Source organism: Siniperca chuatsi, linkage group LG22 (genome assembly GCF_020085105.1).
Source record: "Siniperca chuatsi isolate FFG_IHB_CAS linkage group LG22, ASM2008510v1, whole genome shotgun sequence".
Taxonomy (NCBI): domain Eukaryota; kingdom Metazoa; phylum Chordata; class Actinopteri; order Centrarchiformes; family Sinipercidae; genus Siniperca; species Siniperca chuatsi.
Genome location: NC_058063.1, coordinates 12547728 through 12767786, shown reverse-complemented (window position 1 = coordinate 12767786; position 220059 = coordinate 12547728). Strand labels below are relative to the sequence as shown.

General features: G+C 39.0%; 6 protein-coding genes, 1 long non-coding RNA gene and 1 pseudogene across 18 annotated transcripts; 3 read left to right on the top strand and 5 right to left on the bottom strand.

Moving 5' to 3' along the window:
* The first annotated feature begins 26122 nt into the window (after nucleotides 1–26122).
* LOC122870611 (G-protein coupled receptor 26-like) lies at nucleotides 26123–30775 on the top strand. The gene is made up of 3 exons (XM_044184924.1): nucleotides 26123–27568; nucleotides 27684–27797; nucleotides 29288–30775. The coding sequence occupies exons 1-3, from the start codon at nucleotides 26898–26900 to the stop codon at nucleotides 29523–29525; spliced, it is 1023 nt and encodes a 340-aa protein (XP_044040859.1). The 5' UTR covers nucleotides 26123–26897; the 3' UTR covers nucleotides 29526–30775.
* Nucleotides 30776–36074: 5299 nt separating this feature from the next.
* On the top strand, nucleotides 36075–45593 carry LOC122870557 (carboxypeptidase Z-like). 2 transcript variants are annotated; one of them, XM_044184830.1, is made up of 11 exons: nucleotides 36075–36265; nucleotides 36716–36745; nucleotides 37366–37740; nucleotides 40282–40506; nucleotides 40589–40818; nucleotides 42126–42287; nucleotides 42436–42594; nucleotides 42776–42911; nucleotides 43122–43261; nucleotides 43664–43763; nucleotides 44563–45593. In XM_044184830.1, exons 1-11 carry the CDS (start codon nucleotides 36184–36186, stop codon nucleotides 44919–44921), a joined length of 1998 nt encoding a protein of 665 aa, XP_044040765.1. In that variant the 5' UTR covers nucleotides 36075–36183; the 3' UTR covers nucleotides 44922–45593. The 2 variants fall into 2 exon arrangements, with proteins under 2 accessions (XP_044040765.1, XP_044040764.1); XM_044184829.1 differs by having other exon boundaries at nucleotides 36076–36265; nucleotides 40279–40506.
* Nucleotides 45594–52538: 6945 nt separating this feature from the next.
* On the top strand, nucleotides 52539–171944 carry LOC122870007. Of its 4 annotated transcripts, none has more exons than XR_006376473.1 (7): nucleotides 52539–52680; nucleotides 58465–58559; nucleotides 67035–67126; nucleotides 156462–156545; nucleotides 156667–156788; nucleotides 165610–165806; nucleotides 170563–171944. It is a non-coding gene; the product is annotated as an uncharacterized LOC122870007 (long non-coding RNA). The 4 variants fall into 4 exon arrangements; XR_006376471.1 differs by having other exon boundaries at nucleotides 165610–167144; XR_006376472.1 differs by lacking the exons at nucleotides 165610–165806; nucleotides 170563–171944 and adding exons at nucleotides 159622–159769; nucleotides 159912–160008.
* On the bottom strand, nucleotides 84926–86240 carry LOC122870006 (homeobox protein HMX2-like). The gene is made up of 2 exons (XM_044183563.1): nucleotides 85882–86240; nucleotides 84926–85552 (listed from the first exon to the last, which is right to left on the bottom strand). Exons 1-2 carry the CDS (start codon nucleotides 86093–86095, stop codon nucleotides 85008–85010), a joined length of 759 nt encoding a protein of 252 aa, XP_044039498.1. The 5' UTR covers nucleotides 86096–86240; the 3' UTR covers nucleotides 84926–85007.
* On the bottom strand, nucleotides 86780–91040 carry LOC122870005 (annotated as a pseudogene).
* On the bottom strand, nucleotides 121830–126468 carry LOC122870003 (alpha-2 adrenergic receptor). The gene has a single exon (XM_044183562.1). The coding sequence runs from the start codon at nucleotides 125411–125413 to the stop codon at nucleotides 124127–124129; it is 1287 nt and encodes a 428-aa protein (XP_044039497.1). The 5' UTR covers nucleotides 125414–126468; the 3' UTR covers nucleotides 121830–124126.
* On the bottom strand, nucleotides 157384–201619 carry LOC122870001 (protein Dok-7-like). Of its 7 annotated transcripts, none has more exons than XR_006376466.1 (15): nucleotides 201333–201617; nucleotides 201181–201226; nucleotides 199471–199701; nucleotides 193763–193963; nucleotides 187844–187963; nucleotides 182546–182644; nucleotides 181373–182178; nucleotides 178532–178580; nucleotides 177721–178356; nucleotides 176113–176201; nucleotides 173964–174033; nucleotides 161459–161638; nucleotides 160065–160108; nucleotides 159154–159505; nucleotides 158628–158761 (listed from the first exon to the last, which is right to left on the bottom strand). XR_006376466.1 is itself a non-coding variant. In XM_044183557.1 (13 exons), the coding sequence occupies exons 1-13, from the start codon at nucleotides 201384–201386 to the stop codon at nucleotides 158625–158627; spliced, it is 2718 nt and encodes a 905-aa protein (XP_044039492.1). In that variant the 5' UTR covers nucleotides 201387–201608; the 3' UTR covers nucleotides 157384–158624. The 7 variants fall into 7 exon arrangements, 3 of the variants coding, with proteins under 3 accessions (XP_044039492.1, XP_044039494.1, XP_044039493.1); XR_006376468.1 differs by having other exon boundaries at nucleotides 177721–178332; nucleotides 201333–201615; XR_006376467.1 differs by having other exon boundaries at nucleotides 177721–178335; nucleotides 201333–201614.
* A 1106-nt stretch (nucleotides 201620–202725) lies between these two features.
* On the bottom strand, nucleotides 202726–216661 carry LOC122870002 (hepatocyte growth factor activator). 2 transcript variants are annotated; one of them, XM_044183560.1, is made up of 15 exons: nucleotides 216316–216661; nucleotides 216128–216191; nucleotides 215678–215771; nucleotides 213503–213576; nucleotides 213256–213399; nucleotides 212149–212280; nucleotides 209812–209922; nucleotides 209195–209369; nucleotides 208234–208331; nucleotides 207210–207251; nucleotides 206800–207064; nucleotides 205947–206086; nucleotides 205233–205373; nucleotides 204027–204169; nucleotides 202726–203046 (listed from the first exon to the last, which is right to left on the bottom strand). In XM_044183560.1, exons 1-15 carry the CDS (start codon nucleotides 216367–216369, stop codon nucleotides 202873–202875), a joined length of 1851 nt encoding a protein of 616 aa, XP_044039495.1. In that variant the 5' UTR covers nucleotides 216370–216661; the 3' UTR covers nucleotides 202726–202872. The 2 variants fall into 2 exon arrangements, with proteins under 2 accessions (XP_044039495.1, XP_044039496.1); XM_044183561.1 differs by lacking the exon at nucleotides 207210–207251 and having other exon boundaries at nucleotides 216316–216660.
* Nucleotides 216662–220059: the final 3398 nt, after the last annotated feature.

The window sequence follows — 220059 nt, the reverse complement described above, 5'->3', positions numbered from 1 at the left end:
TCTTGGTTATCTCTTCATCGTCATTTGGAGCCACTAATGTGCAAATTGACTACTGAAGCTTAAAGGGTCGGCCCACCAAAATTTTGAAAAACATTTGCTGAAATCTAGTGGTAACTTATGGAAGCCCATTTCTGCCAGGAAAAGAGAAAAAATAGTTGAAATGTTAGCAACGACAAAAGTAACAATACTTATTTAGTCAAAAGTATGACATGCGTCAAAATATTGTCTAATTATCTCATCATTTTGACTAATATACTTAGTATTTACTTAGTATTTTAACTTAAGTATATACAGTATTTTGGTATCTTATAATTTTGACTTAAATAGTGTCAAATGTGACTTAATCTCACCTTTACCAGGTGGGGTATGCGATTCTGGAGTATTCCAATACCATGACAAATACCATGATATGGAGCAAACAATGGCACAGCAAGTAATGTAACTAACGTTAGCTAGATTGTAGGTTAGCAAACTGTCCCTACAGTTGCTGCTGCGAAGCTGAAACAGCCAGAGAGGACGAGACGGTTTCCCAGAGCCAGCACAGCAGCTCCAGACAGCGATGCTCAGAGCTCTCCTACTACTATAGCAAACATCACTACAGCAGCATATCTTGGCAAACTAGAAAGTAAGCTGAATCTCCGTGGGGAAGTCATTTAACATTACCTGACACACAAATCATGGCTGGAATAGTGTTGTGTGGCTCGGTCCGAGCCACTTTGTTTGTTTCCTGTTTACAGAGCCAGGGCTGTGTACAGAGTTTTTTTTTTCAGTGCACACACTGAACGGACAGCTAGCTGACCGTGAGCAGATATTCGCTGAATTTAATAAAAAGACATTTATTGGATTAGAAACGCATACCCCACCTTTTAGAAAGTCATAATTTAGACTCTCCCCATTTACACCTTACTATCTCATAATTGTGACTGATAAAGTCATTCTGTTGACTTAAAATCCCATACATTTGACTAACTATATCATAATTTTGACTTGGTATCATAATTATGACTTAGAAAGTAAAAGTTCTGACTTAGTATCTCATGTCTTCGGTATCTCATAATTTTGATGAACTGACCCTTTAAAAAGCAACTGTATCCATATTAAGGGCACACCACCAAATGAGCAGTGAATCCTTTCTCAGGTAGCAGCTGTGTGTCATGTGCACTGACTCCAGTCCTTGGTTATTCCTGTTCAGAGGATAAATCCATACTGCGGTTGAAAGGGACATCCCAAGGTTAGTTACATATTAGCAGACTGGATGCCCCCACATCCCCTGGAGCCCATTGGCTGTGTCACTGAATATTGATGAAGACGTATGTATTTACTCAGTCTGAACACAGGTTCAACACAGTATCTTAATAGATTTATGGATCATTTCGAGTGCTGAAAGATTTTACCATTGATGAAAGGCCATTTAGACATAAATGATGCTTCAGCTGTGATGGACATAAACTACAGTGGAGCCAGTGGAGCTGAAAGTGTGTGGTTGTGTTCAGACAGGCAGTACTCAGTCATAATGTGCACAGCTATGTGTGGGTTTTAATGACCGGTTTAAATCATTTCTCCCTCTCTCGCCCTTCCCCCCGCATCATTATGCTTCCAGGAAGAAATCAATTCATGAAAATACTCCTGCTGCTCTGGGTCTGCAAAAATCATCCAATCCAATCGACCTGCTGCCCTACATTTAACTGCAGAGGAGTGTGACGTAGCCGGGGAGCGGAGGCATTCACCTGCCCGATCCCCAACCCCACACTCTTGTCATGACCTTTTGACTCCAGTTCTTTCTGACCGCTGTCCAATAAGCCATAATGATGGCTTATCGGACTATGTTTATGCGAGCCTCGCTCTGCTGCCCTGGAGACCAGCAGAGGAGACCCAGAGCAAGTAAAATTACCCCCCCCCGACACGCCCCTCCATCCCTCTCCACCCTGCCCACACTGAGTGAGTCTCCCTGCCCTCGGCCCTCACGTAAACACACCATAGGAGGTCTGCTGCTCACCCATCTGAAGAATGCATCATCGTGCCAAAAACAACAACTGATACAAACAAGAAAACTGTTTTCTCTGCACAATACGTGGGAATAATGACTGAAGTAAGGGATGCAGTAAGCCTAATTTTGGTAATTTGCAGATCAAAAGATGTTTAGATGTCTAGATTAAACTGGGTTTCATTTGGTTGAAAAGTGAAAATTTGCTAGATGTTAAAGTTACATAGCCTACAGCCATTATTGGAATGACTATTTTAACATGTAGTCATTAAAATGCTGTTGAAGCAATGTAAATATGTAATCATGACGCCTACAAATAAAATGTAACGTTTCAACCAAATTTTGTCCAGACATAAACTTACTAGGCATTCTTCAGTAGCTGGAGCATTAGAGTAAATGTAGCTACTTAAAGCTGTAATAGATACAATACATATTCTGTAAGGCTGTTCCTGTTGTGACACTCAAAGGTGGATTTCACCATGGAAAAAACTATAAAATATAAAAATATGCAAATTTAGATTTGACATTTAAACAGTTTTTTTGTTTTGTTTTAAGCTTAAGTGTTACATTGCTGCAGCTGGCACCTTGGCCTGGTATAAACTCTGAACCCATCACTCATCAGCACTAACCTTTCTAAGTAGATTAAAGTGTTTTTTTAATTCTAAAAATGACACACTAAATCAAAACTATGAAATAGTGTCTCATTATTGACTTCCTTTGTACTGCATCTCATAATTGTTAATAAAACAAAATCCCTCCCTTATCTCAAAATTATAAGAACCTGCTTCATAATTTTGACAAAACAATCCCAACTCAAGGTACTATTACTAGCTTTCTTCTGGGGCTTTTCATCAAAAATAAGTTTTTTTATTTATTTATTTATTTTTTTTTTTACATACAGTAGGACAGTGGTTCCCAACCTAGACCCTTGGGGTCACAAGGTGATTAAGAAGATAAGAAAATACAAATGTATGCTTAGTTGTTTCTTACTTTTCCCTAATCTTTGCTTGTGAAATGCTGGATAGTTTTACCTTTGCATTACTATAAAAACTATTGAAAAAGAAATCTAAGAAGGGAATGTCACTCTGACACAGCTCATATACATACAACCTGTGATGAGGGTCATGTAGGTATGGCTTGGATACAAGGGTCACTAGCTAATAAGGTTGAGAACCAGTAACATAGGAGTCTGTTGATGTAGGAGATGGACATCATAACATGGATTCCTGTGTGTCCAGTTGAATTGGTTAAGATATCAGGATCCTGTTGCTGTTCCAGTGGAAAACTATGTGAACTATGTAAACACACTGTTTCCTTTAAAAGTGGATCTGTCTTACACAATGTCTGATACTGAACAGGGGCTACAGTTATTTATCCTGCAAATGGTACCTCACGTTAGTGATTTCTTGCAGCAACTAAAGAAGAAAACCATTTTCTTTTCTAGGTTTCTTACCCTATATATATATATATATATATATATATATATATATATATATATATATATATATATATATATATATATATATATATATATATATATATATATATATATATATATATATATATATATATATATATATATATATATATATATATATATATATATATATATATATATATATATATATATATATATATATATATATATATATATATATGTCTATTCCCATATAGTGTTTGAATGATGTCCATCAGCTCCGAAGATTTCCAGTCTCAGTCTAGAGGAAAGAATTAGTTATGCTGAAAGCAAAAGAAAGAACAGAGGGAACACATTAGCAGACAGACAAAATTACTCCACATGCCTGAAATCTAGGTCAGGGAGAAGTGGCTGCATCTCTTTGCCTAAGCCAACAACTTTCCCTGTGTTCCCCTCATGCTTTATTCATTGTGGCACCATGGTGCCCGATGTAATGTAGCGTCTCCAAGACACTATTTTGGACGTACAGAAGTCTTTCTCAGCAAAGCGAGCCATGTAGGACTGCAATGCTGACAGCTGTCACTGCAATGAATTCTTTTGTTTGACTGTTGCTACCTTAGAAAATCTTCTTTATTTTATTTGTGAGTTTTCTGGAGAGAGGGGTTGTTTCAGTGCATTATTTTATGTCAATATCTGTATTTATTTATCCACAAATCTATAGAACTGCAAGATAGGATATACTTAATAATTCATTTTTCCCTCAACCCGACAGTTCACTGAGCCTGTTGCTACGCCTGTCAAGCTTTCCACTCTTACAATGATAACGGAGACAGATTGACCCGATGAAATTCTTTGAAATCAAGTTTTGTTTTGAAATCAACATTGTTTTGAATATTACAGACATTGGAAGACAAAAGCAGGCTTCTCATTTGGCGACTATAGATTTTGCCGTCTGAAATGACAGCTGCCTTTCGTTAGCAGATTTTATTAGCTGTAGCCAGCTAATTAAGCTAACGTTAGCTTCATAAATTGGTTGAAAATGCTGTCTCCTGCTGACTTTTTGGTGTTCCAGCTGACTCATTTTAAAAACAAGAACCTTGTAAAAGAGTTGTAAATATGCACTTATGGCTATAGCTACACATGATATTGTGCTAAAAGACTGCAACTAAAGCTACATGACCCATGCAAAAAGTCAACATTCTTGATAATTCATGCAGAAGACATGGAAATATATGGCATTGTTCTTGTATTGCTGTGTAGAACTAGTTAGTCCTAATATTACAACTATGATATGGAAAAATGTAAGATCAGACGATGTGTTTGGTGAATGTAACACTATCTTGGATAATGACTTTAGCTAGAGTTGCCCAAATCTAATAGAGCAGGAGAGCTGCTAACGTTAGCCTACACTCAGATATAGTAACATCCAAGACTACACAGTGGATGTGTTAGTATGGAAGCGCAATGCATTCACTTGAGAAAAAAAATTGTTTGCCCTGTTTTTCTGACTTATTTTGATTATCTCAGAATTCTGAGAAAAGTTTTCATGAAAAAAAAAATCTTCCTTGTTTGTAGTATAATGCCCCTGACCTTCAAAGTAACACTGGCTCACTGTAGATAGGCCCTGGCTGGTTAGCTGGACATGCTAACTTTTGCAGACAGTTTAATCCATTCCTTTTCCATCTCTGCTACCATTTTGTTGCTGTTCATAAAGCAATTTCATTGCTTGTATTAAAGGGTTGGTTTATCTAAATTATGAAAAACACATCTAACTGTTTTCATAGGGAATATTTCTTCAGCAGAAAATACTACAAAAACATAAGGAAAAGAAGCCCATAAGTAAAGTCACTCAATATATGTCCTACTACTCCTAGATTTATTTACATATGTATATCTATTTATTCTTCTTTTTCTCTCTTCTGAGGGAGCTACACATTGGGTGGAGCACCTTTTACTTATTGAAAAAAATAATAGTAGTAATTATGCAAGTGCTTTTGGCTTGATGGTGAAGAAAGTGGTAATAAAAAGTATATTAAAAAATCTGAAATCATTAAAATAAAAAGGAAATCAAAACATATGAATATGAACTTTTTTCTAGCTTACTTGTTATTTAACTTACTTGAAAAGAAGATCCCCCAGGAGGATTTTCCAACCACAGAAAAGTCCACAACACATCTTAAATCCTCTCCTGCTTGAACTTTGATAAGTCAAAGAAGATATTCTCATCCAGGCACTCAATCAAAGCTTATCTCAAAGCTTACAAGCGGATGGTCACAGCAGATAACACACTTCTAGTCTTTTTTTGTGTGTACTTACTCACAAAGTGTCATACTGTACCTGCAGGAGACCCCTTTTCACCTCTCCCCATCCAACACCCCCTGCCTCGACCTTCCTCATCGCCTACTTAGACCTGGGTGACACTGAGATAAGGGTGTTAGGCTCTCCAGCTGTCATACCTGGTGCTCCCTCAGTGTGGCATTTCATGAATTGTCTCCCGCAGAGAGACAGAAAGAGAGAGACAGGGGAGGTGGGGGTTTGTTTGGAAATGTTTCCATTTGACATTTCACCATTCAACACGTACTTCATTTGAAATTCAAAAAGTTTAGCATCATGCCATCGCCAGTGGAGAGCTGCCAAGCGTGGATGGCTCTCCTTCTCGACACAGAGCTGGAAATACACAATACACACATGGGCCGTGCCGTGGCATCTACCCAATTCACTCAGATTTACATGGAGTTAAAATTAGAAACAGTTTATGCTTTCCTGCAAGTATAAAGCTTTCTGATCTAGTATTCACTGATTTATCTCATTTATTAATCCCAGTGAAACCATAACTTTTAATCTCAGATTGATCCACAGACTCAAAATGTATTTTTTCACTTGTTGAAATTGCCATTAGGGAGCCAATCCACTGAATTAATATTTGATAAAATGTTAATCTAATACTGTGTTCTGCACAACATGCGATGCCTCACAGAGTGTGAGTTCCCAATCCTTTCCTTTCCTCCCACTGCTGATCAGATCAAAACACAGATTTTCTTTTTTCATGCGCTATTCAAATTATCGCCTGTAACAATCTCAGCAACAGTAGTGTCTGGGGAGTATGAAAATGCTGAGTGATGAGGTTACGTGTTTACATGACACATTTTCATCTGTAAAAAGCTTCAAACTCCCTTTTTTAAAAACAGAATAAATTATGTTTTTCCTTTTAGGTGTTTACATGACATTACTTATTCAGATTGAGCTTTTATTCTGATTTTTAGAGTAAAATGCTCCATGAGGACAAAGACTTTGGTCTATGATTTGTTTCATAGCACATAATTATTTCCAACTTTCTCAAAGTTAAACAAAGACTTTGTGACCCAGGCAACAGATATCCACAACACACAAACTAACACTAGCTGCACAACATTAGAAGCTTTCACTCAGAATATATCATCTTGTCGCTCACCCACAGGTTCTGCTTTTCCAGGTTTTTGGTAAAGAAAACGTTACAAATTCACAGATTTAGATTTGAGTGTCAGTGGTGACAGTATATGCACAGTTTATACACACACTTCAGCACTACTGTAATACATTTCCTCAAAACAGACAAATGCCTCTGAATACAGGTAAAAGGGTGGGGGGGGGAAGAGAACTAGATCGCAAAAAAGAAAATAATAAATCCTAGAAAGGAAGAAGACAAAGAAAAGAGAAAAAAGTTAATAAAATCTATGCAAATAAAAAAGTATATTAAGTACAAGCTTTCCAACCACATTCTAACACCTAAAAAGGAAGAAAATCAGTAGTAATGTGTTATGATGAAAGTAAACATTCATGATAGTCATTAGTTAGTTCAGATAAGCTTGTGTACTTTTACAAAGATAGTACATAATTTAAGTTGCTTTTGTTTGAAAGGAAAACCATTTCTTATCATGTGGAATACCAAATCAACACAGTGATAACATTTTATTAGTGTTAGTTTTTTCACATTCAATTTAAATACATTTTTAGAAACAATAGGCCCAGTTCTGAGAATTGATGACACAAACAGCAAGACTGTGCATGCTCCTTATTACGTTTTGTTCTCAAAACTCTTCATACAAGTCACGTAATGTAAAAATACAATTCTTTATTAAAAAGCAAAATATACTTATATTTTAAGTTTTGGGGGGGAAATATTGCCTTTAATAAACTAGAAATAGTGAAAGGCTGACAAAAAATGAGGGGGGAGAAAGATGGAGGATACTCAGGTCACTGGCCAGACTTGAGCCAGCGACATTGCAATGATGATTTTGGCCACCATTCTCGTGGGACACAAGTACATTCAATTTTGGTTTCTGTTTCCAGCAAACATGATGCAATATTACATAAAAATCTGCTCTGACGTGAAGTGAAAATCGGGGTTACCATAGAGGCAGACCTGAGAGAGGGTGTCGTTACCATGGGCGACGGGCCAGGGTGACCGAGCTGGCACAAAAGAAGCTGAGGCTATTGGACCACTGTGCTTTGACAGCTACACTTAGTTTGTTTGATATCATCCACAAAAAGCCACTGACACTGCATTACCCAGAAGTCTGTTCATGGTCCTACCCGTGATTGAACACAAACTGTATTGTTGCATGATGGGTGGACACAATCCTGCATTTAAATTGGGCATGAAAAATAAAAAAAACCTTTTACCTTTCATCAAGCACAGCCTCTACAAATACAGTGTTGTATTAGCTGTGTATGTATTTGCTTTGAGGTAGGCACGGCTGGCAGCCAATAAGGAAAAGTTAAACAGTTCAACAGATACATGTGGCTGCACAGGGGAGGGCAAACAGTGTCAAAACACAGCTATGACTGCTGCTGTGCTGTTTGTTTAATTAAAGCTGGCCACTGGAGCACACAGTTGATTTGGATTGTGTTCACCTAAAAAGGTCCTGTTTGTGCTACAGTAGAATAAAATCAAACTACTCAACTACAAAGCAATAACCACCTTTAAAAGGAATAGTTTGACAGCTTGGGAAATATGTGTTTTCTTGCAGAGAGTGGCTGAGAAGATCATTACCACTCATGTCTCTGTGCAAGTATGGAGCTAGAGCCAGGAGGCAATTAGCATAGCTTAGCATAAAGACTAGAAGCAGGGGGAAAACAGCTAGCCTGGCTCTGTCCAATGTTCAAAAATAAGCCTAGCAGCACTTTTAAAGCTCGCTAATTCAAGACATTGTATATTATATGTTTAATCTGTACACAAACAGATATGTAAAAATTGAACATTTTTAATTTTACAGGGAGTTACATGCTGGCTAACAACAGTGCAGCTAAGTTACTTCCCAGAGCTTGTCAGTTGCCTGATGGAGAAACTTTTGTTCGTTGAGAAATAGTTACAGCACATAACACGTCCAGCAACATGTACTAAGGGTGAGTCCTTAATGCAGCGGCCAGAGTTTGATTCCAACCCGCGGCCCTTTGCTGCATGTCATCCCCTCTCTCTCTCTCCCCCTTTCCTCTCTCTTCAGCAGTCCCTATCTAATAAAGGCAAAAAGCCTGAAAAAATAATCTTAAAACAAAACACAAACTGTTATTTGTATTTTTCTGTTTGAGTACGGATTGAACAAACTTGTTTTAGATGTGTTGGTAGGCGTATTTGTGGACAGAGTCAAGCTAGCTGTTTCCCCCTGCTTCCAGCCTTATGCTAAGCTAACAGTTTCCTGGCTGTAGCTCCCCACTTAACGCACAGATATGAGGGATCAACCTTCTCATTAACCCTTGCCAAGCAAGCAAATAAGTGTATTTCCCAAAATGCCTTCTTTTATTTTTCAGTCTATGATGATGCTTGACGTTTGGCTTATACCCTACTGGTGTATGTACGTATAAGCCTCATAACTGATGCAAACTAGTGTAGATTTTCGAAGTGGTAAAAAAAAGTTTAATGATTAAAATAGTTTGTTTTTTGCAGGCAGATTATTGATGACATAAGATTTTTTTTCCAGCTGCTCTACATTTAAATCAGACCAGATCATGTTGAAGTAGGCTGTACTCTATACTATGCAAGGCATTTTCGCTGTAGTGAAAGGTACGGACCTAAAATATTTAGTGTGACAGTCTTTGCAAGTATTATGATTATGTGTCATCATCATGTTACTGTGAGAAACATGGCCATGTAATGCTATTAAACATGGGTTTTTTAGTGCACAATGTAAGCTTGGTGGCAGTGGCAACATAAAAATAATCAAGCGGCAAAACACAGATCAGAAGGACTTCCTGTTTCGATTTAACCGTATAGGCTCGACTGAATATCCACCTGCCTCACCACTAATGAGATTCTCTAAATCTTTAACATGATATCAAAGACCAAAAGCCACATATAGCAGACACTTGCATTATTCAAACCAGCCTGTATGTCCACAATCAAAACAAGCATCCGCTTTAAAATGGCCCTCCTCAATCTAATCGCGCTTTTACAGGAATGTTTGGTAGCCTCTTCTTTGCTTTTAAAGACTCCCTGTGCCTCCCCAGAGAGGGTAAGAGTGGGCGACGCTGGCTGAAAATAGCACTCGTCGAGAAAGGATGAATCGACGCTGCACCTTATGCTTAATTAAAGATTAACGAGAAATTGCTCGCTGGTGTGGAGGTTTCTCAAAGCCTCACTTTACTTCTCTGATTAGGGTTATGTAACACTTGTTAATACTGCATGGACTATGCTAAAAAAGTAATGGCATCTGCCAGTGTGGCAGAATCAATCCTGCCATGACAGGCCGCAAAATTTGAAGCTGGTATGTTGCCAAGACATTGATTAATTGGCTGCTAACAGTTGCTGAATCACTTAAATCATAGTGATTTGTGCAAACTGTATCTGAATTAATGATGGACCCCATGAAAAGGTCCACGCAGTGGAACTCAATTTGCCAACTCTTCGTTTGAAGCACTGACAGATGGTTTTCGTGACTGATACAGAGTGCTAATGCCATGCTGCTGCTACACTGAATGATCCCAGGAGCTCACTGGTTTGCATGTTTAAAACAAAAAAGATGAATCATACTGTATAGCTTTTGACTCAGTTTCCACATTTCCATAAAAAACAACAGAGAGAGGCCATTCCTGACATTGCCTCTTTTTTTTGGTCAGCCTCAAGCAGTTTTATTTCATAGCAGGAATAACAAATTCTTCTGTAGGGCTGGGTATCGTTTGACAATGAAATGATTTTTGGTAATTTGGTAGTGGTGCCAAATGACCAAACACACAACACTTTTTTGAATCCTCACACTGAGGAATACAAAAATATTTTTCTACAAAACCTTTTTCTATTTCACAAAATAACCCATTGCTTACAAATACTTTCTCTAAATAAAATACAGTCCAAAAAAACCCCCAAAAAAACAAACAAAATTATTTAAAATCAGAACAAATTAATAAGGCTAAAAATCTTTCTGGAACTTGCCAGTTTTTGATATCCGCTGTTACCAACTGCTGTTTGCTTCTTCTGCTTTTCACAGCAAAATCTACTATAAGTGTAAAGTGTTCAACTTGAATGGAAAATTTGTGCTTATCCTGAGGCTGTAAGACTCAGTAGTCTTGAGCGTATGGCGACAAAAGGAAAAATTGAGAAAGACTGAAGGAAAATAATAGAAAAAACTAAAGTTCAAGGTGAGTTCATAAATCAGTCACTTGACTCCTTCTGTCAAATATTCCATATGCATAGTTATTCCATATATGAGAAACTAAACAAAAAAAACCCAGCAACAACAACACAACAAACAACCAAAACAAACAGCAACAGCCAAAACTAAACAACAACCAAAACAAACAAACTTTGTACTCTGTACCTTACAGGAGGGAGGGCACATATGCAATAAGGTTTCTCAGCTTTTCCTAATTTGCCTTCAGTGCTCAAAAAACATTTTTGCCTTAGATGGCGAGAGGCAGGGAGCGTTAATTAAATTTGACTGGCTATAGTAAGAAATTATATCATCATGTCTTCACCCAGACAGGACAGCACCTTCAGGTTCACTAAAACACAAACTTGTTTTTGGACACAAGCAGTGGGAATAGTTGTAGAGTAAGGAAAGATTACACGCACACATACACACACACACACACACACACTTGGGACCTGCCTAGTACAAGTACAGTCTTGTACTTCTGGCGACTGAGCCGTGAAGCTCGCTCACCAGTGCATTAACGTTGGTTTTTGGAGAAGGGGAGCACACTTCCTTTGTGCAGTGCAAGCCACTGACTTATGCAACCTTCATGTTTCCACTGCTCCGTCCTGTTGTACACCTAACATACGATCCAAGCTACCACTATGGAGCCTTTAAATCCTCATAAATATCCAATGACTGTGTGCCTCTGCTGTGTCAGAAAGTGCAAGGTGGCCGTCCTGACCCCGAGCGGCGTGTGTAGTGACTTCTTTCCTGCTCGGCCCTCCGTGACTCAGGCGACTTAATTAGCATGAGTCACTACACTGCAGTCCACACCTTTAAGAGCATCCAAGCCTGGAAAATGCCTTAAAGGATGGTCGAAGTAGATGTTTTTGAATGCAGCCTGTTCTGGGGGAGTCTTGTCCTTAAGGCCGATGGGTCGCAGTAAAGACTAGACAAGGATGAGTAAGAGCGGAGGTACTGTGAGTTGCACAGGCAGGACAAACTGCTACCACTGGGGATTCAGCTTTCGATCTGTATGTATGTGTTTGCAGGGAGAGAGAAGAAAACAAGCAGCGCTAGAAGGGAGTGAGTCAATGCTTAGACTGTGTGTATTTACTATGGCAAAGGGCTGGGGCACAGGGAGACAGCTGGTAAAATTATAGATCTCATAATATATTCACTGGCAGAAGAGAAAATACTGTTAATTAACTGTTAATTTCCACAAACCTTAAAATCTAAGTGCTGTAATAAAAAAAAAAATGTCTCAGTTGATGAAAACTGATGATAAAGCTTATTCTTGGATAATCAGGAAATCATACTTGTATGAATATTGTTATACTTTATGTGATAGTTGACAGTGAAGAGAGACAGACATTATAGGACAGGAAAGGTAACCATTTGCCAACGATCCTTAGTCCCATTGACTGTTAGCTAAGCCCCGCTCTGCTTAGTTACCGTTGCTACACCTCAAGTTTTTTGTTCTTTATAATGATAACAGAGGCCGATTTACCACTCGAAGTTCTAATATATTTTCGAAACAATAGGCCCTTAATTTCAGACAGTTAGAGACAAAAGCAGCTTCTCATTTCTAGCCAGCGAACATCGATTTTGTCAGCTGAAATGACTGTTGTTAGCAGATTTCATTAGCTATATAGCTAGCTGGCAAATTAAGCTAATGTTAGCTTAATGAGTTGTTTTTACAATGCCATTTCCAGATGACTCGTTTCAACATGAGGACCCCGCTCCACACTTCAATACAAGGACAGTGTAGAGCTAGTCAGTCCTAGTATTATAAGGAAAAATCAGACCGAGATCAGACTAATTTCATTCTTGCATAACCCTGTTTAGGTGCTTAGCTTATATACCTGGACAAGCAAGACCGAGGTTAAATTTATGATTTATTGTTCGTATTTGGGGAAATACTACACAATGGATGTGCTACTCCTAAGCAAGGCCTAAAAAAAAAAAAAAAAAAAAAAAAGAAAAAGTTTTATCTGTAATGCAACAAAATGTAGTATGAAATGCACCTGGCCTTGGAAATAATGGTGGGTTAGAGCGTAGGTACACTGTAGTAGTAACATGCTAACGTTTGCAGCTTATGATGGTAGAGTATACACACTATTTGTTATATTATGTTTTGGAGGAGGTAAAAGACAACTCAGAGTATTGCTCCTACTACCGCCTTACATGTAGAAAAATGCAAAGCTAGACAGCCCAGCTGGCCTAATTATGTTTGCTAAGCTGTGATTGGACAATCGCTGTTCAGGGAGGGGTCACGATCAATTCTCACATGGCACTTTGTGAAAACAGCTTGAGAAAATCTTAATTTTTACCTGATTTGACACTGATTTACATGTCTTATGTGCTGAGTGAGTTTCACAAAGCATAGACTTATAAAAGCCTTCAAAAACCCTTTGTATGTTTTTGAATTCACCAGAAAACCTAAGCCAATTTCTCAGTTCCAAAAATGTGCTCGTTTGGAGGCATGCAGTTTTCATGCAACAGCAGCAATGAATAACAATGAACATTTATCCATTTAGTAAAATACACACCATGAAATCCATCTGTGTCACACTATAATGGTATAATGGTACAGTGTAATTGCAGAGGGTCATTAAACTGTGGGGTTTTGTCATGGATGACAGTGATGGGCTTATTATTGGACAGAGTGATGGATAATTTACAAAGCTCTACTGTACACTACATAGTACTCTGTCACAATGCAGGGCACCATGAGGTCCACTCATACTGGAGGTGATGTGTGGGTGCCAAAATTACAGCTGCTCTTTTAAGTGCCTTCGAGCTGATTTCCTTTTATAAACACCGCTTGTTATGCCTTAAAATTTTCACATTTAATTTGACAATAATTTCTTTTACAGTCACTCCTACTTGTATTTGAGTAACTTATATGTTTAGGGTTCAAGAATATCAACTGCAATGAAATTCATCCTCTACAGAAAATCATATAATTGGCAACAATTGCCTGAATTTATGAAAATTGGTTACATAATTAAAATATAAGCATTACAAAAACATCAAAACTAATAAGTTTGACAAAAACAAAATATTAACTCAAGGTCCGTTTACTAGCGTTTTCTGGAGCTTATTTAACAAAACCTCAAATCCATCAGCATTTAATTTTAGCTTTTTAACACAAGACATAAAATCTAGAATTAACATTTCACTCAATTACTTAACCGAAGGTCCACTTACTGGCTTTTTCCAGTGCTTTCAACCACGTCTCATGGACTTCATCAGCACATGGAGTTTTGCTTAGTTGTTATGGAGCTAGTTCAGTTTTCGTCAAGTGATCCATGGAACTTGGGTAACGTGATAAGAGGTCACATGATGACAAAATAATCTGCATGACAATTGATGAAGAAGAAGAAGACTCTCAGAAAAGCTAGTAAGTGGATGTTGAGTAAAGATTTTTGTTAAACTATTTCCAACAACAATGAACGTCCATGCTCTGTAATCAAGCTGACTTTCTTCCTTTGAAAGATTAAATTTTGCAGCACCATTTTGGTTGAAATAACTCAAGTATTTGACTGTTTTTTTACTCAATTACTCTTTTACTTAAAAGGTGCTATTGAGAACATCGATAACATGCAGCCACTAGATGACGCACTCCCCTCCCCCCTCCCATGACATTCCAGTGGTTGCCAGTTCGTTGCCCAACCTGCACATTTCATGGTCGAGTGGAGTGAGACTCAGACTCAGTCATGTCAAGTGATGAATCTTTTGTAATAGAGTAATGCATTCATTTTGCAACATATAATTATACATTAGTTATAGATTTAGGTTACTTTGTGCGGTGGTGTTTTATTTAACGTCATTTATTGTAATCATATGGCTAGCTAGCTTTAGGTAACCCTTGCTCCCCCATCATTTAATAATTACAGGGGCCCTATATTGCAACACTTACTGTAAAATTACATTTCAGTCATCCTTACATTATAAGACATTAGGTAAATATTTACATTTTAATCCAATCAAAGAGTAAAGCACAGTACATAGTACGGATGCTATTAAAACCCACAGCGCTCGACATTAGACAGACAGCTACAGTAAAAGTTGACGTTAACTAGTGTTAGTGTTGTAGCGTAGTGTTGATCTCACATTAGTCGAAGTGTTTTCTTGCAGAAAACAAATTTCATAGCAGGTTATAAAAAACAGCTGAGCTGTTACATGGCTAGCTAGCCACAAGACCCTCAGCAAAGTGTCTCATAATAAGGCTAACGTTAGACTGTTATGAGATGACACCCTCAATAACACGTTTTGGATCTAAACACTAATGAGCAGATTTACAGTAGTTCTGAACTTTAATTTACCTTCGACATGACAAATTGGTAATATACTGGGATTCAACGTCCACTCCGTTCTTAAAGAAGAGCGACCGTCTTTCCATAAGCAGACCAGTCCCGCCACTGGCCCAGACGGACCAGTGACTGGTCAATCAAGTTGCCCTGCATAAACTTGTACTGGCCCCGGGCCATCAGTTATGTCGGACCCTGGCCCACTTCTAAATCCCCTCAGATACGCATCTTCGTTATAACGTTAAATTGTTTTAGGGAACTATTACGTTAGGTAACTGGATGCAACCGTCACTAATGCTAATGTAGCTCCTCCTCATTCACAATTGTAATATGGAAAAGTGATACTTTTATTCCGCACCTTTCTAAAAACTCTGTGGATGTATTTTTTGTTTTTTTAAGATATTCGTCTACATAAAAATGTTATCAATATAACCTTTAAATATCAGGACAACCTACTGATACATCAACTTAACATCAACTTAAACAGAAGCCCTTTGTTTTACTTTAATAATGTACTTCAACACGGTTATCGTCAAGTCAAAGCTTTCATATGCAGTGGCACATAAATCTGAGAAAGCAGTTGTGATCTCTGCACATCATCATTTCTACAGGGCTGAGCTGTTCATTACACCCTCTCTGTAAAAGGCTTGTTAAGTAGTGTTTTCTTCATTAGTGTGTCTGCACGCTTTATGAGGCTCTTTTCAAAGTTTGCTGCAGAAACTATAATGCTCTATCACGTGCCTGCTGGCCTGCTCTGTCTGCCCACTGGAGCCTCGGCTGGCTTCAAAGCGCTCCTGTCGCCTAATGATAATGAATGCAGTGTGTCTGCTCAATGTGCTTAGTGGCTCACTGTCAATCTGTTCCACTCAGACTCAGGTTACAGTGTGCTCCCTCTGCACGAGCAGCCGCTGCCAAGAAAGACAGTTTTCCTGGTTCGTTTGTCCGCTGGATGCTCTGAGTCTGTGGTCATAAACCCTCTGCAATAACAATGTGTTTGTGACCCTGTGGTCCGAATCAAAGGAATGCTTGTTTAAATACTGTGGTCAGCAGTTTGATGCAATGCTGAACTCCTGCACTATTCTTTCCTGTATCTTTTGCAAAGGCATCCAGGAAGCCTGTGTAATATATTACAAAGCTTCATAAAGAAGGTCTTTGACTGTATGAAAGGATTGATGAAGAAATCAATAAATAGGCTGGACATAGCCGACTGAGTCATTAATAAAACACTAAAGGAGTCCTTTCAAATGTGGCTTTATGTGGCCTGTCCTCACTGGGTCAAAGCAATCTATTTATGCTTCTTCCTCACCCCTGCTATCTCTCCAGCCACTCCTTTAGGTCTCCAGATAAAAGGGCTCAATGTGAACAAAGCAAAGGGTTTGACAGAGCTTTGGACACCTACAGCGGACCAAACCATTCGGTTTGCTCAGGTTCGATGAAACAGGGGCTATCTGAAGGTGGGACAGACCATTCGGTTATGGGAGAGATGAAGAAGGACCATGAGAAATTTCACTGCAAGCTCATTATGATGCACACGTCATGACCAGCATTTAAGCCTTTGAATGGTGTCAAGATATTCCTCCTGTAGCATAGATACCATAAAAAGAATATAATTTCCATGTGCTTCTTTTGATGTGTATTTAAAAAAGAGCAGATAATGGAGGCTTTATAATCTTTCTGGATGGCAATAACAACCCCCATGTAAATGATATTTACATCCACGTCGAGAGCATGTGCTGCCAGAGATGGTGCGATAACTTCCAAGACTGAGGTGTTGCTATGGGAACATGACTCATGACAAGTCTTCCTGCTTTACCTGTGGCAGCTGCACAGTTCCCACGAAAGCTATTTCATGCTCCTTTTGTTTGCCAACCAGCAGTGCTGAGCCTCAATTTTCAATAATGCATCATATCAGATGTCTGGGAAAACACAATGAAACACAGGTGCTAAAAAAGGCTTTTGTAGCAAATTGTTTTCGTGCCCCCCACCCCACAGGAGGTACTGTATATTTATGAGCACGTTTTGTGGACTTCATGAGTTTCAGCCTTAACACAGTGGGTCTGTGATTGCATTAAAATCAGTCAATCACCTGACTGTGTGATGAACACAGAAAAAAGTCAAAAAAGTGAATGGGCCTCCATAGACTTTAATGCATTATCAAGCTCATTATGATGACATGTATAGGTTATGAGTTAAAGTACAGTTGATCAGTGTGCAATACTGAGGATTTTAGAGTTTGAATGAGGTTTGTACAGTATACAGTTGCTGAGCTAGACATTTAAAGAGACATTTACATAGGATTGTTTTTAAAACTTAAATGTTATACTAGTAAAGTCATATCACATAGGAACTGTTGTGGTAGCATTAAAACTTGAGATGTGAGTCAAATATGTATTTTAAAATATGTATGCAAATAATTAAATAAAAAGAATAATGCAAGACAACATGATTCATCTCCTTAAATATGACGAGATCAACAGGTTTTAATGCCATTTTTATTTTGTCAAGTCTTTTCTGATTGTGCAACATGTAACACACACACACAAACTCTTACTGCCTGGCAGATGTTTGAGCTCAGTTTTGTTTCTGTGTGGTGCTTCAGATATGTTGTCACACACTAAGAAGTGTGGAGGAGGCCCATCTGTCACACCACTACTAACCTTGTAAACAAAATCCTGAGCTGTCAGTCACAACAGGCCCACATCTTTTTATCCTCACTGGTTACTTCCCAGCAGGTTGCTCTGGTGAGCAGAATATCTCTATCTATCTATCTATCTATCTATCTGCAATAAAAAACAAATTTAACAAATCGTAGCTCAAGCAGTATGAAGGAAATGTCTGTTTTAGGCACATTTCCGACATTATGACGTGTAAGGTGGGAGCTGTGGTCTTTTACTTCATGTGGGCTGGTTGATAAATGAATGAAATATAAGATGGTTTGGTTACTCCCAGGGATTGTTTTTCAAAGTATCACTAACCTTAAGATCAATTATTAATCTGTACATGGATTATTGGAGTACGAATCTGAGCATGACACGCTTTAAAAGGTTAATGACTTATGGCCTTGTTTCTAACCCTATTCATATCCCCATCCTTGTACTGACTTAATGAGCAACATGAACAGTCTCAAATAATACTACAAAATAACTCAAACTACCACCAATAGGCACCAAATGTGCTGCTTTTTATTTACAAGTGACCTATGGATATATGCGAATTAGCCACCAATTTATCATATGCATATAGCCACAAGAGAAGCAGTAAAAATGTCACTTTAAGCACATTTACATACAACCGCCCCCACCCCCCAAAAAACAAAACAAAAACAAATGTAGAAACAAGACCACATCATAAGAGCGACTTCCAAAATATAGAGAAAAAGGGCAGTATTAAAAATTGTGCCTAAAGAATGAGTTAAGTGATGCAAATTGTCAGCAGATTGCAGACTGAGGGGCTGACTGCAAATACCTGAATTTGCAATTGCTGCTGTAGCTTGTGCAAAATTAGGCCTAAAATATACAAGCTACTCTTTAGACTGCATATGGTTCTCTTTTGAGTGAAGGAACAACATTTAACTATATTCAGTGTTAATATAAAGAGATCTCATATTTGCAAACCTGCAGATTGACCAAGCTATTTATACACACACACACACACACCTGGAGGCAACTGAGCAGAGAGACAAGTTGATGAAGTGTATGCTAAATTAGGACCGTACTGGTGGTTTTGAATGTTTTAGTTCATTTTCCAAAGCGTTACAAATAGATTTTAAATTGATATTCTACCTTCGAGGCAGCCAGTGGTTAAATTAATTTCAATGATATGAAAATCAACTTGCAGAGAACTGAAACTTGCTTGAAATAGATAATCCATCACATTCAGTTACTTTTAGTATTTTAGCCAAGTTATGTTGTGGGAAACTACAACAATGAAGACTTAAAGTATGGAGCTAATGTTATTTCATATATTTCTTATTGTCCAACCCCTCCCAAAAAAAGACCAAAACCCACACTGTTAGTCCTTTTGTCAATACTTTGAGCTTCAAGCCCATTTGTTCCTACTGAAGACATAAGTCTTAAAACAAAACAAACCCCACAAATAGTTTAATTTTTCCTTTTTCAAGAAGTCCAGTCACTTAGTGCATCTTTGTCTTTTGTACTAATCACCCAATAACAACACTTATAAAAAGGAAAAGTCAAACTAAATAAAGGTGACTAAATGCTCATTTTGATGGATTATCTTAGTATCTTTTAGTTGGGAAATGGTTGGCAATAACACAAAAGGGTACATTTAGTAGTAAACAGGCTAAAAATTATATATATCACAATATCTAGTCTGATCTATGAATGATTTAGTGGTTGAATAGCACATGATAAAAGAGTATTAAGGCTTAAGAGTCTGTCCAAAGGCATCATGTTACCCACTACTGTATTTTGTGTATCTGACTCAGAGACAAGACATACCAACTGCCAAGCTACCTAATGCATGACCTGAGATCCCCCCCTTCCCTCCGGTAGTACTCTGCTCTCGGGACACTGTAAAGGCAGTGAATTTAAAAAAAAAAAAAAAAAGTTCAAGCTCCAAGTGATATTCCAGGTACCTGGAGGGCCGCGGGGGGATTTCGTTACTGTGCTGAGATCACACTTTTTCTGAACATCCAAGGCACTTCTCTTGCTGCCTGAGGGTGATCAGGATGTTGTTTGTATGAAGGTCAGATGCTGTTATGTAAGATCATTGGTTAGAATGGAAAGTTGAAAGCTTTCCGAGCAGTCTGTTATAAGGCTGAGGTCGTCAAGTGCCCACAGAGATCCATTTTGCTCTCAGTGTGCTTTGTTCCAGTCTTGCTCTCTCACACTTATTGTGTTGTGCCATTTGTGCACTGTACACTCATGATTCAGTTTAATTTAACAGAGTTGTCTAATATAAGCCTGGTTTTGTCAGCTTCAAGTAGATTAGTAGGACTGCAATTATTGATTAATCAGTTGATTATTTTCACTATTAACCAATTACTTGTATAGTCTGCAAAATATCAGAATAGTATAAATAAAGAAAGAAAGAAAGTCCACCACAAGACATTTAATTTTCAAATTGCTTGTTTTGGCCAACCAACTCCTCACATTTCAGAAGAGGAAACCAGAGAGTGTTTGACACTTTTCTTTGGTAATGACTTGCGCAATTAAGCGATCAAAATATTTGTTCATGGACTAAGACAGTGATTCCCAGCCAGAGGCTCAGAAGCCCCACAAGGGTTTCGCAAGACAAATAAAGTCCATTGCAGATTCCATTAATCCGCTCACACTACAGTTTAAAAAAAAAAAAAAAACTCAAAAAAAACAAAACAAAAAACTAACAACTGCATCTTATTTTCATATTATGTTTATTTTGCAATAGATTTTAAGCAACAGTGAATACTCTTTGGAATCATTTTTAAGAAAGGCTGTGAGTCTGGCATACTGCACACACTGTGGTGAAAGCAAATTGGAACAGAGGTCAAAGGAAAAACCCAACCAAGTTTTTGCCACTACAACTCGTCAGTGACAGTATCTGCTATCACCCGCCTTCTCCTCACCAACTAATAGAATAGCCCCCTCACACCCAGAGAGGGTGCACACTTACAAAACACAAATATAAAAATTCAATAAACTATGTAAACAGAAATGCACTTAAATACGGCTCCTACATTGGTTTATGACCAAATACTTGCAAACCTAATGACATTCCCATCAGCTGTACTTAGTAGTGCTAATTAGCAAATTTTAGTACACGAACATGAGAAGCTGAGATGGTAAACATTATACCTGCCTAACCAGCATTAGCAAGTACCGTCTCAGAGACACTAGCATGGCTTTTGGCATAGTCTTGTTTTGCCATGCTAACGGAATGGCTCTGAAGATGGCAATGCCTGTCGGTTGGATGGTCGGTTCCCGTCGCTTTTGTAACTCAATGCAATCTCTCAATCAGCATCTCTTTCCTTGGTCTTTCTAAGAAAATAAAATTAGATCCTAGTGGCATCCACTAGAGCCATAGTGTGACCATTAATGTCTGTACCAAATTTCATGGCAATCAATCCATTCTTGTTTCTCTTACTGATTTCAGCACTAGCAGTTGATCAATCTGATGTACAGCTGAGCTGTTATCAATTGTGTACTAGGGCTTAATCATTTAAGTTATTTATCAAGCACAAATGCCAAACATTTGCTGGTTCCAGCTTCTGAAATGTGAGGATTTGCGTTGTAAATTGAGTATCTTTGTGTTGTGGACTGTTGGTCTGATAAAATGCAACTTTAATATGACACCTTTGCCTCTGGGGATTTGTGATGGGCTATTTCTCACCATTTTCTGAACTAAACAGTTAATAAGTCAAACTAATCATTAGTTGCAGCCCAAATGTTGATTAGTGGGGCATTTTACAGTCGCAGTGTTTGAATTAATTTGTTACGACGGTTACACTTCCTTGAGACATTTTGGAGGATACCTAAAACTGCAGTGGCTGATTACTCACACATAAAAGCATCATCTAAAAGCAATCTCATTTGTGGTTCTACAGCTGTGTTCAGTGCTTCGCTCTGATACCTCGGTTAGGTAATAAACCAGCGCTGAGAGTTATATTGGAGGTGACACCCCATCAGGCCTATAAATAGCTTTGCACTTTCTCCCCCAGGAGCCCAGCTGTAGCTTTCTCCCAGGCATTTGATCACTCTTTTGTAGGTGACTGACATCACCCACTGCTGCTTTGTCTCTCTGACTTGTGTGCACACACACACAAACACATTAAAAACACACTGGCACATACACACCCTCAGTGCTGTAGTAGCTTAATTACTGCTGGAATACAGCATTTGAGAAAGACTGCTGTGATTATGCTTTTAAATCTAGGGTAGGTAACTAGCAAGAAATAGATTTTTGATCCAACTGAAAATGATCCCACCGCCTCCCTTCAAAACACATTTTCAAGTGCAATGAGTGCATCCAGGTAGGTAGACAGGCCAGTCAATCATTTCAGGCCCAAATGAAATGATTGGCTGGGCTTATTACAGACCCCCCCCCCCCTTTTTTTTTGCTTTTCCATAGCATTTGATTTATTGATTGCTGTTGGGATGTAAAGAGAATTTCAACAACAAAAAATGCTTCTGAAATACATTTCCTACCCTAGCTTTAAGAGTCAGTTGCTTCACAGAGTTCTCCTCAGGGTTTCCCTAAATACATTTAATGAGGACTCACCTAATCACTTTAAATACTCAACTGTCACTGCCACGAGCGAGGCAGGTGAGTAAAGTGAATCCTCTGATACTGTATGACTCTTCAATAAATAAAAGAGTGCACTTAATTGGAGGGAATGGGGATGCAGCCCAGCTATAGCCTCATAACAAGTGGGAGTATGAAGCGAATGAAAACCAAAGAAAAAACAAAAAAAGACATACAAAACCCCTGCAGGCTGTGTCTGCCCCCAGTGAGTCACTGTCTACACAAGCTTCTCCAGAACTGGGCATGACTCAGTAACGAGCAAACATTTCTTTAGTGCACGTCAGTTGTTACAGTATGCTGCTCCAATTTAAATTAGAAGGAAAAACCAACATAAAAGTATCTTATTAAAAAAGGTGCTGGGCCACCACAGCTTCAATTCTACAAGTCTCTGGATCTCTACTGGAGGGATGGATGCCATTCTTCCAAAACACATTCCCTCATTTGATGTTTTGATGATCGTGTTCAGTTGGGTTGGGAGATCTGGTGACTGCAAAGGTCATAGCATATGATTCATGTCATTTTCATACTTAAGCCACTCTGTGACCCCTCGTGTCCCATGGATGGGGGCAATTTCATCCTGGAAGAGACCACTCCCATCAGGATTGAAATATTTCATCACAGGTTAAGAGGTGATCACTCAGAACAGCTTTGTATTGATTTGCAGTGACCCTTCCCTCTAAGGGAAAGAGTGGAACCACACCATGGCAGCAAAATGCCCCCTACAGCATAACAGAGCCACCGGATCCCCTCACTGTTGGGGGTCAAGCATTGAGGCCTTTACTGTTCTCTTTGTGTACGCCACACATCGTCGAGAATATGGTGAAGGATGACTCATCTGGTCAGATCACACTTTTCCCCCACATCTCTGTAGACCACTGCCTATGGTTTTTGCATCACGTAACTCTCAAATATGCATCCAGCTTTGTAATGAGGGGTTTATGCACTGCAACCCTACTATAATTATCCCTCTCTATGTAATAGAGAGGGATATTTATAGTAGACTGTTCTGCCTGATATTTATTCATACTTCTATTACTGCTGTGCAATATCCACCATCTCAATCATCTTAATAAGCTACACTTAACAGTACTCATTATTGCACTATTACATTGTATTATACTGTACATACTTAACCTCTAAATCCACTTTGGTACTTACTTATTTTAGCTTTTATACTTATATCCACTTTGTACCTAATTTATCTTACCTGTATTATATTTTGATTTGCTTAGTACTTCTATTCTCAAGTGTTCAGCGATGTGATAGTGAGCAGCTGTAACCGTATTTACTGTGGCCTTTCCCATAGATCTAAATGCAGATGTCACTTTAGTTACTGTTCCTATTGAAACTGTTGTGTGTCAAGCAGGAACACAAGGTTTTGGACCCAAAACACAGACACAGAAGTGGAGCAAGTGCAGTTTGACAATTTTAATGGAAGGAAAAACACTTACACTGATACTGGCAGGCTAAAGTCACTCACAACAGGTCAGCAGTCCAGAACAGGCACACAAGTCCAACAGGGAGCAGGCAAAATCCAAAACAGGCAAAGTCCTAGGGAAGTATACAGAAACACACAGGTACTAAATGCCAGGGCGCTTGACATAGATACATTGTCAATCTGACAAAGAGCCGAGGACACAGACTAAATACACTCAGGTGAGGTGAGACAACGAGACACAGGTGAAACCAATCAAAGCAGGGCAAACAATCGAAACTGGAGGGAAAAACCACACAAGACAGGAAGTAAAACTGCAAGACACAAGAGGAGAGGTGAGTCTACAAAATAAAACAGGAAATGACTAAACATAACCCTCAAAACCATGAGGGAAACACGAGCCAGTTGAGCAGTCTTTGTGACTTAAGCTCCCGCCGACCGCGCACCAACAATGAGCCCTCTTTCAAAGTCACTTAGATCTTGTCCTCTTCCCATCTTGATACAAAATCAGAATCAACTGGGCCTGCTCGGCATGTATAGGTGCCACAGAGCTATTGCTTAACTGTACCATGCAGTGCACCTGTGTGGAAGCATCTGCATTCGTTATGGTTCTCCACTGATTTATTCAGAGTTTTCTTCTTTAGTTTGTCACCCATCTGTGGTCGCACATAAAAAACTAAAGAAACATAAGGTGCTGGTTTTTGGGGACAGTGGTGAACATGTTCTTACCTTCTTAGAGAAAACAAATGAAAAGATGAACAAAGAAAGTAAGAATAGCCATGTGGGGTACCACTTTCTGATCAATCAACCTTTATAAAGGGTTTTTAAGTTGTAAGTTATTAACAAGAACAGGTTTTGAGTTGCCAGGTTGTGAACAATGCCTTTGTCTGGTGTTTTGGGACCACCCCATTTCTAAAGGGTTAATACATTGTAACTAATGGCTTTATTAATGGATAATAAATCATTTACTAATCCGTTATAGATCTGTTAGAAGCCATTAATAGGAACAGCTTTGGAGTTGACAAGTTAGCTAGCTCTAAAGGATCATTACATCCCTTAGCTTCTGGGAAAGGTTTGGACCAAAATCCATTTATTAAATAGCTTACTAATGTTTACAGCTGCAGACTGGATAGATTATTGTAAAAACAGTTTATTAATGAGTTGCTAATATTCATAGCTACTGACTCATGAGCATTTATTAATGGATTAACAAGATTTATAACTGCATTATTACCAAATTCAGTAGCAAGGATAAAAACCAAACAAAGTGCTCATTCACAATCAGGCAACTTCAAACTTCTTGCTAATGGCTTATATTTGATCTATAAAGCATCAGTAAATGATTATTTAATTATGAAAAAATCCATCAGTCACAGCGCCTTTTAAAGGGTGTCATATTTTTAAAAAGTGTAGTAATTACTTAATCTGTAATAATGGGCTGCCTCTTTTGCCTTTTTTGTGAGAAAGCACAAAGGGTGTTTTCCAATTTATTTTCTGATCCTGGAGAACGCACATAAATCATGGCTGGTACTTCTGCTGCCAAGAAACTACGTGAACGTCCAGTGTTCCATATTTTCACAAGATTTGACACTAAAACACCGGTTCAACTGTCAACTACTTGAAGTCATACTTCACTAAAAATCTGCTGCAAGGATTAAAGCATCTACTTCTGCCACAAGGCTTTTGGTTCATGGGAAGATGGAACAGTGGATGTGAAAGACTTTGTACTCAAATTTTCTTTGTGAGCACCTTTTTAAAAACAATCAAACTTGAATGAATTTTTTGTTTAGTTGATTGACGATTTGCTTTATTGTCCAACAAAATTACTAAACAGGAAATAATAGAAAATAAGGGGGTTTTAGTTGGCAGTGGCACTGTTCAGTGTCCTCCCAGTCCCCAGTGTAGAAATTAAGAAAATAAGCCATCTAAGTTTCCTCTTTAGAACATGTTTCTGCAGTTTGAAATGCACCTACATTTCAGTCTTCACAACCACAAAATCATATTGGCCAAAGATTAAAAAACAAATTATGATTTTAGGTCATAGTCTACCAGACACACATTATGATTGCACATAGTGAATCTACAGTAGCCACTGGGCTATAAATAATTAATTTCAGGAAAAGGATCTATTTGCCCCCGTGCCTCTCCGGCGCGCGTGTGCACCTGGTGCCATTTGGTCAGGCAAAGCGTCTCCAATTATCCAGAAGCACACCCCTGGATTTCTCTGCGCCCTTTCACTTCCATACATCCACATTGATTTTGAGTAAGGCTTGATCAATGCAGACGACACAAGAAACTCGCACTTGAATCATTTATGCGGCATGATTGTATTTGCGCACAAGTTTGCGCAAGGAAATCAAACAACGGGCAGAGGGGGAAAACTCAACATTGAAATACTCCAATATGTAGAAAATAAGGTGTGACTTTGGATTGTTTTGTGACTAGGACAAGTTGTTCCCATGTCTCTGGCTGTGATTCTTCACGTGATATGTAAAAAGGACCAGTCATTTCAACAGGCATGCTGCTGTCTCTCCTGGTCCTCCTCAGTCCCCTACCAGACCTGTATCTGATGAGGTTTTGAATGGTCGTAGCTGCTGAAAGACATGCCACACACGCCCTGCTTCACTTCGCAAAGCTTCGCTCCTGCACTTGTCGGACGTTAATGGGAATTAATCGGTAAGTTTGACGAGGGAGATGGTGGCGGCTCGGTTCAGCACGCTGGACAGAGCTCGTGGAAGTTGGAGAGGACGGCGGCGTGCGGACACAAGAGGATTTAATTGAAATGAATTTTGGGAGCTGCAGGAGGGATGAGCGACGGGTGACCATGGTTGAGTTTAAGTGCTTATTATCAACAACAGGCGCAGGTAACCCGAGAGTGGACTTTCTGGAGTGAGACATGGACTTTGCTGAAATCATTTTCGCTTTGTTCATCGTCGTGGTCGCGGTCGTCTCGCTGTTGTCAAACTTGTTGGTGCTGCTATGTTTCGTCCACAGCACCGAGATACGCCGACAGGTGCCCGGTGTTTTCACCATGAACTTGTCCTTCTGCAACATACTCATCACCGTTTTGAACATGCCGGCCACTTTGGTGGGGATTATCAGGAACCAGCAGCCTTTTGGGGATTGCGTTTGCCACACGGTGAGCTTTCTGGAGACTTTTCTGACCGCAAACACCATGCTGAGCATGGCAGCCCTCAGCATAGACCGGTGGATAGCGGTGGTCTTCCCGCTCAGTTACTCCACTAAAATGCGCTACAAGGACGCGCTGATCATGGTGTGCTACTCCTGGCTCCACTCCTTCACCTTCTCCCTGACGGCGCTGCTCTTCTCCTGGGTCGACTACAGCGACGTTTACGCGTCCTGCACCTTGCAGCCGAGCGAGGAAGGCAGCGACAGGATTAAGTTCACAATTTTCACCGTCGTTTTCCACGCCACTAGTTTCATGCTCTCCCTGCTCATCTTGTGCTTCACCTACCTGAAGGTGTTGAAAGTCGCCAGGTTTCATTGCAAGAGGATTGACATTATCACCATGCAGACTCTTTTCCTACTGGTCGACATTCACCCAAGGTAGTTCACCTAACGCATTTATTTATATGCATGTTTCCTCATAGCCCTTTCAATTTATAACCCATAGTCTTGTCACTGTTTTGAAAAAGCCTTGAACGTATTTTGTTGTTTTCAGCGTGAAACAAAGATGTTTAGCTGAGCAAAAGAGCAGAAAGCAGAGAGCCACAAAGAAGATCAGCATCTTCATCGGCTCATTCATCATCTGCTTTGCTCCTTATGTAATTACAAGGTAAGGCGAATTGATAGTAACTCATAAATCATTTAATTTACTGCAAAACTCCTGTACAACAACAAAGATAAATGAACCCACTTTTAACAATACAGCTTGAGCAATTACCTCGTGAGTGGCCCAATAAGGTTACAACACAGCCTGCATATCATCTCTGCATCCAGACTCATTAGAGTTGTTGTCCTCTACAGACCAGAAAGATGCAGATGTGTCACACCATTAGATCAGATTAGAGACACAGTGCACAGTCACATTATAGTTTGTCCTTTGCTAACACCACACTGCACATATTCACCTGATCATTTCAATTATTATAATTTCTCTGAACCATGAGACGGCCAGAACAGGTGGCTTGCCGTGCTGTTTACACTGAAACACACACAATACAGCTGTAAGACAACAAATAATGGCTCCCAGACAAAGGAGGAAATGACTCAGGGGCCTACAAACCTGATGTCAGCCAGATGTGGTGCTGATGATCCATCAGTTTGATTTGTGGTGCATGCGCATATGGGAGGGAAGAGGGAAAACACATAAATAAGGAGAAAGTGTCTGAGAAATTGGAATAACCTCCACACCAGGATTACCCACTGGAAGCACCCTGAGTGACTGCTGAGACCAAAACATCAAATTATGATAATTCCTACTCATGTATCTGTTCTGCTTTTAAATGAGCATTTATACTCGCCATTTACTGGTGGTAAAAGTGTAATATACTTCTCTCTCTGCGGTAGCCTTATGCTTCAATGACATTTTTGTTTCATAACATTAACACAATTAGCTCAACATATAGTAGTGTACGTAAATAACTGGAGTGTGAAGGGGGGCTGAACCAATTATGGTTCAATTTTTAAAAAGGCAAAGCCCTCGGCAGCATTATTTAAATTTTCGATGGAAAACTGCAACACTCTCTCCCCTAATACATAACATTGTATATATATATATATATGTATATATATATATACACACACACACACACACATATATAGATATATATAAAACAGTGAAATACAATACACATTGTTATAGGTATTTCCTTTTTATGTATTCTCTATGGAAGATTTAAAATGCCATCTCAAAAAAGAAGAAAGTCCCCCTGCAACTCCTCGTGAAAACTAATGACAGTGCTTTGCATTTAATATTGTCAGGTTTAAACTGTTCTCTGCTTGACAACACTGAAATGCAATACACCTCTTCACTTTGCTTTGTGTTGCGATTTGATTTCAATGTGACAAGGAAAATTCATGTCACAATGAAAAACAATTCATTCATTATTAGAGACAAAAAGCCTAATAATTGTAATAACTTCCGACTAGCCTCCCTTCAGAAAAGAAAAAACAATTTTAATAATTTTCACACAGTTCCTAATGTGTTAAAGGCTCTATAGATTCAGTTTCATCTAATCGTCTTTTTGAACATTTGAAAAACTGAACAACAAAAGAATGTACTAAAATGTACTTTGTTTAGTCATGTTTCTGCCGCCCCTTCAGGTTGGCCGAGCTTTTACCCTTCGTGGACATCAACCGCCACTGGGGAATCATCAGTAAGTGCCTGACATACAGCAAGGCTGCGTCTGACCCCTTCGCCTACTCCCTCCTTCGTCAGCAGTACAAGAAAGTCCTGGTTACTGTCGTCAACAGGCTGCTCCGCCGCGACCTGTACCCTTCATCTGGCCATAACAGCTCTTTAGACACAGAGAACGACTACTGTCTCCAGAGGATCAGCTAATGGCAAATGCGCGGACATGACAGATACACACTACGGCCAAAAATAAAGGATGCCACTTGGAAGAAGGTGGGCGGAGGAAGAGAATGAGGAGAGAGACAGAGAGGACAGGATATTGTTAGGAAGGAAAAAGAGAGCAGATAGAGGGGACAGATTGCGGGTGGGGAGCAAAGAGAGAGCAAAAAAAAAGGACGATAGTGGGTGGAGGAGAACGAGAAGACAGCAACGAGGGGGAGGATGAACAGGCGAAGGGGAAGACAGATAGGGAGCAACAGGGACAATGTGGAAGACGGCATTGGTAAACAAGGCATCTGTGATTCATCGGCGATGGCAAAACACACAAAGCCACACAGATCAGACAAATCAATTCCATCGAATAAGTCATGGGTTCAGATTAATCTCAAACTGAAGGCCACTGCTGGAGACGGGCCCTTTCTTTACTTTGAGACATGGATAAAGTGGCCTTTTGTACTGTACCAACCACTTTCTAATGATTTTGGCAAATCCACATGCAGTGACCTTTGTACTGCCACAAAATGCAGCGACAGAGCTAGAAGCTGATGGTCGATAGGCGGTGGAGTGAAGATGTGAAAAGAAGGAAAGACTATGTTGTTCCTGCTTCTGGATAATGTACCTTCAGTGAATGGATGTACTCTCACTATAGGTGTGGAGACTCAACTGCTCCACATCATTGCCATGTTCTGTATTGACCATGTTAGACTACTTTGCAGTGTCATGTCAGTCACTGAATATTGATGCACTTTGTCTAATTCTCTCAGAGCTACTATAGTTACAGGAGCCAAAGGCAAATAACATTTACACCATGATATTAAATGAAAAGGCTGGTGATATTCTATATTTTTGTTATTGCCAACAACTGCCATGAAAAGACCTGAAACAATAATGTGTTACTCTGTCGCTCAATACTTTCTGACTTCCCCACTCCAAGCCCATTGGCTCCTACTGAAGATTGTTATGTTTTATTTATTATTTTTTGCCTTTATTTGAGAGTGACAGTAGAAATACAGACATGAAATGTGGGAAGAGTGACAGAGGGGTATCACATGGGCACATATACTTTATGGTATTGCATCTAAACTACTAGGTGACCAGACTCCACCAAACATGTAAATCTTAAAAAACAAGTAAAGGATTTATACTTTCCTTTTTTCTAAAAAGGTTTCATAATTTCCTAAAGCAGCGGGGCACTGTAGTTTTTATCAAACGTTACTCAAATAATAGGAGAAAACACTGCATTTTTGGGGGACTATTTTCAGATGCAGATTAATACATATTTGGTGGTGAGTATTTATGGCAGCAGTACATGGTATATAAAACTACAGTGCCCTGGTTCATGGTAATGAAGAAACATGTCACCCAGTGCAACAGTGTGGCCCATTGATGTGTATTTAATAGTTTTTGGACAATTGACAAACAACGACCATATGTAAGTAAGCAAATTTGAATGCCAGGGGTAGCGGCCGTTTTACCATGCTCCAAGTTCCTACACCACTTAGTCAGCAAAGCACCTTAGTTTTGACGCAGGTTGCATTTAATTAATCCAATTCTCGTGAATTAAACCAGCGTACCCACAAGTCTAGGAGGAAGGGACGATGTGATTGAGAGTTTATTTGAAGATTGGTATCAGTGGCTACACAGACAATACTTGTTAGGAGAATCAATTCATTATTGGTTTTGTTTTTTCATGGGATTTGTTGACAGTAAGAAAAACATAGAATATCAGCCGACTTATCCTTTAAAGTGTGAGTTTGTAACTGAATGTACTAGAGATAGCCCACTTTTGGCTGAAATGCGTTTGTACAATTGTTCTTTGTTTTGCCAGTTTCCTGGAGAAAATGTTTCTATGGATATTTACATTATATTATTATATATTTTGCACTGTACAGGAACAACTTTTTGTCTAGATAAAGGGATAGCAATGTGATGTAGCATAGGAATGCTTTCAAAGTGCTTTACACACCGTTTTGTATTTGTGCCAGATTTGAGTATGTGACTTTTCCAGCTGTTCTACACTTTAACCAGAACAGCTGCTTTAATATTAACAATCAGTTTCTTTGGATGTACTTTATGCACATGTATTTTTCCTCCTGTGAGCCACTTGGCTGTTCTTTGGCAGTGTGATTAGCTATTAGTGGAATCTGTGCAATAAAAGCTGTCAATTATAAAGCTATTAAAAATATTAATGTTTTCACAGTAATGTCATTGAATCTAGATAATGCCTTTCGATTTAATTTGTAAGTTTGTAAATTCAATTCAAGCTGTGCAGTTAAAAGTCTAGGACACTAAATGGAAAATAGTAGGACTTTTATTCAAATGATAGATGAGGATTATAGAAAAATTATAGGCAATATTCAATATCTGAAATTGATGGTTACAGGTAAGGAAACAATTTGTTATTCTCAAATAAAACTCTTGTTTCCTTGTTCACCACCCGCAACACACCGCATCACACAGCTGTTGTTGTTGCCATTGTTTTGCTTCTATCTGCCTCCTGGCCCTAATTATATTGCAGATAATATACGGCATAAAAAATGACTGTGGTGTCACATGAGCAATCTCTGTTGCAGCAGCATTATTGCCAAGTGTAATTAAAGAGATGGGTCAAAGATCATTTTTGCAGATTAATGATTCTGATTTATTCTGACTCAGTAATGAATCAGGCTTAATTTGATGCATGGAAACAGCTCAACAGTAATTATTTGCAGCATTAAGTGAAGGAATCAACATTTTTTTGTGGCTAACTCAACCACCAGCACCTCTGAATTCAAGCAGTTCATGCTAAAAGCAGCTCAAGGTTGTACTGAAGCTAGGGCTTGGCTATATTAACACACCATCTAATTAACCCCAATCATCAGAAACTGATAAAGGAGGAATTGGTGATTAAAACTGCTCAAATGGAAAATGTATGCATAGCAAAATATGTGTCACAGCTGCTCAAGGCTAAAATGACAACTGAGTCAACTGAGTGAGTTTAAAGTGTCACCCCATCTTTGAAACTATATTTTCTATATGACTCTTCTGACACTCATGTGTAGTTCATAAACTTATGATTAAGCTCAAGGGGAGTTTAAAGATAGTTTACCTCAGAGGAACATGACCCAGCCTGCGCTAACAAAAAGGCAGTACAAATTACTTTTGGAGCCTGATGTCTTGTATCATCATCTTTTTGCAAGAAGAGTAAAGAAACAAGACAAAGAATCTGCAGCCATGCTAGTGGCTCTATGAAGCTATACTTAGGCACAGTAGTGCTTTGAGCTAAGTGCCAATATGTTCACAATGACAATGTTAACATTCTAAAGTTTAGCAGGTATAATGTTTACCACATCACCATCTTAGTTTAGCATGTGGCTGTTGGGAACGTCATTAGTTTTGCAGGTAGTTGGTCATAAATCAAAGTAAATTTGCATGTGCAAAGTAAATAGTAATATAATAATAATAATAATAATAATAATAATAATAGTTGGTCACTTGGGGCAGCGGAAACAGGTTATGAACACAAATTACATATCACCTTTTAAGATGATACCATAACTGCTGGATGTGTACATAAGCAAGCGGCTTCGTTTTTGGTCTCTACCAACTTCTGAGGGAAAAATGCTCCACTATGTTTCACCAGCTAGTCGCTAACTGTGTCTGTCTGCTGTTTCATTGGTGAGCACGTAGTGTACAGTGGGTTTTCAGAGCTTCTTCACTGAAAACAGCTGCTTTCTGCGGCCAAATTTGACGCTGAGAGTGAAGCAAAATAGTAAAGTTGCAGGCCGGACAGCTACTCAATGAGCTGAAACCCGCTATAAAGCTCTGTAAAGCCGAGGGGAGCTGCAGATTCGCATGCTAATTATCTGTAGGTTCATCACTTCAAGCGACCCCTTTCACATGTTTCATTGTTTTCACATTGTCATTTGATACATGAAAATATTCATTATAGCCACTTTAATACCAGAGTTATTATAATTTATCCTAAGGTGGTCTTTACCAAATTTGATGGAAATTCATCGAAACAGTTGTTGAGACATTTTACTCAAAACCACATATGTTAAGCTCATGGTGGCGCGAGAGGAAAAGTCAGAGAATCATGTAATATGTTTTATCCTCTGGGGACCATGAATGTCTGTACAAAATTTCACAGCAAAAAAATGAAATAAAATCACTCCCATAGGGTGTCATCTCTCTCAGAAGGCCTCATGTCCCTTCATTTAGTTTCTGGGCCATGCGATAATCTGCATAACAAATGACCATGTTAATGATTTAAGTCATATTCCGGATTTAGCTGAAGGATACAGTAGTATTTCTACTTTACTCTTGCTCACACCACCCTCAGCTCACTCTACTCATTACAGCCGGAGAGCCGAGCTCAGTCAAGTCTTCAACCCACGGGCCTGCGCCTGTCTGCATGATGAATAATCATGCTAATTCAGATCAGCTCAGCTTGAAGGAGAGAAGACCCTATAATTGGTTGAATGAGTAAAAAACAAGCTCACTTGATAAAGTGTTCTGCGCATGATAGTCTCCAGGATTTTTTAGGATATTCCTTTGTGTGTGTGAACAAGAAATCAGGTCAGGTGGGAATCACAGTCTTGAAGCAAATTAAGTCTCCTCTTGAGACAATCAAAGGTTGCATTCAATCCTGGTAGTCATTTTGAGAATCATTGTTCCATTAAGGAGAATATTGGCAAATGAGCTTAAAGCTCTTGCTTAAGCATGTGTCTTAGCCTAACACCAGTAGTGGGGATGGGTGCAGCTCCCACTCCCTCAGCTTCCTCCCTTTTGCTTAAATGTCGATTTTCTGGCGCTAAGATAGAGTTTAACGTTAATCATCAACTGTCTTTTCAGAAACCACTAGGTGATATCACAACTACACTCATTTTTCCTCCTGTCAGTGGTACAAATATTAAAATGAAGTTTTGCCTTTTCTCCAAAGGTTTGCATAGGGAACGCTATGTGTGACTGAATCACAGTAACATACGCATGAGGTCAGCATGGGGCTATAGTTAGTTGGCATTTGTTAAACCTAAATTTACTTTAAAAGGAATTAAGGTAGGTTATGTGAATCTAATCCATTACATGTCTTTTCAGCGAATATCTCCTCCTGGTCCCCTAGCTGTCCGTTCTACGTGTGTGCTGGGAAAAAAAGGAAACAAAAAAACAAACTCACAGCCCTGGCTCTGTAAATGGGAAATAAAGTGGCTCGAACCGAGCCACACAACACTATTCCAGCCATGGTTTGTTCGTCAGGTAACGTTAAATGACTTGCCCACGGACATTCAGCTTACTTTCTAGTTTGCAAGTGTCGTGGATTGTCAAGCAGGTTACACAGGGATTTGGACCCAAACACAAACATGTAGGCAGAGCTGGTATAGTTCAGTGATTTAATGAAAGGTAACCGTACAGAAGGCTTACAGGATTGTCAGGCAGGCTCAGGTCAAACCAGAAAAGCCATCCAAAAGGCAAACTAATCCAAAAATGGGCAAGCAGAGAAACCAAAGTCCAACACAAAGACTAAATCCAAGAAAGCACAAGGAAAGGGCTGGAATGCTTGACACAGAGACAATCTGACAAAGAACAAGCAAAGTGTACAGTCTATATACACAGGTGACACTAATTAGGGTGGAGCAAACAATCAAAACTGGAGGGAAAAGCGAACAAAGACAGGAAGTAAAACTACACAAGACACATGAGGCAGCACACTTACAAAATAAAACAGGAAACAACAAAACCCAAGACCCAAAACCATGACAGTCAAGATATGCTGTTGTTGTGATATTAGCTATAGTAGCAGGAGAGTTGTGAGTGTCGCTGTCTGGAGCTGGTGTGCTGGCTCTGGGAAACCGTCTCATCCTCTCTGCATGTTAGCTTCCCAGCAGCAACTGTAGCGACAGTTTGCTAACCCACAACCTAGCTAACATTAGTTATATACCCCACCTTTAACTTCCATCTCTGATTTAGTTATTTTATGATACATGAAACATTTTGAGGTAAGTCATCAGTGTATATCATTTCATACAAGATAACCAGTTCATAAAAAGATAGTTGAAGCATCATTATTCTGTAAAGTTGATTTTTAACACTAATATATATATATATATATATATATATATATATATATATATATATATATATATATATATAATAATTTTCATAAAGACAAGTAAAGAGAGTTTAAAAAAATGCTAATATTGAGTTCTTTATGTTGATTATGTAGTTACCCCAACACCAACAGGTACCTTTAAAGACTCAATCGTTCGCCTGCCAATTAAGGACCTGATGTGCACTATTGACCAAACAAGGTCATGTCAAAACCTTCCTGGAACAAAAAGTCAACAACTAAACTCCAAAGTGGAGGGAAAAGCAACATATGCCTGCATGCTGCCTTTTCAAATTGAACTTAAATATCCGTCAATGAGCGTCGTATTGGCAAAATCGTCATATATTCATGCACATGTCCCTACTTCACCACAGAGCCATTTCCTCTGTAACTTGATAGTTGACCGTAATATCTGTAATAAAGTCGCTTTGAGGGAAGTTGGGAGGGCATTTCTTAAGAGAAACTGACACACACACACATACACACACACACACACACACACACCCTCTGGCTGCGTGTGTGAGGTGCCACATCGAAAAGGAATATAAACCGCGGAAAATGCGCATCATGCTGCTGATCCTGCTGCAGTTGTTGGTCCTTGCTTCGTGTGCTCCTCGACGGTGTGACCCAGGCTTTCGGGGTAAAGTTTTTCAGCTTTATGTGAATACATAATTTATTACGTGCATCCGGACCTGCTGCATGAATTAGACATAGCATCTTTTCATGAGCAGACTCAGTAGTTTTCTAGACCCAGAAGCTGACTTCCATGCAGTAAAACTTTTGCTAACTTAAAGCCACAAAATGATTGTAAATATGATTAGATGTTGGCTTATAGCTTTTCACATAGTATTAATATTCCAGAGGAATATTAAAGTTTTTTCAACTTTAATGATTAAGATTTCTAATCCTGTAAAAACTATATATACTTTTTAAATACTTTGTAGACAGACAGGCATTTTAGAAAGCTGCTGAAGCAAGAGCAGAGGTTGATCAAGCAGAGTATTTTGTAGGCCACCTTTTCAGAAACCACTCTGCCATCTAGTGTCTGCCGCAGTGTCAGCTAATACTGATATACTGATGTGTCTTGCAGGACAGTGCAAGCCAACAGTGGAAGAAAAACGTAAGTACCCTTTGGCCTGGAGGAAGAGTGGCGTCCTGCCTGAGCTGTTTCTCATCCAGCTCATGGTGTAGTAGCTGATCGCCTCTCTGGACTGTTTAACTCTTAAATGGTAGCTTTTCTTTGACTTTCTGAGCCTAAAAACCACTCAGTTTTCACACCAGAGCTCAGACTCTAAACCTCCCTGACAGGTTGAGTGTTTGTACGGTTACATACCCGTGGATTTGAATTAAGTCAGTGTTTTTAACAACAGAAAGGATGAGATCATAAGTCACGCTGGGTGTAGTCTTAATGGAATCTGGCCCCGAAAGCCATAAGACCATCATGTGTATTTTTAGATGATCAATGACGCTATGAAATATTTAAATTCTAATTTCCAGAGATAATAGAAATATTTGGGGCCAGATGATTGACGACAGCACAGTGAGGCTCATGAATATGTCTCGATCCCTCGACATAAGATTGATAAAGTTAGATTACTGTTGGCTATTGGTGTTAATAACTGTTATCTACTGTTTTCTGCACTTTCTCACATTTCGGCTGATCAATCTGAGTAATCATTTGATTTTAAAATGTTCCTAACCTATCTGAATTTCTTTCTTTTTTTTTTTTTTTTACCTCAGCCAAATGCACAGATGTGTTGCTATCCTACTGCGACGACATGGCCTACACTCAGACCATGTTCCCAAACATCCTCGGCCACAAGACCCGCGAAGACGCCGAGGCTGGCGCCGAGTACCTCCTCATGAGCGTGGCTGAGACTCTGCTCGGGGGAGAGTGCAACCCTGAAATCCGCATGCTGGGCTGCTCTGTGTTGGCTCCACGCTGCGAGAAGGAGAAGGTGCTGAAGCCCTGTCGCGCCACCTGTGAGGCGGTGCGTAAAAGATGCAGCCACGCTTTCGAGGCGATAGAGATGGCTTGGCCCTACTTCCTGGACTGTGATCGCTTCTTTGTCAGTGACCAAGAGGGATGTTATGACCCCCTGGAGGGCCTCAGAGGTGAGAGCTAAGTACAAAATCATCTGTATTGTGACCTGACCTGACCTTAGGTTTGGCTATGACTAATTATATCCTTATTAATATTCAAAATTTTGGTTTCTACCTTTTTGTTTTCATCTGCAAGAGAAACACGAGTATAGTCCTTTGAGTTTCAATAGAGCATTTTTCACGTTTTCAGCAGGCATCTGGTTTGCACACATGCTCATGTAGCTTACCTCAGCATAAAGTCCAACTGGAACGCCTTATTTCCACACATAAACCCTCACTTACACTGGGTGCTGTTGCTAGTTTCATTAGCAGCCCATCCTTATAAACAGAGCCGTAATGCACCACAGAAGGGCACACATTGTCTGACAGTATTTTCTAAAAAACTGTTGTAAATGCTTCTCAAAAATAGGTTTCTAAAGATAAAAAAAGGTACTCTGCTGCCACTCATAACAGAAATCATGTGTGAGCCATATGAGAGCATGAACAGGAGGAACTGATTTGAGCATTTAGCCATATAATGTTAGCATTCGTGTACAGTAAAATGTGTATATGGTCATAAAAGTCTAAAAGTCAACCAATGAAATGAACTACACTGTCTTAACCTGTACTACTATAACAGTGTCTCACTTTTTATTGTCATGCAAAACGTTTTCTGCCATGTAGAATTTGGTTCAGATGTCTGGCAACAGGTCGGACCTGTGTAATTATTCCCATATTCATATTAATTTCAAACTGATGTCCTTGTTCCTGTTTTGATATCATGTGACCTCAAGCTCTTCACACAGTTTAAGCTCTTCATACTGTACAGTATGTACATAACTTGGGGTGCTATACAATACGTACATATGTAGCAAAAGGTATGTTAGTGAAATGTGGGTGAAATGTTTCGCCTCACTTTATGTAAATGTCATTTGGAAAGATAACACATCATGGCTATAACACCAGGGCCAGTGTGAGTTCATGTAAAGTCTAAATAATGCAGCCAGAAGCTGCTTTTTAAAATACTGGTGCCACACTGTATTGCAGCCTTTCTTTAAATGTCAAACTGTTAGAAACAATCAGTCCATTAATAATTAATAATCAGCAACTATTTTGATAGTCTAAGTCATTTTTCAAGCAAAAATGCCAAAAATTCTCTGCTTGCAGCATTTGAAATGTGTGCTGCTAAATGAAATATCTTTGGGTTTTGGACTTGTGTTGCACAAAACTAGAAATCTGAACATGTCACCATGGGTTTCCATGATATTGGTCATTTTTCATTTTCCGACATTGTATAGACCACAATAATTGGCAGATTAATCAATAATGAAAATAATAATTCAATGTAGGCCTAGACTGGTCATTAATGAAACTTGATGTAATTTGGGGTTTAAAGATTTTTATTGTTGTTTTATGTTTTTGTCTGGCTTGGTTTTTAAACATCTTGGAAATAGGTAATCTCACTTCAAAGCTGCACTAATCAATATTTTTGTATTGGCAATACATCAAATGACTATGTGTTGTCAAGCAACTTTGCAGTTCCCCTCAGCTCTATGGAGTATTTTAGCCTCTTTAAGCTCATTGTTTTGGTTTTATGGCCCTCAGCTTTAGTGTTTTGGTTCAGTCTCACCACTCTCATCAACTTTGTTTCCAGCAGCAGCGAAAAAGCTCTGGTATACCAATCGAACACTACCTGCCGAGCACCAAATGACAGACAAAGATAGCGACTAGCTGTATATGTTCAACAGCTGGTTCACTCATTTTGGAGCATTTAGCAGCTAAAGAGACAGATATTTCCCTCAGGAGTTGGTGGAGACCAAAACAGAATTAAAATGAGAGTAAATATTGGACTTACAGCTTATCAGAAACAAAACTTCAACTAAATGCTAATGTTATTGGTTTCTGCTTGACGTTTGAATATGCAACTGTTTGCTAACACATCCACCATATCAGCTTTATAAGGTAATACTATTTCAATGTTGTGTTTACAGCTTATCCTGCTGCCCCCAAGTGGCCAAAAAAATCCTTTAATGCTGCTTTAACATGTTTTTCCTTAGATTCAATGTGTCTTGGAAGAAGAGGAGTATGGTTGCTGCCTCCATATACTAGGGCACACAGAATAAATCCTGCTAAATGGGAAAGGGTTAGTTATACACGGCAGTTTTACACTGTACAAATCATGCATTTGATGAACCAGTAGTGACTGTTTTGACAAACACAGTCTTCTAGGTCATTTGAATCTGGCAGCACAAAGGTTTAATGTGTTCCATGTGGTTTTGGAGCTGTTATTGGTTTCTACTAAGTGTGAATACAAAAATAAGGGCAGACATTTTACCAGTTTAATGTGTCAGCTGAAATAAGCACATTCGGCTCATTGGCCATTTGGTGTTGTATCGACTTTCCACACTCTCTTTTTGGCTTCTGCTATATATACCAGACTTTTCAAACATCCTGTTTATAGCCTGGCAGCCCTACAAGAATGGAGACAGCATTTTTGTTTGTTAGATCTAAAATGTGGCCTGTCTGTGTTTTGATCAAAACTGATAAGACATGCTGTGTTTTTCTTTACAGCAGAGCAGGATGTAGAAGCCATTGACAGCATGGAAATCCTTGCTCCTGAGGAGCCCGCTACCACGATACAGTTCACCTACCACTCCAACGCCCAGATGATCAGTATCTTGAAGAAAACTGAGGAACGATGCACCGACATAGCGAGAACCTACAGCATCGGCCGCAGTATGGAGGGCAGGGAGATGCTCGTGATCGAGTTCTCAAACAACCCCGGCGAACATGAACTGCGTAAGTACAGCTCGTCAAAGTCTGTGTAGATTTACATCATCAAGGAAGTTAGAGCAGTTAATATAAATGTGACCCTCTATAGTTGAGCCAGAGATAAAGTACATCGGCAACATGCATGGAAATGAAGTCCTGGGCCGCCAGCTGCTGATCTACTTGGCTCAGTACCTGTGCTCAGAGTATCTGCTGGGGAACGAGCGCATCCAGACCCTCATCAACACCACCCGCATCCACATTCTGCCCTCCATGAACCCTGACGGATACGAGGTGGCTGTTTCTGGAGTCCAGGACAATAACTACGGTGATGAGGACGAGGTCAGTTCTCCACGGTTACATACATTTACCGCTGTGCACACTTGGAGCAGCGTGGCAGCATGTGGAACATAGCTGAGTTTATAAGATATTTAAATACCTCGTGACAAAATAGGAAGCATGCGTTTTCTGACATCACAGAATGGATGCACTCTGCTTTGCTTTTAGCATGTGTCAACTCTAATGATTAGTTAATAAATCGACTAGTCAATCAACAGACTCATCAGCGATTTTGAGAATCAAAGGAAAAATGCCAAATATTTGCTGTTTCCAGCTTCTTACATTCTTTGTACATTTAATAGCAAATACTTATAGTAATAGTAGTACTAAAGTAGAATTTTTGAGATCAAGACTTCTTGAGTTGCATTCAGGCTTGAATTTATTAACTGTTGATCAATAGGCTATATTAAAATAATTTTTTTTTTGCCCTGGCCTCTTTATTATTTATACATTTTATGTTTATATTCAACATAATAACTTATCTCAATGAAATGTACTGAAACAAATGTATATGTGAAAGAAAAGGCAAATGATTATTTTGAAAAAATATGCTTGGCCGGTGGATTTTTTCATCTACCAGTCCCCTTGACCGGTGAGTCAAAAAGGTAATTTCGGACACTGTTTCGGACTGTTGGTTGGACAGAAAAACAAGCACTTTTAAGACGTCACCTTGGGTGAAACATCTTGATAAAACACACACACTGCCATCCACATAAGTAGGTAAAACAGATTTGACAAAGACAAAAGGTAAATAAAGGAAATCATAGCAATATTCACTATAAATTGAGATCTTAACTATTCCAAGCTATCCAGAAGTCAAAGAGTAAAATAGAAAAAAAACATCAGGTCAATAAAGAGAAAGGACCACTATCTATAAGGTAATGAATGCATATATCATACTATCCAAAGAATAAGAAGATTAGAAGTAGATATGGGCATAATAACACAGGCAGACAAAAAACATGCCTGTTTGCATAAAACACATATAAAACTGACTGGATACTTTACTCGGCATTTATGCGTATATGTATATGGAACTGTTGTGATGCTTGTCCAATCTATGATTGTTGTGTAGACTGAAATGTTGTAAATAAGCAAATAAAAGTGGAGTTTTTCCATTTTTATTTAGGGTGTGCTGCCCTCTGATGCACCTGTTACACACTCAGGCGTGCTGAGATTTATCAGTTTTTTGAAGCCCTAGTGAACTGGAAATTTCAGCTTACTGTCTGCATTGTACTGTTAAAATCTGCAACCATTAATACTTAAATGAATAATATTTGTCACTGAAACTTAAATTTGTTTTTCCACAGGGTCAAAGACGTGATTCTTGGAACATCGGCAGAAACAATGCTCAGAACATCGACCTGAACAGAAACTTCCCAGATTTGACGTCCATTGTTTACAACCGACGCAGACAAAAGGGCTACCGCACCGACCACATCCCAATCCCAGACTATTACTGGTTTGGTAAGGTACAGTATGAATCCTTATCCATATATGTCATGTCAGTGAATGATATTTTATAGCCTAATGGGTGTATTATTGAGGAACCTCTCTACCACTTGAAATTAAATAAACTTTCATTTCTTGGTCCAAATAAGTCTTAATGCTGCAATACAGGTTGCACCAGAGACTTACGCTGTCATGAAATGGATTCGCTCTGTGCCGTTTGTGCTCTCCGCTAACTTCCATGGCGGAGACCTGGTGGTGTCCTACCCCTACGACCTGTCCAAACACCCGCTGGAGCGTAACATGTTCTCCCCAACACCGGACGATCAGGTGAACGGGCTCTCTGAAACACATTGCCTCTAGAATAGAAAAATATTGATGTCATATTTATTTTCCCTGCCTCCTCAATTTTTTGGACATATTTCAAAACTTAATGTTAATTAATGTTTATCTTCTCGTCTGTAATGAACTTAAAGGAGAGAAAAATAACCCTCAGATTTTTATTCCGTAGGTTTTCAAGCTTCTTGCAAGAACATACGCAAATTCCCACGAATCAATGACCAATGAAAATGCCCAGTGTGGATCATCTCGTACTAACAGTCAAAAGGGAATCATTAATGGCGCACAGTGGTCCAGCTTAGCAGGCAGTGAGTTTAAAAAGTGAACATTTATTCCTCAGTAAAAGTTGTGGTGATTTCTGACTCTGAAATAAAAAAATGAAATGTTAGATGGAGCCACTAGAGGTCGCTGTAAGACCAGAAGCAATGAGGAGGATTCTCTGAGAAGTGTGGGGGAAAGGTCGGCACAGTTTCTCATGGATTTCTCAGTAAAGCAGCTTTGGTTTTGTCTTTGGTCAGGCATGCAAGACTTCAACTATCTTCACACCAACTGTTTTGAGGTGACTGTGGAGCTGGGTTGTGAGAAATTCCCACCTGAAGAGGAATTGTTTATCGGCTGGCATGAAAACCATGAGGCTTTAATCACATTTATGGAAGCAGTAAGAACATGATCATGCTTATGTTTTGCTGTTTTTGTTGATATCCTGGTGTTTGGCCTAGGGATGCACCGATCTGACTTTTGCTCTCATGAGTATTGATCCAATACCAATGTTTGTTTTTTCCCCCAACTTAAAAAAACACATCACTTCTTAACTATACTGTAAGTGGAAGCTATGAGTTACTATTTATGTAGTGACATCCACTGTATCCGATCGGTGCATCCATAGTTTGGCTGCATGGAGGTGTACAAAACCACGAGTGATGGATGATGACTGATGACTGTCATTATTTAAGTAAACTTAGAGTTGGTATAAGATGAGAAGATTGTTTTTGTGTCTGAATTTTAATCGATACATTTGAAATTATTCTTTGTAAGCGACTTGTCTTGTGTTGTTCCTCAGGCCCATCGAGGCATCAAAGGCATTGTAAAAGACGAGGAGGGAAATGCAATGAAAGGTGTGCGGATATCAGTCAGAGGAATACGGCATGACATTACCACAGGTAATAAATATCAGCATCAACAAGATGCACCATTTTTCACAGATGAATTCTTATTTTTCATTGTCTTAAATTAGCCACAGCTATGACATTAGTTTTGCTTCCTAGTCCACCTTCCAAGTTCTTGTGGCCAACATGACAGATTTTGTTCTGTTAAGGGGCACTCCAGCCATTTAGCATCACGCCTCCATAAAGTTAGGGGAGAGATAGAGTATAAAAAAATCGATGCACCAAAGGCGGAAAGAGTCCATTATGGGTCAGCCAAAAACAATCTCCCTTAATATAACTCAATACCATTTTTCATTATGTCACATAACTGTAGGAGTTACTGTAATTACCAGTCTGGTAGATAGCATTCATGTCAACATCAAAATCGTAATTACAACTAGGAAGCTCAGATTTTTCTGAAAGCTGTGATATATCCGACTGGAAGTGCCTGAAAACCAAACAAACATGTCATTTAAGGTCATTAAACCCACATTTAATAAATCTAATGTTATATTTTCAATGCACAGTATTTTTAACACGACCAACTCTGTTAGCTGTCTTGATTTGTCCAATGATGTCTTTCCCATCTCTACCATCCATCCTATATGTCATGAATGCTTCATAAGACCCTCCCTGCCTGGTACAGTACACACCCGTGTCTTTCAAATTCCACGCCCCCAGTTTGCAACACAGGCTTTCCCCCCGTGATGAATAAACTGATCCTCTTGTGTAAAATTGGTGGAGTGCCTGTTAAAAAAAACTTGATAAATAAACGTTATAAGTCCAAACGCTCAGTATCCTTCTCCTTGCGTAGCTGAAAACGGAGAATACTGGCGCCTCCTCACCCCTGGCATCCACATCGTGACCGCCTCGGCCCCAGGCTACACCAGAGCTATGAAGAAAGTCCACCTGCCTCCTCACATGCACACAGCAGGCCGAGTGGACTTTGTGCTGCAGAAAGCTTCTCTAGAGCCTGACATGCAAGAAGAGGATGACACTATCCCGTCTATGGGCACCTATGACCGCTTTGACCCTTACAATCAGTACGAGCGCTACACCCTGATGGCTGATTTGAGCCAGAACCGCGAGGAGAGAGCAGAGAAGCCCTGGTGGTGGAACTACTTTGTCCTGCCGGGAGGACCTGCGCCAACCTGGCTGCTCAAACACTATTAGAGCTTTTAATGGGAGAAGTGGAAGAATAGTATCTCTTTCTACAGTATACACACAAACCGAGCTATCATGTAGTGAATGTGCTGCTTTTTATTGGCGCAGAAAAGTGCTGGCCTTCATGTTAGCTGTCATGCTTGTATCTATATGTGCCCTGTTTGGTCCCAAGCCCAAACCTGAAATTATAATGTAAACACCTTACAAGCCTGACACTAACATAACTTCAATTAATGGCCATGATGAAATAAACGTTTGTTAAAGACTTTTCTAGAAATTTTACAGCAGAAATAAAGAGCTTTTATGTCAATAAAATTATTGTGGTATATAGTCCATAGCTGCACTGAAGCTCGCAAGGCAAGTTTATTTGTACAGCAACCTTCAAACATGTATCAGAACAACATTTAAAAGACACAATTCAAAGGAAACTAAACATGTTGAAAAAGAGTACTTTTATTCCGAATGACCCACTTGCAATCTTGGTTCAATTATTAGATCTTTAGTAGGTAATGAAACCAGGTGGCCACTGGGGGGCAGGCTGAATCAACTTCTGGCCCAAGTTACTGCAAACCATGGAGTCTGGTTATTCTTCCACACAGTGTACAGATTGTAAAATTAGCAGAAATAGTGCTGTACAGGTGTGTGAGTCAGAGTTTTGTAGGATTAAAAAGCTCTCCTGGTTTCTTTTGTATTTTTTTCTGTCTTTTATCTTTCAGCTGTTGCTGTGTAGCTTCATTTGATGCAAATAAACAAAAAAGTGGTTTACTATAAAATGAGTTAATAAATAATTACAAGTTGAAATAATCATGTAATGTATTGCTACAAAAAGCATACAGTACAAAAGTTAGATCAGCCAGTAACTTTTTATAACAATTTCCTGAAAACTTTTTAAAGAAGATATTTTAGAAAGTATTAGAAAGTCTTCAACTTATGACCCCTTAAAATGAAGCCTTGTATACTTGGAGCCCTTATTACATGTGACATATGTCAATAAGCTGTGAGTAGTCCCACCAAAGAGTGATTATCCCTTCTCTCAATGTTTTAGTTTTAATTCTTTTTAGAAGCTTGAAAAGGTAAAAGCATCCAGTTGTTCCACAAAAAGCAACCAACGATTGGAAAACAACTTCTCAGCTTTACCTTGTGATCCCTTGCAGGGGTCCCGACCACCAGGTTGGGAACCACCGATCTAGACTACAGACTTTTGAATTTCTCTTTAAAGCAGCAACAACCTGCGCTCAACATTAATCCCTTGATTAATGTTGAGCGCCATGATTAATCCAGGACAATCGCTGAAACTTCTGTCTGTATATAATTACACACCCACCTCCCACACACCTCAGCACGAAGGATGTTTTGTAAATTTAAACCTAATTTCTGTTTGTGTATATTTCCAACAGTCAGTTTTATGGGGGAGCTAATCTATGCCTTAAATACTTCCTGCCAAAGTTCCTATGATACTTCTATAGCCTTAAACCCATGACTTCTATAGATTAACAGACAAGGAAGCAAGGAACTAAATAAACACTGGGATATAATGTATGATTGCAAAGTAGAATGGGTCTATTTTGAGAGTCTTAACAAATGGAGGTAGTAAGCTAAGTAAAGTCAAGGCATTAGCATGAAAAAAAAGAACTGTGCAGTTGAAAAAGTGGAGACCGGACCAAGAAGGTGAAAAAGAGGGTGTGAGTGTATTGTACTGCTACCAAATTAGAGGAACTGCTTGATAGAATATAGAATAGAATATAGAAATAATAAAGAAAAGGATACAAATCTGAGGCAAAATAGATAAAAAAACAACCACCACAACAAGACAAATTCACCTTGATAAAGCACCAAATGGAGACAAGACCACAACAATGAAAAGTAGTACAAAATGGAGTAAAGCATGCAAGAGCATTGCCAGCCCCAGGGTCTAGTGAGGTCCCAAATCTTATAAACAAAACAGCTCTTAAGATTTTTTTTTATGTAAGGTTATAAAAGAAGCATGGGAAAAGCAAATTACCCCCATATAAAGGTCGAGAAATACTATTACAGAATCATAGAAAAAAGTCTGCTTAGTGAACTTGTTGACCCGTGACAAGTCAGTGAAAAAAATACAAGGCTTCTCAGGGGATTTATAAAACACAAACACATGATTTGGCATCAAACTCAGGAGTAGCAGATCTGGAAAATACTGTACATTGTCCCAGTAACAGATAACCCTCTGTGGAGAGCTTTCAGTACACTGTCAGATGGCATCAACAGTGTCTTTTTCCATGAGATACAAGTATGTTTCAAACACTGGAATTCATTATATACTGCAGAGGCATTGCAGTGCCTGGATTGTCAGGACGATCTCCCTGATAGTATTCATTGTATAGTAATAGAGGTAATATTATAAAGGTACAACAGAGTCCTGTACAAAAGGCTGCTTGCCAAGTTGAATGGTAACCTACATCTTACACTGATAAATTATTTAACATCTCTACTGTAAACCAGAAACTGTTACACAAATAGATTCCTCTTACAGTATTAAATAAAATAGAACAAAATAAAACAAAAGTTTAAGAAAGGTAAACCCATATGAACCTGCCACAGCTACAGCTACAAGAACAGCTAGAAGAACACAAGGTTCTCTCACTTTGTGTTTCCGAAGCTTTCAACCTAATCTGGTGGCCTTTCTCAGCTGACGGAGTTGTTCATTTGTTACAGAGAGTGTTTAGTTTCTTATCATGTGAGAGAGTAACCTCTGTCGCGTAGCCCCATCAGCATGACAACAACTCCATCCATGGAGGAAGGCCAGAAGAGGTGGCTGAAAGCTCTGGAAACAAGTCCTTTGTGTTGAGATTTTTTTTTGCCAAACTTTTGTTTCCAAGCTGAAGAATGAATCTTCGAAGGTGATTCAGATGTAGGTTGGGCCGTTTGGAGAGGCCAGATTGGGAAATGAAAGTTGTCTTAGAGAAATAGCCTAGGAAGTGACAGTGTAGTACAAGTATGTAGGCATCTTACCGTATATTAGCAGGGATAGATGTTTGTCTTTGTGTTTCTAGGTCCATTGTTTTGAAAGGCTGAAAATACAATTACCTGGTTGAAAATCAAGTATTTATTGGAAATTTAGGGACACTGTTCAGATTCTCTTCAGATGTTTTGCACATTTTCATGCATCAGCCAAACATTCACTCACTTTGATGTTACTTTACAATGTTTTGTTCAGTTTCTTTTTTGTCTTTTTTGTTGCTTTTGTTTGCTGGACACCAAATGTCAGTTTCTTTGTATTGCTACAGTATGTACACATTGATACAGTGATTACATGAGAGGAGCAAACAGGGTGCACTCGTGATTAAAAAGCTGTTGCCATTTGCCTCAGAGTGAAAAAAACCTCTTAGGGATCAAATAAATAAATGATGAGCTGTCTAATGCTGTGAGCATACATCTGGCATCAAGAGACCCACAAGATCCTCAAGTTTTACAAAGATATCTGACAGTAAATGTTATTGAAATGTGATTTTATATTTATCGCCAGCTCTGTAAGAATCTCATAGGTGGATTTTTTTGTGACATTCTGAGAAATATTTTAGGTGCAGGTATACTAAGTGTATCTGTCAGTTAGTTAAGAAAAGGTTGCTTCACAAGTTAACCTCTTTTAAGAATGTTGAAACTTGACGTTAATGCCTCCACAATTGCTCCCACAGAAAGATAGGACTGAAGTCTAAAACCAAACCAAACACTGTGTCAAATAGGCCTGTGCCTCTCTCTGTATGAAAGAGGGAATGACTGGTTTTACTTGTCACAAGCTTTTTAGTGAACCTACGACAATCCCATGTAGGATTGGCCCTGTTTGTTTTTCTAGGACCAGTTCCTCGAGCTGCCCAATGTCAGGTGCGGCACTGGGTCACCAATTACTTGGTGAGGCTGAGAAAGTAGCATAGAGCTGCCCTGAGCTGCCATGATGTATTAGCATCATGCTGCTGGCAAGTAGGTAAGTAACGCCTCATTTCAGTTCAGTGAAGCTGCTCTCTGTTCTCAAAGGAGCTTTAATACGCTTATGTCCCTACTCAAGATCAGTTTGTAACTATGACTATTTATGAACGCTCAGTCCACCATGTGAATACAGTGCCACCAGGTGCCAGTATCACAGCAGGGGGCTTCTTTTATTTCATTCATTTCTTAATACTCTCATTAACTGATTTTAATATGACAGGTGTGCTACACTTAATATATGGACTTAAACATATGAAGCTTCTTTTTTCTTACTTTTCTCTAATAGTTGCTTTTTCTTTTGATATACTGGATAGTTTTACCTCTTCAGGCTTCGAACTGTTTTTCAGATGAAACAAGGAAAAAAATCACTCTTTGGTTCAGCTGTACACACCTTAAAGACAGATTCAGCAGTATTAAATATACTATTAAAAACAAATTGTATTTCTTGGTAACAGGTACAGGCTTTCTAACAGTATAAAATCATTGATTGCAGTCATCTTTCAGTTATCTAGTGCAAACTGGATCACTGTAGACTATAGAAAAACATGTAAATGCATATAGAATAGGTATTTTGTAAGTGCTAACAAAGTGAGCATGCTAGTTTTGATATATGCTTATTCTTTTGCTGTTTGAGGACACAACAGCAACAAAAAAAAAAATAGCAAAAAGCTAAAACAGCAAACTTCCTCTGCTGATGAAGGCCACAAGATGTGTTTGAGAGCTCCAGAAGAAATCTAGTAAGTAGACCTTGAATTAAGAATTTTATGTCAAACTACTATTTTCAAGGCCAAGAATGAAGAAGTCAGGCAAAAGATTTGCACATTGTACTGATAGCTCCAAAAACTATAACAGCAATGTTTTGAGCTAACAGAGATCTTTGTCAGGCATGTTGGGAGCAGATCAGTACAGGGTGCAGATATTTTGTCTAACTTTGTATAATTTCTAACTTCAGTTAAAAGGTTTTTGGATGTGCACTCTCCACACTCTGTTAAGGTCAAGAAAGAACCTTAAAGCTCAACTAAATAAGGTGTTGTGATGATATTTGCCTCTTGCTGAGCTCCTTCTGATCCTATCAGTTCGTGCAATTGGCTGAACTAACTGATTTGTTTTGCTGTAAGGTCAAGGTCACACCATCTTGTTTGTTTCTTTGCGACAGCCACGAGAACCGATCCCTGCAACAGGTGTAAACTTTAGAAAAGTCCAGGACACCTTTCCATGAAGACAGGGTTTTACTAATGCTGTCACTGATGATGTTTGAACAGCAGCAAGTCATTCAATTCCTTCTTCTTGAGCCTGTAACAAAGAAGTAGGAGCAAAGTAGCTAAATTTAGTCTGGTATGAGTAACAATGAAACCTTTTCCACAAAAAAGTACATTTCAGTGAATTATTCTCCTTTCATGCATACATTTCACCCAGGTTTATTGCACATCAAGTGGAAACCTTGTAGTAAACTATCATCACACAGTACTTCTGTATCTTTGTGGATGTAACTATACTCTCTTTTTATGATCCTTCCAGGGGAGATTCACTGGGCCCTGCCAAACTCCCATAATTGCAAAAACAGCATTTCATTTCCTAATAATGGCTCAATGTCAAGTCCAATTCAGTCTGCTTGTTAAGCGGCAGCAATTACAGAATCGTACATGTGCAGACAACTTCTCCGGTGGGTGATAATAAGCTACTTTCTTTGTTACAGACCCTGAACAAACTCAGGGGGAAACACGTGAAGCAAAGATAATGCGACCATTCAAGCGCGAGTGTATACAAACCCCATCCAATCGTTCATGTAGAAAACCCCTCAACTATGACAAAAGCAGGTCCAACTGGGTTAAGGTGATTCCACTTTAATAGTGTTGGGATCCCTAACCCCAACAGAATGTAACAATAGAAAATACAGCTGCCCATTTGTGAAAAGTCACTTCCTTTTGAAAATAAGAGGCTGCGTCCAGGTTGATTGACTACTGGTGTTTATGAACTTGGGGAGGTACGTTGAGGATTGGAGAGTTTCTTTGTTGCGTTTTTCAGTTGGTATATTTGGGGTTTCTCCTTCAGCGTGACGGTCAGAGGTCACTGTATAACAAGGCCACACAGGCTTTAATTTGACCTGCAGGCTCAGATAAAGAATCATTGTTTGTTGACATGTTCCTCTTGAGTTTGATTGTGTTCATTTGTTTTGATTTATTCCTGCAACGCTCTGATACTCTTAAACTGAGGGATCAGAAGGGAGATCTGTATGGAGATGGCATTTGCTTGTTCAGTCCTTGTCAAGTCATTGGCCTTTGCCCGGTGGAATAAGGGCAGCACAGACCCTTTAATTTTCAAAGAGTTAGCATGTTTTTTTAACAGTGAACGTTGCCAAATCCATTTAGTAGTTGTTGAGACATTTAAGTCTGAACCAAAGTGGTGGACCGACTGACATTGCCATCCATAGAGCCATGTCGCTAGCACAGCTAAAAAGTATTTAACCCTCCACATTTAACTAAACAGTTGAATGAATAATTTAAATATATAAATAAATAAATAGTCATACCAAATTCAAATCAATAAATAATCATACCAAATTTAATGTGGAAAGATGTTTCAAAGTACTTTGGCCTCTCCAGTTCTTGTGTTACAGCTGGTATGAGCAGAGCAGCAAGGGTTGGACCCAAATGCAGATGACAGAGGCAGAGCTGATGCAGTTCAATGATTTGATTACAAAATAATGTTAAAGGCTTGCATGAGGCAGACAAGAGTCAAAGCCAAAGAGGAAGAAGAGGAAGAAAATGCACCCGTCTCTATTACTGGTTTTCTACAAATATAAATGAGCATATCTTTAGTTTACTCAAATACTCAAATAGCACAAGGATCAGTTGCATCAGACCCTGTGTATCCAGACCCATCTACAGTACTAAACATATCTTTCCTGTCTCTATCTTAGTATAACTGTGTACAAAGGATCTGTATTCAAACTAGACAAGATGATTTATTAGTTGTGGTAAATCTGAGCCCATACAATGATTTATTGTAAGGTCTGAATTCACCATTGTGTCTTATCTAATTCGCCACACGAGTGAATAGAAACAGACACAATAAGTTCACACAATAGAGATGCACTCTGAAACATTTGAACGACTAATTTTGGACAAAAAATTAATAATGCAGATGGACAAAAATGGGATAATTTGTCAGACTGTAAGAAATGTTCATGACAAGACAGGGAACAACTAAATTTTATTTTATTTTTTTGTGACTGCTTTACTAAATAACAATCTAAAAATGAATACAAGTGCCACAGAAACACAATCACTGGATAATGCCAAACAAGATGAGACATTTACATTTACATTTTTTGCAAGGTTGACTTTGAGGACAACTTGAAAATGTTTTTTCCTTACTTCCCCCTGAGCCTGGTGTGTAATACCTGGTACACCTTAAGATATTTTAGATTTAACCATATTCCTGTCATAAGAAGGCAACTTGTGTAAAAGAGCCCCCTGAGATGCCATTTTTACTTAATATAAATGTACTGTATTTCCTTTTAAAACAGGATTTTAAGGCCGGACATAACATTGGACTGTAAATAAATGGCATTTTAGTAAATTAGAGAAAAGGCTTGTTTGATTTGATAGAAAGGTTAGAGGAGTGTAATTTGTGACATTTTGATTTGGTGCGTTGTTTAGTTGGACTTCCTGTTTCCGCCTACCTGGCCATGACACTGTCCAGGAAGTAACAGCTTTTCCAGGAAGTTAAAGTGTCTTCAAACTTCTTTCATTCACAAAATTGGTCTTACTTTGGAGCCGCCTGCACATATCTCCTAACATCACAGGTAAGATCATGTGGTCTTTACCTTCTAATTTGAACAGCTTGCTCATATTCCTGCTCTGTTGAAGTTGGATTTTTTTTTTAGCCTGCTAGCAAGCACATGGCTCTGTATGGATGGCAGAGTGAGTCAGTTGTTTGTTGAGTTGGTACAGATAATTTAATTTTGGTTTGGTATAAAGCTGCATGGAATAAAGTGGCCACAAGGCAAATCTAGATTATTTTTGTCAGTATTTTCCAGTGGAGTAAACATCAAACAATGAGAAGACTCCCAGACTGTGGGACTGATCAAGTTTGATGGTTTGTGTTTAGGTACTGACAGTACCTGGAGGTTTTCCAGTATATTAATATTAATAAATGGAGTTTCCTACATGGAGTTAAATTCATTGTGTCAGAGAGTAGGAATATATTGGCACATTATCAGGTATTGCATTACACTGCTTTCTTTTTCTGTCTCTCTTCTGGGCTTGGGGCCTTGAACTCAGACTTTGAAATGACCTTAGGGGCACGTTTGTGTGTGTTGTTATTGCATTGTCTCAACGATTTGTAAGGCGAGTCCTTTCCCAAGTAACAAGCAGCCGCTGCTATAGATTGACATTTTGAGAATGTTTACTGAACACCTGTGCAGTTTTCAACACAACCTTTTTTTTCCCCTCTTCTAACCCTTGTGGACTTTAATAATTGACGTCACCTGTGTCAGCATCGTTAGTGTCTGAGTGAAGGAGTGTGTGAGGGCTGCTATGAGGATTAGGACAGCGTCTTTGCAAAATCATTTGACCTGCACTCCTAATGAACTGAAGTGTTTGTTGTTCGCTCCCTCTTTTAATAGGCAAAACAGCTCTGCTTGACCAAATCTACATATTTGGGAGTCATATGCCATCATTAGACACATCTGTTACGTTACAATACATTACAATACAGAACACCACTGTCATTGCTGTTTTAATTCACAACGCTCATCATTGACTTTTCCAGAGTGTGCGTCAAAGTTTGTCTGTTTGTTTAGGTTTTGAGTTTGTAGTGTGTTCACACTGGACAAGTGACAAAATGAAGCATACTCAAACAGTCAGTATACATAGTAAAAACAAAACAAAAAGAAAAGCCTTTATCTTTGAGTGTGCTGTTGATGTGCCATGCTCCCACAATGCAATACACAAGGTAACTGGAGCACCTACTCACAACTGCAATACATTTAAATAAATTGCAGATGGTGGTGAAATATCTTGGAAAACAAATTTATTTTGACATAATTTCCTGTTGGTACAAAACAGTAATGTATGCCGATTTCTTGTATACTAAATGCAAAAACAGTATACTATACAGATTAGTGTATAGTACAGCAGTGTAGTGTGGCATGACTGTTGCTTGAGGGCACAATATACTTTAGTATATACATTTGGATACTCAAATAAAATGGGAGCCAGTATGTATGGTGCACTATATAGTAAATATGTAGTAATTTTGGTCACAGCCTGGGTCTAGGAGACTTTGCAAGTCACGATTTTACCAGTCTGGAATTCGTCTTATTTAGCAACTGATCTATCACAGCCTATAAGAATACAGTACAGTCAATTTTATAGCCTGAATAGGTTTCACTCATGATTGTTGTTAAGGTTTATACAGTATGTGCTGTTCATTTTAGTTGTTAGTATTGTATTACAGAACCAGGCGTTCCAGGAGCACACCGGTCAAAAGTTTACAAGACGACCTTTTAGTAGTTTCCACAGGATCGTGATTTAACTTATGCTGCATAGTTTTAGCAATGTTGCATTGCTGTTTCTGTATTCAAATTGTAATAGTATCTCGTCACAAATTTTATTTTCCAAATGGTCATTCAGAATCAACAGCATTTGTGAGCGTATTTCTAGTCTTCTAGGAGAGATTGTTTTAAAGGAATAAGTTAAAGTTTGGTGAAATTCAATATTTTTCTGATCCTACTAACAAGTGTTGTCTGTGTAGCCAAACCCTGATATATAGCTTATTCCTCTGTGCCATAGAGAGCCATTGTTCTCCAAAACTATTAAATACACATCAGTGATCCACACCATCCCACTGGATGCCATGCTCCTTCATTACAATAAACATGGGCACTGTAGTTTGTTTTGAGATGATTCCACATACACCAACCTGCTGCTGTAAATACTCAGAGCACCAAATCCAACTCTGAAAATAATGCCAAACAAATGCACTATTTACTTCTGTTCGAGTAACAAGAGTGCCCATTTGTTTTAGGAAATGATTTTGCCTTTTGAAAATTGTATATTTGTGACCAGTTTTTTAAAGAGTAGAACCAAAGACCTCGGGGATGAGAGCCACATACAGACTGGGGAAGTCAAAAAGTGTTGACAGATTAATGTTTGTTTTGGTCTTTTCAAAGGATTTATCGAAAATAAGAGGAATATAAAATAACATCAGCCATTTTCGTTAAACCACAGACACAGAAGATATCAGTTTTTTTATTCCGCATTGAGCAGTGTATATAGATACCTGTATCAAGAGACTGATGAATAATTCCTCTTTATAATGTATATTCATGCTATTAACATGTTTTTATAGAAGGATATAATTTTTAATATATTTTTTTAAACTAAGTTTTAAAAAAAAAAAAGGAAAAAAAAGAAGCAAATTCCTTCTTGGCACCAAATATTAGTGACGAGCACACTTAAAGTCAAAAAGTCAAGTCCTCTCACAGTAGGGGATCCTCCTGAGCTATTCTCAGAAAAGCCCAGTCTAGACACTGCCGAATTTAAGGCCAGAATAAAACATAAAGCACAATTGAAATAAGTGTTCTTTGTTTTAATGCACATTATCGCTGTGTCCCAGGGATAAAACACTTAAAAGTCAGTCATGAAGAAGAGAAAGCCAGAGGGCTCTTTAGGCTGGGTATGTGTCCGTGATGCACCCAGCTACTTTAGCTGTCATGCAGCAATATCTCAGAGCCTTAGCTGGGTGCACTGATGCTTGGCTTAAGCCATTTAGCAGCGGCCTGGTTAACTGAAACCGACAAAACTTCTGATTCCAGCCTGATCTTAGAATAACACCCCTGGCGATTGTGAAGCTGTCTTTGCCCATTTAATCCAGCGCGGTCCCACAACTGCATTTGTAACTGACAGAGATGCAGAAGAAGATGCCATGTGATGTTACAACTGTTATTCAGCGAATTAAATGGAAATTATGACGATAAGAGAAATCAGATCTGGCTGACAAGGAAAGGAAAAAGGGGTGAGACTTACTATTAATACTATTGCTCGAAGAGAGTGCCAGACCTAAAGGGTGCAGAAGTGCCGTAACATGAATAAAATAAGGTGGCATTTGGCCAATGAGTGCTCCAAAGGGTAAAGTTTTGGATGATTCCAGTCGAATATTTGCCAAGAGTTGCTCTTTGCACATAGTAGTTGCCCAGAATCATGCAGAGCAACAACACTGGGCATGTGAGAAGTTAAATTTGTGCATGACACTGGACAAAATTTCACTGAACATTACAAACACAATGTTACAAGACTATAGGGCGGGCTTATGAATGGCTGGCAATTTCAATACTATGACAGTTCCTGTAATACATGGCTCTAAATGGATAGCTGGATATTTGCTTGTTGTAATCCACTCAGTTACAAAAAAAATTGCCTTCTTCAGAGCTTTAAATCTTCATCTTCCTCAGTTCTTTGCTTCATGTTTGGCAGATGCTCATAGGAAAGCATCTGATGCTGCTGTTAACAACGCAATAATTCACCTTTTGGATATACAGACATATGACAGTGCCTTTTTGATTAAACACCAATTGGAATGTGAAGCCACAGTTGGCTGACACAGTTAACAGTAAGGATTTGTGCAATGGACAAAGCACAACTGTACGGCTGTGTCTCACTACATGCTGAAAATATATAGTATGTGTTTTTGCATTTGGTATACAAGCATAATTTACTTTAACAAAAATTTGTCTAAACTTAAGGTCCGCTTACTGGCTTTTTCAGAGCTTTTAACCACATCTCATGGTGTTTTTCAGCATTTGGTGTTTGCTCAGTTGTCATCACGTGACCTAAAACCAAAACTTGAAACTTGTAAGTGGACCTTGAGTTGAGATTTTTTTTTTATTGTCAAACTACTATACAATTAGTTAGTTAGTTCTATTAGTACATTTTTGTACTATTAGGAAATATAATATTTGCACCGACAAATGTCTGTAGACTTTGGAAGGCCACTGTCAATTAAACATCACAATGAGAAACTAAATATTTCTCCAAAAAGTTAATACTTCCTGATTGCTGTTTTGAATCGGATTGCATATTTCAATTTGTGCATTGCATTGTGCAACAGTAGTGTGTATCAACAACCCTGTCTCCTATAAGTTACATTTACAGCATACACAACTAATTTGCAGAAGCAAACACGGTTTGAAGGAAACGTAAGGGCGCCTGGATTACGTTTTCTATTAACATAATGAGGAAATGTCAATTAACATATCTGGCAAGTCACAAAATGTTGATGCTGAACGTATCTGTGAAATGTTCTCTGACAACGTATTTAATTTGTTTTCTGTCAAAATATCCAATCTAGCAAAGCCATATCTGCTCGTATCAACTACAGCTTTAATAAACTTGTTTATGTTATGTATAGGCACTGGGAGCACTTGGTTAAGTTTAGGGAAAGATCGCAGTCTAATTTATTTTTCTGTACTGATGTATCTGTGTGTGTAGCAACTAGCAGATATCAGACATCACAGTGCAGCACAGCACCCAGACAATTTGTATAACAAATGTAGTTTATAAAGGCCAGTGTTTCGTCACAGCTCATGCTAACAAGTTAATTAAGCGTATTCCTCTGCACATGAACTTTAAGCTTGTATTAGTAGTCAAAAGCAATCTGCCGTTAGGTGCACCGAGTTAATTATGTGATGATAAATCTTCTATGGCATGAGGTAATTTCTCAGCGCTCTTTAAAGATAGTACAGAATATGGCAGATAACTGCTTGAAGCCTTTGCAAGTCAGCAGCGGCTAAGCTAAATGTGGCAGCAAGTGTCAGGCCAAATCAATACACGCTTCCCAGGATTCCTTTGGTGCCATAATCCAGGCTGTGGTGGGCATTGACCCTGGGGAAGCCTAGCCTCTTGTTTTCTTGCCCTGTTTTTTTTTTTTTTTTTTTTTTTTTTTTTTCAAAAGCAGCTGCACTTATGGATATGACAGCACTGAGCACAAGCTAATTACCTTTTTTTTTTTTTTTTTTTTTTAAAGAGCAGAATTTATGCTATAAACCGCTTAGCTCATATCTGAGACATGTTGAAACCTTTCTTCCCCACATTGGGAAGCTAGCTTGCCCTTGGGAAGTGGTATGTGCAGAATTTATATGAAGGTGTTTCCAAAAATTGCAGATGACCTCAAGCTCAACAGATATATATAATTTTCACTAGTTGTGAAACTGAACTCTTAATGTGTGGCGCATAGATGAGTTATGTGTCAAATACTCCCTTTGGATACAGAGTTTTGGTCAACTATTTCACCCCACCAATTCAGAATTTGACTAACATGAACTGCATTTTGCAGATATTTCTAGCTGACTTCACCCATCCCACTAAGTCATAATCTTGTATTATCTGCCTTTAAAATAACAAGAGATAATTCTGGCATCAGGCTAATCAGCCATGAAATTGAGGAATCTCTTTGACTGGATTCCACTGCAGCCAGTTAACACATGTGTAGAGTGTGAAACAATAAGATAAAAAACCAAAACAAAAGTATAGTTTGCATCCAAAAAAATCAAAAGCCAGTTTTGAATCACTTTTATTTCTTTGAACAGGAGTCACTCCTCAGGAGAGATCATTTTATCCAGGACGAGGAACTGGAGGTGTGGGCAGGAGGATTTCCAGAACATCACATCTTCCCTTGTAAGAGGTACTCACTTACTTAAGCCATCAGCCAGTCATTAAAAATGTAAAATTAACATCTTTAAAGTGGAACACGATTCTGTTCTGTGCTCGGGAGGCCGTGAAGCGTGACGCTTGCATATGAAATGCATTTGGTCATCCCCCTGGCAACAGGGAAGGAAAAGGTGCATTGAGTGAAACAAGAGCAGATTGCTTTTATTCTTTATTTAGAGGGTTATTCTAGACACTGAGTCACAGATGCCCTGCCATCATAAAAATCCTTCCTGCTCAATTGAGGCTGTTGGAGGAAAATGTTGCAGGCTTGGGTCTCTGTGGGGAAGCACGAAACGCAATCATGGATTCTTATTTTTCTCAAACATGTTTTTTTCATTTGTGAATATGTCACAGATTTGGGCTGCTGACATTATATTCCCCCTGAGACAGTCAGGTAGCAGGATAAAGTTGAATTTGACACAATAACATAAATAGACCGGTTTGAGTGTGAATTTCTTTCCTTTTCTTGATGTAAAAATGAAAGGGGTGTGCACAGAGCTACTAGAAGAGTGTGTGACGTTTAATGCATCTGTTAACAGGCAGGATATTTTATGAAATGTACTCTTGTTCACACTAATGTTTAGCCTTGGGCCTTGGCCATAAACCTAAATGTACTTGTATTAATGTGTTTCAGATGTGTGTGGCGTGTAATGTACTCCATATTGTCAATTTCCTGCACAAATAGTGTATCCAGTTCCTTTATGTAGCTTATATTGTCTTCTGCGTGCTGTGTACTAGAGCCCAACCCATAAACTGGCTGATATCAATATTAGCTTATCACAGATACATCGGTATTGCATAAGTAGCAAGATATTGCAGTACAGAAATGCTTAAGATATGTTTGAGATATGTTGATAAGTTTGCTAACTGGGGCCAATTAGCAAATTTTAGCATGCTAATATGCTAAACATTATACCATGCTCACTCTGACATCGGCATGTCAGAGTGAGCATGTTAGCTTGCTGATGTTAGCATTTAGCTCAAAGCCCCTCTGTGCATGTCTCACAGAGCTGCTAGCATGGTGGTAGGCTCTTAGACTTGTCCAGTATATATCTTGGTCAAAAGTCTTTTAAACTCTTTAAATTAGACAATTTGACAAAACAAATTCTTAGCACAAGGTCTGAGAGGCTGAACGCTCCAGAAAATTTCCAGTGAGTGGATGTTGTGCTAGGCCCTTCTTTGTCAACTGCTATTTTCAAGGTCAATAATGAACCTTCAGGGCGCCCCACTAGCTCACCTGGTAGAGCGTGTACCATTAAGGCTGAGTCCTTACTACAGCGGCATGGGTTCTAATGATGAAGCTTTAAGCACAACTTCAAAAACTGTTTTAAAGGAGCTTCATCAATAGTGTTTTGTTTATGATTGGGGGAAAACCCCCAAATATCATTCCGTATTTTGTTACCGGATTTTTAAGCTCTCACATATCAATCAGAAATGCTTCTTTAAAATGCACAGTGCCAACCAGAGGTTTTAGTTTAAGTCTTTTAAAAACAGTAATTCTGACCTAAATGTTAAAAAAATGAATGTGCATCTACCGTGTGTAATGCAGTGTAGATCTTCTAATCTCATAGTTTTAGCTACTCATCAGCTGAATCTCCACACTTCATTACAGCTTCCTGAAGCTCCTTCTGTGGAGTTTAAACTAAGGACCAATTTTCTCTCTGAGAATTTAAAGGCACAAATCATTTCCCCTTCTTGTCATCATCAATCATAATTACGTAACAATTTCTTCACCTTGTATCAATTTGTGCCACTGAGATCAAACAGCAGTGTTAATAGGTGCCCAGATTTCTCTAAAGCTAATCTATATCATGTGGTGTGAGCAGTAGCCTTTCAAGCCTCAAGTTAGCTCATGCTATATATTGTTTGTCACTGAAAAAGTTTTTCCCTGAAGCTAAGATGTAAATATATTCTTGTGTCCCATTTGTATAGTTGATCACCCTCTCAGTCAGTCATTTAGATAATTATGGCTATTTGAAATGTGCAAATAAACCTAATATGATTGTATTCTTAGCTAAGCAGAATACTGTATGTAAGTAAGTAATTTTAAAACTAATATTTAATATGGGATACTAAGTTTTGCATGATAGGTCTGCTTTTTAAATGTGGTTGCGCTCCTAATTGCATTTGACAAGTGAGCAAGCTCTAATCATCATTGTTTCAGTCACAACACAAACTGGGTCTTCAAAGGTTTCACCCATGGTGCAATTACACCAAATTACTCTCTCCATTTGGAGTCAGTCAGGGGCTCTGTTTTCACCCCACTCTGCCTGTAAACAGGATGTTTCAAAATGTTATGAATGGATTTACATGAAACTTTGTGGATAGCGTGGTTATGATCAAGGAAAGAAAGAAAGAAGATACCATACATTCCACTTGGGCTTAAGTGGGTGTAGCAGTGGACATGGCTTCACACAAAAAGGCATACAGTATAAATTCCAAACGACAGATTCATGGACAATCACTTTGTTGTTGTGTCTATCAGCAGTCGTAAGAAGATGCAAAGTCTTAAAGTCTGAAAACTTTTCAAAAGCTTGGTACAATGATAGAAGGCAACCTCCAAAATGATTTTTGTCCATGAAAACTAAAATTATAATGAAAAAAGTTCAAATCTAAAACGGCCTTTAAAAGGGTCTGAAAACAATGTCAGTACTGTTAGTTTTTGTCTTTGTTTCCTTCTTTACTAAAAATGTTCACGGAGTATAACGGCACAGAAACAATCCGCTCAACCAACTACGACGTGATTCTGCAAAACTCCAGAAAAAAGTAAATGAAGTCATGACAATGCTTTATTGTTACATCATACTTTTTTCCCCTTCCAAACTGAGCTAAAACAAAATCTAAACATGGATTCTTGACCTTGGAAATAGTATTTTGACAAAACAAACTCAACTCAAGTTCGACTTGCAGTACTAGCCTTTTCTGGGTCTTTCAACTGTACACGCATGGCCTTCCAACATGAAAGAGAAGTCCTGCTCTGGATGAAATCAGCTACTGATCTTCCATGCCAACAGAACCATCTCCATGACAAACTGATCGTACTGATGAAGACAGCATCATATAATTGAGAGCTCTGGAAAAAGCTAGTAAGTAGACCTTGATTTGGGATTGTTTGGCACAGTAAGCTAAAAAAGCTAGTGAAACAAAAACTAAAATAGAAGAAACAGTATAAGAACAGTATATAAATAATTGTAGTGTGAAATGCCCTAATGAACACTCAACAAATACTGTGCTGCTGTTTAAAATCTGACAAAATGCTTAAAAGTGGCTACAGTTTGAGCAAATATGAACACTTTCCTAACAGCTTGGTAAAACCAGACATAGAGCTGGCATATCCAGCATAGCACTGGTGAATTAATGTGCGTGTGAGCGTGATCTAGTCATTTCTGCAGGCTGTTGTCAGGCAGAATTAGCTTTTTAAAATTCTTTTAAAGACTTTCAAAATAAAACCGGTGACCGTTTTTGTTTACAGTCTGCTTTTTTTCCGTCAGACAAATATGAATGGAAACTTGTGGAGGAAAAGGCAGAGTTAAACACTGGAGGTTTACTTCTTTGTTTTGCCTGAGTTAGCATTCCACAAAACACTTGGACAATGAGTTAAAGATCAATTGTTGGGCTGATCAGCCATTTTATAAATTTATCCCAATTGCATAGAACGACATCATAATACCATGCTTAAAAGGCATTAGCATGTCCATACCCAGGAGATGTAACACTATAGTGTTGGGAAATACTGTAAGAAACCGACTGCTGCAGATGAAAGAGCACGAGCCCGTCATTGTTCCTTACATAATGTGTTTGTAGTTAGCATGAGGCGGTTGTTTCTCACCCCCATGTACTGTAGTTTAAGCACCCTGTCACTTCAAACTAGCGTGATCTGAAATTTTTCTGGGTGACTGCTGAGAATGCTAATGCCTTGGAAGTTGTATCCTGTGGCTCTTTTTTTGGCTCAAATCAAACCCAGAGAGGCACAAGGAAGAGCCAGGCAGCAGCTATGCCCACTTGAGAAAGGCTGGTAATCTAATCCTTCAACAAGTTTGTTTGGGATCACAGAGTGGGAAATACAGGCCTGAAACGCCAAACACTATTCATTTTTCATCACTAACTATAGTCATTAAGGAGTCTGTATCAAAGAGATGAAGATTGTTGAGGTTTGGGACTACAAACCGCGAGTCTTAGTGGTCGATTTGTACTTGTTTACATGTTGATGAAATAGGGTGTCGATTTATTTTTATTTTTTTTAAAGCCCACGGAGGGCCTTTACAGCTGCAAGCTCTTCCTTTTTGTTTTCATGGGTTCTTATTCAGGTCTCAAATGTTTATCTTCTTAAAGGTGGGGACACACATTACAACTGTTACAACATGTAAAGAGTCTGAATCTGAAGTCTTTTAGATCCAGTCCCTAGCATAAAGATTTTTTAAAACATGTCATGGGCGACCAGTGACGTCACTGTGTGTCGCCTGAGGGAGACATAACAGTAAAAACAGCTTTACCTGAAGTTAGCATTGTTCACTCACCTCCAGTTCCCTCTGTAGTTATAGTCTGCCAAAGACTAAAAAAATCTGCAAGTTGGTGGAAACAGTCTTTGTGTGGTTTGTCCAGTCTTTTTGGGTTTCAGGTAGTCTTCAGGTTTGTCCCGAGCTTTAGCCAACTGTTGTCTGCTGACTGTGTGATGATGGCTGTCTTTTTACTTGTGTAATCCACTTAGTATCAGTTCTGCTTTTCATGGAGTGGGTACTTAAATACAAACATTAAAACAACTGAAACATTATAGGAGTAGTGACAGTTTGCACAGTCTGTTGATCAAGTGTCGATGATTCCAGATAGTGGCACCATACTACTACTACTACTACTACTAATACTAATAATAATTTTTTTTAGAGTGCTTTTCAGGGTACTCAAAGACACTTTATAAGTTAAAATGATGATAGAAAACAACACACTAACAATATATATCCCACAACATTAATCACACATTAGAAGCAGTTGTGAAAAGGTGAGTTGATTGATTTGAACATGAACAGATTGGTGCAGTCTCGGATGTGTTTGGGGAGAGAGTTCCAGAGGGAGGGGGCAGCTATGGAGAAGGCTCTATTGCTCCAGGTCTGAGTGTGGTGGTGGTGGAGCAGGTCGGTGAGGTAGGAGGGGGCCTGGTTATGGAGGGCTTTGTGAGTATTTCAGTAATACTGAAGGTTGCTCTTGAATGCAGCATTTTAGGCTGCAGGGATTTCCAGGAGATATGGATCCCATCTTTTTGAAAGCCTTTGCTCCTGACCTTGTGTGACCATTAGGGGCACTATCTATGTACATTATGCTTAGATATAAACCTTTTCATGATCATTAAACATGTGTCCTGGCTAGCTGGGAGCTAGGAATGCTCCCATCTGGCTGAAAATATTGTGCAACACATGGGCGTGTGAAAATCCATTGACAAAGTGAAAAAATATAATTTTTGTCATGCTAAGAAACTCTTTCGTAGTTCCTTAAGACTTTTTCTTTTTTTTGCTCATACACCTGTCCAGAGCCGGAGTTCATGTAGTTTCAGTGAGAGAAATACCAATAAAGAGAGATATAAGCAAGAAAATATAGCATGGCTGGATTCTTTCAGTGAGGTAGTTTAGCTAACATGATTAATTTTCTCAAATTTCATTAAATTATTGGAAGATAAAGCTAATCATTTTCATCCCCAAGCAGTAGACAGAGAGGACATTTTCCATAGAACCATGGTTGCTGCCTTATAATTGACTAGTTGACAATGAAGATTTTTTATTAATTTATCAACTGGTCAAATATTCATGAGCAGCCAAGCAAACCTTGGGCCACATATTCAGGATAGCACTTGAAAATAGGAACAACATTAACATGACAGCATGCTCTTTTATAGCACATTCGCATTTACAGCAGAAAACATTATTGTTCTGTTTGCATCGGCTCTTGGCCAAAAAAAAAAAAATCTGTCAGAACAGCTTTAGTGTTTTACAGCTCAGAGGAAACAAAATGAATTTTATGCACTTGATTGTCACTGTTTATCAGTATCAGAATCATTTCCAGTTTTGCTCAAAAATTATGGCACATGCAAGCAACGTTTATGAATTTGGCACCAGGGAGCAATCAAGAAACGACACCTATAGGGCTTGTTGTGTTTCAGTTTATACCTTTTTTTTTTTTTTTTAAAAGCTTAATTTGTGGCAAATGTTTGGTCGTTACACAGCATTTTCATTAAGCAGCCCATCTCCCTGTAGCTTATAAATTACACGAGACTTAATTTTGATATCCCTATTCTTTTCCCAATGATGAATAACTGGTTTCTAATTTCCAAATGTGTGGGCGTTTAATGAGGCCTAAGATATTTTATTCTCCTGCTATAACGCTGTCTACAAAATTGTGCGCTGCTGAGTGTAATCATGCAACGCTATCTGGCACAGACACACTCTGGCAGCAGCGAGGCAAAACCTGCAGCCCAGAACTGCTCCACTTAAGGGAGGCTGATGTGAGAGGAGCAGACAGGCGAGAGTGGAAGGCCCTCCAGTCATGCAAAATGCAAAAGAAATATGACTTTATTACAGCTCCCTAATGGTGACATAACAATCTGTTAAGCCACTTCCCTCCAAATCTCAAAGCATTTTTGGAGAGTGCTTCGGTCTACTGGATAGGATATGTTCAGAAATCTCTTAGTATGAGTGAGTTTAAACACAATTGAGTTTGAAATATGGCGTTGACCAGCTCATCTCTGACAGCTTTTTTTTGTTTTTGTTTTGCTTGTTCTCCATGTCAGAGTGAAATGTCCGGAGATGTGATATAACAACCTTTTCAGTGATCAAAGACAACAGTTTCTTACAACATGTGCTGTCTATTTAATATTATTAACTCTGTAACCAATTAAAGAAATGGTTCAACCTTTTTGGAGAATAGGCTTAAATGTTATTTTTTTCCAAGTGAGATGGGAGGATTGGTACAAGACTTGTGTGTGTGTGTGTGTGTGTGTGTGTGCGTTTAGTATGGAGCTAGAGCCAAGAGGCGATTAGCCTAGCTTAGCATATAGACTGGAAGCAGCTTGGCTCTCTCCAAAGCCAGGAGTCTTCGCAAAGAACTGCTGGAATTCACCCAGTTGTTTGCTAGCCTGTTTCCAGACCTCTGAATCACCGTCCATGTCTCAGATTTGTACAGTGACTCAAATAGGTCTGGTGTTTTGCCGGTCGACAACTATTTCCACTGGTCAGAGAAACAGTCGATCAATCAGAGCTCAGTAGTAGTATTGAGAATGGGGGTGTCCTCATAGAGCTAGCTACATAAAGAAAATAGGGACAGAAAAATGGCGATAAGATCGGGGTATCAGTAGAGGTTGTGAGTTGACTAGCAACTGCTACTGCAGCTTAATGGCGGGGACACATAGGACGCGAAAGCTCCCCGAAGCACTGCTTGTTGACCGGCACGGAGAAATACGCTTCAGGTCTGAACAGCCAGGCTACTGCTCGCAGGAGAAATGACCTAGCGTGGTGCTTCGCGGTGCTTCCACCTTGTGTGTGTCCCCGGCGTATGTGTCAACTGAAAATGAGGTAGGCGGGACGGTTGGGTAACTTGCTACTGATTGGTTAGGGCAAAACAAAATCTGATAACATAAAGCCAATGTTAGGCTGAATGAATGAGGTCTGGTTATCACTAGCAGTAACCAGGAAATAGTTGCAGCATGTAACTCCTCGTAAAACCATGGATTGTCATTTTTACTGTTTGTGTTAGGATTAAACATTATACTGTGTGTTATGGCATATTCTTGAACTTTAGAGAGAGTTAGGCTAGCTGTTTCCCCCTGCCTTCAGTCTTCATGCTAAGCTAGGCTCCAGCTCTGTACTAAACGTACTGACATGAGTGTGATAACAATCTTCTCATCGAACTCAGGAAAAAATGCAAATAAGCATGTTTTCCAAAATATTAAACTATTTCTTTTGATACTGAAATAAATTTGTGGATTGGAGTTTGTGGACACATTAATTTTATCATTTGTTCATCTTTTATAGTGATGTATGTACACTTAAGTGTAAGTGACTCCAAATATGAACATTTTCTGTTGTAAGAGCACAGTATGATGAAAAGAGAGTACTCAGCAGTGCAGATTCAGTAGTAACTGTTCTCATGTCTTTTCCTTTGGGCAAAGGCTTCAAAAATACAATTTGTGTTTTATGTTATCTTCCAGTTAAGTTTCATTTTACCCTGAAGAAGTCCAAATAAAAAACCGAAAAGTCTTTATTTTGGTTTCTTTTCTTTAGTGTTAGGGCTTCTGATGAAAACGAACACAGATATTGGTCATAACCCTTTCAAGGCAACACTACCGAAGGTTCACTATTTGGCGCCGGGTCATAAATCCTTAACGAGGAACATTTTGCAGCTGTCTATTTGTGGATTTAAGAGATAAATAAAATAAACACAAACTCCTCTGTTTTCTCTTTTGTAGGGTTGCGGGATTAAAGTGGTGAATAATACATGGCTGAAAGCACCCGTCTCTCTGAGTTGCCTCTCTTTGGACACCAGGGGATCTGAAGGCAAGTAAGCACAGATATTTATGAAGTGTTGTTTGATTTCAGAACAAACTGATGCTCAAGTGACTTCACCACTCACCTGTTTTTAAAAGCACCACACACTGTAGACAAAATAACCCAGGAAATCACCTTTTGGCTTTGTAGTTTCCAATTTTTTCTAACAGGAGATGACTTCAAGATTTTTAGTGACCCACTGATGTTTATAGTAGAGAAAATACAGACAGTTACTATAGATGTCAAAGAGAAAAGCCTAGGAGCAAAACTTTTACTCAGACTTTAGTAGAAGTACTGTAATGCTGTAGATTAACAGTATGGATCACACTGAATGTCAGCAACTCTGTACAAATTTAATGAGGGCTCAGTAAATACCTTTTAGCTTTAGCTAGACAGTGAAACCTCATGCAGCACTCGCACTGTCGCTCTTGCACTAAAATACTAGCGAGCAACGTATACTCATACAACGGTTTGTAGATATCTTACGAAAAGTAATGCACCATTTTCCGTGCATAATCCTACAAATGTCCAGCAGCCAGCAACAGGCATACCAGACCTTTTGTCATCATGGTAACAATAAACAAGTGGTTAACGTTGTGAAACGGTCGCGGTTTGGTTAGGTTTAGGCACCAAAACTACTTGGTTAGGTTTAGGAAAAGCTCACGGTTACGGTTTAAATAATTAAGTTACGTTAGTAACTCACAGTAAGTCACTCAACTCAACTTACTTAGGTTACATAACGTACATAACTTAAAATAAGTAAGCACAACTTACACAGGATACGAACCCCGGTCTCCCATCCACCCCATCCACCGCTCTTTATACTTCCTCATCTGACTTCCTCCTTTGATCCCTTCATAATTACTGAGGCCACTAGAGGTCGCCACCTAATGATAAATTAACTGCCTCGTGGCTGCCTATTATGTGGGTTATATACAAGTTATAGTGCATTAATTTTCACAGGTATAACTATGAAAAGTGAATGAGTACAGCCTCAGTACAGATAAGTAAGTTCCATTCACTTCTATTGAAGCCCAAGTGAAGGACAAATTCAAGCATGCGTTTTCTGTTTAGCTGCAATCTCCAACTACCAGATTACAAATTGTAGCATCGCTCTCATACACTGTTTGCAGTCTGTGATCACTCTGATCAATGTTTATTTGTTTCCCGCATCAGAAACGTGACATCACATTCTTTTCCAGGGTTGGTTGTGGGTAGATTTTTGTTTAACTGAAACATCATGTGACCAAGCCTTTAGGCTTGGAGACACATTTTTAGCAGAATTCCTGCATAACAAATTGGACGTGTAGAGTTTGAAATATTCTTGTCTGCCAGGCACGGAGGGTCTAACAAAAAGATTAAGTTGCATTATAGGAAATGTAGGATCCAATGTTTTTGGAGTTTGACCCATACTACAGACTAAAAGGCAGTATGTCTCACCCTCTGCGGCTTCCTCTGTCTCTCACAAGTTCCCTCAATTTAACATCAGGCAGATGATGGGAGTGTAATTCTGACTCAGTGTTGCATTGACTTTCATTACTTTATAGCCTTGGTCCTTCTTCTCTGTCTACACAACATGTTACTAAACTGAGTAGTTATTGATGTTGTTGTAAAGGTACAACTGAACCTCTAGCCGCACTATCTTTGTTTTTTTATCAATACGCTATTATCTGTTCTCGTATAGGCTGTTGATGGTGAAGACAGACATGTATTTTATTTCTGAACATTTCTGTCCCTAGAAAGTTATATTCTGTGTTTCTGAGCTTTTAATTTGTGGAAAAAGAATCTCTCATAAAACTAACAAACACACATTAACACCTTCAGTGTTTGTTAATAGATTTACAGGTCAAAGTGAAATGTTTTAAAGTATGTACAGTATTGTTCAAAATAATAGCAGTACAATGTGACTAACCAGAATAATCAAGGTTTTTAGTATATTTTTTATTGCTACGTGGCAAACAAGTTACCAGTAGGTTCAGTAGATTCTCAGAAAACAAATGAGACCCAGCATTCATGATATGCACGCTCTTAAGGCTGTGCAATTGGGGTATTAGTTGAATTAGTTGAAAGGGGTGTGTTCAAAAAAATAGCAGTGTGGCATTCAATCACTGAGGTCATCAATTTTGTGAAGAAACAGGTGTGAATCAGGTGGCCCCTATTTAAGGATGAAGCCAACACTTGTTGAACATGCATTTGAAAGCTGAGGAAAATGGGTCGTTCAAGACATTGTTCAGAAGAACAGCGTACTTTGATTAAAAAGTTGATTGGAGAGGGGAAAACCTATAAAGAGGTGCAAAAAATGATAGGCTGTTCAGCTAAAATGATCTCCAATGCCTTAAAATGGAGAGCAAAACCAGAGAGACGTGGAAGAAAACGGAAGACAACCATCAAAATGGATAGAAGAATAACCAGAATGGCAAAGGCTCAGCCAATGATCACCTCCAGGATGATCAAAGACAGTCTGGAGTTACCTGTAAGTACTGTGACAGTTAGAAGACGTCTGTGTGAAGCTAATCTATTTTCAAGAATCCCCCGCAAAGTCCCTCTGTTAAAAAAAAAAAAAGGCATGTGCAGAAGAGGTTACAATTTGCCAAAGAACACATCAACTGGCCTAAAGAGAAATGGAGGAACATTTTGTGGACTGATGAGAGCAAAATAGTTCTTTTTGGGTCCAAGGGCCACAGGCAGTTTGTGAGACGACCCCCAAACTCTGAATTCAAGCCACAGTACACAGTGAAGACAGTGAAGCATGGAGGTGCAAGCATCATGATATGGGCATGTTTCTCCTACTATGGTGTTGGGCCTATTTATCGCATACCAGGGATCATGGATCAGTTTGCATATGTTAAAATACTTGAAGAGGTCATGTTGCCCTATGCTGAAGAGGACATGCCCTTGAAATGGTTGTTTCAACAAGACAATGACCCAAAACACACTAGTAAACGGGCAAAGTCTTGGTTCCAAACCAACAAAATTAATGTTATGGAGTGGCCAGCCCAATCTCCAGACCTTAATCCAATTGAGAACTTGTGGGGTGATATCAAAAATGCTGTTTCTGAAGCAAAACCAAGAAATGTGAATGAATTGTGGAATGTTGTTAAAGAATCATGGAGTGGAATAACAGCTGAGAGGTGCCACAAGTTGGTTGACTCCATGCCACACAGATGTCAAGCAGTTTTAAAAAACTGTGGTCATACAACTAAATATTAGTTTAGTGATTCACAGGATTGCTAAATCCCAGAATTTTTTTTTTTTTGTACAAAATAGTTTTGAGTTTGTACAGTCAAAGGTAGACACTGCTATTTTTTTGAACACACCCCTTTCAACTAATACCCCAATTGCACAGCCTTAAGAGCGTGCATATCATGAATGCTGGGTCTTGTTTGTTTTCTGAGAATCTACTGAACCTACTGGTAACTTGTTTGCCACGTAGCAATAAAAAATATACTAAAAACCTTGATTATTCTGGTTAGTCACATTGTACTGCTATTATTTTGAACAATACTGTACATGAAATTCAGTGTTTTCGGACGTACAGCTGAAGTGACTTACACATTTTTTGAAAGTCTAGAGTGGCTGTGAGCTGCACATCATTCATCTCAGCTGATGAGTAATGTCGACAGCCGTGTTAATAGCGGCTTGGATAGCAGATGACAGGTTGAATGTGAGTCTTTTGAGCGTCAGATCATGAGTTCAACCTCAGGCTGCTGTCAGGCTGGATCCATTTCTCAGCTGAAATGTACTGTGGAGAGGATCTTCAAGCCTTCACCAGCAGATATATTAGTTCTTTTATTATTTTGTGTCTTACAATATTAGCTGGAATTCTGACTTATTGGCATTTTCTGAATGTAGATGGTCGGCGTTTTCTGCTCGAGGCATGTTTCGCTCTGATGTGAGCAGCTCTGCTTCAGAGACCTGCCTCAGAGGGCAAGTGGAGTGGGGAAACTGTTGATTCATTCTTCACTCTGAAAACAATCATATTGTAGCATCACATCGCAATTAGTCAAACCGTGTGACACTGTCATGTTTGAGTGAGGGTGTTCAGCTGATGCTTTTATCCAGAGGCTGTCAGTGGGTGAACAGGTAGTAGACATAATCATTTGTTTTAATTACATTGTATTTCACCACACCTTTAACTACCTTTTTTAACCTTCACACAAACATCTTTCTTTGCCTCTTTACTTTTAGAACCTGATGGAATGTGTTCGTGAGAAATCAACAAGAAATTAGTTTGATGACCTACTAGTGCAGTACTAGTTTTTATTTTTATATTTTTCTTATTGTGCATTTTTAATAACATTTCAACACATAAAAAACCAAGACCTTTTTTTTCCAAAACAGAAGTAATAAGTAATAAATATTAAAACCACCTTATTAAAAACCCTGTTAAATATGCACTTACGTTGCCGCTAATGGCATGACGGTTCACTTTTGCTAGTTGTCACATTAACGCAACACACTTCAGGCGTTTTCAGGTGCAAAACAGTGTTGGAGCAAGGCAAAAAAAATCCTATGAATGGGTGCTGTAATTCAAAAAAGTCTGGGATCTGCTGTACATTGAGTGTTGCAGGTACCAAATCAGTCTTCTAATGTGGGGATTTGTTGAAATTGAAACAGGCAAACTGGATACCTGAAGCCATTCCTTTGTTTGTTTGAATTCTGGGCCGCTCTCTGAACTTGGGGAAACTTCCTGCCACTGACCCATGCACCGAGCACTTCTGTTACTATGCACTTTATACTTTTATACTCTTTGGTATTATCTGTTGTATCATGCCCTAATTGAATTGCTTCATTACAAAGAAAGTAAGAAACTAAAACTTTAAGGATGTGTGTTTGGAGGTGAGATTCTCATGCTCACTTGTGGGGTTTTTTTTGTTTTGCCAAGATGGTAATGACTGGTAAATCCAAACCATGCTATTGAAATCTTTGAGCAAAATCAAAGAAGCTTTGTCCAAGTGTTTCCACAGTTTGTGTATCATACTGTGCTGCTACAGGACAATATCTGGTTGCTCCTCTTCTCCAATAAACAGTTTGTTTTATAGGGAACACTGTAGGAATAGATTAAGTTGTTCATGCAGACTGCTTTTGTGCTCTGGAGTGTAAAGGTTGTTCCTCAGCAGCTGTCAAGTTAATGGTACTCTGTAGCCATATGTAATAGTTTAACTGTGGTGATGACACAGCCTGTTTAAGAGCCGCAGGTGCATCTACCTGGCAGGCTGCCACTCAGGCTATCAGCCCACAATCCAGCGATCCCTATTAGGGGAGTAGTTGTCCTTTTCACTGCATCAACCAAAGCTCGACTTGTGTTCCACTCAGCTGCTGATTGCTCAGTGATATGTGTGTTTACAGATGATAAATTCCCATTGCACTTGTGATTTCGGGCTGTCACACTGGATGAGCTGAATGATGCGCAGCTGCTCAGCCCTGGGAGGGGGGCACATGCTGCCAATTCAGAAGGAAGCAAATTTACAGCACAGATTATTATGTTGTTTGTGGTGAGAGATGTGGGTCAGGTTACCGTTGTGTCACCAATTGCCTGGAAGAGGAGGGTAAATCAGCAGGAAATACACCAGCAGTCAATAAACTGTCACTTTCACACTACAATCTCACATCGAGTCAGCGCTTTGTATGCATGCACATCACAGGCTGCAAAAAATGTAGTTATTTTCTGCAAACAGAAGCACAAGTTTTCATTTTTTATTTCATATATCTGATAAGTCGACAGTATGGGTGCAAACTGTACTTGAGACTTGAGAGAATATTGAATGGAGGCTTTGTAAAATCACTGCATAATAGTTTCTTGCTCAGTATGTTTCTCCATTAACTTTGTGCTCAATGTGTCCAAGAGCTGCAGTTGAATGCACTGCAGTAGTATTTAAGAAGTACTCTTAAAACAGTGGTAAATCTGAGGGGTCATGAGATGTTTTAATGGGTCAGAAAAGAAGAATCAACAAATTTGTGTTGTGTTTTCCTTTTTTAAAAGTTGTTTTTTCTCGTGGAATTTTGGATATTTTTACCTCTTCTGGCTCAAATGAAACAATCAGAAGTGTTGAGGGGAAAACCTCTCTTTTATGGTGTAATTGCTAACCACCTGTGATGGGGGTTGCACACAGAAACTGCCTAATTTTCAGGGGTCACAAAAAGTTAGAAACCACTGATCTAAAAGGTTTGGGTTTCTGTATCAGTGACTTATTAATGTTGCAATTTAACTTTTACTGCTGTTGACACAACTGAAAGCAATGAAGAACAGTGAGCAAGGAAATATTATTTAGAATCTTGGCATCCGTTTTGATGGATTTTAATGGCGCATCATCTGTTCAAGTTGCATATTTTGTTACTTAAGATGCACCACACATTACTGTGATTCAGTGCCACAGCTGAGTGGGAGTTTGACAAAGTTCTGCATTTTCCAAGGTCAAAAATGAACCTTCAAGCAAAATTTGTTTTGTAATATTTGCCCAATAATGCACTTTTTGAACTGTTTGGTGAATAAGGCATAACTTTAAAGGAGAAAAGTTGTGCAATATGTTTAAATTTTGAGGGACTCTGTGTGCATTGTCTGAATTAGAAAGCCTTCTCTGTTTGCAGCTACATTATGACATTAACTGTAATATTGGAGCACAAATAAACAGCAAGATTGTCATTTTCATACCTCAAAGTGTACACCGTCCTGGTCCTAAGCAGAAAACATTATTATTGAGTGACCAATAACCTGCTATTGATCAGAGTGAGAATCCCTCAGGACTGCTAAGAAACTGAATATGTCTGCATTCACACACACAAAAGGTGTACAAGCACCCATACAGTCACATTTATTCTCGCGCAGGCATACGCAGACTCTCTGCCTCCCGGTTACATGTTAGTTGCTGCAGCTTCTCTTCCCAATTCAGTCGATAGGCTTCCATTAAGAGGGGGTAGGCTGTCAAAGCAACCTGTGACCTCCTCTCGCCCCCTTGGAGCCCACTGGCCTGTGATGTCCGTATCAATATGAATTTCAGCCCTTTGCGTCCATCAGCCGCAATTCCCAGTGTCCATTAGTCTCAAGTATCTGTTTCCTCCAACTTGTGCTATTGATTTGGGTGTCTTTTGTAACAGAGCATGTCCACTGATCTTAAAGACGAGGACAGCTTGATAGGCCGAGTAGATTCTCTCATCTGGGGAGTTCCTCCATATTCTACTCATTAAATGATTTTCATGACTTCTGTCACTCTGAATGACACTGCCAGTTGTATCACTGCTCATACTTGCCTTACAGCTGCTTGTGTGAAGCAGCTGACATCTGATCCTGTATCAGATGACACGTCGTGTAGGTGGCTAGACCAGTGCCCTCGAAGGTCAGGGCTTTTCATCTCCGGGGCTACAATGAAATGACCTGTTGTTGTCAGATGCAGAGGGATACCGCAGCAAACATAGGGCACAATATGGTCATATATCCCTGTAGACGACGTTTTTGTTACTGAAAAGTGTCATGCTGGTGGGATTGGGATATTAGGCATATCAGACTTCCCCCTCCTTCACAGGAAAGACTGAGGTGATGAGTCCTACATGAGACAAGATGAAATTAGATGTGATAATGATTCCCAGGAGGGAAATGAATGTGATACAAGAAGAAACTGTCTTAGGTAGGAAAAAAGAACAATTTGAAATGATTTAAAATGAATAAATAAAACAAAGGACGAAATTAAGTAACATTTAAAAGATATATATATATAGAGAGAGAGAGAGAGAGAGAGAGAGAGAGAGAGAGAGAGAGAGAGAGAGAGAGAGAGAGAGAGAGAGAGAGAGAGAGAGAGAGAGAGAGAGAGAGAGAGAGAGAGAGAGAGAGAGAGAGAGAGAGAGAGAGAGAGAGAGAGAGAGAGAGAGAGAGAGAGAGAGAGAGAGAGAGAGAGAGAGAGAGAGAGAGAGAGAGAGAGAGAGAGAGAGAGAGAGAGAGAGAGAGAGAGAGAGAGAGAGAGAGAGAGAGAGAGAGAGAGAGAGAGAGAGAGAGAGAGAGAGAGAGAGAGAGAGAGAGAGAGAGAGAGAGAGAGAGAGAGAGAGAGAGAGAGAGAGAGAGAGAGAGAGAGAGAGAGAGAGAGAGAGAGAGAGAGAGAGAGAGAGAGAGAGAGAGAGAGAGAGAGAGAGAGAGAGAGAGAGAGAGATAGATAGATAGATAGATAGATAAGATGATTAAAAGTAGATAGATTTTTTAATGTAGTCTTTTTTTAATGTAAATGTTACAAACAAATGCACTGAAGCAAAGAAAACAGGCCCCATAAAGTTGCCTGTGAATTATTATACACCGGTAATTTTATTATATTAATAAAATGACATCTGTGACAATTTTTTTACAACCACAAGAAAAAAATGGTGATATGGTTATACAGTATGAGCCCATATACACCACAGGATGTGTGTGTATTTGAGATGAGGCCAAAAACATTTATTTTTGAAGTTTGAATGTTTATTTGTGACCTTTTGGGAGCAGAACCTGTAGCAAAAACTCAAAGGTCCACTCCCTTTTAGAGCTTTCAAACACGTCTCACGGTCTTCATTCAGTAATGATTCTGGCAAATGATCTCACCACAACAGTGGAAAGGTTGCAGCTTTTGTTGATATCGCATCATCTCCTGCAGCATATGGAGTTTGTGGTTAGATTATTTTGTCATTTGCTGGTTCTAAGGTCAAGACTGAACTTGGATTATCAATTTTTAAGCCAACATGAACGAGAAGTCCTTAAAATGCTCTGATGCCTTAAATGCTCAGAAAGCTACAATCGAAAGCTCCAGAACAGCTCCTAAATGGACTTTTTTGTGAGATGATTTTGTGAGATGATTTTGAAAGTTGCAAAAGCCTCAGACAACCTCAGTGTCCTCTTCGGTAGCTTCAGCTCTCATTTACTGGGTTCAATTAGTACTAATTGAACAGTAATAACAGTTATTTACAAACATTAACCCTAAATCAGGTCAAGAAATACAAACAAATGCGAAAATAGGATGTCCTAGGTTCCTCCCACTGCTTCCTCCCCACTGCGCTTCCAGCATTTCCAAAGTGTGAAAAGCATATGCTGACATCTGGCCGCTCTTCACTAATGTGGCATATTTACCACTAGGGGGCCTTCAGGGGGATGAGACGAGAGACTCCGTAGACCCGGTTCCTGAGAGAGGAAGATGGATGACCTTTGGCTTTATTTATGTCGTCGCCACTCATGCAGGACCTTTTCATCAGATACGGTCATTGTAATCCCTCAGCCCCCATTCAATTTACAGAGGCACTCTGTCACTGCAGACCACTAAAGTCGACGAAATTAATGGATCAATAAGCCCTCTGAAAGCCTGGCGGGAGGGTCCACAACCCCCTGGTCGCTATCAAGTTACGAGTCATAATGAATGGGGTGTTGTTTATGTTGTAAAGTGCAGCGTCACTGAGTCCTTTGAACAAACCACCCTCTTAGACAGAGCTGTACACCACTGGAGAGAGTTTTCAGAGATGTGACGAGGAAACTGTAAAATAGAATTGTGGAAAAAAGGTACCACTTCAAAAAATTTTGGGGCGGTTTATCTTTATTAATGGTTAATCCATCTTTATACTTCAGTTATAAGCCATTAGTAAGTAAGAAGTAAGTGTTGCTACCCTTTAGCTGGTGTTCATCCTCCTGCATAACACTTGCATCTTGGTGCATCAGGAAGGATCCCTCCAATGGTCCATTTGACCACTCACCTTCTTGAAAAGCGTTGTGGGGAATCTGGACCACAATTAGCAACTTAGCATTTACAACAGCAGACATGATGGGCTGTTATAGAACCCCTTTTTATTAATGACTTGGCATTTATGACTGCATACTTACTAAAAAGTGAGAAACCCATGAGCATATATTTACTGTATTATTACCAACATTTATTAGGATAGGATTTTCATGACAAGTCCAAAAGTTGTAATTAATGGCTTATATAACTGACCTACAGTACATAGCATTAGTAAATGATTTATTAGCAATAATACCACCATTAGTTACAACCATTTATAAAGGGTGCCTTTGTTAGAAAGTCTTTAGGTACACAAACTTCACATTTCACAGAATTAATTGATGATCATTTGAAACAATGCAATAGTTTTGCATAACAAAAGTGTTTTTAAAAAAATCTGATAAACCTTTAATACCCAAAGAAATCTAACTCGTGAATGTTCGTCCTAGTGTCTCCCCCTTTTTTAAAATCTGTTAACATGAACCTCTACTGACAATAACAATAAGTAGAAGGCCGGCTACAAAAACAACAGTTTTGAGGTTTTGCAGTCAAATAAGCTTTATTTTCACATTGTGCCAGCAGTACAAGAAATACATCCGGGCGTCGTCTAATGTGTCATGTTTGTCAGCTTTACCAATTAATTCACTTTCTGTTTTGTATCAGTGGGAAAGAACAGCTTTTGGTTTGGAGCAAGTTGTTCTTTGTTCTGCTTTTTCTGCTCATTGTTTTCTAATACCAGCAGAATAGTTCTGAGACAAAAACGAGATTGAAATTTAATTTCACTGAAAGAGCATGTCAGAACAATTGAACATTTTGCTTTGGGTGAGAAAGAAATTAAGGATAGAAATCCAGCTATTTCAGGATTTCCTGGTGGATCAGTGGGTCAAGTGAAACCATCTAAACAACACGATGGGTTTGATTCCAGTTCATGTGTTGCATGTTGATCATTCTACATTATCATGGAAGTTGTCGTGGGCCAGCAGCAGTTTGGAGGTTAGAGAGATGATTTTGTGACCTGAATGTCCCTGGCCTCAAATGTGATTTTTTTTTTTTTACATTTTTTTTTTTTTTTTTCAAAGTTGTTTCCTGGTTGTTTTTTTTCCTGGATTATTTCAGGTGTTGTGTAGCAAACACAAAAATTCACTCTCATTAACCTTGAAATATTTCAGTAATTATAGTAAGTATGTGACACCCCTGATGTGAGAGAATAGAGGTGGAAGTTACGAATTGCTTTGCTGACTTGAATAATTTGTTCAGTTCAGTAAAAAGACAGTGATTCATTGACAATGCAGCTCATTTAGTTTGCTCTTTTCTTAAGTGAAGTGATCGCATCATCATTCTTAATGTGGAGAAGTTAGGGTGCTTCTTCTGAACGTCGTCACTTCAGTCTTGGATTCCATATAATTTGAGTCTGATGCTGATTTTAACTGTTCAGTACAAAACTAGCCCTGACTAAGAACTGCTTAAAGCTGCACTTAATCAATGTTTTTATAGGAACAATGGATCAGATGACTACTTTCAATGTGAAAGGAGGAGCTTGTAGTGATGAACCCACAGAGAATTATCACCTGACTGCAGATGCCCTCAGCTCTACGGAGCTTTTTAGCATCTTTCAGCTCATTGTTTTGGTTTTTGTGGCCCGCACCTTTTCTGTTTTGGTTCACTCTCACTGCTCTCAACTGTTTCCAAATGCAGCAGACAGCTGTTTTCAGTGAAAAAACTCTGATAAACCCACTGTACACTACCTTCAGACAGACATAGCAACTAGCTGGTGAACATAGTAGATAATTTAGCAACTAAAGAGCCAGATATTTCCCTCGGGAGTTGGTGGAGACCAAAAACAGAGCTACTGAGTAAACTCAGTTTGCGATTCAGAATCGAAGATTTGTTCACTCACACACTTCTACAACAGGGTTTATATATAGAAATATAGTCTGTCTTTTACTGACCAACCACTGGTATGGTGTAGAGGCTGTATCACTCTTGATTTTAAAATTACATTGACAATATCATATCGGTGTTAGACTGTACATCTGGCAGCTTTTAAAATACTGATTCACTGTCTCACGTTTCTTGCCAACACTCCACCACTTTACTATCTCTGCCAAAGTTAGCCTAAAAAAACAGTTGTGGTATTTTACAGCAGTTAAAGCTCAGTTGTGATTCATTGTGTTAGGAAAATTAAGCTCTGTCTTCACAGTTAGTGGCTGCTCCAGATCCAGCCTACCTCCAGGCAGCTCTAACAGTAATTGGTAGTAATTATAAATCCCATCTGAGAATGCACAAAGAAAGCTCACGGCAAAACAGGCCTGTTTTTCAGTGTAGAGCGCCAAGTAGTGTGAGATTAATGGCTGCTTATCAGGGTTATTTAACAACTATTCAAACGTTCGGGTCTAGTTACGAACAAGGCCAGCGGTGAATGACTTTGAAACGAAGATGAGATGATGATCCTAACAAGTGTAGTACACATAATTCAAAGTAGTACTAACATGATTGCAGTATGTACAAACATTGGTCTCCATTTACACTCTCTGTATTTTGGACATGATTTTAAATGGACATTTAAACACAGCACTGGTGGCAAAAAGAAGCCATAGCAGTCGGGTCACATCTCCATATTTGCATGCTAATGGTATGAGAGAAACTCCCACCACAATCATTTAGTGGGACCACATTATCACTTGCAATTCAGGGATCAGTGATTTCAAACAATAGCGCTCAGCATTCATACATTTAACCAAGAATGGAAACCATGTGCTGTGTGGGTTACTGATAGTCAGACTGGAGAAACATGCTGACAGCTCTGGATGGCCCTGAGGTGCACATCAGCCTGGAATAACTCTGCCAAACTCTCAGCTCCATTTCTTTGTAGAAAAACAGTCTTTGTTGCCACTGTTGGCAGTAAGTCAATCGCATGTATTAAACTACCCCACAATGCTCGCCAGTCATCGATAGCCCTAAATGAGTGCATATGGTGTCTCGGCTTTGGGCGTCTTTTTGATCAGGTTGAGATTTTAATGGATTTTTCTTCGCCTCTGATAGACAAGTGTGTGTGTGTGTGTGGGGGGGGGGGGGCTGCAGGCTGGGTTGGGTCACTTGAACCTTGTGGTTGCAGAGCAGAGTGCTGAGATACAAAGAGCCAATGCTGCGCTCACAAGTGTCCGACAGCGGTAGAGTCAGGAAGTCTGGCGACTGTAAACCCCACCCGACCCACCCCATCTCAGACACACTCCAAGACAAGCCAGGCTGGCACTGCACTCTGCAGACTTACACTAATTATAACCCTAACTTCTCAATGTATAACCCCAAGCTTTAATATAACCTTAATCTACATAATATTTACTTTAAAGGCACAATATGTGATCCAAATGTAAAGTGTCACCTCACCACCAAAAAAAAAAACCCACAGAATTAACACAAGAAGAAGATTAAAATTATTAGTGTTTTATTAATTACTAGTGTTACATCCCTGATGTTTGTAAACACTGGATTAAATAAGCCTTTATTTTGAATTATGATCACATGAAAAACTCACAAAATGGTGATTTCCCATCAATGACTCAAACAACTTAATTATTTAGGTTAATATACTTAAAATTTTTATGGTCGAAAAAACGACAGATTGGGCCTTTAACCCTAAAACCAAATGTTAACATAAAAATGATAAACTAGTGTATAATTTTTAGTAGCGTGTTTGAAGATAGTTTTGAAAGTTTGTCCATTTTGTCTTTCTGTAAACACACACACACACACACACACACACACACACACACTCACAGGTTTGTGGTAGCAGGCTTTCTTTTTTAAATCTCTGAAGATTTAGTTTTCTGCCTGTACATTGGAACTTTTGCACAAACTTGCGAAATAGTTTACAGGCAGAAATGTTCAGAAATGGAAATGTTCATACTTTAAAAAAAAAAAAAAAACCCTAACCCATATTCAGGTCTGTGCTTGCAGGCTTAATTTTTCAAGTTGGAACATTATAGGTTTTTGCAGAAACCTAAATATTTTAAATCAAGAAATTAAGCTTGCAAGCACAGATCAGACATGCAAGTTTACAGGTACAAACTTAATTGTGCAAGCTCACAAAACTGTAAAATCTGTCAAACATGTTTTAGTACCTGTAATCTCATTCTACTAAAATAAACAGGTAACAGGTTTTTGGCTCTAGAACATGATGCATACGTACCACATATATTCACAAAGCCTACACTTTCTATGAGGTTTCAGTGCATTGTTGTTGTTTTTTTGCGAAGATGTACATTACATGATATTACCACCAAGAAGTCAACAATGATTAGCATGTTTCTAAATACATGTTGAAATTTTCACCAGTACTCATAATACATTATTTTTGCACTGGCCAATGTGAAGTTACAGTATATTCTACACCATTTTTTTTAAACTTGATATTACTTCTACTCAACAGTCAATTCTTCTGTTTTTAATGTCATTTTTTTGAGCCTGTGTATTTCAACAAATCAAAGTACTTTAACTGAATTGTTGCATTTCATTTAACTGAGATCAACCTTGTGATTTCAGGGCTAAAATATCTAATTATCAGTACAATTATTAGCAGCACTATTCTAATTTTGAACATATTTAGCAGCATGGTACCAACTGTAAACTACTGCAGATTCTTCTAAGCCTTTAATGCTACACAGTTGAATTGGATTTGATAATAATCCCACTCGGACAACTATTACCTCCCTGCTTTACCTCCATTCACATTAATCCCATTTAGATTTATAGCATAAATTACACTGAATAATTGAGGATATGAATTCTAATAAGTATATGCAACCTACAGCACATTATATATATATATATATATATATAAACTAATTCTAAAGTTGACACCAGAGCTGCATCAACTCATTTCCTTCGTCACCGTCCTTTTGTGGGAATAATGAGATACAGTACAACTCAACATGCACAGCAAAGGTAGACAGGAATTTAGCAGAGAAAACAGATTTGCAGGCAGACTAAGTGGTTGAGTGAACAGGTTAACGGTGACGGGGCCTTGAATGGCTGTGACAGGGAGAAAGCAGTGAGAGGCTCCAGCACTGAAGGGGGAAGTGACCCGGAAACGGTGTGTAAGTGCAGCTTGCTGGGCCCTTTAGGAAAACTCTCTCCAGAAGCACTGATGCAAGTCCAGCTAAATACACATTTCTCTTATTTCTCTCGCTCTTTCTGCAGAGATGCATTACACTGCGACACTAGTGTACACTCATGCGCTCTAACGGCAAAGAAAAACAGATAGTGGGGAACCTCTGACTGTTCATCACCTACAGACCTGTAACAAAAACCTCCTAATGATTCTCTGGTTTGAGCAGATTTTCAGTACTTTGGTAAGTTTTTCTTAAAAATTCAAATGTAAGAGCTTCTTGTTGGTGGAGAACAGCACTGAAGTTGTCACTCTACAGTTTGGATGCAAGCACTTAGCCTTAGTGACGTATGTACCATGAGTCACAATGTCATGATTTTCCAGTAGCAACTCTTGGTCTCTTTGAGGGTACTTTTTGCAAAAAGTCTTGGATCAGATTTGCTTGTGAGGTGTGAAAATCTACAAAGCTGATGTGTAAACTGATCAACAACTGCTCAGTGTGTAATTATGCAGTAGCCTGGCCTGTCATTGATAAAGAAACATTTTTTCAACCTAATTTGATACTCCTTTGTTTTAAATCATGATTCAAGTAACTAAACAAACTTTTTTTTTGTAAGTTTCCACAATATGACTCACAAAGAGGCCCACAGTTCAGCAGACCCAAAGACTGTGATTTATATAAATTATTAATTTTATAAATTCTATTTTACTTTTGTCAACCTCCATGTTAAATTGACCATTTACAAGCCAAACTTTGTCCCAAATAGCCTGACCTTTCTGATGACTATAGTACATGTATGTCTTTAGGAATACCTTTTGCACTTCTTTTCTTTTGTGTTTTTTTCTCTTCCAGGGTTTACTTTAATGCACTAAATCATAACTAACATACGTCTACTGCATAAGGTTGACCTGCCTTTCCAAAATTAACATTAGATATTCCTAAATATAGCCAAACTATATATACATATATATATATATATATATATACATATATATATATATATATATATATAAAATTTTAGTGTAGAGGAGTAGATGTTCTTAAAGGAAATGTAATGTGAAGTTCTTTACTGGTTGACTGCATGAAACACTACCAACATTAACCAACCTGATATGGAACATTGTCACATTTGTATGTTAATTAACATAAATCATAAATTGACAGTTCACCACATTTTGACATTTTTAAGTTTTTTTTTTTTTTTTTCTCTTGCCCCCACTTAAATACAAGTGTCCACCTGTGGTAAAAATTATAGCACATATGTGAAAATGTTTTGTCCTTTTGTATAGCTCAGGAATATTGACCTCACACTGGCTGCCACAATTCTTCTAACAATCCAAACTGTATTCACTGTGATTATATGTATTATTTAAGAATTATATATGAAAGTAATAGTCTTTAACCTAAACTGCGAGGATTATAGACAAGTTACTTATCAGCAGTCTTTTGCAGCTTAAACGTTTCTAATTAGTAACCCTAATGAAATTAATTTCAGAATAGAAAATACTTTCTTCAACCCACTAAATCTGTCTGAAGCAAAAGGATTAGGCCTTAGATGGAGCAGGAAGTTCCCATACTCAGATGTTTCAGTGCAGTTCCAAGAGACAAATGATCCACAAACCTTTGAATTTGCAAGTATTTGACATTTAAAAACTCTTTTTAAAAGCATGGGAACAGGGTCTTTTGTGCAAAGTAACAATAAGGAATCAGACAGGCAGCAAAAAGGGACCATTACTGATGAGAGGGACTAAACAGTTTCTGTGCTGTGGAGAAGTTCATTTAACACTTGCAAATTCATTGCATGTAGAGGCACCTGATGATGATGATGATGACGATGATGACTAAAACTAAAACAAAAAAAGTTTGTGTTATGCAAACAGGCTGAGACAGTAAGTATGTGATACAATTACAAAGAGGATAAATACATGAATGAATAAATAAATGCGCAGGGAAGTGAACTGTTGCTGTAAATGACTTTCTGAATTCCAACTGTAATAAGAAAAAAGCTTCAGGATTGTTTCACATCGCAGTTGTTCGTTCGTTATAAAGCAAATAAAGTGACCTGGAGCCCATTTTCAGCCATTTGTTGGCTCCATCTCGGTTCAGTTTTACTCCGTACAACATTAGATAAGAAACCATTAATTGTCCCTGACTCTGCACTGCAGAGGGAAAATCTAAACTTTCACTTTGTTATATGATGAAAGAGTTTTCTACACTTTCTAAAATAGCACAAACTTTCTCTCATTTATTATGCTGGACTACATGCACAATGAAAAGAAAAACAATAATACAATGAAACACAATGTAATTTTTTCGAACAATCAAATGCGTAAGATGCTTTTGTTAGGACGTATTTTGTCCTAATATAATTCAGTTTGAGTCCAAACACTCAAATTGCAAATATTACACTCTTTATTGCAAAATTCATCAATGTCATGATATACTGACTGTGTTTACAGTCTAACAGTCTGTCATATGAAAGGTCGAGTGGAAACAAACATAGAAGTGCTTAAAAAATAAAAATAATTATAAGGCCATATAAATACAAATGAAGTGTTGCGCCACAGAAACTCATTTAAAAGTTAAACACAAGAGTTGGAAAAAAAAATGACAAAATATTTTTATGGGGTTACAAAGTCGATGCAGCATCACTCCGAGGGACAATATTAATGTACATTCATTCAGATGACATTACTGCGCAAAATAAAACTGCTCAGAAGAACTTTAATGCATGCACATTTTTCTGACGATACAAACGTCCTATTCAGAATGTCCTAAGCAATGAATAATAATAATTAATAATTTGGAGAAGGACATAGTGGCACATGCATGTCTTGAATTAGTTGATATGTTGACATAAAACTTGTTTTCCTGAAGGCAAAAAAAAAAAAAAAAATATATATATATATATATATATATATATATATATATATATATATATATATATATATATATATATATATATATATATATATAAAAGGAAAGTGACCGGCCTTCTATCTAAAGCCAGAACAGGGGAGAGTGTGTCCGACACTGTCATCGTGATCCCAAACAGTGAAAATCATCAGTCTGCATCAAACAGGCCAAAATATTTGCCAGTGTTGGAGAAGTAGATGTAAGGCGCAGCGTTTGCAGTCGGGTACAGGACAGGGAAAGGCATAGGTAACAAACATCCGCCCAGCAGGCTGCTGTCTTTGTAAAAAGTCGGTAATTGCACGTTATTTCCTGCCTCCGAGAGGTGCTCGGCGGCCAGCGGCCCCTCCATGTCCGTGGATAACTGTCTCTTCAGCTTGTTGCGGCGGTTCTGAAACCAGATTTTAACCTGCGTCTCGGTGAGCTGCAGAGAGCTGGCGAGACACGCTCTCTCCGAGCTGCTCAGATACCTCTTCATGTCAAAAGTCGCCTCCAGCTGAAATATCTGTCTCTTGGAGAAGATGGTGCGTGTTTTCTTCTTGACCATGGCTTTAGTGTCCGCGGTGGCCTGTTCCTGCTGCTGCTCGGACACGTCCTCGGCGGTGTGCGCACTTTGCGCCCCGGGACAGGAGCCGGCGGTCAGCGGCGGCGTGTTTTCCCCGCGGTCCGCACGATGCACTCTGGGCTTCGTTTGCGCTGTGAATGAAGCGATAAAACGTGCTTTGATGCAGCGGTAAAGGCAAACTTACACACTTGTTTCGTGCAAACACATGCGAAGAAGCTGCACAATAATCGCTGTATCAAAATCAATGAATACAAATTAACAACGACCTCTAGTCCGCGATCTTATCAGCTTGTTTTTTTTTTATCCATCGTTACATTTCTTTACGCACCATTCTGCCGCTAAACATGTCTGTCTGCCTAAAACTGTCTATTCCTTAGAAAATGTATTAATCATTGTAAATAAAGCACTTTGGAGAGTCTCTTTACTGGTGTATCTGTAGACTTATTACATTCCCGGCTACCTGTCTCATCTGCTCCGCTCTCATGCGTCCTGCGGACGTCCCACACATCTTCACACCGCGCTTGGAAATCCTTCTTCCATCCACTGTCCCTCTGCTCCTTTGGGCCGCCAAAGTCTCCGCTCTCCTGCCGCTTCAGGTTGAGGATGTTGTCAATGGTGAACGTCAAAGAAGCGCTCCGACTCGGGGCGTCCTCTTTGCTCATATTCCCCGGCATTTCATTTGCTCCTCCGAGCTTCCCGAAACATGGACGTCTCCGGACTCTCCGAGCACCATCGCTGCCCGGCTGCGACTAGCGCGCAGAGGAGCCGGGGCGACGTTCTTCAACGCCCCGGAAGACTGCGGTTTAGCAGCTTTTGATTGGTGAGGTTGCGGGGCAGATGAGGGCGGGATGCAGATTTACGTCTGGCTGCCATATTGTAGCTTTAAACCTTTTTCTGTCATCGAAATTCACGGCTGATCGCTCGATACACCATAACTGAGTCCCTTTGACTTAAACCTTGGAGTCAGCACCACTGTGGGGTTGCTTGATAATCCAACTAGGTCAAAAGATGTCAAAGACTTATATATTGTTGATTTTTATTTTTTTAAGTATGCCACATTCACATGACAGCTTGATAACTCTTATAACTACTGGGGTCATGAGAATTATAGGACCTAAAAATGGGCTCAGGGGCCACATAAGCTTAAACACTGTCACTTCCTCCACAGCAAACGTCTACTCTAATGTGTATGTATTTCTTGAGGCTGAAAGTGTGTATCCTGTAAACTTTATTGTCTCTTTAATCCAACATCTGAATTTGTCCATAACCCTATCTTATCTTAGCCTGGTTCACATCATCAAACCCATTAACATATAATAGCTACATTTCTTTGCAAATAAGGACAGCAAATACTTGACTTTGTGCATACATACATTTTATTCACATGTGAACATATCAGTGTACAAAAGTCTGTATTAAAATCCTCTTAAATAAAAAAAAGTGTCAAAGAATATTGCTAAAAACGTACCCTCACAGCTATCAAAAGATCAAAAGTCACAAACACCAAATGCCTTTTCATAAATGATCACGTTTCTACATTTTGAAGACCGGGCAGACAGTGCATAATATTCCCAAAGTTATGTGTATGAGCTCAAGTAAGGGTCAAAAAGATTCGGAGCTTGTGGAATAATACTGAGAAAGAATCTCAAAACCTGTACTATGTATTTCAGCCTTCATAAACCTGTGACAACACTCTACATGAGAAGTTCAAGTTTGTGGGTGTGTAGAACAGATGTGTAGTTGTGTGGTGAGGTTACAGTAAGAAAGCTGAACTAACCAGCGGAGTGCAGCTTAAAAGCAGAGAGTACAAATAAATATAAAAAAGTGAATTCAAAGTGCACACAGTCTGGTAACTTTGAATTTCACAGTTTCCTGCTTTGAAGCTGTACTCAGATGTTGACATGCATGTGTTTTTCTCAAATGTTTTTCCTACACATTCACAATATTGAATTAGAGTTTTTGTCATAGGTTTACAAAGGCTGATATACAACCACAGGTTCATTTCACAAGCTCAACATCTTATTGACCCTTATTTGATCCCATATGTGTGGATCATTCAAACAATTTCTGTGAAAAATCATCACAAAAGAAAAGCTATACTTGAAACCTGCGTGACCTGAGGACAGGACTGTGGGCAGCTTAAATAGCCAAAAACATCTGTCACAGTCACAACATCTAGCACTGAATCTTAAAATTACTTAAACACCGCCAATGGGGAGAAATGGTTTCATTTTAAAGGATTTTAAAGCAGCCATTCAAGGATCATGATGTCCTATCAGTGACCCACCTTAATCTAAATCTGGTTGCGTTTCTTGATGTTGCGTCTAGAAAACTTCTAAAAGAACCACAGGATGAATTCATTTTATTCTTATCTGACTTCACAGGATCTGAAACTGAACTAAAATGAATATTTTTGCAGTATCTTTATTTCATAAATTGGTCTCAAAAGAGTCACAAGTATGCTCGGCCTCTTAAACATCACTTCCGCCCTTAAAGTCACACCAGTCCAGTCATCTGTGGCGTTATGAACGACACCGGATGGGTGAAGTGGGAAGTCAATGGGTAGTTGATGGAATTAGAGAAGCCGACCACAGGTGGCGACACTTGAGGCAGGCTGGTGAGCGTCGCAGGCGTGGTGACGTTCTCGCGATACAACACAGGAACTCTGACGACCCTCTGGGCGGCGTAGGGGACGGCGGCGCTGCCGGCCTCCATGTCCGCAGCGATCTGCCTCTTCCACTTGTTCCTGCGGTTCTGAAACCAGATCTTCACCTGGGTCTCAGTGAGCTGCAGCGAGGCGGCCAGCCCGGCTCGCTCCGAGCTGCTCAGGTAGCGCTTCAGGTCGAAAGTGGACTCGAGCTGGAACACCTGACTCGGCTGAACACGGTGCGGGTCTTCTTCTTTCGCACCGCTTTCACGTCACCTGAGAGGAGGTAGCGGGAGGGGTTTTACTACATGTAACTGGATACAACTCATCTAACAGTGCAGCTTTAATGGGGGGTGGTATGAATAAAATATTCTGTTATGGTTTGTTTATGTTGCGATATCAGTAATATATCGTGATAAAGTTTCTGGAAAGTCACTTGAGAAATAGTTTGATTAAAATAACCAGATGGGATCATCTATTTTTGGCCAATCAGGGGAATAAAATACCTGAAAAATCAAGGCGCTTACTGATTAATATTACCCACAGTGACTTAATACAACCAGAACTATTACAGGGATAGACAGCATGGTACATAAACAGTGTAGAAAAACCTTTGACCATTTACAAATTTCTATCATCTCATGATATATCATCATATTTCCCAACCCTGCAGCTACAACCACAAAAAACAACAACAACCCAAAGCTGTTAATAAGTAGAGTCCATATTTTTCAGTCCCTGCAAGTATATAACACACAATTTGATATGTAACACCAAGACCTAATTTGGTTCATGACACGCAATAGATACTCATGGCTTTTTGTTTAATCAGCCAATACACTGTTGTCCCCATATTTTCTGCTATTCAGACATATTAATTACTGGAACCCGTACAAAGCACAGTCTAGGTTTACCCTTTTTGTTTAAAAGGTACTATTCAGCCTCTGTATAACTTTGTGTCACTTAACTGTAGATATTAAATGTAAATAATATAGGCTGGTACTTCCATGGTTGATAGGGAACACATCAAGAAAATAACGTTAAAAGACAGAAGATTTGATTTATTTTCTGTTTAAATAAAGCGGTGCCTAGGGAAGGGTTTCTCTCACTGGACCCAGGAACTCTTAGCTACACCCCTGCAACTTAATATAAAACTTATGTGGACCTCTGTTGATTTCCCCCTCTGGTTCATTAGAACCAAACCAAACCAAAAAGTTATAAACATCTAAATTTTACATTTTGGATGGGACGAACAACTGTTATGCCTGAGGAAGCGTTTCAGGAAGAGAGCGCATGCGTGGTGACGAATGCCCTCTTGTGCAGGCCGCAGAGGTCCACAAGGTGGACTATTTGTATCAAGGTTAGTATGTAGCGTGCTTACTTTGGCCTCACCTGTATCGCAGCTGTCTTCTCGAGAGAAGCAGCAGGAGGAGCGCGCGTCGTCCTCCTCCCTGTCATCTGTCAAACTCTCGTCCCCCTTTTCTTCGTTCTCCTCCGCCCGCCCTGTGAAAGCTGGGGAATCCCGGTCGCTCGTCGGTACAGGATCTGTGAGTTCACCCTTGTGCGGTGGACCTACGGGGAACGTGGAAACAAATAATAAATCCTACACACTGCTCGGGCTAAATTTCGCTCATGTCCAGTGGCAGGACAATATCTGATATCTTCACCATTTTCACGAAATGTGCCCATTCACGGTCCCTGTCCTTTCCAAGATTATTAACAAGCATCAGCTCTCCACTGCGGGTCCGTTTGGAGCAGCAGAGACTGTCGTGCGGATGCCAAACACTGTTGGCTCGTAACAGGCTGATAATTGGGGTGTTTTTACGCACGGAGGAAGGGACAGTAAAACGTGCTACAGCCCATGTGTCATGTCCACGTGTGGCCTATTGAAGAACCAGAGTGAGATGTTTTTGTGAAAATGATAAATGCTGGACGCCGCTGTAGCCTAATTCTGCTCCAGGTGGCAGTTTCAGACTTTTACGCACAGATTGAGGAGGTTTTATTATACGAGTATGAAATTTGTAATTGCAATATGTTACTGGTTTGTACATTGGAGATAACTGTTGTCACGATTCGACTCTGGAAACCAGGTTAGCCCAAATTAACAGACCTCTTTTCAGAGCACGTGTTTATTCCTGTACTCTTTATTAACTGATTAGGACAAACATACACATTTTGGCAAATGCACTCACTGCTTGAGGTGCCGTGCGCTGTGTTTGGTGATGTCCCGCTCCAGCTCAGCACTTCACTGTCGTCCAGACGTTTTGTTATCCGTCCCGGACAGACCACCGGGCTGTGGACGTTAACTTTGAAGCTCGGGGACTCCACCCGCTCCTCAGCGGAAGCCCCTCTGTATGTAGTCCCCAGCAAATTCTCAATGTAAAAAGACGAACCTCTCGACGGAGGACCTAGCTTCGATCTCGGCGCTTTATCGCCAAGCATATTGACTTTTTCTGTCGCTTTTCACCTTAAAAAAAAAAAAAAATCCCAGATTTCGATAGTATTATAAAATCAATCCCGGAGACGTGTCTTGTTTTCAGCCAGAAGTGTCTTCTGCTCCGCGTAAACCATCCCGAGTCCCGACGCAACCCATGAGAGCGAAGAGAGCTCACGCCTCAGCTGTAAGAGATCCGGGCAGGAATTTCGTCTTGAAGAGACGAGGAATTACTCCAGGAAAAAAAACACACGAGGCTGTCTCGTTCGTCAGAGCCTCTCTTGTAGGCTGTGTGATAGTCTGCCTTAAGGGACGGTAGAGATGCTGTATTTAGGTCAGACAGGGAGCAAAGTGCAGAGATACAGTGTTGTCCTCAGGGCTGGAGATGGAGAAAGCTTCATGGAGAATGACACAGTACCGCCTATTGGTTACATTTGTCCAGCACACTTTAAATCTGTCATTCTCTACATTTTTATACTCTTATTTCTATCGCCACAATAATTCAAATCCATATTATTTTTTTTTTTTTACAAAACTGCACTTGCATTTATGTCTTGATATAAACTTAATTTATAATCATAATAATAAGTTGTTTTTTTTGGTCATTGAAGTTTGACTTTCCATTACAGAGAACACAAGGTTTTTCCATCGTAATGAAAATGTAACGAAAACGAGGGGAGAAAAAGAAAACCGGCCTTTATTTCGTCGCTCAATTGACAAAAACAAGCACAAAATGGCGAAACAGAGCTGGAGAGTATACAAATATATTAAAAGAAATTTGTTTTAAAGCATGTAACTGAGGGGAAAAAAGCTTGGTTTGTGCTACAAATGTTGTTATTATTATTATTATTATTATTATTATTATTATTACTACTACTACTACTACTACTACTACTACTACTACTACAACAACAACAACATAAGCAATTAATAGCTCAACAGTACTAATCATGTTAAAGAAGACTACACAGATGATTAAAGTTTTTAGTGTACGGTCCAAATTAACTATGATTGTACCTGCAGAAAACTCAAAATTGTTTTCTGTGATATTTTTAACTAAAAAGAGATTTAAAAAATAGTAACTGATGAACTCTTATTATGACCAGTCACATTTTAACCCTTTACAGCTGACAAATAATGCTGTTTATTTAACAGCTGTTACACTGACTCTATATGTGACGTGCAAAGTTGTTTAATTTGTTTTATTTATTTATTTAATTTCGTTATTTAACTTGGTATTCTAAATGTCTAAATAGGTGAGTGTGTTTTCTCATATCTGCATCTAGCGAATTAGCCTCCCAATTTATTTGATTACATTGTTTAAAGATGAAGACATGTTTTAAGGCATATAAAAATAGCCTACTGAGTCATTTGTGTATGACATGGTTTTTCCACAAAAAAGTTATCTAGTAAATCTTTTAAAAATTACATCTACTCCTTTTTGCTCATTGAAAAATCCAGAATCTGCAAATATATCTATGAATATTAACTACAAGATACATGAATTGTTGATACGTTGCATACTGGACCATGATTGGCTTCCAAACCAGATGTGATGTCACAACGTCCTGCTTGTACAAAACACATCCTAAAAACTCAGATTTAATGTGAGAACAGAGAGACTTTTCCTTCAGGAGATGAAGGTGAAAACAGTCTTCTAGTGTCAAAGAAAAAAAAAAAAAAAAAACAACCCCCGAACATATTGTAGTTCACAAAATAGTTATGTATAAATTGTTTATCTGCAAACATATATTTCCAAGTGAACCACAGTATACCTACAGGCATCAACACTTTTAACATCATCTTGCTTCTGGAGTTGGGAACATGTTATTCCTCCCTCCAGCAGGCTTAAAGGGCCAATCAGTGAAGTGTAGCCTCACCACAGGCCTCAAAACACTCTCACTTTCAAACTGATTAACAGGCTGAGACAGAGGCATTTCACTATGCTTAAGAAATCTTTCTAAAGCCTAATATGAACACTCAAATGAGTAGCTTACCCATGAAGAATAAATGTATTTTTTTTTCCTTGGGAAGAGCCTCTGCCACCTTTTTAAATGTCCGTAGATGGACTGACAATGTGTTCCAGCTTAACATGAGTTAATTAATGTTGAAGGTGGAAAATGTTTCGTCAGCTTCGAAGCTGTGAACAGTGGAGTAAAACACCACTGCGTTTGGAGTTGTAATAGGATTTAAACACTATGAAAAGCTTACTTTCATCTGTAAGTAGCCTTGAACAAATGCTCAGAATATTCCAGGCTGCAGGTTTTCAGGCTACATGTTGCTCGACCTTATTGAATACAACTCTTTCCGCAAAGAAAACATCAAATAACACAGAAAAAAATATTAAAGGATCCTAAAAGAGGAAACTGCGCAGAGTAGTAATCTGTCATTGTATGAAATCCCTGCACAGCTGACCAGCCAATAGTGAAGAGAGTGACGGAGAACAACAAACCGTTTGTTTTCTCAGAGGAATTGCTCACAATTGTTCCCATTGTGCCACTAAATTGACTTTATTAAAGCCTCTTTGCAAGTAATAGCCTATCAACCCAAATGCAGGAATCTCTCGTGAAATAACCACAACTGTTATAAGTTTAGCATAAAATAGTTGTGTTGGTGTAGGAGCCATCACGCACAGTAAGAAGCTGATAGAGAAAATAAGTTTTCAGGGCCTTTTAAAACAAAGCGGGGTCCATTTGCAACCCCGTCGTCACAGGCTGTTCACGTCTGTGAGCAGTCGTGAGGCTTCAAGATAAACAACTATCCATTATTTAAAAAGAAAAGAGCGAAGAGGGGGAAAAAAGCCTGAGAAACCTAAAAAGACTTCTATGTACATGCAGCGGAAATACAACTTTTCTTCTTCTTTCCTTTTTTTTCACGTGACCCCTCACATTTATCGTATGACCCTCCCTGAGGGGCCTCGACCCCAGGTTGGGAACCACTTGCTTAAGATTCTCCATATGTGATTTCCAGCCATGTTGACTCCTTTTTTATTTAGTATTTACATGTTGGTCAGAAAAATATTCCATAAATGATTTGATATCTGGTTGTCTAATTGGTCTTTGATGAAGTTCAGTACTTTTTTTGCAGGTTTTTAATGGTTTTGGGCAGTTGTGGGTCTGGAGTGAATGTCTTTTTAAGCCTTCGTCTTCTTTAAGTACACAGTCATTTGACTGTGGTCTTTCTATCTGGCTTTAGTGGAAGTATATGAAGTGGAAGCATATCCTGTCATTACATAATTATTGGTCAGCAGTTCATAAAGTCATATGGAGACCTGGCAGAGAAAGAAAGTTTATCAAAGTAACAATTGCTTCAAATTACCTCACATCCTTGTACTCTGGAACTATTTCCTGGGCTATAAAAAAACTGTGGAGGGCCCCATTTTACAGATGCTTGCATGAGTCTGCTGGAGGTGTTGAAGTGAGGTGTCTGGGTATTTAAAAAGATGCAGAATGATGGGAAATGTTGTTTTCTGCTGTTTTTACCCCCAACAATCTTTACCCAACAATAATTTAGACAGACATGTTTTTGTGTCAGTTTGAAGCAAGCTAGAAACGATCTCATGCCACAATAACATAACACTTCCTTTCCTGTCTGGCCTCATTGTGAAGCATTGCACAGAGGCATGTTCAAGATCTCTTAATTAATGATGGCACTGCAGCTTTACAAGGTAGATATGATGCAATGAAGAACTTAACCTCTACATTTCCTGCTGCATGAACACTAAGGATAAGAACTCTTTTCTAGTACTTATTGTGTAGAAATACAGTAAAATTTCTAATTAATTTGATTTAAAAAAGAGGAATGAAAAGGAGACAACGATTAATTTGTTTACTAAATGTTCATCTAGGCTCATTGTATGCATTTTTACCTACTGTGTTAAGAATTATTTGACTTTTATTTGCAGTGGTGGAGGAAGAAAGTAGATTGTTTTTACTTAAGTAAAAATAGCAATACCACTATAATCTAAAAATACTCCATTACAATCCCTCCATTTACAATTTTACTTCAATAAAAGTACAGTTTTATCAGCAAAATGCACCTAAAGTATCAAAAGTAAAACCACTTATTGGGCAGATTGAATATATAATTATATATTAAATTATATTATTATCACTAATGCATTAACATGTAAGCAGCATTTGAATGGGGTGCAGCTCATTTAACTATTTTACATACTATTGGGTAGTTAATGAAAAGGCATCATATTTTATGAGCTAATTGTTTTTTTATGTAAAATCTTAATCTGCAAAGTAGCTGTTAAATATATAAAAAGTACAATATTTCCTTCTGAAATGTGGTGGAGGGTTGAAGTTTAAATTAGCATAAAATGTAAGCACCCATGTAAAGAACAAGTACCTGAAACTGCATGTTAGTTAAGTAATTATTTCTTACTCTTCGAACCAGATAAAGTTGTTAATTAAACATTAGCTCCTTAGAGTCCTTTTTAAAGGCCACAGTCCTCCCTCCGTCCTGCTGATTACTTTGATTTCCTGACGACAGCTCATCCATAATAAAACCATCATGAATCTCATCCAGATAGGGCTCTAATCCAGTGTCATTAACAGTGGATATGTTTGTCTTCCTGCAGGATGAGAATATTAATAATAGTCTGCTGGGGAAACCTCCACATCATTACTGGCTCTATAATGGGTCACTGTGGGCGATGCAAGCTGTTGAGGTTAAAGCCATGGCCTACAATGCAATAGTGTATATGAGGTCAGCAAGGTCCAGACATCTTAGGTCGGCCTTAACAGAGGCAGTCAACCAGAAGGCCCCTTTATGCCACATCGAGCGTGGAGCTATTGACGAATGTGTCTGATTCAAGGCTCTCCTGCAACTCCTGCTCACCGTCTTCTGTTGTTGTTTTTATTTCACCAGAAATCCCTTTTTATTTTTCTTATTCAAAATGCTGAATTCATTCCCATCGGATGCGATTTTAAACGTGCTGTTTTCCCCCGGCAGTTTATGTCAAATAGGTCAGCGTTGGACCCGGCGTGAAAACAGACCTCCGGGCTCCTGCTGTCACTTATCAGAAATGCTTCTTAATCTGCGTTTTATACCTGCTCAGAAACTCCAAAAAGAACACTCCAGATTACAAGCATCGAAACTGACACATAATTCTCCTGCTTAATCCCCATTAGCCCTCACCTTACTGCACCCAGAGCCCAACTCATTGGGACAAACCAAAAGGCATTCTGGGAGCTGTTTGGTTTATTGCAAAAGCCTCTGAAGCCTCGCACAAAAGCCTGCTACCAAAAATAATAATCTTGTTGTTTTTAGTTTGAATTTTATCTCTCAAGCCTCGAAAGAAAACACATTTGAGTCTTAGCTGGAATAAACTATTAATGCCCGTTTGTTTAACCCTTGAACGGCAAATTAACCCCTGTTAGAGCCACCTTGTCAGCTCAGCACAAAGGAGGAAAAGGCTTGATATTTTAACCACATTATGGCCTAGTGCCACACATCCCCACCCCTTTCTTTGTGTCTGAAAGAGAAGAGCAAACATTTTCTCCTTTTTTTTAAAAGCTAGAAACAGTCAGAAAAATACCCATCATAACAAATGTTAAAAGGACAAAATAAGTGTCTTTTGTGTGTCTTGTTTCCTTTCATTCTGCAGAAAAAGTACATTTATAGAATGCCTACGGGTTCAACCATCACGGGCTCTTTCCCATGCACGTTAAAGTGATCAAGGTTAATGACATGAGATAAGTGCAGCCGCCAGCAGGTACAAGATACCTCCACAGGAAACATGTTTTATCCCTCTGGGTGTGGGGTGGGAACGAAGGAGCACTTCTGATGGATTACAGGCCCACCACAAATACCAAGGCTTATTGGAGATCAGATCAATGAGAAAACATCAGGCTCCCTGTAATACCACTAATGTCTTTAGCTGTGCCAGGAACTGGGGTCAAGTGTTAACATAGCACTTGATTCTTGGGATCATTTGATCTAAATCATAATAGAACGGAAAACATGTTGATAAATGTCAAAACTTTAGCGACTTTTAAAGAAGATAGATGCTTAAAAATAGAGCCTTTGCTCCCTTTGCTCCCTGTGCGTCCTGAGCGCACCCTGTCTGACCTCGGACTTCCAGGTTCAGATTGGGTTTTTTGGGGGTTTTTTTTTACATGCAAACTAAATCTGAAAGGCAAAAAAGAGGGACATCGAGCTGAAGACCCTCAAATTGAGGAATCGCGTGAGAAAGAAGCAGAACGCACTCAAGGTAGCAGCTGACTGCCATGGAGAGTGCACTGCCCCCCGAGGTCAAAGCACTTCTGTCATATTAGCTTATAGGCAGGGTCCATATTTTTCAATAAATCATGCCCCTGAAGGATAGCTGCGAGTACACAGGCTATTAGAGCAGTCCTGCCTGTGGACTTCCTACTACTACTACTACTACTACTACTACTACTGCTGCTGAATTACACTTAATGAGGACAGTTACCATGAGTGTCTAATTTTGATAACATCCAGTTTAGAGATGCAGTATATTATGATTATGATTATGATTATTATTATTATTATTATTATTATTATTATTATTGTTGTTAAGTAAAAATGCCTTAGTAGAATAACATTTTACATCTTATACATTATTATTGTTGAGATTGCATGGTTTGCCTATAGTGTTACTATTACTGTTAATTAGGCAAACATATGAGTAAAGTTCTGTATATACAGGCCAAAGCTTGTTAATAAAATAAAGTTGATCTACTAATAATCAATATTTCTGATGATTATTTAGGCCTATAGACAACATAGAGGTTATAAAGTGACCCCCCCTTAAGACTAATACAAATGTTTCTTCTCTTTCACTGAAATTGGGGTCGATCTGTGTTAGGTCTCCGCGGAGTCTGAGGGCCATCTTATATGATTAAACATACATGCAAAGGGGCAGGGCAAGAAAAACCAGAAGCGGCAGGAAAGATGAAAGAGTCCACTTTAATGTTTGCCTGCAGGACAGATTTCCACAGAAAGTCTTGTTTTCCCTCCTCTTGTCACGCAAGTCCTCTGCTTACTCAGTGCTGCTGCCCTGAGAGTCCAACCCGCAACCCCGACTCCGATCTGACAAGGTGACGGGGATTTATTTAATCGCTGTGTTACGTTTTTATTTTTTGAAATCCTTATCCGGGACACACTCGCAGTTATGTTATAGCCTAAAACCAGTGTAAAATGGTGGAAACCGGCATGTTTACGCTGACAAATTTTAAAATGAAGTATTTGGACAACAAGAGGACCCAGTATGTTGATGCGTGCGGTTATGTTCAGTTGGCTGATATTTTAAATTATGGACATTAAACTTTAACGAACTCATTCACTTGTTTCGGGAGAGAATGAGGATTAGAGCTTATTAAATAAAAGGCGGGTTGAGCCTGTTCGGTTACTCTTGATTGGTTTGATCTTGAACGTTTCCTTGTAGAGTAACACATTAAAATGTTTAAGTTTTTTATTTATTTTTTATTTTTATTTTTATTCTAAGACCAACGCTGCTGCTGCGTCAGAATGTGAGGAATAAAGTCTATTTGGGATTACACTGAACGAAAACACCTTAAAAACACTGAACCGATATGTTTGAGAAAATGATGCATTTTATTTTTTTTAATTAGTAGCTATATAGCCAAACACACTTGTATTAAAAACAGCTTTTAATGTTCTAACCAGTGGTGAAAGAAGTAGCCTACTCATATATTTGAAATAAGTCAAGTATAGCAATAGTCCTACTTTCAACATTTCACTTAAGTAAACGTACAAAAGTATTAAGTATTTTGCAGAATGGAATTATATTATCATATATATCATATTACTGGAATATTATTACTAATGCTTTAACACACTTGAACTACTTTATATACTGTTGGATAGTTTAATCTATAGCACAGTATCATATTTTATAAAGTGATCACCTGTTTTGTTTCTTAAAATCTTAATCTGTAAAGTAACTTTAGCTGTCAGATAAATGCTGTGGCGTGGAGGTGTAAAGTAGCAGAAAACTAAAACACACAAGTAAAGTAGAAGTGCCTCAAAATTTTACTTAAGTACAGTACTTGAGTAAATAGTTACTTTCCAACGCTGTCCCTAACCCGCCAGTCGGGCCACCTTTTTATAACTTGCAAACTCAAACCAAACCTCACTTTAAAAGTGAAGTTGAGCTGAATATATTACAGCCTTGTATAATATTGCAGCCTGAGGACATCAGTGGTTCTACTTAAGGTAAAGTTCCTCTGATTTGAATATTTCTCTCTGTGACAGCGATACCTGCAGCGAATACAGTTAATCACTGTCATCCTTTAGATAGTAATAACTTTTCCCCAAAAAAACGTTGATAAGCTCACCAAGCGTGGTGACGTTAATGCGGTTCTGCTCGGTTCTGATTGGCTGAGCTGGGAAACTAGCTCATACACAGAAACCGATGACCTTTTAAAAAAACTTCACAGTAAAAAAGAAAAATGATCACTTTGGGGGGGGAAAGTTGGAAATTTTACACTGTCGGCAAAACACATCATGGTATTTGTGACTTTGTAAATAAACACACATTGTACGTTGCTCTGCAGAGAAAAATCATCGAAACACACCGCGTTAATGAATCAATTTAGGCTACACATTTTTAGGGATTAATTCAGTTTTGTTTTACTCCCCCCAAAAAAGTGTTTCTGCATACTAGTTCCTATTGAATATTAAGTTTGTGGTAACATGTAACAACACTGAACTGATCAGGTTTATGTTATAAATACAAGGCCATATTTAAAACTTTGAATTGGATGTTTATTTCCATGGTTCAGCTTTTGGGGGCTTTAGGTTGTGTGAAGTCATCATTAGGTTTATAACACTGCTCACTCACACACTGCAACTTTATCTGGTACAGTGAGGCTTCTGTAGTTCATCATTCTTCCTCATTGTATAAACCCTCACCCTTTTTTGACATTGTTTTTTTGTCACATAATATAATTAAATAAAATCCTGGGAGACAGGATTTTTAAAAAAAAAAATTATTTATCATATATTAGCAGAAAAGTAATGTGACCCATATACAGTAAACAGGCTAAGTTGTATAAAGTTCATCACATTTAAAGGACTATTTTTTAACACCCATGTGTTTCTTGTTAGAACAAAAACGAACCAACAAATAGATGAGAGAAATTTTCTTGAAATGTCCAACACACACCTTCAGTTTAAAAGTCCCACCACTGCTACAGTATGTGTGCTAATCATTTGGATGGTGCGACATGAAAGAAACAGACTAATTTGAAGTTGTTTCAGAGGGAGTTAGTGAGGGAGGTCACAACAGTGCCTGGAGCTGTTTTCAAGGCTCGGAGGCCTAAAACGCAACGTTTTGTAATCTGCTGTTGGAGTTCAGTGTGTGGAAACATAGAAAAAGGCACTTTCATCTGCTGGCTGTTTCGTGATTAATGTTACTCTGGTTTGTCTCACTTAATGTGATGAAGACAAACAGAGATATACTGACGGAAAAGATATCTCATACACTCAGCTTTGAGTGGTTCGAAAGTTCAGTTTGATTAGTTTTACTGAGCCAAAGAAACACGACTACAGCTGAAAATCATTAATACAAACAACAAGTAAGTCCAAGGAGGTACATATACACCATATGCAAACTTCTAAAATCCAAGTCTAGAAAATATTCATAAAACAAAGCTCATTGTATTGTCCATAACAGCAATATAGTATTTTATCACCACAGTCAGCCAGCTGAGGGCAGCAAAGCTCAGTTTATGCAAATCAATATGTATTTTTAGGAAATAGTAGCAGCAGTTGTAGTAGTTATATCTGGTATTTGGATTATAGGGAGAGCTCTGTCAATAATGGAATGAATAATATTTATTTATTCAAGCCAGTTGCTTTTGTATTCAAAGTTATATCCACTGTGAGGAACTGGGGAAAATGCTTCAGATTACAGCAATTATGGTATTTGTTTCTTTGATAAATCCACATACTAGTCATAAACTCCCTTTTTGAGTTAATATACATTTTGAAATTTGTTTTGAAAATGTAAATCCAAAAAATCAAAGATGAAGGAGAAACTGTCAGTTGCAGACATTAAGGTGATGGTGGAGACACTGACTCCTGGGCAATGAGCTGATTTCATGTTTGTAGCACCGTGCTTTTGTCACTAGATGGCAGAGTTATACTTTAGTCAGTCACAGCGCTTTCACTTATTAAAATGTCTGTCACTGTTTCTGTGTGATTCTGTTCAATCAGCCCTTGCCCAGCATAAGGGGACAGAGACATGTACAAAAGCTATAATGAAGCTTATGGGTGCTTTATTAAACATGTCTAACAGGAAACATTTCAAAAGACATCACATAATCACAATATGCAGGTTGTCGCTGATTTCAACAGTGAGTACAGATTTATAGTGATTTCAGAAAAGGCATTTCTGAATTGTTAAAAGTCAAGGTTTTTTGGCAAGTTGTAATGAAGCTACTGTACGCTACTGGACCCTGACTGAGTGTTTATGTTGAATTACATGTTTTTGGTAACTACATTACTAATGTTTCCAATTACGGGTGATTTTATTTTTTATTTTTTCTAATTATTTTTATATTATATCCCCAAATACAAAAATGATGCTTACTCATTTTTCTTTTGCAATATAATGTCTCTGTTATAAAGTGCAATTCAACATAATTACTCAGTAGTGACCCAGTAAATCATTGCTTGTCATCACAACTTACCAAAGAAGCTTGACTGTCGACAACAATGTAAAATTTTAGTATCAATGTTGTCATTGTTAAAATCATTAACAAGCCACATATTTGGGACTCAAATCAGGCCACACATCGGTGACTCGACTTTGCATCAGCTTGGTAGATAAGCAGTTTGTTCTCATACCTGCTGATCAGTGGGCTGAGCAACAAGGCCGGATTAACCTAATATTTGTTGTTGACCCGCCAACCCCACCCATACCTACTGCCTCCTTTGTATTGTAGTGAATGCAACTACACATAGCAGCTTCATTATGAAAATTTTTATATATATAATATGCATGTGCACAACAACTAGCTACAGTATATTGATCGTTGGCACTAGAGACAGATATTTATATGTACAGTATTAAATACAACATTTTCATAATGAGTATTTTGGTTTAACTACAGTTTGTAAAGTGGTGCAATCATAGTAGCTTGGCTTGGCGCTACAATGTACTGAAGTATGGAATGTAGAAATCCTGAGTCTGAAGAATATTTTCAGCATTTTACTTTAAGTGTATTAATGTGTTAGGTAGTCTAATTATGTGTGTTTTCCCTGTAAAATTATAGTCTGCCACATCATTTCTAAGTAACATCACATATACAGTGAAATGTATAATATTGTGAAAAGAAGTGGTTTAATAATGCACAGCACTTTTTTTTCTTACTTTCCACCCTGAATTTAAGTGTTGTACAGTGTAATACAACATGCTGACTTTTATTATTATTCTACAGTAGGCACCCTTAATATGCACAGTGCAGTTAGGACTATCTTGCCTGGCAGTTATTTCTTTCCCTGTACACCGAGAGGCTATGAAGCCCCAATGCCAGCCAAAAGCCAATCAATGGGAAGCTCATTAATATATCATTTACTTGAGGAAAATGGGAAAACCTCATTTATCAAGAAAATTGTGTGAGCTGCTACAGAACAAAATTACATTATCATCTCTTACCTCCTATTATTAATATTTCTCTGAGCAAATGTCATCCTGTCCTCATAAAGCAATGTCATGAGTTCCGCAAGGTTCTGTGCTTGGACCAATTCTATTCACCTTATATATGCTTCCTTTAGGCAATATAATTAGGAAGCACTCCGTAAACATTCATTGTTATGCAGATGATATCAATTATATCTATCGATCAAGCCAAATGAAACTAATCAGTTAGCTAAACTTCAAGCATGCCTTAAGGACATTAAAACCTGGATGACCTGCAGTTTTCTGATGTTAAACTCTGACAAAACTGAAGTTATTGTACCTGGCCCCAAACACCTTTGAGACACGTTATCTAAAGATATAGTTACTCTAGATGGCATTGACCTGGCCTCCTGCACTGAGCTCCTCTCTCCTCCTCTCCCTCCACATCTCTATGCATTTTTATCCCATTAATGCATGTTATTAACATCTTTTCTCTCCCGTAATTAATATATATATATATATATATATAAATAAATAAATTTTGGCATTAGCAAGGGGAGACACTCACGTACACATCTTGAAATAAGATGTGTACGTGAGTGTCATGATGGCTCTTTAAGCGAATGTGCAGCTAATTTAACAGACTTAATTTAGCTGTCCTGTGTTGAGTTTGTTCCTTAGGGATGTACTGTATTGCAACATTTTGTCCTGTGACTAATGAGAGACATTGTTTGACTGCTCATGTGGCTATTCAAGCCACGTTTACAGGGACTGGGCACAATAACATTGCACTGGATTGCATTACATTTTACTGGTGTTCATTACTCCCTCAACAATAAACACCACTTTGATGAGGAATATAACATTCACTTTATGTTGTGACTGTGTGAGGCATTATATTCTAAAGTGTTAATGTTGTTTGTACTAAAGTGAAGTGTTTTTTTTATTTTTATATAACCAGGGTGCCCGGTAGCTCACCTGTTAGAGCGCATGTTCCATGTACCAGGGCTGAGTCCTTGACGCAGCGGCCTGGCTCGAATCCAGCTTGCAGCCCTTTGCTGCATGTCATCCCCTCTCTCTCTCCCCCGCATTTCCTGTCTCTCTTCAGCTGTTCCTGTCAAATAAAGGCAAAAAGCCCAAAAAATGATCTTATCAAAAAACAGAATATACAAAACAATCTCACCACAAGGTCCATTTAGCAGCTGTTCTGGAGCTTTCGATGGCATCACACGATCTTCATCAGCAAATGGAAGTTTGCCCAGTTGTCAAAGAAAGAATCGGAGGTATTCAAATTTCAGCACTTTTGAGCATGTTGAGATTGAAAGTTCATACTTGACCTAACAATAATGCCTCACACTGTTGCAGCAAAAATTAAATGTTATAATGCTGATAAATGTTGCAGGGCAATTGTATTTTCTGGAGCTTTCAACAGCATCTCACTGTCCTCATCAACAGATTGAGTTTGCTCAATTGTCATCATGTGACCTGAACTTCAATCACATGGTGGCGGTCGTACATGACTACCAGTACCACCTCTTATCACTTATCGAGTTATCCATAAATAACAACTGAGCGAACTTAACAGATGAAGACAGTGATATGCAGTTGAAAGCTCCAGAATAAGAAAGTAAGTGGACATTGAGTTAAAAATGACTTACATATGCTAAATTGGGGTTTTATATTTTCTAATTGTATAGTCCAGCCATGTTATTAATTTTTAAACCAATATGTCAAAGCATAGATTGTTTTGAATTTTGAGATTTTAGAGACTCTTTAACTGTTTCTGAATCATCCATCACTTGAGGTCATTGTTTTTCTCTTAGTTGGACATGAACCTGTGAGAGTTACACATTACCCTGCAGCACCATTACCGGTGTTGGGACCTCACCACATGGGAACAAAAGAAGGGCCTACATGTAAAAAGCAAAGCCTTAATGGCCCAGTGTGTAACATTTAGGAGGAGCACTGGCAGAAATGGAATATAATATTTATAAGTATGTTTAGTGTATAATCACCTGAAAATAAGAATTGTGTTTTAGTTACCTAAGAATAAGCCATTTTTATCTATAGAGGGAGCGGGTCCCTTTTCCACGGAGGTCGCCATACAAACCAAACACCGGCTCTAGATAGGGCCGTTGGAGCTTTGCGCGAGTTTCGTGGCCACCGTAGTTTCTCCTACACGCATGGAAGGGGAGGGTGAGGCGAGCGGGTTTCAAATGGTTGCAAACTGCAATTTCACCGCTAGATGCCACTAAATCCTACACACTGGATCTTTAACAAGGAGGCATACATGTAAAGAACTAAGCCCTAACAAGGAAACAGTGCCAAATCCCCTCAGGCCCGGTAAATCGCACCTCAGTGTGACAAGTTTTTATCCAAATCCTGGATTCCTACTGGCTGTTTCTGTGTTTGCTGAACACATTTTTGGGTAGTGAAGGAGATCGTCATACCCTACATAGCGATCTCATATACCTGCAGAAGGAAGATACAGATTTATCCGTTTTCTTCACGGGAGAGAAGGATAACCGCTGCGCCCCGCTCTCTTCCTGTAGCGTCGACTCTACTGTTTTTCTCCGCTGACTCCCGAGGACCAGCTTTGCCGACAGAGCGGTAGCCCCGGCTCGGATAATCCGAGTAAGACTTTGCTGGATAACCCAAATGGACTGACGAATTAAATCGCTATCAAGAGCGATCTCAAGTCAGAGACTTGTCTGCCCCTGTGCATAATGTACAGCTAAGTCATTACAAGGAGACGGAGGGCTCCTTCGGATGCACGCAGCATGCCTTTTGTCCCCACAGCCTACCAAATCAAATTAGTTCTTCAGAGGGGCTTAGACGGAGCATATCGCCTGTCAAGAGGTTCTTGTGCAGAAAGAGTAACAGAGAGAAAATAAATAGATAACTGCACAAGGCTATCTCTTGTAAGAGAAATACACGTCCATCATAATGCAAATTAGTATTACTAGGCTTTCATATAAACAGGATTTTTCAAATCAGTGTGCGGGTGGCATTGGCTCTGCTAGGAGGCAGTTCCTGGGAGTCCAGTCAGACACGGTCATTTGCATCGCCTCCAGCTGTCTTTCTTCTTCCATCATGGAAATCATTCAATTCTCCAATGCAAAACATCTTATTTAACAAGACACGGATGCAGGAAACACAGAACAGCACAAAACAAACTGCAGAGATACCAATCTTGGTACATGTGCACTCATCATGAATGCAGGGTGGACACAGTATGTGCTGTATGACTAAGTTTGCATACCAAAACTTACTGAATTTTGATGAGGAACAACATTTCAGTTAGTGTGGTCTGTTAGGGCTTTTCTAACCCTGTGTATTTGCTGTTTTTGCATCTATTCAGCAGGACAGACCTAAATGAGCAGGGTTTGCAAACCATTAAAAATGATCTCATAAGAAGGTTCAATAAGCCCAGGGTTCTGTTGCCCCCAAATCAAAGAACCTTTAGCCATGAAAAGGTTTGATACAAAATTTCTTCAGAAAATGGAGCTTTTTGCTTTGACTTGCCGGCTACACAAGAGGAGAGCTACGCGGTGTAGCTGGCAAGTCTGTGGTAATCCTGTTTCATTTGGTGGCACCCTTGTTGTTGTTTAGACATTTCTATTCCTAAAAAGCTAATTTCTAGGGTTCCGAGACTGATAAAAAGCGAAATCGTTGTCAGACGATAGCCGATGGGTTCCGAGACTGCATTTCAGCAAATGCGTTCTGCCTCTTTTGCTCTCCACATGGACTGTTTACCTGCATGCAACCAAAGCCCAATGAAACGTGATTGGTCAATACTACTTAGAATACAAACAGAAACCAGAACGCTTCCGATACCAAAATCTTGTCCTTTGCCTACAGATTCTGCATTCATATGAAATCTATGGCAAATATGTTTTTGCTTCTAATCGAGTACCTATTCTATAGCCATCTTTTTTTGAGTGGTTAAACTAACGCTGTCCTCTTTTAGTTGACCTTTGCAATTCAATTTTATTTATATAGCGCTAATTCATAACAGAGGTTATCTCATAGCACTTTTCCTATAGAGCAGGTCTAGACCGTACTCTTTATAATATTATTTACAGAGACCCAACAAAGCCCACCAAGAGCAAGCACTTGGCGACAATGGCAAGGAAAAACTTCGAGAGAGAGAATACAGTAGCACAATGCAAATTCCACATAGGATTTTAAAATAATAATATAGTGGTAATAATGATAGGAATAATAATGATGATGATAATAATAGTAATAAGAATAATAATAACTGTAGTAGCAGTTGTCGAGCAGGAACACGGGGGCTGCAGGTGGCCCACAACCACAGATCCAGACTCTGCAGTTCTGGAGGCAGAAATACCTGCTGAAAGCGACAGAAGGAGAGAGAAGAGAAACGAGAAAGCACAAAACTATGGGAGAGAGATGTCGAATTAGTAACATGCATTAATGGGATAAAAATGCATACAGATGGAGAGGAGCTCACTACATCATGGGAAGTCTCCCAGCAGTCTAGGCCTATAGCAGCATAACTAAGGGATGGTTCAGGGCTCACCTGAGCCAGCCCTAACTATAAGCTTTATCAAAGAGGAAAGTCTTAAGCCTACTCTTAAATGTGGAGATGGTGTCTGCCATCTAGGAGAAGGATTTTAAATTCTATTCTGGATTTCACAGGGAGCCAGTGCAGAGAAGCTAGTATTGGAGAATCAGCCAGTATCAACTGGAGAATCTTAAGGGACTTATTTGGGCACCCTGATAAGGAATTGCAGGATTCACTCAATGAGTATTGAGGATTTGCAGAGATAACAGCCACAGCTGAGGCAAGTGCAGGAATAATAGCTGCTCTCCAAAGGCTACGAGAAATACAAAATCTCTGACAATGGGCTTTCCTACACTGAACAGCAACAAAGCTCTTACATGGGGGATATACTTTCCTCAGAACTATGAAAGACTTCAATCTGAGGACTGCACGTAGAAAACCATGTTACTACAGAGAGAATGGAAAACTTAGAGTCATGATTTTTAAGTTTGCTGCTGATTGACAAGTGAATCTCTTTAATTAAGCATCCACAGTAGCTGTAGCCTCTCTTAATCCTGGGTAGATAATCGGCAGTGAGACCAACTTTTCTGTTTTAGTGCCTTCTTCAGGGGAATTAGCTTGCAGCCAGCGCTAACTGACATTCACTTTATTGATTCTGAAAGCAGTGCAATCACCTGATGACACTGATGACAACAGCAACACTATACCTTTTAGCCCAGAAAAAAACATTTCCTCCTTTTTAAAATCTCTCTGACAGCATCTCCAGTAAACTACTCCAGTGAACTACAAACTATTGCAACAGAATAATCCCCATAAAAATTGACTAGAGCCATAAACAGAAGAGAAAACACCAGCTATTGTATTGCCAAGACAATAATGGAAATTCCAAGTGTTCAACAATCAAAGGCATCCTGTTGCTCAGCAGCCTTGACTTTGATAACAGTTGATAGTTAGATAAAGTTACTCCTTGTTAAATATATCACTTAGTTGCATTACGCACTGTATCGCACATGCAGGATCACCATTTCCACCATATTTCTTTCATTTTTAGAGGATGCGAGAGGAAAATCTGATTCAGCAAGTGCTTATGTTTTCTGCTTGGTCCTCCCTCCCGCTCAGTTGGAATGAATTGTCTTCATTAGACTGATCAATGCGGCTGATAATGGCAACCTAGTGTTGCTGTTATCATTGACGTCATCAGGTGATTGCGCTGCTTTCAGAGTCAATAAAGTGAATGTCAGTCAGCGCTGGCTACAAGATAATTCCCCTGAAGATGGATTACCTACCCAGGATTAAGAGACGAGAGGCTACAGCTACTGTGGATGCTTAATTAAAGATATTCATTTGTCAATCAGTAGCAAACTTAAACGTCATGACTCTCTAAGTTTTCCATTCTCTCTGTAAAGTACCATGGTTTTCTACGTGCAGTCCTCAGATTGAAGTCTTTGCACTTTCCTAGTTCTGAGGAAAGTGCATCCCCCATTTAAGAGCTTTGTTGGTGTTCAGTGTAGGGAAGCCTATTGTCAGAGATTTCATATTTCTCATAGCCTTTGGAGAGCAGCTATTATTCCTGCACTTATCTCTGCAAACCGTCACTCCTCATAGAGTGATTCCTGCAAAGGTCAACTAAAAAACGACGGCATTAGTTTAACAACAAAAAAAAGTTGGTTGATAGAAGGAACAGATTCTTGATTAGAAACAAGAACATATTTGCCATAGATTTCGACACCTACTGTACTCTTTTTGATACTCAGATGTGGAGCATTTGACTTTGGTGCCGCTTTATCCACATCATTTCTCAAGAAACCTCATGTATTTCTTTATCTCATGCATAATATAATGCCCACACTCACACACACAGTCAGTGTCAGGGTAGCAGGGCACTGGTAAATAATTCAGCAGCAAGGATAAGAACAAGTCAAGGTCTAGGTGGGGATGAACTGATTGAATGAGACCTGAGTGCTAAGAAATCTGTTTAAATCTTTAAACTTTAATTTAAATTGCAAATGTGGTCTGATTATTATTTTTAACTGATATAAAAGCCTTACTTAGCAGAAAAAAATGGAAAATGTGCAAACTTACTTTAGGAAGTCACATAGCCTAAATATGCCAGGACTGATTTTAATTACTGCTTGTGCCATTTTGATTAGTACCTACGGTGCAGTATTAAAAAACATGGCTGTAAGAAAACAGTAGGGATCATTCTTAATAACTGCTGGTAACCTCTTAAACCCGACTGACTCATGCAGTGCAGCCAAACATTTCAGACCCACAGAGCTTTATTTCTAATTCAAGTGGAAATCCCAGAATTTATGGGCTGAATTCTGGGTCAATGTATATGAAATAATACACAAGACATCTATAATGGTACAACTATGGCATGGGTTTGAATATGTCACTCAGTGTATCATAAAGCTTCAATGAAGAGCTGGAACAAAGCTGGTGCATATATGTGACACTGAGTGTGGATAAGATGATTTTTCCAATCAAAGTCTCTTAACAGGAACCATCGGTGAAAACTGGATGTTATGGGGCTAAAGTTGGCGATATTCTAGATTTTATATATAATATATATATACTCAGTCATACAAATGCAAGGTGGATAAAGACAGAATACAGAGGGTATTATTCAGTCTGGTTTTATCAAATCTTACAACACATGTATCACAAGAACGTTGTTTAATGTCATTACCTTTCAGCCGAAGTCCCATTTCTGTTACCTCAGCTTTGACAGAATTTGTATAGAAACTGGGTCTCAGACATCAAAAGCCTGCTGCAATAAACACAGATGTCGCAAACATGGACATTTGGCTATTCGTTAAATGATTCATCACAGTGTGCAGGTGGAGCCCACAGTGTGAATACACAAGAACTCACAAGGCAGCAGGATGTGCATAAAATTTGGGACTGGAACTATAAAAGCTTGATAGGTATGCAATGAAAAAGACATGGCGGGAACCCTCAGAATTGTTCCGACTGACATCTCATCAGAAGTCCCAAAACTGTTAGTCAGAAGATAGAAACAGATTTTTTAACCTGTTAAGAGATACAATTGGTAACTCCGCTGCCTTCTGCCACAGTGTGGGAGAAATGAGGAAATGCTGCAGATAGAATTATAACAGGTACGGGGTGTGGCTGGATTTCTCTTTAATATGCAATTGAAATGTAAAAATACCTCCATGCACAGAATCCAGTCCAGTATGAAAGAGGTTAGGTTAGACTTAATTAATCCCTGGGGGACATTTGAATTGCATGAGTAAGATGTAATATGACCATGAGTATCATTAATGACATGATACAGGTACAACCATTTTTAAATTATTGGCAGTATTGCATTGAAAACATTTTTGAGTGAGTCAACTTCACACCTTTACAAACCTCCCAGATGCTTTACTTTGTGCACTTTGTGCTTTCAGTCTCTCTGTGTTGTTCTTGGTCAGCTTTTGCCCATCGTTTTTTAGAGCTCAAGGCTCTTTGCAAACCGAGGATATTGATTAGATTCCATACTTATTATGTAGGCCTTTTAATCTACAATGATGTCACACTAATTTAAGTTTTGTGTTCCTTTTCTTACACAGTCCAATTCAAATGTAATAAAGAAAAAGCTCTTTTTTTGTTAAAATACACAAATTGCTAACCTCTGGACACCTAACAGATCAGAATTAACATTTTAACAGCAGAAGTATTCCTGGTGAGACTGTATTGACACAGTGTCATTTAAGATGCAATTTAATAGCTGCTAAGTCAGTTGTTGTAGGCTAAATACGCCATCTAGCTGAATAAATGTGTTTGTATCTGTATGCAAATTGCGCATTTAAAGGCGCAACAAAAATTTTGCAGTTATTCCCGCTGTGAAAAAAAAATGCATGCATTTTTGAACCACTGTCAATAAGACTTTCTGGTGTGCATGAACCTTGTAGTAATTGCTATCTGTTCAAATTTATTCACACAAACCGTAAACTATAACCTGTTTTTGTTAGTATTCTTCAACTGGAAATCTGGTCAGACAGAGCAAATAACCAACTGATAGCATCTTTCCACCCTCTCATAAAGGCCTTCCCCAGCCTTCAGAGAGCAAACTCCCAAAAGCTACAGAGCCAGAAAGCAGCAGTTACAGAATAAACTGTATCACACAAGCAAATGTTGCAGACATTATTTACAGAAAAGCAGTGACAAAATCAATGAAAGCAGCCCTGCATTAAACCCCAAGACACTGTAGTGGTGTTGATGAACTGCAGTAGAAGACTGTAGACAAAACAACCTCAACTAAAGCGCCTTACTTACTAGCTTTCGACCATATCACACAGTCATCAGCAGATGGAGTTGTCATGGAGCTGTGATTCTGAGAATATCTAGGACTTTCTCGTCCATGTTGGCTTAAAAGTTGAAGTTTACAGTTAATTCTTGACCTTGGAAACAGAACTCAAAGGCCACAAACTCCACATCGGTAGAGTAAGTGGACCTTGACTTGAGATTGTTTTGTTAAATGTTGCCAATATCAAGAATGAACTGTCAACCTCAGATAGAATGATTCATCTTTTACCAATAATATTTAGTGCTCAAATTCTTTGTAAAAAATGGACCATTAATCTAATGGTTATCATAGACCTCTAGTAAGTCAGTGTGAGCTAAAATATTAAATGATTTTTTGTATCAAAATTGCCATTTGCCTCTAAGGCCAGTGCACACGGACAGCGTGGTTAGGACATTTTTCCCAGGAACAGGCCTCTCCAGCAACTCTTATTTCAGTCAGACAGTGATCTTGTTAGAAAGGAGACCACTTTAATTTCAGTAATCACAACTGTGCCAGTCAGGGAAGTTGACACTCAGGGGTTGTGGGTGTGAAGGCTATCCTAGCATGCAGTGGGCTAAAGCATCCACTGGGATAGGGTGCACACAATTGCTCAAAATTTACATTATTTACATATGACAAACTAGCGACAAACTGTTGCATGACTATTCCTAATCAGGTCGTATATACACGTCTTTATTTTAAAAACTTGACTTGAGTTGCAAATCACATGAATCAGCCCTGAGTCATTACTGCCATAAAAAAGACTGCTTTCCATCTCATAGATGGATCGAAAGTGTAATCTTATCAAGATGGATAATTCTGTGAAGGATGATGGTGAAAGTGACATTGAGCAAAATTTATTGGGCTGTTCAATCACTGTTTAACGAGGTGTATTTGTGAAATCACGAATGGCGATCAGTGTTTAATCACAAATGATGGCTGGTGAATGGTAAATATGACCTAGTGCCAGTTAAAGCACAGGTTATCTTCCTCCATTGACATCAGTGTGGTGTTTGTGCTTGGGGAGGGGGGGCTGTGGGAGCAGCTAAAATGTAATTCTTGCTGTTAAAATAAGTTTTTCAGTAAAGTAAATAAGCTAAAATAAGGTTCAAGTTGGTTTGTTGTGATTTCAGCGTTCAACCCAGAAACTAGTAATATCTTGCAGGGCCCCGCTGATTTCCCCGATGGCCTGGCCTGTAATTTACAACATGATATTCAATTCGGGGTGGAACAGTTGTTTTGGTAGCAATAATTCTTAATGGAAGATGAACACTCAGACGCCTGTGTGGTGCTGGATGAGGCATAAGGCACTCCATTAACTGAAAATCCCAGACCTGCCCCGAGCTGAGTTCCCATTAATGCAGAAAGCAGTGAAATGGCAAAACTGCTATATCAATAATTCCCCTGTACTCCCAGCTGATTTCCGACCTTGCCTGTCTTCTAACCTCATTTGTAGTTTATTTACCCCCTATCTGAATGATGTTGTGAGAAAATTAAAAGCAAAGGCTTGAGTCAACACATTTTCTTTTGAAGAAGCATGCTGGAAATAATCTGGGATTAACAGAGAGCACACTAAAGTCAACAGTTGATAAAAAGTAAACAAGGAAACTAACACGATGATTTAATTGGGTGTTTTAATAATCATTAAATTTCAGGCTAATTATATTTGGCTGAGATCTTGTTTTTTCAGCCAAATAAAATTAGCCTGAAACTTACTGATTTGTGAGGCCTTGTGTTATTCTTCAGTACTTTCCCTTTTTGTTTCTTGGGCTTGCTGTCCTCCTGCTGGCAAAAAGTAGGACTCCAAAGCCAAATCGGAGGGCCTGCAGGTGCTGAAACAAATCCAGTGATCAAACAACAAACACTGTGCCAGCCACAGTTAGACTTAGTCAGCTGGGGCAGGATAAGACGTCGCCCTCTGTGTCGGTGACAGAGAGAGAGGGGCCTGGCAGGAACAACAGTGGGTGCACATAAACACTGTTCAAACTGTTTTTCATCCCGTTTCTCTCCTCACCCTTGCTTGAGATTGCACAAGACTTTTCACCACCACACTTGGCATCTAGGGCTACTCATACAGGATCATAACCGGGAAAGTGGTTTGCCTAAAAACAGTCATATTTGAAGATATTTACCCAGAAACCAGCCTGTGTAATTAGTCTGTAATTGAAGAACATACTGTAAACTCCTTCTCAGGTTGTTTTAAATTCAATGTACGGTCCTGAACACATAACCTTGCAAGTATTAAATGAAAGATGGGCTTTAAAAGCTACTAGACATTCAAAGAAAATCAAACAAACATTGCACTCCTGAGCAGTTTCATGAAACATTATATTAAAAAAATGCTAAATTGGTGGAGTACTCTTTTAAGCCCTCTGTGTCCTTAGGAGAGACATCCAATGATGGTGAGCATCCCTAAACTCTGAAGAGGTAGTTTCTTAAATGGTTCTTGCTAACACACAAGTACAATCCTGATCATCATCAATCATTTCACTGACTCATAACTCGACTGATATTACAGATGCTATTGAGACTTATTATATTTCAAACTGTGAAGTAACTGGAATTTATTTAACAAAACAATATCTTTCATGACAAATGGATACAACTATCTGAAAGTGGTATAGACTGTTAATCATCCTAAATTATACCGAACAAATCTAAAATTGCATCGCTTGAAACTAGCCTCAGCTGGAAATAAAGTCTTCATTATCTGACTTTCTAATCTATTATAAGGGGTGCATTTTGTTTGGTCACTTATAACCTTCTTCATCATTTTGACAGTTTTGTTTTTCTGCAGGTCCTGTGGGGCTTTGTTTTATTTTAAGATTTATTTAAAAGATTTGAGCCGTGTGAAGAGTTTCTTAAAATTTCGTAAAATTAGTTCAGTGTTTCATAATGTAAAAATTCGCCATGATTATAACCGTGACATTAATATATTGTCTGCCCACAAAATGATTATGAGAGGGTGTGACTGAAACTGGCAGTAGATTATTCATGGTAGAAAGTTAGTGGACCTTTTAAAAAGTACCACCAATTGTGCAATTGGTGATGCTATCATATAATCCAAATTGTGGTGCTGTACAGCAGCAGATGCATGTTATCCTCACGCTGTTCTTGTCTTCACATAACCTATTTCAAGGCCATTGCTCATTTCATTAAATTTTAAGAGACTGTGTGGTGTGGGTGAGGAAACTCATGTAAAATCCTTCATGTGGCACATATTCTAATGCGCTGCTTCGCAGTTATTCACATCACAACAGATACAGAGGCATCATGAGACCTTGGGGGGAGTACGGGATGATTGCTTTGATGGTGAAGCTGTGCAGGACGTAATCTGGCTCACTTTCTATATGGCAGCTAACCATACAGGTGGAACTGATGACGTCCATCCTCTCTACCACCTTTAACAATACCTGTTATTGGCCAGTCAGTGACCTTCATCTTGTTGGTGGTTCCTCTCTCCACATTATTTACATAAACTCTACTGTAAAGCCTTCAACAGCATTTAATTTTCTTTGCACATTACTTGGATTCATCTAAAGTTTCACAGACTGAATGCTGTTTCAGAAGCATTTTCAGCCTGATAAGAGCAACATTTTAACAAACAACACAGGCAACATGTTTTTGAGGTGAAAATGTAAAAATTGTAATTTTTTTTTACATGGATCAAATGACGTGTGTGTATGTAGGAAGGGTTGCTTGTAGTGATGAACCCACAGGGTATTATTACTTGACTCTGCAGTTCCTCTCAGCTTTACAGAGCTTTGTAGCGTCTTTCAGCTCTTTGTTTTGGTTTTCTGGCCCTCAACTTCACTGTTTTGGTTCACTCTCACTGCTCTGTGTTGTTTTCAGCCACACAGCTTTTTTTAATGAAAAAAAGTCTAAAAACCCACTGTACACTACCTGCCCAGCACCAAGCAGCAAACAGACAAAGTTAGCGACTAGCTTGTGAACATAGTGAAGCATTTAGCAGCTAAAGAGCCAGATGTTTTTCTCAGGAGTTGGCGGAGTGCAAATCAGAGCTAAGAGACTGGATTTTGGACTTACATTCAGGTGGCCAGAAACATGACTCTAAATGAAAGCTAATGTTGCACCTTGTCAGCTGGATGCATAAACAGGCAACTATTTGCTAACATGTTCACCATAACATCTTTATAATATGTCAGTAGTGCTTGTTTTCGCTGCCCCCAAGTGGCCAGAAACTCAGATAATGCAGGCTTAAAGACATGGAATGCTGGCAAAAGATGTGATCTTGAAATTGTGCAAAAATATTTAAAAGCCATAAGCACACACACGTTGGCTATCTAGGAATGGGTAAGCGTGACAGGTGAAAAATTGTTATATACTAATGGGCTTGAGGATGTTGTACAGAGTTGAACATATTGCCTATAATGAGATGTTGAGTCCTGCAATGGGCTTTGAATTTGTGTTGATTTGTTGTTGCTTTTGGGATAAAGGTCTAAATCTGTTATTGATAACTCGAGTTTAACAGCACAAACACAACACACACGCTTATTTACTTAATATTCCTTGTTGGATTGACAGCATCCACAGTTATTCTCCAATGTAAAAGCTAACTTTGGCACATAAAACAGCAGCATTGTGAGATGATAAATGACACGCCTGTTTCCTGTGCCCTCTCACCCCCTGCACAAGTAATTATCACCAAATGCACACTGTGCCTCAGGCTTTGAGTTCCAGGCTATAATTATATTTCTGAATTAGATTTGACAAAAAGGCCTTGTCACATTGTTGGACACTGTTACCATGGAAAAATAACTTAGAATGCAAAACCAATCATATATGTTTGCCTTCATGCCTTCCCCGAGGCTGGATGAGCTCGCTGGAGCAAACAAAACAATAAAAGTGATTTATGGGGTGTTTGAGGGTCCACCTTTTCTTCTGAAGCTCACTGAAAGCTTTTGATCTCTATGAACGCAAGATAATAAAAACAGGACGCCGTAAATGTAAAGATAAATAACCTTTTTGTTAGGTAGGGTAGTTGGAGTGTTTATAGTTCAACAAGTCAATGGAACGCTTCCACAAATCTAAACCACTGTTAACTTGAGGCATTTGCAATTACTTTCTACTTATTCTACACTACATTTCAGAGGGAAATATTGTACTTTTTAGTCTACTACATCTATTCAACAGCTACAGTTACTGGTTACTTTACAAATTAAGATTTCACATGTATGGTGAGTTTATAAATTATGAAGCATTGTTATATACTATTACCCAAAAGTATATAAAATAGTTCAAATTAGCTTCACCTCATCCAACTACAACAGTAAAGTGCTACTTACACATGAATGCATCAGCAATAATAATAATAATAATAATAATAATAATAATATATAACATATGGGCCATTTTTCTGCGTTTAGTACTTTAACTTTTGATACTTACAGTTCATTTTGCTAAAATAGTTTTTCTTATAACAAGTCAATTTTTTTTTATGTGGGACTTTTGCTTGTAATGGAGTATTAGACAGTGCGGCTAGTTTTACTTCAGTACAAGATCTGAATACTTCTCCACTCCTGCTGATAAATTCACATAAACATAACTACATGCAATAGACTTGATAAAACATATACACTGTGGATGTATGTGTGTGTAATGTCTCAGCCAAATGGTATTTCGTCATAACAGGGGATTAAAAGATTGGCAAGGCCTTTCTAATTCCCTCTGTTAACTAAATTTGCTCATATTTTAGTATGAAGCCTACTTGTTTTATGATCCACTCCCATTTGCCCTGTAAAATTTTTGTTACTGCATTATGCTGTTAATACAAGCTCAACACTTCCTGTATCCATTTTCGATGCCAAACTTTAAAGTCCCTGTAGCTTATTACTCTGTGCTATAGAGCTCCTTTGTTGTGTCCAAAAACTATTAAAAACGCATCAATGAGGCACATTGTTGCAATGGGTGACATTTTCCTTAATTACAATAAACACAACCACTGCTGAAAATAGCCCCCAAAAAATGCACTGCTTACTCCCATCATAGTCTGTTTGACAGGACAAATAAATGTAGATGTAAGATGTACAGTCCATGTTTACGTACAAGGTATTATACGTACTTCGTATACTTATACGTGAACTTTTTAATAGTTTATCCTCAGCATATGAGAGCATGGACGAAGTATTCAGATCCTTAAGTAAAAGTACTAATACTACACTGTAAAATTACTGTCAAAAGTAAAAGTCCTACTTAAGTAAAAGTATGTAAGTATAATCAGGAAAATGTACTAAAAAAGTATTAAAAGTAAAAGTACTCAGTGCAGAAAGAAAAATGTCCCATGAGTCATGTCATGCATTAATAGAAAGGCAGGCTTTTACTGTTGTAGTTGGTTGAGGTAGAGCTCATTTTAAACTATTTTGTATCGGACTGCAACTAATGATTATTTTCATTATAGATTAATCTGCTGATTATTTTCTCCATTACGACCGATGGTTTGGTTTGTAAAAGTTCTGAAAATAGAAATGCCATCACAGTTACCCAGAGCCCAAAGTGACCCCTTCACAATGCTTATTTTTGTCCAAACCTCAACATTATTAACAATAAATTTAAATTATTAAAAGGAAAAGCAGCACATTTGTGAAGCTGAAGCATTAAAAATGACTTAAATGGTGATCCGAATAGTCAATGCCAATGAATTTTGAATAATTGTTTCAGCTGTACTTGTATAGACTGTTGGGTAGTTTAATTTATAGTAAATCATCATATCTTATAAGCTCTTGTATGTTTTGTATGCAAAAATCTTAATCAAAAAGTGCAATATTTCCCTCTGAGATATAAAATGGCATGAAAAGAAAATAAAAGTACCTAAAATTTGTACTTTACTTGAGTATTAATTTTGAGTATTTGTACTTAAATACAGCAAACTTAAGTAATGTAGTTACATTCCACCACTGATGATAGATTAGTTAAGTTTATATTTGACATACTATGTTTTAATACATATGGATACAGAACCGTGTGTGTGCTTGCTTTCCTTTTGTTAATGTAAGTAGTGGCCCGATAATTAAACCGTAAATTTGTGACCTGTTTTTAAATATTTATGTCTTCAGCTCTGTAGGGACAAATGGCCACAGACAGGGCAAAGAGACTGACAAGTATTGAGAGACGGACTAACACGTTGTTGGTTTTGGTCTGCTAGAATATCACCAGCCTTATCACTTAAAAAATTGACGTGCAAGTGATTCTAGTGTGAAGATAACATGCAATATTCCAGCTTTAGGTTTCTTGTGTCTGCTTAGAGGCCCAGGTCTCTGTGCAATAAACGGCACTGTGTGATGAACACATTGATTTCTATCTTCAGTGCACTACTTATGTAACACATACAGAAAACCAGGGTTTTGACTCAATTCTTTAAGTGTTCATTGGATGGGTGTAGCTCAAAACCCCCTTTTTAAAAAGTCTAAACTCTTAAGTTCAGTTGAAGAGAAAATCTGAGGCAGGTGTTCAGTCTTTTTCCAGGTGAGTCATCCACACTTTCTCACATCTGAGCCGTCTGACAGGACGGCCAGCCAGCTTTCTGCTCAGGCAGCGAAATTGTGAGCTAAGCTGTTAGAGAGTTGGTGAACAGCATCTGAGGTCTCCGTCATCATGTGTGACAGCTACACTGTGATGTATCACTGGCTGAAGTCAACAGATGGGGTAATTCATCGCACACTGAAATGTGGATTTAGGAGTCATAATGCTTTGATGCTGGTTCAGCAAAATCTACTGCATTGCATCAAATACTAATCAAAGGTTGAATAATAAGCTAAGCATCAGCTAATATTACAATGTTAAAAGACTAACTTAGGGTTCAATGCATTATTAACACTTTTTAAAAGGAGGAAGGACTGAGTTTTATTATATTTCTAATGGTTTAAACCGGTCCACTTTCCCACATAATGTTCTGTGGATTATTTTGAGGCTTTATAACATCTCCTGATCAAGTCCTGGTTTGTGCTCGACTTTCACAGCAGCATATATAGATTCTTAAATCAAGTGTGCATTTGTGCTTTTATGCATTCATGGTTCAAGGAGTGAAACATTTTGAAATGTGTTTTCAAAGGTAAACACATGAGGGCTCAGCCACCAAATAGCTCTTCTGGGATGGGATTGCTGTTGCAATCTCATGATAGCCGGGCCCATATTTCCTCACTGCCAGGGCCTGATGTCTGGCAGAAAATTGAAGCCAGTCAAGTGTGGCAGCGTCATAACCACAAGGCTCAGAGGCCTTTCATCTTTCAAAATTTTTTCGAGGTTTAATGATGACATGAGAAACCTCATCTGGTTTTGAGTATATTGAAAAGAGGAGAACCCTCAAGCTCCCAGGCCTCTGGTAGAGGACCCGAGCTCGAAGGACGAGACCACCCGCAGAGGGTGAAGGACAAAGTTTTTTATATATATATAAATATAAATAAATATTAGGGTGTATTCCTTTATTAAAAGTTATACATCTAATGCATGCCATCCAAAATGCATTACCTAATGCATATATGCACACTTATGGATTTTGCTTTGTTAGTTGTTAACTTCAAATAGACAGCGCCTTTGTTTTTTCTGTACTTTCCAGATAAGATGATGGGGACATCTGCCTGAGAAAAGATTTTTTTTCAAATAAAATGCAAGCCAATGCAAGAGAATTATCTCAAAGAAGCATTAAGTCATTGTGTTGACACATTTATTTATTTTTTTTTACCTCTATTGGACGGATGTACATGGATGTAGTACCTGTTGGCGGTGTCAAGGGTGCTACATCTATCTACTTCCTCTGAAGGGACTCTGGAGTTGGGTTTTACTCAGCACCATCTTGTCAGTTGTCTGGAGCCATAAAATAATCATTTGGGCTACATGATGGAGCCTGGGAGGGGCTGAGGCGGTGACGAGAGAGAGCCTGACTGAGATAGCGAGACCCTGAGACCCACTGTACACTACCAACCAGACAGACAAAGTTAGTGACTAGCTTGTAAGTATAGTGGAACATTTAGCAGCTAAAGCAGCAGGAGAGTGAATATTGGGCTAGTTTGCTACAACCACTTTATATGGCGCTAATATGTCAGTGTTGTGTTTACAGCTTGTCCTGCTGCCCCCAAGTGGCCAGCGTGACACTTTGTTTTATAGCCATTACTTCTGTAGTAGATGTGTGTCTCTCTGCACCAGACGGCATTGCACAGCATAGTCTAGTATTGTTAGGGTTTGCTTAAAAGTTTTTTGAGCCTCTGTCTAGTGGCCATCAGTGGAACAGTGCTGGCTTAAAAGGGGCGAACAGCTCTGATGTCAAACAGAGAATTATAAAGACGGACTTACTTTCTATTAATTACGTGAAATGCCTTTTAAAACATAGTTTTACCAAGTGAAACTGTGCTACCAAACTTTCTTTAATCTAAAAAGTAAACTGTTTCCCTGGTGACACCTTCACCTTGACTTCAAGCCAGAAAAGAAATGCACCACCTTCAATTTTCAGGAATTGCTCTCCCAGTGCTTACTTTTCAAACAAAGTGCCGGCCGGAGAGTTTTTGAAAGCCATAAAATCTCAGCACCTGGCAAAGTTATCGTTGAGGCACTGCAATCGATCACTAACCCTGTTAAACCACTGTTTGTTCTCTGATTCCTGAGAATCTCAGGGGTTCATGTGCAGCCAAATACATTTTATTTATCCCAGCAAAGAAGGCACTGTCTTAACCATTCAACTGTAAAAGAGCAGTGGGAGAACACGATTCTGATTAATCTGATTAATTTTTCTTTGACCTCATGAAGAAAACTACATTTATGAACAATAAATTGTGCAAATAATTAGCACAATTTGGACATAAAGTGACCCTTTTTTTGTTTTTGACAGTGAGAAAAACAATGTTTTGGCTGGTGGAGCAGTTTGGTTAAATACAATATACACAGACTAGTGACAGAGAGACATTTCCATGCTGTTTTCCATTAATCACTTTAAACCTACCTGTTTATTCTCTTTATTCAAGCAATTAAACAGACTGTGTTCTTCTTTCGTTTTTTGGGATGTAAATCTCTGGTGGCTGCGAACAGCAGTTGGAACAACAGCAGATGGACTCGTAACACGTTACTAATGGCTTTTGGCTGCATACACTCAGCCACAGCAGAAAAGTAGGAGGAAAACATCAAGAGTTTGGTGTGGGGGATTCAGTTTCACCTCAGTCCTGCCCACAGGGGCTCAGGGGAATATTAGATTATGAGGCAGCCAGACCCAACATCAAACCTGTTGTGCTGAAAGGTCACCAACACCCTGAAACAGGCATGGCTACTGTCCATCAGAGGGACTGAACTCTTTTTTTTGTTTTTATAGAACCCCATCATGGCATCCTCATCGATTTCAAAGTCCAAACTCAAACTGAGAGTGTAATATTTTTTGGACTTAAAAATTAGTCAACTTTAAATTGGCCAGTGACATCGTGCCACCCTGATAGAAAGAGATAGTTACCAATCTGCTCGTGATCATTTCATTTTTCAAATTAAATGACATAACTGTTTACACCGAGCCTGCACAACACAGATGTCGGATCTCACTGGCTTTGCATAAATGGGGATTTTTCTCTTTCAGCTGAAAAGTAAACTGAGTGGGGTTTAATTAATGTGTTGAATTCTAATTTGATGAAAAGGTAATTCATCTAAACTTACAGAAACCACTGTACTTGATTGTTGTGGAAGTGTCAACATCTGTCTGTGAATTTAAAAGCAAACGTCATAAATCACCAGATTAAAATGATCGCCTTGTATTTAAAGCTGCTAGAGCACATGGTCTTGGCCTCTCTAACGGCCTCTAATGTCTTTCCATTAAAAAATAAAACAGCAACAACATTGCACATGTGCATGATAATTAAAGGGGCTCCATATTGCATCATCACACCAAAAGTTCACATAAGACTTCATCTTTTATTTTTGCACAACAGCAGACAGCTTAAGCAGAGGAAAGATGTGTTCTGCACTTTGCAAAATATAAATCCAAAAACAGCAACAAAAACAAACAAACAAAACAGAGAGGTAGTTTCTTGAAAAATAAATGCAAAATAAATGCATTTGTTTCTTAATTATCAGCAGTTTATGGCCACTGTGAAAACAATGACCTCTTTTGCACATCATAAAAATAATTTAGCTTATAGTCTGGAGCATCAGCCCTTCTCAGTCTCAAATCTTTAAGGTCCAGTCAGAGATCAGAACACAGACTCTGTAGTGATTTAGTCTGCTATTGTGCTTTGCCATTTGTCAGCTGTGTTATGAATTACCATGATGACACTTTGGTGGCATGAATACGCTCAAAGCATCCAGATGCTTGAAGAACACAGCCAAATTCCTTCACTCCTACTGTTTTAGAGTCTTTTACGTTTATAGCAGACACACTCAAAAAAGCTGACAACAACATCATGGCAAGCAGACAAAAAGTAATAAAGAATTTTTAAATACATGGTTAAAGTTTATCCACAAAGTCAGCAGTTTCCTAGGGGTTTATATTTTCTCTCAAATGATTCACTTTTTCTTGTAAAATACTAGATAGTTTTAGCCCTTCAGGATTCTAAAAATTATTTAAATTGCATGATTTGAGAAGGGAAAGTCACTTCAGTTAAACTGCTACTAACTTGTAGACATATTAAACAAGCAAAAAAGGCAGGAAACCACTGTTTTAAGTGTGTATGCAGGATCATCAACCTGGGTGGACAGATGCCCCCGAGACCCCAGAACTCCAGGTGCCGAAGGGGCCCAAGGCTTAGTGTCTGTGAAATGGTTTGTGCTAACTGAATTAAAACATTTACACAAATATGCAGAATGTAAGCATAACACTGATATGATGAGGGCCTTAAGATGGGTTCTGCTTTATCAGCTCATCTTAAAGGGTAACTTTTCAACCTGGACCCTAATTTCCCATGTTTTGTGGCAAAAACAAGCACTTTTAGTGGACGTAACTTGACTGTGCGCAATTGCCCCGGATGAATAAATTACAGCCGGTTTCGCTGCAGCGCTCTCGCTCAATACTGGACCAGTTTGAGAAGTTGTTGACCCAATTAGTCACTTAGACACAAAATCCAGAAGTTTCCCTTTAAAGGAATAGTTTGACATTTTGGGAAATACACTTATTCGCTTTCTTGCTGAGAATATCGATACCACTCATGTCTGTACGGTAACTATGTAGGCAGCAGTCGGTTAGCTTAGCTTAGCATAAAGACTGTGAGTGAGGAAACAGTTAGCATGGTTCTGTTTGAAAGGTAACAAAATCTGCCTACCGGCACCCAACTCAGGACTCAGCCTTAATGGTACACACTCTAGTAGGTGAGCTACATGGGTGCCCCGTGAATTGTTGTTTTTATGCTTTGTATGTATTAAACAAATGCGATATAAAGTGTTAACTAGTGAGCTTTAGAGGTGCTATGAGGCAGATTTTGTTACCTTAGCAGAGAGTCAGGCTAGCTGTTTCCAGTCTGTATTCTATGCTAAACTAACCTACCGCTTGCTCCAATTAGCTTCATAGCAGCAACTGTAGGGACAGTTTGCTAACCCACATCCTAGCTAAGCTAACCCACAACCTTAGTTCTATTACTTGCAGTGCCGTTGTTCGCTCTATATCATGGTATTTGTCATGGTATTGGATTAAGGCTCTGTCTTGAAAAGGATCCCTGTTTCAAAATCAAGTTTTAAATCCTTCATTATCTCAGTTTTGTGCTTATGTATGTTGCATATTCCTAAATTAATATGTTTATTCAAATAACCACACAGCAAATCTGTGGCCCAGTAGTATTCTAGCACAAAAAGCATAGACACATTGCAGAGTGGTGGGAACAAAAGGGTGTTAATGGGGGAGGGGGGGGGCAGGAGCTAATTTTTGCCCTGGGGCCCCCTAGCAGATAAATCCAGCCATGTGTGTGCCAAGAGCTTAGTCAATGATGATACAATATAAAGCTTTACAGCACACTTCAGTAGGAATAAAAGAACGGTGGAACTCACTAATCAGATTGAGAAAGCCTGGAATGGAAACACATTGTATGTTGAAGCTTGTAGAGACACCCAGTAGGTGGTTAAGGGGGTGCACTGTCATGACTGAATTACAACAGAACAAGGAGACGTAACTGTGACAAAACAGGCTTCTTCTTTTTTTTTTTTTATTCAGTTTGATATTTCCTTTTAAGATTGTCACGATGGTGCAGCAGTTCTGCTTCAGATCTAAAAAGACTTTTTCCATGACTTGCAGAGGATCTTCTGGAAGGCGCGTCTGAAGTCCCGGTTGAAGATGGTGTAGATGGCAGGGTTGAGGGAGCTGTTACAGTAGCCAATCCAGAAGAAAAATTTAAAGAGCGGGTCGGGGATTCTACAGGAGTCCCTGCACACGCCGTACAGGCTGTAGCTAAAGAAAAAGGGGAACCAGCACACAACAAACACCCCCATGACCACAGCCAGGACGAATGTAAACCTCTTTTCCCTGGCTTGAGAGACCTTTTTCCTGGCTAAGGAGCTCCGGCGACGTTTCCTCCTGGAGGCGAAGAGGTCCATGGATTTGTTACTGACTCTGGAGATGCGAGTGGATTGTTTGGAGAGGGAGCTTTTCTTTTGGCTGGCCCTCTTGGCTTTCTGGGGTTTGTGACCTTTGCCCTCTGAGGAGGAGCTCTCCTCCATGTCAGCATCCTCAGTCTGTTGCCCAATGGTGACGGTGCGTTGGCTGGGCGTATGCGGGCACTGACAGTGACCGTTCTCTTTCTCACCATGGAAAGGAGAGGTGGCTTTGCTCAGTCCATTCTCAGTTTGTGTAACACCATCTGGCCTGGGGGTTTTCCCCGACATGCTTCTGGTTCTGGTTTTGGCCACCTGGTATATTCTGATATACACCAGGATCATGATTAAGCAGGGAGCGAAGAAGGACGCGATGCTGGAGGAGAGGATGTACCAAGTGTCATCATTCAGCTCGCACTGAGGCTGAGAGCTGATATCATTGTTGCTGTCTATAGATATGAGAGGTGGAGATGAGATGAAAGCAGATATAAGCCACACAATTAAGATGATGCACTTGACGCGTTTGGGAGTCCGCTTCAGGTTGTACTCTACAGCCTGCGTAACGGACCAGTACCGGTCCAGGCTTATTGCGCACAGGTGAACAATAGACGAAGTGCAGAACAAAACATCCAAAGCCAGATAAATACCGCACCAAACTTTTCCAAAATACCAGTAGCCCATAAGTTCATTCGCCAGAGAAAACGGCATCACCAAAGTGGCGACTAGGATGTCCGCGGTGGCGAGAGACACCAGAAAAAGGTTCTGTGGGGCTTTAAGCGCTCTGCTCGTCAACACCGCAATAACCACCAGAATATTCCCAACAACGGTAAAGAGAATGAGAAAACTTACAAGAGCAGCAATGCCGGCTATCGCTGCTAAAGAATATCCACTGTCCAGACTCCAGGAGGAATTCAGATGGATCACCGTGAACGCGTCCATTCCGCTGGCGTTAAAAGAATCCATCCCGACTGTGTGCGCTTTATATATATCCTGGACCGGTTGAATCTTGGCATGAATTCACATTCAGCCCTCTGATGACTGAAGAGTCCATCAAAAACGCGCAGCTCCGCGGCCAAGTGACAAATCTGACGACATGGATAAGCGCGCGTGAAAAGAGTCCCACTTAATGGAGTCTTTGGAGGTTATTTGCAGCCTGTTGATCATGCGCATCTCAAGACAACTTGCTTAAATAAAAAAAATAAATAATTCTCGTGCATCCTGTTATAGTCTTGTCATGCGTCTCTGTTTAAGTGCCGTCCAGCCGCAGCTCTCCCTCCTTCAGCATGGTGCGCTCTGGTTTCTAATGATGCCCCATGTGTTGTTCTCACAAATCTCACCCACTGCTGCCCCGCCCCCCGGCACAGAGCATTATTTTCATATTGAGAGAATATGATATGGCTGGAGACAAGACTGTCTACTGTCAAGACTAGCCCAAATTCTCAAATTTTCCAAATTATTATTTTGTTACAATTAAACTGAGGCAAAACATTTCCAAATTGTATGACTCAATATGAGGGAGAAGCCTGAAAATGAATGTGCAGTCAGTGCTACATGTGTCTTGGCTGATTTTCTCTCTTTTTACTAAACCTCAACGCACTGGAGGTCAGTATTGCTGCACTCACAATAAAGTCTTTTACACTGTAAGCTGCTCAAGATCATCTGTAACCATAAAGCAAAGAGGTTGTCAGGCTGTTTGAGGTAAAATGCAGAAATGTGTGAACAAAAACATCCCAGGCTCGTGCAGGATTTCAATTTTTGGAGTTGTGTGTTTATGTTGCAGCAGTGTTGACGAAGAGGGAGTGAGGGGGGAGGGTGAGTTGAGGGAAGATGAAGATGTGAGGCTTGTTGGGATTTTGGAGTTGAGCTCATCAGCCGAGAGGCAGGCTGCTCATTTAGACACACCGCTGTGTAAATCAGGTATGGAAGATGGATTGGATTTTCAACATTCAGCTGCGTTTCACCTCTTCTTACACACCTCCACACACCCACATTTTTAAGCTCTTTTCATCGCTCATGCACACACACACATTTAGGCACTGGTCTGCGTTGTATCAGTGTTACAACATCTCTGTTAGTGCTATTATCAAGGCATGAGACCCTCAGGGGGATCTGATTTTATTGGAAAAGAACAAAACATTTCTGCTGTGCAATGTTTATTGTTAAATAAATATTTTCTCACAGTTTTTTCACCAGTAAAACAGTGATTAATGATTGTAGAGGAGGCTCTGATAATCATAATTTTCATAGCTGTTCTCCACTCTGCAGAACAGAGCAGTACAGTACACTGCACACAGACCTGTGATGGAAGTCAAGTAGCCACCTTTTTGTTTTAAACTTTGAACTTCTCGCCATTAGTACAAATTGTTAAAATATATAAAAACATGAGGTTAAGCAACTAAAATGTACACGGTAAACTAAGTTTTAGGGTACAAAAAGTGGTAGGCTGAGAGGAATTTACCATTCGATAGCAAACTCATGAAGATGTGTAATTTCAGAGGGCCATTGTAGTAATGTAGAGCGAAGATTTAGATAATTTTCCTCCCTTAGTCCTCGACACATACATTAAAGGTTATAAGTGAAGTGTGTGTGCATGCTCCAGTCACAGGACTGTAGTGAAGAAGTTGAGTATCGTGAGTTGAAAGTGTATGAACATTAAAGTATATATTTGAATAGTCTTAAGATTAAGTGACTTTTCAATGGATGATCTTTCATGATCCCTGCCTGTCTCCGCCAAGATATTACATGTTTTATTCAAGGTTGTCCATGAGACAGGTGAATTTGAGAAGATAATATATTAAATGTGATCTTTGAAAATCCTACAGAAATGTACATTTGGTTAGCATTAGCTTCTAATAAAGACAGTTAAAATGTATCCCAGATCAACATTTTCAGAAGAAATACAATTATCAATATCTTTGGGAAATTATCTAGCGTATAAAGCACTGGTGGCAAATGAAAAATAAACAATGAAATATCAGGATTTTTGGGGTCAGTTTTGAATTGTTTGGTTTAGGCTACGTGTTGAAGCAAATTGTTGCTTCATAGTTCAAAAAGACTCCTAAAACATTTTCTGTGTCATTTGATGCTGTTAAAGTGCCAACACAAGGGGGAGAAGCCCCCCCCCCAAGGATTGTTTCATTCCTCTCTGTCATGCAAATTTATTCATACTGGGTAATTTCAAATAAACACTCTCTTTGAGTCATTAAGCTTTATTTTGATTTAAAATCACATGGCACATAAGTGAAGTTAGTAATAACTTTTCTATCTCCATTTCTTTTTTCTTCTGCTCTATTACATATTGACCACGATTCACACACACAGTCAAAGAATCTCTCTAAACTGAAAGAGACTGCTAACAATGCACAAAGGATTGATGTGGCTTTCTCACACAGTGCTCAGCTTTTCGGTCTGTTGTTACTGAATGCCAGCATATCTGGCTCGAGAAGGTAGAGTTAAGATACTTGACTGAAAACAGAAAAGGGCCCTCTGTCACCAATACCTCCATGAGAACATCAAGCCTCACACGCAAGTTAACAAATTCAAGGCTTGCTTTGACATCTTTCAAAATGTACGAGGTTTGTGGTGGATCATAGTGAATGTTTCCGTATCTACATGGAGTTCTGTGTCAGAAAGAAAGCTTTCCTTTATCCCATTGGAGGGATAAAATAGAACTTTACTGTCCACCTGAGTAGAAAATAGTCTTTGGTCACCAAATAATATAAAGGCAGCACAAGACCATGTAACACATGTGGTAACAAGATACCACTGAGACGACTTAACACTTAGGTAGGTAAAAAAAAAAGAAGATAAAACACCTAAAACAAAGCATAAAACACTGAAACATCCTGTTTCTATGTTATTTTTCAAGGTTTGATGATACATTGTCACCGTGGGGGGGGGGGACTTCCTGAATTTGTCCTTGAGTTTCTCCATACAGTTCGTTAGCTATATTTTTATATGTATATATATATATGTATATGTATATATATGTATGTGTATATGTATATATATGTATGTGTATATGTATATATATGTATGTGTATGTGTATATGTATATGTATATATGTGTATATGTATATATATGTGTATATGTATATATGTATATGTATATATATATGTATATGTATATATGTGTATATGTATATATATGTGTATATGTATATATGTATATGTATATGTATATGTATATATGTATATGTATATGTATATATATGTATATATATGTATATGTATATATATGTATATGTATATATATGTATATGTATGTATGTGTACACACACACACATACACACACACACACACACACACAGCTGTGCAGCTTCACTACACAGTTGTAGTTCAGTGTCTTCAACAGTACTTCAGTATCTGTTCCTGAGGGAGGTGAGAGTATGACTGTCTGACTCACTGTCTTACCTCACAGCTTGTCCACAGGGGCTGAACCAGTGACCTCCCAGTCACAAGCCAGCTTCTGTCTGCTTCCTCATACAGCTCCTAGTAGCTTCCATACCACTGCAGGTCCAGGTTCACTTCCACACTCAGAGCTGCCAAATGAGAACAGAAAAGTTATAATTCATGCTCTTTATTGCTAACACTCTCAAGAACTCACAGCTACAGCAATAACACGCTGGAGCTTTTGTTTGTTGTTATGAATATTGCACCAGATAACTTCATGTTTGTTTAAAGAACTCAGTGATGATGGGAAATGATGCCTCTGGTCTGCTGGTCTTGACTGTCGGTGTGTATCACCACAGTAGGAATGGTCTTTGTGCTTTTCGTATTCCTTAACAAGCTGTGTCTGTTGTTTCTTGGATCATAGGTGTAATTTCTGTGTCCTGTTTGGTTTAACTGGTTTTGATATTTGGTTGTTTGGACAGAAATGTAACATTAGTCACTGTACACATTACAGCTTGACTTTTCTTTAATTTCTTAAATCCTTAATTCTTTCTCTTATAAATTGCCTCAAGTGATGCCACTTGAGTCAGTTTTGAGTCAATTTTTAAATCCTTTTTTTAGACTGTCCATTGTGAGCCTGAACCTTGTCCTTGCCTCAGGATCATTTTTGTACCTACCCGCCGTTGTTTTTCCGTGGAGACTTGTGACCGTAACAATACAGTCAAGAGTCTGATGAACCTAGAGAGAGTGAAGTTGAGTATGTTATATATCTTGCCAGGTTGGTGTTGATTAATGAAGATTTACCCAAGAGAAACTACAGACTGCTTACTAACCACACCCCAGAGAGACGGGAGAGCGTTACCCGTGTAGATCTGCACTACAGACCAGCTGATCCAAGCACTCAGTTGTTAAGATTACTTTGAAAAAGAAAGTGGAGACCTATCTGTGCAAATTAAGACGTACTGTACAGATTCAAACCCAATTATATATATTGTGTGTGTGTGTGTGTGTGTAGTTAACTGAGTGAAAGGCTGTTTTTAAAATTAATATGATTTTATTAAATAAGATTGCATTTTCCTCTTTGTGTTGATGGATTTTTTTTCTCTTTTACCTTGATAGCTGGTTCAGTCTCTGCACCTTTTTATTGGCCAGAGGACAATTTCCTTGGCTGCATTGAGCAACACATAAAATGAAACATTTTGGTATGTTTTTCTTTTTGGCCTTTGTATTTAGTTTTTATGGTCAGATTTCAAGGTCTTCTTGACCAAATTTTATGACTAATTGGTGTTCATCATTGTGAATTTGTCGACACTGTAGAATCCGTTCAGAAGGATAACTCAGTCCTTAAACTTTGTATTGTATTTGTAATAGCTCGGCAACATTACAGTGTGTTTAAATGTATATCGGCCTTAAATAAGTATTTGTCTCATGATCACAATCATGTGCAAAACTGTCACCTTAAAGGTGCTCTATTGAGTTTTCTTGTAAACACACAAAAGTTACATTCAGTGTTACTCACCAAAACGAATTGTGTGACAAATGGCATGCTGGATGCACACACACATGCATGGAGATGAGAAGATAAATTTCACATCATAGAAGCAGAACTTGGCCCTTGTACAGAACATAAGGTTTAATAGTGGCAGCGGTGCCTTTACAACAGGGGTTTGGCAGCGTTAACTGGACGTCAGAGCCGAGCAGTCGGTCAAGGAGAGCTGAATGAACAAACGGCCTCTGCAGAGCACTGCTGAGGAGTGAGCGGCATATTGTTAAATGAGCACAAAAGGCAGTTGTGAGGCATGACGAGGAACTGTGAGGGCGAGAGCCGGCTGAGTTAAAGCTCAGCACGAACCCTTTTGTTTCCCGATCATTGTGGGCAGCAAGCCTTACAACCCTCAATAGACATTTATTTAGGAGGTAATTCAGAATTACTTATTTAATTTTCGTTAAATAATGGTTGGTGTTAGGAAAATGATTTTGACAATGTTAATGCATCTGCATCATCCATTATTAAGAGCCATTAAGACAGTTACTTGAATCTTTTAAACACCAAATCTCATATTGTTAGCTCTGTATCTGAGTTTTCATATTTGAGACAAAAGTATTTTCCTTCAGTTACAGTGCTCAGCTGGATGTGTAAATTAAGCCCTTGACTCTGTTCCAAAATATGTAACGACATTACAGACACCTTGATGTATTTAAAATGAGAAATGACTGAATAGAGGCTGCAAGGGCTCACTGGTCATTTGCACACGTGTAGTCATTTGTTGCAGTACAGTGAGTACCACTGACTGATATAATTAGTGCTGGAAAAGAACAGCTCTTTGATCAATCACACGAATAACGTACTCCCCTGAGTCGTTTGGGTTTAATGACACTTTTAGTCAGGAGAACAGTACAATCCTGTCAGGATAATGATCGTCATGAAGGTAAAATAACTAAGTGTTATAATATTGTCCTGAGAACGATTATAAATTGGAGGGATGAACTAATCGTCTTAATATATTGAGCTTCAAAGTTAATTCTTGACCTTGGAAACGGCTGTGGACAAAATATATCTCACTTCAGACTGAGGTCTATTTAGTGGCTGTTCTGGAACTTTAGATCACGTCATATTATCTTCATCAGCAGATGGAGTTTGCCCAGTTGTTAAGGAAATGTAGGTCACCCTCTTTCAGTGTTATCAGTCTATAGAATCAGTATTATCAATTGTTATCACTCCCATAATTATGCTTCAGTTGGGACATACTGCACATTCTATTCTGTGCATATTATCAATTCTTATCCTTGATAAACAGTGAAATAATCCAGATCCATGTACATCGCTGGATTCACGACTGACTCCAGGCCCACCAGCCTACAAGTCCTCCAAAGTAATACGCCGTTTGTCCATGCCCTCTAGAACGACACAAGGAAAGATTTTCTCATCTGACACTCCTATCAGCAGGACAACATCTTTCTTTGCCCTTCAAAAAGCAGTTCTAAATCACTGGTGAAAAATAAATCCATTTTATGATGTGACGACGCTGTGGTTAAAGTTTGGTTCGGTTTAGGCACAAAAAAACGACTCGGTTCAGTTTTAGGGTAACATCGTGGTTTGGGTTAAAATGACTACCTCTTTAAGATTAGGGGACCTCCATCGTCATGGTTACAATAATAAACACGTGGTTGAGGTCATGGAACCATCGTGGTCATGCTTTACAAAACTGTCAGTTGGAAACAGAAAACGAACAGCGGTCAACCGTCCACTCCGCCCTCCTCCTTACACAGACGGCCTACTGGACTTATTAATAGTTGGAATAGGGCCCTAATTACCCACATCTACAATATGGTGATAACGACAACTAATAACACACATTTCATCAACTGATAGCATATGATGTGAGTGTCTTAAGCCTTGTTAATGCCTGGTTAATACTTTGGACATTGCAATAAGCAACCTAATAAAAACTAGCTGATTAATAAATGTTAGTGTCTGGGGGCCACTGACTGTCACCTTTCCCAAGTTTAATACCTGTTTATAAAGACCTTTTTATTCAAATCAAGTTAGTAATGGTTTCACAATATTATGTGTAATATGTGTACATGTATAAAAGGCAAAACATATATGACAAATTGTTTACAGATATGACATCACACATATTAATTTAGTCAAAACAGCTAAATGTATTGTCAACATTTATATATGTTTGTGTAGATCATAATCAGCATTCACACACAGCATTAATGATGCAGTAACTGTTTATGAAATATGGCCCCCCGCTTACAAAATCCTCTTAGTCTGCCTTGTGAGATGTAACATTTTCTGCTGAAAATTTACTGGTCAAATTGGCTGTCGACCCCAAACACACTCATCATTCACATTAAGTGCATCAGAACTCTTCTTCATTGAATTTCAAGTAGCACAGTGTGATGTACGAGCCTTTTCAAGTGTGGCTTTCATTGACAAGGAGAGTTGTATGTACACACATAGCAAGCCACATACACACACATGTGTAGCATATTTGGATAATTTCCTGTTCTCATGTAGTCAGAGATACGATGTGAAATGTGTCTTGGCTAATATCAACAAACTGCAATTGTAAGTGACAACAGACACAATGTGCAGGTAGTGTCGGGTCAAATTCATGTCATGCTTTAGGGGCAGCTGCTGCTCTAACTGTCAACACATCCACATTTTGAAGGCTTGTCATTAAGAAGCATCTGTGTTAGACCTGGAGCCACTCCAAAATCTCCTTTAATGCTGAGCACAGTGACTGACGTCGGATCAGAAATCCTGTCGCACCTGCAGGGCAGGAGTGCTATTACATTGTGTTGCCAGGATTGAAACGGAAAAAACATTCCTAGGCAGTGGATAGGAGTCGCAAGGATTTACAATGTTACTGAAGTACATGACGACATGTCCATTAACCAGTGACGAGCACGGACAAAAACACAAATACAGAAGTCTCTCAAGTGAAATAACCTACACGGTTGTGTGTTCAAGTAGGGCCCCATCACCCAGCGTAAGAAGCTGAGTGAGGAAAAAAAAGTTTTTCAGGGCCTTTAAAAAAATTTGAGTAAAAGTGACAAGATCGGAGGTCTGGCCTGCTGCAGTTCAAAGTGTTTCATTGCATTTCTCTAAAGTTAAACTAATGTATCCTAATGTAGATTCCATCTATGACTACTGCAGATTGCTCACCGCCTCCTTTGCCATTATGTTTTGGCACCATAAATCATCCAGTTTTTGGAGGTCTATTTTCAAAACTCAGATATTTTTGGACAGCCAATACAACCAGATAGACAAAAACGTTACAGGCACAAGCTCTTACACACACATAAAAAAAAAATCCCACACATATTTGAGTTCACTTACTTCCTCCAGCAAAGAAATATTTTTACTTATTCATCTCTGTTGTCGAATACTATTCTAGTTTATAAAAAGCATCAATAATTTAGAGCTGACCGTGAGTACAGTATACCATGCTTCAGTAATGAACCCAGTCATAATGATCAACGAGCAACCTGCCTCGCAGCCAATAAAACGAATAAGTGATGGGCGATTTAATGCGTCATTGCAGGGTATTCAGCATTACTCTGTACTTTGATGGGTTTTTAATAAGCGCAGTTTCAAATATGGGTCACTGATGATCTAGAAATGCAGTGGTGCATGGTTCCTACTTCCCAAGTGTCCAATCTCATACTTGTTCCAAGGGAAGTTTACATTTTTCTTAGCCTCTCTTTTGGGGATCCTTAGGATATGGATCCCGTTCATCAGTCTGGATAAGGCTGGAAACTCCACAGAGGCCCCCAAAAACATCAGGTTCACTGTGTATTAATTGGTTTTTGGAAGGCCAAATTTAATTAATTTCAAACTTTGTAGGGGATGCGCACCACTGAAGTACAATATATTACAAGTACAAGATTTTTCTTTATTCTCATCTGTGTTTGTCCTATTTATTTTTAACTTGTATGTAACTCAACATCATTGCAAATGAGGAAAACCTCAATGGTTCTCCAAGTTTAAATAAAGGTTTGAAATGAAATATAAACAAAGGCAGGTCCGATCCCTGGCTTCCCCTGTCATTTAACCCCACATTGCTCCTGCTGCAAGTGAACTATAAGTTGCTTTGGATAAATGCTTCAACTAAATGAATGTAGAGCTGCAACGATTAGTTGATTAACTGAATAGTCAATTGACTCAGCAAATATTTAGATAATCGACTAATTGTTTTAGGCATTTATGATTGAAGGTTCTCAAATGTGAGAATTTGCTGCTTTTTTTGGTCTTTATAGTAAATTGAGTTTTGCTGCATTTTTGACTGTTGGTCTAACAAAACAAGACATTTGATAAAGTCAACTCAGGCTCTAGGATATCATGATGGGACATTTTCACTGTTTACTAATGATTTATAAACCAAACGGTTGATTGATTAATTGAGAAAAAAATAATGCGCAGATTATATTTGATAAAGAAAATAATCATTAGTTGCGGCTCTAAATGAATGTAAAGTAATGAATCTACCATGTGTAGTCTGCTATACTGTACGTAATGTCAACTTAGAGGCGACAGGGTACATACACAATGCACAAAAGGTAGGAGGTGGGGTGGTTAATAGGGGCCCAACAGCAGATTTATGCTCCAGGACCCCCTAACAGGTTCATCAGGCCATGCGTCTGGATCAGAACAATTGGGAAAACTTTGCAGGTCTGATTTAAAGTGGCAAGAGTTTGGCAGTCAGACAAAGTTGTGGCCAGGTTGTGCAGGTCAGACTGCAGCATGTAGTGGTGTTGCAATGCTGTTCCCTGGGTCGCCTTGCACGCAAACACCAGTGCTTTAAACTGGATGGAAGCAGTCAGTTAAACATGTGCTGATACAGGGTGATGTTGGAGATTTAATGAGGGCTGCAGCTTTCTGCTTGAGCTGTATGTGAGTAAGAGTGGACTACGGGTAGATTGTGAGGCGCTACAGCACACAAATGGAGGGTTTGGTAAATGTAGTGCAGCAGGTGGTACTTTGCTTTGATCAATAATAATGGAGAGATCTTGTAAGGGAGCAGGATTTCCCAGAGAAGAGGAGCGGCTCAGTTTCATCCACACTGCACTAAATGGGTTGTTGTATTCCAGTACAATAACTCACGCAACCAGAATCTGCAAGACGAGGAGACCACTCACATAATTTATGCACATTTTCAGGGCATTTCAACTGGCTCTATCCTTCATTAAGATCCTTCACAAAGCAGCCATAGACTTTCATTTGTTTCATAATTGAATGAAGATGTGAATAACTCCCAATTTTCCATCATGTCATTCTGGCAAAAAAAAAAAGAGCAGTGCCCTCCTCATTAGTGGTGTAATCTTCATTCAGTGACGTCTGGCACAGGAAAGTACCAGCCCATCAGTGCCCATTTACTGCAGCTTGGTCTCTCTCAAACAATGTCAGTCATGAAGTCTCTTAAGATTGATAACTTAATGGAAGAGCATTTCAGACACTCATCCATCATGCACCCAAGGTTGATGCCAGGCACTGATATCTTGAATTGATTTTTTTTTTTACTCACACACAAAATAAGCTAACAGGTAAAGGCTAAAAAACATTTAATACAGTGTACTGTCTATGGAGCTGGTTATTAGGATCCATGTTTGTCAGACTTTATATCATGAAACAGTTATCATTCTTGTAAACACGGTTAGTTTGATGGTAGTCTTCTGCATAATGGTTTATTGTCTTTTAAAACAGAGTCATTAGAAATAGTGGAATTGTCACAATTTCTGCTGATGTCTTCACATGTCTCGTTTTGTTTGACCAACAGTCCAAAACATGAAGATGTTTTGTTTACTATCATATACGACAAAGTAAGGCAGCAATTCTTCACATTTGAGAATCTGAAACCAGTGAGCTTTTGTCTTTTTTGCCTGAAAAATTATTTAAATGATCAATCAATTTCTGTTTCTGTTTCTTAATTGAGTTTCCAAAAGACTTCATATCCATATATTCAGATCCAAATCACATATCCCTAATGACAAGTTTCTGAACCCCTGGAGCGTAGATCAGAAGTTATGAAATTTTTATGATGTGTAATTTTTAAATGGATAAAATATTGTTACCCTACACTAAAATGTAAAGCACATCTTAAAACAATATTTCATCTTCAGTTGGCTGTCAGTGTCATTGTTCTTGACTAAATAACATTACCATAACCATGACATCAGCCATAAACATGCCACGGCTGACCAATAGGAGAAAAGCATAACTAATAGCATTAAATTAGATTCTGTCATTGAACACACAATTGGTTTTAGAGGTTAGATGTAGTCTTTCTTCTTGTTGCTGTCCACACAGTTTGTCTGTAAACTGATTTTTCAGGTCGTTACTAATAATTTGTTGTTGAGTTCTCTGTCACGAAGACATTGTTGTTAAGAATTTCAAATTATTCGATTAACTTATCATCTTACACCTCAAACTTTTTTCTCTGTACTTTTAAGGCTACCAACCGAATTACATCGGTACTACAAAATATATCTAAAAGCTGAAGAGGGTGCTGTGTTTGATAGTCTGAAAGCCAAGCCACCCGTATCAGCCGCAGCTAACGTTAGCACGCCTGCAGCCAGCAGGAAGACTGAAATGGATGACTAAACTTTAAGTGAGGTAAAGTGTTCTAAATAAATACCAATGTTGAAACTGAGAAGTTTGGACTTTTTTTTTTTACAACTGAAATTACATTTTTGTTATTTCAGAGAGAGTAAAGTATGTAGCATTTATGTAAATCTCTGAAATCTGTTTGCTTAGAGAATAAGATTTACATAATAGTATTCATAAATGAGTCTTTGTCTAATATGTGTACACACAGCGTTTAATCAGGCCCCGGACATGCACATCACATTGAATAGCACCTCAGCTTGACCAACTGTGTGACAGCCCTCTGCTTTGTTGTGATAAATTTCAACCACACTTGTTCAAAGAATAGCATGCAAATGACAATATCAATTGGTTTCTTGTTTGGATACACATTACCTAATATCTGTTTATGTTCTCCATTTCCTCCCATTGTATTTGAATAGATCAGGTCAAGCTGGTTTAGCTTTGGTACATTTATGAGTTCTTTAGTCATTTCTATTTTTTCTATAGAGTGGTTATTCAAGAGATTAAGCCAGCTGTGATTATCTGTGTATTATGCATGTCTTTTCTAATTCAATCAAACTGATACAAATTGTCCTTTTTGTAGAGCTGTGAGTCATGACATATGAGTAACACAGTAAATGAAGGAGCTTCGGGGACCCTTTGGGCATCAGTGTTTATGTACCCTTTCTGTATCTTCTCCAGTAATTTGCTCAATATCACATGTCAACACTGATTCAGAATATGTAATACTTGTAAATCATTTTGACTTAATTTTTAAAGCAAGTAAATTGCTCCACTTATGTGTCCTTGAGCGAGACTCTGACCTCGCTGCTGAGGGAGTCATGCCAAAAGAGATTTTCTCTTTACATTATAATAATTTCTTCTTTGGGGATTAATAAAGTGTTACTATTATCATTTGTCAAATATTGTATACATACACAGCAGCATGTAAACAGCTGCAAGCTAAAGTGAGGAGCATATGCTGTCACATCTACCTTTTTTTCCTAAGAAATTATAAGCAAGACTCGATGAATAATTGATCAGGAACAGATTTTTTAGAGGGGCACTTACCATATGCCACGTCTGCTTTGCCATCATGACCTTCTGAAACGTTTATGCCACTCATCTTAAGCTGTGCTCAGCATGGGAGCAGAGGATAAAAAGTGTTATTTCACCTAATCAACATTAACTGACTGACTGACTGCCAGTGAGGGGAGATAATTTTGCTTCTGTGGAAAGAGATGTACCACTTTTTTCTTCAATGTAAGTAGTACAGTTTCTTTGTGATTCTGCCTAGTTTCAAGACATCAACAAAAAACTTAAAGCTGCACTAATCGATGCTTTTTATGTCAACAAAGGATCAAATGACTTTGTGTAATGTGAAAGGGGTTTCTTGTGGTGACAAACCCACAGATAATTATCACCTGACTGATCTTACCCTCTTTCAGCTTATTGTTTTGGTTTTACGGCCCATTACTTTGGGAGCTAAAGAGCCAGATATTTTCTCAGTAAGTGGTGAAGACGAAAACAGTTAAAAGGAGAGTGAACATTGGACTTACCACAAGAAGCACGTCTCCAAATGAATGCTAATGTTGCTCTGGGTCTGCTGGATGTGTAAATAGGCACACATTCGCAATAACAACTTTACAAGGTGATATGTCAGTGATTTGTTTAAAGCTTGTTTTGCTGCCTCAGAGTAGCCAAAAACATCAATTAATGCAGGTTTAAACATTAGAAAATGTGCATCATAAACCTCAAAATATACCTCACTACTAAGATTTCTACTTGAGCTCAATATTCAACAATACGTGCACTTACAAAATACAGCAAGTGTTATGAAAACACAGTAACAATACAGTATGCAGTTAGTTTACCTTTTAAAAATGTAAACATATATTTATTTAACCTGAGGAATCCCTTTTTATGCAATGACAAATGGGTGTATACTGAAACAATTCCTATTCATTAATTCATTCCCTTTCTAATAAATCATATCTACCTGTTTCTACCCATCAATTAAGTGTGACAGGCAGGACAATGATAAATGACTGATTGAGTTCAAAATATACTCATAATATGCAGTGAATGAAATAGATGTAAAACCCAATGGGACTTTTTTACAGTCTGGCAGGCAGATATTTGATTGCTCGAGAACAATACATTTTCCAACTACACCATCACGTGCCATTCACTGTGAACCTAGACTGGACCTGCAGACTTTAATGTCACCAACAGCTTCATCATGAGAGCGCTTCATCATTTTAATCCACTGGGCGTAAAAGGGGATCCAAACAAAATCAGAAGCCCATAATATCATCCTCAGATGATCTACAGATGAGGCAAAGCAGAAAGATGGGATGGAGATGGTGCGAGTGCAGTTAAGCATGTGGTTAGATGGTTTTCACATGCCTCGTTGAATACCATCAGTGATCTGAAAACAGCAACAGGTGGTAGTGATGATAATGGTGGAAATACATTTCAATAAATACATGTTTACGTGTTAGAATTTGGACACAGACATGTAGTTGTTGTCTGAGGATCGAATTTATAGTTTTTCTTTTTAATTTGAGGTAGCCTATATTGACACACAATTTAGTTTGATTTATAAGTGGAAAATCAGCAGTTTTCTCAATTAATCATAGTTGAAAATACAGGTTTCTTAGTGTTTCAGCGTCACGTTTGTAAACACATTGGTTAGTTCTCATCCTAAAAGGCCTTTCTCTTTTAACATTTATAGTGAAAGGGTACTGTTCAGAAATGCAAACAAATATGTAAGCTTTGCACCCAGTTATGCTAGAACAAAATAACACTCTTGATCTTACATTTTTCCTTATCATACTTATAATACTAGTACTAACTAGCTCTCCACTGCAGTACAAGAACACTGTTTCTTTCTTGCCATGTCTTACTGGTGAGGATGTTGACTTTTTCCTGGGACCTGTTGGCTTTAGCCTCAGTCTTTTAGCGAGAGCCGTGTAGCCGTCAGGTGTATATTTATGTTCTCTTTTACAGGTTCCTAAAATGAGTCAGCTGGAAACAGCATTTTCAACCAACTCCATGGAGCTAACGTTAGCTTAATTAGTTAGCTTAGTTAGCTAGCTTCAGCAAATAAAATCTGGCGGCGACAGAAATGAGGCTGCAAACTAGAGATGAGACACCTGCTTTTGTCTACTTCTGTCTGAAATGAAAGACCCATTGTTTCAAAAATTACTAAGAATTTTGATGGAAAATCTGCCAGCATTAACATTGTAAACTGCATATGTGCCGTATAACACACTTGACAGGTGTAGCAACAGTAACTAAGGGAACAGGGTTTAGCAAACGGTCAGTTAATATGAGCAAAACTTTAACAGCTTTAGAATACATTAATAATTTAGATTCAGTTGTTGCTGCTGCTGCTAACACGCAGCATGTTAACACATTTTTTTAACACACTTTATGGTTCATGAATCATTGATTACAGAGTCAGGAAATAGAGTTGCAGTGTTTATGACAATCTTACACTCCACCTGCAATCACAGCTATTTTAATTGATTCTGGCACTGCAGCTCCACAATAAAGATGAAGACACACTTGCACTACTGGGTTGTCCCTCAGCACACAGCATCACAGCAGATAACATATCCAGATTAATATTAATGCACTCGTCGCCGATAATGGACTGACTGTGCTGGCTTGAAATAATCTTCTACACACTTCAGAGGATGAGTTTTGTCAGCAGTTTAAAAGTCACTCTGTATCTGCAAAAACACCATTTGAGTCATTAGCCATCTTTCTGAAATCATCAAGGTTTAAGGTAGCTTTTATTGTTTCACGAAAGAGAAAATTGTCTGAAACTTCACGCAACATACTTTCTAAGAAGCACATCTTTAAAGCATCAAATGTAATTACACTCTTAAGGAGACAAACAAGAGTTAAAACCTTTGAGTTACTCATTATTTGGACAGAGTTACGTTTTCCTGAGAAGAAACGAGACAGTTTCCATTAAGTAATTGAAGATTTGAGGAGGGGGGGGTCATACCCTGACATTATTCTTTCACTGTGGGCAGGACTGCTTTGTAGTGGCACTTATCGGTTCATTGAGCTGTGAGCGGCTCAGCAGTGCCATACATCAGTGGATCCACTGAACATCTGTGCAAATAATGTCTGACACTGCGTGAAAATGAAATAATGAATCACTGCCATCCCTCTGATGTCTCCACAACTCTATCTGCTCACTTGCAGTAAGCCGCTCGCTCGAATCACTTCAGCAAGCAGAGAAAAAGTGGTCGGACGTGCTCCCCATCACCATTCCTGAAAGGCAACAGAGTCGCTCCACAAATTGAATTCCACTTGCAACAACAGCTCATTCTGATAATAATAAAACACTCAAAGTGAAGATAATAGACTCAGTTGCCTGGCGCCTGCATTAGTAACGTCGCTCCTTTGCAGCAGCAGAAATGAGAGATTGCTGTGGTGTCACTGAAAATGTACCAGTGTATATAGGGTTTAAAGGTCTCTTAATTGATTCCAAGAGGCAAATAAATTCTCTCGAATCATATTTATTAGTAGTTACATCAACAACCATTAAAGGAGAAATTACAACATTCTGCCCTTTGGATTAAAGTAACAAATGTTAGACAGTTGTTTTAAACAGATGTGTGCTTTTCATAATGTCACAGTATTCTTTGTCCTCATTCAAGTTAGTATTCATGTAGTAAATGAAATAAATTAGGCATTATTAGTATTCAAGTACTTATTAGATACTTTTCAAAATAGTCATGAAGGTTTTATTGTGTCTCCTCTCAAAGGATGGAGAAAAACAAAACATGCACAAAATCCCTGATTACCAGGCTGTAGATGGCCTTTGATTGGTCTGTCTGCCTGTAATCAACAAAATTAATTTGAGTTACAGGATTTATAATTCAATAAAACTCTCTTGCGGCTCTGTGTGTACTTAAGCACAGCGGTGCTTTGAGCTAAATGCTAATGTCACCATGCTAACATGTTCACATTGACAATGCTAATGATGTTTAGCAGGTATACTGTTTACCATGTTCCCCATCTGAGTTTAGCTTGTTTGCATGCTAACATTAGTTAATTAGTACTGAACACAAAGTACAGCTGAGGCTGATGGAATGTCATTATTTTGGCAGGTATTTGGTCATAAAACAAATACTGGACAAATAAAAAAATTGTTGGTGGTGGTATGAAAAAAAAATCTAATTTTGTGCCAATCCGTATAGTCGATGTTGCGATATTTCTCTTTAAAGTAAAAAATATTGACCTCATGGTGGCACTAGAGGAAAGGTCAAGGGATCACTAAAGTCATTTGGCAAACATGAATGTCTTTACAAAATTTAATTTCAGTCAATCCAATAGTTGTTTGTAGTTATAGATATTTCAGTCTGGACCAAAGTGGTGGAGCGACCAACCGACACTGCCTTCTTTAGAGCCACGTGCCAAGCATCATCTGGTATTTCTCCCTATGGTAATACTTAATACCTAAATGAATGTGCAACTTCAGAGTTGTGTACTGGCAAATGGAGATTTATGATCCAAATTTGAGAAATGTTTTCACTCATCACATTTTATCCTACTATTATTAATAGCATCTTGTCTGCTGCAGTGACATTCAGGATATATTTATCGTCGCATGTGTTCATGTTCAGTGAAAATGAAGCTACCAAGTTAATTGTGTTAGTGGGCACAGTCTGTTATATTCATGTTTGTGAACATCATCCCCTCAAGGCTGGATTGTACCATATGCTTATCAAAAAAAAGTACTTCCAAAGGCAATGATCTGTTTGATGCTTGACATTTCAAATAAAGCAGCATTTACCTTCACCGCCAAGTCCAAATCATATATCCTGAATCACTTACTGTAGGCGAAAAAAAGAATACCTTTAATAGCATTAAATGTAATAAGGTTGGATTTGAGAATGACTTTCAAGGGTTTCATGGTAAAATGTGAGAAAGTGGCTCATTTCTTTTCTAAATCCATCTTGTCATGAAAACTCCTTGATAACAAATTTATTCCACATTTCTCAGACCTGATAGGAGGGACACACTCGGTTGATTATTAGTTGATTAGGCCTGTTATGAATCATAGGACACTGTGCACAGAATGCATTTCATTTTCTCTGAATTTAATTAATACTAAACAACCACAGTGATGAACCTCAGAAGTTTCAGGATGAAATTCTTTTCACATTCTTTTCAACATTTTCTCTTGCACACAACATTGCGTGAGTCCATGTCAACAGTGTTGCACACTCTGCTTGATTTGCCCAAACAAATCGCGTGTTGAAGCCCTTTTATGTGGGCAGAAATGCAATGAATTCTAAATTTGTGCCCTTTGTGAGGCCGTGCAAAATGCTTTAAAGCCTTAGAGCATTTTCTAGGCAGCCCTGAGGGCAGAGTCCTTAATTGGAAGAGACAAGGAGAACAAGGGATAGGTGGGGAGTGCATAAGAGGCTAGAGTACTTCCTTTCCTTCAACCAATCAAGTGCGGGATAAATGTCAAGCCATGGAAAGGCCAGGCTCAGAAATGAAGAGCTGTTGACTCCCTGAAATGTCAGCTAATGTTTGTATCGTTGTGAAAGGAGCACATGAGGAAAGTTGCTGCAAAGCAAATTATTACTAAACATACAGTAACCTCAGCTAATGTGTTGTAATTTTTCAGAAAATACCCCTCAATGGAAATCTGTCCTGAATACACACATACTCTTAAGTACCCAGTACATGACAAAGTAGTAATTGGCTTAGACTCACCACTACAAGAAATGAAAGGTTTGCGAAAGTCTTTTAGATTTTTAGACAAGATGAATTGCTTTGGGATCATGAGCCGTCTACTCTGCCTTTGCACACTTTCAAAGAGAGATATTGGTCTCACTTGACTGCCCCAGCTGGCTAACAGTTATTGACTTTTTTTGGGGAGAAATGGATTCTCATGCATTTTATCATATTTTCCATGCTTGCCATGCAAGTGGTGTCAAGTGCTGCCAGGTATTGTGGCAGATGTGCTGTAACTGCAAAAGAAGGGTGCAAATAAAACAAAATATTATGTATAAATAAATAATTACTATTATGTCTCACCACTTATTAGTGTCAGAAGTGTTTCTGCTCATGTGAAGAAAATGAATGCGTTCCCTCCTGTATTTCAAGACCTGGGTGATTTGGCGACATCCGTGGGTACAGCTACCTTGTCAGCATGCACCAGTTGCTTTTCTTTTTGTATTTCTTTTACAATGCATCCAAACAAACTGTTGTTTTAATAAAGTCAGTGAATAATAATTGCCACTGTGATCTGCAGTACAGTAACAGTTAACAGTGAGGCTGATATCAATGAAATAAAATTAAACTAATTCTGAATTACATGCATGCATCATTTTCTGTTCCCTTGTGCGTGTGAAGGCAATTTGAATCCAACGCCTGAATGGCAGACTCCGCCACTAACTATGAAAACTACTATAGACTACTGCTACTAGAGAGGTAACTACAGAATGTAAATACATTGAATTGAGTGGTTATTGCTGAAGAAATACTGACCATAAATAATATAAAAAATGGGGTTTGATTTCATGAAAATCTTAAGGATTATAACTTTAACCTGAATAAATATTGACAGAGGCAGGGGTTTATTGTATAAAGGTAACTGAAATTGGGAAAAGTTCTAGCAGAAAAGTTATTGTGGGAATTTCTGCAAATAGGAGTTGCCTGCTGAGCGTGGGTTATTCCGACAGTTCTTTTGGAAAGAAAGTAAGGAATTTGAGCCAGCTATATACTTTATACAAAGGAAAATGCAACAGGAACACCTAGCTCTCCTCTATCAAAATCATTTAGCCTTCCAATACCACAAACTCAGTTTTTTGTTACTGCTTCACCCTAGATTGAGGTTCATGTGTTTTTTCCCTTCACAATTCTCTAAACCCTCCCTGGTACAAACAGCAGTTAGACTTAAGTGCTAAACCATGTCTGAGCAAAGATAAATCACACCACTAAGCCCGAGGATCAACAGTCAAGAGCTTTTCTTGCTTTTTTGCTGCAGAAGGGACAAGTGTCCATCTGCTCTTTGGTGGCTTTGGATGGAGTTGCCTCTATCTTTCTCTAAAGATTAAAAACATCAAAACTTTCTGGCTGATGTGTGTTTACAGGCAGCCAAAATAGTTTTCAGAACTTTTCACTTCTTCTATAACACTTCACGCTATAAGCTAACCAATGCTGCAAGCGTGGAGTTTCTCTTGATAATGAAATATTTACCTCATTGTGTGCAGTTTATTCTTAAAAACTGTAATAAGTTTTGAATATTGATCGTTTGAATCTAAATGTATAACTTTTCTCGCTATGTTGATCCCAGAAAAACTACACGAATGCTACCAAAAAACTAAATCTTCCTCTTGGTCTAGCAGCACTACAATCTGAATCCTAACAAGCTTTAGCTTTTTTGCTCACTTGAGCATCACTAATCCCAAAGGATAACTAAATCCTTCCAAGCCAAAGCATATTCAGTATTTTCCCTGATGTCCCTGTCGTGATTCTTGCTGCTTTTATGTTTGCCTCAAGTACTCTTGAGACATGGGTTGGGTTAAAAGAGGGCAAAAGGTCACTCTTTCAAGAGTTGGTGCATCTGCGCCAGTCCCCACCCACCCCTCCAAACTGCCATGGTGATTGTTGCTGTGAAAGCTCTCCTGCTGTTTCACTGTTATCATTACCTGCTGAACAAAGGACAAGCAAAGGATACATCATTTGCAACCTGCACACATATTGGATCTTGGAATCTCCATGCACTAAAGTACTACTAATTTCTTCAAGGGGTGAATGTAATATTTTTGTATTCAGATGTTGATGCCTTTTACCACTGTGTTCAAAATGTTAAAAACTTTTTTAGCTTAAGGACAGTGCTGTTGTTAAAAGTCAACATTTTTATCTCAGATGTGATAACTCCACCACCACTTTGATTATGACAAACCTTGGAGCATTGATGAATATTAGCCATGATCCTGATTCTGACCACAGATATAATGCCACCATCTGGCCAATGTGTACATTTGAATGGCCAACCCAACCTGCTGCCAGCCACTGGTTGCCCTTGCAGCACATTTATAGACTTTCCTCACCGGAGAAAATACAGCATTGGTCGTTCAAACACTCAAAATGATTTGATTTTTAAGTTTTCCTGACAACTGACCGTTTTGTGGCCGTGTTAATAATGACTGCTCTCTCTCTCTCTCTCTCTCTCTCTCTCTCTGAGAAGCAAAGGTGGAACTAGCGAGATGCTGTTATACAACCGCAAACACTGAAGCTCACATCACGTCTCCTACCAACAGCCGATGTTTCTTTTAACCATAACCATGATCTTTCTAACCCTAAACAAGTAATTTTTATGACCATGACCACAATCCTTCACGTTACCCCAAGTAGTTTTAGTAGGCTAAACTTTACCGAACCTTAACCATAGAGGTGGCAGATCAGAAATTATTAATAGTTTTTGTGATTGTCATGTCTTATGGATTGTTTTGGAAGGCAATAACAAACAACCTATTTTGTTGTTTATGTATGAAGACTGGTTGAAATGGACAGATCTCAAATGGAAGTAGTCAAACTATATCGTAATCACAGGCATGGAAGTTATGGAGGAAATATAGCGCCAACTTGCATAGTTTTAACCCAGTAAGTTAAATTTATACATTGTAGTTTGTAGGGTGTTGATGCAGGTTAAAACATATAGAGGATGAAGCTTTAGCATGTAAGTGAGACCAGAGGAGGGGGTTTCCTGGATGGAAAAACACTGCTAAGCCTTCTTCAGGGGAAGGAAGCTGCCGATTTGATGCCAACATTAACTCACCCTGAAAACTAGAGTTGGTAACTGGTGAATATGGCTTCTTGTCTTATGGTTGTGTAGATGTTTGACATTGATGGTCTCTGTATTGTTAATTTCCATGGTTGCGTCTCATTCAGTAAGACTCTGAACTTGGCCTCCATGAACGTTCACCTTGAGTTGTGGCACAAAGGAATGAAATATTAATAACAGTCATGTTTTTCTGTACTGGAAAAGCAGAGATAAGATAAAGTCAAGGGAAAGTAAGAAAAAACGTCAACTCTAATTTGATGAGACTGCATGCACAGCTATTCTACAGTAATTAGCTAAATTAAAAATTAACATCATGTTGAGATAAAACTCTGACTTGGAATTCATATTTTTCGAAATGACTCAAAGATTGAATTACTCTTGAGACAGTATTAACTGATAATTAGTTTGAAAATTGCGTTGGTAAAAGACAAAGGAAAAAGAAATGGAAATGAATATTCAGCTGATTGAACACTGAATTAGAGTGCCTAGCCTAACTTCCCAATTAAATTCAAACTTCGAGTTTATTTTGAAATCTTTCAGTGTGTGAAAGTTTTCATCTGTGGCTTCATTACACAACTGATGAGTGAGGAATGATGGGCTTCATTGTTTAATTAAAAAAATCATCAAATCAGCGCATCCAGAGAGTTAGTTTTTAATGTACAAATGAAAAAAACAGTACTTTTCTGTTTCTCCTTTTTGTTTTTGTTGTTGTAAATCTTGTGGCTGTACTTTCTGTTTATACAGCAAGTTTTACTAATTGTACAAATATATATACAGTGGTGATTCTTGATTTCTAATTTTTTTTGCATGTTTGTCACACTTAAATGTTTCAGATCATCAAATAAATTTAAACATTAGTCAAAGATAACACAAGTAAACACAGTTTTTAAATGAAGGTTGTTATTATTAAGGGAAAACAAAATCCAAACCTACATGGCCCTGTGTGAAATAGTGATTGCCCCCAAAACCTAATAACTGGTTGGGCCACCCTTAATAACAACCTTCATTTAAAAACTGCATTTTGTGTTTACTTGTGTTATCTTTGACTAATATTTAAATTTGTTTGATCTGAAACATTTAAGTGTGACAAACATGCAAAAAAATAAGAAATCAGGAAGGGGGCAAACACTTTTGCACACCACTGTATCTATCCAGGATATACATCTTTTTCCTTGTATATTAATATATGAATAAACCTTTCAATGAGCAATATTAACAGTACAAAATGTCCAACAAATCTGTTCAAATGGCTCCTGATTGCTGCTGACAGACTGCTTGAATCCGTCAGCATTAAGGATACTGAGAGGCCCGTACAAGCCAGGTCATCCCTTGCAGATTACAGAAGTACAGTCTGCGCTCCAGTGATGGTTTCCTGGCCCAGAGTGTGGACAGCCGTATCGATTCTGTCCCCCTCTTCAATCCATTATCAAGTCTCTATCAGGACAGCCAGGAAGCCTGCGGTTATCTGATTTCCCATTTTATAAGCAAGTTGGAAAACAGCCACCAAACTTTGCAATTAAAATAGGGTGGTCTCTGTATCAGTGTTTTCCCTCGTGACACAGCAACATAATCATTACTTTTGCTTAATTCCTCCCTCCTTCCATACACATACATTCATATACACATGCACAAACACACAAATACCTGGGAGCTGGTATTGTTATTCTGGTATTGTTGATCGCAAAGCAAAGCAGTAGGTGACTCGTATTGTCCTGAAGCCTGGTGTCTTAATTACTTACAAGTCTGGTAATTGCTTTATAATGACTTTGCCTTTCCTTTGCTTTCTTTGTAGTTTTATTTCTTTGACGAGGCACTTTTCATAGCTCAGGGTATTTCCCAGAGAGTGTAACCACACCAAAAATCAAAGCGTCTGAGTCTGACCGAGCTTCCTGATTGTAGCTGCTGGTCTTTCTTAGGAAATTTTTATTTATTTGGAGCTGCTTTTATCCCCGCAAGAAAATCTACAAAAATCCTCTTACTACAGTTGGAGGAATAGTTCAACATTTTGATAAATGTGCTTACTCGCTTTTTTTCCAAGAGTAAGATGAGATAATTGATAGCACTCTCATGTCGGTGCCTTAAGTGTAGAGCTAGAGCCACGAGGCAATTAACTTAGTCAACATAAAGACTGGAAACTGCTACACAAAAAGAAATGTAAAAACAACAATTTGTGTTTTTAGGGTGAGTTACGTTGCTGTGACTATGACTAGGCAAACAACAGTGCGTTGATTTTCCGGCATATTGTCGCTAGAATAAGGTTGCCAGGCAACCAGTGCGATAGCTGAAGACCCTCTGCACAGAAGAGGGACTCTCAAGGGGCCGCTATGAACTGCAATAACGAGGTTTCTTTCAACCTGTAATATGTCATTGTAGCCTACATGTATCCGAATTTATAAGCTTTGCAATGCTGCCATTAAAAAATGTCATGTAGTTGTGGATCTACTATGACATAACAATCGATACTGATGTCCATAGACATTCATTACAGTTTTATTTTGTAAGACACATTTACTGTATCTCTCATGGATCAACTGATCTGTGTCTGCAGTGAAAGCTAATCGATGTAGAACATGACTGTGGTTTCTGTCTTCTCTTCTCTCACTACTTCAATATGCCTACTATAAGTACCCTTTATCTTTTATCAACATGTCATGCCGATATCCCTTTGTGATATCCTGCATCAAAATATATTTCTTCCACTTATCCATGAGAGTGTTCATTACAAACTGTAAGAGGTGTCATGTCATTGCGTAGGTCCATCGTTCAAATCTGTTTGTTTGAGGTGGCATGCTGTGACAACTCCCACTCATCCTCTCTTGTGTGCAAGTGAAGAGAAAATGGAGAAAAGACAAGAGATTAAAGTGGCTTATAAAACACTGCAGTTTGAATAAATTGTCATTTAAAAAAAAGCAGCGCTGAGTTCCCAATGCATCATGCTAGTCTCAAAACAATGGCCCCATAATTGTGTGACAGTAATGATGGGTTTTCACCGTGTTACTATATCTTCTACTACTTTTCCTACATTTATGTTAACCCAGGCTTGTAATCGCCGTGGGGGATCCCCCCCCCCCAGAATTAAAGGAATAGTTTAACACTAGCAAATACACTGATTGGATTTCTTGCCAAGAGTTAGGTGAGAACATCAATATCACTCTCATGTCCATATGCTAAATATGAAGCTCGAGCCAGGAGGCAGTTAGCTTAGCCTAGCATAGAGACTGGAAACAGGGGGAAAAGAGCTGGCCTGACTCCGTCCAAAGGTAAAACAAAAGATCTACCTACCAGCACCTCTAAGGCTCACTAATGAACACATTATATCTTGTTTGTTTAAAAAGTGTGAACACAGCAAGGTGTGTTTTTAAAGCGGGTTAGGTGCCACACTATTTCTTGGTCGGTGCAGTGACTTCCTGGATAATTAGTGAGCTTTAGAGTTGCTGCTAGCCAGATTGTTTTACCTTTGGACAGAGCCAGGGTAATTGTTTCCCATCTAATTTGAGGCTTTATGCTAAGCTAACCATAATGACCTTGCAGACATCAGAGAGTGGTCTAACTCCTGGCAAGAAAGCGAGGAAGAATATTTGCCAAAATGTCGAGCTATTCTTTTAAAAGCAGACATGTAAGAAGATTAACCCCACACATCTTGAAAAACTACAGTGACAAGGAAGTTGTGAGGAAAAGTACACTGCACAGGAATCAGAGACGTGAGATCAGAAGACAACCTAAGTAAATGATCTACAGCTAGTTCAGCTTTGCGAAGTCTAACTGGATGGAGAACAGGAGTGTAGCTACCAAATGAGGTGAATGAACCTATTTTGCATTTTAAACAGACAATAATGCAAAAAGAAGCTCCACACATTAAAGCTTCCCTCCTGGATTAGAAGTGTCATCATAACATTGTCAGATTTGTACAAGAGTATTACAGTGTCGAGTCACCACCACTGACTACACAGATAATCTCACCGACATCTTGCTGAGCAATGGTTATCTATTTTCACAGCCTACACCACTGAAACCTTGTGACTCATCTCTAAAATGTCAAGTCTTGTGTGTGTGTGTTGAGTGTTTCATTTGATTTTGCCTTGAAGAGCTAATCAAAGGCCACGTTTTCTGCTCCGCACAGATGTGCTGGGATCCCCTTCAGTTTACTGAAAAGCCCAACAGGGAAGTTGAAGATGTTAACATGAAGAAGTCAAACGGCTGATTTTCTTTATTTTCTCAACTTTTAGCCCCATCAACCTCTGTGCTCTAGAGTAGCATTAATGAAATAACTATCTTTGATAACACTGTAACGATACCAGGTAATAATCAGCCATGCAAAGAGAAAGCTTATACTGCTGGGGCTATGAAGCACTCCCACAGCAGAACTGCAAGAATATAATACCAATACTATGTAGGGGTCATTTAACCATTCATCCAACCAGGCAGATAATAGTGTGTTGTCCTGACCAGGTCACACTCGTCAGCATGTGTCAGACTTAAAAGCACCAAGGCCTCTGCTCGGGTCCCACTCCTGCTGATGCTGCATCCCACCCTCTTTCACCTCATCACACCTATGGATGATGACACAGATCAGACTCCCCAGGCCTCCTCATTTCGGGATGTTAGGGTCTTGCTTTAGGGGGGCGCTAAGTGCCATATGTCCCATTTTGTAGCACAAACTGCATCATGTGCATTAAAGTGCGTCTCGGGGTGCCAAGTGTCACTTCCAATGTCATAAATAGGATCTCATGCCACAAAAGGAAGAAAATTACTTCGGAATAATTATAATGTAATTACAATATCATTACCATATTTCACTTAAGTGTCAATTAAATGCTGACTGTGACACCATAGTCTATCATAATGTATCACAAATCCAGAGGATTATTTTCAAGAATATATTTTGCTGTCCAAGGTATGAGATGGCACATAGTGCGGACTGTTTAACTGCCAATTCCTGTATCAAAACATCTTGAAATACTTTTGAAATTATGATTCAAATGTTTATTCTAATGAGGGGAAGCAACTGCAAGAAAAAGAACATCCAAAGAAATGGCAATCATGACATAAAGTAAAGCCACAGGACTGAAAAAGCAAGAAGGAATTAGATGTTGCTCAAAATCATCACCACTTTATACGATTTGGTTACAGGCTCCACCTCACATCCTGTGAGGGGAAAAATCAGCAAGTCATTTGTATCGTGCTGAGTTGAGTCATACTGTGTCCCACAGCCCTCACTGTGATAATTGTTCTTCATTTTAAAGCAACTTCTACTTTTCTGTCATCCTGCAAAACACAGAAACACTGACAGTCAAGTTAACGGAGCGTAAAATCAAGACAAAAACAGCAAGTGAGGTTTAACTGAGGTTAGGTGAGATAAGGTAGGGGTAAAGTATAGAAAAGTAAAGAATTGTTAGTTTTAGAGTAAAATATTCTGTACATCCGCCATCCTCTGACAGTAGTTCACCAGCAGGATCATCGTGTTTAGTCACCAGCACTTCCTTTTATCTGAACAAAGAAATAATGGAAATCAATAGATGATATAGACAAGACAAAGGTGAAAAAAAAAACAAAAAACTAAAGATGTGCTTTAGTGCCGAGGTAACAATGTCACTAAGTGGATTGTTGTTTTTGCACTTGTTCTCTGAGCCACTTGACAGTTTCTGTTGTTTTTCTCCTCTCAGTAACAGTCAGCAGATGAGCATCAAATTATCAAGCTGAAGTGTTTGTGTTTGGCTGAACATTCGTTGTTGTTAACTAACAGATAAGGAATGGTACGCATTTGGTGCATTACGTAACTCACACCGAAACAAGGCTTACTACAGCAATACAGCTCCCCGATGTGTCAGAGAGAAAGAGGGATGTCAGAAACTGAGCAGTTTCATTAAAATATTCTCAAATATTAAAATGCAGCAGCTGTCACATGACTCTTTCAGCGATATGATGGATTTTAAAAGCTCACATGTTACTCGCCTGAGCTGAGATGGCCCAATCAATATTCGGCACCATGATTATCTCTCCCAAAGCTGTGAGTGAGTGAATCATAACTGCAGATTAGGAGCGCAGCCTGGAGCAAGTTTAAGAGATGAGAGATTGAGAAATATCAAATTTGTAGGCAGGACTGATTACATCAAACTGTCCTTTTTATGTTGTGGTCAGGACCAATACACATCATTAAGCCCCCAGAAAATCTCCCAAAATACTGTAACTGTCTCCTTTTCAATCAGTTGGTTTGTGTGTCTGTGTAGAAATAAGGAGGGGTAGTTAGTTGTCTTAAGATTTGGTAGAAACTGAAATTAATCAAACTGTAATCAAGATATATTTAAACCCATTCATTTTTAGGGAAAATGACCTATTCATCTTGTTGAGCCAGTTGGTAAAAAAAATAAATTTACGGAAAAAAAGGGGGGTTCGGACTGATCTGAAAAGCATCTTTGAACACTCAGTACTCAACAAGATGATAAACACTCATCAGGTTGTGTCAATGAATATATTAAGAGAGCTATCGCACCATCACTGATGTACGGTTTAGTGTGTGTGTGTATTTGCAGTCTCCTCAGTATTCAGCAGTGAGATCGTGTGGAGATAATGATGATGTTTGTATCCTTAGCTGTCCTTAAACCATGCTGAACGCCTGGAATACTGGAGTCTTATTAAACTAGAATGTAATTAGAAAATTAGACTATTATCAGCATATAAGCACATTTGAAAGTGAAAGGAAAACACAAATAAAGCTGCAGCCCAAAAAGAATAAAAGGTGCATGGGGGGAAGAAAAAAAACAAAACAAGATTAAGGCGTTTCCTCTTGAAATGCCTTGTGGGCACTGACTGCAAGAGGCTCTTTGTGTTTGTGTGAGACATTAGGGGTCGTAATTGAGTTGGGCTGAACAAGGCCCAATGACCAGAGCAAAAAGGTCAGCGGCTGGAGTTTATTGGGTTGCTGTTTGGAAATGCTACTAAACCCTGCAGGCTTTGACCATTTGCAACAAATCACTTCCGACAGATAAACCGATCAGCTGCTATTTGTGGAAGCATAACATTTACTTAGAAGCCATGAGGTTGTAGGTTCAAGCATCAGTGCGTGAGTTAAGAGACCGTTGTTCATCACTTAGTGAAGCCAGACTCAACACTTGTGACGTTGCGTTCTTGTGAGCTGCTTCAAATCTGAAAACAACTATTTTATGACTCTATTCATGAGCCACTGGGACGCAGTCTCGCCCTTGTGAACACTATTAACTCAAGATTAATATTAACAAATGTGACATACACAGTCTGGTCTGACATTCATTTTGTCAGTACAGTGTATCTCAAGGAAAGCAAAGACATTTATCCTGCAAATTACTAATTTAAGTGTCCTTTATGCTCTCTGTTGCTCTGCCAGACATCACCTGAAGAACATGTGCTGCTGTAATCTAATTCAATGCTGTGCACTACACAGAATGAGAATTGATTGAAACAAGAGGAAAAGAGTGACATGAATAACTATCACGTAGTAAGAAAGGATACTTAGCAGATGGATTAATCAAGAAGGAAATAATGTTTGTCTGAACAATATAATTAATGGTTTTGTGATAACATGTTGGATAAATTAAATTAACCTTCTTGGGCAATATAGCAGATGATGCAGAGGTGGAAAGTTGTTAGCTAACAGGTGGTGTTGTAATTATGTACGTTAGGAGTGATATGACTTCAGTTCAGTGATTTGTGGTCAGGTTGGCTGACAACTGACATTTCACGGTGCTCCACCATCTTTGCTGCAGTTTGAGGCTGACTATGCAAAAAGTTAAGTCACTAATTTGTGAGAATGCGATAAGATTTGGTATTTTCTGTTTCAGAACAGAAACAGTTTACTAAACATGTTAGCAAACAGTTGCCTATTTCAGTTCCATTCAGCAGACACAGAACAGCATTGGTATTTATTTAAAATCGTGTTTGTGTCCACCTGACTAATGTAAGTCACTCTTTGCCAAAGTCAGACTTTGCCTGTCAGCCATTTTGGGCTGGGCAGGTAGCGTACAGTGGGTTTATCAGACCCTTTTCTCTGAAAACAGCTGTCTGATGCGTCTGGAAACGAGGCTGATGAGAGCTCACCGCTCTTGAACCAAAACAGTAAAGTTGAGACAGGGTAACGGCAGGAGTGAAGTAAAAGGTTAAGTTATGGTCATTAGACATCAGATGCTGCACAGTAGACTCACTGAGGCACAAAAATTACTTTCATCTGAACAAACTGTATTTAATGTTGTTGGAGAATTATTAATGCACTTTGGGGCAGGAATTTCCTGTCTGGCCTTAAAGTGCTGTTGCCTGAAAATAATCCTTTCTCACAGTTCCTGCATAATTTATGAAATGTAGTCTTTATTTCTTCTGAGTCCTATGAAGGAGCAACGAGATCAGTGATGAAGTACCAAAAAGCAGAGGGGGGAAAAATGACCTTGCATGAATAATTAAACAGATTGAGTTGTTTGAATTTGTTTTCTGACAAGTAAGTATGAGACTGACGAAGCAAAGCAGACAATTTGATTTGCAAGTACCAATTACTTATTCAACAGATGTGATTTTCTTAGAGGCAAAGGGGAGAAGGAGATTTCAGATAATTGAACCAGTACAAAGAACAGAACTGAATTGGCCTGGATTTTTATACATTGCCTCTACAGTCTTTGTTCTTCGAACCCAATGTACACGTGAATCTGAATACAGTGGCTTGTACAGTTATGGGTATGAAGGCAGCGTTTATATGCTCCCTGTACTGCCAGGCCCATAGCTACTACTGAGGACACAGAGGTCATGTCATGTCTTTTTTTTATGTAAACATTTCTTTAAATTTTTAATTAAAGTAACAAATTGCTAAAATGACTGAGTTGTACGTGTGTGTTGTGAACAAAGGTCGGCTTCATGGCAATGGCCCTGTCTCAGTGGGCAAGAGGGCTGTAACTCTATTTACCAGTAAAATGACACGGCATTTGAACACGTTCCTCTCAAAGCTGTGCCAACAATGTTTGTTACTTAGCTGACACCAGGTCCCTTCAATGCAGAGGTGTAATATTTACAGCCACATGTGGCCATGCAAAGCCCACCTGCTGCTGTCTTTTGTTCTGGGATTTTACCAGATCAAGGCTTGAATATTTTTGTTGTCAAGTTTCAAGGCAAGTCTTTTGGGAGTCGACTCTCAAGTCTACAGTTCTGGTAGAAAGATGTTAGTCCTGAATTAGATCTGTGGTGTATTCAATGTTGGTGGGCACAGTGGGAGAGATTAAAACTCTGCCCACAAGAACTAAATGAACTATGCAAATCCACAGAGAGCTTGTGTGTAATTGCAGTGCAGTTTAACTACTGCCACCAGTTTCTCAATGCATTAACATTTATTTATTTCTATCAACCACAGAGACAGCTAATTATGCTTTACTTCTCTGCTCTCTCTGGCTAAATTTAATGAATAAATGAGTTTCCAAGAAACATGTCGCTGCTCTGTATGGTTTCGTTCCAGGTCAGTGAGGTTAATATCCATAGTGCGAGTGTCTGTGTGACAAGCCAATGCAAATCATGTTGCTCCGGGAGCTGGCAGACTATACATCACCATCTTGAAAACATGGAGCAATCCCTATTAATAATCCCTCTGTGTGAAAGCTTTTCATTTGGACCTTTTACAACCTGATCTGTAGCACACTGTGAAAATAATGTGCAAAATTCACTGTTTCTCTTCCAAAAGCTCTTGCACTGCCAGTCTTGGGGCTCCCAGATCCTTTCCTGCAAAGACAAACTGAGTCTGCTGGCCAGCACTGGTCCAAATACTGTGAGCAAATCTGGTTCCATCATAGAGCAATATTAGAAAATCATTTATCAATTAATACCTCTCTCCACAATCTCAACAATTCTAAGCCTAATCAAGTCAATATTTGTGTTTAATTCCACAGGTGTCCTATGTAACAAAGGAACAAGAAAAAGATCTGCTGCAACGTTAGGATTGTCATGGTGTGGCTGCATTGTAGGTCATTAAGTGAAACTGAATAGAGTGATATGGACTTTTTGTTCTAAGGTAATGTATCTCAGTACACTCTTGTTTAACATTTTCTTTGGTAGCTACCCAGGAGCTAATTTTAATGTTAACATGGGACAACTATAAGTACCAACTCTAGCATCTAAAATCATTTGTGAGCAGGCAATGAAATGTTATGACACAAAAATAACAAGTCTGTTCCATACTACCAAAATAATGAAGTATATTTTTCGAGTATTTTTGTTAGACAATACTGTTGTCCAATACCTACAGATGTCTAATATGGCCACCAAAGGGTGTGTAACATCAGGCAGATGCATAACGAAAAGGAATAAGAAACTAAAATTTGAAAGTTTTAAATTCCAAAAATTAATTCAATGATTTAAATACGCAGAATTAAAGAAGCAGAATTACTGATAAGCAAATTAAATTATCTTTTAATAATTTTTTTAAATTTGAGTTTTATAATGCATCATTAATTTATGAATGTATTTATATATTTCTATAATTATTCCTATGATTCATTCTAGACTCCTTGGCCCAAAAATTTTGGTAACAGGCGATCAGTGCTAACTTCCTTCACACTGTAGCGCAGTCTACATTAAAACCATAGCATTGAATGAAAACAAACATCAATTGTTAGGATGTTTTATATAACATCGTAGCAAACTGGTTTACTACTGTAGCTCTAGAAAAACTGAACATGCACATCAAAGCAGTAGTTAATGTTATAAATAATTTACAAGAAAAAAAGCCTTAGTAAGCAGGCACTGTCCTTTTAACTCTTTCAATACATCTTTACTGTACATACATTGTCTTCACATGTAATGTATATTTTATAACAATCCACATCACCTAAATAGAAAGAGAATGTATTTACAGATATCAAAATAGAGTGTCATCCAAGTAGTGTATGAGACAAAAACAATATGTTGACTAAAATAGCTCTACAAAACACATACTAAATAATGATTTTCACCGTCTTCTTTGCTTTGCATTATTTATGAAGACTTTTCCACAGTAAATCTTATTCCATATGAACTGTGAAGCAGAAAAAAGAAAACAATAGCAGCACTGAGATTCTGTTCATATGACAAACACAGATCCATTAGTTACACCCAGGCACAATATGGAAGTATTATGCAGAACCATTAATTATCCTGCTCTTACTTATACAAACATAAATCTTGTCTTAATTTTTTGAAAAACAGCAAACCTGAAATTTGCAGCATTCTGAGTAAGACTGGATGGAAAGTTTCCCCAAATATGAATATACTAAAAAGTGAGTTTCGTGCAACTACATGTGGAATTACTGATGTGGTTATCACTGAGGAATAAAGAACAAACACCATCTCTGCTGCCACCCTGCCTCGTTCTCCCAAACAAGGACAAAAACAGCATATTGCATGTTGTTAGGGATGGCCCAAGTGAGCTGTGAAATGCCTCTGCTCTGGGGGTTTATCAGGGCCAGTGACTCAGCTCAGGACTGGCACATCTTCCTCCAAGTTAGCCTGAGGCTCAGGCACTGACATAATGCCATTTAATGAGATGCCCGAGTTCACAAAAGAGACCAAGAATGAAATGTTGCTCCTGATCCGGTCCCAAACCTTTCAGAGGAGGCTCCATTTTCAAGTTGCTTTGTGATTACAGAAGCAAGTCTGAATCTGAGAAAATGGACATTGGGCAGACTGGATGAAGCGACTTCCAAAAAAATTTGTATTCACAAGATGGAACAGAACAGGGAACGAATCCCACAGTAAACCTCCGAGGACCTTTTGAGAACAGTCTGGACTCCCTCAGATGTTTCTTGCAAACTTTTGATGTAGTGGGCTGGTCTTGGGCAAAAACATCCTGCTGAGTTTAGTGATGAAGAAGTCAATGTGGCGTACCCTTTCTTCTGAGCTCCAGAGTGTGCAGGCCCTCCTGCCGACCCAGGGCATGCTGCGTGCCGACTTTGTGGGCCGTCTCTGTAGCGGTGATGTCAATCTGGGCGTACTTGGTGGAGCTCTTTCCTGTCAAGACACAAAAACAGACCCTCTTTAAACTTGTCTAACATTTGAATATTCACCACTGGAGCACTCCATTTGGTAGCAAACAAAGCTGAAACAATTAGTGGATTGACAAAACTATAGGAATAGTTCAACGTTTTGGGAAATAAGCTTATTTGCTTTCTTGCTGAGAGTTAAATATGAAGACTGATGTCACGCTCATGTCTGTACGGTAAAGACGATGCTACAGCCAGCAGCCCGTTAGCGAATAAGCATATTTCCCAAAATGTTGAACTATTCTTTTAATTGTCAACCATTTTGATAATCCATTACTTGTTTTTAGGAAAAAATGGCAACATTTATAGCTTCTCACATGAGAATATTTCTTGGTTTTGGAGTATTGGTTAATACTTCACCTTGGGCTCTAGGAACTTGTAATGAGCATTTTTTGCAGACACTTTGGCTAAAAAATAAATCAAAAGGACATTCTTGTAGGTGACAGCAAAAGCATTGCTGAATCATCTTTAAAAAAAAAAATCTTTTTTTCAAGAACTGATAAACATCCAAACAAACATGACAACAGAGAGTTCAGAGTGAAGTGGATCTCTGCCCTTGCTGTCAACATGATTGCTTAGGTTATGCAACTGAGCGTCACCACACAAATCAGAAGAATATGCAAATCATTCTGCTGAAGCCTTTAAAATTCCCCTCATGCACTGTCTTCCATATGCACATCACTGGCATTTCCATAATTTGGTGCTCTCTTTCCTGTGAAAATCAAATAAGCAAAGTGTCAAGGTTTAATTGCAAAAGCAGAATGTGCATGAATACAACAAAAATGCACATCACCATACTGCCTCCTGCTTGAGTTATGTGTTTTACAGTCTCAAAGTCGAGGAACTCAAAACCAGCTCTTCACAACGCATCGAAAGTCCCTGGAGGAGGATCCATTTGAGCCAGTGAATTCACAGCTGTGATCTGAATGCCCTGTGACCCCTTTTCAGTGGCGAGATGGGACACTCCTCCTCCCAGGTGACAGATTAATGAGGACGCATGCCGGGATATAAACTGTATTGCTGACATCAGATATTAACCTCTCTCATGTCAGAGCCCGAGCAGCCCTCATATTCCTGAGGGCAATGACACTAATAGCTGACTTGTCTGTCAATTACAGCTCACTACAGCGTCTCCGATGACAAGGACATAGCTGTCTTTTAGTGGGACGAGAGGAAACTGGCTCAATTGTTTGGAGAGATTCCTGTAACTCTGACAAAATAAAACACAATTACAGAACAATTGTGTATTGAGAGCAACTTTTCATCCTTGCCTGATAATGACATCCTGGTTTGTTGTTGGCTCTTTCACATCTGTCTGCAGGAGTTGAAAAGAAAATATAGTGTATTATTTACTATATTTCTTTTCAACAATGCTGCACAGATCAGAACATGAGCACAGCTACGGTGTGGACAAAGACAAGAACATTCACTAAGGGCATGACTGACGTCATTTTACTTTCATTGGAATCAATTCAGGATGTGGATTTTCTTTTAAATTCAAACCTTTGCATTAAAAATCTGCTTACATCTTATCTATTAAAGATCCTCATTAGAAATTTTCATGAATTTTAAAATGGGATCAGAATATGCATTAAAAAGGCATTCATGATTTTCTAGTTTATGATGATTGATAGTTACAGCATGTCCATTTGGGCAGTGCTCTGGTACATGAGTGCACAGATTTATAAAGTAAGCAAGATTTAATAATGTGTATAATAATAGCAAAGGAGTTTTGCCACCGACATAAAATATGGTGGAATTATCAGTTAAGAGGATGAATACAATTATGCAAACTAATCTCTAGGGCTGAAATTGTTCTATACTTGTGCCAATACAATACCGGACTATATTATGTTAGAGTAGTCAGACTCAAAGGTTGTCTAAACACAAGCAACCATACAAGAACTTTGCCTTTGGCAAAATTTTGATTTAAATCAGGAACTCTGTGATCAAAAAACTATTTTATGAATCTGACCAGACATTCGCAGTTGGCAGTTTTCAGTATTCTGTGATAGACACATTTTGTTTGGTACCAAAATGTACTGAGGTCTTATACCTGGCTCTACTACCATCCAGACATTTGTGATTTGTGACATGAGGTTCATGAAGAGTTGTCGACCACTGGTAGTGCTATGGAGCAGTGTTCTAGTGAGTGGATCCCCGCTTTGTGTGTTGTTATACACGAGGAGGCGCGCACGCAGGTACGTGTGATATACTTTCCGATACTGACAGAAACTTTTTTTGTTTACAAGTAAACTCCACAGGGCACCTGTAAGGGAAAGCAATAGAGCTTATGACTTAAGTAACAAGTCAAAACATCTCTTCAGAATTAATGGCAACTATAACAGTACGGTCGAAATGTCGAAATGCAGAAGTCGTCCAAATACACTGAACACAAACTTGCCGCAGTCTTCGAAGTGTCAATTTATTAGGTAGTTAGTTTATTAGCTTTCCAGTGAGCATTTGAGATTATGAGTTTTTCAGTAGTGAATCTTGAAGTGTCACATGATTTTCTGAGGCTTCTTGTTGCACAACAGTTACAATAGATAGATGGCTGCTGTCTGAACAAGGTAAAAAAAACATTTTTTTAAAGCAATAGTGATTACCTTTATATTTGTTTGTCAGCACTTTTACTTATCAAAGGTTATTTCAGATGCGTCCTTACTCTGAGGCGGGAGATGTGCGGCGGTCCCTCGGGTGCTAAGACCTGGCTCCTGCAGCTCCAGCTCCATGTAGTTGAGCTGCTTCTTGGATGTGGGACTAACAGGAATATTCACATACGTCACACCTTCACTGCGAGGCCTTTCAGGAAGTGGTGCCTCAGGGGGGAAAACGAACACTACCCCTGTCAATACAAGAGTAACAATGTGTTAATTAAGTTCAGGTGGAGTTTTGTTCATTTGTGTCTGTGAAGCATTTAAAAAAAAAAGGTGTGAACACTTATTTTTATCAACAAAATCCAAAAACAAAACCAACTAGTTGTTTATCCCATGTTTATGTACCCACGGCCTGATAACTTACACTGTATCTCCAGAAACCACTTTAAAACACATACAAAGAGCCATGCAGTTGCATTTAGATGACTTATTTCTTCATTACAATGAACATAGCAGTTAGTTATTTCACAGTATTTTGCATGACTCAGTGTTTTGTTTGGGGATTCGGTTCCATTTTTCTTCACTGGCTGTGTTCATTGTAATAAAAAAACAATCACTTTAATGCAACAGTATGGCTCTTTCATATGTTTTTGGATAACAATGGAGTTCTATGGCACAGAGGAATAAGATCAACCAGGCTGTGGCTACATACACAACACATAGTAGGATAAACTCATTGTTGGTTTTCGTCTTTTCATGGGATTTGCTGAGAATATTGAAAAGATAAAATAACAGCAGCTTTACTATGACACTTGTTTGAAACAGCATTTGTTTTTGCCATTATGACCTTAATTAAAAGATAATGAAGAAATCAAGGATAAGACTGGTGTTATTTTACCACTTTGTCATTATAACCTTAATCAAAAGCTAAAAGATTTCTGCCTCTAGGGTTAGTAACTCTTGAGGAAACAGTCCTTATCAACAGCTTAATGTTAATTAGATTCACTCAAATACAATCTGCAATGAAGTGACAATATTATTTTCAACAGCAAAGCAAATAAGGGATCAGCAGCTATACTGGCACACAGTGCATCCCAATGAGTTGCCCTTTTCCCCAGAGGCTAATTATGCATAATTAGCTGAAAGGCCCCAGAGATAAATTATAAGATACATTATGGTCATTTTCTGTTATGCTGCAGTAAAGCTCTAACATATTGCCCTTTTAATTTCATCATCAGAGCTTCATATCCAAAATCCAATTCCTTGAACATGTGAAAACATTCTGATGTGTTTACTGACCCAAATTTCATGTTATTTTTCAAGTAAAACCAGAACAGGAGCACACATGTTCATAAAAATAAGTTTGCAGTCTAATATTTTTTACTGTAAATCTGATTCACATAAAAAAATGCTCCTATTTAAAAAAAAAACAACTTTGCAAATAACGCAAAATCCAGACAAGCTGATATGTTTTAACAATATTCGCAACACCAACGAAGGTACAAATCATTGGCATTACACCCCTGTTTACTAATAAACATATGCATTTGCACAATTGGTCAAAGACAAATGTACTAAAAGTAAGTGCTTTCTCTGGTATTCGGGTAAAAACAGCAAATGCTTCAAGAATCTATACAACTGAGCAAATAGTAAAACTAACAAGAAATGTCGCCTCAACCTTTTTCAACTGAATAGCTTTTCCTGTCAAACACACAAATTATAGCCACAGTGTTGCCTGAAGTGCGTTGTCTGTGTAATTTATTGTGCTTGACAAATGGTTTACCTGTCATCAACCTAAAAGCCACCCAGGATAAAGAGGTGCAGAGTCGAGTTCATTGCTGGCTGGTTGAATGCTATTTAGCTCAAATGTCTTATTGACACACATTGTTTCAGAACAACAGCATAAAATGTATGTACATTTCAGTTCTGTGACACGTATCGTCTGATGCTTTTTTTTTTTAAATGCCTGTTTCTACAATGCTGACAAAGATAGCGACAACCTTCAAAAGGGGGTGTACACTCAAGGATATAAGAAATGTGCATAATTTGAATCCTTCTGTTCTCCCCTGTGAATAAACTAATGCAAAGCAAGATGTACTCCATTTGTTAGTTGCTCTATTTGCACACAAGTAACATCTGAGAGAAGCAAATAAACAGATCAAAACCTGTATATAATCAGGAATTAAATGTTAACATATCAAAGAATTAACCAGGTCACACACTGCCAAAGATCAGAGCATTAAGTTTAAACCACACATTGACACAAATGCGTTTCGTCTTAAAACTACATTTGGGTGTTTACATAAACGGACATGTTCGCACACACTGTTGAGACATACAGTCCACGCGGTCAGAAAGTTTGGGCTGCACTTTCATTCTCGAAAACAAGGACAGAACGAAATTTATGATACATGGACCCTGGTTGCCACACACGTGCGGAAAATCTAATTTGGACTTAATTTTTCCCCCCTTCGCTTGTTTAAATCTTCATTATCATATTATAGCACTGAGCTCTCCCAGCAGTTAACAAGGATGTCCTAAAAGGCTACATTTTTATACATTTTTAATTATTTGTAGCCACATTTAAAGAAGATCCATTCTGCTAGTGCTTTACTAGCAGCACTGACTCGCCCCTCGGGCTGCAACTCATGATTATTTGCATCATCAATTAATCTGCCGATTTCTCAATTAACTGTGTTTTTGTCTATAAAATGTAAAAATTGTCCCATGACAATTTCCCAGAGCCCAAGGTGATATCTTTAAATTGCGTTCTTTGACAAGCCAACAAACCAAAACCCAAGATATTCAGTTTACTACTATATATGACAGAGAAAACCAGCAAATTCTCCAATTTTGGAGCATTTTTGCTTGATAAATTACTTATAAATTGCTTATCAAAATAGTTGCAGTTTAATTTATTGCCGATTAATTTTCTAAATTAATTGACAAATCATTTCAGCTCTAGGGGTGTGAAGCTATACTGCCCATATTGTGGCTATATAATTCATGTCAAGTGCTGCACATCACCAAAAACTGTTACTCATTAACCGCAGAGTTCAGGCTCAGAGCACTTCCACTTCATAACAAAACAAACGCTGCTGATCTGTTTACCTTACTTTATGTCAGCTATTGCAAGACTATTGATGTTGGAAGATTTAAGAGAATATCTAGATCATAGAAAACAGATTGTTAAACTACATTTGCTGTTGTATGTTAGATGATCCCAACAACACACTACATATAATTTCAACCTGTCTGTCACCGCAACCTGCCAACCCAAAACCTGATCTAAAGGGCATGTGCTGCTTCCTGCGCAGGCTGACGGGCCATAGTCAGGGCAGGACGGTGTTCTACCTAACCCCATCAAAAAAAATCATATTTTGAAACCTAAATGTCAGCAGGTATGGCTAGAAAACACTAATGAGGCTATCTAGAAGACAGTTCTTATATACCTCTAACAGTAAATAAAATGTCTTCCTAAAAGTGCATGCACGGTCTTGTGTCAGTCATAAAAAAAAACAACTTGTGAAATGCTGCATAAAATACATTATTTTAGTTTCCACAGTGACTGTAAAGATTGTCATGGATTCATATTTATCTGAATTGCTACAGCTGTGTTGAAATTACACTATCATGCAGATGCAGCGCTGTAAATTTAGTTCAGAGGTTGGGTAATATGTAACATTTGGGGACAACAAAAGATTTTCCCTGCTATTGACTCTTCCTAAATGGCAGCAGGCAGTGGCCATTACCCTGCAGCTCAGAGGCATCAACCCCTGGGGACACTCATACAGTCAGCGAGAAGCCATTAGACGCCAGCAGAGTCTCAGTGGCCTTTGCAACGTCTAAGAGGCCTGATACCTAATTGATCAAACACCAAGCAGCCCTCGCAGAAGTGTGGGGTTTTATAATGGCTGCCATTACAACAGTGGGTTTGCCCACAGATCTAAGGCTGAGGGGACTTTCCACAATATACTTTGCGAATCCTCTTTGGGAGATGTTAAAGGCAAAACCTGTCTGGGAGTTTGGGTCACTAACATCAAAGTCAACAGCTTTTGAGGGGAAAACATGGGTCTAATGACAGCCTTGTCTTCAAGGTGAGAGGCCTCTTCAAGGTGAGAGGCCTGTTCAAGCTGGTTTTCCACATGTTATTCTAGCAGGCAGACATTAAGGTGCAGGTGAAAACATGTCTGACTAACCCCCCCTCCTTTCTCCTCAGTCTCACCTGCCAACAAGGACTTCACCAGGACAACACTGGCCCTTCCTAGATCACGTGCAAGAGGCCGAGCCAACCAGCAGGAGTCACTAGTGTAGAGACATGCTCCCTCACCGGCTTCCTACCTGCGATTTTGTTAATCAGCGCACGACCAAGCCAAAAGTACCACTGCCAGGGACTAAACCCAGGTCTCTGAGATGGTGGGTGAGTGTTATCCACATTGTGAAACCCCCAAATTACTTAAATAAAATTTGATGAAATACTAATGGTATTAATAACAACAATGAAAGATACAAGAGCAACTCTGAGTACACCACAACAATTAAAGGAAACTACCAGATTGAACCATGCCCCTGAGACAAAAGGCCCCCTTTACACTCTGCGGTTTTGGGCTTTGGTCGTCAGTACAAACAGTGGTCCTACACTAAGTTGCTTGTTTATTAGGTACACCTAGCTAAAGCCAGTGCAGTCTAATACAACAGTCCTGCAATAAGTCCTTCTTCGCAGATACGACATTGTAATTGCCATGCATTTTTTAATACGTTGTAACTGTAATAGTGCTATGGCAAAAGCTTGTTTTGCTGCATTTTCAAAACATGAAAATGGTGCCGACTGATTGTGGGAGTTGCATTTTTTCTTTCTAAATATATTGTAGCATTGCAGTTCACCAGGGAGTCATTTAAAAAACTGACATGCCTCAAAACTGATATCGTACAGTCTAACAGATTTCATTAGACCCAATTTGAAACCGAAGACCAGAATGTTTAAGATCTGTGCTCCTCAGAGGACAAGCTGTTGCTGCTTCTCAGGATATTTTCCTAAAAAAATGGAGGGTCCAACTACAGCCGAAAGCACGAGGGCCCAAAAATGCGAACTCTGTGACATGTTTTTAAATCATCAAACATGGAGGACTTCACAGAAACTTTTATCTGCACCAAATGCGATCAAATAAAAGAACTACAGGAGAAGCTGACTGATTGCACATGAAACTCATGACTGAGCTAAACACTGTCTTAAGAGACATCGAAATGTCAGGACACTTAACTCCACAGCCTTAAATCGGATCAGCTGGCATGGGAGCACAAAACTTGTTGCGCTCCTTGAATCAGCTCTCCCAGTTCAAGAGCCATGTGTAGAAACACTGGCTGAGGAGCACTTTCCACCACTGACCACCGACATGGCAGCTCCAGCTGTGGGCCACTCAACGGGCTCGTGCTCCACACCATGCCAGAGGGAACATCAGTGAAATCGGGTGGGTGACAGAGGCAGGCAGGGAAGACACAGGGAAATCCACCGCCCTCTATCATCTCGTCCGGAGCTGAGGCTGCAAAACCGTTTTACGATGCTGAGCCCGGACTCCTCTCCCGACAGCCACCTTTCCACCATCGCTTACTTCCACCATTGTCATCTGAGATTCCATCGTTCAGGAGCTCTCCCTCCCCTCCCGTGGAACCACTGCAGCGGTACACTGTTTCCACGGAGCCCGTGTGTTGGACCTGAACACACAGCTTCCAGCAGTGCTTGAAAAACACGCTAATGTGAGTACTGTGGTGGCACACATTGGCAGTAACGACACTTCACAACGCAAGTCCTAAACTTTGAAGGAACATTTTTAAACTTTTCTCACCACCCTTAAAGCCACTGGAAAAAACATTGCAATTTCAGGACCCCTACTGACTTACAAAAGGGGCATAGAAAACTTCAGTCTGTTCTGCTTAAATTCATGGCTAAAAACTGCAAGTGACAAATTTAAGGTCACTTAGATAGACAACTTTGATCTTTTCTGGGGCTCACAACACAACAACATACACAACATAGTGCAGTGTATTTCACCTTTCACCTTAACTACCTACCCCAACTACCCCTGTTGATTTTATAAGACCCATCATCTTTACTCGACATAACATAATGGCAGCAGAAGTATAAAGGGCCCAAGCATAAATAACTTGATTACAATTCCCATAAACAGGAACTAATTTTCGGTCGCAAAAAGAACAGAAATCAACATTGCTCTTTAGTATAAAGGCATTAACAAACAAATCTTTTTGTATCAATGACCTCATCACTGATCTTTTTCTCACTGAGACCTGAGGCTGTGCACAGATGTACCTGCCACACTGACTGAGGCCTGTCCACCCACCTACACCTATTCGCCCAGAGAGGAAAAGAAGGGTGGAGGGACAGCTGCAATCTACAGAGGGAGACTGAAGGGCAGGGATGTGGACCTAGGCACATTTCATGCCTTTGAATATAATGCTACTCTTATTTTCTCAGCCTTGTTTCCTTGCAGTGACAATATATAGATCTCCTAAATTATCTATTCTCTCCTTTTTAATGGAATTCTCAGACTTACTATCTGTCATTCACACGAGCTAGGACTCCTGCATTTTAATTGGTGATTTTAACATACATGTTGATAATCTGGCACATACCAGAGCCGAAGAGTTTTTAGAATTGTTGGAATGTATGGCTTTTAAAAAAGCATATTAACATACCGACTCACAAACATGGCCACACCTTGGATGTAATTATCATGTGGTCTGAACATCATATCAATTATATATCTTCACTGATCTGGCTCTGTCTGACCACCACTGCGTATTTTAACAGTTTTGATCTTTCTCTGTCAAGTACCACAGAACGTAGTGTTAAAAAATGCTACATTACCCCTGAAGTAGCCACAGCTCTCACATCACATATTGCAACTTACTGTCATCTTGTGAAGACTTTGTTTTCATTTTTCATTAACTGTGCTTGACGCAGTCGCTCCAATTAAAACCAGGAAAATAACTACAAAAAAAAGGTTGCCCCATGTGAAAATAGTCACACCATGGAACTAAAAAGACTGCAGAATTGCTGAGCCCTGATGGCGATAAACCATATAAATAATACATCACAATATACTCACAGAAAAACTGAAATTACAACAAGACAATTCAAAAATCACAGCAAGTGTACTTCTCAAAACCGATTCACAATCCCAGATTGCTCTTTAATAAAATAGATTATCTGGTAAATCCCACCACTAAACTACATTATCAAGGTTCCAGTTTCTAAATATGTTTGCTGGCTACTTCAGGGAGAAAATAATCAACATTAGATCTGGTATCTGCCAGCAGAACAAGCACACTGCACTTTTACCTATAACCTGGGTACAGAGTGATGTCACATTGGAACATTTTGACCTGGTTGATGCTGAAACTCTCAGGAAAATAGTAACAGAACTGAAGCCCTCCACGTGTTCACTTGACCCGATTTCAACCTCCCTTTTAAAAATATTTATAATTCTGTAACTGAAGACATCCTTGCCATAGTAAATCACTCCCTACAGCTTGGTGTCCTCCCCACTGATTTTAAAACTGCTTTAGTAAAACCTCATTTAAAGAAAGGGAACCTGGATATTTTAACACCCAGCAATTTTAGACCAATGTCAAATCTCACATTTTTAAGTAAAATTTTAGAGAAACTAGTTTTAAATCAGTTAAGTACCTTTTTAAACTCTAAACACTAAATTGGAAATGTTTCAATCAGGTTTTAGGACACATCACAGCCCTGCTAAAAGTAGTTAACGATATCAGAACAAATCTTCACAACAACAAGCCTTCAGTGCTGCCTTTGATACTGAGGACCACCATATTCTTTTAAATAAATTAAGTAAACATGTTGGCCTGTCTGGAATTGTTTTTAACTCGTTTATCTCATATCTTCACAGGAGAAAATTATAAATCTATAGATGACCACTCCTCCAAACACTTTGAGGTTACCTGTGGGGTACCACAAGGATGAATTCTAGGACAGTTGCTTTTTAATTTGTACATGCTACCCTGGGCAGTGTCATCAGGAGGCATGGCATCTCTTTCCACAGCAGTGCTGATGACACTCAGCTCTATGTGGCCATGTTTCCTGATGACACCGGGCTGATTGACTCACATTTTAACTGTATTTTAGATATGGATGTCACAGAATTTCTTACAGCTCAACCAAGATAAAAACAGAAGTACTGATCATTGGTTCAAAGGCTCATAGAGAAACTGGCCCCCAAACTAAATACACTAGGACTCAACCCAAGCCAAGGAGCTAGAAACCTAGGAGTGATTTTTGACTCTGATTTCAATTTCAAGGCTCATGTTCAGGGTATCACAAAAACAGCATTTTTTTCATTTGAAGAACATCTCCAGTGAGGCCATTTCTCTCTCTGAGCAACACAGAGAGACTGATGCAGGCTCTACTATACACTACCTATTTTAAAGTCTTTACACTGGTTACCTGTTAGTTTTCATATTGATTTTATTAGTTTATAAGGCACTACATGGTACCAGACTACCTCTCAGAAATGCTTGTAGTCTATGAACCAGGAAGGCCCAGATCCTCTGGATCTTCTTTTAGCTGTTCCACAAACCAGAACAAAAACATTCGGAGATGCTGCATTCAGCCACTGCGCTCAAATTTTATCTTTATCTATTTAGTTTATTGATATTTTACTTTTATTATTTATTTATTTTCTTTTTTAACTATACAACTTTTATGTTGTCTTATTCATTGAACTTTTAGTTTGTTTTAGTGTGCATTAGTCTCTAAATCCATTTTTTATCCTAAATTTTGTCAATCCCTTGTAAAGCACTTTAAATTGCATTTGATTTGTCTGAAAGGTGCTATATAAATAAAGTTTGATTGACTGACTAACAATGAACCTGCAAAACTGCTGTTATTGCACAGTGATTAGGGGCCTCAAGACTAGGAGAGGCACAGGTAAATGTCCTACCAAAAACCTTAATGCTTGCACACTAGAATAGCCTGAACAGATGTCTCAATATGCAACCAAAATAAGTCAATATAACATCATCAGTCATAGCTGCTAACTGCACTGTTTTATGAAATCAGGAGCTAAAGCTGTTTAAAATGAAGTGTTACCAAACTACTATAACAAAACATGAAAATTGTCTACTCATTTCACAGTTGCCATCGAGCTATCACGTAAACCTGAGTCACTGGACCTGGCTACCTCCTGCACGTCCCAGTCCATTAACTGCTTGCTCAGGCACGATGACGGGAAAGATGACATGGGAGCCGAGCCCTGTGTGTGTAGGTACATGAACATGACTGATGGGTTTGGTGCCACATTGTGACAGCTGCTGGGACTTTCTAGAGCAGGTGTGCATTAGACCGAGGGCATGTTTTTGGGTGTGGGATGCTTAAATGTCCAAATGTCCCCTGACAACTGTCCCCTCACCTCATCAGGGCAGGTATCCTGTCATGTATCACTGCACTCTGTTTGGTTACATATCTGTGTGTTTTCTCTTGACAGTTGTGTCTTATGTAACTCCAGTTTATGGCGTTACATAAAGTGCAGATGAAGAAATAAATGTTCACGCTGTAGTGAGCCCTCCGCTACACAATGAAAAGGAGAGGTCGCTGAACCAGGTCCTTTATACTAGATTACGTAAATGGCAACACTAATTACCTATGTGACTTATACCTTTATAGGTTCATATGTCATTCATCTATGACAATCACATAAATTAAAAGGTGGGGTACGCGATTCTGGAGAAATTAAATACCATGACAAATACCATGATGTAGAGTAAACAACGACCCAGCAAGTAACGTGACGTCAGCTAGGTTGTGGGTTAGCAAACTGTGCTACAGTTGCTGCTGCGAAGCTAACAGCCAGAGAGGACGAGACTGTTTCACAGAGGCAGCAAACCAGCTCCAGACAGCGATACTCACAACTCTCCTGCTACTATAGCTAACATCACAACAACTGCATATCTTGGCAAACTAGAAAGTAAGCTGAATCTCCGTGGGCAAGTCATTTAACATTACCTGACACCAGTGTTGGAAATTAAACTTCTTTGTCCCCCTGCGACTGTGGCTGGTGGATTCCAAAATCTACCAGTTACTCAATTTTTTTTTACCATCCACTTTCTTAACCGGTGTTCTGTCTATGTGCTACCTATCGAGATGTGCAGCAGTTCTGTGCATGACCCACAATCTCCTTGATATCTTAAATAGAGATATTATAATATAATATAGTATTTCAACATTCTCCCCATATTCTTACGGGATACATGGAGTCATTAGTGGTGTAATATAAAAATGATTCTGTAGTGGAGCATTATTTGATGTGGAATGTTGGTCTATCGAAATACGCTACCCCTGAAATCTTAAAGATATTCTAAAAGAGTATCAAAATATGCTCCCCATATTACAGTACACTTACCCGTTTGTAATCAAAAAACATAAATAAAGACATAATATTGTGAAAGTTATACCTTTATGGGATATATACACAACTTGAAATGGAAACACATAAGGTAGCATTTTTCGACAGCACAACATAAATCATCAGAACACTAGCAGTGTGTAACTGCATGTGAAAAATAAAACATGATCTACAATATTCAAGCAATAAGAGTTTAAATAATTACCTTATGAAATAAAAATCCTAAGGAAAATACTGATTCTCTCTCTCACACACACACACACACACACACACAGACACACACACATACTTCTACCCTTGTGAGGACCATCATTGACATAACGCATTCCCTAGCCCCTTACCTTAAAACAGCACAACCAAATGCCCAACCTTTACCCTAACATTAACCTAATTCTAACCTAACCCTTAAAACCAAGTCTTAACCGTCAAACAGCCCTTTGAAGTTGTGAGGAACGGCCAAAATGTCCTCACTTTCCAAAAATGTCCTCACTATGTATTACGTACACACACAGTAGTGGTAGTGCTATTTGTTCAAGTACTGGAGTGCACCTATGACGCACGGTTAAGTTGTGGCTCGAAGGTTATGTAACCACTGTTCCTATGGTGGCAAGTTTACATACATTAGTAAACTATAACTGACTATGAATAGTTTCATCATGTTGAGAATATTACGTGGCAGTCAGCCAAACATCTAGCAGTATTAGGCGATAGCATGGATGTCGTAGGTTGCAATTAGCGTTAAGCAACAACTTATATGTGAATGAACACAAGTAGTTTGTGTTTTGAAAGATTTCATTTAATTACTTGTGCCGAGCAAACGAACCCGCATTGGAAACATCCATTCTGAGGAAAACGGAGCTACCGGTAAGCAAGCTTTCATTTCCTGCAGGCATTGTGGATACAGCACAAGCTGGCCAAGTTTAACAGGCTGCCTTTGTAATGTTTCTTTGCAAATGTACCACAAATAAAGAAACCATCAGTCAAGTCAAGAGTGAATCATGAATGGAAGGATTGCTGCCTTTTCATCTCTACTAATTAACGTTAGATAGCTAATATGTGCTAACATCAGTGTCCGTTTTTCCCACACTAACTGGCAACTATACCACGTGATACCAACATTGTTGTACTATTGGCTCACAAGCCTTGTTAGAAGCAGGAACCAAACATGAGACATCTCACACAGAGATAAACAAAACAGTCATTTTGGACCCGTCAACACAATCATAATATATATTTTTTTAGGAAAACTTTTATTCCACATCTTTCTAAAAGCTGTGGAATAAAATGTTGTTTTTATTTTAAATATTCGTCTACATAAAAATGTTATCAATATAACCTTTAAGCATGATACTCCAAGCAGACCTCATTTAACCATAGTAAAAGTATCACACAGTAACTGTAGGCTACAGTATATTGAGAAAAGAGGGTTGTGGTGAGATTTCAACTCACCACAACTGAGTTTCAGCTGTGCAGACTTTAGCACACATCACAGATTGTTATTACTTATTTAAATGTGGTATGAACAGTTCATTAGTGACTACCCTAATAACCACTACAGATTCATGTGTACAGTTGTTGGCTCAATTATTTGTAGAAATGTTTCAAAAGATGCATGAGACATGGATCAAGAGAGGAAGAGGGCCCACAATTTTTACAGTACATGTTTTGCACAGTCCATTACCCTGGATAAAGTCAAATAAACATGCGTGTGGTGTACGTGTCTGTTCCTAACATCACCCTTGTGGATGCTACGCCTCGTGCCAGTCTGCTATTTCAGACACTGAATGAGCCTCATTTTATGTATTTATTCATTTCAATTCATGCACATCAGGCAACAGGTGATGCGTTTGCTGTTAGGGTTGATTCATCAATTTAATTCACTTTCTATAAGTGGGTCCTGGTTATTGTAAGTTTCCCTGGGTAATGCACGGCTGAAAATGTTCAAAGCATTAAAAGAAAAAGAAAAGAAAAAAAGGGTCCATTGAGAAGAAAAATAAAATAAAAATCTGAATCCATTTGTGCAGCTACAAACCCAACAATCTGCATATGATTAACTGGCTTAGTTGAAAAAAAAAACAAAAAACAAAAACAACCTGGTTATGTTACTTGATGTCGTGATGTCTGTCTTACTCACCTTCATTCTCTTGATGTAACCTCTGCTGACCACAGCTGCCCATTAGCTCGTACTTGCTTTTTTCTTCTGCCTGCAAGACGCACAGACAGTAAGCAACTGTTGATTATAATTTGCAGTGAGCGACTAAACCCATCCCATAAGTTTATTACATAAGAAGAGTGACGATGACTTTCTCCTCAACAGCTCGGTGGACACATCAGGAGTATTTATAGACAGAGGCTGATATTCAGGATTTGCAGAGAGCTCAGGGCTATGTCTTACATGTGGAAACACTGTCTGCAATGCCTCATCGTTATGGATGGATAACCATGCCTTTTAAATTGCTGCCACACAATCTCTGATTCCAGACAGCCACTGTAAGCACGGCTATTGTGGTGTGAAAATTGGTGGTGGAGTGCAGCCATATTGCTTTCAGTCTCACTGAGAGGCCACTGTGCACACAAAGAGGGATTCCTTGATGGGACCATCATCATGCTGAGAATGAATGAGGCTAGTACATAAAAGTGGATTATCTGTAATGGACATCAGCTGATTATATTGGTGCATTTCCCTGCAGTTGGATCATTTCTAGCATTGTTTTTTAATGTTCATGTTCCATATCAGGACACTCCAGGGGAATTTGTTCACATTCAATAGCATCCAGCCAGAAAGTGAATAAGTGTATTTCCCAAAATATCAAATTAATCCCTTTAAAACAGAGAACAGCCCCAACAACCAATGACACCTAACAGATTCAAGCCCACATTCCCGTCCAAGACTTGCCAAAGCAAGAAAGGAAATAATCATGTGCTGATGTATTTTAAAACGTAGTTTCATTTTTAATTATAGAGGTAAATATGTCAATTTATCGTGATACACAATCAGTTGCCAGTTTATTCAGTACACCTGGATATAATTAATGCAGTTTAATGCAAAGCTTTGCAATAAATCCCACTTTCATGAGAGTTATAACACCAACAAAATAGAAACGAGTACTTCTGAGGTCATATCATCCAACCCTACTGTATTGCTGCTTGACTTTTCTTCCTTTTGGCTGAACAAAAGGAAAATCTCTGAGAAAAACATGTCTCATCACACACCCACACTGAAGTCGAAAAGGAATAAGGTTATGCTTAAGAGACTGCACATACATTAAGTACAGTACTTTAATGATATGATTTCAGCTCATACATACATAATGGAGACAATCTCAACTGCTTATTCCAATCCACATATGGGATAACTAAAGCTGCTTTTCCACCAAAATTACCAGGAACTACTTTTCAAGGAACTAAAAGTTCCTTCAGCCCATTGTTGTGTGCGTTTCAACAACAGTCTAAAGACCCGGGAAGATTAGGTAAATTACACCGTGAAAAAAAATTAACGTTGTGTCTCACTGCAACAACATTAACAAGATATAATTTTGTACGATCGATTTAGCCAACCCTTGTCTTAAGGAACACCACGATTCTATACCATTAACGTTAGTGGTTGGTGATAGCATGTAGCTAACGTTAGCTTTTGGTTAGGGTAACAATAGCATGACAATAGCATTTAACAAGCAGCATGTGGGCCGTATGTGATTCACCTTCAACCGACTGGTCATCCGGTGTCTTCCACCACAACTTCAACAGCTGAGCCGCTGCGCCAGAGAAGGCCAGCTTGTGACCCAGCAACGAATCGATCCAGACGGTCAAACCACTGCTGCTCCGCCGGTCGGAGCTCAATGTTCAGCACAGCAAGCCCTACCCTCGAAAGTCCCGGTACTTCTGAAAAGTACTACCCCCCCGCACAGTTACCTTTTGGGGGAGTAAAAAATGTCCCTGGTACTTAATTTAGACCCTGGTCCCTGCGGTGGAGTTCCTCTAAAGGTTCCTAGTCCCTGGGGACAGTTCGAAACGCAGCTTAAGTGGACAAGTTCAAAACTACAAAATGCTGATTGAACGTATTTCTTCATGTTCAATTTCAGACATTACTCCAGCCTCTTCTAAAAACTAACCTTTGTGAGCTGCTATTCATTCTTTATAATCCCCATCAATAGGTATTCCCACGATATCAGACATTTCCCCCAAAAATGTTTAGCTGAACTCAGGGCACAATGAGTTACACAGTCAAAATGTGTGAGCGGTTGATAGCATAAAGCGGATTAGAGACTTTTGGATTGGCCTACCTCCGAGTTCCTCTCCGGCGCCCGACTCTCCATGATCTCATAAGCAGGATCAGCTCTGCGTTTTTCCTCTTTACTATTAAGCCTTTTGTCTGGTGGGAGAGAAAAATAAAGTGCATTTTAAATATAAGTTAAATAATACATTTTTTTTGTGCCAATAGCCAGGGTAGAAAATAATCCCACAATGTTTTTTTTTTTTTATCCATTTTGTAAATCAAAGCAGACAAGGTGCTCTCTGGGTATAAATGCATGAATTCCTGCAGATCCAGTGATGGGAACAAATAACAGTGGATTGATTAGTCATCTCACAATACCAGAAACTATTACATACGGGGAAATAGCATCCCTGGTGCTGCAAAAGAGAGCTGTACTAATAACGTGCAAGAGAGAGAAATCACAAGAATTGTGCCCACAATGTGTACTGAGCAGGACATTTTACAGATTCTTACAAACTTTATAACAGCAACACAGTTTCTAAATTACCTCAAACATATCTTTGGCATTTCTGTGCTGCAATTCCTTGTTACTTATTGGTCAACATATATACAGATATATCTGCATTAAGCTAATATCAACTGATATATCAGCACGGCAGGCTTATCGCTCTGACTCTTATTGGCAATACAATGCAGGACTATTGCATTAGACTGCATTAGTTTTAGCTAGGTGTACCTAATAAACTGACAACTGAGTGTGTATGAGCCAAAACGTAACAAGAAATTTCAGAACAGAAAAGCTAAAGATGCTGTATGTTTGAGGAACTTTACAGTGTCGCCATTACATAGTTTGTCCACCAGAGGGTGCTGACAAGTAAATTTTAATAACCAAATTTAAGAAATACTTATCAAAAATATTTTGTTAAAAAAAACAACAACAACAACAACAACATTTTGGCCAATATTGTTTTGCTGAATAAGGAGCTCTTTATAAAGAGTTTATAAGTTTTCAGTGATGGCTTGTTAGAGGCTAATAAATAATTTACTAACGCTTTATAGTTCACTTATAAGCCATTAATAAGAAGTAGTTTTGGGTTGCCAGGCTGCGAAGAAATTCCTTTGGCTGGTGTTTATCATTTTTATGGTAGTAATGCTGTTATAAATGTTGGTAATTGATTAAAAAATGCTTAATAAATTTACTAATGCCCTCTAAACGAGTTATAAGCCAACTTTTGGGTTGTAAAAGAGTCATCATAGCCTTATGATTGGTTACCTTTCGGTAAGCAACAACTTGAGCATTAATAAAGACATAAGTTACAACTTATAAACCCTTTATAACAGGGGCCTTATTAAAAAGTGGTACTGATTCTCTAGTAGAGCCTATACATCATTTCTGATTTCATAACTCTTGCAGCAACTTCAATCCTGTGTATTTTTCACAGACAGCTCAGTTGTAAAAGTAACACAACAAAAGGAAACATCAAAGCATGCAGAGAGAAAACAAGCGGTGATTAAACAAAAGAAGCCAGGAGGAAAGTGTGTTTTGATTGATGACAAAGAACAGGACAGAAACAGAGAAGATCCATTTCAAAGGACTGAAGAGGAAAAGGACACCAGCGGAATCGTAGAAGCTTTGTTGTGAGTTGTAGAGGAAACTGGAGAAGAGGCCTCTTACCTTCACTGGTCACTTTCCGACCATTCATCTCTTCATACTGACACTGCCTGTCCACGCTCTGCAATCCATCACTGTGAGCTTGATAGAGCAGCTCCTCATTAGCTGCTACTTCGTGTTCTTGGCTTCTCTTCAGGTGTAGCCCAGTTGGAAAGGTTTGTAAAGTAGGGATGTTCTTGTTGCGGTACATTTCGGCAGGTGCGACGCATGGAGGAGGGTGGCAGTGCTCTCCCTGACACTTTAAACAGTTTTCATAAATGACAGCTCTTTTGTCTTGCTGCGAGTCGTGTGATGGTACACAGGTGCCAGTTGGTGCAGATTTGTGCTCATTTCCAAATCTCGGGCTCATTGACTCATACACGTTCAGGCTGGTCTTTGCCTCCGGTTGCCTATCTGCGCTTGGAAAGCCTAACAGATCAGCTAAGAGACTGGCTAATTTCTCTCTTCCTTTTTTTGGCAGCAGGGAATCCTCACTCGTCCTCACTGTTGGCTCCTCTGAGCTGTGGATGTTTCCAGAGCCAGGAGAGGCGCAGGATTTCTCCAGAATATTATTCACTGCAATATTGTATTCACTGGCAGTGCTGGGTCTGCATGGTGATTTGTCAACACTTTGATCTGCTGGATTGAAAATATGATGTTCTGGAGGCAAAAAATCCTTTAACACATTTTGACTTCTGGTCCAAATCAATTCACCAAACTGCGGCTGCAACATGAACCATGAATGCTTTTTCTCAAACATGCACCAACTCTTGTTCATGCATGCAGGAATCAATGCGTGCAGTGTGTGTACAGTATTTCAACTGATTACACTTACCTGGTATAGCAGGTATCACTGAACCACTTCCAAGGATGTATGGCGTCCCCTGTGAGATGAATTAGAAAATGACACAAATTACATTCTTAACGCAAACTGGCTTTATTAGATGGTATTTTATGTGAACTAGGGCTGGGACGATTCATTGACGTAATCAACATCATCGAAATACAATGATTTGCATATCGTGTCTCGGCGCGTTGTAATGTATGTAATGTAAGTGTGGCTTACATTAAAGCCTCGCCCACAATCTCCCCTCACTCTACCCCTCCCATGCGGTCTACTGACAATCGCACATGCTCTGCAGAGAAACACACACACACACACACACACACACACACACACACACACACACACAGTCTCCTGTTTATGTAGGTCTACTTTTGCCATTGTTTTGTAAAAGCATGAAAGTGCACCTGTTGTTGGGGGGGGGACTGAAGGGGAAAGCATGGTGAGCAGATTAAAGGTGTTTGTGAGTAAACACTACAATAAGGTGGTGAATTAAGTTAAAATGGTAACATAAGAAATAACCTACTAGAAATAGGGTAATATATTAATTTATTCTTTCAAATATAATATTTTCAACGGACAAATATATTGTTTGTTGAAGAATAATGCGCTGCAGTACATACTTTGTTTCTCGTTACATTTGTCTTTTGTTTTTAAGAGAAAATAATTGAATAAAATAGAAATATTAATGAGAATTTTTTTTTTTTATTTTGGGTAAATTAATTGTTATATTCAATCAAGTAATAAAAAAATGATCTTTAGAATAATCGATAAATTAGTTGTTAGATTAATCGATAAAAAAAAGAATCGGCAGGTGCAGCACTAATGTGAACTATAAATAAGCAACAATGAGCAAACATCTTAGCCTGGTGTTTAAATATGAGGCCTTTGAAAGGAAAAGGCTGGCGATGATCTATATATTTTTTGATTGTCAACAATCCAATTAAAAGACCAAAACGGACAGTGCATTAATCCAGCTCTTCCATGACTTCCGCAGCCTGTATGGTTCTCAGCCACAAGCCGACTGGTTCTCATGTTAATCTGGAAAAATGTGTCACAAATATATACTTTCATTTTAAAAAAGGCTACATAATTTCCTGGACACTGTGGTTTTGAGCAGAAGTTACTCAAACTGGAGGAAATAGTGCATTTGTTGCGGGCGATTCTTAGCTGCTGATTTAGTACGCTAGTGAGTATTTACAGCAGCAGGACAGTATAGTATGTTCATCGTTATGGAGGAACATTTCACCCAGTGTAACAGTTTTTGGACAACAATGGAGCTCTATGACACAGGAATACCCAACATCAGGCTGTGGATACACAAATAATGGGATCAATTCTTTGTTGGTTTTTGATCTTTTAATTAAGAAAAATATACAATATCGACAGCGTCACCCTTTAAAAACTCACCACAGTGGACTCTGTAGTTTCAAAGCTGTGAGGTGTCATGGCTGTGAATGCTCTGGATATCAGATGACTACATCCATCACACAGAGCATAATCCACACTGTCAAACCAGCCAGACTGAACGGCTTTAAGTCAGTTGACAACAGTGTATTATAGTACAATTAATTAATAAAATGATCTTCATCCATTCATAAATATATTCTATATATTATACAAGTTTGAAATATGTATTTGGTTTGTATTTATTTTTTTCCTTCAACTGTGAACCAATAAACACTACAAGGCTGGATTGTGTTGCTCAGGGTGACAAATGCCCTCCCACACTGCTCTCGCCTGATCCATCAGCTTGTGTTTAATTTAGTTCACTGAGGACTAAATCACATTTTATTCAGGTAATCAAATGCAATTTGCATTCTTAACTAAAGTAAATGCACTACCCAGTAGGTAGAGCTATATGTTTAGAGTACTCAATAAAAGTGATTGACCAGGACAAAAATGCTTTTACTAAGTTTGCACCTGGATTGACAAGGATTTCCAAAGAAATTTTAATTATAGCTTAAGCTCAGCCTTAAAGAGTGGAGCTCTTGCACTATCAAATATCTTGCATTTGTAATGTACTGCAGATTTCTACTGAAAATCATCACAGACATGAGCAAAATCATATATCGTATAAAACTGGTATAAATTATGTAACACTGTATATCACAGCCAAGCAGGATCAATCTCAAAATCAAAGGGCAAAAACAGATTTATCCTAAAATCCAACACGTCTTTCTTAACCTACAGCAACTTATCAAGACTAGACAATGGAGACAACAAACTAAAGCTGAAACTATCAGCTTTACTTTAATAATCAGTTAATGGAATAGATGATTGTCAGAAAATTAATGGGCAACTATTTTGATAGCAGATTCAAGTCATTTTTAAACAAAATGCCACACAATTTGTATAACAATAAATAGGTGGTAGAGGTGATAGAGAAATAGAGAAAACTACAAGTCACTCACAACTCACAAGGTCTAAACTTGCTGGATACAATGACAGTGTCAACCTCAATTGGCTGCTGACATGCTAACTTGTTAGACAGATGGGCCATGGGATTGCTTGTTGTTTTGACACCAAACACAGTGCGGCATCACCGTCAGCCTGCACGATACCACAAAGGTCATATTGACGGCGAGCTACAGAACAGATGATAGAGTGGTGATAAGGCCTGCTCACGCAAGCTGCTACTGTATGACAGGGAGTTAAACAACCCGGCACGTTCAGGAGTCCAACAGGGAAGATGTCATTTTTGAGGCAAACAGATGGCCAACGAGAATAGAACTACACTTATATCTGAGCTCAATTAAAGTCTGTTTCTGGCAAATCTGTAAAAATGACAAGATTTTAGTCCGCACAGCTGACACACATTTTTCTACTCACCTTAAATCCACCACACACTGAGCAGATGGTCACGATGGTTTTGGAGACAGATGTGAGAGAGCTGCAGATGTGACAAGAGTCTGGGTGTTCAGTAGAGGGCGCCACCTTGGTTTTCTTACTCCCCTCTGAGGGGCATTGTAAGTGTTCGCTCACTGACTGTCTGTTAGTAGTTTCTGAGGGACCCTCAGAGGTCATGACACTGCTTTTATCCGCCTTTGCTGAGTCTGTCGTGAGGCCTGAAAAGGCAGGAGTGTCCTTAGTTGGGTTGGAGGGTTCATTGTCTTTGGCAACCCCACTTCCCTCCTGTAAAAGACTCCTGGGAGTGTCATAGAGATACCTAAGTGATGTTGGTACCTGGTATTCATGTCCAGGGGAAGTGGGGCAAGTACAAGGGCTCAGGTCTTGAGCCAAGTGGGGAGGCAAGTTGAAAACAGACCCAAAGTCCTCTCCGGGGGTGATATCCAGGCTGCCTGTGTAGGAGGAGAAACTTCCAGAGTAAGAGGAATGGCTGCCGGTGGCGATGCCGCTGTCAGATGAGCTCTGACGGCCGATCTCCTGAAGCTGCCGGGGAGGGTTGGCAGCCGGCCGGTTTCCGCCACACTTGTTGACGGACAGCTTCTCGATGCTCTGCAGTGCCACTTTAGCACCCACATGGCCGATGTTTTCAGATGGGCTGGAGGCCGGTTCGGTCCAAATGGCCAGCCGGCTGCCAATACTGCAATCTGATTGGCTGGTGTCTGACGTGTCGGAGGAACCGGACATGCTGCGGTCGTCTCCCCCAGCAGATGGGCAGTACGAGGACGAGACTGCCAAGAAACACAACATTAATAAAACTTTAATGAATTTAATCAACAGCTTTAACGAAAAAATTGCTTTCATCATTTCATCAACAAGACATATTAAAGCATCATAATATCATTATGCCTGTTTTTGCACAGCCACTTTTCTCCCCGGTATTCACCACATAATAGGAACAATAAATCACCTGTGTGAGTAATCTGCAAACTGAATTTAAATCCAAGCACTGCATTATTAAAATCTAATGTATCATTTATAGTCTTTGGTGGGGAAGAGGGATCTGATATGTCAAGTATGCAACTTTTTAGCTGCAGTTTCACCTTTTTTTCCTCTGTATTTTGAATTTGAGCACAGCATTACAGTAACATGCTCTACCTGTGCTGCTCCTGTGAGAGAGCAGGCTCAGTCGTTTCTCCAGCTCCTGGGCCTCATGGTTCAGCCTCTCCTCCAAATTCGTCGGACTGGCACTGGGGTCTGTTAGAGAGAGCATCTGCAGCATAACTTCACCCACAAAGGCTCATTTTATATATAAATATATCAAACTTACATTGCAGTCATCAAACTAATTAGTGATGACAAGGTATGTTTACTGAGTCTTGCTACTGTCACAGAGATGTGGGATCAAATGTGACGCAGCTGAGCATTTTGTACCGCGGTGACACAGGCACAGCTGTGAAAACACATCCAACTACCCCAGAGAAACAAGAAGGAACACTTGAGGGTCTCACGCATGTCTCTGCGGCATCATGAAAATAAAATGTCAGCCACAAGATGTTAGTAAAAAGAATAACTGACAAACACTTTGGCAGAAGTGTTGCGTGCTATTATTTGGTCTGCGAGTGTCAGGCACAGAAAGGGTCACACAGGGGAACACCTTGCAGTATTTGTGCAACACTACAGGGTTTATTAATAGTGCTGCCACGTGGCTCTGTTGTTGGTGCTGTTCAAGGATCTAATGTACCTTGGACCACCAAGGTCAAGCCTAACACTGGATTGATTTTTTTTTCAATCTATCAGAGCCTGCAACAGTAATGTGGTAAATTGTACCAGAGTGGTACCAGAACTCTGCAAATGGTTCAGATTACATCCTGCATGTGGCTTATTGATTTAAGGTATACAACTGTGCTCTCTAATTAAAATATAATAAACTGGGACAAACTATAAGATGACTGCAGTGAGTCTTGCCACTGGTGTCCTTTGTCTCATATAGTTAGTTATATGTTGACTATATGAGTTTCACTTATTTCCTTTTGAAATCCTGTCTCTACCTGGAAGACGAAAAGCTGTATGTCCTACTGGTATTTACCAAGATGCACATGATACGAACTTCAAGACGCACATATTCCCAGCTGAAAATTTGATTATGCAACAATCCAAATCCAAATAGATTAACTTTTTTAAGAAATGTATTCAGCCACCTACTGCAGTCTAATGCAAAGAAAGTAAAATTACATTCAGATTTTTTAGGTTTAAGGTCCAAACTGAAATAGTCAGAGCTAAGATTTCAACCAACGAACACTTAACTTTTACATTTAGTCAGATAGTTCTATGTTGATTATTAATTTATTCTCCTTCCTTTTGAACTTCTTTTTTGAGCTAGAAGACTAAAGCTCTCTTTGTCCTACTGTTGTGTACCAAGAAACACATCATACAAATATCAGGAGGCACAGATTCCCTGCTGAAAAACAGATGCAACAATGCATCGCAAGAATCCATAGAGATTAGAGTTCACATTTTCAGCAAATTTATTTGGCCTAAGAAAACCTCCCAACTACAATCTAGTTTAGAGGTAATTGGTAAGATTCAAACTAAGATTTTGAATCTTAAAACTATTTCAAATGTTTGTACAAACATTTAAATGTGTAAAAATAAATGCTTCATATTTGTAATGGTCACACTTAATACTTGTAGAATCTAGCCAGACCATTCTCATTAAAGTAACTGTTTTCTTATTATAACCAGATTTTTTGTCATGATGAAAACATACTTTCTTCTTAATAAAAGGTTCTGCACTGCTGTAGTGTCAAGAATCAAAGGCTCTGTGTGGCACGAAAATAAAAGTGTACCAACATCACCGTAACAAATACAAACTGATATTCCATATTTTACATGGCTTGCCATGGCTGCATCCGAATAAAAAAAAAAGTTATTGTACTGCCTCTGCCAACACTTAAAGCTGTGAAAAATTGATATTAAAGTTTACCACAGAAGCTCCACTACCTGCTGCTGTTTGATTGTCAGCTGAGAGATTCAACATCATACTTGACATCTGCGCTCCGTTTAAGCAGGTTTCCCTGTCACTGCTGCTATGTGACAAGCAGCAGGCCAGCATGACTAAATGGAGTGGGCCAAAGAGATCAAAAAGAAGTGTGTCTTGGGTAAAATATGCTTGAATAACAATAACAGGTGTCGCAGCCTATCACATGCTGTATTTTTGCGGCTTGCTCATCCCAGCTAAGCTCCTCTAAGTCTTCCTCCCCTTTGACCAAATTAGGATTTTCTGGCTACTGTAACTGGCAAAGATGGCAGAGAGCTGTAAACAGGCTTCAAAAATATGTCCTTACTACATTTTTCTCATGTCTATGGTTATGAGAATAAACAGACTAACAGCACTTACTGCACTCCAACTTTTTTGGAAATTTGCTATACACAATTCTACCAATCATAAAATCTTAGTTTACAACAACAACAAAAAAAATTACAACAAATTCAACATTTTGGAAAATGCGGTTTGTCTGCACACTAAATGAAGTTGAGTTGAGTTGAAGTTACAGCCAGCCGCCGGCTAGCTTAGCTTAGCATAAAGATTGGGAACAGGTCTGGCTCTGTCCAAAGGTAACAAAACCCGCCTACCAGCACCTCTAAATCTTGCTAATTAACACGTTAAATCTTATTTATTTAATCCGTACAAAAAACAGAGAATACATTTGACAGCTGGCTCCAGCTACATATTTACTGTACATGAGAGTGGTATTAATCTTCTCACATAACTCTTGGCAATAAAGCAAATAAGCGTAAAACTAGTCCTTTAATTTTAACCCTTTAATTCTAAAACCGTATAAATTTATTCATTAATTTTTCATATGTAGGTAAAGCTAGGTAAGTCTAACTAGCGGTCAGCTAAGATTTCCACTTATCTTGAAGCAGCTATTGTAATCTGTGTTCCCTACAGTGTCAGCTGGATTACTCATTATGTCTGCAATTTTTCTAGATGAATGTTAGTAATGCAGGTTTAAAATGCCCCTCACAGGAATAAAGTTCGTATCCTAAAGACTAAACAGAGAGCTGGAGAGTGAAAGGCAGAGAGGGGTGGAAACAGTACAGCAAGCAAGGGTGACAAACACATAAGGGAGCCTGGGAACATAACAGCAATTAATCAAAACAGAGGCAGAGAGATTTAGTCAGGAGCTGCGTAGGACAGAGACAGACAAGGGCTGAGACGTGAACCACAAGTGAGAACAAGAGACACAGTTAAGGGCTGCAGAGAGGAGTAAGAGAGTAGAAAATGAGGTGGAGGGGAGGGAAGAGTGTAGCGGTGGGTGACCGAATATGAAATGAAAGGGGGGAGGCGGCAGTGGAATCCTGTGGATGAGGTTACATACATGCCCGGAGTGATTAGAAGGCTTTGGCTGCTCTACTTGTGTGAACTGTGACTTTGACCCCTTGCTCTCCCTCCGACATCCTCCCTGCTATTTATTCTACTATGCACTACAATAATAGGAGTATGAGCTCAACCTGTGATTGGGCGGCGAGATGTGTGAAAACCAGAATATCCACAAGCCCCACAGCTGCCCAGTCCACATTTCCTGTGAAGTTGCACACTGGGTGAGAAAATGTTTTAAATCTGCTAGTGTGGAAAATTGAAGGTGTTAAAGTGGACAGCAGGAGAGCAGACAATGTTTAAACGGCTTTAGTAATATTAGATCTTGCATCCAAATGCGTTATTAAAATAACAGAAATAGGAGACTCGTATGGTTGTTGGAGACAACATTTCTGCCAGTGCAAGTTGTAGTTTAGAGTTTATAATAAATTTAAACCTGCAATAACTGATTTTTTTTGGCCACAGAAACAAGCTGTTAACACAACATTTATGTTTGTTTATGGCTCACGTGTTAGCAAACAATTGTCTATTTACACATTCAGCAGATATGGACCAACATATTTGGAGTCATGTTTGTGTCGATCTGACGAATATAAGTACAATATTCACCCTTCTTTTAGCTCTGTTTTTGGTCTCCACCAGCTCCTGAGGGAAATATGTGGCTCTTTAGCTCCTAAATGCTCCACTGTTTTCACCAGCCAGTCACTAAGTTTGCCTGTCTGCCATTTGGTGCAGGTAGTGTAGTGGGTTTATGAGAGCTTTTCCACTGAAATCTGCCTGCCTGCTGCAGCCAAAAACAAAGCTGATGAGAGTGTTGACAGTGAATCAAAAGAGTAAAGTTGCAGGCCAGAAAACCAAAACAACGATCCCAAAGACGCTAAAACTCTCCATAGAGCTGAGGGGAGCTCCAGAGTCGGGTGATAATTCTCTGTGGGTTCATCACTACGTTTGATCCCTTTCACATTGTCATTTGACCCATTGTTAATATAAAATATTGACTATAGCAGCTTTAAATGTAAGAGTTGAGATAATTAGAAAATTGAGGAGGAAGATTTTTACATTATATAGGGCTGAAATTAAATAAACAAGATGGATGCTATTTTACAAAAAGAAGTTATGCACTGGAAAATGAAACTTTTTTTAGCCAAGAAACTAAGCAGATACTGTCAAGTTTTCACAATGGGAGGCAGAAGAAAAGGAGAGCAGAAGAGCTGAGGATGGACATTCTACAGCTCAGTGCTCATACAGACAAACCTCACTGCTACAGAGTTAAGTATTGCAATATTCCACCCTATTAACTCTTTGGAAAACTTCAAATATTTTCAAATATTCACAAATGGAGACCAAGATGTTCACATATTAGGTCTATCATTTAACCAGTGTGCTTGGCATCTTTGACAAAGCAAAATCCTGCCAGACAACCCATCTTTAACAATAGTAAAAAAAAACCTAATGGCTATTTGGAACTCAGCCCATCCTTCAGCTCGCCCACCAGTAGCACTACACCCTCAACTATACATAGACTACAATTGAATTTGCTGTCATAATCACAGTTAGTACAGTAGTTATTCTCTTAATGATGTTTAAGGTGACCCTAAGCTTTACATTCACCACAGTACACTTAAGTCAGGGGTTAGGGCATTTGACTAAAATTATAAAATTGCTTCAGAGGATTACCCAATTATGTACAAAAAAAAAACAAACAGCTGTCAGTCATAATTTTGTCACATCAAAGCACATTCATCCATATAGGAATCCTCTGACTCATTCTGCCAAAAATGGTTGGATTCCAGGAAGGCAGCACACCTAACAGCTATGATAAATCCCTGGAGGCACAGGAGGAGAGCCATGCAGGGTTTGCTACAATTTAAATAGCAAGTGTTGAATTAAGTGTTTGCTCATGTTCCTTGGCAACAGCGTGGCTATTAATTATCCAAATAAGCATCACACAGAGATCCATCTCCTTTCTTTAAATAATAGTCCTGACAGCTAAACTTTCCCTTTCTGTGTAGATCTCTTACACGCAGTTGGTTTTCCAGTCCTAAGCAGCTTTAAACACCTCTGGTACAGACCTGGCAAAACTGGCCGCAGTCCAAAAGGGCCTCTGGTGGGGGAGATGCCTCTGACGATGCAGTCGAACAGAAAGCTGATCTGCTCGCTCTCAGCAGATGAGAGCAAAAAAACACCAGCCCCTGTAGAAAGCAAACTTGATTAGTGTCACAATATTTTTTGCAGCATTGAAATATCCACCACCAGGCCAAATATACTGTAATTAGTAGAATTTTATTCTACAGGTAGTAATGATTTGCTGGGTTTGAAAATTTTCCAACAGACCCGCCAATATGATTGATACCTGGTAGGGCTACAACTAACAATTACCTTCATTATTGATTATTCATATGGTCTAAAAATGTCTAAAAATAGTGAGAAATGTCCATCACATTTTCTTCAAATTGTTTTGTCTGGTCAACAGTCCAAAACCCAAAGATTCTCAGTTTACTATCCCACAAGTCAAAGAAAAGCAGCAGATCCTCACAATTGAGAGGCTGGGATCAGAGAAAGTTTGGCATTTTTTTCTTGAACTAGAGTCTACAGGCATGCTTGCAGCTCTGTGATGCTGTACTTACACAGCTGAGCTAAATGCTAATGTCAGTATGCTAACATGCTGATGTTTAGCAGGTACAATGTTTAAAGTAAAAATTAAATGTGGTTTTTGCTCTTTACAGCTATTACAACTGCTGTTTGGTCAATTAAAAGACAGGGCGTAGATATGACATTTCTAAATTTATTTCACAACCACTACAACTAAAAGAAAATTGTCACTAAGTAATTTCAATTCAGCTTCTGTCGTTTTCAGAGAGCTTGGCATTTGTCCCTTTCTCAAGCGACATAATTAGGCTACTGTAACAAGCGTTCCGTTTAACTACATCATAAGTAACATAGATCCATTTTAGCTAGGCTGAATGTCTACACCGTTGTCTCGTGTTAATCTCATGTTCCAAAATCCAAATCCAAAAGCAAATAGTTTAATTACATCATGGTTATGACAGTACTAGCCTTGCTAATGTAATCTTAACATAGAGAAAATGGAACCATCAAGGGCTAACGTTAACGTTAAGTTGGCACTTTGGCTGAGGAGCTCAACTTATGTTGTAATCGTCGGGAAAATGGTAACGTCAATAAGACGGTGTAGTCCCTCATCGTGAGTGTTCTATCGTGGAAAAGGTTTTAGTCGTAGTCATCTGGACACTGTTTTCAGAATCAAGATGTTTCGGCTCCCATCCGGAAGTCATTCTCAATTGTGAAAAAATGGAACGGGAACTCAGAAATTTAAGCTAAAGTTATTGTAACAATAGGCCTGATTACTGATTAATGGGCCATCATGGAAACAATTAGGTCAGTTTCAGGTGAAACTAGCTAATCAACAGATACTCAGGTAGACTCCTTCCTGAGGGCAGGGCTTATGTAACACAGAGTAGCTTAAATTTCTGAGTTCCCGTTCCATTTTTTCACAATTGAGAATGACTTCCGGATGGGAGCCGAAACGTCTTGAATCTGAAAGCAGTGTCCAGATGACTACGACTGAAACCTTTTCCACGATGTAACGTCAATAACTTTATATAAGTGGAATTTGGAATAACAAGTACACTAGAGGTCTCTTGACCTCCCTCTGACAAAACAACTGGCTGTCCATTACAAGGTGTCACCAATAAAGGGTTATTGTGTCACCCTGTCCCTGAGACCACCCATGTCAAGGCAGGCCTCAATAACATTCCCAACACTTCCCTGACTGTGAGCAGGGTCAAAGGTCAAAAGCAAAGTCTGCTCAAATGTCTGCACGAGTCGAAATTGAAGATGTATTGCCTGCTTAGTGCTGTCGTGACATCGATCTGATTAAGAAGTATCTCATCTTATACTCTCCTCTGGCACAGAAACTACGTAAGTTAGACTCTGAGGCTGAATTTTATCTCTACAAATCTGGTCTTTTTTGATGCACTCATGTCATGCTTTTGATAGCAGGTGACTGAACATCAGGTGCACTGCCAAAAGCTAGAGTTAAAAAAAACACAAAGCGAAACAAATAACAGGTGGCAGGGCTTGTTTAGTTTACAACCCGATAAAGATTCTGTGTAGGAACAAAAACAACAAGTGGACCCTTCTGGTTTCTCCTCTAAAAAGCATCCATACAAAGTAACAACTTATTAAATTGTATTTGGTACGTGGGAAGTGTAAATTAGCTCATGTCTTCACTGAGAGCCAAGGCTGGTCTTTTTATTCTTACAGCAGCAAAGTCATCCAAGAAGGAAAACATTAAAGACAGTTTTTTTTGGGCAAACAGTGCTATTCTTTCTATTCACAAGTGAGACAAACTCACAGCTTCCCTCAGAAATACCGATATACACATTTTCCAATGCATGAATTTCTTCCTTAATAGTGAAATTCGTAACTTTATAGAAAAACAAGCTAGAAAACAACACTGATGTATTATCACTTTAAAACCTGTTAGAAAACAGTTGCCTTTTCACACATCCAGCAACATTACCAGCCATTTGGAGTTGTGTTTGTCCAATATTTACTCTCCTTTTGGGTCCACTTTTGGTCTCCACCAACTCCCGAGGGAAATATCTGGCACTTTAGCTGCTAAATGCTGCACTATGTTCACCAGCTAGTCACCAAGTTTGTCTGTCTGCCGTTTGGTGCTGCGAGGGTAGTGTTAGGTTTGTAGAGCTTTTTCACTGAAAACAGCTGCCTGCTGCATCTGGACATAAGGTTGATGAGATCAGTGAGAGTGAACCAAAACAGTGAAGTTGGAGGCTGCAAACCCAAAACAAAAAGCAGAAATGAACTGCAGAGCTGGGTGAAAATTCTCTGTAGGTTTGTCATTTGAGCCATTGTTAATACAAAAATATTGATTAGTGCAGCTTTTAAATCTGTCGTTCTGATAATTCAAGAAATCAGCTGCAACTAACAATTATTTTTATTATCCATTAATGTGTTTGTTTTCAATTAATAAATTAATCCTTTAGTGTATAAAATGTCAGAAAGTGGTGAACATGACCAATAGTGATGTCGTCAAATTACTTGTTTTGTCTAACCAACAGCCCAAAACCAAAATATATTCAATTTAAGATGATGTAAAGCAAACAAAAGCAGCAAATCTTGACATTTATTACATCATTCATTGTTAATCTAGTCTGATTCTCTAATCTAGTTTTAGTTAATTCAGTTTCTAGTTATGGTTTTTGGTATTTATGTTTTTATTATTTTACTCCTTTTGTCTACCTCTTTGAATGTCCTTATGTTTGTTTTATTTTGTGATTCATTGGGATTAATAAAGCATCAGTCTAACTGATTTTCCAACTTGTTGATTCATTTTCTATCATTGTCCATCTGACTAATAATTGTAGCACTTATATCAAGTGTGATAATTGTTTTCACACACAGAGAGACAGAGAGAGAGAGAGAGAGAGAGAGAGAGAGAGAGAGCGCGCCCTTAAACACTTCTCTCTATTACACTTTGGCTACTTGGCTATTTACTACTGACAAACTAGAAACCTTGAGGATAAACTATCAAGCAGGATGTGGACAAGAGGTCGGACAAATGCAGCTCACAGTTCTACAGCTGCTTCAACCAGAAGTGAGAGGTCCAACACCGTTACACCACTTCTCCCTGTGCTGTGGATAAACTGTGCTGAGAGATTACATGTCGCAGGAACGGCCTCCAACACACAAACATTTAGACGCACCTTCATGTTCACACACATTTTCCTTTTTTCTTGCTCTGTTTTTGTACATGAAAGTATAAGTGGTGTCTGACCATCTTCACATTATTTGAGATCCACTGCTGAAGATTTAATGGAGCTAAATAAATCACACGTCACATTCTGAAGTGTCAGGTTTCCAGTGGGGTCATCATGCGTTTACAACGCTCTGATGGATGTCGTTCCCCTCGTGTCTGTCTCTGTCCCCTCCAGGTGCTGACATACACTCCTCTACTTTAATGGTTTCATGTCTATTCCAAGATGTAAACTGTGGTTTACCTTATTACAGGGACACACACGGCTAGGACTGTTGAATTTTAGGCACAGCAAGGGTGATCCTGCACAGAATGAATCATTTTCCTCCAGCTGGTTTCTTGTTGTCATGAAACAGCTATTTTTCTAATGCCCAATCCACCAAGTCAGAGCAAAACACCATAAACAAATGAGAACAAGTGAATAGTTTACTGCTATTTACATCATATGCTTTCCATTACTCATCGAGGTAACTCAAATAACCAATAACAGCCCGCTATTTCAGTTTAATAACTAATATTTGGATTCAACTGGTCTCACATTACACATGGCCCAAAGTATGTGGACACCCAAACACATTGCACATTAACATTACACCCATGTGGGATAGTAAAACATCTTACACCAACACCAGGGGCTTGAATCTGCTGCTACAGGCTTTCCACAAGATTTTGAAAGGGAGGGATTTACTCCCACTGAGCCACATGAGTATTAGTGAGGTCAGGCACTAACTGTTGGGCAATGAGGCCAAGCAAGTTTGGTGTTTCAATTTATTCCAAAAGGTGTTGGATGGGGTTGAGGTCAGGGCGCAGTCAAGTTCTTCCACACCAAACAATTTCATAAAAAAGGACATGGCTTTGTGCAAAGGGGTATTGTCATGTTGATACACGAAATGGCCTTCCCCAAACTGTTGCCACACAGCTGGAAGCACTATTGTCCAAAAGAGTGATTCCCCTTTAGGGTACACCTACGTCTGCAGTTACCAGGGGGGACCTGGAAAGACTGTGGAGCAGCTCAGCTAATTTGAAAAAATAGAAATTATGATTTGATAAAAATATCCACATAATTGTTCTTAAGAGGAAAATATAAAAATTTTGTGTCACAATAACCAACACAATACCAGCTACGATAGGCAAAATGCACAGGACCCGCCTCAGTTTCAACACCATGTGCTGGGATTAAGAGTGCATGAAAGCTAGTTAGCAAGCAAGCTGAGGAGTCAAAATGGATCGCTTTAAGTAATGGATAAATGGTTGAAACGCTCAGCTTCTGCCATTCCAAGTGGTAGCAGTATGAATGCCAACATGGCAGAACCGACTGAAAGAATCCACCAGGGGTACTTGAACCCATCTCTTAAGACTGTGGGGGTAAATAAGTTAGTCTAAAACATAATTGTAAGTTGTTGCATTAAGATTGTAACTAAGTGTAACCATGAAAGCAGCCCCAGACAAAAATGACACAAAAGTATACGAAAAGGGGTGTCCGCTTTTCCCCTCTTCTAACTGGCTGTAAAGCATGTCTTTAATAGTTGCACATGACATTATTGTACTGGGACAGTCACTGTACTGGGAAGGAGCCTCTCTTTCACAGACACTGTTGAATGAAAGCTACAAATGAATCATCTCGAATCACAGCTGGTGATTATTTGGTCTGTTTGAGAAAGACATAAGGAAAACACGGCTCAGATAGCGATTTAATGAGCTATTAGCTTCTAATGACGCGACCCAATTTTATTCAAGAGACATTATTGTCATGAGATGATGAAGATAGTGTTTAATGTGGTTGCACTGTTAGGCTTTTGAACTGCTGAAGAAATCTGAGGCACTCAAGAGGGTAGGGATTTAAAAAGCCTTCGCCACCCTGATTTTCTGTTTCCTTTCTGCTGTTGATGTTCTGTTTTCTAATCCTCCCTTTTAGTCAACCACTCACTGTTATTTATGGTATTGCATCATTTAACAAAATATTCTTAATGTCCAATGCTTATTAATCTTAGAACTGTTTTTAATAGTCCCTTTAGTTCCCCCATGCTTCCCAAACAAGTGTGCTCTTTCAGCCTAATAACCTATTATCTTGATGCCTTGAAGAACCATCTGCCAAACTTCAAAATATCACCACATAATAGCTAAATGGCCCATTTACCTAAATTAAACACATCCAAATGGAGCATAAAAGCAAAATAGAGAGCAATACACTTACAGTAACCACATCTTGTTCCTCCCTCAAACACAAATCCATTGGGTACAGGCCCATATCTGCGCAGGTCTGGAAGGTTCCAGTGGCCGATAATAACAGGCGGGACGTCCCGGGCGAGAGCTAATAAGTTGTTGCATAAATGAAGAGTTGCAGGTCCACTCTCCAACTTGGTCCCTGGTAAGACTCCAACACTGAATCTGTGAACTAAGCAAACAGAGAAACTTGTGTGGTCAGCGACAAAAACTTAAAACTTCAAGTACAATCCAACAATTATCAATTCATTTTCAAAAGTAGAGGAACTTGCATCTGTCTGGATGTGGCTCTCCTATACATCCTACAGGACCAGTTAAGCATGACTTTTGTAATGTATTGACATTCACTGTATTAAGGTGTGCACAAATTAAAAATACAGTTTAAAATCATGCAAACGCAATGATTAATGTACCATCAAAACTGTATGAGAAATTAGTAAAAGATGATTTTGTTTTCATCTTTGATAGAAATCTGTCTTCACAGCCTGCACATGTACACGTTTCACATGATAAAACATAATCACAAGAAACACAGACACATATGAACATATCCATGCATACATACCATATATCCCTACATGTACTAACATACAAATATCTACATGTATACAAATGTATACATTCATTAAAAACTGCCCAAATGGGCCCTCTTCCAGTTTAATGGAATAGTTTGACATTTTAGGAAATACATATTTTATGTTATACAGTTGTATGCAAAAGTTTAGGAACCCCTGACAATTTCCATGATTTTCATTTATAAATATTTGGGTGTTTGGATCAGCAATTTCATTTTGATCTATCAAATAACTGAAGGACACAGTAATATTTCAGTAGTGAAATGAGATTTATTGGATTAACAGAAAATGTGCAATATGCATCAAAACGAAATTAGACAGGTGCATAAATTCGGGCACCCATGTCATTTTGTTGATTTGAATACCTGTAACTACTTAGCACTGATTAATTGGAACACACAATTGGTTTGGTGAGCTCATTAAGCCTTGAACTTCATAGACAGGTGCATCCAATCATGAGAAAAGGTATTTAAGGTAGCCAATTGAAAGTTGTTGTTCTCTTTGACTCTCCTCTGAAGAGTGGCAACATGGGGGCCTCAAAACAACTCTCAAATGACCTGAAAAAAAAGATTGTTCTACATTATGGTTTAGGGTGGAGGCTACAAAAAGTTATCGCAGAAATATAAGCTGTCAGTGTCCACTGTGAGGAACATAGTGAGGAAATGGAGGACCACAGGCACAGTTCTTGTTAAGGCCAGAAGTGGCAGGCCACATAAAATATTGGAGAAGCAAAGGCGAAGGATGGTGAGAACGGTCAAAAACAGCCCACAGACCACCTCCAAAGACCTACAACATCAACTTGCTGCAGATGGTGTCACTGTGCATCGTTCAACAATTCAGCGCACTTTGCACAAGGAGAAGCTGTATGGGAGAGTGATGCGAAAGAAGCCTTTTCTGCACACACGCCACAAACGGAGTCGCTTGAGGTATGCAAACACACATTTGGACAAGCCAGCTTCATTTTGGAATAAGGTGCTGTGGACTGATGAAACAAAGATTGAGTTATTTGGTCATAACAAGGGACGTTATGCATGGCGGCAAAAGAACACAACGTTCCAAGAAAAACACTTGCTACCCACAGTAAAATTTGGTGGAGGTTCCATCATGCTGTGGGGTTGTGTGGCCAGTGCCGGTACTGGGAATCTGGTTAAAGTTGAGGGTCGCATGGATTCCACTCAATATCAGCAGATTCTTGAGAATAATGTTGAGGAATGAGTCACAAAGTTGAAGTTACACCGGGACTGGATATTTCAACAAGACAACGACCCAAAACACTGCTCAAAATCTACTCTGGCCTTTATGCAGAGGAACAAGTACAATGTTCTGGAATGGCCATCCCAGTCCCCAGACCTGAATATCATTGAACATCTGTGGGGTGATTTGAAGCGGGCTGTCCATGCTCGGCAACTATCAAACCTAACTGAACTGGAGATGTTTTGTAAGGAGGAATGGTCCAAAATACATTCATCCAGAATCCAGACACTCATTACAGGCTATAGGAAGCGTCTAGAGGCTGTTATTTCTGCTAAAGGAGGCTCTACAAAATATTGTTGTGATTTTTCTGTTGGGGTGCCCAAATTTATGCACCTGTCTAATTTCGTTTTGATGCATATTGCACATTTTCTGTTAATCCAATAAATCTCATTTCACTACTGAAATATTACTGTGTCCTTCAGTTATTTGATAGATCAAAATGAAATTGCTGATCCAAACACCCAAATATTTATAAATGAAAATCATGGAAATTGTCAGGGGTTCCTAAACTTTTGCATACAACTGTAAGTGAAGTGTCCCTTGAAAATATTGAGTTTAGGATGAATAAATATATTGTAACTAAATCTGTAGCCTATTCTTCATTCCTTCTTCCTTTTATTTCAGTCCGGAGGCTACTTTATGAGGATTGACAGGGAATGGGAATATCATGTATTCAAAAGAAACGTTTACAAACCTCAATATTTTCAAGGGACACTTCACTTGCAACCTTTTTTCATCTGCCATGGTGAGCATTTTAATTTGACTCGGCATGAACCCTGTTTAGTATGCCTATAATCATGTTTGGATAGTATTTAGAGACCAACAGCAAATAAACAAATGAGCACATTTGGAAAAATCGGATAGTAATGTATTCTCTGAAGTGTGCTCTTTCATTTGATAGAGGAATTTCTTCATCAAAGGTCATACGACATACACAGGTTGAGTTTTAGTGTGCTTCTCCATGCATCTCCCACAGGCTTCAATAGAACTGGCACCAAGCAGAGCAGTAGAATGTTGGTATGATGTAATGATCCTGTTTTTTTAAGTGTCCTTGCAGGACTCCAGGAAGTCACTGTGCCCGGCCAAGAAATAGTGTGGCACATAACCCCCGCAAAACCACAAGTGCCGTTTTTACTCTGTTTTTTGTACGGATTAAACAAACAAGAAATAACATGTTAGTTAGTGAGCTTTAGAGATGCTAGTAGGCAGATTTTGTTACCTTTTGAGAGAGCCGGGCTACTCGTTTCCCCTTGTTTCCTGTTTTTATGCTAAGCTAGGCTAACGGACTGCTGGTGGTAGCTTCATATTTACTGCACAGACAGCAGAGTGGTTACAGTCTTCGTATCTAAGTGGATTTCTCAAAAGGTCAACATGTCATTGGAGTGAGCATTGTTATGTTGACAGACATGTTTTATGAGTTTTAGGGTTCACTGTAGGACTGCACACCTTCACAATCAAGATTTAAGCAGCTTGACAGTAAACAAACTGTCTAGATTTTGGTCAGAATCCATCGCATGAAGGGGAAGAGAGTCCGGATTGAAAATAGCTGCAGTTAGGCTTTACAGGGAATAGAAAACAGTGTCATTACATAATGATTACATCAGCACAGATTTTATTTCATTCACCAATAAAAAAGGAGAAACAGCTGCACACAGAATGAAATCAGCAAGCTGAGCTCTGAACACATCCACCTTCAGATCTAAAGGCCAATGCAATTAATTAAAGCCTGTCATAAACATCTGTGTAACTGAGTCTGCGTACCGTTGCTAATAAGAAACCAAAGAGGAAAACTGGATGTACGAGAACTAAAAGTGTTTTTGCCTGTGAGTTTGCCGAATTTCGTGTGGAGTTCCCCAGCAACACTCGGCCAAAGGCTGTTACTGTGTTGAACAAACTTCGCCAGGTGAGCTTTATGAGGAAATGTCGGCCGGCTGCGTCACATCATCACTCAGGTTAAGAGAGATTCATACGGTGTCACACACAACAACAAAAGCTCTGCGCATGGTGGCCCTCAGCCCGGCAGGTGACATTTCTGCTGGCTTGGACACACTCCACACTGTGGCATTAAGCCACACACACACTTTAATCTAGCTCTTTCAAAACACACACGCAAGCCTGCACAAACACAGGTGCATCCATACAAGCAAGCACACACACATATATTTGCACATGCACACACACACACACAAAGGACTGGAAGCAACAACAGCGATGCAATTTGTCTTTAGCACCATGTCCTCTTCCACACAATCAGGTCCCATAACACTGTCATTAGTAACGGTGTAAAAAATGTCAGCTGGACTCCAAGCCACCAGCTGAACAGGCAAATACTATTAATAGCTCCTATTTGTTTATCACCTATATAACTTATATAATAGATCCACCCAGTAGACCGTATATATGGCTATACATTAACATTTAATTCTACTGTGTCAGAAATTCATAGAGCATGAACAGAAAATGAATATCACAATAATAATAATAATCATCATCCCATCATTCTCAAAAACAAAACATCAACTTTAAAAAAAGTTTTACAATTACCATCTCTGACAATTAAAAAAAATGCATGATGTGATCTGCTAAAAGATCTTTACCATTAGCACTCATCATGATGCAAACTGGTTTGTTTTAAACAGGGAAGATGAAGTAGAAGCATGAGACAGGATGATGACACAGTCGTAGTTTTTTTAGGGGATGGTCTGTGACCTTTTACGTCGAATGTAGCAGTAGTGTGAATTTTGGTTGATCACACAACTCTAGCAAATCAAATAGAAGTAGAAAGTTGTTAGAAACACCACAGTTCCTTGCTTTAAAACCCCAGTTATGTACTGTGTTACTCATAATATAGCTTCTGATATTATAAATATGGATGAGAATGCATTTTTACATTTTTATCAGAGAAGCCTAAAAGCCCAACAGCATTGTAGAAAATCATTCATAACCGCAATAAAAATATCCCAACTGTGTTAGTTAATTCTGTCATTATGGAACCTAGGAGTTACTTTTGATACTGTATGTATCCTTAACAACATATCAAGTTGCTACATATATGTTGCTATGTTCTTGTTTTTCCAACTTTGATATATTTCTAAATTATGCTCTTGTCTACCTCACCTTGATTTAGAGTCAATTATTCATGCCTTTGTTTCATCCCGGTTGGACCGCGTTGTTCCCTTGCTTAAATAAATCATCAAAACTCTTATCCTGTGTCCTCCCTTCATTTCACTTGCTGCAGGTGGAACGCAGGACTGAATTCAAGATTCTGCTGATTACCTGTGCAGCTTTCATAAATCAGGCCCCTGGATATATTCATGAACTGCTGACCCCTTTCTCCTCAGGCAGGACTTTAAGGTCAGTTGACCAGAGCTTACTGACTGTTCCTTAATTGAAAATCAAACCATAGGGTAGTTGTTAGTTTTGCTGTTGTGGCCCACAGGCAGGTTAATATTATTCCTACAGACCTTGTTGTAAAGGCAATATCACTGCTGTTGAGGGAAGTTTATTTGTTTGTCTTAGGCTCTTGCTTTTGTTGACTTTGGAGCTCTAGAAAGGTGCAAACTTACTTGTGACTAAAATTGCTTGTTTTTTTCATAGGGTTTGGCAAATTGTGGGATACTTTTCTTTGACTGCACTGAATTTTAAACACTGAAACCTGCTAGCAAGATGGATGAACTAATCTGGTTGCTGAGAGCAGGCTTTGACTACAGTATAAGGAGGTCAAATGTGGTATTATCCTGTAAAATGTTGAGTAATTTACATTTCTTGAAAGGTTTTGAGCAAAAAGCACCGGAAGTAAAACACCAGAAAAACGAAACATCGACCTCAACGCACCGACGGCACTCCTCACCTTCTCCGAGGCTGTACCGCAGGCGGACGTCCCACGCCTGCAGGGCCTCTTTGCTGTCGAAGCCCAGTAGAGCAGCCTGGTTCAGGCAGAGGATGGCCAGAGTAAAAGCCACGCCTTCATACCACTGTCCCGCTTCCAGACCGCAGATCTCCTCCAAGGTGACACTGGCCCTCTCCTTGTTGCCCTGCGCTTTGTCGGACTTGTCTTTAAAAACAAGCAGCACAAGGCAGTCTGGAGGAATCAAAGAGTTGGTATGAGACACAACAACAGTAGAAAAATAACAAATTCTTGTGTCTAAGAATATAAACTGCAGTTAACATTACAGTTTTGTATTATTTTAGACGCAACAGTTCCTTTAAAATAACTGGAAACAGTTAAAATCCATAATTAATTACATTGGCAAATACTAATAAGATGTATTCTGACACACAGTAGCTGTTGTAGCGTCCTCTAGTCTTTTGGCACCTTGAAACAATCAGTGTCAACTGACAAAACAAGACTGTGTGTGTGTGTGTGTGTGTGTGTGTGTGCGCGCATCTCTCTCCTTCTCACAAACACACACACACATACACCGCTTAACCCACATAACTGAGGCATGAGCACAGACAGCTGTGATAACACTGACATCAAAGATCTGAAGAGGAGCAGCACTCAACCTCAGTCTAACCTGTGGAGCATGTTAAGCCGTCCAGCACCAGATATCCAAATAAATGTTTCTGTGTAATGCAATATAGCCACTTCCTCCCTTTGACTCCTAGTTTCTTATTCATAAAATACAAAAAAAGGTCAGAGATCATTAAATAAATTCAAGGGTTTGGACAGCCACAAACGCCTCCTCAGTAAATGTGCCTGAATAAAAAGTCTAGATTCACTAAGAGCACATTCACGATGCATCTAAAAATACAGCAGGGCACAGACAATCAGTCTTAAGCACATTAACTTTGTGGATGGGGTCAAATATGGTTTGATTAAAGATGGAAGATTTTTGAGCTTGTACATCAAAAGGTTGCATATCAAACTTTGCAAACCTGAGAAAAAACTCAAATTCAATTTGAGAACATCAAAATTAAATTTGTGCACAAATTATACCAATAAAAAACAAACCAAAACATCTGAGTACAGACTCAAAGCATGGAACTGTAAAATTCAAAGTTACACATAAATAAACATTTAAACTACATGCTTTAAAGCCAAAAACATGGCCAACATTTGCACTTTAAATGTACTTTCTTTTAAGAGTACTCTGCTTTGTATCTGTATTCATATCTTCACAAAAGCAGTTCTTTTTCTCTGTTTTTGCACAAATTTTATTTAGTCTTTTTTTTTTTTTTTTTTTTTACAAATACAAACTTTTTCCTACACATTCACAAACTACCTGAATTTCTCATGTAGAGATTTGTCACAGGTTTATGAAGGGTGAAATACAACCACAGGTTTTGAATCTCTTTCTGAACTGAGTTTCACAAGCTCCAAATCTTTCTGACCCATATTTGAGCTCATAGACAAGGCCCAACTTCAGAACATACGAACACGAGCCAGGCCTTATCAAAACAGGAAGGTCCGTGCTCCTGGAAGACACGTGCAGGTTAGCACCTGATATGTTCAACTTGCTAGCGCCCTCCACTATGGCGCAGCTAACACGCGCATTCATTTGTTTACCCGCTGCGTGAAAATGTGTAAAACTGACCGGTAAAAGTCGGTGCTTTTTACCTGCTACAGGCGACGGCTTGCGAAGAACGAGCCACCTAGTTTTCCACTGTGGAAGAAAACAAAAGTAGACACAAACTTTTTGTAAGCACAGATGAAAGTGCGTTCAAGTACGTATGCCCTTGTCCGTCAGCAAATTTAGTCAAGCTACACACCTTTTTTCCATCTCTGAATCTGGCATATCCCTCCACGACAACAGAATCCGTCATTTTCAGTCATGGTTCCTGACAGCTGCAGAGTTGCTGCCTGAATGAGGGGTCACTTTCAAAATAGCAGCTCTCTCTCTCTCTCTCTCTCTCTGCTTGTGGGGCGCAAACTCGCCCCCAGCAAGGCACATGGAAAATGGCACGACCAGTGTCTCTCCGCCTGTCTGTGCACCAGCCAACCGACCGTGATGCTGCCACCTGGACTGGTTTTTACAGCACCTGCTGAAAACTACTGGAAGAAACAATCGCAGGATGCTCATACCGCAAATAGCACATTTCATATGTGGTTCTGAAAAGTAAGAAGCATCTTTAAAAACGCTGGCTGAAGAAATATACACACCAGATAATTATGTCGCAAAGTACACCTCAAAATTGAAAGTAGTGGAAGTGGCACATCAAATGTGTAACGTTAATTGAATACGCAGTGGTGGAATGTAACTAAGTAGCCTACATGTACTTAAGTACAATTTTGAGATACTCATACTACATTTCAGAGGGAAATATTGTACTTTTTACTCCACTACATTTATTTGATACATTTAGTTACTAGTTACTTTATAGATTCAGACTAATGCAAAATATTATCAACAAATAAAATATGATATATTATTATAGATTAAGCTACCAGACAGAATATAAAGTAATTAAAAATAGCCCCACCTTTAGCAGCTGCATACATTACATTAATGCATCAATGATTATAATACCATAATATACATTAATATGAAATGGGCTATTCTACATAATGAGTACTTAAGTATATTTTGATGCTAATACTTTTGTACTAAAATTTTGAATGCAGAACTTTTACTTGTAACAGAGTATTGGTAGACGGTAGTATTGCTACTTTTACTTAAGTAAATTATTTGAGTACTTCTTCCACCTCTGTGTATGTGTGTATTTGAAATATATTAAGTTTATATCCAGAACTAGAAAAGGCTCCCGTTTACTCCTGCCAAAATATTTTATATCTTTATATCTTAAAATCTAAGTTATAAATATTTATATCTTTGATTTGAAATAGTTGAAATACTCACAGGGGTTTAAAACAGCAGATAAAAATGGAAGTGAAGTGCTGAATCAAGTTGAAGTCTCTGTTAAAGTATAAGCACTAAATGAAGTTGAAGTGTCAATTAAGCACTGAGTGAAGTTCAAGATTCAGTTGATGTTCAAGCACTGAAAGAACAAGGTCACATGTCAACAGATCCATCGCCATGACAACTGTGTGATATAGTTGAAAGCCCTGGAAAAAGCTAGTAAGTGCACCTTGAGTTGGGATTGTTTTGTGAAAATACTTCAACTGACCAAAACAGGACTCATTCATTAGACACTCAAAGCTTTATAAAGTCAGTAAAGCTTTATTCGGTCACAAAATGTTTCACAGTTAAAAAATATAACCTATAAACTTCCACAAGCATTACAAATAAAGTTAGAATACAATATAGTATAATATGTTATATATTAAAGCTAATGTCCCGGTAATGTCCAATCACGAAGCCTTGGGTTTGCGTTTGATCACTGAATTGATCCAATTGATATAGTTCACCACTTTAGTGTAAACACCGGGTTTTCCAGAGCGGCCGCAGCCCTCTCCCCAGCTGATGATCCCATACAGGAAGCTGACATCATTCCTCGCACAAGCCAGAGGGCCCCCAGAGTCGCCCTGGAGAAACACATAAGTAGATACAGTCCACACACGTAAACATACATGCACAGATCAAAGCGGAGGCGTACAAACAGCTGAGTCACACACTTGAAACGTAATATATTACTCAAAAATTGCACTCTACCCATGAGGTAAATAAATAACTGTGACATTTAATCTAAGAGGAAGGAGCTTAAATATTTTACACGGCAGTTTTCAGACCCCGCGCTAACTTCCCCCAGCACTTCACTCAGGGGAAACTCTGCTGCCATCTTAAGTGCTGTTCCATTACTTTGATACCTCGAGTCAACTTTCTCATATCAACTCATCCAGAGCTGAGGCAGGAGGTCAACAACTATGTAGCTCTTCATAAATTCAAACTCAAACTAGCCTTGTTTTATAGTAAGAGGTTACTAAGTGGAGATTTATACATCACTAAATTAAAACAGGGTGCACCACCCTAATTCTTACATAGAGATAATCTTTACTACATAATAACACCTATTAACTGCCAGGTGTGACTGTTACGTGGCTAACGGAACCAACTGACAAAGCTAACGTTAGCTTGCTAACATATAACACATGCCAGTGAAAAGTAAAAGAGGTAATGGGTTATGGTCGACATATCTGACCTGACACTTGATTAAAATGCTGTTGTAAAAATTACATTTCACAGAAACAACACAATCTACCTCAAATTATAAAACATTATGCCAATAATGTCAGACTAAATGATGGAGCTAATAGTTGCTAGTAATTTAGCAATTTCGGATTTCCTCTTAATTTGTTCATAAATAATCTAAACAATATGACAATGAAGAACAGATAAAGATCCCAGTCTGTAGTTTAGAGCTGGTTGAATCAGCTGTAACTGATCAAGAAAGTGACTTCAAATCTACAGTCAATATCAAATTATAAAGATTTGTTTTTTCTACGAGGACATAACCATCCACTCGGCAGCCTTGGATTTAACTGTCAGTCTCGAAATGCTTTCCTACCTGGCAGGCGTCGACACAGCCGTTGAGCCCCGCGCAAAACATGTCAGCAGTGACATGGTTGCCATAAACTTCTGGCTTCCTGCAAGTGTCTTGAGGAATCAGTCTCACTCCAGCCTCCTGCAGACTAGAGTAATCCTTTGCCTCTGCCAAATAAAGCACAAATAAGTCATTACATTACATGAAAGTGAAACCTTGTTAACCTGAACAGGGCCATGGCCAGGATTTTAGAAATACTGAGGCCATGAGCCCAACTCCCTGAGCTTCCAAAAGAAGGTCTAAATGTTTACTGTTACTTGGATTTTTCACTTATGTTCACTTATGTTGCCTGATTTGACCTCCCCGCAGGCCTGTGTGAGCCAGAGTAACTGAAAACACCTGTGTGAGTGTGCAGGGCCTTTAAGCGAAAAATCAACCACTACTTATAAATTCAACACAACTAACTATAATTAGTACTGTAATTAGTACTATTATGCAGTTCTTTACAAGAAACTTATTGGGAAATTACAGCCCCCTTTCCATGTTATTCCCCAACATGAAGGCAATCTAAAACCCCTAAATTCCAAGCCCTGCAACAGCTCTTTGTAAGTTTAAACTTAGCCTAGTTTGTAAATGTTTGGAGATTTGTGCATCACTAAATTAAAACGGGTTGCACCACACAAACTAGAAATTAGTTGTTACTAAATATTTACACCCAGTAGCTTCCAGCTGGGTATTCCATCAACGCTGCTAATGAAATCTGCGCTTAACTGAAAAAGCCCGATTTGAATTAACATTGATTTTAACTTAAGGCTGAAGCCGTTCCGCTGACACAATTCAGCCGTGTCTAGTCAACGTTAACTCAAGCCAGGCTTGAACAACCTTGCATGGAGTACATAAGCAGCCCAGAACAGTTGATTGTCAAAAAAGAGGATATATGTCGTAGTTCACTTTAATATACTGCTTAGTCCCCTAAAACTGCTTGTGATGCTACAGAGACTTCCTCTTTTCATGACAATGAAGACAAAACATTTGTCAAAGTGAAGCTGAAGTGCAAACAAACACTGGCTCTGCTCAGTTTAATGTATAAACAAGTAAATCATTTATTGGCGTTGCACGAACCACACCAAATAAGCTGTCTGTGATCTGTTCCACTGTGTGAATGTAGATAGCTGTTATCACGATGAAACTGAAATGACACAGAACTGCCATGATTTCCTCCTCACTCACTCTCATGCATGTGTCCCCAGCCGCTAATAGCACAGCAGTAGTTATCGGGGAACGTCATGCTTGTGTCTGGAAGACAGATGGGACTGATGAACGGGGTTCTCTTCACACACCGCCCGTCCTCCTTCTTCAGCTTGATCAGCACTGGCAAGCAGAAACACAATGTTATGAAACAGGGACAACGAAAAGAGTAGTTTAAATGATGAAACAAGTGATAGATTTAGAGACTCCGTTGGCCAATGAAACTGCCACACCCAACAGTCAGTGTGTGTGTGTGTGTGTGTGTGTGTGTGTGTGTGTGTGAGAGAATGTGTGTGTGTTTTCATGCGGGGGAGCATTGGGACACAGCTGTTCAGTGGCGCACAGCTGTGCACGCAGACTGGGCTCTGAAGTGAGTTTGTATGTTTCTGAATGGGGACAGGAGGTCTTCTAGTTTATGTGAGTCACTGGTATATGTGTGTGTGTGTGTGTGTGTGTGTGTGTGTGTGTGTGTGTTTTCATGTTCTTATATCTTGGTGGGGACTTGAGTCACCATAGGGACAAAAATTGAGGTCCCCACTAGTAGAGACTGCTTTTGAGGATTAAGACTTGGTTTTAGGGCACAGGTTACAATTAGATTAAGGTTAAGGTTAGGGTATGGGCCTAGGGAACGCATTATGTCAATGACTGTACCCCACGGGGATAGTGAAACAAACATGTGTGTGTGTTAATGATTACCAATGTCATGTAGTGTTGGATTAAACACTGAGAACTGTTTTGGAAAGATGTAGTCCTCCACTCCGAATGTCCTGGTGTTGGGGCCGGTGACGTTGAAACCATGCTGGCCGAGCACCACACGAAGCTGGGACTTCAGGGGGCTGAGGGAAGGCACACTCTTATCAGTCAATGGTACTGCAAAGTATGCACTCATAATACTAACACTCCATTCACTGCCAGTGATGTCCAATTTAATGATACAATGCTTTAGTTAAAGATCTTTGAACTTGAACAATGACAAGAGATGCCTCTTTGGGGACATCAAAAGGGAATTGTTTGAATTTGCATATAAACAGCATCCGGAGCTCTAACTTCACTTTTTTCACCACAGTCCCAAACCGTCCCGAAGTAAATGCTTTGTAAATGTTTTTAGGTTTTCCTTGAACTGGATGCTTGTCTAAATATAGTGTGTTCAGAAAGCTGTAACGCTGAGGGGTCAAAGTCTTTAAATCACATGCCGTTTGAGTTGTGACTTCTTGTTCAGCTACGATGGTCAGAAAACAGAAAATAATGCTACCCCCTGAACTATGAATGTTTTCTGAAGAGCGACGTTTTTTGACATTGCTGACTCAAACTGAGCGCTTTCAGCCTTCATAGACAGGCTGAAAAGGGGTCCCAAGTACAGAAAATGTCTTTTTACTCCCAAAGCTTCAGAGGCACTTGGTGAAAGCCTGGCATTTTTTCACATTTTGTTAAAAAATAATATTATGTACGGTATGTTGACTCAAAAGGGCCACAAAAGCTTTGCCTTTTCTGCAGTGACATAAATACAAATATCAACATCCACTGCAGCTGAGGTGCATCCATGACATACTTGCGGAAGAAGCAGTGAGCCGCAGAGACGACCCAGCAAGAGGCGATCAGGCTGCCGGCGCAGAAGTCTGACTGTCCGATGTAAATGGCTGCCATCCAGGGGTGAGTACCTGGCAGTGCTGAGTTTCCGCCCATTATCCGCCCCCTAGCTATTGATAACCTCTTCTTGTGCTTTTGCCCACACACAGGCTTTTTGGCTGGCTTGGAGGGGTTGGGTTTTTTAATGTCGGGCAGGACATTCAAAGGGACAATCCTCCGAGAAGAAGCTGCATGAGGAAACAAGTGAAAATACACGAATATTTCAAACAGTGTTTGCTACTATAAGCTACAATTTTCTAACAAGAACTAGAACAAACTAAACCTACAACACCGGTCTAACAGCTGGAATATTTTGCGAATACACCTAAATACCTCTTCTGAATATTTTCGATTTTGCCCCTTGCAGATTCTCCCCTGCAAAGAAGCAAGAAAAGCTGTTCTATAGTGTGATAATGTTAGGGTAACAGAACAACCTCACGCTAAAAATCATATGTTGGCAGAGCAGATGGGAAAAGCTTGTGGATTCTGTGCATACCCCTGGCATCATGACAGACAGCCAACTGTGCCAAATCCCACTCACCACATAAACATTTGGCTCCACCTGACATGACGTGTTGATTCAGGATGAGTCATGCCTTATTTCCCCTTATCCCCCCCTAGCCCGGTTAGTTTAAAAAAAAAAAAAAGCAAAAAAAAAAAGCTCTGCCACTGAACTTGGCAGAATTCAACTTTTCAGAGCAGCGCGACTCAGATTAGCTGTATTCTCCACGCTTTCGGATTTTATCACAAACAGGAGTTCTAATTAAAAGTGGTGGCATTGGATGAGGTGTCGAGCTGTTGTGAACGTTTCTCAGAAGTGTCGCTGACTGTGTCATATAGTCAAGGCTGAGAGAATGAACGTGTTGAATGGTGGCCTTGATGAAGTCTTTTCATACATTATAATGATGAGCTCAATGTTCAAACAGGGGTCTATATTAAAGACAGCTAAATTAATATGCCATCCTTGATAAGGTTCAAAACAAAGGTCTAGCTTTTTTTCGCTTTGATTTACCTAAACAATAAGGCCAATAATAACGAAGGCCAATAGAAACAAGAGTTAATAATGCTGGGATGGCAAGAATTTATAAACAGTAGAAGCAAATGATAAAAGCATAATCCAGCTAGAAAATATGTCTGGCCAAGCTAACAGGTATACACCTTAACCACATGACAGAGCATCAAAGTATTTCAATACACCCATTCAGTGATGAAACTACATTACAAATGAATTACACATCTCTTTAACGCCCTGATTTCTAATATGGCGTGACAAAATGTTTCGACATACGCTAGCCCAAAAGTCACTGTCCCACAAAAAAAGACTGCAAAACTCCTCTCCTTTGCCCCGTTTACTCACACACAGACATCACACAGGAGGGGACGTCACAGTACTCCCAGGAGATGGCGCCGTCATTTAGTGTGTAGCACCATGGCATCTTGTCCCCATCTGGGTTTCTGCACACACAGTGACACAGCGGACAGAGTGTGTGTAGGTGTGGCACCACTGTTTTTAACACCACATATTACTCAAAACAATACAGTAGCTGAATGGCTTATAGGGGCTCCATCGCTTTTGAATGTGGAGGCTGAAAATCATTCAAATGTTTTGCTTTCACATACGTAATGTTTTAATAATGAGGAATAATGTTTCATAGATGTTAACGCTGCAATATGCAACTTTTCAATAAACTGATATTAAAGGCGCATGATCCACCTGAGTCTGAGCCTTTCAGACAGTCTGAGCTTGTGTGTTTGTGCCTAAATCCCAGTGTTTCCTTGAAATGGGCTTGTCTTTGATGTTTGGGACATTTTACAGCACATACCATTTGCTGTGGGTATGCCATACGGCTGCTGGGTAGTCATAGCAACAACAACAACTGAGGAAAGCAGTAAGAAATGGAAGAAGAGTGAATGTGGAGGAGATAAGACTTTTTTTATCAACAGGCTGGGTTTACCATGTGCTTCTTTAATGATCGTGGTGCTTTTATGGTCGCTGGTTGTCTCTGAGGAGACGTTGTCTGAGGGCTCATCCACATTAGTGACAAGTGTTGGCACATGAACTTGACAGATAAGGGGTAGGACTAGCAGACAGCGTTGCTAGCTCAGGGTAAAAAGTTGGATATTGCAGCTTTATAGTAGAATTTATGGGAAAAGTATAAGAAAATCTGACCTTGCAGATAAGCCAGTTGGTACTGTAGCAACCATGATATTAACAAAAATCCACTCATAGTATAACTGAAAGTAGCCTTCATTTGTCGTGATGCTACCAGACATCTACAGTAGAAGCTAATTAGAAGGATGTCTCAACACACACAAACCTGCAGTAGGCATGTTCCCCGAGGCCCCTGAGGGGTGAAGCAACCACCGTGCCCACATGGAGCTCGTCATACAGCAGGTCTGAGTTCCACGGCAGACACCGGGCGCCGGACACCGTGATGCCCACCACCCCTCGGTAACCTGTGTCCCTGCTGTTATAGCACTCTGTCTCCGGCTCTGCACAAACATGCATCCACACAAACCACGGGCAGAAACACACGCAACAAATACACGTCACAATCGTGTCTCGCCGTATAACAGGTATGTAAACAATATAAATGCAATCAGACAATTTCCGGATGCAGATGAGTATCTGTGTGGTGGTGACATATCTCTTTCCTTCACGCTGGAATCAGTCAGAACAAGTCTTAAAAAACCTCTCTGTATGCATTAAGGGCAACAGTAACAACAACTCAGTACAAGTTTAGCAGCTTGCTCATGTCTTCACCTGCCACCATTAATCAAACCATTATCACACACACACACACACACACACACACACACACACACACACGCATAAACACGCATGCACTCTATGAACTTGCATACATGACAAACACACAGAAGGGCACACATAAAGATTATCGCTACCTGTCACTACTGTCCTGCTTTCACTCACCCAAGCTACAGTACGGTCCGCTGTAGGCACGTCTGCAGTTGCACACTTCCTTGCCGGTGGCTGTGATCAGTCGACACGTTCCGTCATTCTGACAAGGGTTTGAACGGCACACTAGACACATAAAGGCAAACCAGGTCACATCTTAATACCATACATACTGTATATTACCACAATAACCTCTACTTCAAACGGAATATGTCTGTTTTACAAATTGTTTAAACCTGCAATAAGTTTTTTTTTTTGTCCATTTGGGGGTAACGGAAAGTTGTGAACATTGAACTTTTAAGTTGTTGTGGTGAACTTGTTAGCAAGCAGCTGCTTATTTACCCACCCAGCATTCATTTGGAGTCATGTTTCTGGCCACCTGATGAATGTGAGTCCAATATTCACTCCTCTTTTAAACGCTCCACTATGTTCACCAGCTAGTCGCTAACTTTTATTTTTTGCCTATACACTAATGAAATGCAAATTATGAATTCAACCTGCCAATTGTATAAATATGTGGATGATATGGTGTTAGTTGGTTTTATGCAGGCAGCTAATCAGTCTACATATTTCCACCATGTTGGTGAGCTTACCAAGTGGTGTGAAGACAATGCCCTTATTATTAACAAAAGTAAGACTAAGGAGCTGGTTATTGTGAGTCACCACAATGTCTTCATTATTTTCCACCTGTTTTGATTAATGATCTGTTGATGCAGTAGAGGAATACTTAGGAACCTTTTTTTGACTGCACATACATTTTTTTAAAAAGCAATGCAGCGCTTGTATCAAATCAGGAAATTGGATTTATACGATATAAGCACGAAAACTTTACAGACTGTTTATAGAAGTCTTGTTGAAAGTGTTTTAACTTTTAATATGTGTACATGGTATGGGCACCCAGGGGCTAAGAACACAAATAAACTGTCCAGAATTAAAAACATGGCCAGAAAAATTATTGGCAAAGAGCAGAAACAACTGGGATGTATATATATATATAAAACGCAGGTGAAACAAAAAGCCTGACAAATTGTGTCTGATCCTGTTCATCCTCTTTTTTAAAGAATTCATAAAACTGCCCTTGGGAAGACGCCATAGAGCAGCAACCAAGAACATTTACTAAAAGGCTTTCATACCAAATGCAATAACTTTGCTAAATTCACACTAGAACCATCTGCTATTGCTGTTTGTACTGTGCATGTTATTTATTAAAGTATGTGATTTATTATGATGTGTTTTAACCAACCTGTGAAGCCGAAGGCAGATTTCCACATTTGTGGACAATAAAGATTATTATTATTATTATATTTCCCTCAGGAGTTGGTCTGCTGGTTATGTAAATAAGCAAATGTTTGCCAACATATTTGCCATATCAACTTTATAAGGTGATAATACTGTGTGTGAATGTTATATCTTCAGCATGCTGCACTGCCCACAAGTGGCAAGAAAATCAATTAATGCAGGTTAAACAAAATAAGTCTCACCACTGAAATGTGCAGTGCAATCTGGTCCTGTGCTCTAATGTACATATAGTGTATCTGACCCTGAGTATTCCCCTAAGATCTATTGCAACATCTGTGAAATATGCCAGAGATTCTGCATTCTTAAGAAAATGTTAGTTTGAATAAGCCAAAAGATAAAATTGATCTCAGTGCAAAATGAAAATATAGTCCAATTTCATTTGAAAGCCAAATCAAAGGGCATTCAGGTGCATTTAGCTGAAAGGAAGGATTTCTTTTCTATGACCATTGTAATATAAGCCCGTACCATCATCACAAAAAACAGTCTTGGTTCAGGGAGCATGAAACCACCTCACAGCCTCTCTCTCCTTTATGTCAGGGGACCTTTTAAATGCCCATGAACATCCCCCCATTGAGATGAAAGCACCTTATGGACCCATGGGGTGTGACCTAAAACACCATTCCTGAGTCACAGTGAGTCATATAATCTGTCTTTTCTTCCCTGGCAGGGCTACTCTTGTAACTATGGAGCTGTGATCAAAGAATAAAAGCATTGCTTTGGGCTGGGAGGAGACTTGATTCTTTAGGCTTGATAACTAAGAAACAGTTTGTGAACTCAAAAAACCTAAAGAAGTCTTTCCTTAGAGAACACTATACATTTTTAGTCAGTACATCAGGGGTACGTGATGTAAAGTATTGCACAGTGTCTGCAGCAAATTTAGCTAATTCTTAGTAACTACATGTAAAGAAATTCACATAACTGACAATCAGTTCAACAGTTTGTAGAAGCGCATAGTGTTATTGTAAGTACATCCACTTACTGAGTTTCACTCTCATCATCCCAACAAAAGCAGAGCACAGAGCAAAAACACGACAGAGCTGAAGCATATCTTACTTGTGTAGCGGACTCTTTCACACTTGATTTCCCCTGCCACACATGTGCACTGTTCCACATTACGGAGGTGAATTCGTCCCCAAGACTCTCCAGTGTCATAATAGCGCAGGTGTACGGTTTCATAGCACTTTTCTGAAAAGCCGACACAACACATAAAAGGCAATAGGTTGAAATGTGAGAGGAGATTGAAGAAGCTCAATGGAGCATGCAGAGCACAGTTTGATGGCTGAGCTGTGCGGGATGCATTCAAAGTGTTGTGTTTATGTTTGATTGTTTTGGAAGTGAACAATTTCAATGACTTTGAAAGCAAAGTGAAACCAATTTGCAAAAGACTCATGACCAGATTTTTCTGAAACTAAAGGCGAAACTTTGTAGGAGGTAAGAAAGGTTAGAAGTAGAGTGGACTTTCATACTTGATCTTGGGAATGGTAGTTTGACAAAAAGAAGATTTCAAATGAAAAGAAGACATCATTTAAATATTCTAGGAAAAAGCAAGTTATTAGACCTTGAGTTAAGAGTATTTCGTCAAACTTCTGTTCCAAAGGTCAAGAATAAACTTTCATTTTCATTTTATTATCATATCTAAAAATAAAGGTGGGGTATGCGATTCTAATCCAATACACGTCTCTTCAGCGAATATCTCCTCACTGTGTTCTGTGTGAATTTTTTATTTTTTTTTTTTTTTTTACATTTGCTAACCCACAACCTAGCTAACGTTAGTCACATTACTTCCTGTGTCGTTGTTAGCTCTACATCACAGTATCTGTCATGGTATTGGAATTCTCCAGAAACACAAACCCCTCCTTCAATGGAGTGAAAGCTAGAGTAACCGTTATCCCTGTTAACAAATGTTTCCTTTACATAACATGAGTGTGATGATAGAGTTTGTAAGTTGACATGTTTTCAAGGAACTATCTCCTGGCACAGACTTCTGTTTCCTTCTGTGGCTGTCAGGTGATTGACAGCAAGCAGCCTAATGCGCACAGTGATATGAAAACACACACTCAGCATAATTAAATAACGATGGCAAAGAGAATCTAACAAACCAAATTTAAAGACATTTTAACACTGTACAAGTAGTAATAATAATAATGTTAGTCTGCCTACTCTGCTCACAGAGTCTCCCAGTGAAGCTCTCAGGACAGGAGCACACAAACGAGCGTCTGTGTGGGCTCAGCGTGCAGACGCCGCCGTTCTGACATGGATTCACCTGACATGGATCTGTAATTCTGCGTGACGTGTGGACAAAAACTGAAACACATCAACAAGCAAAAACACAGTTAGAGGATAAACAAAAGTAAAATACAGTATTTCTGATGAGAAAAATACTGTAATGTGTGTTTAGTAAACTAACCATCCGGCTGAGTTTTCTCCGGCGCACACAAGCCAAACTGCCGGTCCCGATCAAAATTATGTGTGAGGGAGCACCTACAACAGGAGAGACAGAAATATAATACAGTCGCCAGCATGTCACCTGGATTACAAATAGAAGAAACATTTGCAGTTAAATTAGGGTTGGGCAATATGACAATATTGAGACTATATCAATTGATCAGCTGTCAGAGATTTTTCCAAATTGTTTATACTATGGGATCTATGTTGCAAATCAATGAGTCGGACTGCTTTATGGCAATATTGGATTTTTTGCCAAGCTACCGATATGGCTTTATAGATAGCAATGTCGGTTGGTCAGTTCGCCACTTGTCAACAACTATTGGACTGATTGCCCTGGAATTTTATACAGACATTCATGGTTCCCAGACAATACATCCTCATGACTTTGGTTAATTCCCTGAATTTACTTCTAGCACCACCAGCAGGTTGACTTTTTTTCCAGTTTTGAGTGAAATGTCTCAACAGCTGTTGGATGGATTACCATGAAATTTGGCACAGACATTCATGTCCCCCTCAGGATGAATTGTAATCAGTTGGGTGACCCCTGTCTTTTCCTTTAGACCCATCAGGTCAAAATTTACTTTGGTTTAACATAAAATACCTGCAAAACTAATGACATTCCCATCAGCCTCAACGGTACTTTGTGCTTAGTGCTAATTTGCAAATATGCTAAACTAAGATGGTTGACATTGTAGTCATTATGAGCATTATTAGCATGCTGCTATTAGCATTTAGCTCCAGTACAGCCTCACAGAGCTGTTCGCATGGCTGTAGACTCTGAGTCTTGTTATATGACTTTTGTAGCCAAAAAAAGACATTACAATCTGGCTATTTTATCCCTTAACAGTTTCTCAATTGATTATTCTGAAAATGTACTATACTGATATTGTGACATAAAATTACTTTTACCATTGATTGAGGATTTTATCCACCTCTGAGTGAAATCTTTTAAACCTACAAGTACTAACAAGCTGCTCTAACAACCTCTCTGTGATGGAAATGCTGCACTTTTTGAGGCCAGTTTGGTTCTAAGAAAAAACACTCTAACCCATAACAAACTGACACTCACTAAGTCTGTCAATCATCCACTAAATTAATCAAAGTGACATCAGCATACTTCTGCACCGCTCGCTGAATCTGCAGTACATAATGGCAAACCTATCACTGACACTGAGCTCATGAGCACATCACAAAAACACGTAGGGTCAAATTGCAGTAACTTTATGTGTAGGTGGACCAGCGATGTTGGGCCATATATAATTGCATTCATGTTGCTCCAACTTGCTGGCACCCACTCTTTTTGCCTCAATTCCAAGGAATGATGACTGGAAAGCCCTTCAGCAAGTCTGTTGTTGTTTATTTCCAAAACAAAAAAAATCTAATAAAAAGAAGATTTTGTTGCTGCGTCACAATCTGAAGCAATAAAAAATGCACCGTGATGGTTTAACCGTGACAGCCGTTTATCCACCCTTAGGATAAACTGTATGAAGTAGCAAATGCGTTATAAACTACAGCTATAGTGACAGTTTAAAAGGAATTCTCTACCTTTCTATCTTGCGTCACCTTTAAAAACTGCTGGTTATGATAACACCAACTTATGATATTCTAGTTGGGGCACACAAATCATTACAAGGCCCACCAACGATTCAGCAATGAGCAATTTATCAAAGCCAATTAGCTCATTACCTCATTAAAAATTGCATTAAGTTTCCTGATGACACGGTTACATAAATCCCTGCATCACTGCTGTAATTATATGCGACTACCCAACCCAATTACACACTGCATCAGTGTCCTTTCAGCAAGTCACTGCCATTACTGCAACATATGATGGAAAATACCAGTGTTTTTACTCATTCTGAGGTCATGACAACTTGAGGACAAGTCATGCAAACACCTGTAACGTAACACCTGCGGCCTGTGTCAGGGTGACGTAGAAAAGGCGTGTGGTTTGTGAGATACTGCCTGAACAAAACCAAATATGACCAGGCAGCGCTTCTACCTGTCAAGTGCTGAGTTGCCTCTTTGTCTAATGCAAGTGTGTGGTAACTTGTGTGTGATTACATGCACATTACTGATTGTTTATGTAACCACAACAGTAGATCCAGACTCGGCTGGCTTAATAAGGACTCACCATGGTCTTGAGGATAGGATGGTGATGCAGTGATGATGAATCCTTCCACCCTGACGAAATGGGAATTTACATTCTTTGCCCGTCGTAGTAAGAACTGGCAACAGAGCAAAAAAAACAGTTTGTTAGTTTGTTGTTCACTGAACACAAATGGGCAAAACACAAAAAATGTGAGATCAGAAACTGTCTCAAAAACATTTGTGCCTCACACACACAGACTTCTTCTGCTTTCCTCTGACCAAAGGACAGTAAATCCATGATCCTCTCCTCAGACAGCTAAATCATGCTGTTATAACAAGGCAGGTTACAGACCTACACAAGCACTAGCTCCCACATGCTTTAGATTTATACTTCCTCAGCTGCTACAGCTGAAAATGTATCAGATTCACTGCCATGTGCATAACACTCCCTCTTTTTCCTCTAAATTAAACTCAGGACTGAGGTAAAACATACCTTTCCGGCTCTCCCTGTATGGCTCTTTGGAGATGACTGTTTCATACCCAGGGACTAATGTGCGCTAAAGTCGGGAAAAAGAAGTTATTCAGCTTTTTTACGCACGCAAAATGGATTTTTTTTTTTTTTTTTTTAAAGAAGCAAAAAAGCAGCTCAGAGTTGAGTTGGGTAGGATGTTTAAAACTTACCGCCCGTGCACTGAGAACACAAGGTAGAAAAAGTAATATAATGTATGCCATCATGAAAGTTTGTTGGTCCCTGGTGTCCGGAGAAGCCTATTTCCAGAACTCGGAAGAGGGTCTGTGCGCCTGTCACGTTATATCTGTTAGTTTCCGAGCCCTCAGCCTGCTTTTGGTCATAGGAAACCCTGCAAGTATTATCCTGTCCCTCACAATTTCAAGCTGTATTGAGTAAACTCGTTGCGTCATTAGGCTTGTCTATCTCTCAGGCATCCTATATCCCGGCTGGTCTTCCCTCAACACCTTCTCTGCAGACGCCTACGGTGTATCTTTGCAAGTTATCTACGCAAAGAGGACAGATCCAAACTTTCCACAGTCACAGGCAGGGGGGGCTGCAAGATCCAGCCTTCCAGCCTCCTGTGTCCCCTTACTTCTTAAAAATAATTATCAGATTTTATGCTGTGATGTCTGGTACATTGGTTTTGTTAATAAAGAGGTCTGAATACATAATACCTAAGTTTGACAGGTCTTGACCTTATCATAAGCGGTAAATTGCAGGTTAGCTAATGTTCAGTTAGCTAATGGGGCTGCCGCAAATCCAGCTATTTAACGTTTAGCATACTAAACCAGGTATGAGAAATAAAATAACCATAGATTGTAATAACTTAGACACAAAAGTTAACTAGCCCGGTGGGAGCGCTGTATCAACCAAGCAATTTATTTTTAAGCAATTTACTTATTTTCTTTCTACCGATAGTTCCTACATGAAACTGCTCACAACAAATCTGTGGATTATCTTGAGTAACCTCATGATTTCTGGAAAGAGACGTTGCTGTGGAGTTTAAAAAAAAAACATTTTTTTTGGCTGCTTTGAGCACCACAAGCCCAGCGCCATTTAGTCCCATTATATTCCAAAAAATGCAGACATCTCTACGGCTGATATCTCCAGAACTCTGCAACTCACACCAAAAAATCTAGATGAATAAATAGCACTACAGGTAAGAGGAATAATATGCATTTTTTATTTTGGGGTGAACTGTCCCTTTAAGCTAGTTCCAGACTGAATTGGTGCCCACATAAATTTCCTCAGTGATTTTAAGTAAATAGATTTTAAACTCGAAACAAAATGACAATTAAGTCTGATTATCTAGGCCATACTCATAATAACTTAGCTAATAATTAATTCCACAGGAAGTAGTTTTGTGCCATTTTTCATTATATCTATCGTATTTTAGCATGCTTAGCAGTTAGTTTTAATTTCCGCTAGGCTAGTTAGCTAACTTGTTTGGTTAGCTAACAAAACTTTACTCTGCAATTTACAGTTGATAAGGGGAGGGTGTGACCCAGGCAAAAAGGAGCTAAGGTCACACCAAGAAATGTTACTTTGGATTTTCCCAAAAGTCCCAAAACAGGTTAAAGGTGCACTCCACCAATTTTAATGTTACACACATTAAGTTCTGTTTACTTGTCATTGGGGGAGTAATGTTGCTACTCAGCCTGTGAAAATATTTGTATAATGTCATCTTAATTCTCTGGAGCAGCTTCATCCAGTGAGAGAAAATAACCCTGAACACGTCATAGTGATGTCATCAGGGTTATCTCCAGTGTTGTGCACGAACACACTAAAAGAGTGCAGTTCATTGAACATGCTCATATTTTTGGTGAACTTTGAACTGAACGTATCCGTTTGCAACTAATGAAGTAAAACACAGTGCGTGAGACCGACCAGTCTTGGGAAATATCTGCGAGTGAATGGTGATCACAAGAAATCAAAGTTCCTCCACCCAAGTCAATCTCACAGCATTTTGTAAAGGAGAAAAAACGGAAGAAATTAATCAGAATCAGAATCAGAAATACTAATATAATCAAATATAATACGCTATAATACAGGTAAGACAAATTAAGTACAAAGCGGATATAAGTATAAAAGCTAAAATAAGTGTAAGTACCAAAGTGGATTTAGAGTGTGTACGGTATAATACAATGTAATAATATAAGTAATAAGTAATAGTGCATGTACTGTCAAGTTAAGTGTAGCTTATTAGATGATTATGAGACGGTGGATATTGCACAGCAGTAATAGAAGTATGAATAAATATCAATATATTAAACTGAAAACAAAGTATATTGCACCGGAGTATTAAACAGAGAACAGAGTGATGTTAATGATCAATGTCCAGTTTAGTGACTTAGGGTCATATAGACTAACACTTAGAGGGAGGAGTTAAAGAGTTTGATGGCCACAGGCAGGAATGACTTCCTGTGGCGCTCTGTGGTGCTTTTTGGGGGGATGAGTCTTCCGCTGAAGGTGCTCCTTTGTTTGACCAGCACGTCGTGGAGCGGGTGGGAGACACTGTCCGAGATGGCGTGTAGTTTGGCCAGCATCCTCCTCTCTGACACCACCGACAGAGAGTCCAGTTCCACCCCCACAATGTCACTGGCCTCACGGATCAGTTTGTTGAGTCTGTTAGTGTGAACGTGAACTAGTTGATTTTTTAGTACTGTGAACTTCAAAATTTAAAATCGTGAACTAGTTCATTATAATCTGTGTGAACTGAACTTTGAGCTAGCTCATTTGAAGTGTGAACTTGCACAATACTGGTTATCTCAACTTGAGCTTGGAGACTACTCATAAACGAAAGCTTGTGTTACAAACTGTGGCTGTGTAGTTTGAAAGACGCAGGCATTTACCAGGCAGGAAGTAGTCTAACAAAAGATGTTATGGAGTTTTATTATGGGAAATGTAAAAAGTTAGGATATCTCAGCCTCTGCTGCATCAATTATGGCCATTGTTTTTTGTTTTAGTTTTTTTAATCTGTCTTTTGAAACCAATAACTTCAACAAAGTTCTTGGCCATTAAGATTATTGACAGGTGTGTTGGATCAAAAACAGAGACAGAACTAGTAAATCTGGCACACCATCGGTCACTAGTATTTACTTTATTATCAACATTTAGGTCCACAGACCTTCACCAGGTTAGGTCAAATTTTACCTGATGGAGGCTAACAATAAAGTACAAGTGCAAGTGACTGACAGTCAAGAAGACTGTAACACTGTGTTGTAAATCATGTGTATATAATTGTGAGCCTTTAAAATTAAATTTTTAGTCCAGTTTGTAGTTATTATAATTAATCAATCTCTGCTATGTTTTCTTCCCTTCAATTTGTATGTCACTCTAGTTGCTAACTAATTAAAACATGTATTATATTAGGGTGGAAGTGCAGTGTTTTGTGGTTCATTGCTGCAAAATGAGACTGAAGTAGTACAGGTGTGAAGACCTTTCAAAATAAGAGTCCCTTCTTACATAGTGCCAAAGGGGCTACTAGGGGAACTGGCAGAGAGGCAGAGGGTGGAAGCAGCCTAGACATCAAAACATTCACAGGTGGGTTATTGAGTTATATCTCAAGTTTTTAAGATAAGAGGAAGCCCAATTTGGGGGTGTATCAAGGGTTAATGTTGAAATGATAAATTCAATAATGACAGTACCTTTGAAATAAGGGAAGTATGAAAGTGAAGAGCCAAACCAACCATTTATAGGCCTCATGTGTTGTCAGCATTCCAGCAGTGACATGCTCTGTTAAGACACACTCCCCGGTCTCATAATCTAACCTCTAATTTTCACCAGCTGTAGTAATCTCCTTCCAGATGCTGAGCTAAAAATACAAAGAGGAGGCTGGACGACTAAACAGCACGTCCACATTAGTGACAAATCCCCAGGTGAAGGGAGTGTGTTCCCAAAGAAGAAATTGTTCA

Bases quoted from the DNA above. Each gene is read 5' to 3' on its own strand.
- LOC122870611 (XM_044184924.1), top strand. From the start codon at position 26,898: ATGGACTTTGCTGAAATCATTTTCGCTTTGTTCATCGTCGTGGTCGCG. The intron at 27,569-27,683 runs GTAGTTCACCTA...TGTTGTTTTCAG, and splicing joins CTGGTCGACATTCACCCAAG to CGTGAAACAAAGATGTTTAG. The intron at 27,798-29,287 runs GTAAGGCGAATT...CCGCCCCTTCAG, and splicing joins GCTCCTTATGTAATTACAAG to GTTGGCCGAGCTTTTACCCT.
- LOC122870557 (XM_044184829.1), top strand. From the start codon at position 36,184: ATGCGCATCATGCTGCTGATCCTGCTGCAGTTGTTGGTCCTTGCTTCG. The intron at 42,912-43,121 runs GTGAGTTTAAAA...GTCTTTGGTCAG, and splicing joins GTGGTCCAGCTTAGCAGGCA to GCATGCAAGACTTCAACTAT. The intron at 43,764-44,562 runs GTAATAAATATC...CTCCTTGCGTAG, and splicing joins ACGGCATGACATTACCACAG to CTGAAAACGGAGAATACTGG.
- LOC122870006 (XM_044183563.1), bottom strand. From the start codon at position 86,095: ATGCCGGGGAATATGAGCAAAGAGGACGCCCCGAGTCGGAGCGCTTCT. The intron at 85,553-85,881 runs GTAGCCGGGAAT...CTTCATTCACAG, and splicing joins GAGCGGAGCAGATGAGACAG to CGCAAACGAAGCCCAGAGTG.
- LOC122870003 (XM_044183562.1), bottom strand. From the start codon at position 125,413: ATGGATTCTTTTAACGCCAGCGGAATGGACGCGTTCACGGTGATCCAT.
- LOC122870001 (XM_044183557.1), bottom strand. From the start codon at position 201,386: ATGACGGATTCTGTTGTCGTGGAGGGATATGCCAGATTCAGAGATGGA. The intron at 201,227-201,332 runs GTGTGTAGCTTG...TTTCTTCCACAG, and splicing joins GATTCAGAGATGGAAAAAAG to TGGAAAACTAGGTGGCTCGT. The intron at 182,645-187,843 runs GTCTGTACCAGA...TCTCTCTAACAG, and splicing joins ACTGCGGCCAGTTTTGCCAG to ACCCCAGTGCCAGTCCGACG.
- LOC122870002 (XM_044183560.1), bottom strand. From the start codon at position 216,369: ATGATGGCATACATTATATTACTTTTTCTACCTTGTGTTCTCAGTGCA. The intron at 207,252-208,233 runs GTGAGTAAACGG...GCTTCTTTGCAG, and splicing joins CTCCTGTGTGATGTCTGTGT to GGGAGAATCTGCAAGGGGCA. The intron at 205,374-205,946 runs GTAATCATTAAC...TCTGCTTGCCAG, and splicing joins TCCAACACTACATGACATTG to TGCTGATCAAGCTGAAGAAG.